Here is a 235,645-nt window from a genome sequence, read left to right on the forward strand (position 1 = left end):
TTTGAGTCAAAATAAGTTGAACAGGGAATGCGGGATGCAGGCACTTGGTGGAATGATGAGAAAGTCTGTATTAGGAAACAGCCCATCCTGGGCCATAGGAGCTTAAGCAGATGTACCATGTGACATGAAACGATGAGAAGAAAAAACATGAACACAGCAGGCAAAACACAGAAGGATGTGCTACAGGATGGTCCAGATTCTTCAATGTGCTCAGAGTAGACAATCAAGGAAAGGTGGAGGAACTATTCTAGACAGAAAGAGACTAAATGTGAGGGAACAAAAAAAGAAAAGAAAATGGTAACAAATAATTGCAATGTGTGATCTGAATCAGAATCCTGCTGGAAATGATCATACATTACTGGGAAACAGAGAAACTTGGCTGGGCTGTGAGGATTTGAGCGCAGCAGATGGATCAGTGTAATTTTGCCAGTTTTTGCTGTTTATGTTGTGTTATGCCAGCAAATGTCTCTATTGAAGAAATGGGCACTGAGGTGAGAGGAAACTCAAACCAGCTACTTTCTTTCACACGTTTTAAGGTGAGGAGGGGAAAAGAGTGGAAATTTGAGATTGTCTCAGAAGTTGCACACGGTAACAAAAGAAATTCCAAGAAAGGGATATGATTAATAAATGTATTCATTGTCAGAGGAAAAATATTATGTAGCCTTTAAAAATGTTTTAGCAGGGCCTGGAACAGCTGAAATGGCCTAAAGGGCTGAATCCTTGCCTTGCATGCACCAGGACCCCATATGACCGCTGGTTCATGTTCCAACTGCTCCACTTCCCATCCAGCTCCCTGTTTGTGGCCTGGGAAATCAGTTGAGGATGGCCCAAGGGCTTGGGACCCTGCATCCATGTGAGAGACCCAGAGAAGGCTCCTGGCATTAGATTAGATCAGCATTGGTCATTGTGGCCAACTGAGGCTGAACCAGCAGATGGAAGATCGTTCTCTCTCTAGTCCACCTTCTCTCTGTAGATCTAACTTTCCAATGAAAAAAATAAGATCTAAAAAAATTTTTTTAGGAAAAGTGAAGCAATACTCAGAGTTTTAAAACAGAGGATGAAAATTCATGTATAAATATGAGCTACTAGGTAGAAGTAGCTTGCCAGGGCAGTGCAGCAATAGGGTGGATTTCATGGCCCAGACCCCCATCAGTGCCACATCAGGCACCATTTTGAATACTTTGGCAAGGGTGTAAGACTGGAGGGACAACAGTGAGCTACGCATGTGCTAAGTCAGGAGCAAACTCAATTCTGGCTCAGTGTAGTGCACTGGTCCCCCAGGGAAAACAGAAACAACCTAGAATCCTGTGGGATCTACTCAAAATAGATCCAAGTAGCTACCAGACCTAATGACCAGCAGACCCAGAACAGCATTTTGTGTAATGTGGCAAAGGCTATCGGACCTGAGAAATAACAATAAGCCAGGAGCAAACTCTGGCTTAGCCCTTTGCCCAGGATACCAAACATAATCAGTAAAATTGATCTGTAGATCTGTGGCTTACACAGCATAGAAATCAGCCTCAAGGAAAAGAATCTGCTTACCAAATAGCAATGACCAAGAACAAAAGAAGAGACAGAGAGGCACAATGAATATCACTGATGCCTCCCTTCCAAGGGAGCAAAAACCTTTGCCAACCTCAGAGTTCTAAGGAATACATTGAGCAAATGGGGGATAAAGAATTTTAAAAATGTGTTATAAAACTTCTTATCAACAGCAAAAAGCACATACAGAAGTTCAAGAAGCTTAAGAAATCAGTTATACAGGGAATAGTAGCAATGAATCAAGTAGAAGCTGATATGTTAGAAACTAATAACACACCACTTGAGCAGAACCCTTACAGCATGTTGCATATTGGGGACCCTGGGAAGATACTGGGTAGCCATTCCCTATCCCTGGGTACTGAGGTGGTTGGGAGGCTGGGTACAGCCAGCATCTCCCCTAATCTCCCTGTTTCCCCCAGATACAAGAAGAAGAAAAAGAAAATTTGGAAACAATTGTCTCATCCACTATGTAAACATCATTAAAAATAAAATGAAATGGGCCTGGCACGGTGGCCTGGCGGCTGAAATCTTCGCCTTGAACATGCCGGGATCCCATATGGGCGCTGGTTCTAATCCCGGCAGCTCCACTTCCCATCCAGCTCCCTGCTTGTGGCCTGGGAAGGCAGTCGAGGATGGCCCAAAGCCTTGGGACCCTGCACCCATGTGGGAGACCTGGAAGAAGTTCCTGGCTCCTGGCTTCGGATCAGCACAGCACCAGTCATCATTGCGCTCACTTGGGAGTGAATCATCAGATGGAAAATCTTCCTCTCTGTCTCTCCTCCTCTCTGTATATCTGACTTTGAATAAAAATAAATAAATCTTTTTAAAAAATAAATAAATAAAATGAAATAAAGAAATTAAGAACAAAATGAAGCAAATTAAAAATACAGTAGAAAGTCTCAATAATAGAATAAGTGAATCAGAAAAAAGAACCTCAGAATTGGAAGATATTTCTTGCCACAATGGGTAAACAATCAAAAAGCTGGAAAAGGAACCTAATTAAGCAAAAAAAAAGCGTCTTCAACAATTAACAGACACTATTAAAAAGTCAAATATAAGAGTTATGGGAGTTCCAGAAGGTGCAGAAAGAGAGATTGGGTTTAAGGATACATTCAATTAAATAATAAATGAAAATACCCTGAATATGAAGAAAGAATTGGTCAACAACATACAGGAGGGGCACAGAACTGCCAAGAGAGTTGACCAAAAGTGATTTTAAACACAACACATGATTATCAAGCTCTCTTCAGTCAAACATAAGGAAAAGATCCCTCAGTGTGTAATGAAAAAAATCAATTGACATATAGAGGACCCTGAGTAGACTCACAGCTGACCTCTCAGAGGAAACTCTATAGGCCAGAAGAGACTGGAGAGACATATTCAGATTTTAACGGGGAAAAATTGTCAGACCAGAATACCTTACCCAGCAAAGCTGTCCTTTGGTTTTGAAAATGAAATAAAATTCTTTCACAGTAAAGAAAAGCTCAAAGAACTCACCTCTTTCAGTCCTGCCCTACAAATGATACTTCAAGATGGTCTCTTGACAGAGAAAATGAATAGCACCTACCAAAACCAAAGGCAAACATGGAGAACATCCCAATAAAATGACTACAGATGACTAAGTCAAACAATGAAAAACCCATTGCTAAAATGACAGGACCAAATTACTACCAATGCATATTAACCCTGAATGTAAATGGCTTAAGCTCATCAATCTGTTGCTTACAGGAGACACTTACCACCAACAAAGATCAGCAGAAACTGAAAGTAAAAGGATGGAAAAAGATATTCCAGGCTGATGGAAAAGAAAAATGAGCTAGCATAGCCATTTTCATATCAGATAATACAGACTTTGATGTGAAAAACATTAAAAGAGATGAATAAGGACACCACATAATGATCAAAGGATCCATTCAGCAAGAAGAGATCATAAATGTATACGCACCAAATGCCAGGGCACCTAGCTATGTGAAACAAATATTAATGAATTTAAGTTGAGAAATCAACTCCAATACAATAATAGTGAGGCACCTTAATATCCTATTAACATTAATGGACAGATCCATGGGATAGGCAATCAGCAAGGAAACAACAGAGCTCACCCAGACACTAGTGCAAATGGACTTAATTTATATCTACAGAACCTTTCGTCCTACCAAGAATACACTTTTTCCATCAGTACATGGAACTTTCTCCAGGATTGACCATGTCGTAGGTCACAAAACAAGCCTCAGCAAATGAAAAAAAAATCAAAATATACTATGCATCTTCTCAGACCATCATGGAGTAAAATTAGAGACCAATAAATCAAAATAGCCAGAAGATATGCAAAGATCTTGAGACTGAGTAATATGCTACTAAATGAACATGGATTATAGAGGAAATCAAAGGGGAAATTTAAGAATTGCTTGAAACAAATGAAGGCATCAACATAACACAAATTATACTGGGAGGTCTCCTAAAATTTATGAAAAAAATTAAAAGATAAATCTCCTCAATCATTTCCATGTTTTGGGAAGTTTTACACTCTTGTTTTCTAGTTATTTTGAAATATAGATTTTTTTGGAGGAAACTACAGTTACTCTAATGTGCTAAAAAAAGGGGGGGATTGGTTCTATTTGTATTTTTCTTCCCATTACTTAACCTCTTTTCATTCCCTACTCACCTGGCCCGTCCTAGCTTTTAATGACCAGTGTTCTACTTTCTGTTTCTATAAAATAATTTTTTTTCTGTTTCCACATGTCAGGGAAGACATGAAGTACTTGTCTTTCTGTGTCATGTATGTACAGATTATATATATATATATATATATATATATATATATATATAAGAAAATGAAATAAAGGAAAAATGGATATGTACATAAAAATGTAATTTTAATTCCATTTTTTTCAAGAGGTTTTATAAGTACTTTTGTATATGTTTGGAGAAAGACTGGGCATTAAAATAGATACATGTCAATGGTGAGTTCGTAGACATTTTATCTTTATTCTTTCCCATGCTTTGCCAATCTTCAGCAAAGTGTTTCACTTACATATTATGTTAGTAACATTGTCTCTACACCTAATATATTGTAGAAACTCAAGAATATTTGTGGAATGAATCAATTCTTCTCAGTACAAATACTCCCCAAATACAGTTTTTAAAAACAGTACTTAAGAAAGTTGGCATTGTGGTGCAGGAAGTTAAGCTGTTGCCTGTGAAACCTGCAACCCATATAATCATTGTTTCAAGTCCCAGATCTTCAAGTCCCAGATGTTCCACTTCTGATTCAGCTCTCTGCTTACGTGCCTTGATAGAGTTCCTGGTTTCTGACTTTGGATTGGCCCAGCCCTGGCTATTGTGGCCATTTGGGGAGTTACTGGCAGGTGGAAGATTTTTCTACCTTTCTATCTTTCCGTCTTGCTCTGTAACTCTACCTTTCAAATAAACGCATGAATCTTTTTTTTTTTTTTTGAAGTGTTGGCCTTTGTTGATTTATTCATTTATGGTAGTGGACAAATGTTACATTCAGTGTATGCTTCGTTGAGCTAGAGAAGCAAAAAAGAAGGTCCATAGCTGGTATTAAGTTGCAGAAGGTTAACTTGCCACCTACGATCCTGGCATCCCATGTAAGTGCCTATTTCTGTCCTGGCTGTTCCACTTCCTATCCAACTTCCTGGTGATGGCCTGAAAAAGCAGCAGAAGATGACACAAGTACTTGGTCCTGTTATCTAGGTGGGAGACCTTGGAAGAAGCTCCTGGTTGTGGCCTGGCCCAACCCTGGTCATTGTGACCATTCGGGAAGTGAACCAGAGGATGTGAAGTCTGTGCCTCCTTCTCTCTGTGTAACTAGAAGTCCTGGGTATAACCTGGGATTTCAGTTGATATTTGCCATATGGTGATAGTGAGGGGGAGCCATGTTTTGGGAAGATAGAACAACCAGAGCATGGAAGACCACAATATTGTTTTACTGTATGAATGATCTCTGTATCACCTATTTCCGGGAAAACTGGAGGTGACACATTATCCTATGCACATGCACTGAAGGGAGAATTGTATGACAAAGAGCCAAGTGCCTTGGTAGTGATATCTGAGGTTATGGAAGAATGGAAAGATGAGATGATGTGCTGTAGCTAAATCCTACACTCCTGACATAAACGGCTGTGTAATTAATTTGTGGCCAAGGCTAAGCACCATAGCAGTGTTGCCCAACCTGAAGAGTCTCAAAGACTGCATCTGGTAGTCCTACTGCATATTCTATATCTACCAGATGAAACCAACTTTTGAAGTCATCCTCTTTGTCTTGTACTCCACTCTAATTCATTGACACACTCTGTTATTCAACCTTCAAACTATAGTAGATTCAGAATCTGGCTACTTCCTGCCAAAGATAACTGAATTTTTTAACTACTCCTGACTTTAACAGAGGCTCCCTAATCTGTTTCTCCCCCAGCAGCCAAAAGAATCCGTTTAAACCTAAGTCAGACTTTGTCTTCACAGCAACACCTTGTGACCATAGATAGCACTTACCAAATGGCTTGATTTAGGTCCCATAACTCTACAGTTCCCCCTCTCTCTCTCTTCTCTCTAGCCATGTTCCTGAGACATTAGTTATATTTTGCTTTTGACAATTCCTTTGTAGAAAGGAATTGTCTCAAATGTCATATCATTAGAGAGAGCTTCTTTGCCCAATATCAAGAAGTGTCACTTTAGGGGTCTAAGCTTTTTTTTTTTTAAGATTTATTTACTTGTATTTGAATAGCAGATTTTACAGAGAGGAGAGCTAGAGAAGCGATTCCATCCTCTGGCTTACTCCCCAAAATGGCCACATGACTGGAGCTGAGCTGATCTGAAGCAGGAGGCAAGAGTTTCCTCCTACTTGGACCATCCTCCACTGCTTTCTCAGGCCACAAATAGAGAACTGGATCACAAGTGGAGCAGCCAGGACGTGAACTGGATTAATATATTGCACCAGTGTACTAGTTGTACCAGTGTGAAACTCACCATTCCATCTTCTTTTTCACACAGACAAGCCAGGCTCTGATCAGCTCTGTAAGTGTGTGTGTAAGGGGAGGAGGGACACAGTCTTCAAGTGGCCTTGATACAAACATGAAGTTGCACGAAGCAGAACTCCCAGTTGACCTGAAACTTTGTAGCATTTTTTAAAAAGTTTATTTATATTTATTTACAAGGTAGAGTGATACCTGCATATATGTGAGTGTATAGTATATATATATATATAGAGAGAGAGAGAGAGAAAGAGAGAGAAAGAGAGAGAGAGAGAATGAGAGAGAGAGAGAGATCTTCTATCTGCTGGTTCACACCCCAAATGGCTGCAATAGCCTGCACTAGACAATGTCAAAGCCAGGAACCAGAACCATATCTGGGTTTCCCATGTGAATGGTAGGGATCTAAGCACTTAAGTCATCATTCGCTTTCTCCTAGAGTATGCATTAGCAGGAAGCTGAGAAGAAGAGATGGGACTGGATTCCAGGCACTGCTGTATGGGATGCGGATGTCCCAAGCATCAGCTTAACTCACTGCACTGGAACTTCGCTGTAGGTTACCAATATACTGAAGTGTTATTGCTACAAAATAACCTAGTCTATCCTGATTGATAGACTCCCTGGCATACTTACAGATTTTTATCTGTGTCCCTGTAAGGAGTTATTCTAATATTCCACCCTGGACCAGGCGCCATTTCATCTTGCTCACAGCTCACGAAATTCGCGCCAGTCCAGCCGTCCACCAATCAGATGTAACCTGGCATTCCACCTGAATCCCACCTCCCAATCTTCCAGCCCCCTCCCCAACTCCGCCCACTTGCCAATCATCCCTAGGCATTCACCTGCAGGCACCAATCCCCTGGGGCCTGCCCTCAATCCCTCCCGATCCCCGTCCCCTACACCTTGCGACCTCACCTGAATGACATAAAGGCCCCCAGGTGCGGCTCTCTCTCTTCTCCTTCCAGTCCCACCCCCTCCTTCCTCCGCTTTTTCCTTGCTGCTCCACCACCACCCTGTCCTGTTCCTGCCCCGCTGGAATAAACCTCCTAAGATACCTCCTTGCGTCTGGTGTTTTCAGCTCACGGTAAAGAACCAGGCCGTGGGAATTAGCCGCGTAATATCTTAAAAACTAGAACTGTAACTGTTTTAAATAACAATTCCCTTCCCCAGCTCTAGATTATAATCCCCATGATAGTAGGACTCTAGGTTCACTACTAGATCCCTGAAGCCTGGACAGTGCCTGATACACCATAGGTATTCAATAATCGGTGTCAGTCCACCGGAAGCCTCATGAGCAACGGTTCCATGAGCTGCAGTAGGCATCCTGAAGCCCGGCAGGTGATTTCTAATTCTGAACTCATTGACTGTAACCATCATTCTACCTGATGTGAATGTGAACCAAACGGTGCCTGATTCGAGACATGAAGTGTGGCTGCTTATCTCACCCGCAGCAGTCTGAAAGCACGACTAGCCTGCGGGTACCTCGCATGGCTGGTCATGAAAGCACACACAGTAGCTGGAGTTCCCCCACACGGGCAGACCTGGGGTTCAGGGAGGGTCACAAATAGAAAAGCAGCAGGAGGGTCAGCTTGGATGCCAAAAGCTGATGCGGTCTCCTTTTCTGCCCCCAATCCCCGCGTGGACATTAGCATTTGAAATGAACTGACATTGGGCGGCTGGGGGGATTTTGTCTGCTGTTATCACAAACTGATGTGGAAGCCCCTCTAAGGACTTCTGCAAAAGCTGTATGTGTGTGCTTTTGTGAGCGGCTTTCTTTTCATGCGCTTCCTCCTGGTCTGCCTGAGTTTGGATGGAGATAATGCATTTCCTGTATCATGTGGCCCAGTACAAGGAAACTCATTGTATCTCTCCAGAGGAAGAGTACATCTGTAAGTAGTTTTGAAGAGGGTACTGAAGGATCTTGTTAGGGTGACTTATTCTCCCAGTTCCATTTGGTTGATGAAGTGGGTCACGTGACAGATGTACATAATGAACTGCTTCAGCCGCTGCCAGTGGGAAGCACAACCTACAAAATGCAGAATATCATGGAACCATTGAGGGCGCGATCGCCTAAGAGAGAAACTGTGTTGAGGTGTCATTTCTTGCAGCTGCGTACAATGCACCAGTGTTACCAGGCTTTCGAATTCACACTCTTCCCTCCCAAACTAACTGCCTTTCCAGTTTGTTCCTAATTCAGACTGGAAAAGACAGCCATTTCTCCATACAATTCCCTAGGAACAAACATGATCAAGAAATCATTATATACATTTGCAAGGAATCTTTAGTTTTCTCATTAAAGAATAAAAAGAAGCATTGTATCAGGGAACAAGCTAGGTGGGGTTTTATGCTTCTTATCTCTTTTCCTTTCCTTCCTATATTTCTTTTCTTTCTCTGTTGCGCTAATGTATTTTTATACTTTTCATTGCTAATTTCCTAATGATCGCAACCATAAAGGGTGTAATTTATCTCCCATTTTCCGTGGTGGGGGGTGGGTGACAGACAGTGGTATCCAAGCTAAAAAGTCAAACAAAAAAACCGGAAGCTGGGAAACCCATTCCGGGTGTGGTCCAACTTGAAGCTCACACTGGATGCTACTGAGTCAGTCAATGAATTAGAAGAGACTATGCAAACTTTGGTTCCCAGTACGATACTTGGCATGATGATCCAAAAGTCTGCGATTCAGGGGCCAATGCAGTGATGTAGTAAGCTAAACCTTCGCCTGCGGCACTGGCATCCCATTTGAACACCAGTTGTCCTGGCTGCTCCACTTTCGATTCAGCTCCCTGACTGTGACCTTGGAAAATGACAGGATGGGGCAGGGCCTTGGGCCCCTACACCCACATGGGAGACCCTGGAAGAAGCTGCTGGCTCAACTCTGGCCATTGCAGCCATTTGGGGAGTGGACCAGTGGATGGAAGATCTCTTTCTCCCTGTAACTCTGTGTTTCAAATGTAAATAATTTCTTTTAAAGAAATGAAGTCTGTGAGTCAAAATCCTCTGACTTCTCCCGTGGTGATTCTGTGTGTGCTCAGCACTACACTAGACCCAGCCAGTGTCAGGAGCTGAAGAGGCAAAGCGCACGGCCCAGATGTGAAAAGCCAATGAGTAAAGGGTGACAGCCAAAGCTGACGGCAGCGGCACACGTAGTAGGGCTTTAGGTGTTCCCAGGGGGGACTCCAGTGTCAGGAAAGGCTGTGAGCAGGAGATGGAGCTGAACCGGCCCTTGGGAGACAGATCGGTTCTAGCTGCTATCAAAGCAGCAAGCGTTCTCTGGAAGAGGTCAAGAGTGCATCACAACTGATTCAGGTTCAGTAACAGGGCCTCCCCAGCTGTGCGGCCCCAGGTCTCCAACTAACTACATGTGTCAGGAGGTCAGGTCATCCGAGGGACATTTTTCAAAGCATTGGGAAAATGTTAGAGTACAGCAATTAATCACACCAGAACGTCAGAGATAGAAGCTTTAAACTGATCATGAAGACAGAATTATTTACTTTGTATACCACTAGGTCTCATGGATTAAATGCTGCTGAATTGAGAAAGGAAATAGAAAATGGAATCCAAGAAATTACAAAACTTTTTCTGGGGAAGTTTAATGTACATCAGATTCGGCCTGAGTGAGTTGTGTGAATTTAGCTCGACAAGGCAGGAAGTTGGCCCTGGGACACTTAACAATATAAACTCCCTGGCACCTCAGCCGCTTTGCCACCTTCTGCCAGCCCTGTGGGCTCTGGGGAAAGCTGCTGGCTTTTGCTTGTAGGGGAAAGCAAGGCCTGGCTGTAACTGGTGTGAAGGCAAGCGTCAGCTCAAATGCTAGTGTTTGACTTCCTGAACCTTCCAGAGAAATTATAGCATTCTCAAGTTTAATCCTAATTAGAACATTTCGCTGTGGCTTTCCTGGCCACGAGACATGCCCCTTTTCACTGTTACTTCTCCAAAGACCCTTGTGAAGATCTGAACTAGTGGTTTTGGTTCCAAAATAGCTACCACCTAGAACTTACTTCCAAAACTAACTCGTTTCTATTTCACATATTTCAATAACGCAGTTTGGGAGGCCCTCAACAGCCAGGGACAACTTGTCTGCTAGATAGAAGTTGTAAAGACTTGCAGAGTTCATATTGACACACCTTCCTGATTTTGAAATGCTCTGAATACCTGAATCTGGATAAACACACACACATTCTCACACATCACCTCTTTTATGGAAAATACCACAATTGGGTAAGCTTTAACATATTTTTAAGGTGTATTTGTTTTTATTGGAAAGGCAGATTTACAGAGAGGAGAGAGAGAAAACCTGCTGGTTCACTCCCCAAACGGCTGCAACTGCCAGAGCTGAGCCAATTCGACACTAGGAGCTAGGAGCCTCCTCTGGGTCTTCTACATGAGTGCAGGGTCCCAACAGCTTGGGCTATCCTCTGCTACTTTCTTAGACCACAAGCAGGCCTGTGGAACATGGACCAACTAGCACCCATATGAGATGCGGGAGCCAAAGGGTGGAGGAGCAGCCTGTTGAGCGATGGTGTAAGAGCCATCTTGAACCATTTTTAGTGCTAGCTTTAGTTTTTTGTTGGTGAGTATCTGAGAGGCACCTGTTTGCAGGTGGCCGAGGGCAATGCTTGAAATCTGAAGTTAGGTGCCGTGGATGATTGTCTGAAGAGAAGCTTCCCTCTCCCCCCCCCCCCAACTCCATCCCCTTAGTGTTTTCTTTCTGATTTGGCTAGCTCCCCTTCCTGCAGGGATTGAAGTCATGGTAGACAGACCTTAATAGGGACTCTCTGGAAAACCAGCAAGCAAAAGGTGCTGGCCCCAGGATCCAACAGCAGGAGGAATGCCAAAGACCTAGAAAGTACCTTGAGGGCTCTTGGCTTCCTGTATTTTAAAATGTCTTTTGCTTCAATCTCAAAATCAGAGAAATCCAAAGAAATACATTAACCATGTTGCCTTTACAGTCTTTATACCAATGCAGTGGTATTTTTGTTAGTTTCCTTTAGAGACAGTGCAAATTATGTGCTGCAACGTAGATGCCCTCTGAATCATCAGAGTGGGTAAACTGGGTAGCCCTGATACTGTATGCTATGTGAATCTACTTTCATTATTCTTTAATGATGGTTTGCAATTATCTTTTTCTAAAACTTTGCAACCTTGACTTGTTCTCACCTTGCTGGGGAGCACTTTAAAGGGCATTTCATCTAGCAGAGGAAAATGATAAATTATAGATGCCAAATCATATAGTAGTGATTTAGATAGTGCTAGCATGATGTTGTCAGCAATAAAATAAAAATCTTCCCAATCAACCTCTGCCTTAAGATAAAAAAAAAAATAGCTGTCTGCTTAATTAAAGAGAGATATGTCAACACGTTCATTAATATGCTAAGATTAGGAGCTTTCAAGAAAACTTGAAATTGGGAAGCAAAATACTGGCAATTTTTATCAGTGTAAGTGAAGAAGTTCTGCATTTATGATTGAGAATAGAGTAATCTTATTTTAAGTGTTCAGTAAAAATACAGACATCAAAGAAGGGAAAAAAATACCCCCACCCACCCCAACAACAACACCAGCAAAACCCCTTAGGCTTACTCTGCCAAGCATGTGTGTGTGTGTGTGTGTGTGTGTTGTGGGGGGGAGACAAGGAGGCAGCTGGGAGTTTGCCTGGGTATGAATTCTGAGGCCCTCCTTAGCTGTGTGCCTCAGGCAAATCACTTAACTTCTCTGGGTTTTAGTTGCCTCATTTGCAAAAGTAAGTCTTTTAGGGATTCCCACTTCATAAGGGCTACATAAACTACCTAAAATAGACTACAGGAGACCAAATTGGCCTACAACACACATTCTTGTTTCAATGCCCAAACCTCTCTGAGCTCAGCCTAGGGCCTTGCCTTGTCCAAGGGCTCATGTAACCGGCCTGCATTTCCTCTTCCCTTTTCTGACCTCTCCCATCCCTGGCTCAGACCTCTTTCCTGGCTGCTCCTAGGGCAAAGTGTGGACATCCTCCCAGCCTGGGACCTGTGTGGTAACTCTTCCACCTGCCTTGGGCCTTCGGGTCTTAACTCAAAAGCACCTCCTTCCCTGTGCCACCTAAGTAAAATTTCAACAGTACATCGCCAGATACTTTATGGTACTATATTGTACTTTGCTACTTTTTGTGTGTGTGTATGCTTTAGTAGTAACTACTTCAGAGACTATACATTTACTAACTTACCTGATTTTTTTTTTTAATCTATCTCCCATTAGTGTGAGCTCCAAGAAGACAGGATTTTTGTTTCCAGTCAAAATTGTATGTTTGGTGTTTCTTTAATGGCTAAACAGATACATTGTCCTGCATTCTACAAAATAACACTTATAACCTTTAAGTAAGAGTACTTTTTCACTCCAAAGCTTAATGATGGGTAATTTTTTTTGGGGGGGTAGGCTATTGGCCTGGAGGTTAAGCTGCTGCTTGGGATGCCCACATTCCCTAACAAGTACTAGAGTTCAAGTCCCAGCACCACTTCTGATCCAGCTCCCTGCTCATGCACATCCTGGGGAAGGGCACAGGTGACAGCTCAACAGGCAGGGCTCCTGCCACACAACTGGGAGACACCCACTGAGTTTCCATCTTCTGCCTTCAGTCAGACCCAGTCCCAGTCATTCGGAGGGACTTGGAGAGTAGAATAGGAGCTTTCTTCTTATCTGTCAGTCGGCTTACCTGTCTGTATCTGCTTTCAAAATAAGAAATTTATGCATTATCTAGGTAGGTATGATAGTTGTCAAGCACAGCAATAACAACAACCATTCCTTTTTTTAAAAATGCATTTTAGGGGCTCGGCAGCGTGGCCTAGTGGCTAAGGTCCTCGCCTTGATCCCATATGACCGCTGGTTCTAATCCCGGCAGTTCCACTTCCTCTCTGTCTCTCCTCCTCTCAGTATATCTGACTTTGTAATAAAAATAAAATAAATCTTAAAAAAAAAAAAAATGCATTTTAAATATTGTTAACATAGTTGACAGGGATGCATGCTCATGAAAGCCACCAGTTAGTGTGCAGAGGATCGAGGTATGAAGGAGGTTGGGACAAATGTTTCCATTTTTTTCTTTCTTCCTGTATCTGCAGGGGATGGGGAAGGAGTGTGAAGGGAAAGGGCACTCCTTGCTCCCAAATTACATCAGCACCTGGCGATGGGGGTGATCATTTGTTGTCATCTTAGAGACCCCAACGTGGGGAAGAATGTTTTGAGGCTGTTACTTGAATGAGATGTTGATTTCATTGCTCCAAGGTTGAGAATGTCTTTCTAACCTTAGTGCATTCACAGACCCAGGAACATGCTGAGAAGTTTAACCAGGATTATTGCTCAACCTGTTTTGCTTTCCATCCTATGACGAGGCAGTTGACATCCCTTGCTGGCCTAGATGCCTGTCATGTCCCTCATGTGCGCCTGGAACAATTATTCCTTAAAGATCTGATAATTTTGAATTGAAATTGAAAGGGTGTGGTTAGGCCACCTGGCCACAATGAAGCTGTGCCTTCTAAACCTTCACCAAGTAGGGGTAGGCCATTTGGATGTTTATAACATGGCCATGGGCCACACAAAATCATCAACTTAAAAATTAGCCTGCCATAGATGTTTCAACTTTTGAGTCCTACCTGCAGTCGCCTTGGCAGGGCCAGACGAAATTATTACATGGTTCTTATATGGCTCACAGGTGAGACATTCCCCCATCCCTGATAGAGGAGGAAATTAAGATGCTTGCTGGACTTTTGTCCTCCAATTCCTCCTCCATCCACAGATAAGTCAGGAACTCCCATTCTTGTGATTTGCCCTTTCCACCTGTCCTCTTAGTATTTATGAGGGACAGGAATCTCCTTGAGAAAACAAGACTTGTAATTTCCAAAATCTGAATGTAGTCAAGGAAAAATATGTAGAATACTGCAAGTTGTCAGGATTTTTCCTAGGGTATTTCTAAGCTGGGACATGTTTAGTGGGGCAGGACATGAGCTGAAAGACAAAATGTCCTGAATGCCCTATGTCCCTGGCCCTTTAACACTGGGTACTCAATCTAGGAAGTTATGTAGGCAGCACAGGACCAGTAAAGACCCCACTATGGAAAGGAGAGTAGCAAATAGTTCATAGAGACAATTTGCAATTGATTTAAGATGGAAAATCTGTTTTTCTGTATCCTTCTCTCTGGAAATCTGTCTTTCCAATAAAATAAAATAAACCTTTTTTAAAAATGCAATTAAGTAAAGGGCTGCAATAGAGGGGCCGAGGCCAGTATGTATGTGTTGGTGGCAGAGGGGCTGGGATGTTTCTTGGCAGAAAAATAACAGTTACCTGTGTACATTGGGGGTGAGGGACAATGTAGAGCCCTGAGATTTGCCCAAGGACATGCAACTGGCCGTAGAATGATACTAAAGTCCCGGACTCCAAAACCATAGGCTCAAATAAAAGTTGAAGACCAGAATTCAAAGTTTTTGCGTTTGGGGAGTCAGCTTTGTGGTGCAGTGGGTTAAGCTACTACACGTGACACTTGTATCCCATTTAGAGCACTGGATTGAGTCCTAACTGCTCTACTTCCAACTCAACCCCCTACTGATATGTCTTGGGAAGCAGCAGACAGATGGCCTAAGTACTTGAGACCCTGTCACTCATGTGGGAGACCTAGACAGAGCTCTAATGCTCTTAGCTTTGACCTTACCCAACCCTGGCCAGTGAACGGAAAAGATCATCTCTGTCTCTCCCTTGAACTCTGCCTTTCACATAAAATAAATCTCTCTTTTTTTAAAATTTATTTTTGCTTTGGGGCAAGTGAAACATTGCAATGACTGCCTTTTCTGCTACTAATTTAATTAAGACTCATGCTCTTTCTTGGCCTCTAGGCTTGGGATTTCTTCTCTTCTGGCTCTGGTGTCTTCCATAGTAGCCCATCAGCACAGCATAAACATCACAGGCCTGACATCTGAGAGGCACCATGGCTAATTCATCAAGATGAGGACCCTTCCCTGACTCCGGGCATGATGGAGATCTTGGCTGCTGCTGGCCTAGGAACCAACAGCTCAGTCACATAAGACACTTAACCATAATGACTGTCTCCACATGCTTGAAGAACTGCAGGAGAGATTCCATCATTCTGTGTAAGTTGGAGGGGCAAGAATAAGAACCAAATGGAGAGTTGGGTTATGCATAAAGTGTATTTCCCCAAAATAACATGAGGCCAGTGTATTGTATATAACAAGTATCTCTACACCAAAAGTATTTAAAGTAAGGGCAGAATGGGTCACTTCCTGGGAATGTGACAAAGGGGATTTGTGCCTCCAATGAGAACTGGAGAAGTGAGTCCTGATCAGATCCTTCCAGTTAAGAGCTCCTGTAGGTCTTTTTTTTTTTTTTTAATTTACATTGATTTTATGCTGAATTCATTTCCCTAGCCAGAAGGTTATACTGATTCAGCTCTCCAAGGAAATCTTTTCCTGCCATGCCACCTCCTCTTGGGGCTCAGGAATGGCTTATTCCTCTTCAGTGAAGATCATCTTGATGGGACCAGGGGTGTTCAGGGGTGAGTCAGTCCACCATGGGCTCAGTAGGTACGGTGGTGCATCTTGGGGGCTTTGCTCATCTTGACATGTTCATTGACCAGAGACTACACCCAAACCCTTAAGGTCATTGTTACTCTCTGTAGTTATTAAGCAGGAGAAACAGAAATGCGGCATTGTTTTATGGGCCATTTGCCATGTATCTAGCCCTACAGGTTTGGTGTAGGCACATCTACCAACTCTGCCTTTGTAATGGCAGAATGGGCACACTTTGCTTCTTTCATGTGACATAGGTGACTTTTTAGGTATAAATACCCTTGATGACCTGGATAGTCTCTCAGGTGTTCTTTTTTTTTTTTTTTTTTTAAAGATTTATTCATTTTATTACAGCCAGATATACACAGAGGAGGAGAGACAGAGAGGAAGATCTTCCGTACGATGTTTCACTCCCCAAGTGAGCTGCAACAGGCCAGTGCGCTCCGATCTGAACCAAGGAACCTGGAACCTCTTCCGGGTCTCCCACGTGGGTGCAGTGTCCCAATGCATTGGGCCGTCCTCAACTGCTTTCCCAGGCCACAAGCAGGGAGCTGGATGGGAAGTGGAGCTGCCGGGATCAGAACCGGCGCCCATATGGGATCCCGGGGCTTTCAAGGCGAGGACTTTAGCTGCTAGGCCACGCCGCCGGGCCCACTCTCGGGTAATCTTAAGGTGAACACAAATGTTTGAGCTTTTCAATATGCACAATTTTCTGGAATTTTCTGGGTCAAACCAAACCATTTTCACAGATCACCTGAGGCTGCTTGCAAAGAGTCTGTATCTTCCACACTTGGCCTAAGCCAACTGTGGTCTCATTGTTCTAGCCTCTTATCCATTTGTCATAAAGTACGGAATCTCAGGTCTAATTAATCAACATTTAAAACAAATTATTTTTACATTTATAATAGAAGGCACATTTATGGAATATTGCAATATTTGAGAAGGAAATGTACTATTTTTTCTTCACATAATGCATTAATACAGGTTCTGCTAGGTCGTAAAACAGCAGCACTTCTATGCCACAGTGGGCAGTTTGGCACATCTACATGCCTCACACCCATACACAGGCTCAGGCATAGTGCTGCATTTTAAGCATACTTTACTTGTGATTCACACACAATGGATACTCATATCCATCCTCTCACACACTCTACAGAAATTTAATAACTTCTCCCTTTCCTTTATTTTGCCCTGCCTCCCTTTTTAAATTGTGGGAACTGTGCTGCTAAAATATCTGTTTCTTTTACCTAAAGATATGAAGGAGGTGGAGGAGAAGACAGTCAGTAAAAAATGGACAATATTGTTGGCAGCTCTTACAGGTGCAAGTTAGATTTTGTAAACCTCAAGTTATTTTGGGAGAGCAGTGGTAAGAAATGATTTATATTGCTTTGTAAGGCAGATAATTCTGTTGCCAGCACAGTAAAATGAAACATACAATTTGTGTTCACCTGAGTCCTATGCGGGTATGTGTAATGTGTAATAAATCAAATATACTAAATAATACTTTGTTTTAAATTAGCATTTGTATAATACAATGCCTAAAGTTTAAAATATGCTTTAAAATAATTGCTTTTTTCAAAAAGAGAAAAAGAATTCAAGCACATTTTTTTAAAATAAAAAATTAAGCATATTCAAAGGATTAGTCCAAGCGTGGGTGTTTGACACAACGAGTGGCCAAGCTGCTGCCTGGGATGGCTGCATCACATGGTGAAGGGCCTGGCTTTCAGTCCCAGCTCCCTACTAATGTGTGGCTGGGAGGCAACAGGTGATGGTTTATGTACTTGGGTCCCTGCCACCCATGTGGGAAACCCAGGGCGGTTCCAGGCTTCAGGTTGACTCAAACCTGGCTATAGAAGACATTTAGGGGATGAACCAGAGAATGCAAGATCACTATTCCTCTACACCCCTCCCCATTCTCCTGCCTCTGGAAAAAAAGAAAAAAGGAAAAGGAAAATGCTTTAGAAAAGAACGGCAAAAGCAAGTGGACCCTAGGCCAAATGCCTTGCAATCACCAGGAGCCAGAACCCAGGTGGGGCACTGCGCAGAAGGTGGCAATGGGCCATTTTGAAAGAAAATAAAGGACAACTGGGAGCAGAGGACAGTGGTAAGACATACCAAGCAGGGGAGCAGACAGCAAGAAAATGCTACAGCCACTGCAATAGTCACCTCTGTTTCAGCGTGGGGGCAACTGGGCTTAGATGTGAAAGGCAGGTGATAAGAAACATGGGATGCCTCCCGTTTCTAACCAACTGGAATATAATCTTCATAAAGCTCATCCTGTTCTCATGAGGTGGCTATTTTTAGGATTCAAATATAGGCAAAAGGCTAAGCAGCAAATCTCATGTGCTTCCTAGCCACAAGCCCAGTGGGGTTCTTCCAAATGACTGAGAGTGCATTGTAATTTGTAAAGAAGATTCTAGAAACAAACTTACTGCTGGAGCCTTGGGCATTAGAAACGGCAGTATTTATTAGCATGTGAGTTGTGGCCTCAACTGTTTCTAAACTCTTAAGATACTTTGTCATATATTACCTTATTATTCGTAGGCTTTTAGATTATTATTTCTTGCTTGTTTTACTCCATTCATTTTTTTTGCTTGCTTATTTGTTTTTAGAGGCAGAAAGAGATGGACAGAGAGCAGGAGTCCCTATCTGCTGATTTACTGGAGTCCATATGCCCACAGGAGCCAGGAACTTGATCCAGGTCTCTGACATGGTGTCAGGAACACAAACAATTGAATCATTACTATTGCCTCCTAGAGTCCACATTAGCAGGCAGCTGGAGCCAGGAGCAGAGCTGGCTTGTGCCCACATACTCTGTGTGATATGGAGTGCAGGCTTCTTAGCAACTAAACTGAATGGCCATTCCTATTTCTTTTTCTTTCTTCTTCATTTTTTTTAGATTTATTTTTAATTTATTTGGAGGCAAGGTTAGACAGACAGACAGAGAGAGAGAGAGAGATATGTCTTCCATCCTTTTTTTTTCACTCCCCAAATGACTGCGATGGGCAGAGTTGAGCTAATCAGGAGCCAGGATCACCCATGTGGGTACAAAGGCCTGAGACCTTGGACCATCTGCTTCTGCTTTTCCCAAGCCATGAGCAGGGAGCTTGATTGGAAGCAGAGCAGCTGGCTCTCCAACTGGTGCCCACATAGGATCCCAGAGTCACAGGCAGCAGTTTTCTCCAATATGCCACAATGCCAGCCATCTCAGATCTCGATTTTAAACCCAGTACAAATAAAGGCAGTTGGTCCATTCATTCTGAGATGGATTTCCAAGAACTCTGACTCCTCCTGAACTTAGTATTCTCCTGGGACTTAGCTTTGGTTGACTTGAAATCATGGCGAGGAAATAATGCCGTGCTGGGGAGGAGGATGGATAAACAGGACATAGCTCCACTGGCCGCCCCTGCTTTCTCCAGGAGCCACATGCATGTGAGACAGCAGTTTCAGCCTCTTGAAAGCAGAAAACACTTAGGATCAGAAATAGATGTCCTCCACTAGTGTCGCCAAAGGGGAGAAAGAAAGTGAACATGTGTGGTTACTGGACTGTTTTACACATGAAACCTTCAACAGGCTCGTAAAGATTTAGTAATCTGCCTAAAGCCACGCAGGAGAGTCAGCACTGAATAAAGTTTGTGGGATTCCAATGCTTCTTGCTATCACAAGACAGCATGGTGGTCTCAGAATTCTACACTTAATAAATACAGACAGGGAACACACGCTTTATGTATTCAAACAGGGTTTAAGCTATTTCTTAGCTCTAGGTCTTCATGAAGCTGGGATACACACTCTTGCTTGCTCTCATCACTAGTTACAGCCACTCACATTTACTCTGCTTTTAGCCAAGTTTGGGCCAAAACCCAGCAACAGCAGCTGCGCCATCTCCCAGCTTAATTAGCAGCACACAGTCTGGATGGAGAAGAGGGAGGGAGTGGGCAGCAGAGAAGGTGGTTGTAGTCTGAGCAGCCCAGAACAACCACATATAACCAAATGCAAAACACTTTGTTCTGTGAAGGTATGTTCTTATCACAAAGTTTTGAGAATTGCCTTATTTCCACAGAGCACTTCAACTATCAAAATATCAAACCTGGTCTTTAGCATAAAGCTTTATTCTTCTATTCAATTTTTAAAAAAAGGTTTGTGTATTTAACTTGAAAGTGTTACAGAAAGAGAATTAAGAGAGAGAGAGAAGAAGAGAATCTTCTATTTGCCGTTTCACTCCCCAGATAACTACAATGGCCATTGCTCGTCCAAGTCAAAGCCAGAAGCCAAGAGCTCCATCCAGGTCTCCCACATGGGTGCAGGGATCCAAACATCTGGTCTATCTTCTACTGCTTTTTCCCAGGCCATTAGTAGGCAGGTGGATCAGAAGTGGAGCAGCCTGGATGTGAAATGGCACCCACATGGAATGCCAGGATTACAGATTATGGGCAGAGATTTAAACAATGAAACCATATTCACAATCTGGTCTCACCTGGTCCACTGGTAAAGCATTTCCCAAATTTGGGTTTTCCACTCCTTGTTCTCATGAGATCCCTTGTTCTTGCCTTCATTCTGCAAACTGATGTTAAACTCTCCATCTGTGAGGAGCTGAAGACTAATGAGACCCCATTTTGGTTCCCCTAAAGTTTCAAATTTGGTTTCATTTCTGTAAAGTCTCCTGCTATTTAGCTACACGCCCAATTTTGTCCTTTGTCAATCCACTGTAACAATCCTATGCACCAGTCTAATTTGCTGTAGCCTCAGGGTACTGTGCCTGATGGCCCTATCCACCAATCCCTCAAGGTCCCCTGTTCCCAATAACTGCCCACTTTCTATGGAGTGCGGAGTCCCTCATCTCTCTCCTCCCCTCCTGCCCTCCTGTTGGCCTCGCCTGGAGTCCCCTCTTATCACAATGGCAGAAGACCTCTCTCTTCTCTCTTCCTGTCTTTGTCTTTGCTCCCTTGCCATGGCAATCTTCCTCTGCTCTCTCCTCTCCCCGCAGGCTGCCTCTCCTGCTTGAATAAAGACCTCCTGTGTGACTCTATGCGTCTAGCGTCTTGGGTTAATAGCAAAGATTCCTAACATCATCTAAAATGCCTTTATGTGTCTGCCCAGCAAACCCCACTCGCCCCTTTCAAAGCCCACCTTCTCTATACTAAGTTTCCCTTGATACATCAAGGCAGGAGTGACCTCTGCATCCTTTACAGCGCTAACCATGTCTCCACTCAACATTTTCAGATTGGGTTACTTTCAGCCTAGACTGTGTGCACACCCTCTAAGCTCTCTCACATTGTTGCAAACCCCTAGTTATCCAACTGTAAGATGTATTTATTTTTATTGAAGAGTCAGATATACAAAGAGAGAAGGAGTGACAGAGGAAGATCTTCCATTTGCTGATTCACTTCACAAGTGTCTGCAACGGCTAGAGCTGAGCTAATCAGAAGCCAGGAGCCTGGAGACTCTTCTGGGTATCCCATGCAGGTGCAGGGTACCAAGGCTTTCCCAGATCACAAACAGGGAGCTGGATGGGAACCGGCACCCATATGGGATCCAGTGAGGCGAGGACTTTAGCTGCTAGGCTACTGTGCAGGGCCATTTTTTTTTAATTTTAAAATTCAAACTTAAGTCAGTTGTTAGTGGAGAAATGTTGCTCTTTTTAAATTTTTTATATTTATTTGCTTTTATTGCAAACTCACATATACAGAGAGGAGAGGCAGAGAGGAAGATCTGTCTGATGATTCACTCCCCAAGGTGCTACAATGGCTGGAGCTGAGCCAATCCAAAGCCAGGAACCCAGAGCCTCTTCCAGGTCTCCCATATGGGTGCAGGGTGCCAAGGCTTTGGGCTGTCCTCACCTGCTTTCCCAGGTCATAAGCAAGGAGCTGAATGGGAAGCAGGGCTGCCAGGATTAGAACCAGAGCCCATATGGGATTCTGGCACTTTTTTTTTTTTTTTTTTAAGATTTATTCATTTTATTACAGCCAGATATACACAGAGGAGGAGAGACAGAGAGGAAGATCTTCCATCCATTGATTCACTCCCCAGGTGGCCTCAATGGGCCGGTGCGCGCTGATCTGAAGCTGGGAACCAGGAAACTCCTCCGGGTCTCCCACGCGGGTGCTGTGTCCCAATGCATTGGGCCATCCTCAACTGCTTTCCCAGGCCACAAGCAGGGAGCTGGATGGGAAGTGGAGCTGCCGGGATTAGAACCGGCGCCCATATGGGATCCCAGGCTTTCAAGGCGAGGACTTTAGCCGCTGGGCCATGCCACCAGGCCCAATTCTGGCACTTTTAAGGTGAGGACTTCAGCGGCTAGGCCACCATGCAAGGCCCAAGATGTTGTTTTTTGATATTAAATTAAATTGGCTTAAATCTCATTTCTTGTTGCAGTGGGAGCTTACATTCCCTCCATCCTCCTGCATGGGGTTGTTGTGGTTCAAAATTGTTTTCTTACCCCTCTTTGGGTCCAAATTCTTGCTTTTGTAGACCTAGTTCAAAGATTAGGAGAAGCATATTGCTGTCCCTGAGCCCAATATCTCCCAGATATGCAACTCAACTCTTTTTTCTGTTTCTGTAACAAGGGCTGGAGCAGGAGTGATATTTTCTCTTTGGAGAAAAGCCAGAAATATAGCATGTGTATCGTAGGTCTTCAAACAGTAATACTTTACCATGGGTACTACTTGCTTTTGAAGTCTTAAGAGAAAAACACTTTGCACTAATTAACCCTTGTTAACACAAGATATCATTCTGGACATTTCTTTTCCATTTTTCAAAGTAACTACTTGTGACATAACAAAGGAAAGACTAGAATAGTATTTGTAGTTTCACATGCGACAGTAATAACATGTCAGTATATTCAATGCATGTAGAGGAATACCTTCTCCCTGTATTTTCACAAGGCAAAAATATGATGGAGTCTCTCCAGTATCTCTGTTATATGGGATCTAATCATCTTATTTGTTATCTCCCAAAGTCCCCCTGCTTTTTAAAACATTTATTTGAGAGGCAGATGGGGAGAAAGAGACTCTCATCTACTGGTTCACTCCCCAAACCCCCACAGCAATGGCTGAAGGGGTAAAAACTGGGCACTTCAACCAGGTCTCCTTAGTGGATGGGTGACAAGAACTCAGCACTTGAACCATCACTGCTGCCTCCCAGGGTCTTCACATACCAGAAGCTGGAGTTAGGAACTAGAGTGAGACATCAAAATCAGGTATTCCAATATGGGATCCAGACATCTTAGCCAATATCTTACTAACTAGGCTCAATGCTCCCTTACCCCGACCCCATTTCTTAATATCATCACTTTGAGGTTAAGATGTCAACATAGAAACTTGAGGGTGGAAGGGCATAATCATTCAGACCATGGCAGGGGTCAGATGTAGCATCTGCGAGCCAAGAGAGACCTTGGAAAAAATAACAACTGCCAACCTCTTTACATTGAGCTTTAGCCTTCAAAATTCTTGTAAAAATAGTTCTCCGTTATCTAAGCCACTCCATCCATGGAATTTTGTTATAGCAACCTAGCAAACCAACATGGGCATTGAAATTAGACAAAACCCCCAGATCCCCCGAAAGAAAGAAAGAGAACATGGTGAGAAACAAATGGTTTGTTTGACAGCACTGAATTGGTAAGGTAAATCCAAGAGATTTCAATTTTTGTAAAGGTGATAGCATATTGGTTTGGAGTGCTGTGTTTCAGTACAGTTCTGCCATTTTCTAGCAGTATAAATTTAGGCAAGCAAAATTTTAAGATGTAAGTAAGGACTTACATTGAAGTGGCAGCAGTTCCTGGCTATGTCAGGACTACATGAGATAATGTGCAGCACAATGCCTGGCACATCATAAACATCCAGTTAATTAAATTCTACCTTTTCTGACTGTGTCCCTAGGCACTTCTGATGGGAAGGAACTGTGGATAACATTTTCTCAGGATCTAACATTTTTGGCCTTTCTTTATATATACATTTTAAAAACCCAGAAAGGGAAATGGAAGCTTATAGAAATTAAGTGGGATTCATTTATGTGGTTATACAGAGTATGAGGGAGTTGGGATTAACACAGAGGTCAGTCAATTCCAAGACTCCTTGTCTTGCCACTTTACCATATTTCCTTTCCCACTAATTTTCTAGAACCTATAGATTTGAGTATACTGTATATATATGTGTACTTTTATGGGTAAAGGACCTTTAGAGCCCGAGCATTAGAAAATGAAATGCTATTTTCAAATGATCACATATATAGAGGAAAAACAAAACATGGTCCAAATGTGAAGGAGAGGTAGAAGCACTAGTTTTGGCAGTGCTACAGATGGGCAATGAAACAGCCATGGTATAATGGCCTCAGAAGTGTGTGCCACCAGTGATTTATATTCTCATATTGCAGTGTCCTGATTTGAACCAACAGATAAAGTTTCTAACGGATTACAAATTGTGCAGCTATTGGACTAACCCCAATGTCTAATTTTAGCATAAAACTTGCTCCTGCAGTATTTAATCCTAGTTAGATAAGCAGAGTGTGTTCCTGATTGCTGAATAATAGCTGTCCATTTCATTTTGTAACTTTGCCACACTCCAAGTTAGAATATCTATGCAGTTAGTGTAAGATATTCCAATACGGCACTTTTTCTAACTAGTTTCTTTAACAAAACAATAAAGGAGTCATTTCTTGAATCATCTGATCTTTTTTAAATTAGCTCCCAGAAAAATGTATCTTTCCTTTGCGTGAACAGTCAAGTCACAAATCTTTTATTTTTGATAAAAACATTGTGTGTGGCCTTTGGCATAGAAAATAAGGGCACTACATACACATCTGAGTGTCTGGGTTTGACACCTGCCTTTGGATTCTGACTCTGGCTTTCTACTAACGTAGTGATAATGTCTTAAATATTTGGGTTTTTTTTGCCACCCATGTGGGAGACTTGAGTTGGGAGTTCTGGCTCCCAGGTTTGGTCCCAGCCCAGCTCTGGATCTTTGCAGGCATTTGGGGAGTTAACCAGTTAACTCCCTTCAGCTCACAATTAAATGAAAATGTAAAAAGTAACACTTAAGAGCCCACATGGTGGCCTAGTGGCTAAAGTCCTCGCCTTGAAGATGCCGGGATCCCATATGGGCACAGGTTCTGGTCCCGGCAGTTCCACTTCCCATCCAGCTCCCTGCCTGTGGCCTGGGAAAGCAGTGGAGGACAGCCCAAAGCTTTGGGACCCTGCACCAGTGTGGGAGACCCGGAAGAGGTTCCTGGATCCTGGCTTCGGATCGGCACAGCACTGGCCGTTGCGGCTCACTTGGGAAGTGAATCAATGGACGGAAGATCTTCCCCTCTGTCTCTCCTCCTCTCTGTAATCTGACTTTGCGATAAAAATAAAATAAATGTTTTCTTTTAAAGTAACACTTAAAGAAGATGATATTGCAATATCAGTTCTAAAAATGATACCAGCAAGGATACTGAAGGCAAAAAAGGAGGAGCTGAGGCTGCTAGCTCCTCCCTCTGACACCTCCTACTCCATTCAACCTCCCATCCTTGTGCTGGTTTCAACTAGACTACTGCCCAGGACAAGAGTCAATGGAAAATAACAGCAGTCAGCATTTCCACAATGATCTATTATAATATCATAATAAAATGAACATGGCTGACACTTGTTCTGTCTCCATGTATGCAATACCATGACAATTCTGAGTTTCCAAAAACAGCAAGGAAATGGGCATTGGCTAAACCCTCCTCCATTCCCCACCATTTCGCATAAATAGTCAATTAAACCCTGCCCCCAGACACCACCCTCTATACCTCTAAATCATGTAAAGGGATGTGTTGAAACTTGTTGGGTGTAAGTTGCACTCTTCCTCAAGTGCATATTTATACTTAATTAACCATCTCATTTCTCTGCTAATTTTTACCTGTGTCTCATCTCCAAATGCTTTACTACATCAAAGATGAGAACTTGGACCAGCCAACCCACAACAAAATGTCTCAATGACAATGGCCAAATATACATTTATACCACTTCAAATAAACATAAAAGATCAGGGGCTGGTACTCTTTGCATAGCAATCTAAGACTCTTTGCCTGTAGCTCTGGCATCCCATATGGGATCTAGCTCCCTGCTTATGGCCTGGGAAAGTAGAGGATGCTGGCCCAAGTCCTTGGACCCCAGCACCCATGTGGGAGACCTAGAAGAAACTCTTGGTTTCGAATGAACCAGCTGATGGAAGTGTTGTCTCTCCTTCTCTATAAATATACCTTTCAAATAAAAAATAAATAAAATAAATATTTTAAAAATATGGTAGAAGTATTAAAAATGTGTTCTGTAAATTGCAATGTTAGTCTGTAAGATCTGGAAATGTTTTTTTAAAACATATTTATCTATTTTAATAGTTGGAAATCAAAGAGAAAGAGACAAAAAGAGAAGAGCACAGAGAGAAGAGAAAGAGGGTGAGAGAGATCTTCCTTCTGCTGGTTTGCTCCTGAAATGACCACAGCACCCACAGTTGGACCAGTTTGAAACAAGGGGCTTCTTCTGGATGTCCTACATGTATGCAGGGGCCCAAGGACCTGACCCATCCTCCGCTACTCTCCCAAGCCATTAGCAACCAGGTCTGCTAATAGCTTGGTAGCCCAAGTCTAGAATTGATACCCATATGGGATGCCAGTGTTAAAGGTAGAGAATTAGTTTGCTGTGCCACTACACCAGTCCCAGAAAACGGTTTTTAAAAATTGTTTTATCTAGAAGGATATGGGCAGGGTGGGGGTGGGTGAGGAAACCCCATGGAAGCAGAGAAGTTTTTCTTCATTTTGTCCACTGGGTTGTTACTTTCTGGGAAGATGACAAAATTATTTCAAAGTGTCTGAAAATCCACACATTACCTCCAAACAGATTGAGGACAACGTGAAAAAGGGCTCTCCTTTTTAAAGAGGTTGGAAACCACTGCCTTGTCCCTGCTTCTTTGACTTTTCTCCTATGATCTTCAAGAATGGAGGGTTATGCAGAAGAGCATAGCTGAAGTGGAAATGCGGAGGAAATCATGGCACTGGCAGATTCATCATCAGCCAGAGGTATGAGAGGGAGTAAAGCTGGGATGCCTTTCTTCCTTAATCTATTCTGGCTCAGTCCCTGGGTTATGATGGCACCAGAGCCAAATGGAATCACTTTATGGAAAGTGACTATTCTTCATCTGAATTGCTTTTCCTTTGGGGTCCCTCAAAATGACTGGGAGGGCTTAGAGATGTTGCTGACTATCAAGATGAGACAGAACATGTAGTTTCCAATCAAGGTGGCATGATGAATTCATGCTTCAACTCATCCAGTGTACTCTAAACGCAGGGTGACAACGAGGAAACCAAAAGGCCATTGCAGAACTTAAACAAACAGACGAACAAACCCCAAAAGTAACACCTTTGTGGACTAGAAACACAGCAGAAATGCAAAGCAGAGAACTGGGCTATCTATTTAGGACAGATCTATCAGGATCTGAGTCTTATAAGCAGCTAATGGGCAAATGAAAATTCAGCTTTTCTGGAACATGTGGGCTAAATGCTCTACAAAACGTGGTAACCAAAGCCAGCTTTTTATTATTGAAATCCAGAAACTGGAGCAGGACTAAGGGGAGCATTTATGAGATCTAGGAGGTCAAAAGGACAAAAGAAAGAAAAATTACTACAGCCACTGAGCTGAGACAGCGGCTTACTCAGGTACTGGATTGGTCAGTAAGGAGCAGGGACCCTCTAAAAGCATTTCAAAAAACTGGTTCTGAACCAGGGTATATCATGGGAAAAAGGGCAGGTGGAAATAGCCATTAAATTGAGAGATGAGGTAAGAAAGGATGAATAATAACAAAAGTATCTCCCATGAAAGGTGATTGTGCAAAACAAAATTCCAAGCATATAAAGAAGTAAATGCTAATGAGGACAGACCTAATGAGGGATTAACTAGTGTGGAATTACTTCTCCTGTAATGAAAAGATGGTAACACAGATACAATATACAAAATACATATTTTGAGAGGCTGAATACCAGGTGATGTGGGAGTATGATCCTGGGGAGAAAAAAGAAAAAAAAAAACTTGAGTTCCACAACTGTCTCATTTTTCTGCCTGGATTCTCTATGGAATTATTTAGAAAGAAGAAGCCAAGAGTACAGAGGTTTCATCAGACTTAAGAGAGAGAGAACAGAACCTAGGCCCGTAATTGCAATTTGAGGAACAGAGTACCAGAGGAGAGAAAGCAGTGATGAGAGTTCCAGAAGTCCACATAAGGGTCATGTTGAGATACACATTCATGAAGCAGAACTCCACAAAACCAAGGCCAACAATGACTACCCGGAGAAGGACAGCAGAGCTGAGACCTGACAAACACTTTCGCAAGGCAGGGAAGTACTTCAGTTACAACCCAGAGAAAGACCTCCTGGACATCTGGCTGCTAAAAAGGCAATCCCTGTGGCATTTCTACAAACCTTGAGACAGCTCTTGTCCCAGACTATCTTTCTAGGAATGTCTGTACAGCCAACAGTGTTTGAAGGGCATAGAGTGTCACCCTCCGAGACTGAAGGCAGGTTGTTCCCTGACCAGTATAATAGAGAGTAGCTCCTGCTGGGGTCAAGATTAGCAGACTTAGAGATTTCCTAAACTCAGGGATCTGACATGTGATTCCAACATGAGTGTAATATTCATCTGGACACACTCTATACTGTTTCCATGGGGTCTAGGCACCAAGGGAATCAATGAAAACATGAAATCCATAGTACACTTTGCTGTGAGTAATAAGGTTCTTTGTCTCTGAACTAGGAATTATACTGCCAGCATCTGTGAAACTGTGACAAGCTCATCTTCTAGCTTTCAAGCAAAGTAAAATCTCAGACCCTGATTGTAGAGACATGAGAGGACATACTGTGATTACAGTAGCTCCAGAGTAAAGAATTCTTTAGGACAAGGGTAGGTAAGTCCAACTCACAGGCCAAATTTAACCCACAGCCTAATTTTGTATAGCTTCTAGGTAAAAAATATTATTCACATTTCAAAGGGTTTTATTTTTAAAAAGAACACATGCAAAAGAGACAGCAGGTCCTTAACTATTTCCTATTTGGCCAATTTAAGGAAAGCTTTGTATTCTGCTTTACTTTAGAACCATCTTAATCAAGCATAAAAACAAGATTAAAAAAATCAAACTCATCTGAAAGTAAGTGAACTACATACTGGAACAGAACACTCTTGGAAGAAAGATAAGGAACTACAGAACACAACAACATGATCAGCACAATGTCCAGCACCAATAAAAAAATTATTGGACACATAAATAAGCATAGAGACATAACCCACACCCACGATAAATCAGTCAACAGAAACAGACTCAGAACTGACAGAGATGGTGAAATAATAGAAGACATTAAAGCAGCTATTATAAATATGTTCAGCATGGGTTGGAAAATATTAAATAATCTCAAAAGACAGATTGTACCCATCTGGTGTTTTGTTCTCCAACAACCACAATAACTTGAGGCTAGGTCAGGCCAAAGCTGGGAGTTGGGAACTAATCCCTGGTTCCCCATGTGACTGGCAGGGCACAACCACTTGAGCCATTACACACTGCCTTCCAGGTATACATTAGTGGGAAGCTGAGCTGGGACTTGAACCAAGGCACACTGATACAGAATGTGGTTATCTTAAATGCTAGGCCAAATACCTGCCCTAAGTTACATATCTGTAAGTAATCTGCAGGTGAAAAGAGAGATAACAAGGGAAATTACAGGAAAATATTTTGAACAGGATGATAATGGAAATACAATAAATCAAAACTTATAGAATGCAGTTAAAGCAGTGCTTAGAAAAAAAATTTATAGCAATTCTAAGTAGGGAAAATAAAGAGTATGTATAAATATGTGCATGTCTGAAATGAATTCTTAGAAATTCCAATAGCAAGCTACTGAAAGTAAATACATACCTCATTTCAAGGCACATTTCTTCTAAAGTACACAAGAGGAAAGTCTCAGAATTCCTAGAAGTGGGAGTGACTATAGAAACCCATATAAAGTGAATACTGTATTTAAGTTACTTATATAAGCAGAATTGGTGAAGCAGATTTTCAAAAATTTGGTTTGCATGACTGACTCCCAGATCATTTTCCAATTACTTTTATAAAGATTGATTTGTTCTATAGCAGATATTGAATACCTACTAGGTTCCAGGAAAGTAGCAAAAATATGGGAGCGTTCTAAAAAAGAAAAAAAAATTCTAGTTACTCATAGATCTTATTTGGAAAGAGGGATTGAGGGAGACATAAATCATTAACAAACAAAAATAGTGTTTTGCAACATGGAGATAGGCATATTGAAGAAAATAGATCAGGAGGAAGTTATGACTTTAAAGAATGAGGAGTCAAGTTCTTATTTATAAGTTGACATCTGAGGAAAGATTAAAAACAAAAGTAAAGGAGCAAGTTGTGAACATCTGGAGCAAGTGGCAAAAGTATATCTCTGTGTTTCCGGAAAATAAAGGAGCAGTTTAGCTTAGCAGCTCAAATGCCTGTAGGGACACCTGCATCCCATGCCAGAGTATCGAGGTCAAGTCTGGGGTCTTCTTGATTTTATCATTGAAGTTATGGTTCTTGCCAACCACTTAGGTAACTTGGGTCAAGTTCCTGGCTCTTGGTTTCCATCTGATCCAGGCCTGGACATTGAGAGCATCCAGAGACTGCATCAGTGGATGAGAGCTCTTTTTGTCTCTCCAGTAAATAAATAAAAAAGTAGTTAGTGTGGTTAATGTAGGGTGAGTTGAAGCAAAGGGCAGGATATTAAGTTAGGTAAAAAGAAGGAAAGGGCAAGGAGATCAACAGGTTTTGTAGGGACTTTAACTTTCATGGCCTCTGGAGGGTTCTGAGCAAAGGAGTGATAAAATCTTGAAGTTTAGCTGATTTGTTATGGCTGTTATAATAGATCAAAGGACAGCAATGTCTTAAAGGAGAACAGTTAGAAATCAGAAAAGAACTGATAGTTGCAGTTCAACAATTGGGATGATTCAATGGGTGCGTTGGAATGGTAAAACAGGTGAGAGGAGAAAGTGGCTGAATCACTGTGTTTGAGTAGAAGGGATGGGATATCATGAACAACTTGCAGGGGTATGGAGCAAGGAACATTTCATTTATATGAACAAGCAGAGAATAAAGGAACAATTATACATAGTTTGTTTATAGTGGTGGTAGTGGTGGTGGTGAGAGAGTGGCTTGCAGAAATTCTTTGCGGATTACTTGGATATCTCAGGGAAGTGGGAAACGGCTGAAAATGAAGATGGATGAGTGAGTATTGAAGACCTGAGATCTGAAGCAGTTGATGGGGAGAACAAAGTGAATAGCTTTACCATAATTGGTCTTTCCAATCTAAGACACAATTGGAAGAGTTTTCTAATTTTCTGCTCCTAAGTCTATGTACCCAAGTCTATGATGTAAGTCATATCAATGTCATCCCATATTCATTGTGTACATGCTACTGCAGAGACAGCAAATCCTTCATCTCGCAAGGGTGGGTATGCCTTGGAAAGGTAGAACAAAATGTGAATTTCTGAATTCCTTTTTTTTAAAGGGTTTATTTGAAAAGGCAAAATTATAGGGGCAGCACAATGGCTCAACTAGCTAAGCCTCTGTCTGCAAGTGTCAGCATCCTATATGGGCATTGGTTCATGTCTGGGCTGTTCCACTTCCCAGCCAGCTCCCTGCTTTAGATATAGGGAAGCAGAAGATGGTCCAATGCCTTGGGACTCTGCACCCATATGGGAAACCCAGAAGAGGCTCCTAGCTTCTAATTTCAGAAAGGCTCAGTTCCAGCCGTTGCAGCCATTTGGAGAGTAAACCAGAGGATGGAAGATCTTTCTCTTTCTCTCTGTAAAATCTGCCTTCCCAGTAAAAATAAATCTTTTATTTTTCCTTAAGGCAGAATTACAGAGAGAGAATGAGAGAGAGGGAGAAAGATTTTTTGTTCACTGGTTCACTCCCCTAAATGGCTATAAAGGCAGAGGCTGGGCCAGGCAAAAGCCAGGATCCTGGAACTCCATCTACATCTCCCACATGGTTGAACCATGTTCAGATGCTTTTTCAGGATCAGAAGTGGAGCAGCTGAGATTCAAACCAGTTTTCACATGTCATGCCACCATCACAGACAGTGTAGTTTAAAGTGTTGTGCCATAGGACTGGCCCTTGAATTCATTTCTTACTAAAAGACTACCTTCGGGCCTGGCACGGTGGCCTAGTGGCTAAAGTCCTCGCCTTGAACGCGCCTGGATCCCATATGGGCGCCGGTTCGTGTCCCAGAAGCCCCACTTCCCATCCAGCTCCCTGCTTGTGGCCTGGGAAAGCAGTGCAGGACGACTCAAAGCCTTGGGACCCTGCACCCTTGTGGGAGACCTGGAGGAAGTTCCTGGCTCCTGGCTTCGGATCGGCACAGCACCAGCCATTGCAGTCACTTGGGGAGTGAATCAATGGATGGAGGATCTTCCTCTCTGTCTCTCCTCCTCTGTGTATATCTGACTTTGCAATAAAAATAAAATAATTCTTTAAAAAAAGACTACCTTCAAAATAGAATCAATGCATTATGAATTCAAATGTGTTTATATTTCTCATTTGTCTCCAAAATTATTGTTGGACTGAAACTCCCAGAAAAAAATTAATTCAGAAGGGAATGTGCTTCATGTAAGAGGTCAGAATATTAAAATATTTTCAAAAAGACCATGGAGCTTTCTGCTGATGGCCTCACACAGAAAGCTTAGAAAAGAAAAACATGGCTTGTGTTCACAGCCTGTAGGTATCCAATAAATTTTCAAATAAATAAAAGTACATGTTGTGTCATAAGTAGGCTACACATCAAAATTAAAAACCTATAAAATCTTTGATGAGGTGATGGGAGACTAATTATCATTTTGTGTTTTTTTTAATTGATGCAACTCAAGAAGAGAGAAAAACAATTTTACTGTTTTACAAGACAAGAACAGTGTGTTAACGCCCTAAAATGCCTGGTAATTTCCTGAAACTTCATATTTGAGAAAAAGGAACTCAAACCTAAATTGCAATATTGGACTACACTTCTGTGTGTATATTTTTTACACAATCTGACCCTTCTGTAAATGTCATGTTGAAAATGCACCTATTACGGGACCTTTCAGCAGGTGTTCTAAGAATCCCCTGTAACCCCCAACAGTGCATCAAAGGAGTGGTATCTACAACTCACAATTATTAACAATAAAGTGATGGGCTGTTTGTGTGTGTGCATGCACGCAAGATGGTAGATTTTTATTTAGGGAAAATTTGGCTACTTCCCACCATATAATTACTATTCATGCATGGGGATGAGCTGTTAAAATAGAATCATTAGGAATACTCAAAAGCAACCAAAGGATCAGTGCATTCCATTTTCTTTTGGTTATGAATGAAGCAAAATTAACTAGACTAATTGGTTCCTACAACACACTGAAAGGTCTAAAAATGGCATTCTGATTGCTCTCACAGGCACAGGAAAGCAGAATTGAGCAGAATTGTTTATTCTGCTTAGTTCAGGTTTTGGTTTTGAACAACTTTAAGCCGTTTTTTCATTCCCAGGCAGAGTCCACATAACCACTCCATGATAGCTTTCACTTTTTCCAGATATAGATAATTTTGAAAATACTGGCTGAAAGTGAACACTATTCAAATGAGGCCTAAGCCGTGATCACATGGGCCAGAAGTCTGCATGCAATCAGGGAGGCTTGTCCCCTGAAGGCGCTACAGACGCATCCAAGAAAACTTGCATCCCTTCACTGAAATACTATAAATGAATGAAACATAATCGGTATGGACCCAGATTTTAACGAACAAAGTGCTTTAAAGGGCAATTCATATTTTCAGCCCATTCCACCTCTTGAAGTAATACTTCACAGGCTTCATTATTTACCTTAAATTTGTCATTTCATTGCCTCACAGAAGGGAAATGTAACTCAAGAATAAATTCCAGTCATAATGCTTCTAGTGGAAGATGTTCCTAATGAGTTTTACAAAATAATAACTAAAACAAGCTTTCTGTTTCACTCGCAGCTTTTAATCATCTCAGCAGCTCTGGCTCCTCATTTGCACATGTAATTGAAGGTTGAATGTGCTACTGCCACACTTCAAATTTCATTCTGCTACTATCAATCATCTTCAAACTTTCAAAGTGTCTCCGGCCTGAATTTCTTGGCTTTCTCACAATAGCAGATACTTCCATGTTGTGTAGGGAAGGAGAGGAGACAGTATGTCTAACGTTGATAGTTTCAAGGAAAAGCTAATATGAAAGCCTTATTTTGACCAGTCATATCAAATAGAGGAACCTAGAAGCTTAGGAAATCTTAAAGCCAACCCTATTGAGTGCAGCCGTTCTGATTCTTTCTCAAGAAAATGGAGTCTATGGCCCCATCCCCTGTGTTTGAGGAAAGGGCTGTTAACATGCTGTGTGGGTGCTGCCACAATCTAATGCCACCATTCTTGGCTTCTCCAGGGAAACATGTTCACCCAAATCACTTAGCTGTCACCCAAGTTCCTATTCTGTAACTTGAATACCAAATATACCTTTGTCAGGTCCATCAATAAATAACTGAACTTGATGATCTTAAAATTTCTTGATCCTTACTTGTCTCAATCTTTATTTCAACAGTTTCTATGAATGTTTATGTTAATACACAACAGTTATCAAATTGGTCACTAATACAGTTTTAATTCTTTTCCTTAATTTTGTTGATGATATAAGACCCAGAATGAAGTTTACACAAGGAAAATCCTGCTAACAGGTACTCTAGGTCCAGCACTATCCAAGTGCAATATGATTCAAGCCAAAAAGCAAACCACAAACATTTTTCAAGTAATCAAATTAAAATACTAAAAAGAGGTAAAATTGATTCTAATATTTTATTTTACACAAAATGTCAAGCAATATCATTTCAATATACAATGAATATAGAATGATTAAGATATTCTTTTTTCTGTATTAAATCTTCAAAACGCAGAGTGTACACTTACAGCATAACACTGACTCAAGTTTGGGTATAAATATATAGGAGTTTAGGTTGCTATGAGAAAATTTTAGTCTTTTAAATGGATGCACTTTAGGATTTGAACTGTACTTTAGGACTTGAACATACATGTACATTTATTTACTTACTACATCAATACATTATTGAATGCACTGTATCAGACAATGAAAATTTGATGAACCTATTATTGATTAGTGTCAATCTTAATTCTCATGGGATCGGTTTCTAAGTCTCTATTTATGTACACATAAGTTATTTTCAATTCCCCCAATGAGTTTTTTAAAGAGACTTATTCTTATCTGAAAGACAGATTTTCACAGAGGAAGAGGTCTTCTGTTGGTTCACTCCCCAAAAAGCTGCAATAGCCAGAGTTGAGCTAATCTCAAGTTAGGAGCGAGAAGTTTCTTCCTGGTTTCCAACGTGGGTGAAGGGCCCAAGGACCTGGGCCATCCTATGCTGCTTTCCCAGGCCACAAACAGAGAGCTGGATTGGAAGTAGAATAGCCAGAACATTAACTGGCGTCATATGGGATGTTGGTGCCAGTAGGTGTAAGACTAACATAGTATACTACCACACCAGCACCCTCTCCAATGACTCTTATTAAGATTTATTTATTTTTATTGGAAGGCAGATACACAAAGAGGAGGAGAAACAGAGAGGAAATCTTCTATCCGATGGTTCACTCTCCAAGCAGCTGCAATGGCTGAGTTGAGCCAATCTGAAGCCAGGAGCCAGAAACTTCTTCCAGGTCTCCCACATGGGTGCAGGGTCCCAAGGCTTTGGACCATCCTCGACTGCTTTCCCAGGCCACAAGCAGGGAGCTGGATGGGAAGCAGGGCTGCCGGGATTAGAACCGGCATCCAAAAGGGGTTCCCAGCATGTTCAAGCTGAGGACTTTAGCCACTATGCTATTGCACCAGGCCCTCTCAAATGAATTTTTAGCTTCAATCATAACTGATAATCTGCTAATACTTTTCCCTTAGGGTTGGTTGAGATCTGGGGCCAGCACAGTGGTGCAGCAAGCTAATCCTGCACCCTGCTGTGTCTCCAGCATCTAATATAGACACCAATTCAAGTTCTAGTGATCCCACCTCCTATCAAGCTCTCTGCTTATTCCCTGGGAAGGCAGTGAACAATGGCCCAAGTCCCTGGAACCCTCATTCCATGGGACACATGGAAGACCTGGAAGAAGATCCTGGCTGCTGGTTTTAGATCTGGTTATGGTCGTTTGGGAAATGAATCAGTGGCTGAAAACCTTCTCTTTCTTTCCTCTCTCTGTAAAATCTGCCTTTCGAATAAAAATAAATAAATCTTTAAAAAAGACTGTGCTAGTTTTATTTATGTAAAAGGCAGAGTGACATGCACACATACACACAGAGATCGTTATCTTCTAGCTGACACGCCAAAGGCCTGCAACAGCTGGAGTCGGGTCAGAGTGAAGCCAGGATTCTGAAACTCCATCAGAGTCTCCCACATAAGTAGCAGGAACCATACTACTTACCGTTTGTGTATGAGAATGAGCTGTTAGAATCATTAGGAATACCCAAAAGCAACCAAAGGCTCAGTGCACTCCATTTTCTTTTGGTACAAGTGAATTTTGCTTCATTCATTCCTACAACACACTGAAAGGCTTAAAAATGACATTCTGATGCTCCCACACACAGAAAGGTAGAATTGGAGAGACCATTATCTGCTAACTCCTAGGTGCATTAGCAGGAAGCTGGATCAGAGGCAGAGACAGGATTTGAACCCAGTTCTTCTGATATAACATGCTAGTGAATGCTCAATCTGCTCACTGCACAATGCCAGGCCAAGATCTGGTAACATTTTCCTAGAAATTCTTAAGGAAAAAAATGAGTGTGTAGGTGTCATTCTTGGTAGAGAGAACTGTATTACTATACGGCACTGTTTAAGATAGGGAGGTTAGAATCTAGTTCTAGACAGTTGCCGCAGGCTTAATGTAGGGATTGGGGTTCGTTTTTTGTATTTCTAAGGCCACTGGTTTTCATACTTAAGTGGACAACAGGATCACCCAGTATGGTTGTTAAAACAGACTACTAAACTCTGCTTCTGCTTTGGGAGATCTAGAATGGGACCAAAGAAATTGCCTTTTATTTTTCAAATATTATACAATTTTTATTTTATCTCATTTGAGAGAGAAGAGAGAAGAGAGAGGAGAAAGAGAGGAGGGAGGAAGAGAGAGAAAAGGAGGGAGAGAGGGGGAGGGAGAGAGATAGATTCTCACTTCACAAATATCTAAGATAGCCAGGGCTGTGCCAGGCAGAAGTCAGGAGCCAGGAACTTCACTTAGGTCTCCCACATGCGTGACAAGGGTCCTAGTTCATAGGTCATCATCCATAGCTTTCCCAAGCACATTAGCAGGAAGCTGAATCAGGAGTGGAGTAGAGGGATCCTGAGTAGCATTCCAGTAGGAAATGCCAGCACTGCAAAAAGTGGCTTAACCCCATGCCATGATGCCACAATGGGCTCATTTATTTCCACTATTCATTTTATAGCTTATTCTGGGAGGTTTGCAGTCACCAGTTCAGGATCACAGAGCATTGTAATCTTTAAAACCTCTGGTTCTGTGCTGACCTTATTTTCAGTTTTCCACCTTTTATGAATTTTGTCTCTGTTCTATCCTTGAAGAACTTACTGCATTACTCTGCTGAGTTTATATGTATGTAAACAATGAGGAACAGTTTATTATTCAGTTCTTTATAAAAGCTTTACTTAGAGAATGGTTTGGAACTGAAGGTAGATTTTATTGATTTGTTTGAGATTCATAGTAACAAAGCTCTTACTCCCGAACTCAATCACCCCCAAATAGTGGCAGGTCCAAGTGGGAGACAGGTCTTCCATGTGGGTGGCTTGAACTAAACCACTTGGGTCATCACCTCTGCCTCCTGGGCTTACGACAGCAGGAGCCTGCAACCAGGAGGCAAAGCAGGGACCTAGTACTTGGGCTGCTGCCTACCATGTGGAAGACCCAGATGGAGTTCTGGGTTTCTGTCTTCAGCCTCACCCAACCCTGGAGGTTGTGGCTATTTGGGAGAGTGAAGTGATTCTGACTCTGCCTTTCAAATAAATAATTAAATCTTAAACAAAAAAAGAAAAGGACCAGAGCACACTTTTTAAAATGTCTGTAAAATGTGAACTTTAGAATATCACAGAGTGTTTGACAAGAGAAGCAGAAGTAGCAGGAATCCAGGGGAGACAGCAGTGGGGCAGCAAGGTACTCTGTTCTTCATTTCTTAAGGCCATTACAAGTGATAAATCATTTCAGAATGGTGTGTACAGAGTACATTGCTGCCCCATTACTGTCTCCACTGGATTCCTGCTACTACTGCTGCGAGAGCTAAGGACCTGACACACTCTTGATGTCTGTTCCACAACAGCCTGACTCCCACTTTCATGATACCCCCATTCTTACTAGAGCAAATGAGTAAGCAGTCTTCTCTACAAGTCCAACTGTTAAGAAGGCATATTCTCATTCAAGGGATGTGGGTTATTTATCCTTAACTGTGATGAATTAAGCAAGTTACAGAGAGCCAGTGTGCAAGGGGCTTAAAAAGTTTCTTGGAGGAGCTAACATTTAGCTACATCCCATAAAGGACTGTGGTGACTGACCCCCAGCTTGAGATTCTGACTCCAGCTTCCTCCTAATACAGACCCTATGAGGCAACTGTAATGCTTCAAGTAACTGTGGTGCTGCCATTCATGTGGGAAACCTGGAGAGCATTCCAGCTCCTGGCTTTGGTCCCAGCCTGGCAATGGTAGGCATTTGGATAGAGAATCAGTGAATGGGAGCTGTCTCTGCCTCTCAAATAAGTATTTAAAAGTTAGTGGGAAATGTAAGGCTCAGCACAATAGCCTAGCAGCTAAATCCTCACTTTGCATGGAGTCCTAGTTGGACTCCACTTCCCATCCAGGTCCCTGCCTGTGGCCTGGGAAAGCAGTAGGGAGGATGGCCCAAAGACTTGGGACACTGCATCACACTGGAGTAACCTGGAGGAAGCTTCTGGGCCCTGGCTGCGGATTGGCTCAGCTCTGGCTATTGCAGCCACTTGGGCAGTGAACCAGCAGATGGAAGATCTTTCTTCTCCTTCTTTACAATTAAAAAAAGAAAAACCTTTTAAAAAATTAATGGGGCCCGGCAGCGTGGCCTAGCGGCAAAAGTCCTCGCCTTGAAAGCCCCGGGATCCCATATGGGCGCCGGTTCTAGTCCCGGCAGCTCCACTTCCCATCCAGCTCCCTGCTTGTGGCCTGGGAAAGCAGTCGAGGACAGCCCAATGCATTGGGACACTGCACCCGCGTGGGAGACCTGGAAGAGGTTCCTGGTTCCCGGCTTCGGTTTGGCGCGCATCGGCCCGTTGCGGCTCACTTGGGGAGTGAAACATCGGATGGAAGATCTTCCTCTCTGTCTCTCCTCCTCTGTGTATATCTGGCTGTAATAAAAAATGAATAAATCTTAAAAAAAAAAAATAAAAAATTAATGGAAAGTGTGCTTTTTATTTGAAAAGATTTATGTATTTGTAAAGAACAGCAATAGGGAGAAAGAGAAAGGTTTTCCATCTGTTGGTTCATTTCCCAAATGTCTGCACCAGCCAAGGCCGGGCCAGGCAGAAGCCAGAGGCCCACACTCCATAGAGCTCTCCCATGATGACAGCGACCCGAACATTTGGGCCATCAGCCATTGCCTTTTCAAGTGCATTTGCAGGAAGTGGATTTGAGGTAGAGTAGTAGCCTGTATTTAAATGGGCACTCTCACATTGGATGTGGATACCCTTGGCTACATGTGCAGGCTTAACTCGCTCTGCTGCAATAGTGTTCCTGAGTTATTTTAATAGTATTTTTGTGACCTTTTTGAAGTTCCCTTGTAACCATTCCAAGTTTGTTTCTATGAGAAATATTTGTAGGTCTGAATATTGACTAATTACCAAAGAAGATACAACCTGTCATAGATTGGGAAGTGGTTGGATATTATTAAAAGTTTGATTAACACAAATTCTTCCACTTGTGCACTAAACACAAGCATTTCTGGAGTTCTTGAACAACTGCTGAATAATCATAGTACCAGAACTAACATATAAGTAAAAGCACAAAGTTAACTAAAAGCACAAAGTTAACTTAGAGTATCATCATATTATCTTGCTTTACTTTTACATAAAATGTCTATTTTTTTTTATAACAAAGAAGTTAAAAATACCTTTGGATCATAAATTTCACAAATCCCCAAGGATCAATCTAAATCAAAACTGAGTGGCAATGAAAGAAACTCTAGCAAAAAGCAAAAACTTAAATTTTGAAATGCAACAATATAGATAGCAAGGCAACTATCAAAATGCTATAAACACCCATAACAATGCATGCACTTTAGATTTTACATCATTATTGTTTTTAATTATGAGTGTCTTTCAAATACCAATGCATGACATTTTAAAAAATCATTACATGGGTCCAAAGTGATGGATCAGTGGTTAAATCCTAGCCTTCACATGCCGGTTCATGTTCTAGCTGCTCTGCTTCCCTTCCAGCTCACTGCTTGTGGCCTGGGAAAGCAATGGAGGATGGCCCAAAGCCTTGGGACCCTGCACCCATGTCAGAGACCCAGAAGAAGTCTTAGGCTCCTGGTTTTGGATCAGCTCAGCTCTGGCTGTTGCGGTCTTTTGGGGAGTGAACCAGTGGATGGAATATCTTTTTCTGTCTCTCCCTCTCTCTGTAAATCTACCTTTCCAATTAAAAATAAGTAAATCTTTTAAAAAAATCAGTATAGGGCCCGGCGGCGTGGCTTAGCAGGTAAAGTCCTCGCCTTGAACGCCCCAGGATCCCATATGGGCGCCAGTTCTAATCCCGGCAGCTCCACTTCCCATCCAGCTCCCTGCCTGGGAAAGCAGTTGAGGACAGCCCAAAGCTTTGGGACCCTGCACACACGTGGGAGACCTGGAAGAGGTTCTTGGTTCCCGGTTTCGGATCGGCGCAGCACCGGCCGTTGTAGCTCACTTGGGGAGTGAATCATCGGATGGAAGATCTTCCTCTCTATCTCTCCTCCTCTCTGTATATCCGGCTTTCTAATAATAATAAATTAAAAAAGAATTCATTCCTTTAAAAAAAATCAGTATACAACAACAACAACAACAGAACTGAATCGAGGGAGGTCTCCTTACTAAGTTGGGTGTATAGCAAAGATATTTGCACAACTGGAAAGATTAATTTCATTTTAGATTTTACTTTGACATTTTATGAAGCATAAGCAAAATACGTATTTTTATCAACATTTCAAATATAAAGTCTCAACAGTGACCATCTTTGTGATCTGCACTTTAAAGTATCCAAAATAAAAAAAAGATAAAGTATCCAAAATTGATTGCAGTTAATATAAGAAACAAAAAAACTACAAATTCCAACATGTTTTTAATGTATTTATTTCTTTAAGATGCAGTTTAATGGAAGACAGATTTCCTGAGACATAATTTTATCAAGCTCAGAGGTAACACATTTTCTCTTTAGACATCTATAGCCAATTAATACATTGCTATAACATGTTTTCAAAAACAAAATATTTGAAAAGCCCACAATGACATGATATGAGAGCAATAATTATAGTAGACAAATAATAAATGAAATATGATATGCCTTCTGCTATGTACCTATGAGTTAAACAGAATAATCATTACAGCAGATGTCCTTAGAGAACAAAGGAGAACAAGAGTACGAAGGTGGGGGAGGCATGGGAGATATTTTCTGTTATCTTTCACTGTGTGGTCTTTTACTGCACTATTCTTTAAACAGGAAAAGGTCTCCTCAAGGGCAAGCCCTGCCGCAATGTCCTCTTACTCTCTTGACTACAGAATAATGTGTTTGTGTAGTATATGATTACACCAGACAAGACTGCGAACACATGTGATTTACTCAATGATCCTATTCTGTTTCCTTTTAAAGATAAAGAATGCATTTAGGTCGCCTGTGTATGAGACTGTGGTAATTCCTTACAAGGCTCCCTTCACACAGAGAACAATATTACCTTATTTTAAAACATCAAGAGCATAGCCATTTTCTGATCTTCAGTTTCTTCCCATATAACACCACCAATTAATAATTTTATTTATTTTAGGAGAGAAAACTGTAACACAAATAATTACTTTATATAATTTTCATTTTTTTCTTTGAACAACTAAGCATCTTCATAAAACTTTCTCTTTGGCTATGACAGTAACTTACAAAAATCCTCTGTATGATTGAAAAGACAAGTAAGAAAACACAACACAACCAATTTCCCCACTGCAGCTCCTAACAGTAGACCAGATCAAGGTGCAGATCTCTGGAAAACAAGCTGCTCACATTCCCAGAACCATAGCCCCCTGGGAGGAATCAGGTCTTCTTGAACTTGCTGGGTGGTGCAGCCCAAAGGAATTCCTCAAACTAGCAAATTCCCAGAGTGTGATCACCTAGGAGGAGAGCAGCCAGACATGCCCTGAGCATGGTAATGATTTTCTTGTCACCACAATAAAGAAAACAATCTTGTGTGATCAAGGTCCTGTGAGCTTCAGCTTCAACAGGTAGGTAATTGTGTGTGTGTGTGTTTACCAAACACAACATTTGTTAGCCAAGGAGGAGAATATCCCATGTTAACTTGCCACTTTTTCTTTGAATTCTCTAAAGCACTCATATACATCGATTGTGGATTTAAGTGGCGTTTTCAACATTAACTAAAAAAAGGTTTATCTGAAGAGCTGAGTGACACACACATGCATGCATGTTTGTGTGCACAGGAAGGGGGTATAGAAGGGTCTGATACCTTCCATCCAATGGTTCATTCCCCAAAAGGCCACAACTGCCAGATCTGAGCCAGAACTTCACCCTTGCTCCCCAGGGTGGAGGCAAGAGCTCAACCACTTGAGTCATCACTCTTGCCTCCTAACATCTACATTAGCAGGGAGCTGGAATCAGGAGCCTGAGGTGGTGACTGAACTCAGGTGCCCCAAGGTGGGAGGCAGTCACCTTATCGGTTTCTTAATCATTAGGCTAAATGCTTGGCCCTCAAACTGTATTTAAAATAATAGAAACCAGCAAACATGTGAGGGCTAAACTATGTGTCAGAAGTATTATTATAGGTACTTCACATGGTTTATTTCAGTTAATCTTTACAATATCCCTATGAGGGTAGAACCATTATTATTTCCATTTTACAAATACAGAACTAGGATAAGAGGAAGTTAAATTACTTGACCAAGGCCAACCACATTTCAGAATCAAGGATCCTGTCTGCACAGCTCTGGTTCTACAACGTGAAATTGGATTTTATGATACAGAACAAGTCCTCCAAGATGTTAAATTCACATTTTCAACTCCCTTCCACCTGATTCACTGTGACTGCTGCCCTCTTAGCTCCTCCCACTTAACCTGCTGGTTTTGCCTGCTTTCCTGAGCAGCCTGGAGCCCAGTCATTTCAGTTATGTTCAAGACTCATGCCCAGGTCTCTCCTGCTGAAGTCTAACCAAGGTGATCCCCTGTGGCAGCAATCTCTGACACTATTTCTTCCCAGAAGTGAAATATCACTGCTGATTTATAGTATTTCTTTAAATATTTATTTATTTTTATTGCAAAGTCAGATACACAGAGAGGAGGAGAAACAGAGAAGATCTTCTGTCTGCTGATCCACTCCCCAAGTGGCCACATGGCTGGATCTGAGCCAATCCGAAGCCAGGAGCCTGGAGGTTTTTCTGGGTCTCTGAAATGGGTGCAGGGTCCCAAGGCTTTGGGCTGTCCTTGGCTGCTTTCCCAGGCTACAAGCAGGGAGCTGGATGGGAAGCCGGGCTGCCGGGGCATGAACAGGTGCCCATATGGGATCCCGGAGCATGCAAGGCAAAGGACTTTAGTCACTAGGCTACTGCGCTGGCCCCTTACTGCTGATTTAATCCAACAAATGTAATGCTGTTTTCAAATGGGACCTTACTACTGTGCAGCAATCCTTTCATCAACACTTCACAGGATCCACAGCAGCTGTTTCAAACCTTTTCCAGGACTAAATCCCTAAATGTACCTATCTGTCGTGTTGTGCATCATTTTAGCAAAATTTATTTTAAATTCATCCAAAGTAGGGTTGTCTGATAAAATACATGATGTCCAGTTACATTTGAATGTCAAATAATAAGGAATGTATTACTGCAAGTATATCTCAAGTATTGTACTATACACTTACATGGTATTTCATTTACTTAAACAGCACATATAAGAAGAAATATTTCATGAAACATAATTTCTACTACAGTTGTTGTTTAACGGAAATTCAAATTTAATTAGGCATCTGATTTCTTAATCCGTTAAATCTACTCCATATTCTGTTCTTTCCATTCCCAGAAGTATCCTTCCTCTTCAAAGGTTAATTCTCTACTCCATACCATCATTTCTTTCCCCTCTCTTCCTATTCCTTCCCAGCTACTTTCAGGCACACTCAGGCCTTCTCTACTGTGGCATTAAAGGTACTGATTCTCCACACTCTCTCTCACACACTCTTTCCCCACTTGTTGATTATGGCTAGGCCATGTGAAATGCTTTGGTTACAAAAATGAGGCACAAGTGCCAGCCTGTCCATTTGAAACCTGAGACTCTAGAAGCCTCATGTGTTTGCGCCTTGAAACATGGCTGCCATCTCCAGGGAAAAGAGTCCCAAGCACACCAGAAGGTCCCAGTGGGATGGCTGAATCACCCAACAGTGGCTGTCACACACCTCAGTCCCACATTTTTTTTTTTTTAAGTCTCTATGTCTGAACTCTCACTGAAGCTCTAGTTCATTTGGTTCTCAAAGTGTAGTGTGCATCAGAATTACCCAGTGGCTTGTTAATACATTTCTGGGGCCCCATTTCCAGATTTCCACATTCACTAGGTCTGGGATGGGCTTTCAGAATATGCATTTATTTTAATTGGAAAGCCAGAATTTTAGAGAGAGAAAGATTTTTCATTCACTGGCTCACTCCCCAAATGGCTGTGATGGTCGGAGCTAACCCAGTCTGAAGTTGGGAGCCAGGAGCTTCTTCCAGGTCTCCTACATGGATACAGGGTCCCAAGTACTTGGGGCATCTGCCATTGCTTTCCCAGGCCGCGAGGAGGAAGCCAGATGGGAAGTGGAGCAGCTAAGACATAAACCAGCACTCAGAGGGGATGATTAGATTGTTACACCACTGCTCTGGCCCTAAGAATACGCCTTGCTAACAAGGTCTCCGGGTAACTCACTTATGCTGCCGTAGGCATTGAGGTGACTACATTTCTTCTGGTTTCCTGTTTCCAGGTATCCTTCACCCTCTGGCTCGTTATCCGTAAATGCCTCAAATCACATGATGTCAGTAGAGCTTTTTTTTTTGAGGGTAGACCCTAAGAAATAATTTGGTTCACTAAAATAAAACCCAAAATTTATCAAGGGTTTCAGAGAATCAATGTGAACGCTTCAGAACTATGTTTAAGCAAGAAAGGGGCCAGAAAAGAGACTATTTCACAGTAGGAATATTGATCCCATGTCTGAAGAAGTAAACTTTCCTGCGGGTTTGTGTCTCTTTGTTCAACAGTCAACTTCAAACAAGAGTCACCTGCCCACTTCTTAGTCACACCATGGGAATGGCAGAAAGGATTACAGTGGAAACAGTCAGGTAAGACTTCTTCCTTTCAGCTTGTCTTAGCTTAGGGCTAGAATCAAACAGGTGAATTACTACAAAAGCCTCTTTTTTTGTTTACTCCAGTATAACTGTCAATTCCCTGTCTACATCATCTTCATTGATTTCTTTGAGATGCATGTCGATTTCTTCTTTGCCTTATCTGGTATAGCATTCTTGTCTTCTTTAAGTAAGAAATTAATTGCCTTTTTTTTTTTTTAAGCCAGTGGTTAGTCTTAGTGGATTCAAAAATGGAAGCCATTCTGGAGCATATGCAATATATTCATCATGCAGTGAAGGCCTGATTCCCAGGTGCTCAGGCAAGGGTCAGAATTAGCATACCGGAGTTTCGCAGCGATCTCCTCTAGCAGCCTTTGAGATCAATGTCTCATCGGACTTGAAACTTCCTCTTGGCAAAGATCTAGTCCTCACTGCACTCCCAGCACCTCACACAGAGAGATACTTAATGAAGTGAACAGGCATCATTTCCAGAGGCTTCCTACTTTAGATTACTAGTCTACAGTCTCTGCCTGCCTCTTCTTCACCTTCTGACTCTCAATAGCTGCTCACCAACTCTACACTCATCAGTACTCAGAGCCTTCACTGACCAAATCAGCTTTTCTTTCATGCCTCACACTGTTAACCAGTCTGGATGCATAAGCTTTCTATAACATGATTCATTTTTCGTTGTTGGTTCACTTTTTGAAAGTTTCTTTCTCACAGTGCCTCCCTAGCTGATACTCAGTCTCATTATCATCTCTGGGCAAAAGGAGATGTGGCGTAGTAGGTGAGGCTGTTGCCCATACGGATGCTGGTTTGAGTCCTAACTGCTTCATTTCAACAGAGCTCCCTGCTAATGTGCCTGGGAAGACAGAGGATAAGCAAGTGCTTGGGCCCCTGAACCCACATGGGAGACCAGAAAAGGCTCCTGGATCCTATCTTGGGATCAGCCTAGCTCTAGTCATTGCAGACATTTGGGGAGTGAACCAGCAGCTGAAGGATCTCTTCCTCTGTAATTCTGCCTTTCAAATGAAAAATAATTTTTATTAAAATATAATCATCTGTCAGTGTTCCCAGTCTTTTTAAATCCATCATCCACCACTCCATGTTCTCACTGGTAATATGCACATGCATTCCGTTCTCGTTAAACTCTTACTTAAAACTCTTTCTATTGTGGCTTTTGTTAATCACTATCCTGTTTGCATATATAACTCCATGATAGTTGGAATATACTATCTTAAAATATTATGTATACTATATATTATTTGTTCTATATGATATTAGAATCATTGAGATTTCTGAAGACAACTCATCTACGTATCACCCAGAAATTTCTATAGTACCTCACTTAAGGTGAGTGATGAGTAGAAGCTGTGGAAGAGATGAATAAATGACATTTATAATACAGGACTAGTGCTTGAGATGGGTCCCCTTGAGATAGCACGGTTGTGTGTGGCTCTGTCAGGACTTTATACACTGCCAGATTTAGCTAGTATAAATCCTAGCAGCTTGGAACATGAAGCTGAGTCTAAATCAAAGATGATCAGGTTGAGCAGAGATTCAAACGCCAGGAGCCAAACACAAGCTTCAAGTGAAAAGGTACAAAAGATGGAAGTAGAGATGAACTGACCAGAAAGGGGTATGGAGTCAGGCAGAGACTTAGTGGAAGCAAAACCAGTGGAACAGGTTGACGGGGACCTGGGATGGTGGGCTTTTTTCTTTTGGGGGTGGGATGAGGGGATCTAAACAACATTTATCAAAGTGAGTGGTAAAATGCAGTTGCCGAAGAATTAGAAGTTAGGTTAGCAGTCATTTATCACCTCCAGCAAAGAAACACATACATGAAAATGAAAAATTTATAAGAGCAAATGCAGAGAAATTAACAGACACCAACTTTGAGAAATGGATTGAGGTTGAGCTTGAGCTCCATTTTCTTGCTTCTGTCTCACCACACTAATTTATTTCCCACATTTGCGTGGTTCACATAGAAATTGCTTTTTGTTTATCTGTATATGGATCAAGAAAATACATTTTTAGAAAGAAAGTGAAGTTTTCATTGCTAAATGAAATGCATGAGGCAGACTAATTCTGTAAAGAAAAGGTTTCTTTACCTCATTGCTGTAGGGGCTCAAAGGCATGGGCTGACATCACTTCATTCTAATGAGGACCCTCTTGTCTACTTCATATACAGTGGAAGGAGAAGGCAATTGCCTCTACATACAGAAAGCAAGATACAGTTGGGTGGAGCCATGTTCAGTCTCCATAGCAACTCTCACAAGTGGCAACTGCCACTGGGTCATACAGGGCTACTTAACCTTAATGTTTTTCCTAGGCATGTCCCAAACTGGACCTGCCATGAGGCTTAACCTCTAAAAAATTCCACCTCCTCCCATTATTACTACTCTGTGGACCACATTTCCAATACATGAACCTTTGGGGGACAAACAACATCCAAATCACAGCGGATGAAAATTCTTGGTACCCAACTGCAAATCTAGGAATATTTTTCCTTGCCACAGAGTTTAGATTTTTAATCTATCAATCAGCAAAGTTGCAATAAGAACACTGTAAAGTTGCAATAAGAACATTGAGTCTAATAAGCACTGATTTTCCTATATCCTCCACCATCTATAGATTGGAAAATTCTAAGAATATTTTATAGTGGTTTTAATGGCCAGTGCCAGGGTGTAGTAGACTAGGCCTTTACCTATAGTGCCAGCATCCCATATGGGCTCCAATTTGAGTTCCAGCTGCTCCACTTCCATTCCAGCTCCCTGTTTATATTCTGGGAAAGCAGAAGACAATGGCCCAAGTGCTTGGACCCCTGTACCCATGTGTGAGATCTGGAAAAAGTTCTGACTCCTGGCTTCAGATCAGCTCAGCTCAGCTCTGGCTGTGTTGTGGCCACTTGGGGAGTTAATCAGCAAATGGAAGACCTCTTTCTCTGTCTCCTCTTCTCTTTGTGACCTTGCATTTCAAATAAAAATAAAATAAATCCTTAAAAACACCTAAAATGTAAAAAAGGCAACCTATTTATAAGAAGTGTGTATTTTTATATTGAACACACTGCAGTTTTAATTCCTTACAGCTACCTGGGCTACAACTCATTTGTTTGCCTGTCAGTCTGTGAGATTGGATTGAATAGCTCTCTGTCACACACAGCTTTTTCTTGTACTAATTAGTAGCAAGCAGTGTGGCAAAGACTAATGTCCACATGAGGAACACAGCAAAATTCACCTTAAATCCTATTACATAGATGCAAAAGTCCTTTGTGTGAATTGTAAAAGAAATTTGTCATTTTGAATTAAATTAAATGCTGAATAATAACTACCTTATATATCACAAATTAACAGGCACTATATGACATAATTATATGAACATAATTATTTTACAATATAATTAATAGTATACATAGATTACATATGGTATTAGAAAAATGTATTCATGGTATTAGAAAAATCAACTCTTATGCTAGCAATTTTTTTCATATTAGTTTCTTTAAAAGTTAGCATGTTTGGCAGGTAGTGTACAAGAATAGGAAGATCACCTCACCAAAGCAGTAGGTAATTTGGATCCCATTTGCCCTGTGGGCGCTCATTTACTCTGAGTCTCAAGCTCCTCATCATTAAGCTGAATTGTTTCAGTGGTTCTTGATGGGGGAGACTGCAGTAGCCTTGCCTAAGAACATTCTGCCTTGGTAACTGTGAGGGGACAGGGTCTGGATAAGGTGCCTATGCAGCTCCCCTCCAGTGATTCTGATACGTACAGCTGATTGAGAACCATCATCTTAATAATTTCTCAGGTCTTTTGCAATTCTAAGAGTTGACTTTTTATATCCAATCAATGGAATTTTAGTAGCTCCTAATTTTCATCATTACTTTCTTGTTAATGAATAAGTATATTTTAGGAAATAGAGAAGCTGACTCTAAATCATGAAGAGCTTACCAATTTAAGATATTAACTAATTGAGCTTGGGTAATTCAATTCACACAACACTGTGAGGCAGGTATTAGCATTACCTCCTGCTTATCACAGATGGAAGAAGGAGGTACAGAAGGTAGTGTGTCCAAAGTCACCAGGCAGGTGAGGCAGGGAAACTGGCCTGCAGAGCCTGAACTCTCACCGCCTTCCAGCAAATGACCTAGAGAGAGACAGCGCTCATCATTATTCCTCACCCACATAACGCTGCTTGCTATGGGGGGAGAAGGATGCAGGTTGTAGAAGAATGCTTTTTAGCAAATCAGTAGAATCAGAAATGATGGAAAGGGGAAAGGCTGGGAGAGGCAAAAATGAAGTGAGTCCAGGGATCAGAGCCTAACAAACAGACCTGATTTACAACACCTAGGGAGTGCCTCATCTTACCAAAGCCTCTGTAAGCAGCAGTTACTTCCCTTCAGTTATCATTTCCCCTCCCAATGTCAGGTATGTCTTGGTGACTAATCAATTTAGAAGTATTATAAGGCCCAGCACGATGGCTCAGTGGCTAAATCACTGCCCTGAACACTCTAGAATCCCACATGGGCTCTGGTTCATGTCTTGGCTTCTCCACTTCCCATCCAGCTCCCTGCTTGTGGCCTGGGAAAGCAGTAGAGGATGGTCCAAAGCCTTGGAACCCTGTATCCATGTGGGAGACCCAGAAGAAGCTCCTGACTCCTGGTTTTAGATCAGCTTAGCCACAGCCATTGTGACCACTTGGGGAGTAAACCAAAAGATGGAAGATCTTTCTATCTCTCCTCAGTAAAACGGCCTTTCCAATAAAAATAAAGAAAACTTTACAGGCCCTGCGTGGTAGCCTAGCTGCTAAAGTCCTCACCTTGTACCCACCAGGATCCCATATGGGGGTAAGTTCGTGTCCCAGCAGCCCCACTTCCCATCCAGCTCCCTGCTTGTGGACTGGGAAAGCAGTTGAGGACTGTCCAAAGCCTTGGGACCCTGCACCTGCATGGGAGACCCAGAAGAGGATCTGAGCTCCTCGCTTCGGATTGGCTCAGTTCCAGCTGTTGCGGTCACTTGGGGAGTGAATCAACAGATGGAAGATCTTCCTCTCTGTCTCTCTGCCTCTCTGTGTATCTGACTTTCCAATAAAAAATAAAATAAATTTTAAAAAATCTTTTAAAAAACTTTTTAAAAAAAGTATCACAAAAAGAAGTATTATAAAATTACCTTATCAGATGAGCTAAACTGGATAGTGTTACAAAAAAACAGGAAAGAAAGCACAAAAGCTAATTTACAGTGTCAGAGAATAATGATAACCAACATGATTTGGTTCATTTCTGATTTCTGCTGTGCAAGGAATAATGTATAACACCATACCTTGGCATAAAGGGTCTGAGGTTCAAATGGCAAAGATACATATATTCCAAATATATATTCCAATGTATAACCTCTTTCCAACGGCATGGATAGAGAGGGATCTAGGTGAAGTTTGAGATCCTGAATACACATTGTTGAAAGGCCAATCTGCACAGCAGTGAGGTTCTTTTTTTTTTTTCAATGTTTGTGTACACTCAGCAGTCTGCCTGTCAGCACACAGTTGGATTTGGTGTTTTGCTAGGTGAATGACAAGCAGGGTAACAAAAACAACGTATTTGTGGTTCCTGGCAAGAGAGTGGTAACCTAATTTAATATAGGAGCAACAAGAGATAAAGGGAAGCAAAGGCTGAAGTCTGATCAGGAGAAAAACAAAACAAAACAAAACAAAACAAACAAACAACAAGAAAACCCAAAAGTAGAAGTCCAAAGTTTGAGAAGTCAGTCAGAGAAGAGTGACTTGCTCATTTCAAGAGAGGGAAGAGCACTGGAGATGGGTTGTCAGGATGAAATGAGAAAGGCAAGAGTGGGAGGAACGGAGAGGGCCGACCTGAAAGCTGTGGCCTGAGACTGTTAAGGCTGCATTTGCAAAACTGAAAGTGAAGCACCTTGCACTACCAAAAGGTTCAAGTTGTGGTAACAGAAGTGAGTGGCTGAACAAAAGTGGAGGTTATTGGAGACAAGCATGCCAAGGAACTGCTCATACTGATAACACCACAACCTGACTTCTCAGGGATGAGGTTCCCTATTCAACAGTATTAACAGGTAGACTACTTGCTTAGGTGATGAATTTACTCAGGATGAATGTGAAGCTATGACAGAACAAGACTATAATAGAAGCCAATTGCTAAAGTCTTTTATAATTTAGGTCTTGAAAGACTTTGGCTATGCTTAGACAAGGGAGCAGATTTTCTAGAATGGGAATCCTTTCCCTTGCTCTACAGGCTTTCATTATAAAAACAGTTCACACAAAGGCAGAAGGTAAGCAGTTGCTTGAGAAAAATGAGTAATGTTTTCCTTCATTCATAAAACTAATCTTTGTTCCACTTTTTAGTCTTGGCAAGCACCTCTGGTTCACATGTTCATCCTAAGGCTAGATTTTCTTTGCTGAACACGAACGGAGAATGAAATTGCCTGCTAATTCAGGCAAGAAACAGCTCATCTCCTGCTCTTGTAAATCTGTGAAAATAAATGTTTTAAAAATAAATTACAACTCAACTGCTCCATTTCTGCTTTGAAGATATTTAGTAAGACCACTGCAGTTTCCTACTGTTTTTTTTAAAGTGTAAGACAAAAGCTTTTTTTCTCCCCCCAAGATGATATTGAAAAGACAGAGTTGCATGCTTTACCTGATAACCTGACCTTTACACAAAGGACCTCTACCTTCAACAAGCTGAACATTATGCATACTGATGGCTTCGCATTATCACTGTCTATCTCTGAGAGCAGCCTTTTTGTCCAAGTCATAAAGAAGGGGCTAGATGTACATCATCTGCTAACCAAATGGTGTGACACAGAGGGCATGGAGAAATGATTTGCACAGTACTAACTGCAGGTCTTGAGCTTACAGCCACATCCTATCATTTAAGAAATTGAAAAAGTCACTTACAGTGGCTAGCATAGGACTTTATAAACATCAATGAGTGAATAAAAATGAGACTTAGAAATGTTTGATATAGGTGACTTGAGTGATGGCAGTTGAGCTGATGTCATTATCTACGAAATCTCAGCTACAAAATCTTGCTTCAATTATCCTTATATAATGTTTTTATTCTAAGTATGTACTGACAAAGGAAGACTCTAACTCTTGTTCATTTCAATCTTTAGAGGAAAAGGCCGGGTCAGGCTTTCTGGCAGGCAGGACATGGAGCTGGGCTCATCCTGTGTTAGGCAAAGGGTGTCTGAATTCTCACTGGCATTTCTTCCAAGACAGTCAAAGAACAAGCTCATTCAAGTCTCCAAAACTAGTGACCAATTTGTTCCTGAAATGTTTCTTCTGGGATTTTCATAAGGTTCATAACCTTTAGACCAATATTTCCCAATACACATATTCCACACATCCACAGTTGTCCAGTCCAAACTGTCTATAAGGTTTTAAACTTCCTGGCACTGCTACACCTCATTGATTGTTCCTTCTGTTTTTCTGCCAACATTCCTTCCTCTGGGGAAGTATTAGGTGCCGAATCTGCCTTCTCACTTCATACATTATCTTCACACAAGGTTCATCTCCCTCTTCCCAGAAATCATCAAGCTAAAGAATGAATTTCTGTTTAGGCTTTTCCATGCTTTACATGTTCACTGAGCCTGCTGCCCCTAATTTATCCAGGTAACTTCTTCCTCAAATCTTAGTCATTTTCCTCAAGAAAGCCTTTAATCCTCTCCCTACACCCGGCTAGGCAGTTCTGCCATGTGACTTCATTACACTTGTCCTTTCACTTTGAAGTATTCATTATTCCAAATGATCTGTTCAGTGGATGACTTGTCCACTAATCTAGGGGTCAATAAGCAATAGCAGAAGGGTCAAACCCAGCCTGCTGCCTACTTTTTTTTTTTTTTTTAGATTTACTTCAAAGGCAGATCATCATACAAAGGGAGACACAAAGAGTCAGAGATTTTCCATCCTCCAATGGCTCATTTTCTAAAGGGACGCCATAGTCAGGACTGGGACAGGTGGAAATCAGGAGCCAGAAACTCCATCCTTGTCTCTCATGTGGGTGGCAGGAACCCAAGCACCTGGGTCGTCCTTGCTGACTGCTAACTCCCAGGTGCATTAGCAGGAAGCTGGAATGGAAGAATGGAGTAATTGGGAATTGAACCATGTACTCTGATGTGATATGTGGGCATACTAAGTGATAACTTAACCCTTTGTGCCATCATGCATGTCCCGCTGCCTGTATGTTAAAGAAAATTTTATTGGAATCCAGCCACACGGTTACGTTTTATCTGTGATAGTTTCTGCATTATGTGACAAAGTTGAGAAGCTTGTGAAAGATGGGTGGCCCAGGAAGCCTAAAATACATACCACCTGTTCCTTTATAGGAAAAGTTTGCAGACTTGCACTAATCTTGGGACTCTAAGCTCATGGGACTGTGAGTACCAGGAAGGGTGAAGTCAAGTCTGTCATTTTTACTCCTATATTCCAAGCACCTAGTATAAAGCAAAGCATAGAAATATTTTTTGCCTAACTTTATTTGAATCTCAACATTTTGCTCATCTTGTTACAGCAATATAAATAACATCACATTATTGACTTGTGTTTATAACATTATAATCCCTGCTCATTCAAATAATAATTGCAATATTTGAGTCCAAAAGAAGAAAATGAAATTAAGCAAACAATATACAAATAAAAGGATCAGGACAACCAGAGGTAAATTCTATGGGACCACAGTGCAGATAGAAATGTTAATAGAGTGCCATCATCAAACACAAAAAATGGGAAGGGTTCCCTCAGGAAGTGATCTCTGAAGTGAAATCAGAGTAAATCGGGCAGTGGCCAGTGTTGTGGCAAAGGAGGTAGGGCTGCCAGCTGCTAGGGATCAATTTGTATCATGGCTGTTCCATTTCTGACGCAGCTTCCTTCTGATGGCCTGGGAATGACAGTGGAAGATGGCCCAAGTGTTTGGGTCCATACGACCCACATGGGAACCCTGCATGAACCTCCTGGCCCCTGGTTTCAGGGGCTCAGTGGCTACTGCCATCATCAGGGCAGTGAGCCAGTAGAAGGGCAATTTTCTTTTGTCTGTTTCTTTCCCTCTCTCTGTAAATGAATCAATCTTTAAAAAAAAAGTTTAACAAAAGAGGAGAAAAGGAAGAAGAAATCAGGAGGAAAGGATATCACCCACAATTTTCTCTTTTGCAGAGAAAATGGCATTTACCCGAAACTGTTGTTCTTGTCAAATAAGCAACATTATGGAGCCTGGTGTCATGGTTAAATTGGCTAATCCTCCCCCTTGCAAGTGCTGGGATCCCATATGGGCACCTGTTCAAGGCTTGGGCTATTCCATTTCCCATCCAGCTTCCTACTTCTTGCCTGAGAAAGCAGTAGAGGATGGCCTAAAGCCTTGGGACCCTGCATTCACATGGGAAATTTGGAAGAAGTTCCTGGCTCCTATCTTAAGATTGATTCAGTTCTGGCTAGTGCAGCTATTCGGGGAGTGAATCAGCAGACGAAAGCTCTTTCTGTCTCTCTTTAAAAATAAATAATAAATAGACAAAATAAAGAAATAAAAGGAACTTTATAAAGTCCCTCAAGTAGTTAAGAATAAGATCCAATGTGAAACAACATGTTCCATCTAAAGTTGCTTCCTGAGACATTATGTTATCTATTTCAGAGGCAGCAAGAGAGAGCTCCATTTTGCTGGCTCTTTCCCCAAATGCCAGGTCTCAGCCAGGCTGAAGGCAGGAGCTAGAAGCCCAGGCTAGGTCTCCTAGACAGGTGGTAGGATATGTTTCCTTGAGTAACCACCTTCTGCCCCGACCCCCAGCATGCTCAATAGCAGGAAACTGGAATCAGCAGAGCCAGGACTTGGACACAGGCATTCTAAAATGGGATGCCTTAATCATCAAGCGAAATGACTTGTAATGATACTTACAATAATACAAAATTTAAGCTATTCTGTTGTTGGCTAATTGTGGGATAATGGTTGGATAATTTGTGACATGTCAATAGCATATTCTGTAGTCATTTCATATACAATAATGTATATGCACAAATCTTAATCTGCTTGTGCTATCATGCAAAGTTGGAAAATTAGGACATTATTTCTATCATGTATTTATAGAAAAAGCTTCCAAAAAATGGACTAGGATGTTAATCAAATGGACTCTTGGAAGGCTGAATGTTCCATAATTTTATGCTTTGCATGTAAAACTTTGAAAGAAAAATAATTTTATCAAGAAAACATGGAAATACATGGGGGTTGATCTTTTTGTATGCATCTGAAAAACAGTCTTTCCTGGTCTCTAGTATGAGGTTCAAAATCCAAGGGAATTCATTGTCAATAACAGAATATTAACAGTTTTCCTGGAATTTCATTTAAGCTGTGCATATGAAAGTGCAGTGGGGGCTCTGAAGACACCCTGAGAAACACTGCTCCAGATACTTGTCTTTAATATTTTATACCTTAATTATTTAAATTGAGAACTTACCCAATTCCTACTTGGTGCTGCTTCTCTTCCAGCCTATATAAAATCCATCAGAAACCTTCAAATACCAATTCTAGATATAGGCTTTAAATGAGGGTTCTGAAGGGCTCAGGCATCAGTTCTAACATACTCTATTATGACAGTTTAATTTTTTGTACTTTTATTTATTTGAGATTTATTTATTGAGTTACACAGAGAAGGGAAAGACAAAGACATTTTCTATACGTTGGTTCACTCCCCAAATGGCAACCAACAGCTAGAGTTGGGCCAGTTAAAAGCCAGGAGCCTGGACCTTCTCAGAAGTGTCCCATGTGGGTGCAGGGACTCAAGTATACTTGTGTCTTCCTTTGCTGCCTTCCCAGCAACACCAGCAGAGAGCTGGATCAGAAGCGAAGCAGCCAGAACTAGAACTGGTGGCCACATGGTATGCTCATAGTACAGGCAGAGAACTAGCTTACTGAGCCACCATGTCTGCCCTGCTTTTAAAATTTTTGTTCTTCAAACATCATACTTAATTTACAGGTTCACTGGTTCTTCCCTTAAATTGTTACTGCTGGCCCTGGCATGATGGCACCATGGTTTAATCCTCAACTTGCAGGTACCTGGATCCCATTTGTTGTGTTCTGGCTGCTCCACTTCCCATCCTCCTTCCTGCTTGTGACCTGGGAAAGCAGTAGAAGATGGCCAAAAGTCTTGGGACCCTGCACCCACTGGGAGACCCAGAAGAAGCTCCTTGCTCCTGGCTTTCAGATTGGCTCAATTCTGGCCAATGCAGTCACTTGGAGAGTGAACCAGTGGGTGGAAGGTCTTTTACTGTTTCTCCTAACTGTGTATCTGCCTTTCCAATAAAAAAAAAAATCTTAAAAAAAATTGTTAGGTAATTTATGTAAGGAAGAGTTGTTCCAGAAAAGTTTTGTTTCTCCCAGCAACAGTAGATTAACTGGTTAAAAAGCTAACAACACAGAGATCTTTTGTTCAAGAAATTCAAATACCACTACATGATTAATTTGACTTCTGTTTGGTTTAAAAAGAAATAAAATTCCACTTCTTGGGTCAAGCAGCATATTATTAATAATTCATGAAATTTATCTGCCTACCTCATACACAGGTTAGTGCTAAGGATAAACCAGAGATCTGCATGAAACCTGGGACTGGACAGAGTTGAGAGCAATTGCCTCCAGAGTTCAGTAGACTTAAGGTTTTTAAATTCCTCTGGGAAGGAATGAGGTTTGCTTTTCACTCTTTCCTAAGGGCAAAAGAAGGACTGGGTAAAAATGTCCTTAGATTAGACCAGGGTTTTTTAACCCCTGCACTACTGACTTTACAAGAGGTAACTCTGTTGTGGGGACCATTCTTCGCATGTTTAGCCACATTCCTGTTCTCTTGCCTAAGAGATACCTGGAGCAGTCTAGCAGAAATGCTGATTCAAAATGTCTCCAAGGGCAGGTGCTGTGATGCAAATGAAGCAAAGCAGATGAGCATGCCATTAGACTGAGTCTCCCAGATGCTTCCCATCCAGCTTCCTGCTAAGGTACACCCTAAGGGACAGCAAATGAGGATTTATGTGCTTGTGTCCATGCTATCCATGTGAGAGACCCGGATGGAATTCCTGGCTCCTAGCTTTGGCATGGCTCAGCCCTGCTACTATGGGTATTTGGGGAGTGAATTAGTGGAAGAAGATCTTTCTCTGTTGCTCTGCCTTTCAAAACAGACTTTTCAAGAATTCTCAATTTTGCCAAATGTGTGTGTGTATTGAGTGGAGGGAAAAATCATTCCTGGATAACCAGACATCAGACATCTGATCCTGCAGCTGTTAAAAAAACCCTGAATTCTATGAGAGTAAAGGGATGACCAAAGGTTCATTTATCTTGGGAGTCTACTGAAGTAACTAGAAAAATAATAAACAAATGACTGAATAAGGAAGAAAATACAAATCTTGCCACATTACTATGCCCTTGTGCATCTGGGCATACCGTCCACTACACAGGCTTCAGCAACTGAGGAAGTCTCATTCTGATAAGTGTACTCCATGGTCAGACCACAGATCCTGTGGTTGGAGTTTTGAGTCTAGTGGTTCAACTGGCAGGGTGGTAGCTCTTTGTGGTTATTTAAAACACAGGTGGGATTCTCTTTTCTTTGTCTAAAGGAAGACCGTATACTTTTATCTTTTCATTTATTTGAAAGTCACAGTGACAGAGAGATCTCTCATCCAGCCTACAATAGCTGGAGCCAGCAGTTAGGACCTCAATCTGGGTGGCAGCGACCCCAATAATTGAGTCATAACCTGCTGCCTTCCAGGGGCAGCAGAACTGGGACTCAAACCTAGCCACTGATGTGGAATGTGGGCATCCAAAGTCGGATCTTACCCACTGTGCCAAACGTTCAATCCTTTATGAGGGATTTCTGACTCTAATTGTGGCAGTGTAGTACCCAGGGAGTTTAAATATCCTGTGCAATCGAGAATGATATTATCCAAAATGGCAAACTTCTTAGAGAAGCTCCCATATCATGGGCAGGTGTGCAGTCATACAGGGCCTGGTGCTTGGCTGAATGCCCTGGAGTCAGCATCTTGAAAACTTTATTGTTCAGTGTGTTTTATGAGTGTTGAATAAACCCCTTTGATATCTACCACAAGACTACAGTGGTCACAGCCTTCTGCTCTAGATAAAGCTGCTAGAGGGCAGATGCTAAGATGTCAAATTGTACTGGTACAGAATGTTAGGCATGCTTTTACTAAAGGCATTCCATGATGCCTTTAGTAACCTAGGTTATAAACTAGAACGGACAGTAAAATAAGAACCAGTTTGATTACAATTTTTTCTAACATGTCGCACTATATGCTCACAGACCAGGAACTACATTTGTCTTGTTTCTTTCCATATCTCAAAGCAGCTGGCAAATGGTGGCCACTCAAAAAAAAAAAAAAAAAAAAAAACCTTCAATATTATTGCAGTGATCTTGACATTTTTCATATGGTACATAACAAAGGCAATTACAAATGCTTATTGCTCTTTCAGATGAGTTAGGTTTCTGCATGTGAAGTTTACAATGATACTTTCCCATTCATTATTTGAGCCCCAAGATTCTTGAGAAGTAGGAATTCCTATTCAATTCATAGATGAGGAAATAAGCTCCAAAAAAATCATCTGTCCAACCCACTGAGGTAGTGAATGATGGTTTCTTTTTCTGTCTTTCTCATAAACATTCTAAAAGCTCTATGAGTGCACGCAGGTGTTTGGTGCAGTGATTAAGGCACCCTTTGGGATGTGCCAGTGGCAGCAGGCGATGATACAAGCGGCTGGGTCCCTGCCACCCAAGTGGGAGATCTGGTCTGAGTTCCCAGCTCCTGGCCTTAGGCCTGGCTCAGCTCTTGCCATTGTAGGCACAGTATGTAGTGAACAGGCAGATGGGAGATCTCTTTCTGTCTTTCAAATAAAATACAGAAAAAATTTCATTCTGAATAAAAATTGCAGGACTGACTTACTCCAGGAGTTATTTATAACAAAAGCACATGATAATTAATGGTTGCTATCAGGTGCTTAATAATTAGCTTTAAATTACACACAATCAATAATACAACCCCAAGTTCATGCTGTGTTTTTTGTCAAGAGTAAACACTCTTTCTCTGGATTTTGAGAAGGATCTGAGTTGTGGTTACTGCTGCCCTTTCATAAATAATGCTGATTCAAAAGAAGGTGGGGAGGGGGCAGCTCTTGCCCTAATAGCTAGCAGGCCTGAGCCTCACATCAGAATAAGGGATTCCATTCCTGGCTTTGCCTATGGTACCAGCTTCTTGTAACATAGGCACCAGACCTGGATTGAGTTCCGGTTCATAGCTCAGTGTGGGTGTCCTGCAGAGCCAGAATTAAAAAGATTTCAAGGGAAGCTGGTGCTGTGGTATAGCCAGCATCGTCATGCTTTGTGGTGCTGGCATCCCATTTAGGTGCTGGTTCTGAGTCCTGGATGCTCCACTTTCAATCTAGCTCTCCGTAAATGTGCCTGGAAAAGCAATGGAAGATGATCCAAGTGCTTGGGGATCTGCGCCTGCGTGGAAGACCTGGAAGAAGCTTCTGACTCCTCAGAGACTCAGTACATGGAACCTCTCTGAGTCTTCCTAACTCTGCCTTTTAAATAAATAAGCTCCAAAAAAAAAAAAAAAAAAGGAAAGAAACCTCAAAGTAGCTAATTCATTATTTTTATGCTTTTGCCTTTTTCTAGTTAGAAATAGGATAATGTATGATGAACTACTGATTCAAATCTAATATAGTACAGGTGGTTTCAATTTTCTATTGAGTTCTTGGCATTTCAACCTAGCCAGCCCCAGCTGTTGCTGGCACTTGGGAAAAGAACCAGCAGAAAAGGATCTCTTTCTTGCCAGCTTTCAATTCAATAAATAATCCTTTTAAAGAAATACAGGATTGGCAGGTGGGGTTGCTAACAATACAGACTTGAAGGAACCATTCCCCAAAATGTTAATTCAATATGGGCCAAATAACAACACCCTGGTTTCCACAGAACACTTTGAGGATCACTGGTAATGCATATTCAATATTCAGGTTGTACAAAAACTTAACAGAAAATGAATTTTAAGACGGTAGACATATTTTTAAGTCATTTCTACAGCCTTCTAAGATTTCAAGACAGTTTTAGGAGATTTTGCCTCTTCAGACCATTATTAAGGTAATTTTCACTCCATTAGCAGAAATTTTGCCACCTATGTTTATAATCATGCTCCGAGGCTAAAACTGCCGGCTAATTTACTGCGGTAATCAGTCTCCATTCCCCGGGAGCCTAAGTTCTTATTAGCATTTCTATGTTATGGAATTTATACACAGTGCCTCTCCACGACCTGCCCCTCTTCATTTTCATGTTTGAAGACCCGGGCTGGTTCCAACTGAGCAGCTTCAAATACCTGACAACCTAAACATTAAAAGACACCTGTATAATACAGCTGCATTTAAGAAGCATCCCCACTTGGAACTGAAAAACAAAATCGACTGTCAAAAGACCTGACTCCTTGACAAATTTCCAACATTAAATAATGGTTTCTGCCTCTGATGGCTTAAATCTTTCCGAGGAGAAAAAAACCTTTAAGGATCGTCATGACACAGGAGAAAATTGAGGTCCAAAGAAACCCAATTAATCGTCCAAGGTTACGCCCATTATTGATCAAGTGAGACCTGCCCCTCCAAAATAAACAAATAAATAAATAAAACCGGCACCAGTTCTCATGTAACAGTCGTCCACTCCTGTTTCAAATTCCCTGACTGCCCCCACGTTATCCTCTCTGGATTTCTGAGTGAAGTTGTCTAACGGTCTTTTGCCAGGCCGCTGGCGTAGGGATGCCTGCAGGTGGTGAAACCTTGCACAACATGAGTCACATGAGGAGCCCACGTCTAACGCGGTGACTTTCACGGGCCTTGTTCTCGGGCCAGCGCGTTCTCTCGCAAGGCTCGGAAACGCCACATTCCGCCGCGGGAGAAGGGGAGGAGGCGGCGCGGGGCAGGTCACGGGGAACCGACAAGTCCTTACATGTACTTGCGGCATGTCCGGGCGCAACCCGAGAGGGGGCCGGGAAGAAACCAAGGAGGGCCAGCGACAGGACGAGCACGACAAACACACACCACGGTGGCGATGGTGGGAAACCCCTGCACACCGGATCTGCCAAGCCCCGGCCAAACCGAGCGGAGCCGCGCGTGCATAAATCTCATTAAGTGGCCGGGCGCAGGCACTGCAGCAGGGAAGGAGGCAGTCCCAGGGAGGAGGGGGCGCCGGGGCGGCCCTTTTATAGGCCGCGGCCCGCTCGCGCCCCCGCCCTCCGCGCAGCCGCCGCTCTACCCGCTGAGGCCGTCGCCGCCCGCCCGCCCGCCCGCCCTTTCTCCCGCCGGGCCGCAGCAGCCGCGGGACCGGCGCCTGGCCTCCCTCCGCCCGCGGGCGGGTCTTCTTACCTGCCGTAAAACCGTCTGCTCGGCCTTCCCTCCACACACCCCCGCCCTCAGCCCCTCTCCCGGCCTCCTCGGCAGGATCTGAAATGGCGCTCGGTCGGCGCATGGCAACGTTCGTCGCAGCTCCGGCTAAGCCCGCGGAGCCGCCTCGGCGGCCCTGAACCCCGCGGCGACCCCCGCGCCTCGCCGCCAGCCCCCCTCGGGGGGGGGGATCCATGATCTCGGCGCTCCGCTGGCCGAGTCATCGATCCCCCACGCCCTTCACACACGGGCCCTGCTCGAGGGACAGCCTCCAGCCCGGGGGAGGGGGCGAGGGAGAAAAACACCTTCTCGCCCCCCCCCACCTCACCCTAGCCCTCACCTCCCACACCCCTCACCTCCCCACCCTGTGTCCCGCCCAGGCGCCCGCCCCGCTCCCTCCTCTTCCTCCCGCCGCACCCCTCCCCCTACTACTCACAGCCCTGCCCGCGCCGCTCCCCCCCTTCACACACACGCACTCCCCCTCCCCCAGTGGTTGCGTCCGTGACATCATCATCATGGCAACAAGAGCTGCAGCCTGGGACGGAGGAGTCCGTGTGATTCCCGGCGGCGGCAGCGACAGCACCAGCACCGACGACCTGGCCAGGGCTCCTCTCTCGCCGGCCGTCGCCGGGTGCTCCTGAGGGGGCGGCAGCCGCAGCCGCGGCAGCAGCAGCAGCGCCTTCGAGCGCCCCGCCCGCCCGCCGCTGCTCACGGCGTCTGTGTGTGACGGGAGGGGGCGCGGACGCCGCCGCCGCTGCGGAGGGAGCTGCCGCCGCTCCTGCCGCTGCCGGTCGCCGGTGAAGGGGAGGCGGCGGCGAACATGTTTTCAGTGAGGATAGTGACTGCCGACTACTACATGGCCAGCCCGCTGCCGGGGCTGGATATCTGCCAATCCCCCCTCACCCAGCTCCCTGTCAAGAAGGTGCCGGTGGTGAGGGTCTTCGGGGCGACCCCGGCAGGTAAGCGGACGCGGGGAGCCTGCGGGACGCCGGGGGCCGCCGTCCCCGCCGCGCGCGCGGGTGTGTGTGTGCGCGCGCGCCTCCCTCTCCCGGCTCGGTTGCCGCGTCCCCTTCGGCTTCCCTCGCGGTTTCCTCTCGTGCGTGACAAGAGGCGCAATTAATCTGGGTCCGCGAGAGCGCGCTCTCTTCTTCCCCGCTCTTCACAGCCCTCCGATTCCTCCGGCCCCCGGGGACGGCGAGGAGGGCCAGCGCCGGGTGTTTACACTGCGGGCGGCGGCGGGGTCAGTGCCCGCTGTGCCCCGGGTGGCCGCCCCCCGTGTCCTCGCCGCCCGAGGGGTTCCCAGCGTTGGGCGGCTGAGGTCAGGCGTTGGTGGGGGGGGGGGACAGCCTCTTGCTCAGCCCCTGGTGCGTCTCCCAAGTGCCCCTTTCTGGAAATGGCTCTGGGGGGGAAGAGGAAAGTGTCGGCCGTGTGTGTGTGTGTGTGTGTGTGTGTGTAGTGTGTAGTGTGTGCTGTGGTGTGGTGTGGCAGTCGCTCCCCGCGCTCTCTGCCCCTTCCGGGGACGCGGAGGGCAGGGCGGGTGGCGGCGCCCGGGGCCCCAGTGACCCTTAGGGCCCTGCGGGTGAGGGCAGGTCGGGTGACCCGGGGGCAGCATCCACGGGGCGCGGCTGTAGCCCCCCACGGCCAGCCCTCAGCACACCTCGGAGGGCGGTGGGTCTCCAAACGCAGCTTCACGGGCTTTTTAAGAATCACCCGAGGCCAGGTCGTGGGGTGGCCTTTCACACAGAGGGATGTGTTCTAAAAAGCAAACTGTTTTGAAGCCGGGGTGTAGTGAGGACTCCATCAGTAATAGAAGCGGCTTTCTCAGCAGCTCCCGGGCTTTCTTGGTAGCATCAGTAGGACAGTGAGCACGTTTCCTGCACAGGTTTAAGTTGTTGGGCTTTTCTGCACGCTTGGAACTGCGTGCCGCGAGAGAATGGAGACGCCTCCTTGGACAGGGATGCTCTCCCTTGGGCTCTGTCGCGCCCACTGGGACTGTAGAGAGCTTCTCCCACTGGGTGCCCTGTCCCCTCGCCTGCCTTCACCTACCCAGGCCCGCCTCTGTGGGCTGCCCACGTAGCAGCAGCACTGGCCCAGACACCCGCAGGCCCTCCAAGCGGTGGTCTTTTCATGTGGAATCTCTGTTAAACGTGGCGGTGTCATGAGATCTGGTAACATGATTCTGTTGTGAAATAGCGAAAGCAATTTTTGGTGCTGTTGAATCTTGATAAGATAGGTCTTGGCTGTTCACAGGTTGTGGAAAATCTAACACTTGAAACTTTGAATTGTGGAAAACAGAGGCAATGCATGTCTGTGAAGGATAGGTGTTCTGCATTCTTAAAAAGAATGATGCTGTTTTTCTAACTGGAACTTCGTTGTGATACACGATTTGTTTTCACTTTAGATTCAGAGGAAGAATAACATAGTGAAGTTGATGTACCTCTGGTCAGCCAGATTTCCATATCATGAAGTTACATGCCGAGTAGGACATACTGTGGTATTTCTGTGTTTACAACTTGCATCGTTTGCGTTACTTTTGTACATCAGAATGCCCTTATGTGAATTTCAGGCTCCGTTTCATGGGAAAGTAAGCTAACCTAATTCTATTATGTGAGAGAATATTCCTTTAAAAATAAAAAAACAACAGGATATACTTATTTTTGAGGTTTTTTTTTTAAAGAAACTATTCCATGATAACTATTTATATTCTGCTGGACATCTAAGAGTAGATTACCAACCCCTCCCTTAAAAAACAAAAACCCATACTATTTTATTTATTTATTTTGATATATACTTTGAAATGTGTAGTGCTGATGAATAATAAAATTTTTTGGTACATACACTGAAAGACATAAAACTCAGTACAGAAAAACCCAGACTTCAAGTTATTAAGGATTATAAAATTCAGTTTGCCATATAGTTCACAATACAAAAGAAAGAAAAATCCAAAACCCTTGGCATACATTTATGGTTTACAGCTTTCATAAATCAAGTCACTACTTTAGCGTGCTAGGAATTCCCAGTGAAATTAAATTAATGTAATCAGAACTCCAGAAGTACCTGCTTTTGAATGGTCTCCCTATGAAAATGAGCTAAGGCCATCCAGTAAAATAAAACTTCAAAGTCATTAATGTGAAAGAGCAGTCTGGCTTAATAAAGTGTGCCTTCTAGAATTTTTAATGAAGACAGGTTTATTATTTCAAGTTAAAAACTATGTTTGATTAATGAGTAAAAAAATTTAAGTGAAAATTTGTTATAGTTAACCTACTCACATAAAATACTGTAAACATAAGCCTTAAATATAATACATATGAGTCGGTTTTGGAAGCTTGTTTGTAGAAAATGTTTTTAAATTGAGGTGCTTTACAAATGAGATCTTGAAAAATAGCCATGGAAGAAATTTCTTTGAAAATAATGTGACCATAGCATTCCAGAATAATGAATTCTAATCTGATTGCATTAATGCATTAGACCAGTTTTCCTATTGCATGAAAAGTATTTTTCTGCTTTAGAAAACAGTCCAGTTGACTTCTGATTGTTCTGTGTTTTGAGGACTTTTGTAATTATAAGAAAGAAAGAAATTAGTGCGTGGTTATAGAGCTCCCGTATCTTGAGTTGGTGAAATTTGAAAAGGTGTTTTAAGAAGTGACATTCAAATTTGAGTAGTAAATCTTGACAGACTTAATTCTTTGCGAGGGTTCCTGAGAGAACCTTACATTTTCCTCATGTGAGAGATGGGATTATTCAAAATAAACAAAAACCCCAAGAAAGCCTTTCCTGCTTTGAACTCATTTTTAAAACGTCTTGAACATTGTTTTGATACAACTGTTGAATGGCATCGTCTGTAAAGTTAATAGTTAATTTTTTTTGTCTGTAAGGCTATTTTGGTAATTTGTTTCAGTTGGGGAGACAAGGTTATGAATAAAGTGGAAGAAGAAAAGTTTTGCACTTACGTTTGAATATGGGCGATGACTGCTCAGAAAATTCCCTCAAAATCTTAAGGTTTCCTGGCCCGGTGCGATAGTGTAGCGGTTAAGGTCCTCGCCTTGAATGCCCTGGGATCCCATATAAGTGCCAGTTCTAATCCCGGCAGCTCCACTTCCCATCCAGCTCCCTGCTTGTGGCCTCCTGCGCAGGAGACCTGGAAGAAGCTCCTGGCTCCTGGCTTTGGATTGGCTCAGCTCCAGCAGTTGCAATCACTTGGGGAGTGAACCAATGGACGGAAGATCTTCCACTCTGTCTCTCCCTCTCTCTGTATATCTGATTTTGCAACAAAAATAAATAAATCTTTTAAAAAAAAAATCCCAACGTTTCCTTGTATGGACCTGCCTGAGGTGAAACTGTCCAGTTTCCACATTTTGGTTCTTGCTTAGTTGCCTGCTGTGACTCACCTCATGCTGGTAAGCTGATAGCACTCAGTTTTCTCAGCATCAGGTTAAACAGAATTTTCCTTCCAAAGAGTTTCCCGGTGGAGATGCAGAGTAGGAGTAAATTGCAGAAGAGAGGTCCACAGAGTGGGCTCACTAGACCCTAGAGGAAGCTGTGTCAGCTGAGGAGGACGGTAAGGAACACCGCCACCTTTCCTTCTGTTTTCCTCCAGTCAGTCTTTAACTCAAACATGGCATCTAATTTTCCTACAAAAGGAGTTGGTAATTTTGAAATTCACTGTTTATGTGGATGCTTACCACATTATATATGTTTGTTATTTTTATTTTTACAAAATTAACCACAATAAACTATCAAACAGGCCTCATTTTTAAAAAAGATTTATTTTTATTGAAAAGTCAAATTTACAGAGAGAAGAAGATACCAAGAGAAACATTTGCCATTCGCTGGTTCGCTCCCCAAGTGGCTGTGATGGCTGGAGCTGAGCCGATCCGAAGCCAGGAGCCAGGAGCTTCTTCTGGGTCTCCCACACAGGTGCAAGGTCCCAAGGCTTTGGGCCATCCTCTACTCTTTTTCCCAGGCTACAAGCAGGGAGCTGGGTGGGCAGTGGAGCAGCTGGGACATGGACCAGCACCCATATGGGATCCTGGTGGATGCAAGACTACATGCTGGGCCCTATTTTTTCTTTTAAATTGAAACTATAGCATTTATCAAAATCTCATATTACAAAAATTTCTGAAGTGACATTTATCTGCTCATACCTCCCCATTTTTGTTAAACTATTGGAAAATATTATAAGATTACATAGCTGTTACATTGTAATTATTAGAAATTTTTAGAAATACTAGGGAGAGTTAATGACTCATCAGAAACAAAATCGTCCTCCACCTTTCCCTAGTAGGTACTTTAAAGCCCTTAAGAGCAGATTTTGTTAGCTTCTTATATTTGATTAAAGTCACAATCAGTAAATCAGAGGCTTAAGCTAGAACCCTGTTAAATCTGTGGGCATAGTAGAATGTGGTGATGAATGACCTGGTTCATCTGGGAACACTAGGTGAGCACTCGTTGTGGATCTCAGGTTGTTATTAGAGAACTTGACTCTCCAATGGCTCATGTGTAGTAGTGAGAGACAACATAAACATAAGTCAAACATTAGACTATCACAGAAGTGTTTCTGAGATGTAGTAAGGACTCAAAAGAGGACATGTGACCGCCAAACAGGCAATGAAGAAAGTACAGATTAAGTCATTTTAAAGGAATTTTGAAGAACTTCAATTTTCTGAAAGGGGAACAGATACAAAGTGAGTCACAGATGAAGGAATCTGTTCTCTAAAGTATAGCTTGACAATGTATATCTGAATTCTTGAAGTTTTTTTTAAATTTTGTAATTGTAGTTTTTGGGATTTTAATCTATGAAGAGAAATTATTTGGCAAATCTGGTTATCTTTTGAATCTGTCTGCTTTTCATTATCCATCACCACCCTAGTTGGGGCTACTAGCACTTTTGGATGGGTATATTCTAATAGCATCTTAATCTTGGTTAATGCTAATCCACTCTGTCCCCTTCTAATCTGTTTTCTACATGTAATCAGAAAAGTCTTTTCAGAATACGAACCTGATTACATGAAAGCTTGAGTAGCTTTTCATTGTCTTTAGGATGCGTGTGAAACTCCATGTCTTATGTGGTGGCATCTACTTGTCTTACAAAGTCTTCCATAGTGTAAGCCCCTATCTTTCTGCCTAGTTGTGGTGTGAGCAATGTTCTTCTTGCCTTGCTCTTTGTGTTGTCATAATGGTGTTATTTCAGTCCCTTATTCTTGCCATGCTCCCTCCCAGAATGAGGGCTTTGTACCTGCTGTTCCCTCTACCAAGAATGTTTTTTCTTTTGCTTCACCTGAACTCCTTAGGAGAGCTTTCACTATCATAGACTCTCAGAACTCTATGAACTCTCTTTAAAGCACTTGCTATAATTGTATTGTTATCTATGTTGGAGATTAACATCTGTTTTTCCCAGTAAATGATAATCTCCAAAAATGCTGGTAATGGGTTTCTTTTTGCTTACCATAAAAGGCTGAATGCTTACCATAGTGCTTGAAATGCAAGTGTTTGTTGCAAGAATTAATAGATGGTCATAACTGAACAGCCCCAAATATCCTCAATTAGGAAACAGTTGAATAAATTGGATATATTTGTATTCTAGAGTATTATATATCATTAGAATAGCATTTTAGAATAGATAATGAGATAGAGACATATTGTCAGTATAATATGTTTTTTAAAAAAGTTTTAAAAAGCCACATATTAAAAATACAGAAAAATATACTAATATAAAGGTTGGTTATTCAGAAGGTATATTTTATATGTTTCAAGACTTATGTAGAAAACATACACTAACTTTATAGTTAAAACTTTCCTTGAATGAAATTAAGGGGAAACGAAGGTTTTCTAGATATTAAAAAATATGGCAAAAGGCATGCAATTGATAATGGATGTCAAAGTAAAAGCTGGCCAAAATGCATGATGGTAGGATTGGACTGGATTGTATAAGTTCTGTGTAGAGTTATTTAAAAGTATTCGTCATGTAGAAAAAGATTTCTTCCAGCAATCAAAGATTTCAGTGAAAAACAAAATGTGTGTTTGTTTTATATAATTCAGAAATGGTGAGGACTTTTCAGTGTAAGCAGAATTGAAGCTAGATTGCTTTATGTTATAAAAATAAAATTCTACATGGGGAAAGCATAAATGAAGTAGAAACTGACTAGTAAAACTTATATTCTTTTCAGAAAGGACTAATTACCTCGTAGTTCATGAAGAGCTCCTAGGAAACATGCCAATGGAAAAGTGGGCAGAGTTTGTATGAAAAGATATATGATTTTATTTATAAAATATGTGACTTGGAAGCTGCAACATATGACTTATGTCAGCTTAGCAGACATAACCATCAGATTAGCAGATTGGTTATGAGTTTTGGGGGCAGGATGGAGGGGAGTTGGGTACCCTCATACATTGCTGGTGAGAAGTGTTCATGTCCTGCTGGAAACAATTAGGAATGTTTTTAAAAATTTAAATGTACACTTACTTTTGGTCCTTCCATTCTAGAATTTCATCATCTAGAAGATTTTGCTTATGTGTTAAGTAAAAATGTGAGAATGTTTGTGACAGTATTTTTGTCATTGCAAAAGTTCTGAAACAACCTAAACACAAATCAGGAGGGGAGTAGTTAAGTGAATTATGCTGTATCTATTCAGTGGAATTTCTAAAAACAATGAGACAACATTAGTGTATGGCTGTGATGCTGTGCGTGATTCAAAAGAGAAAAAAAGATCAAGATTCTATAGTATCTTGCCATTTCTGTTATTTAAATGGGTTTGGGTGAGTGGGTAGGTTTGTATAAGAAACAGATAGTTGTGGCTGTGGAGTATAATATGGGTGTACAGTTCTTTGTGACAGGATACTTCAGAGTTTTCTAATAACAGTAACCTCCGGTGGGAACTGGTTCCTGGAAGACAAATGGATTAACTTTTTTTAGTGTGCTGTTTAATAATTTTTAAAGATTTTTTTTGTCGTGTGCAAGCAATATTTATTTAAAATTAATGCTTTTAAGTTTCGTTGTGCTTACAGGAATTGGTAAGGCAGAGCAAAAATAAAAGACCATTGTAGTTGCTGTAAACAGTCAAGTAATTACTACAGTGCTTAAGTTAGGTTTTGTTAGAAATCTAATTCAGAGCTTTCAGTTCATGTTACAGGGCTCACTGAAGAGTGGCCCTACTGAACTAGTAGTTGAAGTAGGTTCCTCTGAGCAGACGTAGTCTATGAGAGACAACCAGCACTCACAAATCTTTTTGTTGTTTTGAGGCATTGAGGATATGCTTTACTCCTTTAGCTTTTACTTCAGCAGCCAGCCCCAGAGGACATAGCTACTGCCTCTTATGGGAGAGGAATCTTGGGGTTGTTCGATTTGTATTCAGGATGCCGCGGGAGCATCAGGCACAGGAAAGCAGGGTGTCTTCTGGGGCTGTAGTTCTAGGCCTGAATCTGGGTTGGGTCCTGCTTGCCATGTAAGGTGACTGCCTAATTAGCATGCATACATTCTACAGAAATATAACATCGTTTTGAGGTCTTGTTTTGATGTGACAGTGTCTTGCATTCCAAACTCATTCATACTAGCAAGAATTTAGCATTATGTGCATGGAAAAAATGAAATTAAAAGCAAAGTTTATTTTGGTGTAAAAAAATTGAAATCCGTAAAGTTCTTCCATAATACATGTTACCATGAACATTTGTGTTGTTCTTTTGGTCTCCATTTGGCTTATTTCCTCCCTTATTTTGGTTATTTTTTTTTTTTCCTGCTAATCTTGGGATTGCTTTGCTGCTGTTTTTGTAGCTCCTTCAGATGTATGATTAGCATATTTACTTGTTGTTTTTCTAATTTCTTAACATAAGCATTGATTGAGAACATGAACATTTTGAATACCCTTATATCAGAGATTATCTACCTTGATACTTTGAAATCTAATTTTGCTAATATAATTTTATAAAGAAAATACGATTATTAATTTTCACCAGTCTCCATGGAAATGCCTCCATATGCTCTCATGTTGTTCAGTACATTTTAGTGAGGACTGGGTTTGAAAACTGAGCATTTTGACTTTCAACTCTCACTTCTTCACACTAAAACTGAGAGAACATGGGAGAAGGCATTGCTAATAGTTGAGAGGCAGAAATATAGAACATTGGAGGAACTTAAGCAAGAACTGCGTGTATGTAGGTTAGGGATCTTTGAAGACTTGCCATGTCCAATGAAGAGTCTTGTTGAATGATAGATTACTGTGTTGATTGTCACTATGTCCTTTAAGAAAAGCATAATAAAGACTAGCTGTAACAATTTATGTACAAAAATTGATTTGAAAATTACAGTTTTCAGGAAAGTCTTTTAAAAAGCCATATTTTACACATAAAGTTCCTCTATTAAGAGCAATACTCAGAAACTTACTGCAATATGGGATATGGTATGAGGTATGTCACTGTGGTACCTGGCTGCCACAGTAGCGCTATTAAGAGGGGAAATAATAGGAGTTAAAGTACAGTGAACATTGGCTAAATTGCGTTAACTTTCCATTTCCCTATAAATACAGATAAGTTAGGACTGGGTGTCTAAAGTCATTACAGAGAACTCCACTGTCCAAACATGATGTAGAAGTGTTTCTAAGAACAAAAATATGAGGAAGACCCTTTTGGTGATGGTCTTTTTGATATCGTTTGTTTATCATTTAAGCTTTCCAGATGATCGTCTGAGTTTCTTGCAGTTATTTGTAAATCTTTAAATGCTTCATTTTTTACAAAAAAACCCCCTGTTTTGTTGCTTGAGTCATATTGGCAAACTGGACTGTTTTCTGTAGCAGAAATTGAACATACTGCTAGTAAAGCAAATTCTGAGAAAAATGGGTAGTAATTGTTAATGGAAAATTTGGATTTTTTTTCTGGCCAATTCTATTTTCCTTTTAGGTGACAGTTTTGGGGACTACTGAAAATTTGAGGTCAATTTTCTTAGAGGCAGTTATTTAATTTTCTTTGGATTCAAAGAACATTTACTGTATAAACAATTCAAATAAAAGAAAGCGTGTTACCTCAGATATGCCTGTGTAATGTATAACAGTTTGCACGAGTTTTATTTCCATTTATTACAATTACCAAAGAAGTATAAGTATTAAAATAAATAACTTATTTCAAATATATTTATTCTTCAGAGTAATTTATATATTAGTTTTGTTTGAGATGGTAAAATGGAAGACTGTAAGTAAGGATACATGTTGATATGTGAAAGAATGTAAAGTACAACATGTTGGCATACTGCTAGTTTCTCAGAATAAAAAAATGACTAATCTAAATTTCATTTCAGAATAAAAACCAAGACAAGCCACATAAAAGCAACCTAAAAATTAAACTGTCATCATATTATTTGTTTTAAAGCTATGGAATAATATATCTGAGGAAGATTTCTCTCAAAATTGTTTTTCTGAATTTCAAGTAAGTAATTTATTTTGGTTAATATATTGTGGGTGAGGGGGGGTGGGGGTGAGCCTTGACATTGAAGTTGATAAATCCCTGCTCATCATCAAAAGTAACAACTCAAATAGGAACCTCTTTAAAACTTCTGTGACTCCTTTGTCCACACTCAAAAGATTATCTCATTGGTTTCCTAAGTCCTAGCACCCTTCCACATTACTCTTAAAGGATTTACTACACTGAATATTGGGTTTGGCTATAGGAGTAATTACAAGGCACTACCCTGCTATGTGGCCCTCCCTCCCCCAACACTCCAACACCACACTGCTATCTATTGCTGAGTGTTCCTGGGCAAGTCGTTTTTTACTTTGATGAGCCTTAATTTCCTCCTCTGTAAAATGAGTTTTAGTAACTTCTACTTCATAGGACTTTATGACTGAATAAAATATCAACATATACCTGGCAGATTTACAGAGAAAAGGAGAGACAGAGAGAAAGCTCTTCCAGCTGCTGGTTCACTCCCCAAATGGCCACATTGGCCGGAGTTGAGCCAATCTGAAACCAGGAGCCAGGAACTTCTTCTGGGTCTCCCACGTGGGTGTAGGGTCCCAAGGCTTTGAGCTGTCCTCTACTGCTTTTGTAGGCTACAAGCAGGGAAGTGGAACGAAAGTGGGACAGCCAGGACACAAACGGGTGCACATATGGTCTTGGCACATGCAAGTCGAGGATTTAGCCACAAGGCTATCATGCAGGACCAATACCTGGCATTTATAAGGGAATATAAATACTAGTTTCTGACTCTTCTGTCTTCAAAATCTGCCACAATAAGTTTTATATACTAAATGCTCTTTAAATGGAATTGGATGAAAATGGAAGCTTCTTTATTTGAAAGTGTGAGAGGAAGAATCTTCATCACTGGTTCACTCCCCAAATGGCTGCAATAGCCAAAGGTGGACCAAGCTGAAGCTAGGCACCAGTAACTCCAACCAGGCCTCTCACCTAGGTGGTGGGGGCTTGGGTGACCTGCTGCTGCCTTGCCAGGAGCATTCTTGGCAGGAAGCTGAGACTTGAAACTCGTCTTGGTTGTAGAATGCTAGTTTTGAAAGTGGCAGCTTTACCTATCACACCAAAATGCTGATCTCAAAAATAGAAATTTTTATGCTTTTTTATTGCTTACACTAGTGTAAATTGGACCACCTGTACATTGTCACCTCATTTTTTTGTTATTGCCTTTTCTTTTTCAGTCGCTGACTCCTCTCTACAGTCTAAATAATTCATTGCCTATTGAAAATAATTTTTTCTTAGTTGGTTTTAAGTACCCCACCTAGGTCTGACTTTCGAAATTTTTAAAGGTTGGTGTATATTCATAAGTACCTATGTCTTGACATTTTAAGTTTTTATTTGAAAGACAGAAATCTCTTGTCAGTTGGTTCACTCTTCAAATGCTAAAGCAGCTGGGGCTGGGCCAACAGGGAGCAGGAAACTCAATTTGGGTCTGCCTGCCTGCCTGCCTGCCTGGATAGAAGGAACTCAAACACTTGAGTTATCATCTGCTACCCAAGGTGTGCAGTAGCATGAACCTGGAATCAGAATCAGAGCTTGGACTCAAACCCAGACATTCCCATGTGGAATGCAGATGTCCCTAGCCTTGTCTTAACCGTGAAGTCAAGTGCATGCCTCAAGGGCCTAATATTGCTTTGAAACAAGCAATTTTGAGCCGCTGAGCAAGGAGTAACTGTTTTCTTTTTTTTTTTTTTAAGATTTATTTATTTTATTACAAAGTCAGATATACAGAAAGGAGGAGAGACAGAGAGGAAGATCTTCTGTCCAATGTTTCACTCCCTAGGTGGCCACAACGGCCGGTGCTGTGCCAATCCGGAGCCGGGAACCAGGAATCTCTTCCAGGTCTCCCATGCGGGTGCAGGGTCCCAAGGCATTGGGCTGTCCTCTACTGCTCTCCCCGGCCACAAACGAGCTGGATGGGAAGTGGAGCTGCCGGGATTAGAACCGGTGCCCATATGGGATCCCGGGGCGTGTTCAAGGCGAGGACGTTAGCTGCTAGGCCATGCCACACAGATAAAGTGTGTTTTGATGTATCACGCCTTGGTTGATGATACCTTAGTGTTTTCAAAAACTTTGTTTTTGGCAGCTGAATAAATCCGGAGGTCTTGACTTCACCAGGTGTGAGAGACCATCTAATGAGCCCTGTGTAGCCTGTTCTGAGTGACCTGATCCTCACACCAGTTCTGTGAGACAGTGTCATCTCCTTTTAGTTGAGGAAATGAGGCTTGAAGGGGTTAATAAACTTTGCCTAAGTTTCTGTAGTGTAATATTTACCTTACTGCTTGTGAAGATTAGTGAGAGAATGATAGGCCATTACCTTTTCAACAGTAAAAGCAGTCTGCATGTGAGATAGGTAACTCCTAATGCATTTAGAATTCAGTAATAACCATTGTTGAGTCAGGCAGTGACCACAAATACATTCTTATTCTTTCTTTTTTTCATAGTGATATACCTTGGTACTCTGTACTGACTTTTCTTCTAATTGGTGTTAATGTTTCTTTTAAAATTTATGTTTCTGTTTAGACTGAATTATGTATGTGTGTTTGTAGAGTGATCGCAGTACTGTATTATAACATCAGTCTGTATTTTTTGTAAGTCTAGTTTTAATTAACTGAATAACATGTGAATATAAAATTGGTCCTCCATAGATGAAAATTTTGTTAACTGCTGATCCAACCCATTGTGGCTTGAAAGTATTCATGAAAAGAGAAATGTACCTTAATTAACATGTACAAACTTATTTTTTCTTGTCATTTCTTATATCAGATATTATAAGTAATCTATAAGGATGTGCATAAGTTATATACAAATGCTATGTTATTTTATACAAGGGATTTGAGCATCCATATCCATAGATTTTAGTACCTGAGGGGGTCTTGCCTCTGGATACGAAGGGATGGCTTTTATTCTTAGTGGGAGATTAAAGACAGAAGGAGTAAAGCAAAAAAAAATTTTGACTTTCAGTTCTTTCCCCCTTGCCACTTATATCAGCTCTTGATATTAAGCAAACCTGAAACCTTAGTGCTGTAAGTATTTGCCATTTCTGAAGCCCACAATTCTAGGCTCAGCTCAGTGCAGCAATGCCACTCCTAGTACTGTCTGAATATACTTTTATGGCTGTGGTCAACTGATGGGTCTAGGATAGCTTTACTAATGTGTGTGGAAATTTGTGCTGGCAGTTGACTGGGGGTAATGAAGGGTTCTGTGTAGCTCCAGCAGGCGAGCTATGCCTCCTTTACTTGGAGGCAGTAGTGGAGTTGACAAGGGCAGCAAGTAGAAGCAAGCCCCAAGTATTTTCTCTTGTCCCATGGGTCAAGACAGCACATGGCCGAGCCCAGAGTTTGCAGGGAGAGATTTGCCAGGGGTATGTGGCAGTTCAGGGGACAATTACTGTAACTATCTTATACTATTATTGGCTGATTCTGTTTACTGGAAGGATTTGCCAGTGTGACATTTTCCCTTTATTAAATAATGTTTAAATAAACAATTCATTCAACAGCTAAGGTAAGTTTAGCTAATTCCTGATCTTGTTTTTATTCCATTCTGATCACCTCTTAGCATCAATTCTGTTTCCATTCACTCAATAAATATGTCCTGAACACACAGTAAGCATACAATAAGGTATTGTGAAGTGAAAATAATCTACAGCCCATGCCAGGTGACCAGGCTAAATATCTTATATGCTGCTTGTATAAAACATCCTGTAAGGATTTCCTCAGGCTTTTTAATCTGTACTTTTTCCATGTCCTCACCAAGATCATATTTTTTTTGTCCCTTTATTTTTTTAAGAGTTGGTTTTTACTTGAAAGAGATAGACAGAGACAGATCTTCCATCACTGCATCACTCCCCAAATAGTTACAGTGGCCAAAGCTGGGCAGATCTGAAATCAGGAGCTTCTTCTGGATCTCCCTCCTGGGTGCAGGAGCCCACCGACCTGAGTCTTCCTCCACTGCTTTCCGAGGTCATCAGCAGGGAACTGGATTGGGAGTGGAGTGGCCAGAACTCAAACCATGACTCAAACCTCTGGGATGCCAGCACTGCAGGCTGGGGATTAGCACCACACCAGCCCCTTTCCAAGATCCGTATTATGAATTTTTTTAAAAAGATTTATTTTATTAGTTTTTTTGGAAAGGCGGATATACAGAGAGGAAGATCCTCCGTCCGTTGATTCACTCCCCAAGCAGCTGCAGCGGCTGGAGCTGAGCCAAGTTGAAGCCAGGAGCCTCTTCCTGGTCTCCCACGTGGGTGCAGGGTCCCAAAGCCTTGGGCTGTCCTCTACTGCTTTCCCAGGCCACAAGCAGAGAGCTGGATGGGAAGCAGGGCTGCTGGGATTAGAACCGGCGCCCATATGGGATCCCGGTGAGTGCAAGGCGAGGAACCCTACCACTACACCATCGCGCTGGGCCCTATAAAATGTTTTGATCAGTGTTAGTCTAACAGAAAAATACAGGATCTCAGTGTAGTTTTAATTTGCATCTATGATATGAGCATGGTATTCAGTGTCTTTCCATGTGCTTGAGAGATGTTTGTACTTCTCTTTCAGTATATATTTGTCTTTTATCCATTTTCCTTTTGTGATTTTTGATCTTTGGCTTACTGATTTTAAGAGCCCTAGTAGTATAAGAATATTTCAAAAAATGTGGGAAATGCACATTTTCAAAAAACTATGGAGGGCTGGCGCAATAGCATAGCAGTTAAAGTCCTCACTTTGCATGCTCCGGGATCCTATATGGTGCTAGTTCTAATTCCGGCAGCCCCACTTCCCATCCAGCTCCCTGTCTGTGGCCTGGGAGAGCAGTCGAGGATGGCCCAAAGTCTTGAGACCCTGCACCCACGTGGGAGACCCGGAGGAAGCTCCTGGCTCTTGGCTTCAGATCGGCTCAGCTCTAGCTGTTGTGGCCCCTTGGGGAATGAAACACCAGAAGGAAGATCTTCCTCTCTGTCTTTCCTTTCTATATATATCTGCCTTTCTAATGAAAATAAATAAATCTTAAAAAAAACTATGCCTGGATGTAAAAATCTGTTTCACTAAAACTAAATTCCATTTTCCCACATACTTCTTGCAGCTTCATGTAATAGGAACATTGGCTTATTTGAATTGAATTGCAAATACTTTTCCCAATCTGCGTTTATACCAGTACCTTTTATTTAAGTAATTTTCTTTCATTTTGTAAAGATTTTTTTGATAAATAAGTTTTTAAATCAAATTCTGATGAACTAAGTTTTAAGCATTAGGCATGGGAATGGGAGAAAAAGATCCCAACATCACATTCTATTTAGGAAACTGTAAAAATTGTGTGATTAAAAATGGAGAGATGTAAAAGGAACCTACTTAAAAAAAATAAGCATATTAACAATTTTGTTTATCTTAGAGAGATCGCTTCTGAAAGCTGGCATACTCCTCCCGTTGGCCACAACAGGTGGGAGCTCTATCCTGGTCTGCGATGTGGCTGGCAGGAACTCAAGTTCTTGAGCCATCATCTGCTGCTTCCCAGGTGCATGCATTAAGTGGGAACTGTCTTGAAAGTGGAGTAGATGGGACTTGAACTGGCACCCTGATAAGCGATGTAACCTTCCTAAGCAGTCCCTTAATGTACTGTGCCATAATGCCTATAGCAGGATTGCATTTTCCATTTAGTTTTTTCTCAGTAAATATGGCTCAATTATGAGACCATTCATTTTGACAGGGCAATCCAGGAAGTAGAATGGCTGTTTTTAGATGATCAAATTATCTATCAGAGGTAGAAAAGACTTTATTAACAGTGCATTGCGGTATTGTTTTTAGTAGTTTCTAGTTTTTACGTGTATGCTCTATGTACAGCATGTATATGTATATAGTGTTGATTAAAGTGAATTAACATATATATACAAGGTTACTTTGAAGTTTATGTTGAATGTAATTAAAACATGAATTTATTTTGCTGCAAGAAAATTTGGAGTCTACCAGTGTTTCTTTGATAATACACATTTCTTTGAAAATCTTTTAAAAAAGATTATTTATTTGAAAGCAGAGTGACGGAAAGAGGAAGAGACAAATATCTTCCATCTGGTGATTTATTCTCCAACTGACTCAAACAGCCAAGTCTGGACCAGGGTGAATTTCAGGAGCCAAGTATTCTGTTCACGTCTACTGCCTGAGTGGCAGGCACTCAGGTTTTTGGGCCATGTTGTGTTGCTTTCCCAGGTGCCTCAGTAGGAAGCTCAATTGGAAATAGAGCGTCCAGAACTTGAACAAGTACTTGAACATGGGATCTCGTGGCTGCTTAGCTTGTTGTGCCACAGTGCTTTTTAATTTTTATATATATATTCAAATATACATAATATATAAACATATACTAAATATATTTATTAAATATATAACAAATATATTAACATGCTGATAAATATATATTTGCATATATATTTGAATTATTATTATTTTTTTAATTTAAAGGCACTTACAAGGAAAAACAGAAAAATCTTTGATCCACTGGTTCATTCAAGTGGCTGTGACTGCTGGAGTTGTACCAATCTGAAGCCAAGAACCAGGAGCTATTTCCTGGTCTCCCACATGGGTGCTTGTGACCAAGGACTTGAGCTATCTTCCACTGTTTTCCCAGGTTATTAACAGGTAGCTGGATTGGAAGAATAGCAACCTGTACACAAACTGGTGGCCATGTGGGATACCAGCATCAGAGTACATTTTACAAAAGCCAAAAGCTGAAGGGAAAAATAAGATAAAGTTACTTAAGTATTTATAGAGGCCAGTGCCATGATGTACTAGGCTAAGGCCTTGTTAGCAGTGTCAGCATCCTGTATGAGTGCCACTTCTGATCCAGCTCCCTGGGATGCCAGGGCTGCAGGTGGAGGCTTAGCCTAGTATGACCTGGCAACGGCCCCCGAATATACTTTTTGAATAACCTTATTCTACTACTTCCATCTGTTTTTGGCTTTTTTAGCATGTACTCTTTTTCTTTTAAAAAGCTTGGATACAAATTGTAATTTTAAAACTCAAAAACAGAATTAAAGCATTTTCTTTACCACTAGTTGAATATCCCTTATCTGAAATGCTGGAGACAAGATTATCTTTTGCATTTTGAATATGATTTTATAAAGTATTTTTAGTGCTGCCTATGTTTTGACCTAAGATGAGGTGTATAATTTTGTACTTGTGGCATTATCAGCCATCAAAAAGTTTCAGATTTGGAGCATTTCTCATTTTGAATTTTCAGATCAGAAGAAATTTAGCTTAGTTTAGGTTTAAAGACTCTTAGCTTCCCATGGTGATCTGTAACAGTAGTTATAAAAGTTGACTTTTAAAAGATACATATTTGTTTGAGAGAGCAGCAGAGAGAGAGAGATTGTTGCCCTCTCCAGATAGCTATACCAGGTGGGCCTTGGCCAGCCTGCAGCCAGGAGCCAGGGACTTCATCTGGCCTTGGTAGCAGGGGCTACCAAGTTCTTGGGCCGTGCTATGCTACTTCCTGGGTGCATCACTAGGAAACTGAGTCAGGAGCCGGCACTTGCACCAGCACTCAGGTACGGGATGCTGCTATTGCAAGCAGTGCCTTAGTTCATCACAACTGAACACCAGCCTTGTGGAATATTTTAAACTCTTGTCTTTGTAAAAAAACATGTTTTAGCGTATGTATTAAATTTCAGTAAGACAATCTGGACTAAACACTTTGTATTAATTTCCTTTGTATGTTTTTTTTTTAATTGGACTTCACTTTTTATCTATTTCAGTTTGTGTCTAAGTGTTTTTATTTCTTCCGTCTCTTCAACTTAATTTTCTCTATGAAAGATGTTCCAGAGAAACCTTATTTTTTTGAATCTTACTGACTTTTTACAATTCTTTTGTTTTCTATTTAAATTATCACTGATTTTATTCTTTGGAGATTTTAAAAAAGATTTTAAAATATTTATTGGAAAGTCAGATATGCAGAGAAGAGAAGTGACAGAGAGAAAGACCTTTCATTTGCTGGTTCACTCTCTAAGTGGCCACAGTGGCTGGAGCTGAGCCAATCTGGACCCAGGGGCTTCTTCCAGGTCTCCCAGCGTGTTTGCAGGATCCCAAGGCTTTGCGCCATCCTCAACTGCTTTCTCAGGCCACAAGCAGGGAGCTGGTTGGGAAGCAAGGCTAGCGCCCTTATGGGATCCGGGTGCGTGCAAAGCAAGTTTTAGCTACTGGGCTACCGCACCAGACCCTCTGGCAATTTTGATGAGAAGATCATTGCTGCTGAACGTCACTATAAATTATATTTCATGCTTATCCCTTCTGTGAACAAGAGAGCAGACTTTGTATTTGCCAATAGGCAAGGCAAGACAAGTCCACTTAGTCATTTTCATTCTCCATTCATAAGCTTGGTAGTATTGCCCTCCTTGATATTGAAAGTTGATTATATATAACCCAGTTGGATGAAACATTGATCCAGTGTAAAGTTCTTTCCCTGTTCTTACTGCAGGATTCTCTGGCATGTAGGAACTAACATATACCTGGATAATCTGGAATAGTGTTTGTTTGCTTTTATTTTAACTGGAGATTTGCATGAACATGTTTAGATTATAAAGGTCCTCAGGTCTCTTGGTCATTTAATTAGCTTATGGAAACTATTTATTTGCTTTGGAAGCCAGTTAACACCCCATGGTGGAGATTACTGTGTTCCATCAATTATGTTGATATTTGGCACTAGGTTTTTTTTTTAAAGGATTTATTTTTTGTTTTATTTGAAAGGCACAATTCGGAGAGGAGAGATGGAGAATCCTTGCATCTGCTGCTTCACTCCCCAAATGGACTGTGCTGATCTGACGCCAGGAACCAGGAGCTTTTTCTGGGTCTTCTGCAAGGATACACGGGCCCAAGAATTTGATCCATTCTCTGCTGCTTTGCCAGGTCACAAGCAGGTAGCTGGATGGAAAATGGAGTTGGGCTTGGCTCAATGGCTGAAGTCTCACCTTGTTTAATGGCAAGTCCTGGGATCCTATATGGGCACCAGTTTGTGTCCAGCTGTTCCACTTCCCATCCAGCTCCCTGCTTGTGGCCTGAGAAAGCAGTAGAGAAATTGGGCCAAAGCCATGGAATCCTGCACCCATGTGGGAAACCCAGAAGAGTCTCTGCTTCTGGCCTCAGATAAGCTCAGCTCTGGCCATTGCAGCCATTTGGGGAGTGAACCAGTGGGTAGGTCTTTCTTACTCCATTTCCTTCTCTAAATAAATCTGATCTGCCTTTCCAATAAAATAATATATATTTTTGAAAAGGTGGAGCAACTGGGGCTCAAATTGGTGCCCCTTTGGCATGCTAAAGCTGCAGGCAGAGGATTAGTTTGTAATGCCATGGTGCCATCCCTGGTACTAGAGTTTTTTTGACTAAATAAATGGTGAAGTATTGAGAAGAAGAATATAAGGTTAGATATCTTAGAAAGTTTTTAGTTGAGATCTGGTTTCTGTGGAGTAGACTATGTCTGTAGTTTAAAGAATAAGTTTACAGATTTTTTTTTCTCTTGTTATTTTTCATGGTACAGATTCTCCCTTCCATCTTCCTTTCCCCCTCCACTGTTTTCCTCCATGTTGTTACGGTAGTGTAGTTCTTCAGCAACAGTCACAAGTCCAACATTCTGCTGTGTAAGTGTATCATGGCATTGTAGGTATACACAATGGTAGATAGTCTGGTATCCTATTGTCAAGGTATAATTATCAGTTTCAGTGAGGGAGAGTCCTTTTATTTGGGAGTAGAGTTGGCATACTGCAATTTATCTTCACTTCCTGGTATGCTAGTCTTCATTATACAATTCATCTATGAGGATATATGTATGAACTTATTTACCTGTATATCTATTTATCTTATATTTTGCATGAAGGTGGCCTTATAACAGAGAGAACGTATGATATTTGTGCTTTTTGGATTGCCTTATTTCACTAAGTATAAGGATCTCTAGTTGGGACCATTTTGTTGCAAATGGTATAATTTCGTTCTTTTTAATGGCTTAGTAACATTCCATGGAATAGATATACCAGTTTCTTTATCAATTCCTCTTTTGACGGGCATCTAGGTTATTTCCATATCTTTGTTATTGTGGATTGTGTTGCTAGGGTTGCAAGTCACTTTATGTAAATTTTGTTTCCTTTGGATATATTCACAGGAGTGGTATATCTGGGTCATATGGTAGATCAATTTTCCTTTGTCTGAGCACTTTCCATACTGATTTCCATAGTGGCTGCACTAGTCTACATTCCTACCAACAGTAGAATAGGGTAAATTCCCAGGGTTCTGAGTATAAAGCGATCTCACAGAAATTAGATGGAACCTCAGTGTGGGTTTTATCTGTTTCGCTAATGGCTAATGAGCCTGAGCATTCTTTCGTATGTGTATTATTTATCTCAAACATTTTAGTGAAAAATTGGGAGATAGCTTGTTCTGTATTCGATTGATTCTGATGTGTATACAAGTGTCCATCCTTCTCCCACTTTTACATATTAGTAGTTGGGATGTGTTTTATATTCAGTGTTGTAACAGGTTTAGTTGGTAGAAATAATTAGTAATAAGAAGTAATAAAATCTTTTTTTTAAAGATTTATTTATTTTGTTACAAAGTCAGATATACAGAGAGGAGGAGAAACAGAGGGGAAGATCTTCCATCCAATGATTCACTCCCCAAGTGAGCTCAATGGCCGGTGCTGTGCCGATATGAAGCCAGGAACCAGGAACCTCTTCCAGGTCTCCCACGTGGGTACAGGGTCCCAGAGCTTCGGGCCGTCTTCAACTGCTTTCCCAGGCCACAGGCAGGGAGCTGGATGGGAGGTGGAGCTGCTGGGACCAGAACCTGGCCCATATGGGATCCCGGGGCATTCAAGGTGAGGACTTTAGCTGCTAGGCCATGCCACCGGGCGCAGAAGTAATAAAATCTTAAAACCTTTGACATCCTAGCTGTCTCACCCACTTTCTCCTAGTCCTCATCCCTGTCCACCCTAATCAGCTTTGTAAACGTCAAAAAAAAACTTTGACAGATTTGTGAAAAATATTAGAAGATGTATAGCCTAGTGCCACATTTGTTATGGGAAGAGGGTTAACATTAACCTGTATTTGTCACTTTTGACTAACTTTCTAGCTTTGTTCACTTGGAACCTGAGAAAATTGAATGCCTTTTGTTTAACCTAGCGCGTAAAAAATGACCTGTAAAGAAAAAAAGTGACCTGTGAGGACTGAGTGTTTGGCATACTAAACAGTTAAAAACACTTACGGCAGGACTGGTGTTTGGCAGAAGAGTTAGGATGCCACTAAGGATGCCCGTGTCCATATCTAAGTTCCTGGATTCAAGTCAGCTCCATTTCTGATTAAATTCCTGCCAGTGTGCTAGAGACACAGGTAATGGTTCAAATAGTTGGATCCTTTCCATTCACACGGGAGACTGAATTTGAATTTCTGGACCCTGGCTTCAGCCGAGTTCAGGCCCAGAGATTCTGTGGGCATTTGGAGTGATCCAGAAGATTTCCTTTCAAAAAAATTTAAAAAGAGAGGCCCAAGTCCCAAATCAAAGTACCCGAGTTATAGTCTTGGCTCCAGCTTCCTAGTATACTGACCCTATGAGGAAGAGGTGATAGTTCAAGTCATTGGGTTCTTGCTACGCACCTGGGAAACCTGGATTGAATTCCAAGTTCCCTGTTTTGTCCTGACCCTACATGGCTGTTGTGAATGTTTGGGGTATAAACCAATGAGTAACAGCTGTCTGTCTGTCTGTATCTCTCTTTGCTGTTGCTGCTGCTTCAAAAACAGTTGGCTCATGATTAGTAAATCATGTATGGACAGGAGAGCTGTGAATCGACCATAAACACTGGTGGGAAGCTTTAGTGTTGCTTTTCAAATATAGTATAGCTCTTCTAGTTGAGCAAGTTGGTGCTGAGACTCGGAAATCTGTGTATAGCTGGAGAAACTGGCTGCTAGTTGGTACCTCTAAGCTGGAGTTATTAATGCATCAATCCTGTGTTCTCCTTCTCTGCACTTAACTTGTTACCTGGCATGGTCAGACGGAATGTTTGATACTGCCTTGTTCGCATGTTGTTAAAGTTTTATATCTTACTAGGAATAATCAGTGTTTTGTTGCAGAATGGATCTTATGATCATTACGTGGTGTCCTTCATCTCTTTTAATGCTTTTCTCTTTGAAGTCTGTATTATCTGATATAAGAATGCCTGCACCAGCTAGTTTTTCCTTTCCATTAGCCTGAATGTGGCCTGTCCGGGTTGTATGAGTCTCAGTGTCTAGCTGAGCCTAATAGGGCTGTTGTGCCTGTGCTCCGTGGTTGTTTTATTTGGTTTTTCATTTGAATCCTGAACAAATTTGTTTTAAGATTTATTTCTCATAAAAAGTTTAAATTATATCTAAATTATTAATGCCAGATTTTTTTCTGAAGTGGTTGTACTAGACTGTAGACCACCAACAATGTGTGAGAGTTTGTTATGTCCAACATCATTAGTAACATTTAAAATGGTCAGGCTTTGTAAGGTTTTAATTCTTAATTTAAAACATCTCACTGGTTCTACATTTTTCTCTCAGTAGTGAGATTGATTTTTTTTTCAATTTATCACCTGCTTGTTCTATAAAATACTAAGGAGATTGTTAAGATATCTAGTTTATAGCTTTATTTGTTATTCCACTTTTTTTTTCTTTTTAATTTGAGGGGTAGACATGAGGTTCTTGTGTACTAGTCTCACTCCACAATTGCCATAACTAGCCTGGGCTGAAGATTTGCAAGTGGTGAACTAAATATAGGTCTCCCATTTGGGCTTCAACGTACACAGATTATCTTTAAAAATGGCAATAAACTGGGCCCTGCGTGGTAGCCTAGTGGCTGAAGTCCTTGCCTTGGACTCGCCAGGATCCCATATGGCTGCCGGTTCTAATCCCGGCAGCCCCACTTCCCATCCAGCTCCCTGCTGTGACCTGGGAAAGCAGTAGAGGACCACCCAAACACTTGGGACCCTGCACCCACTTGGGAGACCCAGAAGAACTCCTGGCTCCTGGCTTCGGATTGGCTCAGCTCTAGTTGTTGCAGCTACTTGGGGATTGAATCAACAAATGAAGATCTTCCTCTCTGTCTTTCCTCCTCTCTCTGTATATCTGACTTTACAATAAAAATAAATAAATCTTTATAAAAAAATCTCACTGCATCTCCGGCACACACTTGAGGTCAGAGAGTCAAACTTCCATTGACAACTGTGTCTACTTTGTTAGTTGTTGAGCACTGACAGGCAATTTGTATATGCTGTGCTGCAGAGGGAGACTTTGTAAATTATTGAAGTGTGATTGGAATTCTGCTCCTACCCATACATAAACCTAGCATATAGAAAAGTGCAAATAGATAGTATTTTTTATGTTAGCATTTTCTCAATAATTATTCTTTGATACATGATTGAGTTTTGGTAAATATTTGTTGAAGAAAAGGAGAGAAATTATTTCTCATATGTAATCTTAAATTGATGACAATCCCTTGGTTGTAGATTATGGATTTTCAGATTTATTCTCTCCAATTCCATTGTTAACCACTTTATTTGAGCTCTCTTTATTTTTGCTTAGAACTTCAAATGGCCTCACTGCCTGCCTCTGTCTTTGCTAAAGTGGTCTTTCAGAACTTCAGATTTGATCTGAATGTCATATCACCAGTGATATAGTAGAGAACTGTAAGTGGAAAATTAGTAATAACCCACATGTTCCAAAATGAGAGACAGGATACATGTGGTTGTCATGTATTTACTCTAAATTTTAGTAAGAATAGCAGGGGAAAATGTTTACTTTTATAAACAAGTTAAAAACTGGCACTGTGCCGGGCCCTGTGCTTTCTAGAACATACAAGAATTTAGTCTGGGAATACCTCAAAGTTTCTTTCTCCCCAATCGAACTGCTGGACTCAGAACTCTAACCAAGAAAAGACAGAAGACAGAACAGGTCAATCATTCATCTCAGCTATATATTGTTGGCAGCGAAATATGGGGCAAACGGAGACTTTATGATGGACCATATCAATCAGTGGACGACCTCATCGAGCGAAACTGGCAGCGATTCATAACTGGAGAGCTATTAAAACCACTTGAGCAAATATCTCCGAGCATGCCCCACATCCGGGACTTGGGGTGGGTGGGAAACCGGGTGAGGCTTCTCCCTCAATATTCCCCTTTACCTTGGATACATGATGGAAACAATATGGACATAATAGTATTATCCACTTCCCTATACCCCCGAAGCTTTTTTTTTTTTTAACCGTACTTAACTATGTAACCATTGTCAACAACAATACAATAAAATAAATTAAAATAAAAAACCGGCTTCACAGTGGTTATACCTTGTGATTATTTTTACTTTTTTAAAAAAGGCATATAGTATAAACACACAGGAAAATAATAAAATACACTAGAATCTAAAGCACTGAATCAAGTTTTTTCTTGTTACTTAACACATTGCTGGGCTCGGCAGCGTGGCCTAGTGGCTAAGGTCCTCGCCTTGATCCCATATGGCCGCTGGTTCTAATCCCGGCAGCTCCACTTCCTCTCTATCTCTCCTCCTCTCAGTATATCTGACTTTGTAATAAAAATAAAATAAATCTTAAAAAAAAAAAAAACCACATTGCTTTGCACTCAGGAAAAAAATCAATAACACCAAACTGTAACCTATTCAGATAATTTTTCCGCTTGTAACCATCATTAGCCTCCTGTATTCTAGTGGTATTTCCTCAAATGTAACTCCTGTGCACATGTCTGTCTTAGAATCAGATTAAATTCTCATTGAAATTATAGATTCCCAAGATTTACCCCACACACAGAAAATGGAAATCTTTAGGGTTGTTCTAGGAATGTGTACAAAAGGACTTTAAAAAGTTCATAGAAGATGTAATTAAAAGAGAAAGTTAGGGACCAGCCTTGTGGGCAGGTTAAGCTGCTGCCTGTAATATGAACACCCCATAAGGGTGCTGGTTCAAGTCTCCACTGTTTCGCTTCCAATCTGACTTCCTGCTATTGTGCCTTGGAAAGCAACAGAAGAAAGTCCAAGTACTTAAGCCATTGCCGCCCACATTAAAGACACGGATGAAACTTCTGGCTCCTAGCTTCAGTCTGGCCCACCCCTGTCATTGTGGCCATTTGGGGAGTGAACCAGCTGATAAGAGGTCTATCTCTACTACCTCCACAATCCCACTGTAGCTGTGCCTCAATGAAGTAGTTTTAAAATGAGTTTTTCATGAGCTTTATGAGGATTTCTTATGTACTAACAAGTACTACTTTTTCTAAAGTTCTCATACTGACTCATAGTGTGAAACAAAATTCTGAACTATACCATATAGGGTTTCTGTGATGTGACATCTGACTACTTTTTCAGCTCATCTTCTGTTTCATCTTCAAGTACTTTGTTCCTCAGTCTGAATTCTTGTTTCTCAAATGCATAGCTCATGGCTTTGAATGTGCTTTAGCTAAACGAAGCAATCAACTAACCAGGCACCTTGGCTGTGCGGTGCTGTACAGTGACCAGCATATTGTCATCGCTCATTAAATGTTTGAGTCAGTGAATACCTTTCTTCTGTATAGAAATCCCTTGTCCTTTGGTGAATTCTTCATACTTTAAAGTTGTCCTAAGTTGTCATTTCCTTTGTGAACTTTTCTCAGCATTAATTTGTATAACTAATGTACTTTGTACCTGTATTACTCACATAGATTTGTGACTTTGTGTTTTTTGGTCTAGCTTCCCTGGTCAGAGTGAGTTTAAGGCAGATCGGATTACTGGCAGTCTTGGTGGTCTTAGTGCTTGTTAACTAGACATGCAACAAAAAGTTAAAATCTCACAAAAGAAGGACAAATAAATGATTCTAATTATGTGAGCTGTTTAGTATAGTCATTCATAAACAAATTGTTGGTGAATAGAAACCTTCTGGAGATGTATTGTGGTGATAATTATGGCAGTGTTCATGTTAATACAACCGATATGGAAACCCAAGAAGGATTAAATTGGAAAAACTGTGTCATATGTGTCTTACTACTTTTTTTTTTATCAGTTTTTTGGAAGAATTATTTTTATTGGAAAGTCAGATTTACAGAGAGGAGAGGAAAAAAATCTTGCATCCACTGGTTCACTCCCCAAGTGGCCACAATAGGCAGAGCTGAGCTGATCCAAAGCCAGGAGCCAGGAGCTTCCTCTGGGTCTCCCATATGGGTGCAGGGTCCCAAGGCTTTGGGCCATCCTCTGCTGCTTTCCCAGGCCACAAACAGGGAACTGGATGAGAAATAGAACAGCTAAAATACGAACTGGTGCCCATAAGAAATCCCAGCGCATGAAAGGTGAGGACTTTAGCCAATAGGCTTTTGTGCTGGGCCCTACCACACTTTTTTTTTTTTAAAGATTTATTTATTTATTTATTTTATTACAAAGTCAGATATACAGAGAGGAGACACAGAGAGGAAGATCTTCTATCCGATGATTCACTCACCAAGTGAGCTGCAACGGCCGGTGCGCGCCGATCCGAAGCCGGGAACCAGGAACCTCTTCCAGGTCTCCCACGCGGGTGCAGGGTCCCAAAGCTTTGGGCCGTCCTCAACTGCTTTCCCAAGCCACAAGCAGGGAGCTGGATGGGAAGTGGAGCTGCCGGGATTAGAACCAGCGCCCATATGGGATCCCGGGGCTTTCAAGGCGAGGACTTCAGCTGCTAGGCCACGCTGCCGGGCCCTACCACACTTTTTAAAAAGACAAAATTCATGAAGATAAGGATCTAAGCCTATTTTCTCAACTTTATTCTTTACATTTCCTGAAACCAATGAAGTTTGGGGTTTTTCCTCCCTCAGGGCTCCTTTCTGTCAATATGTAGGAGTCCTCTCAAATAAATCTTGCTTTGCACAAAAAAACAAAATGTATAAAAGAAAGGAAAAAACAGCATTTACCTTTAAAATATGTAAAGAAAATATTTTGTGATATTAGAATTAACATTCAAGTGACTGTCCCTGCTGCTTAAAATCAGAAACAGTGTGACATTGTGTGAATTCAGCCTTGAGATGCTGAAACGGTCTTTTTCTCCTGCTTAGAATTGTCTTTCCTACCTGAGTCAAAGATGATTGCAGAACAGTACAACATTATCTCTCATGTCCTCAGTGGTTTTTCTAGATTATCTGATTGGAACCTGTTATGTTTCCATGAAGTAGGGATAACTCTCACTATTAAGGAAATCATATGTGCTTATTGGACACAGTCATCCCACCTTAGTATATGCCTAAAACCACAGATAATATCATATCCTACATTTTCTGTGTGGTCACTACATGTCCCCACTTGTGTTAAAGCTCAATTCTTTTTTTTTTTTTTTAAGATTTATTCATTTTATTACAGCCAGATATACACAGAGGAGAAGAGACAGAGAGGAAGCTCTTCCCTCTGATGATTCACTCCCCAAGTGAGCCGCAACGGGCCGATGTGCGCCAATCCGAAGCCGGGAACCCGGAACCTCCTCCGGGTCTCCCACGCGGGTGCAGGGTCCCAATGCATTGGGCCGTCCTCAACTGCTTTCCCAGGCCACAAGCAGGGAGCTGGATGGGAAGTGGAGCTGCTGGGATTAGAACCGGCGCCCATATGGTATCCCGGGGCTTTCAAGGCGAAGACTTTAGCTGCTAGGCCACGCTGCCGGGCCGTAAAGCTCAATTCTTGAATTGGGTATAGTAAGAGATTAGTAACAATAGGCAATAAATGGAATAGTTATAATAATATACTTGAATAAAACGTTATAGTTAATGTGGTCTCACTCAGAATAACTTACTGTTAGTTTACATTAATATTGTTCTTTAGTTTCTGACAGGTCCAGCAAGTACCAAATTTCACACTCCCCACTCCCCAATTATGTGGGTCCTCAAAAAATTATCCTAGTCATTTCCTTGATACTGTGGTAATGTACACTAAATAAAGGGTGTGACATTGAGGCCGGTGTCCCCATATGAGCACTGGGTTGAGTCTGAGCTGCTGTGCTGTGAACCAGCAGATGGAAAATTCCTTCTCACTTTCTCTTTGTCTCTTTCTGTTTCTCTCTGTCTCTCATGCTCAAGTAAATAAATCTTAAAACACCGATTATCTTTTTCTGAATGGATTTGACATTTTGTATATTCTAAGGCAATAAACTAAGTGAAAACCTTCAACCTGGAATAGCTGCAAGTCCTCAGGACTTGCTTCCTGTTTGGCTGAGACTTTGGTGAAGAATGGCTGACCACTTGTGACCAGTGTTTTTCAGTAGAAAATAAAAAAATCAGCAAGCTATTTACTGATTACAGTTGATTTCTTACTGAGATTGTTTTGACATAATGCAAAGCCAAAGAATATTATCTGTGTGTGCCAGAGCTAGAAATATAAAAGAGAAGATACTGATGAAAGGTAGCAAGAATGGTAATCAAGGAAAGTGTGTAATATCTGGATAATGTTAAGGTGTTGACATGATGTTGTGGAGATGGCTAGATTATCCTGCGGAGAATGTTTTCACTTTCTTATATGGCTCATAATCTCAGACATTTTTGTTCTTTTGGACACAGATGAGATTTCATTCATTTGTTCATTCATTCATTTATTAATATTTGTTTGATCTTTCAGACTTCTGCTCTTAGGTTTCTGTTAGTTCTTGATTTTGGTCCATGATATTGTCTCAGGCTGTTAAAGTAAAGGATGGTTGTTAAGGCCAAAAATCAAAGCATTTATGGGGAATTAAAGAGAATATCATGCTGTATTTTTATCTTTGTTGTTAAAGGAAGCATTTTAATGGCTTCTGTTAGGCTTATTTAATTGTCAGCATCACTCTAACTGTACTTTGGGACCCATAAGTACAATAAAGGTTCCGTGGACACAGGGAGTGGTATTCCATGACATTTGAACTATATACCAGAAATGTATATGACTTTGGTATTCTGGACAAAGAATTGATTAGTATTTGGGTTGGGGCAGAACTGAATGACACAAGATTTCAGCATGCTGCTTAGAATAGCCTGCAATTAAAAAGATTTATTTGTTTTTATTGGGAATGCAGATATACAGAGAGGAGAAGAGAGAGAGAGAAAGATCTATTCCCTGTCTGGTTTATTCCCCAAGTCACTGCAATGGCTGGAGCTGAGCTGAGCTGAAGCCAGGCGCCAGGAGCTTTCCAGGTTTCCCATGTGGTTGCAGGGTCCCAAGATGTTGGCATGTACTCTACTGCTTTCCCAGGCCACAGCAGGGAGCTAGATGGGAAACGGGGCCTCTAGGACATGAATCGGCAGCCATATGGGATCCTGGTGGGTGCAAGGTGAGGACTTTAGCCATTAGGTTATTGCATCGGGCCCAGTACCTTGCAGTTTAAAGCAGATTGTTCATTTCTGGGATTCTCTTTTGCATATATTAAACTGTGGGTGATCATCGGTAACTGAGACTGTGGAAACTGAAACCCAGGATAAGAGAGGACTACTCTACTATTGATCTGGAATCATTGCAAATCCACTTGATGTAAGTGTGCACACTGTATTACAATGCAGACTTCTAAAGCAGTGCTTCACTTAGACTGTTTGAAAAATAGTTTTTAAAAATGTTTATTTTATTCATACAAAAAGCATAATTGCAGAGAGGTAGAGATAGACAAAGATCTTCCATCTGCTGATCTACTCCTCAAATGAACCCTGGGGCCATTTCCAGTTTTATTCCAGTTCTCCCACAGGGGTTCAGGGACATGAGGGCTTAGATCAAACTCTACTGTTTTCCCAGGCACATTAGCAGGGGACTGGATTGAAAGTGGAACAGCTGGGACTTGAACTAGTGCCCATACGGGATGCAGGTGATTGCTTAATCTGCTTTTTTTTTTTTTTTTAAATTATTTTTATTGAAAAGGCAAATATACAGAGAGAAGGAGGTACAGAGAGGAAGGTCTTCTGTCCGTTGGTTTACTTCCCAAGTACCACAGTGGCCCGACCTGAGCTGATCCAAAGCCAGGAGCCTGGAGCTGCTTCTCGGGTTCCCATGTGGGTGCAAAGTCTCAAGGCTTTGAACCGTCCTTAACTGCTTTCCCAGGCCAGAAGCAGGAAGCTGGATAGAAAGTGGAGCAGCCAGGACACAAACTGGTACCCAGTGCTTGCAAGGTGATGATTTAGCCACTGAGCCATCACAGCGGGCCTGATTTATTTCTTTTAGAAAGTACTTTTGGAGATTATTTTGGTCATGGTCTTACCAGCTTTGAGGTGACATAAAACTTCCCTCTAATATTTGGTCAAAAATTTAGTTTCAATGTGGGCAGAGTATTAGTGCAAAGCAGCACAGAACTGTTTTGTATCCTAGTGTTATAAATTCTGATGTTTGATATAGTTCATTTCTGTGAAGGGATAATTACTCTTATGGTAACACATTCATCACACTTAAACCAGCTTGGCAGTGTATAACTTAAAGTGTTTACTCATTTTCTGAGTTACTAGTGTGAACACATATTTTTGTCTAAATGAAATAGAATGCCTTTTGTTCGGGAATTTATGGTCTAGAAGAGATTGTAATATGACTGATGTACAAAGATGAATGACAAATCCAGCTAAAATTTGGTAACTCAGCTTGCTGTATACTGAACCATATAAAAACTTGTGAGATATTCTGAATTAGATACAGTGTATGCTCGGGATTTTCCTGGTTTATGACTCCATGGTTGACCTTGGCCTCTGGAATTGTGGTTCCTTACTTCATTCTCACGTCAGGCCCAGGGTATCTCTTTTCATGTAGAACTATGAACCTACACGTCTTCACTCCCCAAATGGCTGCAATGGCCAGAACTGAGCTGATCTGAAGCCAGGAGCAAGAAGCTTCTCTCTAGGTCTGTCACACAGGTACAGGAACTCAAAAACTTGGGACATCCTCTGCTTCCGTTCTAGGTCATAAGCAGGCAGCTTCATCAGAAATGGAGCAGCTGGGACTCAAACCGGCTCCCTTGTGGGATGTCAGTGCTTTGGCAGAATATTAGCCTGTTAATGCCACCATGTTGACCCCTCTTTCTTATTTTTTATTTTTAGAAGATTTATTTATTTATTTGAAAGGCAAAGTCATAGAGATAGGAAGAAAGGGAAGGATTCAGAGAGAGCGAGCGAGCGAGAGAGGTCTTCTGTCGGCTGGTTCATTCCTCAAATGGGTACAACACCAGCTCTGGGCCGTGTGGCAGCCTGGAGCCTGGAACTCTCTAACTGTGTCCCACCAGGGTGCCAGAGGCCTAAGTGCTTGTGTTCTCTTTGCTGCTTTCCCAGAGACATTATTGGCAGAGAACTGGATGGAAAGTGCAGCTTTTTGGGGACTCATAACAGGCTAGGCATGCCAATGTGGGATGCCAGCACTGTAAGTGATACTTTAACCAGCTGTGCCACTTATCTGCCTCTCTTAGTAAGGCAGGCCTTCAATTTACAAGAATGTGAAGCAATTTTTTTTCATCCTTTTTAAAAATAATCCAAATAGAGAACTTTTCTCATTTCATTCCTCCTACACATAAATGTAAGCTTGCTCTTACTTCACTGCCTTAAGCTAGTTGTGCGTGTCATGTGTCCTCTGCTACAGGGACTGAAATGTATAGAGTTGTCACATAAATTATTTAATCCTTTGATAGTTTTCTTCCCCCCAGACTTCGTTTTGTTCTTCATTTTGTATAATTCCTGTGGTTTCTGTTCAAGGTTAATCATTAATTTTGATATTTGTAGTATGTTCTTCATTCCATTGTATTTTTCATCATAAATGTGGGATTCCAATGTCTGAAATGAAAATTTTGATTTACATTTTTATATTGTCCATATCTCTGTTTAACCTGTTTAAATGTTCCTCTGTCTTCTTTTTAAAAAGATTTATTATATTGTGAAAAACAAATTTTACAAAAGAGAGGTAGGGAGAATGGTTTACTATCTGATGGCTCGCTCCCCAAACAGCTGTAACAGCCAGAGGTGAGCCAATCTGGAGCAAGGAGATTTTTTCTGTGTCTCCCACATAGATGTAGGGGCTGAAGAACCTGGGCCATCCTCTGCTGCTTTCCCAGGTCATAAACAGGCAGCTGGATCAGAAGTGAAGCAATCGGGACTCAAACCAGTGACCATATGGGGTGTTAGTGCTTGCAGAGGATTAACCTGCCCATGCTGGTTTCCCTTCCATCCCTTTCCCCTTCTTGAGTAGATTTTAGTTATAATAACTATTTTGAGCTCTTTGTTTACTGATTGTATCACTTATGAAATTAAGTTTTTCATTCACTTGAAATCAGAGAGAGAAAGCTTGACAAACTGACAGAAAAAGATCTTGCATTCACTGACTTATTCCCCATATACTCACAACACACAGGGCTTGGCAGGTCAAAGCCAAAACTTTGGAGCTGAATGCAAGGCTCCCACATGAGTGACAGGGCCCTGTTGTTTCTTTCCAAGGAGTGCATTAACAGAAAGCTAGATCAGGAGTGTGGAGGCTGGGACTTGAGCCACACTCCTTCATTATGCAACAAACGTGTCCCAAGCGGCATCCTGATTACTGCGCCTGGTGCCCACCCGCTGTCATTTCTTAGCATTTTCCCATTCTGTTTTTTTAAATTATGGATCATATTTTTTTTTTTATTCTTTTCGTGCCTGGTAGTTTTTTTTACTGGATGTGAGACATTGTGGATTTTACCTTGAAGTGTGCTGGATATTTTGAATATTTCAAGAGATAGTTTTGAGCTTTATGCTGGAACGCCTTAATTTGTTTGTAATTGTTTTAATACTTTAAGGCTTACTTTTGTGCATGAAAAGCAAAACAGACTGTGTGAAAACAGAACAGACTTTATATAGGGCAAATTTTGCCCTACCACTGAGACAGTAAGTAACCTTAACGATTATTCTGCCTGACATCTTGTAAAATGTATAGACATTTTTTCTTTGTGGAATAAATACAAAATCCTGCTGCTACTGTGTGAGCCACTCAGATTGCTCCCTCTGCTCTTGCCCCTGTTTCAGTTAAAATTCCTCCCAAGCATGTGCTGGTATTTTCAGTAAATAATTGAGGGACCCCTCTACTGATGTACTTTGTATGCCTGAGGCTTAGAGCCCAGGAGAAGCAGATCCGGATTCCAGCAGATTGGAGAACAACTTGGAACCATTTGTGGGTTTATATCTCTGTTACTCACAGTGATGGTGAGAAGCGCACAGGAAATAGCCCCTTGTGTCTGCAGTCATACCACCCTGAATGGGCCCTGTCTGGTAAAGCTAAGCAGGGCCAGGCCTGGTTAGTACTTTAATGGGGATAGCCCATTGTGCCTCCACAGCAGTGAGCCAAAGGAGATACCTGTCTTTGGTCCATGGTGGCAATTGAACACACACACACAGCCACATATTTCCATATCCATACACAGGCATCTGTGCCTAGCCATGCCTTCCAATTACTTATATGAGTTTATAGACAATGGCCAAAGGCCAGAGCATTAGGTAACACACTTGGGCAGCTAGCCAGCAGATGGACCTGTCAGTTACAAACACCAGTTATCATATAAAGACAAGTAAATCGGAGCGTAGAGATAAGGGGCAAGAGCGAAAGGTATGGAAATTTGATATCTTCACCTTCATAAGTTCATCTCAACAACTTCATTCTGTGCAGTTCTCTTTGGTGCTCTAGCAGGCAAATCCTAATTTGTGGGCCTTGCAGCTTTGTTTCTTCACCCCAGGATAAGTGGCAGGTTCCTCTGAATTGTTTCTCCCTTTACTTTCTGGAAATTCCACATAGGCATCTGTTGGTAGGGAGCTCCCATTGTGTTCTCTCAGAGACAACTGTTCTACATTGGGCAGTTTCTACAAACCATTGTTTGATATTTTGGGTATTTTAGTTGTTTCCATCATAGGATCTGTTAATTCCCTGTTGCTTTGTCTAGATTAGAAATTCTGCCTACTCTTTTTTTTTTTTTAATCTTTAGTCAAACCTTAAGTCTTCTCCACAATGTTTTATATTCCATTCATTTTCTGAACAGCAATTATTTTGTTTGCAAAGAACAAGAGCTGTTTCAAAGAGAGCTCACACGAAGGAGGGATTTATTATAATACCAAGAAAACTCACAGATCTTCATTGCACAGTACAAACAGGTTTCACTTCTCTAACATTCTGTTTACTACATATCAGTTTCTCCAGAGTTCTTCCTGCTTTCCTTTGCTTTGCTTTTGCTAACTCTAGCCTTAATTCGGCATGATCTTCCTTCTCTAATCCTTGTAGTAGGTAGTCACATTGTATGATGAATATGCCTAGAAAGCCAGAAAATTAACATTAATCTGAGAAGCATGATTAATAATGCTGTTTGAGTAAAACTGCTTGTTTTAAGACTTAAAAATAAGAATTTTGTGTCAGAAATATCAACTGATAAATTTTAAATTAGGAAGTTAGAATCTCAAATAATATTCGGTAAACACAATGCTTATGCCAAGGTAGCATATCTGTTTTGATTGTTTTTGTTGTTTGTTTTTAAATTTGAGAGAGGGGAGCTTTCACCTGCTGATTCACTCCCAGAATACTTGGAGCATTTGAGCTTGTGCCATATCAAAGATAGGAGCTGGGATCTCAGATCATGTGCCCCACCTGTGTGGCAGGGGTTCAACCATCATCATGTGCTGCCTCCCAGGGTTCACATTGCAAGAAGCAAGGATCAGGAGCGGAGCTAAGACTAGGCACTCCGATATGGGATGCAGTCATCCTAACTGGTATTTTAACCACTAGGCCAAATGTATGGCCCTGCTGAAGTTTTGATTATTAAGTGATAGGATTCCTATATAAATACTCACACATATATTGTGTATCAGGCACTGCCCAACGCAACAGAGACGTAAAAACTCGTTTTGCAGAAAAAGGATTGACAACTTGCAGTTTGTGAACAAAATCCAAATCAGTAACCTAATTTTGTTAGTGAATTTTTGTTGGATTACAGGCCCTCTCATTTGTTACATTATTATATGTTAGTGCTACCATGCTTTGATAAAAGATGACTTCAAACATCAGGGACTCCAGGATCTACAAAGATAAAATATTTATTTTTTTGGCCTGTTTGGGAAACATTTGGCAATAACTGATACAGGGTAACAAAAAGTTGGGACAATTGTTTGACTTTGGGGTTAAGCCATTGATTAGGAAGGGCCCTTACATCCCACATTGGCTAAGCTAAGTTCAATATCAACCTCCAGTTACTGATACAGCTTCCTGCTAATGCCTGTGTGGAAGGCATGCAGCAGTGATGGCTCAAGTAATGTGGTTCCCACACCCAGAGGGATCCTGGATGGAGGTCACCGTTGACACTAGGCTCCATATGCAGCCCAGCTCCCAGCCTTGTGAACATTTGGGAGAGTGAATCAGTGGATGGAAATTCTTTTTCCATCTCTCTGCCCCTCAAAAAAGTGAAAAAAAAGTTAAAAACATGTAAAAATTTGAATTGATACAGTAAGAAGATTTTGTGTAATTGGGTCAGAGACTTTTGCTAAATTAATAGATTAAATTATTTACCCGGAGTCCTCACATTAGGTTACACAGTCTTGGTTTCATTCTTTCATTAATATCATAGGATTGTTTTGTCTCTTAGTTTCTGTTTAGTGCTAGTGAGATTGCTTCTTTCTCTATAGTGATTTTCTCTTTGCAAGAATGTGGAAGTTGGACTTAAATTATCTCACCATGTGGACCTCTGGGTTTACTGGTAACAGTATATGGGCCATCTTCTGCTTTTTCTAGGCATGTTAGCAGGGAGCTGCATCAGAAGTGGAGCAGCCATCCGCAAATCGGCATCCATATAGGATGCTGCTGGCTCCCTTCTCATTAATTCTTGAAAATGAGGTGATCGGCCTGGTGGCGTGGCCTAGCAGCTAAAGTCCTCGCCCTGAACGCCCCGGGATCCCATATGGGCACCGGTTCTAATCCCGGCAGCTCCACTTCCCATCCAGCTCCCTGCTTGTGGCTTGGGAAAGCAGTTGAGGACGGCCCAATGCATTGGGACCCTGCACCCGCGTGGGAGACCCGGAAGAGGTTCCTGGTTCCCAGCTTCGGATCGGCATAGCACCGGCCGTTGCGGCTCACTTGGGGAGTGAATCATCGGATGGAAGATCTTCCTCTCTGTCTCTCCTCCTCTCTGTGTATCTGACTTTGTAACAAAATAAATAAATCTTAAAAAAAAAAAAAAAGAAAAAGAAAATGAGGTGATCAGTTGTTTGGATGCCTAGTTCTCTGAGTTTATCATTGTTTTCTGTGTTGCTCCTTCCCTTTGTCCACTATTCTTCCAGAGAAAAAGTAGGATTAAAGGTATGTGAGGAAAGAATTCCTTAAACATTTCTAGTGGTAGGAGTTGGGTTGGTTTAGCAGAGGGCAAATGATATTACAGCCTGAGTATTTTTCTTTCACCTAAATCTTTGTGAAAACTGGGATAAGAGAAGACTATAACTAATTCTTTAGGTAAGTTGTCTTAGTTGCATCAAATTCCCTTTTGATTTTAGAATTTGGACAAGCAATTTAAGTTATTGGGTTGATATGCTTGTATCTCATTTCAGTGGGTTCAGATTCACATCTTGGCTTTTCTCCTGATCCCAGCTTCAAACTAATGCAAACCCTGGGAGACAGCAAGAGAAGACCCAAGTGGTTAGGTCATTGTCATCCACTTGAGACTTGGATTGGGTTCCTGGCTCTCAGCTTCTGCTTGTTCAACCCTTGGGCCTTTGAGGGCATTTGAGGAGTGACCTAGTACATTAGAGCTCTGAGTCTGTGTGTGCTTTTCTGACTCTCAGATAAAAGAAAAAAGAAAGTTCTGAGTGAAAGCAGAAGTTCATGGGGATTTTCAAAATTTAAAACCAGTTCTCGGTGACTGCCTATTTTAACAATCTGACTATCGTGTGCGTGATCTAGTGACTGGAAATTAGAAAGTTTCAAAATTCTTTTCAGTGTTTTGATCACATCCTGAAGATTTAAGTTTCCCCCCCCATGTAGTATTTTACATACATTGCTTCTCAGCCTTTGGCTAAGATCAAGGGTAGTATTTTTATATGCATTACAAGGTACGGATTATGACTTTTAAATGAAATAGATCAATTGGTTTTATCTACTGCAAATTGTTGCATAGTGCATTCTTGGATTATGATTGTGATAAAATCTGAAGTTAATCTGTTCTTACATTAGGAGAATTTAGCACATAGCTCAAAAGTTATACCTTAATCCCTTATTTGTTGTCGGAACATTTCACATTAGTATAGCATCTAAAGATATTAGTGTTTCATAAGACAGTTAACATTTCATCTAGAATGTCAGACCTCTGAAGCCTGTTAGAACTTCTGCTGGAACTTAACATCAATTATAATAGTTCCATAGATTTGCTTATAGCCTCTGAGGAAGATATGTCAATTTCTTCCAGTTCACTCCAACTTTAATTAGTTCACCTGCATTGGGCAGAAGAAGCGCTAGATATGTTTGAGTGGGCAGATGGTGAGATAGTTTAGCAAAGGCAGTCTCACTTTGAATACTTCTCTCCTTTTGACCCTTTAGTCTTAAATGGTGCCACCATAGACTTTCATAATGAGGAAAAGGAAGTAGCATTTTTTTTTTAAATTTGAAAGGCAGATTTTTAGAGAAAGAGGAGATAAAAGGTCCTCCATCTACTTGTTCAACTCCCCAAATGGCTATGAAGACCAGAGTTAAGCTGATCTGAAGCCAGGAGTCAGGAGCTTCTTCCAGGTCTCCCACATGGATGCAGAGTCCCAAGGACTTTGGCCATCCTTTGTTGCTTTCCCAGGCCATAAGCGGAGAACTGGATCGGAAGTGGAGCAGCTGGGATACAAATTGGCACCCATATGGGATGCTTGCTCCAAGAGTGGAGGATTAGACTGTTGCACCACTATGCTGGTCCCAAGAATATCTAAATAGGTGATTAATTTGATGATTGGACAGATTTACGAAGAGAATTGGGAAACAGGAGGTTGTCTAGAAATGCTAGAATTTGAAGCTGGTGTTGCAGTATAGCATGCTAAATCTGTGCCTATGATTCCAGTCTACCATTTAGGTGTTGATTAAAGTTCTGGCTGTTGCACTTCTGATCCAGCTCCCTGCTAAAGCAGCAGAAGGTGGCCCAAGTTCTTAGGCCCCTGCATCCACATGGGAGACCTGAAAGAAGCTCCTGTCTTCTGTCTGGCCCAGCCCTAGCCATTGGCGTCATTGAGCCAACAGATAGAAGATTCTTTCTCCCATCTTCTCTCTCTGCCTTTGAAGTAAATACAAAACAGTTTAAAGAAGAAGAAGAAGAAGAAATGTGAGAATTGGGAGACTATACCTCCTGAGACATTATAAGATTAACCAGGAGAAATTGGTGAATGTAAAATATTTTCACATTAAGATGGAATCTAAGGCTTAAATGCTTAGGAGATATTATTGTAGAAGAGCCAATAAATCTGAAGTCAGCAGAAGTAAGAATTAGGATGGCATATAGACAATGTTGCTAATTCTGTAGTTTTCCTTAAAGATTTTAAGTGCATCCAGTTCAATTATCTTTATTCATTTTTTAATTTGTGAGGCAGAGAGAGAGCATTTCCATCTGCTGGTTCAGTTATCAAATGCCTGCCAGGGTCATAGGCCAGGCGTTGAGGCGAGGAGCCTGGAACTCAATCCAGGTCTCCCACATGGCTAGTAGGACCCTAGTCATGGGAGCCATCACTAGTGCCTCCCTGACTTCTCATCAGCAGAAAGATGGAGTTAGGAGCAGCCTCAGCCAGGCACTCCTTTTTGGAACACAAGAATTCTTTCTTACTAAAATACATTATTGCATTCTTAAAACTTTATTGTGCCAATTTTTGTAAAAAAAAATCAATACATCTGTGATATGATCACAAAGAGAATGCTTCTTTATAAATTAATTTATAATTTTATAACTAAAGTTATACAATTGTGTAAGTTATATAATTTATATGATTACTTTCTAAATTAGTGATTTGATATAATATGCACATTCCAGTTTTCTTTCATTTTATTGGAAGCAGTATGTTGTCACAGTGAAAAGAGCAACAGATTAATAGGAACTTTGGGATCTTTGATCCTAAGTCTTTCCCAATTAACTGGGATTTTAGGCATTTGGTCTCTCTATAAACAATAAATAAAATGAGAATGGGAAGAGAGACTTTTAATAGTTAAATACACAATGAACTCAGTTTTCCTAATTGCTGATAGACATTGATGCTGTGGCCTACATTTGACTATTATAAAAGAATATTGACGTGCACATTCTTGTACATGTTTGTGAGGCATATGCCTATCACTCTTAACTTCTGGTCTGTGGTATATATGCTTCTTCAATATTGTTTATTTATTTAGAAAAGTGGGGAGGTCTCATCCATTATTTTTCTTCCCAAATGCCTACAGAGGCAGCTGTTGGACCAGCTCAAAGCTGGAAGCCAGGAACCCAGTTCAAATCACTAACTGCCTTCCAGGATGTTCAGTAACAGGAATCTGGAAGTGGGAATGTAGCTGAGACTTGAACCCAGACATTCTCGTTTGGGATGCAGATATCTTTAACTGCTAAGTCAGTGCCCACCCTCCTGTAGAAGGCAGAACAACTCCCACCTGAGTGACAGGAGCCTGAACAACTGAGCCAACTCCCGCTCCTCTCATTGTTTACACTAGCAGGAACCTGGGTCCTAAGTGGGAATGAAACAAACTCTTGCACTCCTAGATGGCATATGTATGTTTCAAGTGCTGGGCAAACCACCATAGCATACTACTGACCTTTGAGTTTTTTAATTAATTTATTTGAGAGAGATAGCATTCTCCTGTGTCAGTTCACTACCCAAATGCCAGCAACAGCTGAGACTGGGCTGAGCCTAAACTGGGAGCTGGAAGCTCAACTGAGGTCTCTCTTAAGGCTGGCAAGAACCCAACTCTTTGAGCCATCACCGCTGTCTCCTGCTAGGAGACTTTAGGCACTAGGCCACGGTGCCGGGTCACATACTTGACTTTTTATTTCACTCTTAACTTTGACCTAAGCAGCTCGAGGTGTTGTGGACATATGGGGAGTAAACCAACTGGTAAACACTTTCTCTATCTCTGCCTTTTAAATAATGTTTTTTTAAAAACTTAAGATACTATCTTAAGTACATTGTTACATGGTAATAAAATGCATAAATGATTTTAGTGGCTAATATGCCTGGTGGAGAATTGTTGGTTATAGAATAACTGTATGTTTACCTTTTTGGAAAAGTACCAGACTTGTTTAAAGCATGTTCACCATGTTAACAGTCCACTAGCGGTGTGTGAGGTTTTACAATGTCTCACTGCCTCTGTTATTGTCTGTTTTTGTTGTTGTTGTTTATACGTCTGTCAGCATGAAGTGGTATTTCGTTGTTTTGATCCTGCATTTTTTTGCTGGGTGCTGATATTGAAACACTGTTTCAATGATGTTTAGCCTGAAATGTGCACATTGAGGCTGAGACTTGATACTAATTTTCTTTTTTAAGGATAGTCTTTTTAGAGAACTGTTGGGGCTAGCGTTGTATTATGGGTTAGGCTGCCACTCACAATGCTGTCATTCTAGGTTTGAATCCTGGCTGTTCCACTTCCAATCCAGCTTCCTGCTGATGTGCCTAAGAAAGTAGTGGAAGATGGCTCAAGTTCTTTGAGACACCTGCATGGAGTCTCTGGCTCCTGACTTCAACCTGTCCTACCCCTGGCCATTGCAGCCCTTTGGGGAATGAACCAGCAGATGGAGGATCTCTTTCTCTTTGTCTTCCTCACTCCCTTCCTGTTACTCCCTCTCTCTCAAAATACAGCTTTTTTATAAAAGAAAAGAAAAAGATGGTAGCATATTATGGTATGGTTCTTTGAGCAATATCCAAACTGAGTTTCATAGTATTTGAAAGTCAGTGGAATTAATTCATTTTCTTTGTATAACAGTAATAACTACAAATTAAATTACATAGGAATTTTGGATGTATCATTCATCAGATTCCTGACATATCAGTTAACTGAATAGTTATTATATCTTACTGTTCATTCCATGGTGACAACCATTCCATTTGGAACCTTGGGCATTCACTCCTGTCTAGTTCCCTTTTAGCAGGGGAGAATGTGAGGAACATTATATATCCTAATTGTTAGTATTTAAAAGGAATTACAAGGAGAAAATAAGAAATCAACTTTTCTGTTAGACTCCGTTGAATGCCCTTTTTTAGGAGGCATTCAGTATGAAAAAGACATTCTATAGGCCAGTTTTCCAACAGTAGATTTTCATTTCTCTGAACCCATCTGTGACTGTTCTGCAGTTCAGTTTGATTCTGATATTGACTGTCAGAGTTAATGGAGACTGCATAGGGTAAGGGCTCAATCTGGCAATACTGCTGCTGCTCTTTGAGATGTTAGTCATAGAAGAGCTTCGGGCTACCTGTATTTAGCTACAAACTTTAGCATTCCCCTAGCCACCCTCTCATGTTTAATAAATTACTAAAATATAGCAAAATTCATGAAACTGCTGTATTAGTTTATTATAAAGGGTACAAATGAAAAACTAAGTGAAGAGATACACAGAGGACAAGAAAAGTCCAATGTAGGGAAGCCTCTGTCCCCGTGCAATCTGGGTGCGAAATCATCCCAGTTTACCACCGTGTTCATCAGCTGGGAACTGCTCCCAAACCTTCTTGTTTGTGAATTGCTAATCAGTTTCATCACAAAGGCACAGTTGACCAAATATTGGCCATTGGTGATTGCACTAAATTTCAGCGGACTCAATGGGAGATGCTTTTGTATAGGAACTGAGATAACTACCACATGACAGATTTACGTGCCACTCCTCACAAAGCGCTAGACTGGAAGCATTAGCAAAATTTGTGTTCTCTTGTTTATTCTTGTCATCTCTGACCCGCTTCATTCTCCTCATTCCATATTTATGAGATTCCATGTATTGACAAATATGAGGACATTTTACAAAAGCTTATGGAGATTTTGTATTAAAGTATGTTTGGATTCTAAAAGTTTTGATACCTAGGTATAATGCTTCCATGATAGCATTTTCCATGAATTTATCTAAAGGCTCCTTGGAGTATACTGTGACATTATCATTCCTTGAATTTCTCAGGTATGCAGATTTTTTTTATCAAATCTGGGAGATTTTCATTTATTATTCACTATTGTTTTTACCTCTTACTTGTTTTTCACCTCTTAGAGTCACATTATGCATGTATTGGTCTGCTTAATGATATCCTATAGATCTCAGAGGCTCTGTTCGTCATTGGGCATTCTTTTTTCTTGTTCCTCAAAGAATCTCAGATGACCTGTTTTCAAGTTTACTGGTTTTTTTCCCCTGGCAGTTTACATAGCAAGGTATCATCAGGGTGTCCCATAATTCAGTTCATTTGTGCACTATTTATAGAAGACTGATGAATAACTACATTGAGGAGACATGTAGGGCAAGGGAACCAGGAAGAGGTGTGTGGAGAGCTTCCATATCCTCATGATCATACCAGTCTCAAGGACCTCCATATGTTCACTGTTCCAGAAACTCTCCAAACCAGTCCTTTGGGTGCTTTTACAAATCTGAGATTGATCAGCTCAACCTTCGGTTTATTCCCTGGAGTTTGGGGATGGTGTATCTAAAAGGTCCAATTAAAAAAAATATATCTATATACATATAATGATTTTACAGAGAGAAATAGAAGGAGATTGTCCATCTGCTGGTGTACACCCCAGTGTCCTCGATGGCCGGAGTTGAGTTGATACAAGGCTAGGAGTCAGGAGTTTCTGCTGGGCCATAAGCAGAGAGCGGGATCAGAAGTGGAGCAGCTGAGACATGAACCAGAACCCAGTTGGAATGTCAAGTACCACATGGTGGAGAATTAACGTGCTGAACCATCATGCCAGCACCAAGAGGTCTAAAATTGGATGACATGGTGGTTCACCTGGCTCATGCTGTGGTTATCCAGGAGCCCCAACTACAAGCTAGTTAAATCATTTTTCACAATATTTCAAGCTTTAGGAATGATATGTGTGAACCAAGGGCAGAAAGCAAATAATTTCTTACTTTTTTTAAGATTTTAAAATTTTTATTGGAAAGGCAGATATACAGAGAGAAGGAGATACAGAAAGAAAGATCTTCCATCCACTGCTTCACTCCCCAAGTGGCCACAGTGACCAGAGCTGAGCCAATCCGAAGCCAGAAGCCAGGAGCTTCTTCTGGGCTTCCCTTGTGGCTACAAGGTCCCAAAGCTTTGGGCTGTCCTCTACTGCTTTCCCAGGCCACAGGCAGGAAGCTGGATGGGAAACAGGGCCGCCAGGATTAGAACCGGTGCCCATATGGGATCCTGGCATGTTCAAGGCAAGGACTTTAACCACTGTGCTATCATGCCAGACCCTGCGAGTTTGTCTTTTCAGTTATTGTATTTTTCAACTTTAGAGTTTTTTTAAATTTTATTGATATTTTCTTCTTGCCTATTTTCCTTTTTTGCTCAATGTGATTCTTTTATTTCTTTGAAATAGTTATAATCGTTGATTTAAAGTATTTTCCAGTGAATGCAGCATTGATTTCTTCATAGACAGTTTGTTTTGACTACATTTTTTCTTCTGTGTATGGATCATATTTTCCTGTTTTTGCACTTAACATATTTCATTGAAAAGTAAATTTTTAAAATTTTGTAGCAGCTTTTATCAGATTCCTCTCTACCCTCAACATTTAAAAAAAAAGGGGGGGTTTATTAATTATTTGGAACTTAGAGAGAGAAAGAACAGAGATCTCCAGTGCACTGGTTCAGTTCCCCAAATGGCAACAACGGCTGCAACTGACCAGGCTGAAGCCAGGAGCCCAGAATTCATTGGGGTCTTCCACACTGGTGGCAGGTGCCTAAACACTTAGGCCGTGTGTTTTCTCAGGTGCATTAGCAGGCAGCTGAATTGGAAGGGGGGTACCAGGACTAGAACTGGAGCTCGGCTGTGATGCAAGTATCACAGGTGGCAGCTGAACTGCTCTTCTCTTCCCCCAAGATTCATTTTTGTTTTTTGTTGTTGCTGTTACTTATTTCTTTTAATAATTTAAAACACAATTCTAGATAATCTTCCCTCTTTGAAATTTTTGTTTAGCTAGCTTTATGACCAGAGATTTAAATGCCTTGAACCAATAGATCTGTGAACTTTTCAAAGGTGACAAACATATGTTGAAATACAACTTTAAGGCCACTTAGAGGTGGAAGACTAGGGCATTCTTAGGTCTTCTAGGTATGTACCCAACCCACACTTACGCATGATCTGACTTCTATAGACTGTCAAAGCTTTTCAAAGTCCAGTAATTACATCCTATTCCTTGTTTTTTCCTTTCAAGGTTTTGGCTAACCTCTTGTTATCCCCGCTCATAAACTTTCACTCAAGCAGCTGCAGTGTTCACTGATTGTTCTCCACAAATACTCTGAAGATAAAGCTGTTAACATAGAGTTGTGAATCAACTGAAATGAGGACAGTCTCTGAGAATGGAGCATTCAATTAGATGACACATCAAACGGTTAGTTATCAGGGACTCTGGGGAAACTCCAGAATTGGTTTGGGCCCCTACTGGCTGCTTAAATGTTGGTTTTCATAGTTGCTAGAGCTGGAGCACTTGGGTTTTGAAAGCTTTTCTGGGGCTATAGAGGCAGGGATCAGATTAGGACAAATTACAATGTCCCAAAGCTTGCTTCTTTTGACACTTCAGCTGGTTTACTTGAATATTCACTGGATTCCTGAATAAACACACATTAGGTTGTTGCAATGCCGGAGTCCAGCTCCAGCTGAGTTCAGAACTCAAGAAAGGTGCGTGGATTAGGCATAAAGAGGAAAGAAATGGACCACTACGATTTCATGATCATAATGGACAAGTGCAAGAAAGCTGTCCCCTTTATTTATACAGAAAACTTAACAAGCTCTGGCACGGACTTTTGGCGTCATGGTCAAGTGGGAGTATTCAAGAATAATTCTGCCATTTGTTTCACCTAAAAACTCTAGAAGTTCCTACTATTCTTATTCTACAACTCAATCTTGAATCAGTTAAGGGAGGAAATGTATCACAAAGAAAAGGAGAATGAAACCCTAAACAGATCCCTTGATTAGTATAAGGTTGATGGAGACAGCTGAGACAGCGGGAATAAAAGGCCCTTTTGCAAGAGGTTATTATTGACATTAACCTCCAAGTTCACATTGATAGAAAAAAGCCAACTCCACAGCAGCAAACAATGTCTGAATGGATTGGAATGCTTCCGCAGGGTGGTCCGGTGTCCATGCAAAGGAAGGTGGAGCTGCATTCTTGTGGCTGTAGAGACATCAGCAGGACCCTGCCATGAAGTGGGAAATTCCTTGTGGCCCTGCCTCAATGGAACAATACTCTTCACACCTTCGTTTCCCCCACATCCACTGCACGGACCCAGCATTGCACGTTTTTAGTTCCTGAGTTTTTTTGAGGAAAAAGTTTATTTCAGCAGGTTTTTTTTGTTTTGTTTTTGTTTTCACCTAGTGTTCTTTTTTACCCTTTATGGAAGGTCAGATATTCAAAGGTCTCTTACTCTGCCATTCTGGAAGGGTCTCTTCCTACCCAAATATACTTGTATCTGTATCCTGCTTTCATTTTATGATCCACTCTTTTCAGTGTTTTCCCGTCTCTTTTTGTTTTTAGAGTTGGAGAGGCAGGGGATAGATCTTTTATCTGTTCTTTCACTCCACAAATGGCCCCAACAGCCAGCACTGAGCCAGACTGAAGTCAGCAGTCAGGAGTCAGAGATTCCTTTAGGTCTCCCATGTGGGTGACAGAGCCCACACACTGGAGGAGGGGACCATCTTCCACTGCCTTTTCCAAGCCATTCACAGGGATCTGGGTTGGACAGGGAGCAGCCAGTACATGCACTAGCACCATATGGCAAGGGAGCATTACCAGCCACACCTTCACCTGCTCTACCACAGCACCAGCCACTGCTTGCCTCTTACACTTTTCACTGGACCTGTGAAATTGGTTCCAAAGCTAACATACTCATATTCTCAAATTTTCATTGTTATCTCCCCTTCTTGCTTGGTGGTAGCCCAGTTAAAGGTTCATTTTTCCAAATTCCATACAAATCAAAATAATTCCTTAAATGTTATTGCTCATATTTCTTGCCTATTTCCCATCTCTCATCTATTCATTCTGTCTGAGCAGTCTTACCCAGTTGCTGCTTATACTTGACAAATTTTTCTCTAGCCCAGTTAACTGTTGAACGCTGTATCTGTGTAACTATGCTTAGCAGAATTTCCACTTGGAAATAATGTAAATTCAAAAACAGGAATCACCTAACCTTGCTTCTCAATTTTCTTTGACTTACATTACCATCCATCCAGTTGTCCAGACCAAAAATCTGAGTTGTTTTTGCTTCTTCCCTTATTCTGCTTGTTAGTTGCATAGTTTCTTGCTTCCACTCCCTAAATCCTTCTTGATTTTTTTTCTCCATCTCTGCTGACATCACTCACCTAAATTCCTCTGATAGTCTCCTAAACAGATCTTTGTACTGTAATTCTCTTACCAGTGTCTCTACATTGTATTCACAAGGAGCTTTATAAAATGTAAATCCATAGGTCAGATAATGTGTTCTGACACATTGCCTTTCTCCTGGTACTGACATTTCTCCTGATCGTAGTCATGCCATGTTCTCTTTTACCTGCAGTGTTGTATGTATACTAGCACATTCTTTCCCACCAAATCTTACTTAAATTTGAAACATCAGCTCAGATGTCACTTCCTCTGAGAAGGCTCCCTAGAGTTTGAGTTAGATATGGACGTTGCCGTAGGATTTTGTGCTTATTGTAGTACCTGTCATGCCATATTGTGCTCACCTGACTACTCATCTTTATCTCCAAATAGACTTTAAAGTGTGAGGTCAGGGAAAGTAATTATAAGCAGCCTGTGACGTAGCACTTAACATTGGTCCTCTATAAATTGTTTGATGAATAGAGAACTTAATGGCTACATCTAGGGATGAAGGAACCAAACATTTGCAATACTGTACAATGGAGTATTGAAACATCTGGTATTTAGGGATTCAGTTGCAGTTAGTAAAGTGGGATTAGCAACTTAAAGCAAAAGTTTTGTGTACTTGAATAAATAAAATGACAAAAAAATGTGAAACCACAAAGCATTGTTCACATAAAAGAAGAAAATGAAACTATTTGTTCTCCATATGCACATGCATGATATATGTTTCTTGTAAAGTTAGTGATTGTATTTTCTTTTTTTTTTAAGATTTATTTATTTTTATTACAAAGTCAGATATACAGAGAGGAGGAGAGACAGAGAGGAAGATCTTCCATCTGATGATTTCACTCCCCATGTGAGCCACAGCAGCCGGTGCTGCACCGATCCGAAGCCAGGATCCAGGAACCTCTTCCGGATCTCCCACGTGGTCGCAGGGTCCCAAAACTTTGGGCAGTCCTCGACTGCTTTTCCAGGCCACAAGCAGGGAGCTGGATGGGAAGTGGAACTGCCGGGATTAGAACTTGGCCCATATGGGATCCCAGGCGTGTTCAAGGCGAGGACTTTAGCTGCTAGGCCACGTTGCTGGGCCTGATTGTATTTTCTTTTTTAAATTTCTAGGTCATTAACTTCTTCTTGCCTGCTTTTCACTTAACATATATGGACTGCAAAAGGTTCATAGAAAATGGAATTAAAAGATATTTTTTTGGTGCAAAAAAATTGAAATCCTTGCATAGGTGTTTTTTCAAAATACACACTTTTCTGTGAATTTTTTGAAGACTCATTATATTTAAAAACAAACGATCAGAAAGGAAAGATTACCCATTACTTAGTTTCTTATATTTTATGCAGTTTTATAGCTCATTTTGACCTCACTGTAGATGTGTCATAAACATCTCATGCTAGGAAGTAATCTTCAACACCAGATGCTGCTTAAGTTGGCAGACTTGTTCTATAAAGGGTTTTATTGTATGTATTTTAGGTATTGAGGGATATGAGGTCTGTGTTTTATCTACTCAAGTGCCTGAAGAAAGCAAAGAACAGGCCTGGCACCATGGCCTAGCGGCTAAAGTCCTCGCCTTGAACACGCCTGGGATCCCATATGGGCCAGGTTCTGGTCCCGGCAGCTCCACTTCCCATCCAGCTCCCTGCTTGTGGCCTGGAAAAGCAGTCGCGGATGGCCCAAAGTTTTGGGACCCTGCGCCCACGTGGGAGACCCGGAAGAGGTTCCTGGATCCTGGCTTCGGATCGGCGCAGCACCGGCCGCCGTGGCTCACTTGGGGAGTGAATCATCGGACGGAAGATCTTCCTCTCTGTCTCTCCTCCTCTCTGTATATCTGACTTTGTAATAAAAATAAATAAATCTTAAAAAAAAAACCCGACCATTTCAAGTGGGTATATATACCCCAAAAGAACTTTATTTACAAAACCAAATAGCAAGCATGATTTGTCCCAGGGGCCATAGGTTTGTTAATGTGAGTATACCATAATGAATCAGTTTTGGAAATTGTCTTCAGTTTTTTCTACTGTTTTAGTAGTATTGTTTTAACACCTTAATATCTAAATCTTCATTAATTTTCTCTTAGTACAAATTCTGAACATGTAATTTAATTTTTAATTATTTCATTTACCATGTTTTGAGTTTCAGTAGTATAGTTATTGGATAGAGATGTCTGTTATTCCATTCTTTGAATGTGTCATCATTCCTTTATTCTGTTGTTGAATGTTTTTATGTATTTAAGAGGCAGAAAGGCAGACTTACAGAGAGCTGCCATCTGCTGGTGCTCTCCGAGTGGTTGCAACAGGCAGGACTTGGGTCTGTCCACTGCTTAGAGTCATGAACTCGGTCAGGTTTCGCATGTGGGTGGCAGGGACCAAGCTGTTTCAGCCATCACTTGGTGCCTTCCAGTAGCTGGAATTTGGAGATGGAGCTGGGAATCCCAGCATTTTTCACCTCTCAGCAGATGGCTTTTTCCTGGAAATGTAATTTGTGAGTCTAAGACTATATCCTTGTAAGTTTTTATGTTTTAATCAAAATAGATATTTTAACACTTATTTTCTAACTGTGACTGAGGAATTGTATGTGGGTGGCAAAGAAAAATGGAGTGAAACATGAGAAAGAAACCAAGAAGACCACAGGGAAACAGATTGAATAAATAGTGATGTAAATCTTCAGATGTTCCAGAAATAAGAAAAAATTCCATAAACACAGCCTTTTCTGCTCACTTATTGAGTTTTTCTGCTATAACTCTAGAGGTTTATTTAAAACCTGTGTACACTGAGTTTGAGATTTAGGAGATAGGGTTTACAAGCCACAAAATAAATAGTTCTTATTCACTGAAATACTCAGACTAACATGATTTTAATTGTGGTTACCAGTTATAGTCAAAGAAGACATTAAAGTTCTCTTTCTAGATGATGCTAACAAACAATCAGAGCAAGGATTTACAGAATACAATCCATGGAACATATATACCTCCTATTACCTTTTTGTAAATGAGACTTTATTAAGACAACCACATCCATTTAGTTCAGCTGTCTCGGGCAGCTTTCAGGCTACAGTGGCAGGGTTGTACAGTCATGTCATGAGAAGTATGGCTTGAGAAGGCTAAAATATTTACTATTTGCCATTTTACAAAAGGGTTTGCTGTTACCTGAAAAAAGGTGTTATATATTTTATTTGTTGAAAATGATTCTTAAAAAACAAAACAAAAAACTAGTAATTTTGCTGTAAGACAGAATAGCTAAAACTTTATATGCCCCATTCAGAGGCCAAATATTAGCCCTTAAAATACAAAACAAATGCTGGAAAAGGTTATATAATTCTGGGTTCCATGAAAGACCATATTCAAAGTATTCATATATTCACTGTTAAATAGGTGCTTGCCTTAATTATACAAGGCCTACTTAGGCAAAGTTGAGAAGTAGCCACCTTCCTAAGGATTTTGTCATAATGTGTTCAAAATCCAGCAGTCACATTGTATGACAAGCTTTGCGGATGCTTTTCTAAAACTGTTGCAGCTTCCAAATTAGGCAACACCAGTTAAATAGGAAAATCGAAGCTCAAAAAATCTTGGTTTTTATTTTGTTTTGTTTGTTTTTTGTTTTTTTTTTTGCCTCAAAGGCTCTGTTTGTTCTTATTGGCCTTGTTTTCTAAATTCAGTTTGATTAGTTAACAAGGGGGTATCTAATAGGAAAAGGGAGAATGGGATTATGTTTGTTAAAGGGTACAAAACCTCAGTTAGATGATTGCATTCTGGAGATCTATTTACTGCTTGGTTAATTAAAGTGTGTACTTGAAAATCTCTGATATTAGATCTTAAACATGCTCACCATAGAACGGTATGTTAATAATGGGTATGTTTAAATTGTTTCATAATGTATGTGTGGCTTCAGAAGTTTATACAAAAATGGAATTAAAGGATGAAGTGTGTTTTCCAGGGAACTTTGTGATGTCCCTTCAAATCCACGTATCAAAACATGTTGTACACTTTTAATATATAAAATCTTCACTTGTCAACTGTACATTAATGAAGTAAGAGAGGGAAGCAGTGAATATGGAGACTTTATTTTCTTAGATCAGTCTACGGAGTCAGCTAGAAATAGCCAATATTCTAAATCTTGTAAGAATCCAAAACTACTTAGACAGCGTCAAAGTACCACAACTTCCAAAAATTATATAAAACCTTTTAAAAAGTCTTGTATGTGAAACTCCTGTGGTAGAGAAAACCTCTGAGCTGAAGTCAGAAGGTTGTCTTAACTAGGCCCCTGGTGAAATGTTGGAAAAAGCCGAATTTTTAGTACTAGCCACTCATCTCTGGACTTCTTATAATCCAGATTATTTAAAATGGAGATTTACTTGGCTCCAGTACCGTGGCCTAGCAGCTAAAGTCCTAGCCTTGAATGCCCCAGGATCCCATATGGGCACCGGTTCTAATCCCAGCAGCTCCACTTCCCATCCAGCTCCCTGCTTGTGGCCTGGGAAAGCAGTGGAGGACAGCCCAAAGCCTTGGGACCCTGTACCCTTGTGGGAGACCCGGAAGAGGTTCCTGGACCCTGGCTTCGGATCAGCATAGCACCGGCCGTTGCAGCCACTTGGGGAGTGAATCATCGGACGGAAGATCTTTCTGTCTCTTCTCCTCTCTGGATATCCTACTTTCCAATAAAAATAAAATAAATCTTTAAAAAAAAGATTTACTAATTTTTCTTGGAAAGTCAAAGTTACACAAAGAAGGAGATAACAGAGAGAAAGATCCTCCATCCGTTGGTTCACCCCAACATGTAGCTGCAGTAGATGGAGCTGAGCTGATCCAAAGCCAGGAGCCAGGAACTTCTTTCCGGATCTCCCACGTGGTTGCAGGGTCCCAATGCTCTGGGCCGTCCTCGTCTGCTTTCCCAGGCCACAAGTGGGGAGCTGGATGGGAAGTGGAGCTGCTGGGATTGAACTGGCGCCCATATAGGATCTTGGCACGTTCAAGGCGAGGATTTTAGCCGCTAGGCTACCGCACCAGGTCCAACTTCTTAATTTTAAAGCCACGAATATTAGGATATTTTTTCAGTACTTGAACCTCATCCTAACTTTAGGGGTTGGAATAGACTAGTTTATCTGTAAGGAACTTTACCGCTGTCTGCCCCACACATTTGGCACGGGATAGAGCTGGCAGAGGAAATGGCCTGTGTCTTGTCAAGATAAAGTGATGCTGTTACTGAATTACAAATTGTACAGCAGTAAAAATGCTGTTTTCTAAAAGATATTGACTCTCACATTCATTTGTATACATTTCTCTTCCCTTTTTTATTTTTGACTTTTTAAAAACTTGTTCCTCATCATTTTTCTTTCTGTTGTGCTTAGTATATTTTAGCATTTTAATCCTTTGTGTTGTGGTTGCTCTCTGGGGGGCAGTTCTGGAGGCAGGGGAAGAAGGCCCTGAGCCATTGCTAGCTCACTAGAGAGAAGCGTCTGTTGGTGCAGTGACTGCAGCTTGAGTGGGGTTCTAGCTCGTTTAGGATAGGAAGGAGCAGTGAGCACTTTTTTCCTTCAGAGCTGAGGACCCCTCTGTTCTGTAACCCTGGCAGTAGTTCTGGCAATTACATTATTGTTTCTTGTAATTCTTTATATAGTTATGCTAGCATTTGTTTTAATTAATTAGTTTTTTTCTCAGATGTCCAAAGACATTTATACTATCCATTTCTCCCTAATGAGTCTCTTGTTGAGCTTTTTACTCATAAAATAAGTATTTATTAAATACACACTAGGTGTTTTGTGCTGAGTGCTGGAGGTACTGTGGTCATTCAAATGTCGTTTCAGATCCCAAAGAATGTGCTAAGGAAACAGTTGGGATAATACTTCAAAAAATTTACGAAGAAGTAGAATTGAAAATAGTATGAAGTATAAAAACAGTTTTGAAATAGTTGTATAGTTTTTCTGTAATGGGCATGTGTTATGAAACACCAAAATAAACCCATACTTTTAATTGCTCTGTTTCCGCAAACTTTTTGAAATACACTTTGCGCAAAATAAGAACTGAGGATTTAAGGGTTAAAGAAGCCAGTATTTAAAAAAAAAAACTGAGCTTTTTAAAAAAACTGAGCCAGTAAGATTGAATGCAAAGAGCCTTGGTTTGGATCACACTGATCTGCTTTCAAATCCTGATTCAGTTGCTTAATGACTGTGTGACTCTGGGAAAGTTAACCAATGTCATACTTGAAAGGTTTTTGTAAGTTTTAGAAATAAATAGATATAAAATGCTTAACTCCATCCCTGCTGGATAAATCATTTCTTCCTTTTTTTCTGCAGCACACAGTCCAAAATTATAATTCCAACGTATATGAAAATAAATAGGCAGATAATTTCTTTGGCTCCTGTTTCATAGATATAAAATGTGAATATGAAATTATTTACTAAAAACACTTTATAAGCACTCTTTCCTAATAGATCAAATTTTAAGATGATTTCTTATAAAATGTACACAGAATTCCACTAATATATTTTAAGCACAAACCTAATATCTTAGAACTTACAGTACTGCTAAAATATATCGAAACTTCAGTAATTCTGCAATCGGAATTTGATCATGAATTTGTTACCATAAGAAAGAGTAATTCTGTCTACTCACTTCCCTCATTGAATCAACTTATGGTGTATGTATGTCCAGAAGGGTAATGTTTATCATCTCTATTCATGAGAGGTAAAAATATTTAAGTAAATTGAATACATATACATTTTTAAGGATTCATTCATAATTCTAAATGAATTTCATCTGTTTGAAGAATTTGAAAATGAAATGTTTAGGAAATAACACCATATGTAGTAATGAAAGCATTTTAATGAAAATGTTTTTTTATTCCTTAAATAGTATAACTGCTGCTAAGAATAGAAACTGATATTGATACAACAGCAACACAATTTTTAACTCTTAAAAATATGATAGTTTATAGGTTACATCAGAATATTGTAACCCAGAGGTTAAAAGTCTTATTCCAATATATAATACATTTCCAGATAAATTTGTTAATTGTCATAGCTATATCATTAAAAAATAATATAAGGTGATACTGTAAAAAGCACAAGATAGTAACAGAATTTAGAAGTTTGTGTATATGTGAACATAAAACTAATTTATATAAGAAAATATAAAAAGTGATGTGATACAGGTACAAAAGTAATCCTGTTTAATTTTATATAACTAATTCATCAAAATAAAAGAGTCACTGAGGGACAGTGAGGAGGAATCAGGAGTCAGCTTACAGGAGCAGCTCAGTGACAGTGAGTGAGCGCATAAGCAAGGTAAATGTGTTCTTCCATCACTGCTGCTCTCTCTGAATTAGACACATGACAGGTGCCAAAGGAGAACCAGGGGCAGTGCTCTGAGGATGAGAATCGCCTTGGTACAGACTGGCCAGATTTGTGATAGTATTGGTGCCTCTGCCTTTTCTTGCTGTTGTTTCTTAACTTCGTGGAAGATAATATTAGCATGTGCTGTGGCACTGCTTTTGTAGATTCCCATATTACTTTGTTTGTTATGGCTGTGTTTATTGTTGATGATTCAGGGCCATTTACCCTTTTCTTCTACACCTGAACTGATACATTGGCTGAGCCTGAAGTGTATGTGTGTGTGTTTCCCCTCTCGTTGTGTCTTCTCTTTTCCCATTCCACCAATTAGAGAATGTAGCTATCCAGAAATATCTTACAGATAACTTATCTATAGAAATTTTATTTTTTTTTTTGATTTTTGTCTGGGTGATTTTCTTTACTAATGGAGAAATTTTATTTATATCCTCCTCCCTACACTTATTAGCAGAATTCCACACACAGAATCTGCTTTTACCTATTTCTTTCTTCCCAAGCTGTCCCTGTCTTAGGGAAAGGGAAATCTTGGGTTTGAAAACAGTGATACCAAGTCATTTTACTAAGCTTTCGGTGATTTTGTGTAAGCTTCACAACACTGTCCCAAGTGATACTATAGGGTGATTTAATGAAGTATATAAAACCAGGTGGATTATGAGAGAAAAATAGTCAAATACCTTTTCACCAAAAGTACTATTGTGTTTAGATCATACTACAATTTTATGTGTACAAAATGTTTTTGAAATGTTGTGGTAAAATGTAGTTAGCACAGGTAACTAAAGTGTAACTATGACCATGGGTTAATTTCCTTCACCTCACATAAGCTGTGTTGCCATTAGAACAAAAAATGAGTTGCATTCTGAATTTTGTACTGTTAATGTGTCTCAAGACTAAACTTTATAATATGTTACATTTTAGGTCAGAAGACATGTCTTCACCTGCATGGCATCTTTCCTTACCTCTATGTGCCATATGATGGTTATGGACAGCAGCCAGAAAGCTATCTTTCTCAGATGGCATTCAGTATCGACAGAGCACTTAATGTGGCTTTAGGCAATCCATCTTCCACTGCTCAGCATGTGTTCAAAGTGTCATTAGTATCAGGAATGTAAGTATATGATTATGTCTGTTAAAATTTCTGTTTATTTGTATTTCTGTTGCTGTTAAAATTAGAGGAAAAATATCAGATTGAAATATTTTCTGTATTTTATTTCCAGTCTTGCTGTAGTTTTAAAAGTAAATTTTTACTGCAGTGAAAATTAGATAAATGGTTAACAGTGGTTTGTATTAACCAGTAGGGAAATCAGAGAATATCTTATTGGCGAAGCCCTAAGTATGGTAAAAATTTTGGAGCAGCATAGAGATCACAAGGCTGGACTGCAGAGTCAAGGGAGCGCAGGATAAAAGACGATTAGATAATGACAATGGAAGTCACGAAGGCCAGTGGTTCTAAAGTATGGTTTGTATCTCTTGGTTTCCATATCATCAGCATTAACTGTTTTTGATATAGCAACCATAACATACCACTTAGATCTCCAAATCCAGGGAGGGTGATTTAACATGGTCTCAACTGCGCCAGCCGCAACATAAGTTTACTCTAAGCCAGTAACTGAGCATAAAAGCGTGTAAAGGTGGATCTCTTTTTTGGGATCTTCTTGAGGACTTCTCAACAGCCTTGCTGTACTTTCATTTGAATCACACTGCAATAAAATTCACACTCCAACAAATCTTCCTGTTGTCCCTGTCTCCTTCATTTGTGATCAGACCAGTATTTGGTCTGTTAATTGTACCAACTCTTTCTGGCTGGCTCCCTGCTTATTTTGATTCACAGGTATTTCTCCTAAGAAATTTTGTGTACACTTGACATTTATTTACTTCTTAAGTGACTCAAACTAATACACCTGGAACTTTAGGAGAAATACATTTTCAGTCCTACGCAAGAAGTAATGAATCCTAGTGAGAGGGTCTAGCAGTTGTGTTTTAATAAATCTTCCTGATGATTCTGATACATGCTGATGTTTGAGAATAGCAAGCTGGTCTACTCCGAATAGACTTGTTGATTTTCACTGAAATGGTGCATGATTGGGAGTAGGCAAGGTCTGACTTAAACTTGTAGGATTAGCAACTGTACTAGAATAGATTGTAGGGGCAAGGGTGGAAGTAGGTAGAGTATTAAGATTCTTTTATTGCTCTGAATAAAAATATGGTGACTTCAGGTAGACTAGTAGCAGTATAAGTGGTCAACCTTTTAGCTAAAATCTGAGTCAGCAAGATATACTGTATAATTGAAGCTTGTGAAAGAGGAGCCAAGGATAACTAAAATTTTGACACTGCACTGCTCATGGGTTAGAAGGTACAGGTGGAGCAGACTGGAAGCCATACTGAAATTTACGTTTCAATATCTGTGAAATCCAAGTAGAATCCTCAAATCTGTATTCTTCCATCTTAATCTAGGCTTTCCTCTGAACTTACCATAGTGTCCTTTTAAATGAATTCATTTTTTCCTGTTCTGTCTCCAGAGCAGCAAGTCTCTTCTCGTAATGTAAAATGGATCCTTTAAAATAATTTGCAATTCTTTAATTGGTTGACCACATATATTATAATTTCCCTGTGGCCAGAGCTTGAGGCCAACAGTCTAGTTGGGGAGAGTCCCCGAGAAAACTCACTTAGGGTGATAGAGTTTCTTTTCTTGAGTGTTTGATATTTCTCCAATCCTTTAAGTCCTTGACCTCTCCAAGATAATTTTCTTTGATTACTTTACTTGAACTAGGATATTTTTAAATTATGCTGTATCCTACCGCATTCTTTGTTTCAGCACTTAGTACAGTTTGTACTTTGTTTTCTATTTTCTTAATATTTGTGTGTTTTTCCCATTAGCCTTTTCCATCAGGAAAAAAAGACCATGCTTGCTTTTTCATTATTATATCCCTAAGCATCTTGTATAGTATTATACATTACATTAGTCAGAGTTCTCCAGAGAGACAGACCATAAAAATGTAAATACAGGAGAGAGGATTCATTAAGGGAGCATACATGAACATATGGAATGAGAAGTCCTGTAACAGGCCATCTACAAGATGAAGTCCCGTTTATGCTGGTGCCATGGCTTAGAATCAGGGAAGCTGATGATATGGTTCTCAGTCCAAGGACTCAATAGCCTGGAATCAGCAGATGCTACAGTCCTGCAATCCAGGGGTTATAGAGCCTGGAGCTCTGATACGTCCAGGAGAAGAATGTTCCAGCTGCAAGGAAAAACATGCTTTTTCTCTGTTGTTTTGATCTAGGCCTAAAGCTAACTGGATAGTTCCCACCCACATGGAAAGCAAATCATCACCATGCAGTCCACCAACTCACATCTCAGTCTTTTCTGGAGACTTCCTCACAGGCACACTCAAACATAATGCTGTATCAGTTGTCTAGGTTTTCCGTATTTCACTCAAGTTGACACCTAATTTAACTATCACAGATACCTAGTAGATATAGATGACTCAATAATTGTTTGAATAAATGAGTGAAATGGTAGTTGTGTTAGATACATTCTGTCGGCAACGCCCGCGTCGCCGCGTACCCTGAGCCGAGCTGAGGGACTAGGGTTACAAAAAGACAACACGAGACAACACACAGTGGGTCATTCTTGCAAAGAGAATGCCATTTATTTGAGGTTAGCCTGCCTCTTTTTATAGTCTTCCTAGTTCCTCCCAGTATTTTCCCAATGCTTAAGCAACTCCTAAGCTCCCCTGGGGGCATCTTAAAAAAAGGGAAGCAGGGAAGAGGGAACTTGCTGTCAAGCCAGGGGCTAAATGTATTAGGCCAAGATTGCCCATCCTGTTACCCCTTAGAAACAAGCTAAGCTGTGGAGTTAACCCTTGGGAGACTGCGGCCTACAACATTCACCAGTGTTATCTTAATCTTAAAATTCTTCAGTTTCCAGAATTTCCATATATATACTTAGGAGTTGGATCTTCAAGCAACCCACTGAAATACATAGTCATCAATGATCAATGCTGACATATTTGTGGTATTTGCTAAAGATGTTATAACTGTCAGAATAATTGGGTTTTGCTCCGGCCAGCAGAGCCAGTAACGTGGACATGGCTGGACATGGCAAGGGTCTGGGGATGAGGCAAGGACCAATGATGGTAGAAGTCTTTTCGAAGCCTTCTTTTATTACTCCTTATATACTCTTTCCCCCAAGCCCTTTAACCGAACAATAGGATGCCAATGAGTCTGATTAGACCAGGTGCTTTAAGCCACAAACCCATTTCCTCTAGGTGCTCAGCTTAACCAGTGCTAATCAACTCCTTAGCCCACAACAGGGTTTGAATATGGATACCTGGGGCAGAAGATCAGCTGCTTGATCTAATTATTTATTCTTTCTCTTTTCCTTGCATTTTTTTCCCCTTCTAGATCTTATTTTTCCTAACCATCCATTTTGATTTCCTGGATTCCTTTATTACTCTAGTATTCCATAGTTCTTCAAGGTAGACAGGGCTACCTTGATTTAAACTCTGTACGAGGTCTAACGCCATTTCCCCAGATATCATTATACTGATCCTAGGTTAAGGAAAGTTAAAACCATGACTTCTGGCTCATTTCTGGGATTCCTCACCATTCATCTGGATTCTTCTTGCAAAAAGAGTCTTAATCCATCTGAATCATTTCAGCCTTTGTGTTGTTCATGCTCATTTTCCTTTCTGTTGGTATAGTCAAAAAACAGATGAAAGCGTTTGGCACACAGTTAAGAGGCTGCTTGGAATGCATGCATCTCATAGCAGAGTTCTTGGGCTTTAATCTGGCTCTACTTTGAATTAGCTTCCTACTAATGTGTATCCTCTGCGGCAGCTGCAGTACTTGAGGCCCCACTACTCATGTAGGAGGCCAGCACTCAGGTCTGGGCTCCTGGCTTCAGACTGACCTAGCCCTGGTTGGTTTAGACTTTTAGGGAGTGAAGTGGTAGATAGAAGAGCTCTTTCTTTCTCTGTCACTCTGCTTTTCAAGTGAAGAGTGATTGAATTTATTTCTTTAAAGACTTAGCTGTTCATTTATAAAGCAACTATGCAAGTAGGAAGATTTATTTCATGTATAATTTTATAACTTCATTATTCCTAATTACCTAATCTTTAAAATTTTTGCTGTGTATATTAGAACTACCTTTGGTACTTTATCCTGAAATGATGAAAATGAGAGCCCAGCTTATTTCATCATGCATTGAGATTCTCTTTCATGTAGTGTTTTACTTATGTGCATATAGAATATGCATTTTCTCTGTAGTAAAATTGGAAATGACTAATAAACCTCTGAATAAGGAAAGCAATACAAGTGTTCATGGAGAATTGTAGTTTTGATAGAAAAAAAATCAGCAATGGAAGAAGGTGCCTGAGTCTGTCTTGTATATGATAACTGAGAACTACTTTTTTTTTACATTTTATTATCATTTTATGATACAGTTCCATATTCCCTTATGCCCTCCCCAATTCCCTCTCCCCCACCTAGTTCCTCTATATCATTACTAACATAGAGTTCTTCATACTCAGTCATATGTCCATCATTGCGGGCATGGACAATGGCAGAGAGTCCAGAATTCTATTGTGAAGATATAGTAAACAGTTTCATTGTAAGTCCATCTTTGTCTGGAAGCAGAAATGCATACTACACTGCATCCTCACCTCTGGATGTTAGTCTCCATTTCACAGCTACTGTACATCTCCTTAAATGAAAATCATGATACAAAATCAACAGTAGAAAGAAAAATAGAAATTTACAATGCCATGAAGTTAAATGACATGTTACTAGATATGACAGTCTCCATTACACAGCTACTATACATTGCCTTAAATGAGGAACCACGAAACAATACCAACATCCGGGAGAAAAAAGAAATTAACAACACCATGAAGTTAAATAACATGCTATTAAATGACTAATGTGTAGCTGAAGAAATGAAAATCAAGAACCTTCTTGAAGAAAATGATGCCACTGCATGAACTACAAGTCATTGAATAATTTAATCAGAAGAAAGTGTTTTGAAGAGATGAAAACAACAGAAAACAACAAAACCCATGCCATATACTTTCGGCTGATCTTTGTTGAAGTGTGTCTCCTCCAGACAATAAACAGATGGGTTTTTTTAATCCAGTCTACTAATCTATGACGTTTGATTGAGCTTAAGCCATTTACATTCAGAATTTAATATGTATGGGTGGTACTTTGGTCCTGTCATTTTAGGAATGGGTTGTTCATTGGTATAGTCTTCTGTTGTCATTTTACTGGGATGTTCTTCCCATTTGCTTTTGGTTTTGTTTGGTGCTATTCCTCTTCTCTGTCAAGGGAACATCTTGAAGTATCATTTGTAGGGCAGGTTTGAAAGAGGCAAATTCTTTTAACTTTTCTTGACTGTGGAAGAATTTTATTTCATTTTCAATGACAAAAGAAAGCTTTGCTGGATATGTTATCCTAGGCTGACAATTTTTTTCTTTTAGAATCTAGAATATGTCACTCCATTCTCTTCTGGCCTGTAGAGTTTCCTGTGAGAGATCTCCTGTGAGCTTAATTGGCATTCCTTTATATGTCAGTTGATTGTTTTCACATGCACATTTAAGGATCTTTTCCTTATGTTCAATTGAAGAGAGCGTGATAATCACGTGTGGTGGTGAAGATCACTTTTGATCAAGCCTATTGGGTGTTCTGTGCTCTTCCTGGATCTTGTTTCCCAATTCTTTCTCCAGATTAGGGAAATTTTCCCTTATTATTTCATTGAATGCACCTTTAATCCCACGTTCTCTTTCTGCACCTTCTGGGACTCCCATAACTCTTATATTTGGCTTCTTAATAGTGTCTTTCAATTCTTGAATACCTTTTTTGGCCTGATCCAACTCTGCTTCCAGCTTTTTGTTTGCTTCTCCCTGCTGACAGGAAATATCTTCCAATTCTGAGATTCTTTCTTCTGCTTGCTTCATTCTATTTTGGAGTCTCTCCACTGTACTCTTAATTTGCTCTGCTGTATTCTTAATTTCTGATGTATCAGCCTTGATTTGCTTTATTGCTTCCTTAAATTCTTTGAACTCTTGCATGAGCTTCTCATTTTTGATCAGAATCTTTAAAATTAGTCTTGTGGATTCTGTGTCCCCCATTTTCTCGATGTCTTCCTTAGTTAACTCTGAGATTGGCATAGGGTTTTTTTGCTCCTTTGCAGGGGAGTTTTCAGTAATATTCCTTGTGCCTTTGTCTCTTCTTTTGCTCTTGATCATTGTACTTCTGGTTAGCAGAGTCTTTTCCTTGGGGCAGGTTTCTAAGCTGTGTCACCCACAGGTCTACAATGTTATTTTACTTATTGCAGTTAGTACACAACTTTTTTCTTGCAGCCACTTGTGCCACAACCTCTAGTGAGTTCCAGGTCTGGGTTCTTATGTCAGATTTCCACCGTGGTCTCCACAGCCCCAGCTCTTGGCTCACCACTCTCCACCTCCTGTGATACCATGCTGAGGCTGCACCATTGTCTCTGCAACCTTTCTCCAACTTCCAGTAGGAGCAGGTCCCAGGATTAGAGAGACACCAGGTGTCCTATATAGTTAGGTTGTTGGTGGCGCTGATCTTGTTGGAACCTGTTGGACATTAGGTCTGGGTGCCACACGGACCTATTTTGACCCGTACAATGCCACAGTTGGTATTATTTTCCTGTGGGACCAGTGCAATCCAGCTAGTTCTCACGAGCTCAGCACATGTGCAGTTCACTGTTGTCTCCTGTAGTCCCAAAGCTATTGCCACAGTGTGCAAAATGGCGCCTGATGTACTACCACCACAGTTCTTGATCTGCTGGCCGTCAGATCTGAGGGCTCTCCAGACCTGTCTTGGGTGGTACCTGTAGAATGCCACAGTGCTGCAGTTCACTGAGTCAGAAATGAGTTCACTCCCAGCTCAGTGCATGTTCAGTCTTTTCCCTTGCCCTTTCCTTTTTACACAAAATGGCGCCCAATTCAGCTCTAGGGGGCTGACTGGGCTGTGAAATCCACCCTGTTCTTGCACTGCCCATCTGGGATCTGCTGCTCTGTCTCTGCGCCTGCTCAAATCAGACGGACCAGCAGGACGGACAGTTCTTTGTCTGGGTTCACCTCCCAAGCTCCCAGTGAAAGTCCCTTCCCACCTGGTTGCTGGTGGAATTCCGGCTGCTGGTGGAGTTCAGATTGCCTGTTAGCTGAATGCTGCTGGAGTATCAGTTACTACAATACCACACTGCTGTGTCTGCTGCTTTCCTGTGTCTGTCAGTCTCCAGGTACCCCTCTGCTGTTGTTCTGTCTTTTCCTATTTCCTGAAATATGTCCTCTCTGCTTCATCCTGTTTAAATGTTTCTCCGTCCGTTTAAACATGTTCTTACCCTATTCTGCCGTCTTGATTCTCTCTGAGAACTACTTTATAATAGTGTCACAATGAATGAGATTAAGGCAGAAATAGTTTATTGCTTCTTTTTAGTCCCTGGTGTTTTCAAATGTGGTGTTTAAAAATTCTGTCTTCGATATTTCATATGTTCATTTTTCTTAGTTTTAACTGAAAGATTTTAGTTTTTAATAATATTTTATTTAGGAGGCAATATTAAATATAAATAAGACTGAATTAGGTCTGCTCAACCTAACTAGGGCTGTAAGTTCCATTATTTCATCTCTGAATGATGAAAATAATTTGAAATATCTTTTTCTTATATTTCAGGCCTTTTTATGGTTATCATGAGAAGGAAAGACACTTTATGAAGATCTATCTTTACAATCCTGCAATGGTGAAAAGGTACAAAACTAAACTAAACCAAAATATAAGTAACTGTTATCTAGGTATTTTAATAATAAAAAAGTGTATCAGGCCTGTAATTTGTAGTATTATTAAAGAACATAAAATGTACATTGATGTGTATAAACAAAGACTCACTCCAGGGTTGGGAATCATCCGGTCTAGCCCTGCCAAGTTACCCGCAAGAAGGACTTGAAATGCAGTCAGTCTGTAGCAGGCTTAGACTGAAATTGTTCATTTTGGATGGCCTATACATTATGTTATAAATATGCAGGTGGTCCTTGGCAGAAAAAAATCAAAAATATTTTTAAAGTGGAGGGAACTTGGTTTATGGCCCCAGCTATATCTTTTTTAGAGTTTGTAGAAGTAGGTAAGGAGAGTAATAGCTTACCTGATATGATGCTGATGTCCTGCCATTCAGACCAGTTGTTTAATCAGTACTGAGAGAAACTACTTCTTCATTTTCAAAGCAAGGAGAAATTTGAGGTGAGACAAGAGGAAAATGACTTATCAGATCTCAGAATCTTGTTTATGCCATACTGGAGTTTAGTGAAAACTTGTGCCCTAGTTTTTTTAGTTTTCATTTCTGCTGCCACCAATTGATATCTCTGTCTCTAGCCTGCTCTAGCACTCAGGAGAGTGTGCTTACACGTGTGCGCATGCACACACACACACACACCCCTGCCTCTGTCTTCAAAAGGTTTTCAACTATCATATGGTGATTAGTAATGTAAAAGTTGCTTTCTAGGACTGTTGAATGTTGTTTTTCTCAGAATGTCCTCTCTGCCAATAGGTACTAGATTCTAAAAGGTAGCCTTTTGAGAAGATACAGTATTTTTCTTCAGATTAAACAAAGACAATAAAAGTATAGTTTCCAAGAAAATGACTTATTTTGGATTAAACCAAGTGAATACTTCAGTAATCGTGGCCCTGATATCATCAGTAGTTATTCCTTTCACAGAATCATTAGTGAAAACTAGTCTTTTCACTAACGATTATTTTTTCAGAATAGCCACAGTAAAATTTTTTTCTGTTCATACTTTTTTTATATCCCTGAAGTAAAAAAGAGCATTTGCCCTGTATTTTTATCTTGTTTTACAAACTGGCTGATAAGAAAGCAAGGCTCAGTCATTTTTCCCTTTCTCCTCCTCAAGTTGTCGTGGAGTGGGAGACATGAATAAAGCTGCTTAACTCATCTTTTGTAAATAACTTACGGACTGCAGTTCTACTTAAAAGTGTAAATTTAACCAATTTTTTTCTTGCAATTGTAGCAAATGCTTATTAAACTATTCCCAACAAGTTTGCTTTTAATTGTGTAGGCTGCGTATCACAGTGAGTATCTGTAATTCTGATTTTGTGGCTTCATTTATTCACTTTGTACTAATAATTTTAAATTGACTACATTGTTTAACGTGCTGAGGAAGTTGCTGGATAAAAAGGGGAGTACATGTCTCCTGGCTGCTGTCTCCAGGGAGCAAGCAGGAGAGACAGTAGAAAGATATCTAAACATATACCTGAACCATGTGATAGATACTGTGAAGAAAAAGAATAGAGTTTTAATGAAGGAAAATGCCTTCTTTTGTGTTATGTTTCTATTAGAACGTTATACATTTATCTTTTGAATTATAATATTTAATTAAGCATAGTATGGTTGTTAGTAGACCAATTCTGAAACCAGATGACCTGCATTCAGAATTTGCCTTGGCTGCTTACTGATTGGACAGGTAAAACTCCCCCTCTTCTTTACTTAGAATTGATGTTAGTGCACATTGTTCTGATGATTAAATGTATTGTTATCTGTAAATCACCCAAAACAGAACCTGACTCATTGCAAGTGCTATGTATGTGTCAGCTATAGAATGCATATAAGATGTTGAAGTGTAACTTCTGAGTCTCACCTATGCGCTTAGAGGATTTCCCCAGACAACTGTGTGTGCTTCTGCTTTCCATATATGTGTGTATCACTCTAGAATGAAACTCTAAGAGCAAACACTTTTGCCTACTCTGTCTCTGCTAAATCCCCAATGCTTGATGTTGCGCCTAGCTCACAGTAGTAACTGTTTGGTGAATGAATGAATGATTAAATGAATGCGTGAGCACTGTGTGTATGATTTGAGGACTAGCTTCTTCCATAGGTGACCTTTGGCAGGAACTCCAGGTTCTGCAGTTAGCATCGTATTTACATATCTTCTTGTATACTTTAGGTCATCTCTAGATTATTTATCATTACTAGTATATCTGATACAATATAGTCTTATTAATTACGTTGAACATAGTGTAAAGGTTTTTTTTTTTTTCCTTTAAAGGCTTATCTATTTAGTTGAAAGGCAGAGTTACAGAGAAAGAGAGGCAGAGGGAGGAGGATCTTCCGTTTGCTGATTCACTCCTCCAGGGGCCACAATGGCAGGGGCTGGGACAGGCCAAAGCCAGGAGCTTTGAACTCTATCCGGGTTACTACATTGATAAATTAGTAACTAGGGTCCATGTGTGTGGGCCCTCTTCTGCTTTCCCAGGCAAATTTGCAAGGAGCTGTATTGGAAGTGGGGCAGCCAGGACTCTAACCAGTGCTCATATGGGAATGCCTGTCTGCAAGTGGCAGCTTAACATGTGATGCCACAGCCACCACTATACATTCTATGTGATTGTCAGGCTATATTCGTTTAGGGAGTAATGGTAAGGTAAAGGTTTGTACATGTCCAGTGCAGATGCACTTATTTTCCAAAATAAATACTTTCTTGTGGAGGTTTGCTTGGTTCTGAGCTATGAATCTGTAATACAGAGTCCACAGATGCAGAAACTACAGATGTAGCAGCCTGCCTATACTTGCTCTCTTAAGATTTACTTCTATTCTCTGTAAATTACTTGCTGTCTTGACCACACCACAGAACTTATCCAACCTGCAAGATTTTAAATGCAAGTCATAGTTCTAATTACAGTCTTTTAAAAAATAAGTCATTGAAGTATAATTCGCATGTCACAAAAGATACACATTTTAAATATGTGCTTTTCAGAGACCTTTTAAAATTTTACTTACTCATAAACCTATCATTGAATTTCATTTTCAGAACCTTTTTATGGCTCCCAAAAGATCCTTCATCTGTGTGGGTGTTTTGTTTGCTTATTCGTTTTTGGTTTTTGCCTTGTTCTGGTTTTTACTCCGCCCCTGAGTTATCCCCTTCCGCCTGTTGTAGACTGTAAACCTCTTGGCTCTGTTGTTCCCCTTCCGCCTGTTGTAGACCGTAAACCTCTTGGCTCTGTTGTTCCCCTTCCGCCTGTTGTAGACCGTAAACCTCTTGGCTCTGTTGTTCCCCTTCCGCCTGTTGTAGACCGTAAACCTCTTGGCTCTGTTGTTCCCCTTCCGCCTGTTGTAGACCGTAAACCTCTTGGCTCTGTTGTTCCCCTTCCGCCTGTTGTAGACCGTAAACCTCTTGGCTCTGTTGTTCCCCTTCCGCCTGTTGTAGACCGTAAACCTCTTGGCTCTGTTGTTCCCCTTCCGCCTGTTGTAGACCGTAAACCTCTTGGCTCTGTTGTTCCCCTTCCGCCTGTTGTAGACCGTAAACCTCTTGGCTCTGTTGTTCCCCTTCCGCCTGTTGTAGACCGTAAACCTCTTGGCTCTGTTGTTTCCCATCTTCCAGGCTACTTCTCCTTTCTTTTCATCTTCTCTGCCCTACTTCAGTTTTATCTAGTTAATTTCTGTTTGCCGTGTTTCATCCTTTTAATTCAAATGTTAAGCCCTTACTCGAGCCTTTGTTCTTCCTTTGTAGAAAAAAATTTGAGCTTACCATTCTAAAACAAGAGTTCTGAAAGTATGAACTGAAGATTCCTGACACCTTTTCAGAGAATTTATATGATCAAAATTATTTTCACGATAGTAATATGATTTACCTTTTACACTATGCTCACTGATAGATAAATTTTCTGTACCTTGTCCTAAATCAGCATACTGGCATAAAGCTCCTAAATCTTCATATTTCCTTCTACTAAACACTGATAGTTTTTAAATTTTATGTATGTGTCCATGAAGATAGTAAATTTTTAAAAATTGTTTAAAATTTTTAACTTTGTGTATATATATATATACATGTACATATATATGTATGTATCTTTTTAATAGTTACTTGACAAAATGAAAGCAAGAAATACAATTGTGTGATACAGTATAATGATTATCCCTAGGCAGGAAGTATTTATACTCATATGGTGGCTTTCACCTGCAAGCTGAACTGGCTAACTTTTGCAGAGGTTATTCATTTAAAATGCAGAGTAACCAAGAGAGAGGGAAAGATAGAGACATCTTTCCATTCGCTGGCTTGGCCTGCAGTTGGCTTCAACAGGCAGAGCTGAGCCAGGGCAAAGCATGGAGCCAGGAACTCTATGGAGTCTCCCATGTGAGTGGCTAGGAATGGAGCACCAGGGCCATCATCTGCTGCCTCAGGCACATTAGCAGGTTGCTGATTTGGAAGCAGGCAGCCAGCACAGGAATCAACACTCTGATATTGGGTGTGACATCACAGGTACCAACCCTAACAGTTTTCTAAAAGTTGCAGCATCTTTTTTTTTAACCTGAAACACTTATTTAAAAAAATTTTAAAAGTGAATCTGTCACTTCAAGGAAAATAAGGCTGCTGGTAATGAGAAAATTTAAGTTTTCAAGCGATTTTGAAAAACAGTTTCCTGCTTTTAACTTAATGATTTTATAATAAATACTTTATTGTATGATGTTTCTGATTAGATGCTATTAAATATGATTTTCTGGTGTTGTTTAATAAATATTTAGCAGTTCCATGTAACTTAGCAGGTCTCTGATTTCAAAATAACAGGCACAGTGCATGGTGCACGAAATTATACTTCAGTGAAAACTATTCAGTGTGCACGGTAGACCAATAGATTTTAATGCAGTGGTGTATAAAAAGCTCATTGATGTGATTTCAGATGCTACATTACATGTAACCTTTAAAGAAATTAGCATTTGTTGAGTTTCCAAGTAACAATCAAAGAAGAATATTAGCAGTTACTGGAAAAGGCTGTTAAATTAGTGTTCCCTTTTCCAGTTACTATTTGTATGGCTGAACTTTCTTTATGTGCACCAACCAAAATAATGCATTATAATAGTGAACAGAAGCAGATTTGAGAGTTCATCTGTCTTCTGTTAAGGAATTCGTAAACATGTAGAACAATGGTTATTTTCTTAAGTTTTTGTTTGTTTTGGAAAACAAAATTTTCATTAAAAACGGTACTGATGGGCCCGGCGCGATGGCGTAGTGGTTAAGGTCCTCGCCTTGCTCGCACTGGGATCCCATATGGGCGCTGGTTCTAATCCCAGCAGCCCTGCTTCCCATCCAGCTCCGTGCTTGTGGCCTGGGAAAGCAGTCAAGGATGGCCCTGCACCTGCGTGGAAGACATGGAAGAAGCTCCTGGTCCCGGCTCCTGGCTTTGGATTGGCTCAGCTCCAGCTGTTGCGGCCGCTTGGGGAGTGAATCATTGGACGGAAGATCTTCCTGACTGTCTCTCCTCTCTGTATATCCGCCTTTCTAATAAAAATAAATCTTTTAAAAAAAAACGTTACTGATGTTAACATATAATGAGTTAATGGTTATTTTTAAATTATTAAGCACAATTTCTAAATTTCCATCTGTATCTAAATAAAATAACACTATTTTAAAGTGAAGGCTTACAAGGCAGAGAAAATTTTGTTAGCTGCTGGCTGTTCCCATGATTTGTTCTGTGATGTGACAACTCTTTTTTTTTTTTTCTCAAAGGTTACTTATTTTGAAAGTCAGAGCTAGAGAAAGGACCAGAATGGTTTGTTTAAAGAGGAATGAACTTTTATCCTTTTTGTGTAACTCGGACTTTCAAATAAATAAATCTTGAGGGAAACAGTGTTAATAAGCTCTGAATGGTCTGATGTCTCACTATTTCTGCAACTCCAGGTCTTACTACAGCCCCTGATTTTGGATTGCAGTTTTCCTCGGTGAATTGAATTGTTAATAAGCCATGTTTTCTCTTGATCTTTTACATGTATAATTTTGCATGAACAACTATCCTTCTTCTTTAGTAAAGAAGTACCACTAGTTCACCAGGCACTTGCTTGAAGATATCCCCCCAAAAGGTTTTGCAGAAAACCTCTATGCACCTCTATTGATGCACATTCTAGGTGCTTGATATACTTCCCCCTCATGGAAATTCTTATGTTTTTTGTAATTGCCTGTTTCTGTATTTGCTCATGAGAAGGAAAAAAAAAGCAAGAGAGGAAAGTATTAAATGGGTAATGCCTCTGATGGGTGGATTGGGAATATTTACTCTTAGTTTTGTGAATTTTTATGTACTCTTAAAAATTATTTTGTGATTCTTAAGAGAAGTCTTATTTGACATTTAATTTTTTCAATATGGTTTGCATTAAATTGATCTAAATCAAAGTATTCTTCACCTGGCAAGTTTTTTACATCATTTAGTACATACTGCTTAGTTTAAAATTTGATTTAAACTTCAAATACAAATTCAGAGTAAAACTGAAATGAGATGTTTATCTACTATTGTGATTTTCTTACTATATTTGTATAATGATTGCTTCATTTAATATTTTATGAAACATACTTTTAAATATAATATTTCTTCTGATTTAGGATATGTGAACTTTTGCAAAGTGGAGCCATAATGAATAAATTTTACCAGCCTCATGAAGCACATATTCCCTACCTCCTACAGCTGTTCATTGACTACAATCTTTATGGAATGAATTTGATAAATCTGGCTGCTGTCAAGTTCCGAAAAGCAAGAAGGAAAAGTAAGGTTTATTTTCAAGTTCTAATTAAAGCTTTGAATGAGTGTTCTACAATCAACAATTTAAACTATATATTCACACTTCTTAAAAATTTCGTAGTAACCAAAAGAGACAGAGATAGTTGGAGAGAAAGCTTTATCTGCTGATTCACTCCTCAAATGTCTGCAACAGCCAGGACTGGGTAAGCCAAAACCAGGAGCTTGAAATTCCATGTGAGTCTCTGAAAGGCAGAGTTTGAGAGAGAGAGGGAGAGATGTTTTTTGTCTGCTAGTTCACTACTCCCCACGTTGCTGCTATGGGTAGGGCTGGGCCAGGCTGAAGCTGGGGCCCCAAGCCAGTTTTTGCTGCTTTTTCAGGGGTATTAGCTAGCAGGAAATAGGGGAAGGCTTTTGTAGTTAAACTATTTGTTAGTCAAATCCTAGGCACCCCAATATGAGATGCAAAAGGCTACTAATGATATGATTTCATTTGTGGAAAAGACAAAACTGTAGAAATGTAAACAGATGATTAGATTCCAGGAATTGGGAGACAGAGTAATGGTGACTGCAAAGGGTACATAAAGTGAAAAAATTGTTCTGTGTACTGCTAAGGATAATGAATAGACCACTGTGTGTTTTCCAGACACGTAGACTGTGCGTTACTATACCTTAACTGTATGATATAAGAGGTGAAGGGTTAATGCCACAGATGATACATAGCATGTCGTTGTAGTATATCCCTTCACATAATGTGATAAAAAGTGCACTCCATCTCTGTGATGCTGTTGCACATACACATGCACAAAATTGCAACCATGCTTTAATTGTGAATGAAACATCAGAAAAACTTAGAATGAAGATCATTCTACAGGTTACCTTATCAGTACTCAAGGCTGTGAAGGTCATGAAAGATAAATTAACACAGAAATGGAGAGGAGAGCAGGGAGACATGACAGATAAATGCAGCTTAATGCCTTCAGTTGAATTCTAGAGCAGAAAGAGAGCACTAATGGAAAACTGGTAGAATTCAAATGTGTATAGCTTAGCTAATAGTAATTTTCTAATGTCAGTTTATTGCTTTCATGGTTATGCCGTGGTAATGCAAAACGCTAATGAGAGAAGCCAGATTACTTTTTTGAAAAGATTTATTTATTTTATTGGAAAGGCAGATGTACAGAGAGGAGGAGAAACAGAAAGGAAGATCTTCCGTCCCATGATTCACTCCCCAAGCAGCCTCAATGGCCTGTGTTGTGCTGATCCAAAGCCAAGAGCCAGGAGCTTCTTTCCAGGTCTCCCACGCGGGTGCAGGGTCCCAAGGCTTTGGACTATCATCGACTGCTCTCCCACGTCACAGGCAGGGAGCTGGATGGGAAGTGGAGATACCGGAATTAGAACCGGCGCCCATATGGAATCTTGGCGCTTTCAAGGCGAGGACCTTAACCATTATGCTAGCAGGCTGGGCCCAAGAGAAGCCGGATTATTGGTATATAGAACTCTGATGTTCTTGTTTTTCTTTTTCTTTTTTTTTTTTTAAATCAAAAAATATTCCAAGCCTAAAAACATTAGGGAACATATAATACATTGGGTTATCCATGTAAAAAAATACAACTGAGAATTTAAGGAAGATTGAGAAATGGAAAATTTCTGGAGTATGTGCAGTACGTATAGCAGGAAAAAGATAGCTTTCAAAATTTCAATTTTTTTTTCCCATTATGTGGAAAAACAAAATAGAAGTTTGAAATTGTGGCTCTACATAAATCATTTGTTTTATTTTTAAAAGTTAGACAACTAATGGAGTTATAATTTCAGTTTTAAAAAACAAAGGACATTTTTACAGATATGAAGTCAGAACTATTTGCAAGTTAATTAGGGGAAATTAAAAGCAAAGAAATGACAGTATAGTGAAATAAAATTAGTGTCTTCATTTGCCACAAAAGTGGTCTTCAATGTATTTATTTTTATTTAGTGGAGATAAAAGATTATAGTGAAATCACGAAAAGAATTATTTTTTTGTTTGATTTTGTTAAGAAACAATACAGTTACTGACAGCAAAATTTTGTAGTAATTAAGTAAATATGTAGTGTAATATTAAAATGTTTTGTCACTTATTGTTAATATATTTTTACTTTTTTAGAAAGTTATATTTTTAAAATATTTAATTAGAACTTGAAAATTCTTACTTGAAAAGCAAGGTTGCAGAGAGAGAATGAGATCCTTCAATCCTCTGGTCCATTCTCCAAATGGCTGCAATGGTCCAGGTGGGGCTGTTCTAAAGCCAGGAGCCAGGAACTTATCTGGATATTCCACATGGATGGCAAGTGATCAAGTAGTTAGTTGGGCTGTTTTCCACTACTTAGCTAGGCTTTTAGTAGGGAGCTGGATCAGAAATGAAGCAGCTGCGGACCTGGTGTGGTAGCCTAATGGCTAACATCCTTGCCTTGCATGTGCCTTGATCCCATATGGGCACAGGTTCTAATCCTGGCAACCCCACTTCCCATCCAGCTCCCTCCTTGTGGCCTGGGAAAGCAGTCAAGGGTGGCCTAAAACTTTGGGACCCTGCACCCGCGTGGGAGACCTGGAAAAAGCTCCTGGCTCCTGGCTTTGGATCAGCTCAGTTCCAGCCATTGTGGCCGTTTGGGTAGTGGATCATCGGACGGAAGATCTTCCTCTCTGTTTTTTCTCCTCCCTGTATATCTGGCTTTCTTAAAAAAGAAAGAAAAAAAGAAAGAAATGAAGCAGCTGGTATTCCATCTGGTACTGATATGGAATGCCAGTGTTGCAGGTGGCAGCTTAACTCACTGTGCTACAATAGCTTCAATATACTTTTACTTTTGAAGTGAAATACAGGGTCCTGTACAGTGGCATAACAAGTTAATCCTCCACAGCTCCCTGCTAAAGACCAAGGAAAGCACGAGAGTGGCCCAAAGCCTTGAGCTCCTGACTCGTGGGATATCTAGAATAAACTGGCTCCCAGCTTCGACAAGCCCAGTGCTGGCTGTTACAGCCATTTGGAAAATGAACCAACAGATGGGAGGATCTCTCTCTCTAACTCTTTCAAGTAAAATAAATGTTTCAAAAGAAAAGAAAGTGAAATACATATAAAGGTGAAAAAATTTAGGAATCTGAATATTGTATATACACTTACAATTTTGTCCCCTAATCAGTTCATGATCAGTTGTTAGATGGAAATTTACTTATTACTATAACTTATTAAAATAGGTATATTAGTATTTAAATAAGAATATTCATATTTAGATAGAGGAATTTTTTGAGTACCACAAAGGCATTTTTAGCATCTATAGTTGAAAAAAACTTGTATGTGCATATAAGAAACTTACAAGTATGTAGTTGAAGTTTCTGTGTTCTTTCAGTAAATATGCTAAGACAGTAGATTACAGGTAAGATGGATTTTATAATGTGATTGATAAATGAATTAATAAACTTGTATAAATACATAAATTTACTAGAAAATAATTTGTGTTGCAATTTACAATTTACAGAAATAATTTCTTATAAATTTTCCTTCCATAGTGCAGCAAAACCTTTTATAACTTGTTTTTATTGAAATAAGAAAAATAATGATGTTGACACCTTATTTCATCTTAATATACCATTTTTTTTTAAAGATTTATTTTTATTACAAAGTCAGATATACAGAGAGGAGGAGAGACAGAGAGGAAGATCTTCCGTCCGATGATTCACTCCCCAAGTGAGCCGCAACGGGCCGATGCGCGCCGATCCGAATTTTGTTTTTTTGTTTGTTTTTTAAATTTATTTATTTTATTGGAAAGTCAGATATCCAGAGAGGAGGAGGAGAGACAGAAAGATCTTCTGTCCAATGATTCACTCCCCAAGTGGCTATGCCGATCCGAAGCCAGGATCCAGGAACCTCTTCCCGGGTCTCCCACGCGGGTGCAGGGTCCCAAGGCTTTGGGCCATCCTCGTCTGCTTTCCCAGGCCACAAGCAGGGAACTGGATGGGAAGTGGAGCTGCCGGGATTAGAACCGGTGTCCATATGGGATCCCGGGGCATGTTCAAGGCGAGGACTTTAGCCGCTAGGCCACGTTGTCGGGCCCAATATACCATTTTTTAAAGTATTGAAATTGAACTTGGGGAGATTGTGAATGTAATGTCTTTGTTAATGCTAGGATTCTTTTTCATGTATTTATTCAGCTCTTATGCGAAAAATTTTAATTCCCACAATAGATTATTTAGAAAGGTGTTAAAGACTATCAAAAACATGTCAATTCTTTCGGACGCCTAAGTGAAAATGTAGAGTCTCCTTTTCAACTGAGTATCAAATTTCATTCACATGTCTCAGGTTTCCACTCACTGTTACAGCTGTTATTTCTGGAATATGTTGTGTTTAGTTTTTTATTTTTATTTTATTTTTTTTTTTACCCTGGAATTTTTAAAGTATGTTTTGAATTTTATGTAGAGTTTCTGCTGGAATTTTAGTTGAGGCTCATACAACATACTTAGGAATTTAAAGTGAACCAAAATTTAATTATCCTTAGTTTTCAAATGAAATTTTAAAGTATTCCTACCATAATAGCATATTCAAATTATCATGCATTTATTCTATAAAAATATTGTAGTGGTTTCTCTTTATATTGCAAATACTTATCATTCTATCTTAGTTTGGAATCAGTACTCTTAACTATGTATATGTATTCCATTTTATGTATGATATTAGGTACAGTTTTAGGAACTAGTCCTATAGGATCTATGTTATTTTACTTAAAAAAAAGTAATTAAATGTGGATTATGAGTAGAATTTATTCTCTTTTACCTCTCTATTCCTAGGTGGGACATTGCTTGCTTCTGGGTCATGCAAGGAACGGTTATCAGGAAATTCCCTTGCTGGTACTTTATTTCGGTGGAAAGAAGATGAAATACCAAGGTTGGTTAATACTGCAAAAAAAAAAAATGGAAATTTTACATATCCCATAGTTGTGATCAGAAACAGTAGCTTCCATAATTTAGCCTTAGCCTTTTATTATATTATTTCTTAAAAAAAATCTCAATGTTAATTTTCATGAAGCTACAGGATTTTGAAAAAAAAAATGGTCAAAATGTACCTAGTTACTACCTAATTAATGAGAGGAATCTGAGATAAATGGTTACATTTTTCTCAAATACCCATTTTTATCACACATTCTAAATTAAACCTGTGAGTTGTTAAATTTTAAAAAAAATCACATCTGTAATGAAATAGCTATTTAAATCTGAAATTGCAAATACTTTTAAATAACTGATTAAATTTCTAAATATTAAATTTTTGCAGAAAAAAAATGCATTGATATATTGTGTAAGATGTGCTTATCTGTTTGAAAGACAGAGAAGGGTCTTCCATCCCTTGTTCACTTCCCAGATGGCTGCAAAAGCCACGTGTGGGCAGAGTGAGGCCAGGAGCTACAGACTTCATTCTGGTCTTCCACATGGGCCCAGTTTACAGTTTATAGGGTCCAGTTACTTCAGCCATCCTCTACTGTCTTCCAAGAAACATTGGCAGGAAGCTGGATCAGACCTGTCCAGCTGGAACTGCCACCAGTGCTATGACCTGGTGTCCACAGAGGTGGCTTAACCTGCTGCGCCACAGTTCCAGCCACTCTTTTTTTTTTTTTTTTAATTGTATTTTGACAATCTTTACATTGTTGATTTGGGTAAAAAGTTACAAGGGCTAAAGGGAATATTGAGGCGAAACCCCACCCATCCTCCCACCCACCCCAGGTCCCGGATGTAGGGCATGCTCTGAGATCCTTGCTCAAGTTCACCAGTTATGCATTGCTGCCAGTCTCACCACCACTCCAGACACGATGAGCCAGCCACTCTTTTAACTATTCTATTATTGATTAGATTCAATAGAGATTAATAGATTCTGGATGCTTAGATTTCTGTACTGTAAAGCAGACATGTAATTCTCATGTGAATTAATTCTCACTCAGGCTTATCTACATAGAAAATGATTTCTGTTTTAGCCACAGTATTGCCCAAGCTTTCTTAATTTCTTTATTGGCTAGTTGAATACTGACAGGGTGGTTGAAGTTTTCCTCTTTTCACTACACAGATGTCAATGTTTTTTTAAGCAATTTTTTTTATTAGAAGTGCAGGCTGGAAATAATTTTTAGTTATAAGTGGCTTATAAGCAAATGTGAATGTATAATAAGTTAAAGATTACTTTTTTCTTTTTAAAATTCTTTTTTATTTATTGCAATTGTTAAATCCACCTCCAAACTCACACCTGCTGAGTGTTGTGTCTTCTGGCACGACTAGAGGTGGCAGCAGAGGAGAATCACTATTACCTGTCTTTAAAAATAAATAAATGAGATCTTTGTAAGACTATCTATTGGAGGTGGCAGGTGGTGTGAAGCATCGTATCTTTGAAATTGTAGGAGAGTTGGGGTGGTGGTATGCCATGCAGCTAGCACTCCTACCCATTTCTTTACCTGAGAGGTTTTTCTAGGTGCCATGAAATCAGTGATGAATATGCAACTTCAAATTGGTGAGGAATAGGCTGGGATTCCCCCCCAGATTCCCACCCTCCATCAGATTTTCCCCATTTACTATAATAGTGTAGTCCTTCATAAGGAATCATAACTCTGTTAGCTTCTTATTTAAGTATACGCTGACACTGTTGGTACAGACAATGTCAAACAGTCCAGCATCCCATTGTCTACACATGTCCAACAGTTTCATTGGGAATCCATCTTTCGTCTGGTATCAGGGATGCATGTTCCATTATTCCCCCACATCTGTATATGATAGACCCCAGTACTCCTTTACTATACATTTCCATAATTGAGAAGCCATGAATCAAGTTCAACAACTGGTATGAGTTAGAACAGCCACAACAACAACAACATCAACAACTAATTATAGCACCATGAAAAACCACGCCACTGAGTAACCAATACATGAGTGACAAAAAGGAAACACAAAAGTCTCTTGGGAAAATTATGCCACCATGTAATCCATGAGCCAGTGATGAATTTGACAAGAGAAAAGAAATTATTTGGAATAAACAAAACTGAAATAAACATCAAAATACATGGGATACAGCCAAACAAACAGAAGCAACCAACAGAATGGGAGAAAATTTTTGCATACTACACACGTGATAGGAGACTAATATCCAGGATCTATAAAGAGCTTCAAAAACCCAGGGACAGCACACACACACACACACACACACACACACAAACAGCAACAGCAACAAAAAACCAATGCTGTAACAAAATGAGCAAAGGAAATGAACAGACATTTTTCAAAAGAACAGGTTCAAATGGCTAACAGACATATGAAAAGATGCTCAGGCTCCCTAGCCATCGGAGAGATACAAATAAAAACTATGTTGAGGTACCACCTAACTCCAATGAGACTGGTCTACATTCAGAACTCAACTAACAACACCTGCTGGCATGGATGTGGGGAGAAAGACACTTTTCTTCACTGCTGGTGAGAGTGTAGGCTAATACAACCACTGTGGAAATCAGTATGGAGAGTGCTTAGAAAATTGCTAATAAATCTGCCATATGACCCAGCTAGCTATCCTGCTCCTAGGAATATACCCAAAAGAAGTGAAATCTGCATATGAGAAGGGGATCTGTAATCCTGTATTTGCAGCAGCACAATCTACAATAGCAAAGACATGGAAACAATCCAAATGTGTGTCCAAAGAAAAGTGGTTAAAGAAACTGTGGTACATCTACTCCGTGGAGTATTATTCAGCTATTAAGAAGAATGAAATTATTCTATTTACAACCATGTGGTGCCAACTAGAGACCATTATGCTCAGTGAAATGAGTCAATCACAAAAGAAAAAATACCATATATTCTCTTTTATATAAGGAAGTGACCATGGAAAGTGTAACTTCAATAATCCAGTCCATACTGTTTTTTGTTTGGATGTCATTTCTTTAAACCAGTCTGCATGTTATTTGTATGTGGTGTTCAACCTGGGTGACAGTGGCATTGGGGAGGGAACTCAGGAACTAGAAACTTCCAACTCATCCCTCCTCACTGGCTCTGTCTCTTGTAACCTCCACCTGCTTGCTGTCTGCTGGGAATATTGAGGCAGCTTTTCTTATTTCCCAAGGAGGGACACAGTCAAGCTCAAGGGTAGAGTTAAAGCTCAGGGTATTTTCTAAGGGTCTGCTCCTGCCCTTGAATGGCCTTGTATGTCTTACCTGGTGGCCATATTTAGGAGTAAGGTGGGGCAGAGTTCAACAGAAGGAGTCCACCAGGCAGGGCAGCACAGAGCCAGATGTGTTCTGTTGGAAATGCAGGGAAGGCTGGGCTTCAAGGGCCCGTTTGTGGTGTTTCAGGCCCCATTGCCCAGGGACTGTGGTGATGATGGAGGAAATCCAGAACACACCTGCTCCCCAAATAGGAGACCTACATGGTCCTAGCCTTCATCCTTTGTTGGAGGACTTGTAAGATCTGCAAATGACCAGTTTCACTACTAGGTTATTCATAAACTAACAAGCAGTGTTCAGCGTCTGACACAGTGGGAACACAGGCTGAATCAAGACCTTCCTGTTCTAATATCTAGAGTTGGGTTCTCTCTCTACCCCCCATTTTCCGCAATGAAATCATTTGGTGCAGAGCATCTGCTGCCTGTGTGGCGGGACTCTGTCACACCTGTCTTTCCCATTAAGTCCTCACAACTGCCCAGAGATTACCAGCTCATTGCAGTGCCACCGGCCCCTGGGACTGTGGCCTAGTGGCTCTTCCTGCCATGGCTACTCGTGGAAGCAGCAACTGCGAGGAAGGTAATTCTGGATGTAGGACCTGAACTGTGAGGAGAACAGCAGCTGCTGTCAGTGTGACACCAGGGACTGCTCCCGAAAGATAATTTTCTTTATGTTTAATTTATGTAGTTTCAAATCCTTAATACTAGTACGTATGTACTTAGCAGAATTTCCAAATTATAGAATTATTTGGGATGATTTAATTAAATTTATGTGGTGGGTGTTTTGTAGTGCAGTTGAGACACTGGTTGGAATGCCCGCATCCCGTGTGTATAAGTCCCAGTTTTGCTGTTGGTTCCAGCTTCCTGCTAATGCACACATTGGGAGACAGCCTGTTGCCCATGTATGAGACCTGCATCTGAGTTTCTGGCTCTTAGCTTTTGTGGTTGTCTGGGAAGTGAACAACCCTGATGCAAGATCTCCATCTCCAATCCTCCCATCCCCCACCAAGTCACTACTGTGCTTTTCTAAGAGATTTTTAAGATAGTTAAAGTTAGTTATCCAAAAAACTCATTAAAGAATGTTAGAAGTATTTTATGACTGGTCTGTTCTATCAAAATGAGTATTTGAAGAATGAAATAACGGGCGATTACTTTATCTGTTGACTCAATTTGCCACAATGATCAGAACTTTTTGGTATGTACAGATGTATGCTTAGTTTCTTCTCAGATAAAACAATTGTTTTTTGTAATCATTTTGTAATAGTATTAAGTTTAGAGAGATGATTATTTACCATACTGAATTCAAGTTTTAATTTAGAGTAAAATTACTAATATGCTACTTGCTGCTTCATTTTTATGCCTATGACATGTCATTCTCATGCTAAAATTAGCAAAACAGCTTGACCCAGATACTTTTTTCCTACTCACTAGGTCCCCCAGCTTTCAAAGTTTGCAGTTAGTAGCTTTTTTTAAATTGTTTTGTGTTTATATGATAAAAATTAAAACTTACATGTAGTTTGAAGCTTTTTTTTAACATATATTTGTGGTTGGGTCATACGCTCATAATAAAGTGTCCTTGATTGGAAGTAATTTGGGAAATTGTTTAAACGAAAAGTTTGAACTTTACAATGTTTTTAAGAAACTCATTACTTTCAAGAGTTGAATAAAGTTATAGAAAATGAGTAGGAAGCCAATGAAAGCACTCAGAATTGAATTTCATAATAAATACAGGACATATATAACAGATTATCTTATATTTTTATGTTTTTATCATTTTATATGGAATGAAAATCTATAATTTCATTGAATACAAATAATAATTTCAAAAGTTTTACCATTAATTAGTACTCTGTAACTGTTCATCTTACTTTTGTTCCCAGTACTAGCATCTGCTAAGTGCCTTCAAAAACAGATATATTGTATATCCCTTTACAAACATCACATATGTGATAAGGGACAATAGAGAACAACGAGGGTGGAAAGAGATGGGAGATGAGTCAGTAGCTCCACAAATCTGACTTGGCTTAAATTGCCACATACTATGGAACATACGTGTTATGTTTACAAAGTATTAAATTCACAAAAATCAAGAGGTTATAGTAGAAATCTCAACCTGATAATTCAGAGTGATCTAGGGAGACTTTCAGAAGTAGATATCTGAGCTGTGCTCTCAGAGATTGTAATCTAATAGATCTCTTGTGTTAAATTATGGCTAGAAATGTTCAGAAAGGCACACTTAGAAGGCATACTTATTTTATTACTATTGTATTGGTTTCTGTCCTTTCATGCTCAAAATGAATGGGCTACATGTATTTGCTGACTCAGACTTTTTTAATACTTAACTCTGTGTACTGGAAACATTTTTAATTCTGAAAACTATTTCCTTTCCCCAGAAATACCTCTTGCTCTGAATGGTCTGGAGCAGTTTTATAATAAGGGCAAAAAAAATACTTGTAAATTTCTACTGTGAGATTGTATTATTTCCTTCACTGACACAAATGTACTACCTCTAGGATATTTATTCATCCTTGTCATTTTCAGTGTAACTTCAAATTATGGAATTTTTGCGTAGAAGAGGAAACTAGCTGATGATAAATTATTTTAACTGGGACTTTCATCCATAGCAAGATGGATTTTGTTAGGTTATATGACTGAAAAAGACAATCTACATTGAGAGTTATTTTTATTCTGGAAGGTGAAAATGTTATGTTGTGATAGGTTGGCTGACATGTCCTTTCTTTACCCATATGTGTCCCTGCATATATGAGAGTGTGTGTGTGAGAATATTTGTGTTTTTAAAATTTTCACCCTTAATAAATTAATTTCTAATGTTACTTCAGAATTCCTTCACACATAGATATAAAAAATGAACATTAACAAGTGTTTCAAATCAAATTGAAACATGGCACTTTCAAGTAAAATCATGGATTTGGTCTGTTTTAGTAGGACATGTTATTTTGGATTGAGTACACTGGGATCCATGCTAGATGTTTTCTCTTTATTGAGGGACATGCGGTATCTTTAGAAACTTCTTTTGACTTTGCAAAAAAGGAAAGAAGCACTTTTGAGTTTTAGAACGTTAGTGGAAACACCTTTCTGTAGTTCCCATAAAAATTAATGACTTTTAAAAATTAATCACTTTTCCTAGCTAGGATCCTACTGTTGGAACATGGATGTGGTTTGTGGATTCTGTGGTTAGCTGTGCATTTTGAAGGGTCATCCAGCGCAGCATTTGTTGAGGATAGGAAAAACAATGCCATTTGCTACTTTTCAGTGTGCTTGCCTTCCATTATCTCTTGTTGTATGTTCTTTCCCCATTGTTTGAAAGCTATCTGTGATTGTGAAAGAGGAAGCCTCTGGACAACTGATTACACATGTGTGTTTTCTTCTAGCCTATGTCATTCTGCCCTGGGTACAACCATATGCTAGAGCAGTGTATTTTCCTTATATATGTAATGAACCAAACATGAAGAATATATAGCAGATCTCAGAGTCTCCAGCAAAATAGATTTTCTAATTTTCTCATCCTGTTTCATTTATATTTCGACATACAATATGAATTATGAATAATTATGAAATAAATTGAGGTTTTCAAATTACTGCCTAAATATGAAATTTTGTGTAAGTAAGGAAAAAATCTTACATAGCCTTGTCTAACATGATTATTGTACTTTTTGTATCTTTTAATTACAGCTCTTTAATACTGGAAGGTGTTGATCCCCAGAGTACATGTGAACTGGAAGTGGATGCTGTAGCTGCTGACATCTTAAACCGGCTGGACATTGAAGGCATATACACAATTATTCTTAGTTTATCTTTTTGTTTTTAAAAAATTAGTGACCCAGGAACAGGCAGTTTGCACAAAAATTAACACACACACACTTGGGATACCCACATCTCCCATTAGAGTGTCTGTCTCGGAGACCCACCTCTGCTTCCAGTTCCGGTTTCCTGCTAATGCTCTTTGAGGTGATAGCCCAAACCTGGATTGGCATCCCAGGTGGAATTCCTTTTCATGGATGTGACCTAGACCAGTGCAGTTATCTGGGAGTGAAACAGCAGATAAGACTTCTGTTTGTCTTTTGGCTTTTACATAAAATTAAAAAGCAAATCAGTGATCAAAATAATTTGGAAAGTTAGTAGGAAATGCTAGTAAGGTATTATAGGAGGAGGATGCAAGTATTATCAACACTGTGAGAGTAATTTTTCATTTATATGGCTATAATTGTATATATGAACGTAAAGGAATACTAAATAAATGTAGCCAGTATAAAATTATGTTATATATTCTGCGTTTTACTTTCAGTTAAGAGAGGTGACTCTTAGATTTATTCGCTACCGTCAAATGTTAATATTTTACTGATTTTCTGGACTTTTGATGTTGAACCACAGATTACATATAGGAAGAAAACAAAAGACGTGATATAATGAAAGTAGAAGAAAACTAAGAACAAAGCAACAGTAAATCTAGACTGCGACAGTTTGTCTGTACTGTAATACAAACTAGACACTTGCTCTTAAAAGGCAAGGCTTATTAATGAAAAGTTTAGATTTTTTTAAAGCAAGTATTTTTTTTTTTTACTTTCATCCTTACAGTAAAGTGCATAATGTTTATATTACAGCTCAAATTGGTGGAAACCCGGGTTTACAGGCCATATGGGAGGATGAAAAGCAGCGTCGAAGAAACAGAAATGAAGCTTCTCAAATTAGCCAACCTGAATCACAAGGTATAGATATGTTATTCTGCTGAGTTTTTAAAATTAAACATTTTAATGGAACAGGTTAGCCATTAGTTCCTCCTTTGACATTTGAGTTTACTTTTCAGAATACCTTTCAGTTTTCTATGTATTGTTTCTATTATGATTGCTGTATAACCAGATAATTATTTACCTTTATAATCTCCAAAGTGACATTGTCTGTCTCTTCCCCATGAAGAAATTGACATCTTCACCATCCTTGATTTTCCATAACTCATTATCTTATCCTACGTTTTTGTTCCTTTTCAATCTTCTAATATGTTATAGAACTGTTTCCTAATGAGATAGAGAAAACTTGCAAAAAATGAATGAATTTCAACTTCGAAATACGGCTTAGTTAATTAAGCTTTAAAAAGTAATCCTTGACATAAGACTGCTAAATTGTTTCTAGATTTGTCACATAAATGCTAATTTTGATAATTGTGGACAGCTTGGAAGAAAATGTTTTATTCTTATGCACTGCTGCGTTCATGCAGAATTTGAAGGGATTTAAAATACCATATATACTATAAAAATAATTATTAAACAAGGTAAAAGATATGTGACCAGTGCCATCAACAAAATAATTTTCGACCCTTAGGGCCAGCATCCCATATGGGCACTGGTTCTAATTCCAGCTACTTTTCTTCCGAAGAAGATTGAAGGATGGCCCAAATCCTAGGGACTCCGTACCTGTGTGGGAGATGCAGAAGAGGCTCCTGGCTCTTGGCTTCAGATCAGTTCAGCTATGGCCATTGTAGACATTTGGGGAGTGAACCAGCAAATGCAAGGCCTTCTCTATCTCTTCTCTCTCTGAATTTGCCTTTCGAATACAACTAAATACCTGAAAAAAAAAAAAAAAAAGATTAGGGCTAGCATTGTGGCATAGCAAATTAAATTGCTGCCTGTAACACTAGCATCCTTTTGGACCCCAGTTCATGTTCCAGCTGCTCTGCTTCTGACCCAACATCCTGCTAATGGCCTGGAAAAGCAGGAAAGGATGACCCAGGTGCTTGGGCCTGTGTATACACTTGAGAGACTTGAATAAAGATACTGGTTCCTGGATTTGTCGTGGCCCATTCCCAGCTATTGAGGCTATTTTAGGAGTAAGGACTAAACCAGCAGATGGAAGATGTCTCTCTTTCTCCATCTAGCTCTATCTTTCAAATAAATAAGTCTTTAGAAAAGGTGAGAGATTCGAAGACATAATATAAAGATCTATTTTAAATGCACTAATAAGCTTATATGGAATCCAAATAAAATTTTAAAATTTTACTAAATAACTAATATAAAAATGTTTTTATGTATCTAAACAAGGGAAAGATATTTAGTTTCAATGTATATGAAACATATGTAGGTTGAAAACATTTTAAATTTAGACTTTAATTGTAGAACTTGAACTGATTTTTTTAAGTCCTTGGATTTTGTAATTTTTTTTTTAAACTATTATTATCGTTATCATCATCATCATTTTGTGATACAGTTCCATAGGCCCCTGGGATTTCCCTTATTCCCTCCCCAATTCCAACCTCCACACTGAGTTCCCCTATATCATTACTCAAGCATAGTTCTTCATACACAGTCATATGTCCATTATTGTGGGCACGGGCAATGGCAGAGAGTCCAGCATCCTTATTGTCATTATAATAAATAGTTTCATTGGGAGTCCATCTTTGATTTGGAAGTAGAGATGCATTCTGCATTGTATCCTCACATCTGGCTGGATATGTTAGTCTGCATTATACAGTTACTGTACATCCCCTTAAATGGAAAGCCACAATACAAATTCAACAATAGGAAGAAAAATAGAAATTGACAATGCCATGAAGTTAAATAACATGTTACTAGATATGACAGTCTTCATTACACAACTAATGTACATCCCCTTAAATGAAAAGCCACAAAACAAAATCAGCAACAGAAAAAAGAAATTAGCAACACCGTGAAGTTAAACAACATGCTACTGAATGACTAATGTGTCGTTGAAGAAATGTAAAAGAAAATCAAGAACCTTCTTGAAGAAAATGATGCCACTGCATGATCTACGAGTCATTGAATAATTTAATTAAATTACAAGAAACTGTTTTGAAGAGATGAAACTAACAACAGAAAAATCAAAATCTATGAGATAGTTTCCACTGATTTTTGTTGGTGAAATGTGTCTCCTGTAGGAAACAAATAGATGGGTTTTGTTTTTTAATCCTGTCTACTAATCTATGACGTTTGATTGAGCTTCCGCCATTTATGTTCAGGGTTAATATGCATGGGTAGTAATTTGGTCCTGTCGTTTTAGCAATGATTATTCATTGATTTAGTCTTCTGTGGGATGTTCTTCCCATTTGCTTTTGGTTTTGGTAGGTGCTATTCCTCTTCTGTGTCAAGAGAACACTTTAAGTATTTGTAGGGCAGGTTTGAAAGAGGCAAATTCTTTTAACTTTTCTTGACTGTGGAAGAATTTTATTTCATTTTCAAAGATGAAAGAAAGCTTTGCTGGATATGTTATCCAAGGCCGACAATTTTTTTCTTTTAGAATCTGGAATATGTTGCTCCATTTTCTTCTGACTTGTAAAGTTTCCAGGGAGAGGTCTCCTGTGAGTTTAATTAGCACTCCTTTATATGTCAGTTGATTTTTTTCACATGCACATTTAAGGATCTTTTCCTTATGTTCAATTGAAGAGAGCTTGATAATCACGTGTGGTGGTGAAGAGCACTTTTGATCAACCCTTTTGGGAGTTCTGTGTTCTTCCTGGATATTGTTTCCCAATTCTTTCTCCAGATTAGGGAAATTTTCCCTTATTATTTCATTGAATGCACCTTTAATCCCACTTTCTCTTTCTGCACCTTCTAGGACTCCCATAACTCTTATATTTGGCCTCTTAATAGTGCCTTTCAATTCTTGAATACTTTTTTTGGCCTGATCCAGCTTTTTGTTTACTTCTCCCTGCTGACAGGAAATATCTTCCAATTCTGAGATTCTTTCTTCTGCTTGCTTCATTCTGTTTTGGAGACTCTCCACTGTCCTTTTAATTTGCTTCACTGTATTCTTCATTTCTGATATATCAGCTTTCATTTGATTCATTTCCAGTGTGACATATTCCTTTAATTCCTTGAATGCCTGTTTTATGTGCTTCTCATTGTTGATTAGAAACTTTTATAACAAGTGTTTTTAATTCTGTATCTCCCATTTTCTTCATGTATTCCTCAGTTAACTCTGAGGTTGGCATAGGGTTTTGCCCCTTTGCAGGGGAGTCTTAAGTAATATTCATTTTGCCTTCGTCTCTTCTTTTGCTCTTGGTCATTGCACTTCTGGTTAGCAGAGACTTCTCCTTGGGGCAGGTTTCTAAGCTCTGTCACCCACAGGTTTGCAGTTCGATTTTACTTATTGAAGTTGGTGTATGGCTCTTTGTTTACAGCCAATCATGTCACAACCTCCAGCAAGTTCCAGGTCTGGGTTCTTAGATTTCCACTGTGGTCTCTACAGCCCCAGCTCCTGGCTCACCACTCTCCACCTCCTGTGATTCCGTGCTGAGGCTGCACTGTTGTCTCTACAACCTTTCTCCCACTTCCTGGATTTTGTAATTTTGATAATAGTAATTTATTTTGATTCTGTAATAGAACTACGAATTAGATGGTTTGTGTATGTCAAGAGCAAGATAGGAATGTGCTACCATTTTTAAAGTTAATATAGAAGAAAGCAAAATATTTCATGCATTTGCTGGATATGTATATACATTTATGTATACTTAAAACATTGCTTTGAATTTTTTTTCTAAGATTGCAGGTTTGTGCCAGCATCAGAAAATGAAAAAAAATTTCAGAAGAGACTTCAGGAAATCCTCAAACAGAATGATTTCTCAGTGTAAGTTTTTATTTATTATAGCACCCAGAACTAATTTCACTGTATTTGTTATCCAGTTTGTTAAAAAACGTATGTTTTAATTAAGCAGAACATTGTCAGGATCTGTGGACTACAGTGATGGATCCCAGGAATTCTCCCCTGAGTTAACATTGCACTCAGAGGTTCTATCTCCTGAAATGCTTCATTGTACACCAGCCAATATGATAGACATCCATAAAGACACAGAGTCGAGCAAGGGTAAGGAGGTCTCTTTTCAAGACATCTGCGATATCATGGTAAACAAAATACCATAAGTGCCATCTGTGTATCTGTACTGAGATGTTAATATTTTGTTGAGTTTGCTCAGTTGTGTTTTCCTAAGAAATAAAAATGCATATGGCAAACCACTCTTTTCCATTCCTTTACCCTTCCTATGTTTGTAAAGGTAAGCACCACTCTGCATTAGTATAAACTGTTAGCATATGTGATTCTGAAATCCTTTATGTCTACAATATGTACTGCTGTTTTAGATTTTAAATTTTATTTAAATGGTATCCTACTTGGCATAAATTAACCAACTTTTTCATTCAACATTGAGTTTTTAAGTGTGTGGTTCAGTGGCTTATGCTAAATGTTGAGAGCTGCATAAACATTTCCATAGTCCAATTTTAGAACATTTTGGTCATTCTGAAGATCCTTTGCGTCCATTTATAATTATGCTTGCTGTCACCTCTAACACAAAGTAACCAGTATTCTATTTTCTTGCTCAATAGTTGTCTTTTCTAGATAAATGCAATAAATACACGAAGCTTGCAATATTTTGTGCCTGACTTCTCTCACTTAGCATAATACTTTCAAGATTTGTCAGTGTTGCTATATATATATCAGTGCCTCATTCTTTTTTGGTGCTGAGTAGTATTTCATTGTATGAATATACATTTTGTTAATCCAGTTATTGGTTGATGCATGTTTGATTTATTTTCACTTTGGACTGTTAACAATAATGCTGCTATAAACAGTAAAATATGAAATGTATAATAAGTATGAGAAAAATTTTAAAAGATTGGAAATAATAGCAAATTAAACCAATTTGAAAATAACCATTAAAAAGCTGCCTTCACTGAGAAAAAAAGAAATAATGTTGCTATGAATTTACGTGGATACAGGCATGTAAGTTCATTTCTCTTGAGTGAATACCTATGAGTGGAATTGGTAAGTCACTTGGTAAACATATTTGTTTCACATAAAGCTGGTTTTTTAAGTAATTGCAATTTTATTTTTTTTTGTTTGTTTTTTAAATTTATTTATTTTATTGGAAAGTCAGATATCCAGAGAGGAGGAGGAGAGACAGAAAGACCTTCTGTCCAATGATTCACTCCCCAAGTGGCTATGCCGATCCGAAGCCAGGATCCAGGAACCTCTTCCCGGGTCTCCCACGCGGGTGCAGGGTCCCAAGGCTTTGGGCCATCCTCGTCTGCTTTCCCAGGCCACAAGCAGGGAACTGGATGGGAAGTGGAGCTGCCGGGATTAGAACCGGCGCTCATATGGGATCTTGGCGCGTTCAGGGCGAGGACTTAACCATTATGCTATTGCACTGGGCCCAGTAATTGCAGTTTTTCATTTCCTCCAGCAATCTGATATTTTTTGGCTCTACATTCTCATTAGCATTTATTATTACTTTTTAATAACTCCTCTTGTTATTATATATAGAGATGGTATGACGATACCATCGCTAGATATTTGTTAATTTCTTTCCTTACTAAGGATTATTAAGCATTTTTTTAGGTAGACATGACTTTGCCGTTCATCCTTGCTTATTCTTTTTGGCTGCTGATTAGTGTTCCATTTTTTTAAATCAACTTACCCATTTTTCTACAATAATTAGATGTCTTTCACTCTGGGTGTTAGGCTGTGTATAGTGCCCTCCACTTAGGAAGCATCTATTGTAATTGAATTTCCATCATGCACTTAACCCTTACGTGACTGGTAAATAAGGGAATGGTGAAAATTTTACTCAGGAGTCATACTGTTTTAAATGTATTAATATGTATAAATTATTTTTTGTCACTCCAGTTCTTTAAATTGGCATTTGCTTATTTCGGACTGCATTTCTTGATAATTGAGCTGGAACTTCTTTAGTGGCTATTTGGATTTTTTTTTAGTAAGACTTGCTAATTCAGGTTCCTTGTGCATATTGAGTGACTAGTTTTTCTATCACCGATTTGAGAAAGTTCTTCATAGTTTATAGATATTTAGCCTTTACTAGTTAAAATTCCTATAGAGAAATTTTCTCCTACTCTAGGCTTACCTCTTAGAAGTCTTTAAAAAGTGTTTCACTTCTTTTTTTTTTAAATTTGTTTTTATTTTTAATGCTTGTGTATCTTTAGCAGAAATATGGAGTTATCAGTATTTTCCTTTGACTTTCTAGATAGTTTATGAGGCTATACCTACTGTCATGAAAGTTTTCTCTGAAATATTCATGCTGAGACTTATTATATGTACTTCTAATTTGATTTTTCACATGTATTTCAGTTTGTTGTGAATAGCATTAATGGAAATCTTACTATATTTTTTCTGACTTTAAAGGAATGCTTTCTATCTTGGATCTTGGTCAACATACTTTAATAAAGTTAATATCCCTTCTAATTTATTATTTTTTCTAAGAAATTATTGTTTTTAAGTCATCAGTGAATGACTGAAATTTTCATGGTGTTCTTTTCTATGTTTATTGAGGTAAACAGCTTTTCTTTTTCACTTGGTTAATGTGATAGGTCATATTAAAATGATTTTTGTGGGATGAACATTTGACACAGTAATTAAATTGCTGAATAGAGTGCCTGTATCATAGTGCCTGGATTTGAGTATTTGCTGCACTTCTGATCTAGTTTCCTGCTAATGTACACCATGGGAAGCAGTAGATGAGGTTTACGTGCCTGACGCCCTCCCAGTATGGGAGATTCCAATAGAGTTCTGGGCTTTTTCCTGGCCATTAAGGGAAAGAGTAGAAGGAATGTTGGTTAATTCATTCACTTTCCCTCTTCTCCATCTTTTTCCTCCCTCTTGGTCCCTCTCTTTTGTCATGCTTTTCAAGTAAAGGAAAATAAATAAAACTTGACCCAAGGAAAACTGTGTTTTAGTTAACTTTCATAATAATTGCCTGTCATTTTTTGGTAATATAGTCTTTCCTGCATTACAGTGTGCTGTTTTCTCTTTCTCTTTGGATGGATTATGAAATTATTAGATCTTTGTTCTTAAAATTATTTAATCCCCCTGTGCCTTAGTTCTTCTTTTAAGATTATTTGCTGAAAGAGGACTATTATATATGACAGTAAAATGTTTCTGAGAATTAAAATTGGTATAAAAATAAATTTTTTATTTTCAAATCAAAATGAAGAGTTTTTTTTTTACTGAATTAATAATTGCCCTCTTCTTTCCCAGAGTATTGCAGTAACTACATGCACTAAACAGAATTTAAAGTGCAGATTTTAATTCCTTGGTAGTCCACAGTTGCCAAGGGATTTTTGTTTGGTTTGCTTTTGTGTTAATCCATGTGACTGGATGAATATTCTATGGCTTTTATGTTTTATTACATTTTATATAATAACTTACTAATGCCTCTAGGATTACATTGTAATGCTTCTCAGTGTACACAAACAGTAAATGACAAATTTTATACATAGATCATTGCTTTGATATTTTTCTGTTCTTTGTCATCTTAAGGTCACACTAGACACAAAGTGGAAGAAGCTCTTATTAATGAAGAAGCAATTTTGAATCTCATTGAACATAGTCAGACTTTTCAGCCATTGACCCAAAGACTGAATGAATCACCAGTTTTCAGTAAGTAACAATGCTATCTAAATATTCATTATTTTGAATCAAAATTATATTGTTTGTTTAGGAGAATATTTTCTTTGATTTGAAGAGATTAAATGTTGGATATTTAGCACCACATACTGTTAGTAAGGATTGTATTAAATCAAGTGTTTTTGTTTTCCATATCATTTTATAAATAAATTTGAGAAAGAAATAATTTTTTAAACTTTGAGGGTAAAACCATTGTTATATTGTGTTAGGGTAGTAAAAGCACTTATTTTGAGTTAACATTCTCCAAAGTTAAGTGCATTTAAAAATACCATGTTTGGGATGTTTCTTGCTTAGTATCAGAAATTTCACAGGACAGTTCCTTTCAAGCTGTTAATTTTTGACTAGCATAGCACACAAGTAGTTATTTGTAATTGCTTTTGCATCACATGAAATGTGTTTTCATTAACATCATGAAGTATTTACAATATTTCTGATAATTTAATCTTAACCTTCTGACATACTTTACAGAAACTTGTTTAAAATTTCATTGCATAAAGTGAGACATCATTAAACTTTATGCCTCTTATCTTGCTTAGTATAGTGATTTTATGTTTCCTTCTTCCTTTTGAAATTTTTTTAGCATCAAATGTGATTTCAACTTCATATAATGTCCTTTCTTTGCTGATAAAATTTTTACCTGGAAGAAACATAGGTTGACTGGACAATACCAAAATTATTGGACACACTGATATATAGGCACACATGCAGGGAAAAGTTATACTGAGATCACATTAAAAGGTTAACTTGATATTTATAGTGTGAACTGTTTTATTGTGCCATTTAAATAAATAAGAAAAGATTTTAGGAGAAATTAAAGAATTGGAAATGGGATAGTGAAAGATATATTTCTATGTAATTTACTAATACTAATATTTCTAAGAAAGTGGAAAAGCACATTGCTTTTCTAGATTTAAGAAGCTAATCATTTAAAAATGTAAGTTAAACTCACATTTTGAATTTGGTTATTGTTTAAAACCCTTATCTATACTCAACAATGATGTTTCTACTTACTACTTACTGAATTCTTTATTTAGCGGAGGATTAAGCTGGTAATTATAAGGTAGACTGAAGGTATGTCATTGCAAAAATTACAAGAATAAAGCAGAAGGTAGAGTGGGAGCTGGGGCGGGAAGGGACAAGGGATGGTATGATGGGAAGTATCATTGTTTTCTTCAGACTGTAAATATGAAATACATAAAATTTTTCCCTTTTTATACATTTTAAAAAGAAATGAATCATTGCTGATATTATTTTCAGAAGTATTTCCATTTTTGTGTTACATTTGATAGCATAATTTGACAATACCAACAAAGAATACCTTAAACTTAATGTTTTTTATATGGAGAAGTTTTTCCCCATTGTATGGAAAAAGCATATATAACAGACTAGAACAAACTTCCATCTTTTTGGCCTTTTTTGTTTTTTAATAGCAGCTTTATTGAAATATAATTCACATACCATGAAATTCACCATTTAAAATGCATTTTGCATCAGGTTTTAGCATTCATTTTTACAAAAAGATTTTTTTTTTTTTTTTTTTTTTTGGAAAGTCAGATGAACAGAGAGGAGAAGGAGAGACAGATAGGAAGATCCATCTGCTGATTTACTCCCCAAGTGGCCACAACAGCCATAGCTGAGCTGATCCAAAGCCAGTAGCCCAGAGCCTCTTCCACGTCTCCCACATGGATGCAGGGTCCCAAGGCTTGGGCTGTCCTCGACTGCTTTCCCAGGCCACAAGCAGGAGAGCTGGATGAGAAGCGGGACTGCCGGGACATGAACTGGCACTGATAGGAGATTCCCGTATGTGCAAGTTGAGGACCTTGGAAAGGCCTCTGGGTTACCACACTGGTACCGGCCCTTTAGCATTCGTTATTTGTGCAGTTGTTACCACTAATTCCAGAACATTTTCTTTCTTTTTAAAATTTGATATTTATTTGAGATGTAGAGAGAGAGAGTGCATGCTCCTAGCTGCTAATTAACCCCCAGAGTGCCCTGGTGGCTAGGACCAATGTTGGGAGCAGCTAGTCAGGAACAATATCGAAGCCACGTGGTACCTAGGCTATCACTGCTGCTTCCCAGGGTCTAAGTTAGCAGGAAACTAAGGTAAAGAGCAGAGCCAAGCATGGACTAGCACTGTGACAGAGGAAAGGGGTGTCCCAATTGCTAGTGCAAACTCCTACCCTAAGCATTTTTATTGCCCATAGAAAACACTAGTACCCAGTAACAGTCATTCTCCATTCTGCTACCCTGCACCTGGCAGCTGCAGATCTATTTTCTCTTTTGCTGAATATCATTTAATATCTTTTCACATCCTTGCAGCCCTTGATATTATCTGTCTTTTTCATTAGCAGTCCTAGAATATGAGAAGTCGTTTTCTTTTTTTTTTTTAAAGATTTATTTATTTTATTACAAAGTCAGATATATAGAGAGGAGGAGAGACAGAGAAGAAGATCTTCCGTCTGATGATTCACTCCCCAAGTGAGCCGCAACGGCGGTGCGTGCCGATCTGAAGCTGGGAACCAGGAACCTCTTCCGGGTTTCCCACACGGGTGCAGGGTCCCAAAGCATTGGGCCGTCCTCAACTGCTTTCCTAGGCTGCAAGCAGGGAGCTGGATGGGAAGTGGAGCAGCCAGGATTAGAACCGGCGCCCATATGGGATCCCTGTGCGTTCAAGGCCAGGACTTTAGCCGCTAGGCCACGGTGCCAGGCCCTGAGAAGTCGTTTTCTAAGTAATGCCATTAACCACTTTGATAGTAATAAGTTAACCATTTTTCAAATGCCAATTTCCTTTGATTGTTCTGAAATGAGGAATAGAAGTACATAATTCCTAAGGTACGTTTTTAGCATTAATTCATAGATTTATTGTTAAGTTTTATGCTTATTTTTTAACTTAAACACTTGTGTCCAAGTTTAGTTTTGTGTTCCTCGCTTAACTGTAACAAGTGCTTTGGGCCACCTGTTAAAATCAGTATTTCTGAACCCTGTCCCAGAAATTATGATTCAGTGAATGTGAGGTCACCTCCCAGAGCCTTCTTTCCAATGCAGTCACTACAGTATTGTAAAGCAGATAATACAAGGATCTCGTTTTGATGTGAAAACCATACCAACTGTATTTCTTTTTTATCTGTGCTGGCATCTGATTTGTTATTGTATAATGGATCTTAATTACTGGGTTATTTAGAAAATTTAAGATATTTGTTGGCGATTCCCTTATTTGTTTTATAGTGGGCAGTAGTCCTGATGAATCATTGGTACATCTTCTTGCTGGTTTGGAAAGTGATGGATATCAGGCAGAGAGAAATGCAATGTCATCTCCATGTTGCTCCTTTGGAAACAATAAAAACCTCCAAAATAGTGATGATGAAGAAAATGAGCCACAGATTGAAAAAGAAGAAATGGAGCTTAGTTTGGTGATGTCCCAGAGATGGGACAGCAATATTGAAGAACATTGTGCCAAAAAGAGGTATTTTTTGTCGTCATTATTCTCTAAGTGCTGTTAATCATAATACAAAATTCCTTAAGAGTTACACTGATTTATTTAAAACGTTTAAGCACTGGTTTGTTTTTCAGGTAGTATGCTCATACTTCATATTCCACGGGAAGTAAAATTTGGCTGTAATTAAATGAACTTTGTAACTCTGTTTGCAGATACAATGTTAGCATGTATGAGTGATAAATATGGCAGAATCAAAGTATTGCCTTACCACAAAAGTTAGAAAGAGTGCCCTCTGAGAGCTAACCTGTTACAGAATCAGGTTGAAGGTGAAGAATGGTTTCCATGTGTGATTAGGTTGAAAGAGTTAAATAAATTAAAGTGAATAAGTAAGCTCAAATGCAATCGCTGGTACTCTGGTTGACTTGTTTCTCAGTGTAAATGAGTAAGACATGGTTTTCTAAATCACTCTCTGTAAGCTTGATTGGTTTGAGTTTGTTGCTGAGTTGTGTGTTCTGTGTATAAGGAAGATTAAGCCTCTGAGTGTAAAATCCTGGATGTTCTTTCGCTTTAAACCTTTGTGTAGACTACAGTGAAACTTCTAGAGTCTCTATTTGAAATCATCTACCCCAGCCAAATCCATTACTGAAATCAAGTAAACTCATTTATTTATAAAATAAAATTTTCTACTTAATAAGTCAAGATATAGAAATTTCTATAAAACTCTGTAACATAGACTCTATAAAAATAAGCACTGTCTTAACCTTGATTCAGTTTATTCCTGTGTTAATTGACTGGACCAATTCTGTGGACGTCATGCCAAGCTTAACATTTCATAAACAGGCTTCAGTAAAAGGGTTATAATAGAGACATAAAATGGAATCAATTAATTCTACTCTGGATATTGGACGCTATATTTTGCCCTGAGTACCATAGTTTTAGAATACCAAGGATGTAAAGGTAAAACACTGTAAACACTGTTACTTCTGAAAACATTTAAACAGGCAATGTTTGGTCTAATTAAAAATGAATTATGGTACAAGTGATAAATATCTTAATACATTCCAAAGGTTACCTTGTGGAAAACGGAGTAGACTAGCTCCATATGGCTAAAGAAATCAAAGACAGGAAGAATGTGGAAGTTGGATATAGAATTTTGTGTAATATAGGAAGATAAGTATTAGCAATCAGAGCTGGTAATGGAAAGATTACAAGCCAGTTATATAGAGAAGTGAAAGCAGATCTGTTAAAAATGAGGCTTTCTCCCTGGCAGGATACCATGCTACACAGCTCTCTTTCATAGCAGTGGGCATCTAGGTCCACCTAAGTGGGAGCTATCACCCCACGGAAGGGTCAAAGGATGAGGACATGATTTCACCCTGCCCCCTGTGTCCCTGGAACTGTCTTTGGTTGTGAGCTAAAAGCTTACAAAGATTATCACTTTAAAGTGCACAGTGAAGAAAATGAGCACCAGTTATCTTTAAGAACAGCCATTTGAGTGACTGTGCAAGGGTAGAATTGGACATTATTAAAGAGGAGATCATCAATTATAAAGGCAGTCCAGTTAAACTAGCTCTGGTAACTTGGAAAAATGTCTGTACAGCCAATGGTTTCTCTCTAGAGCTTTGAAATAACACTACCTATGGTCTTAAGTTTCAAGTGTATCTCAAGGCCTGTGCGTATTAGAGGACAGCGCTTAGCTGTGGAGGAAGATGCAGAGTCAGAAGGTGAAGAGGAGGGGGACAGGAGACAATGATAAGTGTTTCTAGAAAGTGATTTGTACCTGGAGGTGGCAACAGGATACCCCAGAAAAACAGTAAGTAAACCTTGCTGCTGATGAAGATGATGGAAGAAGAGGATGGTTTTCGTGATGAGGGAATTGAAGAAAAACTCAAAGGGGAAATCTACACAAGATACCACTGCCAAAAATTCGCAGAAATAAAACTGGAATTGTGAAGACTCAATGCCAAATCAAAAGTTCAAGAAGCCCTCAAAAAATTCCTAAAAAACCAGAATGACCTAATCCTGTGGAGCACATTACAAACAATGTAAGCAAGTATAGAAAAACATGTTTTTCTTCCCAAAAGTAGAAGAAGAATTCATCAGTTATGTGGAGAATTACCTCTGGTGACTGCCAGGAGGCTGTTCAAGATCTTTGACAGAATCTGGTGCTACACAATAGCAGATTAAACCTCTGCCTGTGGTGTCAGCATCCTATGTAGGCACCATTGGAGTCTTAGCTCTACCCTTTCCAGTCCAGCTCCTTGATGATGGCCTGGGAAAACAGCAGCAGATGACCCAACTCTTTGAACCACTGCTCCCAAATGGAAGACCAAGAGGAAGCTCCAGGGTCATGGCTTCACACTAGCCTGGCTCTAGCCATTGCGGCTGTTCCAGGAGTGAATCAGTGGATGGAAGACCTCTCTGTCTCTCTCTCCTTCTCTGTGACTGCCTTTCAAATAAGGATAAATTTTTAAAAAATTGGACAGTGAACAGAGTCTCCGAAAATGCATTAAATACTTTGTTAAAATTGTATGTCTTGGGCCTGGCGCAGTAGCCTAGCAACCGAAGTTCTCACCTTTTATGCGCTAGCATCCCATATGGGCACTGGTTCTAATATCATATTTCATTCTGTAACGGTTGATACCTAGCTGTCCTTTTAATAATGCAACATGTTTAAGAAATGTTGTCAAGGTTCTATTCCCAAGAATGTGTTGTCCAAAAGTTCCTGTTTAGTTTTTAAAGATGTAACTCCACTCTTTGCTTGGTTTTAAATATGTGTGGAATATTATGTGAGGGCACAGTAATATCAGTGATGAAACATGGAAATGGTAGGGAGACAAATAAGCACAGTCTCCTAATAAAGATTAACAAAAAAGGAGCCTTTCCTTCAGAAAGTTGGACTACATGACCTTCAGTGTCTCTTTCATATCCTAATTCAGAAATTTAATGTAAAACAAGATTTGAAAGATTTAAAGGGAACTGTCTTATGCATAATAGATACTATTTTTAAATTTTTGAGCCAGAGAAAGAAACAACTTGAGTGTGGATAGGAAAGTTGCCTGTCTAGATAAAAGAGAACGTATCTGTTAGGTTAGTATCAGATACGAGACTTTTAAAAGAGGCTACATAGATTTCACAGGCCATGTAGATATCTCAGTAACCTTGTGTTGTAGCCCCTGCCAGAATGCCTCCGTGCCTTTAACCTAGCTCTGTCTGATACTTGTCATTTTCTTCCCAACCGTAACCTGAATGTTGTGTCCCATTTCTTCTGAATGTGCATTCCTTTTTTTTCCTAAAGATTTATTTACATATTTATTTATTGGAAAGGCAGATGTACAGAGAGAAGGAGCTAGGAAGATCTTCTGTCTACTGGTTCACTCCCAAAGTGGCCACAACTGGAACTGAGCCAGTGTCAAACCAGGAGGCAGGAGCTTCTTCTGGGTCTCCTTCAGGGTGCAGAGTCCCAAGGCGTTGGGCCATCCTCTTCTGCTTTTCCAGGCCACAGGCAGGGAGTTGGAAGGGAAGCAGCGCAGTAGTCAGGACATGAACTGACCTCCATAGGGGATCCTGGCAGATGTGAGGTGAGGATTTAGCTACTAGGCTATTGCACCAGGCCCTGAATGTACTTTTTTTTTCAAATTCAACATATAACATATTTTCAGAGGCTTTAAAAAAAAGTTGGAATGCTGCCTTTCTAGATATCATCGTATTTGTATATCTGAGGGTAAGATGAAGCAGAGCATGTACAAGGACAAATATGATTAGATCTGGTAACCGCACGTATTATAGAGCAGTGATTACCGAAGTTAAGCTGTTTACTAGCGCATATGAAAGTGACTGTATTTATAATAACTGCTTATAGGTACCATAATAGAATATTTTAATAACGTGAAATAAATCTTGTTGAGGTTACAAGGTTTACATTTTTTGTTTTACTATTATAGAATTAAATTACATCCCAAATGCTGTGTTTTTAATGCTGTTGCTCACCAGTGACTCTTGCTGTTCTCCAGATCGCTGTGCAGAAATGCCCACAAAAGTTCAACTGAAGACGACGATTCCTCTTCTGAAGAAGAAATGGAATGGAGTGATAACAGCGTGCTTCTGGCCGGTCTTTCTATACCTCAGCTAGATGGAACTGCAGATGAAAACAGTGGTAAGTAAATAAGACTACTGTGCACATTTGGTTATTTCAGAACAAAGAATGTGGGGTTTTTTTAAAGATTTATTTATTATTTTTATTGCAAAGTCAGTTATACAGAGAGGAGGAGAGACAGAGGGGAAGAACTTCTATCTGTTGATTCACTCCTCACATGACCACAATGGCCAGTGCTGTGCTGATCCGAAGCCAGGATCCAGGAACCTCTTCCGGGTCTCCCACGCAGGTGCACGGTCCCAAAGCTTTGGACAGTCCTCAGCTGCTTTCCGAGGCCACAAGCAGGGAGCTGGATGGGAAGTGGAGCTGCCGGGATTAAAACTGATGCCCATATGGGATCCTAGCGTTTTCAAGGAGAGGACTTTAGCCACTAGGCCACCACACCAGGCCCCAAGAATATGTTTTAGTTTGAAACTGCAATCATACTGCTATGTAAGAGTTTATATCAAGACTGATATGTTTTCTGTACTATTGTTTCTTTTGAATCAGTGTGCAAATCTAATACCTTTTCACTTATAAAAAGATGTAACAATCACAAATTTGAAGCTTCATAAATGTCAGTTTATCATGTTAGTATTCAAATAACACAAGAAACAGAAATAATGCTGTTTTTTTGGAATGCACATTATGTTGTAAAATATTTTAAAATGACAGTATTTCCCCTAATTATTTCAAAAAGCACTTAGCATAATGTATTTATGGTTAAAAGCATGTGTTCAGGATCTAGCATTGCAATAGAGCAGGTAAAGCTACCGCATGTGGCACAAGCATCCCACATTGGTGCTTGTTTGATTTCTGGCTATTCTACTTGCAACCCAGTTCCCTAGTAAAGCACTGGGGAAAAGCAGCAGAAGATAGTCCAAGTGCTTGGACCCTGCCAACTTTATAGGAGACCTGGAGGAAGCTCCTGGCTTCTCTCTGGCCCAACACTGGCCGTTTCAGCTGTGTGGGTAGTGAACCAGTGGATGGACTATCTGTCTCTTGCTCTCACTCTTGCTGTGTCTCCTTCTCTCTCTGTCACCCTGAATTCCAAATAAATAAATCTTTTCAAAAGATTTTTAAAAAGCACATGTGTTTAAAATAATTGTTAATATAATTTGATACTTCAGATGGAGTAATGTCGATTATAGATTGACCTTTTTTTGAGATAAATTTTAAGCACACAAGCCTAACTTCGCATAATTTCTTTCATCCTGTGGAGTGTTTTAAAAATTAAAAGAGTAGGGCCCGGCAGCGTGGCCTAGAGGCTGAAGTCCTTGCCTTGAACGCCCCGGGATCCCATATGGGTGCTGGTTCTAATCCTGGCAGCTCCACTTCCCATCCAGCTCCCTGCTTGTGGCCTGGGAAAGCAGTTGAGGACAGCCCAAAACCTTAGGACCCTGCATCCGCGTGGGAGACCTGGAAGAGGTTCCTGGATCCTGGCTTCGGGTCAGCGTCGCACCTGCCGTTGCAGCTCACTTGGGGAGTGAATCATCAGACAGAAGATCTTCCTCTCTGTCTCTCCTCCTCTCTGTATATCCGACTTTGTAATGAAAATAAATAAATCTTAAAAAAAAATTAAAAGAGTAGGAATGAAATAACTTCTTTTTCTCCCATTCCAGACAATCCGTTGAACAATGAAAATTCTAGAACCCACTCTTCTGTGATTGCAACAAGCAAGCTATCAATAAAGCCCTCCATCTTTCACAAAGATGCTGCTACATTAGAGCCTCCATCTTCTGCTAAGATTACCTTTCAGTGTAAACACACAAGTGCTCTTTCTTCTCATGTTTTGAACAAGGAAGACTTAATTGAAGACCTTTCGCAGCCAAACAGCACAGAAAAGGTTCTAGATAGTTCAGTCACTTCTTTTGCAAATGAAAGCACTTACTCTATGAAATACCCTGGATCTTTAAGCAGTATCCATTCAGAAAATTCTCATAAAGAGAATAAGAAAGATGTTCTCCCAGTATCTTCCTGTGAAAGTAGTATTTTTGATTATGAAGAGGATATTCCGTCTGTTACAAGACAAGCACCAAGTAGAAAGTATACAAACATTAGAAAGATTGAAAAGGACACACCTTTTATGCATATGAATCGTCACACTAGTGAGAATTCATTGGGAAAAAACTCCTTCAGCTTTTCTGACTTAAATCATTCAAAAAGTAAACTACCTGAAGGAAATGAAAAGGGAAACAACACAGCTCTGAATAATTTATTCCCTTCATCATTAACGGAAAATTGTGAACTGCTGTCATGTTCAGGAGAGAACAGGAATATAGTTCAGTCTCTTGATAGTATTGCTGATGAAAGTGGACTGAATAAACTTAAAATCAGATATGAAGAATTTCAAGAACATAAAACAGAAAAACCAACTCTCAGCCAGCAAGCGGCACATTATATGTTTTTCCCTAGTGTTGTTCTTTCTAATTGTCTCACTAGGCCACAGAAGCTGTCTCCTGTCACTTACAAACTACAACCTGGCAATAAACCATCTCGATTAAAACTGAATAAAAAGAAACTTACAGCTCATCAGAATTCTACCAAAGGTAATGAGACTGGAGCCTCAAAAGATAATTGTATACAAAGCAGTATACAAAATAGTCATTATCCTGAGAAGGACAATCTGTTGGCCAGTGATTTCATTAAAGCCACTCGTGGAGTTTTTGAAAATAAAACACCTGCAGATGGTTTTGTAGACTGTCATTTTGGAGATGGAACCTTAGAAACTGAGCAATCCTTTGGACTGTATGGAAATAAATACACACTTAGAGCCAAACGAAAAGTAAATTATGAAGCTGAAGATAGTGAGTCAAGTTTTACAACACAAAACTCCAAAATTAGCCTACCTCATCCCGTGGAAATGCGAGAAAGTTTAGATGGAGCTCTCAAATCTCGAAAACGAAGAAAAATGTCTAAAAAGCTTCCCCCTGTCATCATAAAGTATATTATCATTAATAGATTTAGAGGGAGGAAAAATATGCTTGTGAAGCTAGGGAAAATTGATTCTAAAGAAAAGCAGGTCATTTTAACAGAAGAAAAAATGGAACTATATAAAAAACTTGCACCTTTGAAGGATTTTTGGCCAAAAGTTCCTGACTCCCCTGCAACCAAATACCCCATTTATCCACTAACACCAAAGAAAAGTCATAGAAGAAAGTCAAAACATAAGTCTGCTAAGAAGAAAAATAGTAAACAACAAAGGACAAACAGTGAAAATATTAAAAGAACTTTGTCTTTCAGGAAGAAACGATCACATGCTATTCTGTCTCCTCCCTCTCCATCTTACCATGCTGAAACTGAGGACTGTGACTTGAACTATAGCGATGTTATGTCTAAACTAGGTTTTCTTTCTGAGAGAAGCACAAGTCCCATAAATTCTTCTCCACCTCGCTGCTGGTCTCCCACAGATCCAAGAGCTGAAGAAATCATGGCTGCTGCAGAAAAAGAAGCAATGCTTTTTAAGGGCCCTAATATATACAATAATAAGACAGTTCATTCTCGAATAGGAAAAAATAGTCGAGCAAGGGCACAGGTTAAGAAATCAAAAGCAAAGTTTGTTAATCCCTCTGTAGTTACTAAGAAAAGGAATAAACGAAATCAGACAAGCAAACTAGTAGATAATGGAAAAAAGAAACCAAGAGCAAGACAGAAACAAAAAACTAGTGAGAAAAGTACACCAAAAAAACACACAGCACTTAAGGATGAGAAAGTAAAATCGGAGTCTGGTGCTGATATTAAGTTTGTGCTGAAACATCAGAATGCAGCTGAGCTCACAAATAATCCTGGAGGCTCTCAACTGCTTTTTAAACAGAAAGATGTGTCATCAACAGGCTGTGCTATAGAGAATCCTCTTTCTGCTCCCCTACCCACTGGAATTAACACACAACAAAAGTTTCCTGGCTGCTTTTCTTCTTTTTTAGAAAGCAAGAAGGCTGTAGATACGCAAGCATTCTCCAGTTCACGAGATGATCTGCATTCGTCAGTTGTCTGTAGTTCTGTAGGATCTGGAATCTCAAGAGTTAATGCTCAGAGGTCTCTTAATCAGAGTGCTATGTTTACTCTAAAGGAATCAACTTTGATTCAAAAAAATATATTTGACCTTTCCAATCATTTGTCTCAGGTAGCGCAGAATACACAAGTATCTTCAGGTATGATGTCTCCAAAGACAGAAGAGAATGCAAATATACAAAAAAATTATCTGTCACCTATTGGAAAGTTAAGTGAATATCGCAATTCCCTAGAATCAAAGCTGGATCAAGGGTGTTCCCCTATTTTTTCCCATTGCAAAGACAGTCAGCAGCAGATTGTGTGCATGGCAGAACAATCAAAGCACAGTGAAACTTGTACTCTGGGAAATGCAACTTCAGAAGAAAGCCAAATGCCTAAGAACTGCTTTGTAACTGCGTTGAGAAGTCCAATCAAACAAATAGCATGGGAGCAGAAACAAAGAGGTTTTATTTTAGGTATGTCAAATTTTAAGGCTGAAAGAGTAAAACAGAGGTCATTGTCAGATGCAATTTCACAAACCAAAGCACTTTCTCGGTCCAAAAATCAAAATGTGTCAGCATCTTCAGCATTTGGTGAAGGACAGTCTGGACTGGCAGTTCTGAAAGAACTGTTACAAAAGAGACAGCAGAAAGCACAAAATTCAAATATGCAAGATCCATTGTCTAATAGACAGCAACCAAACAAAAATATTTCTAGTTCCTTAGAACACAACAAAGCAAATAAACAGACCCGAGCAGTAACATCTCCAAGAAAACCCCGAACTCCCAGAAGTACAAAACCTAAAGAGAAAACTTCCAAACTTCCAAGAGTAGATTCTTTAAACTTGCAGAACTCCAGCCAGGTGGATAACTCCCTCTCAGATGATAGTCCTGTCATTTTTTCAGATCCAGGTTTTGAGAGTTGTTATTCACTTGAAGATAGTTTGTCTCCTGAACATAATTATAATTTTGATATTAATACAATTGGTCAGGCAGGATTTTGTAGCTTTTATTCTGGAAGTCAGTTTGTCCCAGCTGATCAAAATTTGCCTCAGAAATTCCTAAGTGATGCTGTCCTGGATCTTTTTCCTGGGCAGACTATAGAAAAAAATGAGTTTTTGAGTCACGATAATCAGAAATGTGATGAAAACAAGCGTCAGTCAGATTCAGCCTCCTGGATTAGGTCTAGCACTTTAAGTCCTGAACTTTTTGAGAAATCATCCATGGATAGCAATGAAAATCTTCGCCACAGCCAGTGGAAAAATAGCTTTCACCCTCTGACAACTCGGTCCAATTCCATAATAGATTCTTTCTGTGTCCAGCAAGCAGAGGATTGTCTCAATGAAAAGTCCAGATTGAATAGAAGTTCCATAAGCAAAGAAGTGTTTCTTAGCCTCCCACAGCCAAGTAATTCAGACTGGGTTCAAGGTCATACCAGAAAAGAAATGGAACAATCTGTTGACTCAGTTAATGCCTCTCTTGCAACTATTCTCTCCTCCCCCGATGCTGAACTTGTGGATGCGGCCTCTGAAGATTTAGAATTGTATGTTTCAAGAAACACTATGTTGACACCAACTCCTGATAGTTCACCAAGGTCTACCAGCTCTCCTTTACAATCTAAAAATGGCAGTTTCACCCCTCGAACTGCTCACATTCTGAAACCACTCATGTCCCCTCCAAGTAGGGAAGAAATTGTGGCAACATTGTTGGATCATGACCTTTCAGAAACTGTTTACCAGGAGCCATTCTGCAGTAATCCTTCTGATGTACCGGAAAAACCCAAGTAAGGAGAACTTTTTTTTCCTTTAAGTCATTCTGAACAATTAATTGTAAATAATATAGAAAAACATTTGATGCTTTAATTGCAGGTAATACTATACTTATAAATATTGTGAAGACTGTTTATAATTACATGAATAGTAACTTGACTCTTGGGCGACTGCTATTAAGATGCTTGTGTCCCAGCTTGCAGTTCCAGGATTGGACATCTGGCTCCAGCTTACTGCTAATTCCAAACCTGGAGTCTAATGATGGCTTGTGATTAGATTCCTGCATCTGGGTTTGAATGCTGTCAGGGACTCTTGTGGTCATTTGGCGAGTGAACCAGCAGATGGAGAGCATTTTCTTAATCTCTGTGTCCCTCAAATAAATACACAGATTGCTAGGTTTTTTTTAACTAAAAATATTCACAAACTAACTGGATGATTGCATGTAGGGAAATATACTTAAGTTAATGACTTCTGAACTTGAATCTACTATATTTTTTTATTATAAATAATACATATTTATTAAAATTCAAATACAGAAATAAAAGCACAATATCCCACCCAGTATACAGACAGCCACATAAATCCCCTTCCCTCTAATCCCATTCCCCAGAGGTTATCACTGTGAACAAGTTAAAGTATATCCTTTGAAACATTTTCCTTTGTATATACAAGTATATATAAACACACATAAATGCACTTTTGCCTTTTACAAAAATGAAATCATGTAAATGTACATATTAATCTTCAATTTCTATCTTCATTCATTCAATATACAGAAAATTCACAACAAATCTGATTATGAGTCCTCTTGGGTTCGTTTTCCATTATATAAAATTCATATTCAAGCATCAATTACAAAACTCTTGATAATATACTTCCTGCCATCTTTGAGTCTCATCTCTAACCACTCCAGTATGAAAAGGCTGGAACATAAATTACCTTAAATTCTTCCTGAAACAAAGGCAGTACAATCAAACAAACAAACTAGGAACATACTCTGTCATTCCTAGATTTTGGCCTTTTCACTTTGTGTTACATTCTGCCTGGACTTTTCCATCTGGCAAGTCCCTAATTCTTCCAACAATCAGCTTAAAAATGATCTTTAGAAGACAAGACTTCCCAACTTTTTTCAAGACATAATCACTTCTCTGTTTACCCCTATACTTTATAGCTAGCTTCTTAATTGTACTTATCTCACAGTACTGCAGTAATTCATTTACATATTTTGAGTTACCTTTCCATCCAAAGAATCTGATGGAGTGTTTATCTTGGAGCAGGTGCTCAGTAATTTAACTGTTGAGGAACCAATGCTTTAGGAACATTTGAATCTGCTATATTTAAAGATTAGAGATACAAAGACTCACTGTGTCTTGATGAAAAATTGAGAGAATAGCATAATACCTTTTTTTCATAGTACGTTTTTTAAAAAAAAGATTTTATTTTTATTTTGAAAGGCAGAGTTGCTGAGGATGAGAGAGAGAAAGCTTCCATCTGCTAGTTCACTCCCCAAATGGCTGCAACGGCCGGAGCTGGGCTGATCTGAAGCCAGGATCCAGGAGCTTCTTCCGGGTCGCCCGCGTGAGTGCAGGGGCCCAAGGACCTGAGCCATCCTCCCCTGCCTTCCCAGGCCATAAACAGGGATCTGGATCAGAAGCAGATCAGCCAGGACATGAACTGATGCCCATATGGATGCCCATGCAATAGGCGGAAACCTAACCTACTATGCCATGGCATTGGCCCCTGTTATAATACTTTTTAAAGGAAGAATTTGTTAGTTTTTTGAAAGATAACAGCACAGGGGGTGTGGAGGGGAATCTCTTCCACCCGCCCGTTCATTCCCCAAATGGCCAAAACAGTGAAAGTCTGGATCAGGGCAAAGCCAGGAGCCAAGGACTCCATCATGGTTTACCACACTGGTGGCAGGGGCCCAGCTACTTGGGCTATCAGCTCTTGCCTTTCCAAGTACATTAACATGAAGTTGGATTTGATTGTAAGCAGAATGCAATCAAAGAGGACTTGAGTCAGCTCTCTGGTGTAGGATGCTAATGTTGGTGGTAGCTGCTTAATCCCACTGTGCCACAACAATGGCCTGCATGATACTTTAAACGTGTTACATTGATCACTTTAAAATGATGTGTGTGATCTTATAAATGTTAAGAGTTTATAGTTTGTGAAAGTCATTTCATTTTTAAAAATTGTTTGAAAAATGAGCATCTTATTTGGTTATTTCTGTTACAAAACTTTATTTTCATGTGTATTGTGATAGTGTATTGGTAGTTTATATAGTTATTAGCAATGTAAATGGACTTTAGTTCCTCTTCTAGGTTTTTTTTTTTTTTTTTTGGTAACATTTTTTTATTTGAAAAAATTAGAGGGAAAGAGAAAGGGGAGGGGAAGATCTGACATCTACTGTTTTACTCCCCAAATGGTTGCAATGGCTGGGGCATGGGCAGGCCAGAGCCAGGAGCCAACAGTTCCTCCCAGGTCTGCCATCTGGGTGGCTGGAGCCTCCACGCTTGGGCCGTCTTCTGATGATTTCTCTAGGCCATTAGCAGGAAGCTGAGTTGGAACTGAGGCAACAGGGGTCCAAGCACTTGGGCTGTCATCTGCTACTTTTTCAGGCACCTTAGTAGGAAACTGGAGTGGAAATTGAGGGGCTGGAACTTGAACAGGCACTCCTATATGGGTTACCGGTCCCTCTCTCCATGAGCATGTTAAGGTATACTTGTAAGTTAGATTGATCAGTGTGTATTTTATACACACACACACACACACACACACACACATATACACATTACTTTACTTTTACTGTTTACAAAGTTGAGAAGGATATTTGCCCGTGTTGGGCCACTGATTGGTGATGGGAAGGGTCAGGGTATGAGGGAAGGAGATTGGTTCAAATGTTTCCAATTTTTTTCCCTTTCTCCTATATCTGCAGAGGGAGTGCTGCCAACTAAATCATTACCTGGGGTGGGGGAGAATCATTTGATGTCATCCTAGAGACCCTGATGTGAAGAAGAATGTTCCAAGGGTGTTACTTGAGTGGTTTTGATAGTCCTGAGATGTTGCTGGTTTCATTGTACCAGGGCGAAGAAATCTTTCCAAGGTCTGTTGGTTGACAGAATCTACCTTAGTACATCCACATGCTCAGACACTTGCTGTCAAAGCTTGGCCAGGAGAGATGTCCAGCCTATTCCTCTTTCCATCCTCTGACCTGGCACTCAACTTCTGACCTAGATAATCTAGCAGTCATGGCACCTGTGTGCATCTGGGCATGATGTCCACTGCACATGCATCAGCAGCTGAGAAGTTCCATTCCTAATACATGCACTCCAAGGTCAGACCACACATTATATGATTTTCCCTGTGGCCAGAATTTGAGTCCAGTTGGGGAGTCCCCCAGAAAACCTTACCTGGGTGACCCTTATGTGTGCCAGCTAGTGTAGGACCCAGTTCAGTTCATCATCCACTTCAGCCTAAGCACACAATGGTGAATGCGGTTGCCTTGTCTGTTCTTCCCCCAGTACCATTTCCCACACAAACCCATGAGTGCTATAGCTTAGCCTAACCCAGCCTGCCACAAACCCAGCTCTTTACACATACCAGCAAGAACTGCAGTCTAGTCAGGACGACCCCGAATAATCCCCACCAGGCTCACCCCTAATCCAGGTTTCTGACTATACCAGCATGTGCAGCAGTCTAGTTCTACCCATCCACATCCCATCCAGCTCTTGTACACACCCATGGGTACTATAGCCTGGCTCAGTCCTACCCACCCCCAGGCCTTGCCCCCATATGTACTATCAGCTGCTATCACCTTATCCAGCTCAGCCTATCCCCAGCCCTGGCTCGCATGGTGCAGCATGGTGGAAGGTGCAGCCCAGCAAAGGAGTGCTCACAGTTCCCCTACTAGGCCTAGTCCCAGCCCTGGATTTTGTTTGCCAGGGTACTGTGGTCCAGCTTGAAATGGCTTGCACCCAGTCCTTGCATTTGCCAGCAGATGCTACAATAAAACCTGACAGCCCACACTTATTCTGCTTCTTGTATGCGCCAGTGGATGCACTGGCCTGGCCTAGCCAGGCCTGCCCCCAAACCCAGCTCACATGCAGGCTAACAGATGTTACAGACCTACCCAGCCTGGTCTGCCCCTCTAATTCCAACTCTCATGCTCACCAGTGGGAACAATGGCCTAGCAGGCTAGATCCCTACCAGGCTCACTCCCAGACCCAGGTCTTGCACATGCCAGTGGGTGCTGCAGCCCAGTCTGGTATGGCCCTCCCCACCTTGGTATTTGCCGGTGGGTGCTCAAGCCTGACTCCCAGCCGGTCTTCTCCTAGTCCCATAATTATGTTGGTGGGTGCCACAACCTAGCCCACACTGGCTGTCTCCCAGTCCCAACCTCATGTGAACTGGCAGATTGTCTCAACCTGGCCTGGCCTGTACCCCATAGTGGCTCTTGCTTCTGCCAGTGGGTGCTGCAGACTGCCCCAGTACTGTAGCCCAGCCTGGGCTGCCCACGGCCTTGGCTCTTGTGCTTACCAGTGAGAGCCGCATCCTAGTAGGAGAAATCCCCAAGTCCACCACGCCTGTTCCCAGACCTGGATCTCACTTGTGCCGGTGTGTGCTAGACCCCTATCAAGCATAGTCTACCCCAACTCTTGGCCTCTGCCTGTGTTGGTGGATGTTGCATTCCCTGAGTGATCTACAGACTCCCCCACCCCACCCACCAGTACAGGCCCCAGGGTTGTTTTCTGGCAAGGCCTTCCAGCTGCTAGCCCAGTGGTGGCAGCGTGGGGCTCCGCCCTTGGCAAATACAGGCCAAGGATAGACTTCCTCACATATCTTTAAAGAAAAAAAATTAGGTTAGGCAACTATGCTAGTACACTGGTATACAAAATTGACATTAATCAGGCCCAGAATGCCTGCCAGCTATGGGCTGCGTTTCTTCCAGCAGTGTAACACTTGCGTAGATACAAGGCAACCTAGGCAATTGCCTATAGCTGGGGGCTTACTGTCTTTCTGATGAGAATTTCTTGTCTGCTGGTGTTTTGTCTAATATCCCTGGCAGTAGGAAAGAGGTACAAGAAGCCAAGTAGTGCAGAGGCCACACTGTGTGTATGCACAGACATTTAGCAGCCACCATATTGAAAATTTTAAGGGTCTTGATATGTATTAGTTTTTTCCAATGAGTTACAGTGACTTCTTCCTGTTGGCAATGTGTAAGAAAACTGAATTCACTACACCTCATTACTTTGTATTCATTTCAGTGTGACCTCTATCACTTGCATTAGAATTGCGTTAGAATTCTGTTTTCAGTGAGGCCAACAAGTGAGTACAAGAAAGGTGCTGGATGCTGATTATAGAGGTGACTAGTAGAGGCCAAAATCTTTCGATATAAAGGAGGCAAGGAATTGTGGAAAAACTAACACTCTTCCTTCAGCTCCAAATCTGAAAAACCTGGATCCACTTAATTGAGTCTTACCTGGAGAATGACCAGGACTTTTAGGGGATCATTATTTAACTGAAGTGATTGAAAAAACTAAGAACTGTTTCATATCCATAAGATAATTATCATTCACAAGAAATGGTAGATTTGTTTTTATTTTGCTGTAGTTTGCAGATAAAACATCAATGGGTTAGAGGAAAATGGAGGTTTCATTTAATATTTATAAATATTAGAAACTGAATGAGGCTGTTTTACTCCAGGAATTCCAATAATACACACACACATGCATGCAGTTAGTTACATTTAAGCTATGCATTTTGTGAGCTTTGACAATTCCTCAATCCCTGTTAGTGTTAAACCTGCCTCCATTGTGTATACTTTTGAAAAACAAAAATTCTCTGATAATTTGACAGTAAAAGTCTATAGAGTAGGCCTTTTTGGGTCAAATATATTTGGAGTCCTTTGAACCCCTGGAGATCCATGTTTCCTAACATCTGGGAAGCTGTCAGCTCTTGCTTTGTGTAGTTGGCTTTCTGTGCCTTTTTCCTTTCTGCTTTGGGAAAAGCCATGATCTCTGAGTGGTGTCACATGCTTTTTATGATTGTTTTTTCATTTTAATTTTTATTTTTTACTTTTGGAGGGTATAAAAAATTTGTTTTAGTTGACTGGCTTTGCCAAACTTCTGTTGATACTGAGTATATAGAAAGAGGCTATAAATGCTCAGTAAGGTAGTCTGTCATAACAGTACAGAGTTACTGAAGATTAGTAGAGGAAAGGAATCTGATGAGTTTGTCATTTCCTTAAAGGAAAGAAAGTTTCATGGAACACTAAAACAGGACAACAGAAAATACCTTTTTCCTTTGATATTAATGATATCTTCCAAAGGAAGTTTGTTTAGCAGTCAGTCATATGTCTGTGGGGAAAGCATATAAAGATTATACATAGACTATTTCTGCCTAAAGTGGTGGATGGGGAAAAGAAAGGAACTTTTTTTGTATATATATAATTCTTGAGAATCTAAAAATCTCTAGGAGGTTAAATATTCTGGTAATTTGAGACAAAACATTTGTTCTAAAATATGTTTGTAGGGAGATTGGTGGACGGATCCTCACGGTAGAAACCAGACTTCCAAACGACCTGGCGGAGTTTGAAGGAGACTTTTCCTTAGAAGGACTTCGTCTGTGGAAAACAGCGTTCTCAGCAATGACTCAGAATCCAAGACCAGCATCACCCCTTCGTAATGGCCAAGCAGTTATCAATAAAGGATCAAGTAATAGCCATAATATGGTTGAAGACAAAAAAATTGTGATTATGCCTTGCAAATGTGCCCCAAGTCGACACCTGGTTCAAGCATGGCTTCAAGCCAAAGAAGAATGCGACCGTTTTAAGAAACTGCCTAAAACTGAGCCAACTGGAGGTACAAAATCTGAGCACCTTCACTCTTCAGTTAACCCAGATGACACACCTGTAGTGCCTCCAAAGACAGATGTAAGTCCACATATACTTGCCACTACAGCACATACCAAGGAAAGTATTGATACTCCTCAGAGTGCTTCACATGTGTCAAATACAGGATGCTGTCCGACTGTGAGTGGCAGGAAGATTCCGCCACCAGTTGCCTCTGCAGATGATACGGAGGAAGATGAAGATGATGATAACCACTGTATTAATTATAGTTCCCCTGAGTCTCCTGAAATTACTCCTTGGCAGCAGGCAGCATCCCCAGATTCCAGAGCGTTAAACAGAGAGGATAGAACCTCATCACCAGTGGAGGAGCGACGTTCTCTGGCTGCAGAAAACTTCTTACAGCCAATAAAAGATGACCTACAGAGCAGCCCCTGCAGGGAGCCTCCAGAGCCTCCAGCAATATCTCCAATTAATATTAGGGCAAGAACTGGGAAATACGAATCACTTTGTCTCCACAGTACACCAGTCATGCCAAGAAAAGTCATGGAAAGACTTCCTGAAGCAGCTGACCTTAGCCCTTTATCAAGAGGTAGGTGTACAAATAACAGACTCCATGATTGTTCTTTAAAAATAAAGGTAACATAAGACCAGGTAGTGAAAATCAGTACTTTGTATCATGTCTTGTCTTAGTTATCACCTGGACATTTTTTCATCTTTTTGCTATGGAATCTGCCTCACTGCTTTCATCCTATCTTCCTCCCTACTCGTAAAACTTAGGAGTCCTCTCAGAAACTTTGTTAACTTGACTTTTCCTAGTGAGTTGTATACATACTCAAGCTTTTAAAATAGGAACGAAAACAAACTTTATTTCCCTTATGTCTCAGCCAGCTTCTGTTCTTTCTCATCTCTTCAGATCCAGAGTCCTTAAAATGATTACCTTTTATTCATTCATTAACCCACTTTAAATGAATTCTGGACCCATACATTTGCACCTTACAGGTCTTGTTCAGAGCTCCAATAAACATCTAAAGCTAAAGCCAGTGGGCGTATTTGGCTGGTATTACATGCCTTTCAAAAGGTTTTTTTTATGTATATATTTGGCAGAGTGCAGGGGACAAGGAAGAGGTAGAGAGACAAAGACAGAGACATACCTGCCACCCATTAGTTCATTCCTCTAATAACCACAACAGCCAGGATTGGAAGACTACTGTGGTTATCAGGGGCTCAAGTACTTGGGTCATCTTCCACTGCTTTCCTAGGTGCATTAACAGGGAGCTGGATTGAAAGTGGAGCAGTCAGGACTTATTGGATACCCACATCCCTGGTAGCATTTAACCCACTGTCCTAGAGTGGCTGGTCCATTACGTGGCTTTTAAGTGCTCCTTATCCTAATGAGCACACCTTCTTTCTTGGCACTTCTTCCTTTGGGTTTCCTCCTACTTCTTTGTTTCTTTCTTTCTTTTGTTTGAAGCATATGTCATCACTGTTGTGAGTCTTTATTCTTGTGATGGCTTGATCTGAAGCCTTTATATTTTCCCCTAAATTATCTAATTTCTGTCCAAACAATTGATACAGATTAACTCACAAATTGGGATTTCTGATTCAAAATTTTTATCTCTTAAGCTCCAAAATACTATATCCAGTTGCTTGTTTGGCATTTATTCTTGAATGCATTAAGGCACTGCAGAGTCAGTATTTTAAAACCAATTCATGGGGCCTGTGTGACAGCATGTCAGGCTAATCCTCTACCTGCAATGCTAGCATCCCATATGGGCTGCTGCCCTTCTGTCCAGCTCCCTGCATATGGCTTAGGAAAGCAGAGGGGGATGGTATAAGTCCTTGGGCCTTCATCCCCACATGGGAGACCTGGAAGAAACTCCTGGCTTCTGGCTTCAGATCAGCTGTGGCCATTGTGACTATTTGGGGGGTGAACCAATGGATGGAGGATCTCTGTCTCTCCATCTCTGTGTCAGTCTGCCTTTCAAGTAAAGATAAATAATGATCTCACTGCATATTTTCAACACTTCCCCAGCATGCACACACATGTGTGCACACGCAGACACACACACAGAAAAACATACACATACATCCACGTCTGCCTGCCCAATGGTACAAATGCATTTGTTTGTCTTTCAGTTTTCCTTATCTCGTTGAATTTAGGTACCACCAGTACTCAGGCAATTATGGAAATCAGAAACATAATGAAATTGTTAAATATACCTTGACAATAGGATTCTTTACTTCCTACCATTAACTATTCCTACAGTGCCATGAGGCACTTAAATAGCAGAATGTTGTGCTGTGACTGTTACTAAAAGACTATACTGTTACAACAATAGGAAAGAAAATGGTTTGAGGCAGGGAGAATGGGGAGGGGAAAGAAGAGGTGGAAAGGAGAATCCCTATACCTACAAAACTACAACATGGAAAATTAAAAAAAAAAAAAACCTAATTTTTAATACTAGCTGATGCTCTGAAAATTCACCATGTGGTTTCTAGAAAGCCCAATAACAGGTCTTATCATTTGTTTATCTCCAAAATAACCCAAATAATTCTTCATTCTACCTCTATGAGCACAACCTTAGGACAGTGTTGTCATCAGCTCTCTCCAGGCTGCACTAACGTTTTTTATCCATGCTTAGTAATCTCCAGTTTTTTTGTGTGCAATAATCATTGAAAATTGCCACTGTTTTCCTAATAATTGCTAACTCTTCATGTGTCAGCTGAAGGAAACTTGCCCTAATCTTGACTTTAAAATTCTCAATTATATTTCCCTTTTCTGTACTTACAGCTTTTCCCCCTTATCTGTGATTTCAGATCATCTGTAATCAATTTAGAGTCAAAATATTAAATGGAAAATTCAAGACATAAGAAATTCCTACATTTTACAATTCATCCTAATTTGAGGAGCATGGTGACCACACTCGTCAGCTCTAGTTCTCTTGAGTTGTAAAACATCCCTTTGTCCCGAGTATCCACTCAGTAGACAAGAGTTCTTTTAAAAGTTCATGGAAAAATAGAATTTAAAATGTTTGTTTTGGTGTAAAAATTTTGAAATATATGCATAGTTCTTTTTTTAATGCGAAATTTCCATGAACTTTTAAAACTCCTTCATTTGCTTCTTTCCATTAGTTCACTCCCAGCCATCCTGATTATCACATCAGCTGTTGCTCATAACAGTGCTCTGGGAACCCTTGTTTGAACTTAATAATGGTCCCAGGGCACAAGAGTAGTACACAGTTCAGATGTGCCGGAGAGAAGGCTTAAACTTCCTCTATAAAGTGAAAATGCAGTAACTCTGAAAGGGAGACCACCTTTTAATAAGCTATTACAGTTAACTCTTTTGGTTAATCTCTTACCGTGCCTAGTTTACAAATTCAACTTTTTCATAGGTATGTATATGTGTAAGGAGAAACATTGTGTATATTGGCTCAGCTTTATCTATAGTTTCAGGTATCCACAGAGGGATCTTGCACCATCACACAGATAATGGGAGACTACCATAATTACTTTCCTGAATCTGATGAATGTCTAATTCTCTAGATGAGAATTAAATTTTTAAATTATTTTGGTGGGGGTAAAAAGTTTGAATTGGTTCCATTTTAAAATTATGTGATCTCTGAGCTGATTAACAGGTTAATATGGTACTTAATGGCTTAAAAAACAGAAGCAAATAGTTTTGGTGTGCCTGTTAAAATGAAATTTCTTTCTACAGAACCAAAAACCCAGAAGTTGAATAGTAAGAAAGGAAGTAATACTGACACTCTTAGAAGAGTACTTTTAACAACACAAGCAAAGGTAACTATATTGCGCATACTTAAAAAACAGTGAATGATCCAATCTTATTAGATATCAGTTGGATAATTGATAATTTTGTCTCAATTAAAATTTTTATATTTTTGCATCATTATTTCATATTATTGAGACAACAAGAAATTGCCTTTTTTTTAAGTTTTTTTGTTGTTGTTGTTGGGATCTAAAAGATTCTTATATGTAAATACAAATATTACAGAGAAAGTGAATATGATAGCCAAAATGTGGATTATGAGGATACAAATACATTAACTGATTACTGGCAAAATCAGAACAATCCAATGACAGCAGAGCTCAAGTAAGTGATTTTTGATCCCACCAAAAATATATCCTTTTTCTTGGTTCATTTTTTCTCAAATATAACTTAATTTTTCAATTTATTTTAGTAAGTAGCAAAGAAAAGCAACTTTATTTATTACTGAATCTCTGAAAAGTCATAAATATATTCGAATGCCGAAAATGTGACAATATTTCCTTGTTTATGGTTGTGAAAGAAGTATACATTAAACATGTTGTTGGAGATATGATAGAAATGAATTCCATGTTGGCTACTTGTATGATTACATAAAATGTTTGTATTTCTGTTTTGAGACTATACTTACTACACTTCATTTACAGAGTAGTATTGTTGCATGACAAGCCATATATGTTAGAACATGTGCCAATGCGTTGGAATATAAATCAGTATTTTGTAGGAAATGGTTAATTTAAAAAGCAGAAAAATATATTCTAAACAATGGAAAATTGTTTTTAAGTCCTTGAAGATTTTTTATACAGTTTTATTTAATTCAGTTTTCAGGTAAATGTTGTATTAGGGTAAAATACAAATTCAGGATTTCAAATCTTTTATAAACTTTAGCCAAACTAGTGGCAAAACATATTAATTACTTGCTTGTCCTATAAAGATCAAGACAAATATCCAAGTGATATAAATGTCAGCTCTACAAAACAATTTTTTTTTTTGCAGTGTTTTAGGGCTTTTGAACTCTAAAGATCAACATTTGGCTTGCCTAATGATTATGTCATATTTTCGCATCTATCCAGTTCTGTTATAAATGTCATGAGTTACTCGCATGAAAAATAAAATTGGCTTTTCTTGACTTTAAGAGATTATATGTTTGTCATTTATTACTAAATACATAAGGCATGTTATCTAAGTGGTAATAAGTAATCAGAAGAAAGACGAAAGGCAATGATTGTTACTTATTTCTTTTTGGTTGTGTGTCTTTTTTAATAGAACCAATTTGCAACAGTAAATACCCCAAAGAAAGACACTTCTCAGATTGATGGACCATCTTTAAACAATACTTACGGTTTCAAAGTCAGCCTGCAAAACTTACAGGAGGCAAAAGCTTTACATGAGGTAAAACTGTAGCAATAAAAACATACATTCCGTTTAATTTTTGTGTTTGATTCTATAAAGCAATTATGGGAGTTTTTAAATGAGGGTATATATATATATGAATTCCATACTTGTTACTCTTCATTTTATTCTTATTTATATGAAATAAAATTTTAAAAGTCTACTATCAGTTCCTGAGAATGTTTTGTGGTTTTTAACTTTCACAGATTTCATAACTGGAATTCTGTTAACAAAGCTAGAATTAGAGAAGATTTTTGAGCTGTTAGGAAGTCGATATTTTTTTTTAACTTGGGGATTGTTACATTTTGAGGTTATATCCCATCCTGAAATGTGATATTTGCTAGTATTTTCAGTGGTTCACATCTTGCTACAAAAAAAGGATACATTCATGGAGCTGTGCTGGAGACGAGGCAGGACATTATCTCGCAAATTTGTTGAAGAAAATACAACTCAAAGCAAATACCTGATTGACTGCAAAGTAGAAACCTGTATGCTTTAATTGTTCATATCTATGCTTTCATTATGGGAGCAACATGGTGTTTGAAAGCTTAGAGTTTACTTTTACAAATAAGGTGCTGAATTTTAAATTTTACTTGATTTGGATTTAAAAAGTATTATTCCACTCAATTATTGAATACTTTTGTTAAGTGTGGTTGAAACAACTTAGGTGTATGAAACTACTTTTCCAACTGTGAATTTCATAAAATCTAAATAGAGACCATGTATTTCAACAGGAAATTTGGAATCTACAATGAGATGTGCTATACACACATTCTGATTTCAAAGCTTTAATTGGGAAATTTTATAAAATATCTCATTAGTAATTTTTTGCTTAGTTATACTTTGAAAGAAGAATGTTTCAGATAAGAAGTTGAGCATACCTAATCCAACCCCTGACATTTAAGTGGATAATTCCATACCTCTAACCTTATATGATAAGTCAGTGTGAATACTGAGGCTGGCATTGAGCTTAATGGTCACTCTCCCATCAGAGCACCTGGGTCTGGGGCCAGGCTACTTCGGCTCCAGCTGCCTACTAATGTCGACTGGAGACAGGTGAGAGTTCAAGCATCTTGTCCCTGCCCCCATGTTAGAGACCTGGATTGCATTCCTGCTGCTGGCTTCTGCCCCATTCCAATCCTGAGTTATGGGGGGCATTGAAGAAGCCAGCAGATGAGAACTTTCTCTATCTCTGTGTGTTTCTCTCTTAAATGATATATAAGTGAATTGTGTGCTTAGACTTGAGTTCTGTCCCTAAAATGTCCCACAATGTAGGTGCGAATATTTTAAAATATTGGAAGTCTTAAAAAATACTTTTGGTCACAAGCTTTTCAGATTAGAGATCTTCAATATATATTTGATTACATAAAAAACACTTTTGGAATATTTTTACTTATTATAAGGTGGGTAGTAGAAAAATTTAAATTGTAAAAAGCTTTCATTGTATTTATTGAACAGTGCAGGTTTACACAGTTGTTTATGTCTTTGCTTTTAAAGGCAAAGAATCAGTAGTAACCACCTATAAATTGTGACTCAGTTCAAGTTTGTGCTATTGTTCTCGTAAGTTCTGTCTTAAGCTGTATTGATTAATACAAACTAAGAAATACAAAAAAAAAAGTTTCCCATTATTATCCTAAATTTGAACTGAAAATTGTGTTTTTATTTAGAACAGTCTTACTCCTTCATTTATTCTATTCATTTTTTCATTCGGTGACATTAATGTAGTTCCCGTTTTGTACTTAATGCTGTACAACCAGTGTGTGAAGAAAAGTACTAGGCCTAGAAATTCGTACCTTAAGTACACATCCAAAATCAGAAAACTAAAGAGAATGTTTTGCTTAAAAAGTCTTATTAAAGTAAACTTGATAGTCCTTAGCCAAAAGACTTACTACATTTCATTGTTTTATTATTTGAAAATTTAATATCTAGGCTATTACTTTCCTGAATCATGGGCCCCTTGAGCTTAAAAGTTATACAAGATATCTGATTGGTTGTGGACATTCCAAACACAGGCTTTACTCATCAGTTGACAAATACCTAATAGACACCTGGTGATCAAAAAACATGAAGCAAACTAAAATACTGCCCCCATACTCTATCTAGAAAATTGTGTCCATAACATTTTTTCTGTTTCCACTACTGTGAGCTAATCTGTCGTCCTTATGCATATGAGTCCAGATTGTAGAAGAGGATTGTTCTCCTAGTCTCTGTTTCTCACTACCTTTACTTAATCACACTCAATAACTCTGTGGCCCATGCATTTGCTTTAAAAAAAAAAAAAAGAAAAGAAAAAGAAAAAAACAGATTTCCCCTTGGGTCAGTAATGCATTTCCTGTGAATGTACAACTTGACCATTGTGAGAGGGTGTTTCCTGAGAGGTTAGGACACCGTTTGGAATGCTCACATTCCACATTGGAGTGCCTGGGTTTGCATTCTGGCTCCATTCTCCAATCCAGCTTCTTGCTAGTTTGTACTTTGAGAGATAGCTGGGCCCTTGCCACTCAATTGGGATCCTGTACAGTGTTCCCGACTTTGACTTGATGTAGCCATGTCTCTTGCAGACGTTTGAAGACTTAAAGCAGCAGATAAGAACTGTTTCTCTCTACCTCTCAAATTAATGAAAATGACCTTGTAACTATATAAATCTAGCTCCAAGAACTTTTTTTTAAAATATTTGAAAGGTTGATATATGGGGAGAGATAGAAGTCTTCCATCTGCTGTTCACTCCACAGATGGCTGTGAAAGTCACAGCTTGGCCAAGCCAAAGACAAACAGATCTTCCACATGGGTGATATTATCTTCTGCATTCCCAGGAGCATATCAGGAAGCTAGATTGGAAGCAAAGCAACTAGGGCTTGAATTGGCAGTGTGACGATGGGATGTGGGTGTACCAAGTGGTGGTTTCACCCTGTATATCACAACTACCACCCCAGTCCAAAATTTGACCTGAATTTGGCTTCACAGTATTTTCAATAATAGCCTTTCCACTCTCCATCCTTTTCTAGTCAAATGATTGGTTGCTTTGTTCCATTTAAGAGATTTTCATTTTAAAAATCTATAGTTGCTCAATTAATGCATGCTGATTGACAGGTCCTAAAGATCAGGCATTTAAAATTTTTTTCTCTGGTTCCCCAGTTTGATTTATTTAATATTAATTTGCAAAAAATAGATAATACTTCAGAGATAAGAGGTAAATTTGAGAGTTTTTATTATTATATGTGTCATCAAGGTTTGTATTTTTTATTTAAAGTATGATATTTACTAATGAGCTCAAGCAGTGTTACATGTACATGGTAAAACTGAATCAGGACAAAAAGATTTACCAATGAAGAATAAGCTTCCCTCTACCCTCTAGGACAGCAATTTTCCTTCCCCAAGACGTAGGTATAATAACTTCCTGTGCATTCTGCACTCAGTGGTGTCATTTATCAGCGTATCACACAGTGTTTCCATAATAGGACAGAGATGTTTGGCCCGTTTGTGTGTGTGTATTACCAACTCTGTTCACTCCCCCAAATGTCCCACAATGCCTAGGGCTGGGCTGGACTGGACCAAAGCCAGGAATTCAATCCAGTTCTCCCATGGGGGTGCAAGGACTTGACTACTTGAACTAACGCTTGCTCAATCCCAGAGTGTTAGCAGGAAGTTGGAATCAGAAGCAGAGCAAGACTCAGACCCAAGAATCTGAGTGTTGTACATGGACATTCCAACCAGGGTTTAACAGCCAGGCTAAATGCAGGGTATTCCAGTGTATGTCACCTTTACGCAGGTCACATAACCTGTATAATCAATCCCCAGTTGATCAACATAGGTTTTCCCCAGTTGTCTAGTGTACTCTTGAGTGAACATTCTTATGTATGTGTTCTGATTACATAGTATCAGGCTCATCATCAGTGAGAGCCTGAAGGTACATTTCATCACTAGCTTGAATGCAAAAACAAAAATTGTTAAAGTTATATGATGAAAAATTATCAATATTATAAGAGCATTTTGTTGTTTTTCATTGCCAGGTATATACGGGCATGGTAAAATGGTGGGGGTATAATTCCAGTTCTGCTCATGAATCCACATCTACGTTTTGTTCTTGCTCAGAACTTTTACTTACTTTGTTTTGATTTTAGGAAGCTAAGGGTTATGATTAGAGTTTAAGAAAAGTGTTTATGGGTAAAAATCTTGCTTTAGTATAGTTGATACTAGAATATTTTTGGAGGTTGTGTTTTTGTTCTTTTTCATATTAAAGTTGAAAAAATGTGCCTGTCAGATGCAAGTTTAAATTTTAAGTAACAAGTAGTAAATAGGAATTGCAAGTAAGCACATTTACTTTATGCAAATATTCTAAGTATTGTCATTGAAAACTTACAGCTCTAACAGAATTTCCAAAATAAAAAAAATATGAATTGATTTTATCTCATTTCAAGCAGAAAGTTTTGCTATGGAGTGTTGAATTGTGGCTTTGTCTCTCATAGTCATTTCTGTGTAACTTTACACACATCCTTCTGTAGAGTCTTAACTGATCATACTTCTTTGAATAGGCATGTCTCAAAAACTTTTTAAGCTTACTTTTTATTCTATTTCTTTTTACAGATACAAAATCTTACCCTAATCAGTGTAGAACTACATGCTCGAACTAGACGAGACCTAGAGCCAGATCCTGAATTTGACCCAATCTGTGCCCTTTTCTACTGCATCTCATCTGATACACCACTCCCAGACACAGGAAATACAGAACTCACTGGTGTCATAGTGATTGATAAAGACAAGACAGCCTTGGATCAAGGTATTTTTCATTTAGAATGAATCTTTGAATGTGCTGGAGAGCTAATCCAAGCAAACACCAGATGTTTGCTGAAGTAGATGTAGGAGGCAGTGGATAACTTTACATACTCGTTATTTGAATTATTGTGAAAAGTCATTAGTATCTTCACAAAATTATAATTCTAAATAGTTGATAAGCTGTTAATTGTTAATAAGTAATTCATAATATGTATATCTAAATTACATGGAGAGTCTGTCCTTTATGCAAATATATTACTAATACAGATTTTCTCTTTGCTTTAGGAAATTGTTACTTTTGTGAGTAACTGAATGGTTTAAGAGTAACTTTTAAGATATATTATCTTTCATAATATATATATTATCTATATAACATTATTATATATAGTCTCAGAGGTTTTTCAAATAATATACTATAATGGGGCATCTTGTAAAGTATGTGGGGTCCCTCTGCAATTTATTGTGATAAATACTGAAAATGCTTTCAGGAGAAAGTCTTAGTGCAGGACAAAAGTGTGTAACATTGTCCTGTCGGTTTAATCAGTGATGTGCTTGAGCTGCCAAATAGCTCACTAACCAATAATTGAATTTTTATTTTTTTTCCAACTTAGTTGATGTCACTTTGGTTTGATGATAAAAAGTCTTTGCATCAAGGAAAAGGGCAAGCACTATAAATAGATTCTTTTTTCCCTAAATAAGTAGTTGTTAAACATTTCCCAGCATGCTAGTGATTAAAATAGTCTCAGCTAAGCAAAGCTCTTTCTGTTAGAAAAAGAAGAGAAAAAACAGAGACATTTTAAAGAAATTAGGTTCATTATATTCTTACTTTGGTATATACTTTCTTTCTTTGAAATACTAAAAATATTTCAGTGGTATAATTCACAAGTGAGATATATATATATATATATAAAATAAACATTTTGTTTATTTCTTAGATATCAGATATCAGACACCATTACTTATCAGATCTGGAATTACAGGACTAGAAGTTACCTATGCTGCTGATGAGAAGGCACTTTTTCAAGAAATTGCAAGTATAATAAAGAGGTACTGTTATGTAATTTCTGCTTTTTTTCAGATTTTGTTCAGTCTTTTTATGCCACTGCAGATAATATAAGGAAAAGACAAGGAGAAAAACCTATGCAGTGACCCTGGAAGTAGTTATGCCAAAAGGAAGAGTTTGCAGTCACCATCACCGTTTCTGTCAGAAAAAGAATGGACAAAAAAACGTTATTTCCTCAATTGAGAGCCATATAGTAGAGATATATTTTCTTAGCCTCCTAACGTCCAGTGGGATTTTAGGTCATTTTTTTATGACATTGAAATAAATTACACTAAAGTTAACTTGAAAGGGCTGTGGGTTAAGACACCTCCTGCAGTGTCTACATCACACGTGAGCACTGGTTGCTTGAGTCTTTGCTGCTTGTCTTCCAACCCAGCTTCCGTTTGCCTGTGAAGGCAGTGGAAGATGACCTCAGAGCTGTGGATGCTGCTACTCACACAGTAGATCCAGCTGCAGCTCTGGGTTGCTGGCTCTAAACTGGCACATCGCTGTCCATTGCAGTCATTTGAGGAGTGAACCAGCAGGGGTGTGTGTGTGTGTGTGTGTGTGTGTGTACGTATACATGTACGTTCCTCTCTCAACTCTGCCTTTAAATAAATCTTTTTAAAGAGTTGAATTTTATTGTTTATCAGTAAGTTTCTATCATGAAAGCCAGCTACCATCTCGGTACCTCTTTATTTTAATACCTTCTCAGTTCTAAACAAAATAATTTTAATGTAAAATAATTAAGTTGTTCTTGCATTTTCTCAAGGGAGTAATTGCTGGTGGCCATGATCTCTTATTAAATACTGCACTTATTAGGAACTCTATTCTTCTCCCATTATTGGATTAGGTTCCTAAATGCCTAAAGTGGGTTAGAAAATACTTTTTGTATCTTAGAGTAAAGGTTAAAGTTCTCCCTTGAGTATGTTCACCTCTTTCTATTGTGTGTCTGTAGTTTAACCCTCAATTAAAAACTTAAATGATATTCTGCATTAAAGATCAAAATGACATTCTACAGATTCAGCTTCTGAATGAACCCCAGATAGTTTACCAAAACTATTTGAAAATTGTGATGTGTATGTTTTCTGTAACAAAATTAGGTTACATGATGAATCATCAAAAATGGTAGATACTACCCGCCCTTCTAGGGAAGGAAGATAAAAATAAAGTATCTTTATTGTTTTGTCACTGATTATATTTATTTCTGCAAACAGCTTGGTAAAATGCAAATGTAAGTATTTCAGACAACATGCTTATATATGTCCATATGCATTTGGTAATGTTCCTGAACTTTGTAATGCCTTTAAATTTTTTACTTTTTTTTTTAAGATTGATTTATTTTTATTGCAAAGTCAGATATACAGAGAGGAGAGACAGAAAGGAAGATCTTACATCCGATGATTCACTTCCAAAGTGGCCGCAATGGCCAGAGCTGAGCTGATCCAAAGCCAGGAGCCAGAAACTTCTTCCGAGTCTCCCACGTGGGTGTAGGATCCCAAGGCTTTGGGCCATTTTCTGCTACTTTGTCAGGCCACAAGCAGGGAGCTGGATGGGAAGCAGGGCTGCCAGGATTAGAACCAGCACCCATATGGGGTCCCGGTGCATGAAAGGCAAGGACTTTAGCCAATAGGGTACTGCACCAGATCCTAAATTTTCTACTTATATCTGCTTCCTCAGGTGACAAATAGAACGATTGCTATAAAGTGGTATTAAACAGGTTGAACCAAATCCATTAGCGTTTCATAGCTGTTTTTCTATTTCTGTACTTCTTGGACTACTAATAACTTTACATTTACCATTCTCCCTAACTTATTAAGGTATGCTTCTTCATTTTCTTCTTTTATACATTAAATTCTATCCATTTAAATTCTGAATTACTTTTTAGGATCATTCCTTCCCCTCTGTGGTAATTGTCACTACCCTAAAGTACTCTAATCTCTCAAAAGTTCACATTAGTGCATTATTCAAAATACGGAATTTGAATCTTGTCTGTCCCCCAGTTTTATTTAAACTGTTCTCCCGTTTCTGCTGCTTCCATCTCCAGTTTCATTTTCTCCTTTACCACTAACCCCATCTGCCCAATCTTATTCTTTCTATAACTTAGAAGCCTGATAGACTGAATAAAAATTTGCCAGAATAAATGTTAGCCCACTTTTACAAGGAAGCAAGGATTCCAGAATTTAAATGCAATCAGCTCTTTTCTGTTTAATTCATTATTCATAATAACCATTTTTTAAAACATTTATTTATTTGAAAAGTAAAGTGACAGATGTTCCATCATCAGGTTGACTCCCAAATGGCTGCAGGAGACTAGAACTCCCTCAGAGTCTCCCACATGGGTGGCAAAGGCCCAAGCCCATGAACCATCTTCCACTGTCTTCCCAGGCACATTAGTGGGCAGCTGGATTGGAGGTAAAGATGCTAGGACACAAACTAGCATATGGGATGCTGGCATCCCAGCTGGTGGCTTCACTTGTAGCAACCACAGCAGTGCCTCCTCCCAGTTACCCCTGCAAATGTATGGTTCTTGTTTAATTTCCTCATTCCTTCTTAGGTATGATCCTGATATTCTGCTGGGATATGAAATTCAGATGCATTCCTGGGGCTACCTCCTACAAAGAGCTGCTGCTTTAAGTGTGGACTTATGTCAGATGATCTCTCGTGTACCGGGTATGTAGTGTGTTGAAGGTTTTGTACTTATACTACACAGAAAATTATAAGTTAAAGACAAGATGTTACAAGGTTTATTCTGGTCCAGTTTTTAATACTAATTTTTTCAAATTCTAGAAATGTCATACCTGCATTGTAGAGAAATATAAAAAATTAAAAAAATAAAATCCTTTAGTCTCAGTGCTCTACATACTGTTAGCATGTTGTTGGTTCTTTTTTCTTTTACTCATGTTTTCATTTATAGTTTTTTTCTTTTAATAAAATGCTCAGAATCTTGTTTTTCTGAATTATGAAATTCTCTTAATAATTATGAAGCTGCATAACATTTCTTTAATATAACTTTATCCTATTTCTCTACTTCTGTATTCTATCCATGTGATTGTTAAGGAAGGACAAATGGGTTCAGTTACATGAATAGTTAACTAATCATTTACTTTCTGTTTAGGTCACAGACTAAAATAACTGTAAAATATTTTAAAGGTATTACCAAATAAATCCAAATTAACAGGCAATAATAATATTGATGCCAATTGTACGTTTTAGAATTACGTTTTCTTTGTAAATGCAGATTTTTAAAAAATTTATTGCAAAGACTTCCTGCAAGTTCTCACTAGAACAAAGTAGTACAGGCTGGAGAAGGTCAAACTTGAAAGATTAAATGATTATTTTGACTTCTACAAAAGCTTAGAATAAAAAGGTAAATCAAGGGCCTGAAAAATGGCTTAATGGTTCAGTCCTCTTGCAAGCACCAGGATCACAAATGGGCACTGCTTCGTGTTCCAGCTGTTCCACTCCACTCCCCATCCAGCTCCCTGCTTATGGCCTGGAAAGGCCGTCTAGAATGGTCCAAAGACTTTGAACTCCACACCCACGTGGGGGACCTGGAAGGAGCTCCCGGATGCTAGTTTCAATTGGCTCAGCTCTGGCCATTGCAGCCATTTGGCAAATAGACCAGTGGATGGAGGATCTTTCTTTCTCCTCTCTATAAATCTGATTTACCTTTCCAATAAAAACACATTAAGCTTTCTAAAAAAAATTAAACTTAGCTTTTTTTGTATGAATTTTTGATAGCTTCTTTGTCCTGTATATGGTAGAAAGTGGTATATCATGTTTACACCATCCTCTAGAATATATTTTGGAATGTTTAGGAGAGGCAGGACTGGTATTCAAAGAAAACTAGTTAATTATTTTAATTACTATAGTAAGAGTTATGATTTTAGATTGGAAATTGAATACAAATTGGTGTTTCTCAAAACTGCTGAAAACATTTTTATGAGCTGCCATGCTACAATAAAAGTGATTTGTCAGGAAAGCAGAAGGTCCTGGCAGACAGCAGACTAAAGAGGAAGGTTGGGGCTCAGCGCAGTAGCCTAATGCTAAAAACCAAAGAAATGATTTACTTTTACGTATTTACAAAATTAGCTCCAGAAACTATCACTTTTAAAGAAAAACAGGTCAGGGAGAGGCTGGCATGTGACGCAGTTAGTTAAGCTCCCACCTGTGACACCAGCATTATATATGACAGTGTTAGTTTGAATCTCAGACCTTTCCTTCTGATCCAGGATGGAGGCTAAATTGTAGTTTCAGCTTGGCCCAGCCCTGGCTGTTGTGGCTATTTGGAGAGTGAACCAGCAGATAGAGAATTTCTTCGTGTCTGTGTGTGCGCGCGCACGCACGCTACATTTCTGGATTTAACTAACCATAATTGAAAATACTGAAAAAAAGAATTGCTTCTATAATTGAACACATGCTGATATTTTTTTCTTATCATTAGTCCCTAAACAATAACTGTTTATATAACATTTGCATTATTTGGTATTACATGTAATCTGGCTATTACTGAAAATATACAGAAGCATATGTGTATGTTTTATGGAAGTAGTTTGAGAACACAGCTTTTGTTACTGAGAGGAGGAGTGGTCCTGGAAACCATTCTGTGTATATGCCAGTATATGTGGTACATATGAAGAGAAAAGAGTATATTTCCAGGTATTTTTAGCTCGCTTTTTTTTTCATAATTAAAAAAATTACCAATATAAAAAAAGACTGAACTCTAATCTTTACCCATAATTTTTATTATTCTCCTTTTCTTTGACATAACTATCTTGAAAATTTGTTTTCTGTGAGCCCTAACACAATTTTTATTCATTTGTATAGATGACAAGATCGAGAACAGATTTGCATCTGAAAGAGATGAGTATGGATCAGATACAATGAGTGAGATAAATATTGTTGGCCGAATTACACTAAATCTTTGGAGAATCATGAGAAATGAGGTGAGGGAATTTATCTAAAACTTGATTGGGAATCAGAAATTAGAACAATGATTTATATCAATGTTGAGTATTAGTGCCAATTACTATGTCACTTAGGCTTTATTATTTTTATTATACTTGAGAGTTACAAAGTGCTACTACCTAAAATACAAAACTGTAGAATTATTAGACTTTATTGTTATTGATGAATTTTAATTTTTATATTTGTGTCTACAATAGCAGCAGCTAGAAAAGTCTGTAGCTATAATAAAATATGTAGTATGTGATGGATATTCTATAATTTTACCCTTTTTGCACTTGCATCATTTTTACACTTGTAAGCTAGATGAGTTCAGACTGACTTTATTGGTTTATTGTAGTAAGAAAAGTTGAGTATAGGTTTGGGAAGGAACATCCTAAATAAGGATATTTAAATACTTTCTTTGGAAATAAACCTCAAGTGGATGTCGCTAGACCCTCGGGGGTCCACCTAAGGATTTTTAATAGAATAATTTCAACAGTCTATACCATTAATTTGTATCATTTTCATTTTATAGAAAAACACAACAGCATTACTTGTAGATAACACCTATATTCTTGAAGTTGCCTCGTGTTTCTTATTAAAATGTAAGAAACACATCTACTGGGCCCAGTGCTGTGGCCTAGCAACTAAAGTCCTCACCTTGAATGCGCTGGGATCCCATATAGGCACCAGTTCTAATCCTGGCAGCCTCTCTTCCCATCCAGCTCCCTGCTTGTGGCCTGGGAAAGCAGTAGAGGACGGCCCAAAATATTGGGACTCTGTACCTGCATGGGAGACCTGGAAGGAGCCCCTGGCTCCTGGCTTCAGATCGGCTCAGCTCCAGCTGTTGTGGTCACTTGGGGAGTGAATCATCAGATGGAAGGTCTTCCTCTCTCTCTTTCTCCTCCTCTCTATATGTATCTGATTTTGCAATAAAAATAAATAAATCTTTTTTTAAAAAAAAGACACCTACTATAGTGAGTAGGCATTTGGCAGTGTTTAGCGTACATGAGATACCCATGTCCCATATCAGTGTGTCTGGTTTCAGCTTCTGGCTCAGCTTCCCATACTGACCTCCTACAGGTGCACACCTTGAGAGGTAGCAGGTAATGGTTCCTATACCTCCAGCTCTTGCAGGCATTTGAGGAGCCAGCCAGTAGAACTCTGACTCTCCTTCTCTCTTTATGCCTTTTAAATAAAACAAATTGCTTCCCTTAAAAGGTGGGTCTGACACTGTAGTGAAGTGGGTTAAGTTGCATGCAACTCTAGCAACTCTTAGGAATACCAATTCAAGTCACAGTTAGTCTACTTTCAATACAGCTCCCACCTGGGAAAGCAGCAGAGATGGCCCAAGTACTTGAGTTGCTTCCACTGACCTGGGAGGCCCAGATGGAGATCCAGTCTCCTGACTTCAGCCTGGGCAATGTGGGAGTCTGAACCAAGAGACAGAAATCCTCTTTCCCTGTGTTTCAAATAAAGTTTCAAAATCTTTTTTTAAAACATACTTACTATAAATAGGTCAGTTTTGGTCTTTGAGTAATATCAACTATATTATATTTAGAAGAAAAGTCATTCTTCAGTAACTTCTCTTTGAAACTACCTGCTAATATCCTTTCTCATTATTCACTATGATCTTCCAGATCTTCTAATTTTATGTAAAACATTTTCTTTTCCACACAAACCTTAGCCTTTGGGTGGACAGGCACTATAACATAGTAATTATATCAGATAATAAATATGTTCTTTACATAAAACACAGACATCCTTGTTTTTATTTTTTTCTCTGTACCATGAGCCTGAACTTTTATTTCATCTAATTTGAAAATGGAAAGTGAAAATTAGTATAATTTTATTGTTAACCTTGTTCATTAAATATTATCAGAGTGCAACAGACCCCAGTGACTTCAAAAGAGTTCTCAGTTCCATAGGATGGGCTGAGAAACACAGAGACTGTGTTGTGTTTGGTGTACACACTCATTATATAGTTTAACTGCAGTCAAGGCTGAACATATAAATTAAATTATAAACACAAAAGAAATTGTTGAATATTACCAAAAGATTGCAGTAGCAAACCATTGTTAACTTAAAATCATTAATTCAGGTGCAAGTATTTGTTTGGAGTTCAGTGCTCTCTAGTCCTTTTGAAAATTCAGAGTAAAAGGTCTAACACTACTCTGAGTACATTGTCTCTCTGATCTTTATTGTAAATAAAGATCACAACTATGAAAAAGTTAAAAATTGAACAACTTACTTTCCTTTCTACATGGGCCAGATTAGGTTATCACATGCTTCCCCCCCACCCCCCCGATCCATGGTACTTGTGGCAATTTTGCAATTTCCATGATGTCCTAAACGAACTTGTGGGACGTACTGTCTTGTAGCCCACACAGTGGTAGAGCTTTAAGGGTCCTGACTTTGGATAGAAGCTGGGTCTGAGAATTTGCTTCAAATTAGAGGTTATTGCAGGACGTTTTCTGAGTTTTATAAAAAATCTCAGAGGTTCCTTTTTATCTTTATTTCTGCAACTGTAGCTCCCTTGGGACATTCAGCAGTTTCTGACTTGTTTTGTGGTTTGTTCTTACGAATTTCTCTTTCCATATTGGTGAAAAACAGATGTGATTCTGTCCAACAAATAGCTGTTGAGTGCCATCTCCAAAGCAGAAGTGGGGACCTGTATAGCTAGTTCCTGTTATAACTGGGCAGGGAGGCAGAATACTGTATGGATATTAGTATGCATGTTGGTAAGTGGGCAGATGTGGCAGTAAGAATTTGTGCAAGTCATCATGGATTGTTGTAGCTTTTTCCTTTTTTTCCCAGTAATACAGAAATCACTTTTCATTTCAGAATGAAGACTAAAGAGAGGTTTGGGGGGGTTTGAGGAACAGTATTAAATAATTACTTACAAAACTTTGTGAATGAATAAAAAAATATAATTGCTTAACTACACAGAGAGCCCATTTGAAATCAGCATCAGAAAATTAAAGTCCTGCCTGCCAACTATGTTAAAATTCCTACATGCAAGAGCAAGATAACAGGGTTAGATTTGGCCATATCTACAAAGCGAAATTTTATTTATGGTCTTGCTTAAGCAAAAGAAGCAAGAGAGGGCTCGGCGGCATGGCCTGGTGGCTAAGATCCTCGCCTTGATCCCATATGGCCGCTGGTTCTAATCCCGGCAGCTCCACTTCCTCTCTATCTCTCCTCCTCTCAGTATATATCTGACTTTGTAATAAAAATAAAATAAATCTTTAAAAAAAAAAAAAAAGAGGCAAGAGAATTTAGACTAGATAAAGAACAAAGTGAGACCAGGGCCTTGGCAGGAGTGTGGTGGGAGGCCAGAAATTACTTGGGATGTGTGAGATTATGGTGGGGTACAGTTAACTGCATGGTTGTGAGGGTGAACGACTATGGCTTGAATGAAAGACAAAATCATTGGGGGGAAAAAAATGAAAGGAATATGTTTTCCCACATAAATTTTGTTCTCTACACATAAAATCTGGGGGTAACTACAGTCTTTTTCCTTTAAAATTTGAATGACTACAGTGCCATTCATTTTTGGAATTGGTACTGCAGAGGAGAAACTAATTGTATTTTGTTTTGCTTCGGTCCTTTTTGTGTTCGGTTCTCCTTTTAGAATCTAATAATGTGTCAACCCTCGGTACTCTGTTCCCTATATCTTACCTCTAATCATTTTTATCTCCTTGTCCTCTTAGTATCTGCATTCTCAACTAGCCACTCACTAACTTGATCTTTAAAAGAACTGTACTGCTTACTGCTTTCAATTTGGCTTTCATGCTGTTAGTCTTGGTTTTGCAATCTTTCCTCCTCTAATCTTGTTGCTTTTCTGCCTTTTCATATTCTATCCAAGGGTAAGTGAGTATATGTGTTGATTATATTCACACAATTTGATGTAAGCTACATTTCAAAACTGCATTTCTGGAGATTGACAGTAATGATAGATAAAGCACTGCATTGAGATAATTTACCATTTGATCTCTATTGTACTCCTGGACTGTACACATGAAAAAAATTATTTCCAAATCAAAATGTAATAAGCACATTTGAAATGCTATATGAGCTATTGTTCAGAATGCCATGCCTTCCTAAGAGTGGAAACTGGCTCTTTAATTGTCACTTTGAATTGAAATCCCCACCATTGTCAGGGCTCCTTTTGTATTGTGGATATTGCTAAGATCATCTTGCCACAGGTATATTTCATACATTTGGTCCCTTTTCAGTTAATGAAGCATTTTTTTGTTAATGCAGCATTTATCTGTATATATTAAAGATGTCATTTTCTACCTTTTGCTTTTGATATAAAATTAAGTGACTATAATTCATGTGAATTGGATCCTGGTCACGCAATTCTTGGGCCAGGAGTTCAAGGAAAAGAAATGTTTTGCTGCAACTAAATGACTCATTAAACATTATTAGTGAACATTAAATGATGAACCAGAAAATAAGTATAGAAAAAACAAAAAGTTAACTTGCTTTTATCAATCATTTTAATGGTTTAAAAGAGTATGAAGAAAATGCCAAGAACTCGGATATCATAAAATAAATATTGCATGATCAACTTGAATCTCATCCAGGTCTGTTTTTTCCAGTTAAGTATTAGTATATTCTGAACATTTCTATGTAGTAGGCTATACATAGTTGTGAATTAATTATGATTCAGTTGTAACACAAACCACTTCGATAAGTAGTTTTGCTGTAGGCCTACAGGGATATCAGGATCTTTTAGAACCAAATTTGCTACATAAGTATATAAGCATTATAATAATGGCATCTTACTCTGTTTTTTAGGTGGCCCTGACTAACTACACCTTTGAAAATGTCAGCTTTCACATTCTTCATCAGCGTTTCCCCCTGTTTACCTTTCGAATGTTGTCAGATTGGTTTGATAACAAGACTGATCTACACAGGTAATGTTTTATAACTCTGAAGATGGTAAGATCCTTTTTTAAGAATCAATATATTGAGGTAATTTATATGCAGTAAAGTTCACATATCTTAAAGTAGGTTGTTCATTGACTTTAAAAATATATTCGCCCTTTAATCACTACCCAATCAAGATAAGCAACATACCTAATACCTAGAAAATTCTCTTATACACTTTCCCAATCAGCCTGCCCATCACTTACTTGTTTAATAAGTACTAGTTGGGTTTCTATCACTGTAGATTACTTTCTGCCAGTTTTAGAACTTCATCTAAATGTACGTATTAATATTCTAGCCTCTTTGTGTATGACATCTTTGGAGAAATGCAGCATAATGTTTCTTAAAATGCGACTAATCTTGCACAAGCCAGTCATTTGTTCATTGTTATTCATTGTTTTATCTATTTACCTATCTGTGGACAGTTTGTGATGTTTCTGGTAGGAGTCCACTGTAAATAAAAATGCAGATTTCTAGCAGGTGTCTGTAAACATTTTTATTTCTCTAAGGGAGGAATTGCTGGGTCGTGTGGTTAGTATGTATTAACATTCTAAAAAACCGTTGATCTTTGACTTTTTCTAGTGATAAATTCTGTTAGCTCTTACTTTCTGGAAATGTTTATTGCACTCTAATTTTGAGTGATATTTTCACTCATCCTAGAATTGAGTGTTACCTCTAAAAATTGTTCCCTTTTCTCCTTTGTTCCTGATAAGAAGTGAATGGTCATTCTTACGGTATACATAAGTCATTTTCTTTTTATTGTCAGGTTTAATATTAAACCTGCTGTGGTTTGTCAATCTGTACAAGCTTATAGTGATGGTGGCAGAATAAGTTGCTCGGTTCTCCTGATTCCGCCTCAGTCTGTGGAAGTTTCTGTTCTTCTGGACTCAAGAGACAGGACTTTCTACTGTTTTTCTCACAGTTGCAGTTGACCTCTGCCAAGCAGGTTTCCTGACCCATCCAAGGAATAGATGGCTTTTTCTCTTACTCCCTCCAAAGCAATAGCATTCCCTTGTGGGAATCTAGGATAGGAAGATTTCTTGCCCCTTTCCCAGTGCTAGCTGTTGCTTGTTACTTTCTAACTCATGGTTAGAAAGGGACTGTACTGGCCCCAAAGTGTCTCCTAAGCTCCTCCAGCTTTACAGGACTCCATCTCAAAAATTAGTTTCAAGTTTTGTTTAGTATGGGTCTTACTCTACAACAGAGATTTCCCTTGAGACCTGGCTGAAGTTGTTAACAAGGGAATTACGCTGTCTGTCCACTCTGGTATTACTAAGCCTCCTAGCCCAGCACTGTCTGACCAGTTCTGCACACACTCAGCCCTCCAATAGCTGCTCTTACAAGCCTCGTATGATTTTATCCTGTTTGTTTTCAGCAGTCAGGGACAGTTATGCACAGGGAATCCCACTTGTAGTTCTAACCTTCAACTCCTGCTGCTTGTGGTACCTCCTCTGACAGATTCCAGCTGTGAGCTGCTTAGATACTAGCAAGTTATACAAAATGTCTAGGAAATTATCTCCACCCTGAACTGAGGTTCAGCTCCTGAGTTTGGCTTCCTCAAGAAGCAGCCTTTGGGCAGACTTTTGGCTCAGTGATTAAGACACTGGGTAAGATGCACACATCCCATCTTGGATTTCCTTGGATTGATAGCAGGCTCCAGCTCCTGATCCCAGTTTCCTGGTAATGTAGACCCAGGGAGGCAGCAGAGGTGGCTTGAATCGTTGGGTTCCTTCCTTTTGCGGCTTGCTTCCTTTAATATAATGATGTCTAGATCGACCCAAGTTACAGCATATATTAGTATTTTCTTTTATTGCCAAATCATACTTCATTGCATTTATTCAAACATCAGTGGATGGACATTTGGGTTATTTCTACTTCTTGAATATGTATGCAAACAAAACTGGTTAAAGGTTCATTTTTTAGTTTTAAACAAAATTTCAGTTTGCAAGGAAAATTTGGATTTGACATATCCTTGTCCCATGCATTCTTATTAAATTTAATTTTTCAATTTTTCTAATCTGTCACCAAATGCATAGTTGTTTTTTCCTATGAGAAGACATAGGAAGACTTAGGCTGATATTTATTGTGATAACTCTGAAGCCTTTATGTTTTTTACAAACCTGTGGGTACAATAAATTTTATATTATCAGTGAAATCTAAGCACCAATTTTTTATAACAAAAGTATTTTATTATATTACATAAAATAGTGACAATAGCTATCCCTTTGAAATTCTGTTTTAAATTTTGATACTTTTCCTGGAGTTGATGTCATTGAAATGCTGACATTTTTCTAATGCTTAGCTCTTTCGTACGACTCTTCCTTGGCGATCTCATTTTTAATATGTAGGTTTTCAGTAGAAAATAGTACTAGTTTTAAGTTTTCAAATTTTTCCCTAATGCTAATAGCAAGGGTTCTCTTTTGGTAGATGGAAAATGGTTGACCATTATGTTAGCCGTGTCCGTGGAAATCTCCGAATGTTAGAACAGCTGGATGTGATTGGGAAAACCAGTGAAATGGCTAGACTTTTTGGCATTCAGTTTTTACATGTACTGACAAGGGGTTCACAGGTAAGAAATCAAGTTTGTTACACACTTGGAATTTCTACATGAGTAATATATCTTTAATATGTTTGAAGTGATTGAGACTTTTTAAACTTGGATACTAATCATCAACTAGATAATCAAACCTAGTAATTTTATTTTCTGGTAAAATTTACTATAATGACTTTGTTTTATTTTCTCTATATACCAACCTTCTGGCCACTGACAACTTTTCCATTAAAAGAGTAGATCTCCATGCCCTTGAGAATAATACTTTACTTAAGATTGTTACTGTGATTCAAGACACCTTTAAAGCTGAGGAAGTGAGGCCTGGCACAGTAGCCTAGGGGCTAAAGTCCTCGCCTTGTATGCGCTGGGATCCCATATGGGTGCCAGCTCATGTCCCAGTTGGTCCGCTTCCCATCCAGCTCCGTGCTTGTGGCTTGGGAAGGCAGTAGAGGTTGGACTAAAGCCTTGGGACCCTGCATCCAGAAGAAGCTCTTGGCTTCTGGCTTCAGATTGGCTCAGCTCCAACCATTGTGGTCCCTTGGGGAGTGAATCAGCTCACAGAAGATCTTCCTCTCTGTCTCCTTCTCTCTGTATATCAGCCTTTCCAATAAAAGCATAAATCCTCAAGAAAAAATCTGAGGAAGCACATAGAACATCTCCCTGTTTTATGTTTCTAATTTTGGTTTCTTGCAACTCTAAATAGTTAATTTGGATTTGGAAATGAAGAGATTTAGAAATTGATGTGGTATCATTCACTCATTACAATGTTAATTAACCCCATAATGTTGGAAACTTGTTGATGTTATGTTATGGCATTTAATTGGACGGAATGATATTCTGCCAGCTGTGTCTTCAGACCAGAGTTGGTCTCCCCAAGAAACTGTTGAACTGAGCTGGACAATAAGACACTGGACCCTATGCATGGCACATGCTTGCATTGAAAGAAACAAGACTAGATTTGAACTGCAATACTGCAATAAGGTGGAGCAGTCCACCATGGGGGGGCATGGGGAGGGGATGGGGGAGCATCAGAACCTAAGAAACGCTGTTATAAAATGAAATGCAATAAAAATATATGTTTATACAAAAAAAAAGAAATTGATGTGGATGGCCCATATATTTTCTTTTTTCAATGTTTAAAATGCCATAGGAGCATTTAATTCACGTCTTTCTAATTTCTGAAGAATAATGAGAGATTTTGACAAACACTGTGCAAAATAATTTTCACACATCCATTGAACAAAGATGTATTTCCGTACTGATAGTTTGTTAAACTCTGTGCTGGACATCAGAAATACTACATTTAGTCACTCAGGTTCCCTAACCTTGAAAGTGCTTTCATGTAATTATTTTAATTGTTTTATTTTTATGATGTTCCCCAATTTACTGGTACAGTAAACTTGCAAAAAAAATTGATTTCTAACTTTTTCCATTACATGTTTGTTTATTTGGTTTTATTGCTTATAATCTATTTATTTATGCTTTGACATGTTTACAATACATTTGACCGGGTTTATATTAAAAGACAAAGGTAATCTAAAAACCACTGGAGACTATTTCGGTGAACCCCTGCTGGTCCTCATAAGTACTCTCTTCCTAGTGTCCCAAATTGTCTACTTAAGAACAGTTACAATGAGCTGACTGGCAGCAGCATCCCACGTAGGCATTGGTTTAAGTCCCAGCTGTTGCACTTTGGATCCAGCTCCCTAATCACCTCCTGAGAAAGCATAGGAAGATGGCTCAAGTGCTTGGATTCCAGCCACTCACATGGGAGACCTAGATGTTTATAAACCATCAGAAATAAGTTACCTTTCCTTTATAGAATCCTTCTTGAAAAGTACTAATTAAAATGCTTTATGTTTAGAAAAAGACAAAACAAAAAATTGGGATAACATTTATCTATTTTAACTTTCCTAACAACTCTTTAACTCTAGTTTTCCCAAATAAATTTCTTAAGGATTATAGAACAACTTTTCAAATGATTGTCAAAGTCTACAGTAGTCTGTCCTACACCCGCTTATTATAGTATTGCTATATTTAAAAATAAAAAGAAACCTAATTAAATGTCTCTCCAAAATTGATATTTCATAAATATTTTGCATGGGCATAGAAAATTGACCTGTATTCCCTTCCAGGCCCTGAAGGCTAAGTAACTGAGATTGCATAAAGGAATTGTAAAGAAGCCATTCATTCGTCTTATCCTGACGAGCAAAAATCATATGCAAATGGGCAATATGTTTATATTTTAACAACATTTTTTCTCATCTCCCTCCCTTCCTGCAGTACCGTGTGGAATCTATGATGCTGCGTATTGCCAAACCAATGAACTATATTCCTGTGACACCTAGTGTTCAACAAAGATCTCAAATGAGAGCCCCACAGTGTCTTCCCCTAATTATGGAACCTGAATCCCGTTTCTATAGCAACTCTGTCCTCGTTTTGGATTTCCAGTCATTATATCCTTCTATTGTGATTGCATATAACTACTGTTTTTCCACCTGCCTTGGTCACGTGGAGAACTTAGGAAAGTAAGATTTCTTCTTGTTTATAATTATGTTGTTGTGCTTTCTATTTGTTACTGAGACAAACCTTTTTTTGCTTGACACAGCCTTCTAAGCAAACTAAATGGGCTATACCAGAATTAATGTAGTGATTGTAATTGTCTTAATAATTGACATGGGTCACTATATGATGAGCTTGGTGTCATGGGTGCGTGACTGCTGAGTAGATAGACCTTGACTCTGTTTCACTCTCTGTGGCTACCCATGGTCTCTTAAACTGAAAGTTATTGTTATGAATTCATGTAAATATATAAGCTGAATGAAAATAGCATTTTAAATTTTCAAAAGTGTAGATATTGATGTTGAACTGTAACAAATAGAGTTTTCCTTTACTGTGACTTTTATGTATTTGAGACCAAATGTTTTTGTTTGTAGTGCATTTACTCCTTCATACGAAGCATTTGTGGAAATTATATTGGTAATCCTTTTTATAGAGAGTTTTGAGGAATTGTTTATAATCTTTTTTTATTAACTTTTTAAAGGAAATCAGTACAAAGTGATTGTGTATTGAGTTGAAATTTGATATTTTATTATAGAATTTACCAGATTTTAGCTTGGGGCCTTTAAAAAATGTTTTAGGTAAATTATAAACTATCTAAAGAACTGCTTGTTGGTAATAGGAAAGCATTTCACCTCAGGCCAGATGTTCCAGGTAAATATTATCAACCACATGGATTCATGTTTAAATGTTTGAGGATTCTTTAAATTGGCTAAAATTTCTGTTCTGTGATTTGAGAAAGTATCTGTTTCAATGTTTGCTTTCTTAACAGGTATGATGAGTTCAAGTTTGGCTGTACTTCTCTGAGAGTACCTCCAGATTTACTTTATCAGATTAGGCACGATATCACAGTGTCACCCAATGGCGTAGCTTTTGTCAAGGTAATACTCTCTTGTAAATGAAGGACATCAACTATGCCTTAACTTTTGGAAATGTAGCAGTGGTTTAAATATTGGCCTAAAATGTAAAACAGAAACAATGAATTTTCCTGATGATTTTATCCGAAAAGTAAAAGATACAGGAACCTTCTAATGGCTCACTGTGGAGGGGGGCAGGGGCAGGTAGAGGACATTATCTTTTGTGTAAATTTATCATAAAACCTTTTAGTTACTAGGTTTCTATTGATGAAATATTTACAGACATGCATGTACTTGTATGTGTACCTTCTGCCTTCTGATACCTTCTGATACAGCAATTTGAGATTAAAAAAATTACCTAAAAATTTCTGATTAGTTTAATGTGTACACTCTACTTATCATTCTGCATTATTTAAAATTAAGACTACTAGAGAATTAATGATACTCATACACTCTGTATGTTTGTTGATGGCATCTTTAAGAAGATAAATAACAAGATCCCCTTTGTCCTTTCTTAACCTCCCTCAAGAGACTAAGGAAATCCTTATAAATGGCTAAGGATGAAGGGGGAGATCTAGGAGATCTCTCATCTGCCACTTCCATTCCTGTCTTTTCTATTTCCTTAGCAGTGTATCTGAGCTAGTCGTGAGATAAGTAGGGTGATGGATGGTAGGATGGACCCCAGCAGCCCTGAAATTCACTCTCGTGGAGTTTAACAAAAGTAGCATGATTCTCTGCAGTAAGAGGGAATGCTAACTTAAAATTATCAATTTAGATGTAAAGAAGCTTTTCATCAGAGTTCATGGTATATTCCTTTTTGGAAAATTTTCAGAGACCCGTGTAAGCAGACACCTATTTGGAGACGTGCAAATAGATTTTTATTTTATTCCAAAATGCTTTCCCGCATTTAAAAACATACCAGTTTTGGTGTAGCAGTTAAGGTGCTACTTGAGACACACAGAGCCCATATCTCAGTACCGGATTCCACTTCAAATCCCAGCTTCCCACTAAGGTACACCCTAGGATATGTGCATTAGCAGGTGGTCATTCAAGCTGTTGGCTTACTGCCATCCATGTGAGAGTCCCAGAGGGAGTTCCCAGCACCTGGCTCAGCCTGGCCTAGTCAAGACCATTGTGAGCATTTGCGAGGTGGATCCAGTGAACAAGAGAAATATTCCAATATTCCTTCTCTCTCCACTCCCCCCCCCCCATAAAACTAGTACATAAAGTGATTTTTTTAAAAAATCAATTTTCATACTATATAAATTTTGCATTTTTGTTTCCTGTTATCTTTTTATTATTGAACATTGTGGCTGCTTCAAAAGGTACACCAAATGAATCGAATTAGAATAAGTATCTCCTTATTGCCTATCTCTCAGGTTATATTAAATCCCTTTAACAGCATTTTTAAACTTATTTTTATATTTTGATCAAATATGTAAACCTTAAAAGTTTTTAGTTAGTCTCTCTGACATGCATTACCTTGCACGTGTCTGTGAATCATCATCAACGTTGATACTATTTTGTGGTTTTCATTCCTACTGGAGTTCTCATAAATTCTCCCTACTCTTAACTAATACAAATGATTTATATATATATTTTTTTGGCATCAACAAATTTTATCACCTCATTATTCATCCCCTCTTCCAGATTGCTAATAAATATAGGCCGGAGGGGATGGCTTAGTGGTCTAAGCATCAGATTTGAAATACCTAGAGTCCCTGGAACTACAGGTTTGAATGTCAGCAGAGTCAACCCAGCTCATCACTCTTCCAAGGTAGATAAATTGAGTTCCATGCAGATTGCTGTGTGGGGTCATTAGATGAGATCTTTTAAAGTTGAGGTTGGTTATGAGTGATTCAAGTCCCATATGTCTTTGAAAGAATGGGGGTTTTGATCAAAGTTTTGAACAGTTCCCTCCAAGCTTGTTGTACGATCCCATAAGACATCCTCCTTCCTGGAGGTTTCTGAACTCACATAGTAGTACTACATTAGATTTTTAGGAGAAGAATGCTCTTCAAGAGAAATAAAAAGTGATAATTTCGTATTAACCTAGTCCTGTGGCCATTTTGATGTTAGCATATTTCAATTCATAATAGTTGGCCATTAGTATGCATTGTGCTTCTTTCTTAATTATATAAATCAATAATGTTTGAGGGGTACCAAACGTTCTTTTTTCCTTTCTGATAGCCTTCAGTAAGAAAGGGTGTGCTACCAAGAATGCTTGAAGAAATTTTGAAGACTAGACTTATGGTGAAACAATCAATGAAGGCTTACAAACAAGACAGAGCCCTGTCACGGATGCTGAATGCGCGTCAGCTAGGACTGAAGCTCATAGCAAATGTCACATATGGCTATACATCAGCTAACTTCTCTGGGAGAATGCCATGCATTGAGGTAAGTGACATAAAAAAGCAACAGTTAATGAATGCCTGTTCATGAACACTTTTCATTTTATTTTGAAAATTTGGACTAAAGGGCTTCATTTACTCAAACTGGTGCTATAAATAAATGTTTACATATATACTTTTTTTACATATATATATGTTGTGTGTATAAGTGTGTGTGTACACTTTGATATCCATAGGTTTTCTCTATGAAAACTCTGTGTATCTCAATGATAGAAAATAGCATATAAGCCCAGAAACTGCATATTCACAATTATAGTATTACTCGGGGCCACTGCCTACAGCTCCAGAATCCCATATCAGCACCAATTTGAATCCCAGCTGCTCTACTTATGATTCAGCTCCCTGCTAATGAGCCTGGGAAAATAGCAGAATATGGCCCATGTGCTTGAGTCCCTGCACCAATGTCGGGGAGACCCAGAGGAAGCTCTAAGGCCCCTGGCTTCAGCCTGGACCCTAGCTGTTGGAGCCATTTTGGGAGTGAACCAGCAGATGAAACATTTCTTGCTCTGTCTCTCTAATTCTGCCTTTCAAAAATTAAGAAAGTGGGGCCCGGTGCACTAGCCTAGAGACTGAAGTCCTCACTTTGCATGCCATATGGGCACCGATTCGTGTCTTGGCTGCTCTGCTTCCCACCCAGCTCCCTGGTTGTGGCCTGGTAAAACATTCAAGGACGGCCTAAAGCCTTGGGACCCTGCACCCACATGGGAGACCTGGAAGAAGCTCCTGGCTTCTGGCTTAGGATTGGCTCAGCTTTGGTTGTTGTGGCCACTTCTACAATGTCAGCATCTCCTCTGGGTGCTGGTTTGATCCTGGTTGCTCCCCTCCCCATCCACTCCCTATAATTGCCAGGGGAAGCAGTGGAAAATGGCCCAAGTATTTGTGCCCATACCGCTGCTATGGGAGACCCAAATGAAGCTCCTAGTTCCTGTCTTCAGCCTAGCACAATGCTGGTCACTGCGGCTGTGTGGCGAGTGAACCAGTGCATGGATGATTCCTCTCTTTTTCTCTCCCTCCCTTTCTCTGTAACTGTGCCTTTCAAATAAATAAATACATCTTTGGGGGGGGGGGGAATTGTTGTAAGTCAGTGTCATAGTCTCAGTTGGATATGTCACTGACATTTCAATAATTGAAAATTTTCTGTGTTCACATTTTTCTCCTAATCTACTGACTTGATATTCATGCTAAAGAGATATATATATATGGGCCCGGCAGCGTGGCCTAGCAGCTAAAGTCCTCACCTTGAATGCACCGGGATCCCATTTGGGCGCCGGTTCTAATCCCGGCAGCTCCACTTCCCATCCAGCTCCCTGCTTATGGCCTGGGAAAGCGTCGCGGATGGCCCAATGCTTTGGGACCCTGCACCCACGTGGGAGACCCAGAAGAGGTTCCTGGATCCTGGCTTCGGATCAGCTCAGCACTGGCCATTGCGGCTCACTTGGGGAGTGAATCATCGGATGGAAGATCTTCCTCTCTGTCTCTCCTCTCTGTATATCTGACTTTGCAATAAAAAATAAATAAATCTTAAAAAAAAAAAAGACATATATATATGATAGTTTTCAACTAGTTGAACTTTGTTTCTTCCTTTTTTTTTTTCAGATAATCCGTTTTCATTTTAAATATTTTTATTATCACTTTCTAGAATCCCAGTGTTGTCTAAATTATAAAACCAGTTATTTTTCCCTTTTTAGGTCTTAGCCCTATAATTGAGTAATACTTTTCAAAGTAGGAATCATGGCATAAAGTGGCAGAATTATTTAATTATCACTCCTTCCCTTTCCTCTGGTACTGTCTGATCTTTGATACAGGGTGGTTTTTAGGGGAAGCTTCCAGAGTTCTTAATCATCCAGGTGTAATTTAAATGGGTTAGCGTACGCATGTTGGATGGGTATTTAGGATCTCTGTGTGTGTGTACACATATATTTGTAAGTGCATATTTGAAGGCAGGCACTTGGCATAGCAGTAAATAACACCATTTGGGATGCCTACACCCCATGCTGGAGTGCCTGACTTTAAATATTAGCATGGCTCTTGGTTCCAGCTGCTTGCCAATGTGCACCCTGAGAGACAGCAGGGGCGCAAGTGCTCGGTGCCCCTTCTACCCAAATGGGAGACTTGGACTCGGTTCCTGACTTCTGGCTTCAGACTGCCCAGGCCCACTGGTGCAGGCATTTGGGAAATGAACCAGCAGAGGGGGAGAATGCAATCGCTCACTCTTTCTCTCCCATTCCCTCCCACCCCTCGCCTTTCAAATAAATAAGATAAATATGTTTTCAGTAAGTTTGTTTTTAAAAGTACCATTGACTTTGACTCTGGGGAGGCTCACCTATCCAGCTATTTGCCCTCACACGTTCAAAAGTTTACTTTGTTTACAGACAGTGGCAACAGAGGGCAGGTTGAAGATTTTTCAAGTTTGAGTTTCAGTTAGATGGTATGATTGTTAAATACATTAAGGTATAATTCACATTCTAAGGGTTTTCTAATATATTTAGATCTCAACAGAATTTATGATCTTAAAACTCAAGATTTCTGCCGTTGTTATTCCTCTGTTCAAATGTGTAAAAAATTTTTAAACAGCCTTTTTAAAAATTTTTATTACTTTTATTTCAGAAGCAGGGAGACAGACAAATAGAGCAGTCCCCTGCTGGTTCACTTCGCCAAAATGTCCCCCAGGGCTGTGCCAGAGCTACAGTTCAGGTCTCCCAAATGAATGGAAAGAACATAGTTACTTAAACCATAACCACTGCCTCTGAGGGTCTAAAGCAGGAAATTGGAGTTGGAAGATGAGAACTGAATGCACACTCCAAAAGGGACATTAAATACCTGTTGTCAGCATTTTAACTAATATTCTTATATTAGTTCAGGTAATTCAAATTCTGTAGTAATAGTAATAATCATTACTACTGTTTGCTTCTTCACAAAATAGACAAAATGCCTTTTTGCTTTAAAATTTCATAAGGCATTCTCTGTTGAATGTTCCAAAATAAACTTAAAATAGCAATACAATAAAACTTTTTTATTAATTATACAATTGGATGAGGATGCTCTTTATATTTGTCAAGGCTTAGCTGAAAAGAATGGTGACATTGGTGACTATTTTTTACATTCCTTTCTCCTTATTTTTCAAAATATGTAGTAATTTAACATTATTATGATACTTCAAAAAGTTCATGGAAAACATTTGAAGCCAAGTTTTGGTGAAAAAAAATTGAAATCCATGCATTTTTTTCGTAATATGCATTTCATTGAACTTTTTTGAAGACCCTATCATGAGATTTCAAAAATACTATGCCAAATAAACTTAATTCCACTTTCTGTGGACTTTCTAAAATGTCTTCATCAATGTTAGTAGTTGGACTTACACTGGGCTGTGTGAAAAAATCATTTCTGCTATGTCTGTTTCAACAGGTTGGCGATAGCATTGTTCACAAAGCCAGAGAGACCCTGGAACGAGCTATTAAACTGGTGAATGACACCAAGAAATGGGGTGCTAGGGTTGTATATGGAGACACTGACAGGTAATTTGTTTTTGTTTTATATTTTCTTACGTCTCTTCAGATCTTCATTTCATTATTTGAAGTGGATTAAGGGCAATCTTGTGTCTTTCCCAGTGTTTGTGGTCTCATCAGAATTAACACAGGTTCTGATTTATCAAATACAGCCTTCAAAAACAAAGGGAACCTATCCCAAGCCACAAACGGGATTTTCCTGGAATCCCTCAAGACGGGATTCAAAACCAAATACACAGGAATCAAGTCTATATAAAGAAGTGACATTTAGCATGTCATAATTAAACATGGCTGCAGACTTCTAAATTTAAATGTATATCATAAACTGTGTTTAAAAGGTAGTTGCCAAAGATATTAATGGTTACTTTTCATTATGCCCCCAAAAAAGTGTTGCCCTTCTTATATGCAAATACAGTTTTCCATTTGATTGCAAAGGGTTTGCAGACTTCCTCAAGCCCATTAGTCATGGCCTGGCAAAGAACTAGACTGGACTGCCTTTGAATTCTGAATTAATAATCCCACCTACTTTGTTCCTTCATTAATTAGTAAAAGTCTCTTCAGTGACTCATCTTTACTCACTCACCTTCTGCTTTGAAAATCATTGTTACAAAAGTGTACTTGAACTTCTTAACCCAAAGATGAATGCTATTTAGTAAATTAAAAGGACCAGTGATAAATACAAATTCATCTTAAAGCAATCTTTCTCTTGGTAGGCTAATTATCTTTATTCTTTAAAGTGATCAAAAACTTCTGTTAATCCTGGCTAGTTCTCTTAAAGTTAAGCACCAGATCAAACTGGCCCAAAACAGCATAAAATAAACTCAAACCCACCAAAAAATTTTTTTTAAGATTTATTTATTTTATTACAGCCAGATATACACAGAGGAGGAGAGACAGAAAGGAAGATCTTCCGTCCGATGATTCACTCCCCAAGTGAGCTGCAATGGGCCAGTGTGCGCCGATCCGAAGCCGGGAACCTGGAACCTCTTCCGGGTCTCCCACGTGGGTGCAGGGTTCCAATGCATTGGGCCGTCCTCAACTGCTTTCCCAGGCCACAAGCAGGGAGCTGGATGGGAAGTGGAGCTGCCAGGATTAGAACCGGCGCCCATATGGGATCCCGGGGCTTTCAAGGCGAGGGCTTTAGCCGCTAGGCCACGCCGCCGGGCCCTTCAATTATTTTTTAATAATCTTATTTAGTTGATTAGGGAACAAAGGGTCAGGGGCTACAGGGTGAAAGTGGGTAATACCATTGTTTCCACACCAATATCATTTTTCCCTGTATCTGGGGTCAGGGAAAAAAACAAAGGGAAAAGCCCCACCCAACCTCCCACCCATCCCAGATCCCCAACGGGAGGCGCGCTCTGAGGGTCCTGCTCATACAGTTTTGATAGTTCATCAGTTCTGGATTGCTGCCAATCTCTCAGTTCCAATCGCAATGAACCCTATTCAGAATCTACTGACTGACAGTCTCTTCATGGTTGGGGTTCTAAGATCAGCAGTTCAGTTGGAGGGATCTCCAAAGAAACTTCGTCTGAGATGATCCCAGGCCTGATTCTTGCACGAGTTTGCTAGTACAGAGTCTGACACCGTCCGTCACACCAATCAGCTTATGCACATGCTGGTCACCACCAACAAATCTAAACTATGTATCCTGTTGGTAACTTTAAAATGTTAAAGTGTAGATGTGCATATTTTAATTGCTTTTATTTATATTTTTTTTCTTAAAATTTTTTCTTTTAAATAATTTAACATAGTTGGTCAGGGTAAGAAGGACCAAGGGTTAGGGGAAACTTGCATGATCATTGTTTCCAAGTTTTCTATTTCTTCTTCCTGTTCCTGGGGGAAGAGAGGGGATAAGAGGAGAAGCCACATCCAGCCTCCCAACCACCCCAACACCCGGGAATGGGGAACAGCTACCCGATGTCAACCTAGGGTCCTGATACGGCATATGCTGTGAGGGTTCTGCCCAGGTAGCTTTGATAGTTCTGAAATGCTGTCAGTCTTACTGATCGAAGGATGAGAAAACCCTTTCAGTGTCCACTGGCTGATGTAGTTGACCTTAGACTCTCTCCGTTCTCCCAGATGTTTGCTGTCATTTGACTGGGGTAGTTGTCCAATTTATTCTGTCCTCCTCCTTGTGATATGGTACCAGATATCCTCTGCAGTTCCCAGTGGGCTGCCATTGCCTCAATATGCATCAGGGCCTGCCGTCCACTGCTCTGTCTTTTCCAGTGAGGAGGACCAGTTCTTGCAGGCGGGCCCAATGGCCCGAGCCAAGTGATCCAGGCCCTGCCAGACCCCACCCCCCAGGGCTCACAGATCTAGCACCCAGCATCCAGGCAGGCCCAAGGACTCAGACCAGGTGACCCAGGTCCCACTGAACCCCCTATTCCTGGGACTCATAAACCCAGCACCCACTGCCCTCAGATTGGCATGGCTCACCTTCCATCAGCATCCACCATTGGGTCTGCCCCCTGTTCCAGCCTAACCAGCCCAGCCAGCCCCAATCTTGGCCCTAATGTGAACTGGCTGGTGTTGTGACCTGACCTAGCCCCTCCTGCACCCTGTCCTGGTTCTCACATATGCTGGTGGATGTTATGGGCTGGCCCACCCCTAGATCTGACCCACATGCTTGCTGACAGGTACTGTAACCTGGCCTGGTCTGCACTGCTCCCTTGCCCTCGTTGTTGTGCTCACCAGCAGGGACTGCATCCTGACAGAGGAGTTCCCCAAGCTCCTCTATCAGGTCTTCTTCCAGTAGCATATCTTGCACACACCAGTGTGTAATTGGCCCAGGTTGATTTTGTTCCTGCCAAGACAAGAGGTAGACAGAGTTTTTGCCCAACTGGCCCACACCCATTTTGTTTATTATTTTTAATAAAATAGCGCACGGATATAATTGAACATAAGGATGTGCAGACCTGAGTGATGAGCCACCACCCAATGTAAATACAGAACATTCTGTCACCCTACAATGCTGTCTACCTCCCGAGCCACATCCCCCTCCTCAAGCAACCACTTAGGTGGTTTCTGTTGCCATAGCCTGGTTTGTCTGTACTGGAACCTTAAAGAAATATGTGAATGTGTGGCACAGTTTTTAAGTTTTTGCATTCATCATTGCATCTGAACATTTTTAAGAATACTTTTTCATTAAAAAGTTTTGCAGTAAAATGAGGTCAAACATACCATTAACATATGACCCAGCAGTTCCACTCCTTTGTCTGCCTAAGAGAAATGAAAACGTGTCCACACAGAAACTTGTATACAGATATCCATTGGCGCTTTTTTCATAAAGAACCCAAACTGCAAACAGTACAAATGCCCATCAGTGAGTGAATGTATAAACAAATTGTGTAACACCCAAATAATGGAATACTACTGAACAATACAAAGGGAACCCATTACTGTTACTCTTATACCATGGGTCAGTCTCAACAATATGCTAAGAAAAGCCAGACATAAAATATACTTCCACTTATGTAAAGTTTTTGAAAAAAACTAAAACTAACATATATGGTAATAGAAAATCTTATGTTAAACCTTGGACCAAAGTACAATGAATTAATTAAAAGAATGTGCAGGGGAACTTTGGGATGTCATGAAAACGTTCTGTCTTGATTCTGGTGATAGTTATACAGTGTATAAGTTTGCTAGGGTAGCCATGACAAAATGTCACAGATTTGGTGACTTAACAGATTTTATTTTGTCACAGTTCTGGACACTCTTGGTCCGAGATGAAGGTGTTGGCAGATTTGGTTTCTCCTGAGGCCTCTCTTGTTAGCTGTCACGTGGCTTCTATCTCACTGTGTCTTCATGTGGCCTTGTCTATGTGCTTAGGGTTCCTGGGTGTCTCTTAATCCAAATTTCACCTTAAATAAACACCATTATGATACTCTTAACAGTGTCATTTAACTTAATCTTTTCCATGAATAACCTATTCTGAATCCCTTCAAATTCTGAGGTATTTGAGGCTATATATGAATTTTAGGGAAATACAATACAATCCATAAAGAATCTATACAATTGTTAAAATTGTGTTCATTTTTATATGTTAAATATACCTCAGTAGAGTTGGTTTTTATTAAATAATCACTGAATTTTATAATTTTTCTAAAAATAAGCCTGTGTTGGACCTTAAAAGAAAATACAAAAGCTTAAGTGATCCAGATCATAGCTTAGCTGAAAGTGTAGTTGGCTGCCTAAGGCCTTAAAATCTCAGATTGAAACAATTTTTAAAGACTTTTAGTTTAAAACTAAAGTATGTCACATGATTATTTTATTTGTAATGTTATCCAAGAAAAAGGTAAAATTATCCAAATATTAAAATATAGTACAGTTGTACATAAATGTAAAAGAACAAAGTCATGTGGAAAATGTTCCTAACACACCTTTTATTGCAAAAACAGTTGCCAAATGAGAAAAGATTAACAGGGATATATACAGTCTTTGTAATGTCTTGTTCTTAATGGTAGGATAATAGATGGCTATTTTCTTCTTTGTGAGTTTCTGTAACTTGCTCACTGAACATGTGTTTACAAAAACATGCTTTTTAAAAGTTAGGTAGTTCTAGAAAGAAGATTCAGCCCATACCAGAAGTAAATTTTATTTCTTCATAATCACATTCTGTTGTTCTATGGTGGGCTTAATTGTCATACAGGACCTTTTATGTCAGTTGCAATATTAGAGCTCATGTCTCAAATACTGGATGCAACATGAGCTCTCATGAATTCATGAGTGACTTAATATAAAATAAAGGAAAGAAAAATGATTTCCTCTTGTTATTGGAATATTAGTCAGGAAAGTCATTGTTTGACACTTTTCATAATGACCCAATATCCAACTCTACTTTTAATCCTTCAGCATGTTTGTGCTACTGAAAGGAGCCACTAAGGAGCAGTCTTTTAAGATTGGTCAAGAAATTGCTGAAGCTGTAACTTCGACCAACCCTAAACCAGTGAAACTGAAGTTTGAAAAGGTAAGAGGACTACAGTATGAATCATCACAAATAAAATTCGCCAATTAGCTTGGGCTTTTGTCCGAGCAGTTAAAATGCTGTTTGGACACTGTATTGAGTGCCTAACATTGAGTCCTGGCGCCGCTTCTGCTTTGTCTCCTGTTGTGCAACCTGAGAAGCATGAGACAATGGCTCAGGTGCCTGGGCCCTGCCACCCACGCTGGCATCAGCTTAGCCCAACCCCACTGTTGCAGGATTTTGGTAGGGGAGCAGTGGATGGGAGAGCTTCTGTCTCAGTCATCTCTCTCTGCCTTTTAAATAAAAAATTTTTAATTATCTTATAAAATTCATAGTCCTCCTAGAGATTTCTGACTGGTTCAATACATTTTCAGAGTAATTAACAATATATGGGTCAGTTGAAGTGTTAACTTAAAATATAGACTAACAGCTTATCATAAAGGATTGTAATAATACAGGAAATCGGGGGGGGAAGGGATTTGGGCATGAGGGAAGGGAAATCCCCACACCTACAGAACTGTATTATAAAATAATAAAATATATAAATTTAATATTAAAATATTTCATAAATCTCTCTCAGAATTTTTAAAGTTATATCTTTTTTAAAGATTTAATTATTTAAAAGGCAAAGTTAGAATGAAATCTTCTATCCACTGGTTCATTCCCAAATGGCTGAAACAGGCATGACCAGGCAGAAGCCCTACAAAAAAATTTTAAAGTACACATATCATTTTTAGTAGTACATATTTTTTCATGAACTATTTGAAGATTCGCTAATATGTTCGGATTTCATAGTTGCACCAAAGTAAACTTGTCTTCTAATCCGATCTTCCACAAACTTGGCCATACCTTGTGCTTGCACAGACTATCTCTGGAAGGGAACACAGGCCATCGGTAACAGAGTGCTGCAGGGAAGAGAAACGGAGGCTAAGGAGCATCGTGCTGTGAACTCTCACAACTTACTAATTTTGTGCCATATGTAGGTGCCACACTAATATTTTAATTGTTTAAGAAGATATAACTTGAAAGCAGTATTAAGAGCAAAATTGGTGGTGTAAAAAAAAGGAATAAGTGGTTAAAAAAAAAAGTAAGACAATTTTATTTTATGTGTTTTCACAAATTCTGTAATGAATTTATTGTCCTCCAAGTCATACCATGTTTTTATAGTTGATATTTGATTTTTAAAAAAACAGAAATATATAAAATTCATTACAGGGATAAATAGTTATTTAGCAGCATTTTGTTGCCATCACTACAGGTGTATTTGCCCTGTGTTTTGCAAACAAAAAAGAGATATGTGGGTTACATGTATGAAACACTGGATCAAAAGGACCCAGTATTTGATGCAAAAGGAATAGAAACTGTTAGAAGAGATTCCTGCCCTGCTGTTTCTAAGGTAAGTTCCAGCTTGTTTCCTCTTTAAGAAATAAGTGACTAAGAATCTGGTGAAATGTAGTTATCCTTAGAGTGCACATGTAAGTGGAAGAACAATATCCTACATAACTGTATATAACTACGGGAAGAGCTATATAAATTTTGAGAGTTTTATTTCTAATGAAAACAGTTTACTTTTTCATTTGAGTCTGTGGTTTCCAACTTCTCAGCATGCCTTATATTTTAGCAAAATTGCTAAAGCAATGCATGAACTTGGTAAAATTCTCCTATCTATTACCTGGAGATTGTGATGTATGTTGTCATATGATAGCTCCCCAAAATTATAGAACAAGATAAAGAAGAGAAACTAACAATCAAGAGATTTCATGAGTGACATAATCAATCCCAGATTGCCTGGAATTTCACTTATTTTGGTGATCAGATACAAATTAGAAAGATTTCTGAAAAGTGCTAAAATTATGTAGGTTTCTGTACTTTTAACCATAGTGTTTTTATTTTTTCATGACTCAAGCCGTGACATCTTCTATAGTAAGACAGTTTTTAAAAATGAACAGTGGATTGGCTACTGTCAAGTTGTATTTTATATATATGATATGAGAATGTGTGGTATTAGTACTAGTTTCGAGCAGGTTCTCTGCAGGTAGAATTGTACATATGCTAAATCAAAAGCTTATAGTATTAAAATGCATAGGCCCAGTATTCACACAGAATATTCACCTGAAAGTTTCAGGCTTAAATATATCCACTACATAAATCCCCCAGGTGTTGGCTGTTTTCTAGTAGAAATTTTATCAGTCCTGTAAAAAATTCTAACTACTTGGTATTTGAGCCTGTCATCTCTATGGCTGAATTAAGTCCTCTATATAGCAGTAAATAAAAACAATACATGAACTTAATGTCTAAAACTTTTTAAGATTTTTTGAGTTGAAAGGCAATATTAGAGAGATTTTCTATCCCCTGGTTCATTCCCCACACGGCTGCATCAGCCAAGCCTAGGCCAGACTAAAATCCAAACCAAAAGCTTCATATGGGTCTCCCACGTGAGTACAAGGCTGTGAGTATTTGGGTAATCTGCTGCCTTCTCAGGTCATTAGCAGGGAGCTGGCTGGGGAGTACAACACCCAAGACTCGAACCAGCACACATCTGGATGTCCGATTGAAGGTGGTGGTGGATTTACCCATTAGTCCACACACCAGTCTGATTTCTTATGCTTAGAGTACTTTGTTTAAGAAAAACTTAAACATTTTTATTGTTGTCACTTGACAAATATTTCACCTGTTATGATTTCAATATGATTTTCCTCAAACTATATAATATTCTAGTTTTAGAAATAGTGGGGAAGGCATTGTGGGGCACCATGTTAAGCTGCCACTCGGGATGCTGGTTTGGGGACCTGTTCCCCCAGTTCTGATCCAGCTTCCTGCTAATGTTTCTGGGAAAGCAGCAGAAGACAGACCAAGGACTTGGGTTTCTGCCACCCCAGTGGGAGACCCTGATGGAATTTGTGGACTCCAGGCTGTTACAGACACTTGGAAAATGAACAAATGAATAGAACATCTCTGTCCCTCTCTCCCTTCTTCCCTCTCTCTCCTGTCTTCCTTCTGCCCACTTTCTCTTCTTCCTCTTTCTCACCCTGCCTTTCAAATAACTATATATTTTAAAAATAGCAAGCTATTTATGGTCTCAAATATTTTCCAATTTCTAATAATTTTGCTATCTAATCATTATAAGCACCACATTATTTATGTAGATCAGCAAGTTTAACAGCAGTGACATATACTCTATGTGTATATTTTTTTGTCTGTTTTAAGATGCTTGAACGTTCTCTGAAGCTGCTGTTTGAAACAAGAGATATTAGTCTAATTAAACAGTATGTTCAGCGACAATGTATGAAACTTCTAGAAGGAAAGGCCAGCATACAAGACTTTATTTTTGCCAAGGAATACAGAGGAAGTTTTTCTTACAGACCTGGAGCTTGTGTGCCAGCCCTGGAACTTACAAGGTAATGAAAGCACACAGTGGCACAGTCCTAACCAGTGTGGCCTTGGGGTTCTGCACAGACTTGGAGAAATGAGCACACACCTCATCTGCTTGCATGTATGCACAAACTTGTTGCTCCATCTGCCCACGTCAGGCCTCCTCTCTACGCCTCAGCCTCCCTGGGGAAACTAAGTGCAAAGCGATTGTGATTGGACGCAGAGTGTCTTTCCTTTAGTACTGATCCACCAAACACTTAGGTGGTCTCACCCTGGAATCAGATTGTTTCACCAGCTAAATTTTCCCTCAGCCAGTTATATTATCTGTCAACTCATTTTCCAGGTGGCAGTAATTTACAAATGAGTTTTGAACTCTTAATAGCCTATCCATCTGGTGCAAATTGTAGATTTCTTGTCTTTGATGTTTAATTCTGATTTCACATTCTGTAATGATGTTTGTATGACAGTCTTTGAGTGTGTGTGTCTTATTTGGGTTTGAACAGAAAAATGCTCACCTATGACCGGCGCTCAGAGCCTCGAGTTGGGGAGAGAGTGCCGTATGTCATCATTTATGGGAGCCCTGGAGTCCCACTGATCCAGCTGGTGAGGCGACCCGTGGAAGTTCTGCAGGACCCAAGTCTAAGGCTGAATGCAACTTACTATATCACTAAGCAAATCCTCCCACCTCTGGCAAGAATCTTCTCGCTTATTGGTATTGACGTCTTCAGCTGGTATCATGAACTACCAAGGGTAAGCTTACCAAATTGTACATGTGCTGGAGCTACAGAGAAAGTTCACTTTAAATTTCCTGTAAAACTTAACATTTTACTTGTTTATAAGGAGCGAAGCAGCTCATCTGATATCCTGCACTGGCAGCGATGCCACATTGTTCTGGTTTTCTAAAAGAGAAACTTGAAAGTTTTCTACAGACACCTTTCCAGCTTCTATCAGGCTGGCCAAGTTAACAGAAGTATTAAAGCTATTTCGGTGGTGAACACTTGACTACAGAATAACTTGGAGCAAACTAGCTAATAGGAAATAAAGAGTAAAATTTCATTCAACATAGATGTTTAAGAATTATATGGGACATAATAATTACATGGGATTCTAACTAAACCAAAGAAATAATGTTAAATTAGCCTTCCGGTAAATTAACATGGAGTCTTAGCAAAGGAGCCTTGCTTGAAATGCTGGTTTATCATTAGAATATTAAAGGAGCAATGTGTGATTCTGTAAATAATAATTCATCACACGTGTTTTAGAATTGCCATTTTCTCTGCTGATTAGAATTCAGATCGCCTCAGCTGAGTGGCAGAGGGTGTTAAGGTATTTCAGTGTTTGGAACAGTGCCTGACACATAGTAGCTTCTCTACATGTTGAATAAATGAATCAATGAGTGAAATAATGCCTGAGAAAAGTCATAATTACGTAAGAACAGGAACTCTGTTGTGAAGCTGGCTCAGACTCACTTCTAAATTTACGATTTTACAGATCCACAAAGCCGCAAGCTCCTCTCGCAGTGAACTGGAAGGGCGGAAAGGCACTATTTCACAGTATTTCACCACTTTACACTGCCCTGTGTGTGATGACCTGACTCAGCACGGCATCTGTGATAAATGTCGGAGCCAACCTCAGCATGTTGCCATCATTCTCAACCAAGAAATCCGAGAATTGGAGCGCAAACAGGAGCAGCTCGTAAAGGTAGGATCTTGGTCAGCACCCAGCTCACAGCTGGCCTGACTTCAGGGACACACAGATCACCTTGAGTTTCAGCATGAGATACAAAGTTTATGTGACAAGTGCAATGAGCAGTCTACAGTGGCAAACTTAACAATCTCAAAAATGTAATTCAACTAAACCATTAAAATGGCTTACTCTTACCATTTTTATGGAACAATGATTATTAAAACCTAGAGCTAGAACGGTCATCTACCCAGTTTTGAATAGTAGGATTTTTAAGGGAGGAGACGTTGGAGATGGTTCAAGTAATTGAATCGCTGCCACTCCTGTCTCCTAGCTTCAGCTGCAGCTGCTCAGGCAGTTGGGAAAGAAACCTGCAAATGGAATGTTCTCCCATGTCTCTGCTTCTCAGTTTTTTTAGAAAAAAATACTTATTTTAGTGGCAAAATTCTTTTGAGAATCAAAAAGTCCCAATTATTGTCATTGCTTAGTCTGCTCATAAAAAAGAATTGTTAGTGAATGTGGAAAGTCTGTAGTTCTAAAAGTACAGGTAGAAAAATCGATGGCTAACATTCCTTCATTTAGGAAGGACAATTATTTGTTTATTTTATTGGAAAAGCAGACATTTTGTCACCTGGTCTACCACATGCCCACAACAGCCAGAGTTGAGTCACACAAAAGCAGGCACTCCTGTATAGGTGGCAGGGACCCGACTCAGTAGCCACCATCTGCTCCCTCCCAAGGTGTGCATTAGCAGGGAGCCGGATTGGAAGTGGAGCCAGAGTTTAAACAAAGGCACCGCAATATGGGATACAGGCAGCTCAAGCAGTGTCTGAACACCTGCCCCACATGGCCGAGTCCTTCTACCAGGAGTTCTAGGAGCTCAGATCAGGAAACCAGCACAGTCATGCTACTAATAAATTACCGAGATGCAGTATGGGAATAATATGCAAAGATGATTTTTCACATCTGAGGAGAAATAAACAACAGCCATAAAGTTCAAGCTCCTCAGCAAGGTTTATAAGTCTTTGTTCAGACTTTACTGCTACCCTTTTCCTTGTGCCATCACCATACCGAACGTCTTTTGGGTCTGTGGGTGTACCCTAATCTCTCCCACCTTCTAGCCTTTACACACCCTGCTCCCCTTATCACCCCGTACTCAACTAAGAGACTGTATTTCTGGAGTTATTATTAGCCAGTTTTGAGCCATTTGTGCTAGTTGTGGCTCTCAGCAGTAAAACCGCTGCAGTCTGCAGGGGTGCTTCCAGCTTCTCTTCAGTTCATGGGCTGTGTCCCAACAGCAGCAACCACTTGTAGCAGATTCCCTTCTTGATTCCCACCCAAGGCACAAACTAAGAACAGGATCCCTAGAGCCCTTCTTGAGTCCGGCTGTGTGTGATTTCTTCCTAGCCACTCTTACCCTAGGTCCCCAGTAATGAACACTACGCTAGGAACATAAACTTAACCAGAATGCTCTTTTAATGTTAGGTCTTATTTCTTATAAAAATTCTGGTGCCATTTATTAAGGATTTAAGAATGACTTACCATCTTTCAAGAGATGTTAAATTTAACTTTTTATCTTTTTTCTTAAGAGTTGAAAATGTGTTTTTCCCATGTACATATCTATAGAAATGTTCATAAGGGCCCGGCAGCGTGGCCTAGCAGCTAAAGTCCTCGCCTTGAACGCCCCGGGATCCCATATGGGCGCCGGTTCTAATCCCGGCAGCTCCACTTCCCATCCAGCTCCCTGCTTGTGGCTTGGGAAAGCAGTCGAGGACAGCCCAAAGCTTTGGGACCCTGCACCCACGTGGGAGACCCGGAAGAGGTTCCTGGTTCGCGGCATCGGATTGGCGCGTACCAGCACGTTGTGGCTCACTTGGGGAGTGAAACATCGGATGGAAGATCTTCCTCCCTGTCTCTCCTCCTCTCTGTATATCCGGCTTTCCAATAATAATAAAATCTTAAAAAAAAAAAGAGAAACATTCATAAAACAAATTTCAGGAGATGTGATGAGAAGCAGACAGTATTCCCAAGCAGAGATTATGAGACTTCTAATCCAGTGCTCAGAGAGGAGTACAGTTATTGCAGATCTTAACTCCTGAGGATTATGTATCAAACTTGTCAACACAAAAGTGAACAGTACTCTTCCTAAATGTTTATAGATTAAGGAGTGATCGTTTTTGTAGCCTTCTATAAAGAAAGGCTCAATAAATTTCAAAGTAAAAACATTGTAATAATACAGTAGTAATAAAACTAGTTATTAGAGACTCAGAAAATAAAATGATTCATTTACTTGAAAGTTTTATTAATGAAAATACTGCATGCTAGATAGAAGAATAAATATCAAAGCAAATATTTCTCATCAACTCTCTGCCTCTTTACAAGTTAAAATGTAGGTGTCCACCTTGTGGTGTTGAGTTTTAAATGTGAGCCTGAATCACCATGGAAAGATCTAGAAGCCCAGCATTCAGTTAAGCTTAACAAATCAAGTAATTCCATCCTGGCTTATTTATCAGACAGGCAGAGAGGGGACTTAAATATTTGTTTGTCCTGGCACCTGAGGATACCTACAGAACATAGAGCTGTAATACAGAAGGTCTGTATTTGAGAATACATTTGCATCTCCTGGCAGCAAGAAGCTTTTTAATAGAATGGCGTATTCTGTCTTCATAGAATACACCAAAGCACATGAATATAGCAGCACCATAATACTGGATAGGTGATCAGATTGTCCAACAGCTGCTGGTCATTGGGTCATTCTTTTCTATTCAAAATTTGCTTTATTAATATCATTAAGATTAAAACTTAAATATCAAACACCTGGGAGCCTTTAAAAGCCTAGCACCCCAGGCTCACACGCACAGCCTGGGGCTCCTTGGTCTGGGGTTTTGCTTCAAGCCTCCCAAGCTAAGATTGAGCACCACTAGTTACTACTTTGAAATTGACTTAAATTTGTCTACAGAGTGATAACTGTTATTGAAAAAATGCTTATAATTAATTTAATATGCAGCTTGATAACTGCTCAATTAAGTGGGTTTTAACCCAGTAGGATTCAGTTGAAGTTAAAGTTAAGCAGGAATGAAATGAATTCTTGGGAGACTTTGTTCTTATGAAAATAATATCCTTTGTATTTTCTTATGCTTTCAGATATGCAAGAACTGTACTGGTTGCTTTGACCGACATATTCCATGTGTTTCTATGAACTGCCCAGTACTTTTCAAACTCTCCCGAGTAAACAGAGAATTGTCCAAGGCACCCTATCTCCGGCAGTTGCTAGACCAGTTTTGACTTCTCAGTTTCACAGAACTCCAGGTGCTATTTTTCAGTGTTTACCACTAAACTGTTGTGCATGGTGCTTTTCAGCTTTCATCAAGTCAAGGCTATCATTGTCTGTCTGTTCCCCAAGAACCATGAAGACTTTGATGCTGAGTTGGAAACTGTACTTGTTGATGTCCGAATTACTCACCTCTTACAGTGTACAAATTCCTCATTCTGTCACCTTTGTAACATTGTCTTCTAATGCAGGTGTTGGATTTGCTCCAGTATGTGTAACATCCTGTAGATCCATTTGAGTAGATCACGTTTACTTCCCTGTGGAAGGAGCACTGAAAACCTCTTAAAGAAAAACCATTTGTGTGTTTTCCTTGAACTGTCTGTATCAAGACGTGTTAGAAACACCCATTCACTTTATAATTTTGACTGCGAAATATTTTGTAAATACACTTTTTTACTTTTCAAACAACTGAGTACAATAACGTGCAATGGATTTTATACAAATAATGATTTTCAAGTCGTTTGGTATATCTCCTCTAGGTTTTGCTTGACTCAAAGTAGATTCGTTATTTTGATCAAACTGTGCAAACAATAGTACCATGTTAGCATTTTGAAACATTATTTTCTAAAAACCGCTGTCTTGCTTTAGCTATTAATGGGGCATTGTGAGGAACTGTGCAAAAAAAAAATTTTGTTACAAACCTGTGGGCCTGTTGCAATACTTTAAAAATGAAAAATTTTATTCCATTTTTGCTTGTTTTGTATAGACATTTCTATTGCTTCTAAATATGCTTAAAATATTCTTTCCTTATGTACTGTACAGTTAATCTTATTTGCCATCATCTTGAACACAAAATGTGTATTTAGAAATATTTGTATAACTGTATAAAATGAAAAAGGAATTATGTGGTCAGTGCATTGTTTTTTAAACTGGAAATCATTTTGTTTTAAAAGTTAATAATGGAAACCATATTAAAATTGAATAAAATATGAAACATAATGATGTGATTCTTGCTATAAAAGGCATCATCTTCATCTTTTATAAGCTTTTATTTTTTTAAGCTTACATATACACTAACATCTCACCCTGTCCATTTCTGAAATTTAATTAGGAAAGTTATCTTGATTGATGTTACAACTCCCTTAACAGCAACAAAAAGGCAAGGGCAGCAACTTGGACTGCTGGGCAGGCTACCAGTTGGGGTGTCTGCTGCCTGCATCCCTTGTGTAAGCACCTGTGTTCAGTTCCTGCCCCACTCCCTGTTCCAGCTTCCTGCCCAGGCGCATCCTGGAAGTCATTAGATGGCAGAACTGGACTGGGTCTATGGCTCCAAGTGGTGGCCTTGCCCAACACTAGCCATAGCAGGCATTTACGGATTGGGAGTGAATGCTGTCAAATATTATAAAGAGTTCAGAAAAGCAGACACAGTCAAAAAGTTCTAAGGAGGCACTGGTTACAGCTTAGGTGTTTTTCATTTAGATATAATTACTATTAGCCTCAGGGATTTCCAGAGAGAAAGAAAACTTTAGATGCCAATTTCAAATATCAGTTTTCCAGTAGTGAAAAGTTTTCATTTTGACATCAGGAGCTCATCTGGTCATTGGTCAGAAATATAGCTTCCATTGCCAGAATTTTGCTCCCAAATATTGGAAGGATTTTTCTGAAAATGCGGCACATATGCAATCAAAGAGGTACAGGTCATGTCTCTGAACACTTCTCTCAAGCGCTGCTAATAGCTAGTAACTCCCCATTCACGGGATCTTCTGGGTTTTGGCCACTGGGACTGGTCCTCAGGATGAGGGTTTTCTTACCTTTGTGTGTGAGACACTGATGAAGTTAACTTCCTCAAGTTCTGTGCTGGCACAACATGGCTCCACTTGGATCCTGGTGGCAGCATACTGCATTCAACAGACTAACCAGTTGCCCATCATGCCCTGTTATAGAGGGTCCAACCAGCTCGGGTTCACAGGCTTTGCTAAGTTCCAACTGTTTTGCCTCCCTTGTAACTGTGACTTTGGCGTCTGGCGTTGAACAGTCTCTTAGTAAAATATCTTCCCCTCAATAATTGCCACCTGGGAGTGTGCTGAAATTTGCACCTATATTTTACAAAAAGGTTTCTAAGAAGTTTCCAATAGTACTTTTGTTTTCCTTCTGTGTCAGATCAGCTATGAATGAATTTTTAAATTCACCCAGATCACACACCTTAAAAAGAAGCTATTAGTGCCAAGAAACAGATTGTTTAATTTCACAGAACAGATTCTTTAACATAATTTCACTTAGCTGAAAAAGAATGAGAGCTGGGAGGTATCAGGTAACTTCATTAAATGTGCCCTTCAACTGTTAATATAATGTTTTCTCTGTCTTGCCATTTTCCACCAGAGTTTTTGCTGAACAATGTAATTCTCAATTCTAGCTGGAAACAAGATAATTTTCATAAAGATGACCAATAAATTGGGCCGAAACCAAAGTGAGAACATACTGCAGTTACAAGTTCTTGGATGAGGTTTCCTGTGAGGTGGTGCTGATAAGGAGAGCAAGAGGCAGGCGACCCACGAGGCTCCTCCAGAGGTCAGACCTTCAATCTCAGGGGACACAGGCAAGTTACCCTGATGAGCTATAAGCTCGCATTTTACTCTCGAAAATTGTTGCAGTTGTGATTCTTCTCTGTGACTTTCATTTTCATAATAGCTGAGGGATGTTGTATTCCCGGAAGGCCTATCAGATAAGCTTTTAGATCAACTTCAGAATAGGATTTCTTAGGACATTCACATTTGTAATTTCAAAAACAAACCTGGCCATAAACTACATTGCTGTGGCTCTGATGTCCACAGAAGGAGATGGGCAGGAAGATGGCAGTGCCCACATAGCTAATTCTAAGCTGGTGCCTCACCTAGTAGAGGGCACTCAGTATGCATGCCCTGTGTCCTGATACTCCCATAGTACCCATGATACCTTGCCTGTTTCCTCAGGTAGGATGAGAATTTTCCTTCAACCATTTGGCTGAATAAAATCCAATACCATCCATGCCCCTATTCTGTTGAATAAATAGCCTTGTATAATCATCAGATTATAACTAGCAGTTGAGATTCAAGGAGGAAGTCCTCAGAAGTACACCTGCCTAAATCCACTGTTGATGTGTCATGTCATCAGCTACACACAACCTTCTTTCAGCACTTTGACCAAGTTCAGGGAGTGGCCACAAAAAGCAAAGTGCTTTACAAAAGGAGCTCTCAGTTGCATGTATGGCGAGATGAGGGAGTCCTCCAAAACACAAGAGCTTTCCAGGAACACCATCACACTGCCTCTATCAATCCTACACTGATGCTGCCACCATCGCCACCACAGAAGCATGGCAGTAACCAGGCTCCACATACTGAGGCAACCACACACTAACCCTTCATACATACAGCTGACTCTGAGTTTATTTCTGAAGAAGAGGAACAGCAAGGCACTGAACTTGAGCATACTGAGCAGTAAGGAAGCCAGAATTAGGTGCACTGATGACAACAGGAAGATTAAATCACAGCAAGGGGCAAAATGCCACAAGCAGTTCTGTTCCCCCATACAACTGCTGCTTTGACTTAACAAGCTACATTTAATTATTTGTGACATATGAGGAAGGCAGCTAAGCTCACATACACAACGCTAAGGGTTCACAGGGATGGTGAAAGGCAAACGGAAGTATTAGGAGTATTAGTAACTAGGCTGGTACTGGCTAACATGAACACCTCATATTCTTATAGCTCTTCCTACAACACCCTGCACAGATCCTGATTAAAGGCCCCTCTTATAACTGAGACTTGATTTGTAAGCTAGGATGGCTCAATGCTGTTTTTGTTTAAAAATGCTTTTTTAATTTAACATATATATGTGTATGTATACACACACACATAACATGCTAAAAGGAAGCATTGTGATGGTGTGCAGCTGGTTGATTAGCTAGCACATGCTTGCCAGGTTAACTGATAGGACAGGCAGGGCAGAAACAGAGCCCCTGTCCTTCCTAGCACCTCTCATACCATTCAAGTTAACTGAATGCTCGAAACCGGCTGCAGAGGTTCCTGGCACACACCCTATTCCCCTGCCTCCTATGCCATTCAAGTTAACTGAGAGCAGGGAAAGGGCTCCAGAGGCTCCATGTAACAGGCCCCTCCTACCCTGATCAGAGGATAAGAGCTTAAAACCTCTGACTTCTGCCGCAGGGTACAATGGCTCCTGGGATGTAGCAGGAGCTACTGTCATCAAACTTGGCCAATAAAGACTCCTGCTAACATCCTACACTTGCGTCCAGCATTGGGATGGTATCTTTGAGAAGTATATCTATATAAAACATTAAAATTGTTTTAAATCTAATTAGATTCATTCATAGGTATTAATGCAAATAATCTGTTTAAAAATTGATAAAGGAAGAGCATCCAAGCACTCCCACCATACTTGGGAGCTGCCACTCCAACAGCTCTGCTCTGCTTGACCCTTTGTTTGGTACAAGCAGACACACACCTGCTGGATTGCCACAGGCCCAGCCCCTGCCTCCAGAGCCCATGCTGGGACCGCTGCCATTGATAACAATGGGAAGAGATGAGGCGGCAAGATGGCAGCATAGGGTACAGACACGTTTGATAAGATGGAGAGTCTTTAGACAGGGTGAAGTACAAGAAGCAGATTACAGGGAAAAAATAGGGGGTCAGGCAGTATGCAGGGGGTACCTGGAGACCCCCTGGACACAGGGAAGCTGTGGCAGCAGCACAGCAGAGTTGCAGTGGACAGAAAAACCCACCAGTGGTCAATGAGCGGCAACACAGACCCCAGTGATCCAGGCTCTGATTATCCAGTGTGGGAGTCCAGCTCCAGCTGAGTTCGGAGCTCGAGAAGGGTGCGTGGATGAGGCGTACAGAGAAGAGACATGGACCACTACAATTCCAAGATCATCGTGGACAATGTGAGAAAGCTGTCCTTTTTGTTTATACAGAAGCAGTCACAAACTCTGGCACAGACTTTTTACGTCATGGTGTTGCATCCACTGGACCGCAGAGTGCGGCCCCAAGCAGTACAATTACAAAGTTTTCTTTAGGGGCAGTTTGACATAGATTCAAGGGGGGCACAATTTACAACAGCTTGAGAGATGAATGAGGAAGGATTCCACATTCCTTGCTTATCTCGGCTTGCCAGCCCCCACCTGCTCTCCTCAGGTCTGGGCTCTAACCTTGGCGCCGCCTGTGACAACCAGACCTCTATCTTGAATTATGTATGGGTTAAAAGGTCTGGGGCCTTGGTTTATGGGGATTGGGGTCATTGACATAGTTGGCCATTAGGCCTGCAAGCTCAGCCTTTAGGGTCACAGTAACAGGATAGCCTTTATGGTCCCAGTAGCTACATTTTTTGTCATAGCAGTTTCAGCCCATACTCCCATCACTTCATTAGTTTGTAAAATTCTTACCAAGCCATTTCCCAGAAAGCATGCTAAATGTGTGGGCCAGATTTCAGGGCAATGGATAGGCACACAATAAGGTGTCCAGAAATGGCATGGGTTTAATTGTACTCCTGTGCGCAGTTAAAGGCCCACTCACCAAGACATTATCAATAACTTTAACTCTCAAGCTCACGTTGGTTGCAAAAGTCATCTCACAGGGGCAAACAATGCCTCAATAGATCACAGAATTCTTAGCGGGGTGCTTGAGTTTCCATGCAAAAAGGTGGTGAGACTGCGTCAAGGTGGTCAGAGAGAAATCCGCAGGGCCCTGCCAAACAGCTGGAAGGTTCCCCCGGGCCCTGCCAAGCAGGGGAGCTGTTCTCACACCTTCACATTATTCACACCTACTGCACGGACCCCAGCAATCCAGGCTCCAGTGATCCAATGATCCGTTTCCAGCGCCAGCCAGACATCCAGCAGTGGCCTCCACACAGCTCTTGTGACAGCCAGGTGGGAGCCTGGGTCCACATGGGGAGCTAGGAAGGCGAGTGCAGTCTGGGACCTGCCAATCACGCTGGGTGACTGGGACCAGCCACAGGCAGAGAAAGAGTAGGAAACTCAGGGCCCTGTCTTGTGTGGAGAGGCAGAAGGCGGAGTTGACGGAGCGGCACAGAGGTGGCTTGTTTCTGGCTGATCACACGGAACTGATCCAGTGGGGAAGGCAGCACCAGCTTTGCTCCCTGCAGGGTCTGTGTGGTCCCTGGAACTGAAAGCCAGCAGTGGCAATTCTCCAGCAGCGTCCCACCTGGCACCATCTCAGGTAGCAGGGCAGCAAGTGTGGACCCCAAGTGAAGGTCCAGAGTAGGCTTGTTACTAGCTAATTGCACTAAGCGGAGCCCACAGTGCCAGCCTTGCAACTTGCAGGGTCTGTGTGGTCCCTGGAGCTGATGGCCAATAGCCCCCTGATATTTGTTGGTGCCCCTACGGGTGCCATCTTGGACACTGAGACAAGTGCTCCAAACAGTGATAAACTGCAAGAGGAGTGGTAAACTGCGCATGCACTAATTCAGCAGTGCTCAGATATCACTGTCACGGGACCAAGCACTGTTAGACTGAAGGAAGGACAGCTGAGCTGCCCGAGAGCTAAGCTGGGCACCACCATCTTAGAGCACTGCATAGGCTCCAGAGAAAAAACAGCCCCCAGCAAGGCATGCCAACAACTCCACCAAAAATAATTCTAGGCAGAACTCAGACTTATCGGCCAACAGAGGACGACAAGATCAGTGCTGCCTACCAAATCAATGCCACTGACAAAATAATTATTCAGGACAATTGTGATTTCCAAATTCAGGGCATTGATTGAACATAAAAAATCAACTTGTAGGCTTGTAGGTAATACACCTTAGAGGTGATTTCGTCAACCAGATTGGCAACCACAAAAGGTAAAAGAAAAGACAAAGACACCATGAATGTTACGACTCTCCAACAAAGGAGCAAAAGCTTCGCCCACTCTCAGAGTTAACTGAGGAAGACATTGAGAAAATGGGGGACACAGAACTCAGAAAACTTGTTATAAAGATTCTGATCAACAATGAGAAGCACATGCAAGAGTTCAAAGAATTGAAGGAATTTGTTATGCAAGAAAAAGCAGCAATAAATCAAATCAAGGCTGATATATCAGAAATTAAGAACATAGTAGAGCAAATTAAAAATACAGTGGAGAGTCTCAACAATAGAATGAATGAGGCAGAAGAAAGAATTTTAGAATTAGAAGGTATTTCCTGTCAGCATGAAGAAACAAACAAAAAGCTGGAAGCAGAGCTAGGTCAAGCTAAAAAAAAAAAGTATACAATAATTAAAAGATATGATTAAAAGGTCCAACATAAGAGTTATGGGAGTTCCAGAAGGTGCAGAAAGAGAAGTTGGGATAAAGGTGTATCCAATGAAATAATAAAGGAAAACTTCCCTAATCTGAGCAAAGAATTGGAAAATAATATACAGGAGGGCTACAGATCTCCCAACAGAGTTGACCAAAAATGAACTTCACCACAACACATGATAATCAAGCTCTCTTCAATTGAACATAAGGAAAAGATCCTTAAATGTACATGTGAAAAAAATCAAGTGTGAGGATCCCGGCGGAGGTCTGAGCGTCTCAACCCCCAGGCAGCCATACTGCCCAGAGGGCTCGGGTTCCCCACCACGATTCCAGCCTAGCACAGCCAGGCTTGCCACCACGTACGTACCTACATGGGGTGAGCGGCTTGCGGGCGGCTTCCTGATTTGCCGGAATCCTGGTTTGATGGCCCTCTTTTGGGAGTGGGAGGGTTGTCCCAGGACTCTGAGAAGCGGATCTGGACCTCCTCAGCGCGTCACGTGGCTGGAGTGGGGGAGGAGCTAGGAGGATCCGGGTGGAGGCCTGAGTGTCTCAACCCCCGGGCAGCCATACTGTCCAGAGGGCTCGGGTTCCCCACCACGATTCCAGCCTAGCACAGCCAGGCTTGCCACCACGTAGGTATGTACATGGGGTGAGCGGCTTGCGGGTGGCCTGTGCGCCATTTGCTAGCCGCCCGGCCAGGAAGTTCTGGAATTTGGTTTCTTTGATATGCTACATGAGTTGCTCCATGCTGAACCCACAGTTCTCTGAGAATGTGTATTAGTCCTTAAGATTCTCAATGGCAGCAAATCTTCCTCTGAAGAACCTGTAGTCACTTTATAGTGCAGATTGCCAACACCAGTTCATTCAAAAGGCAAAATTCTGGGTTTGTCCAGCTGGATACCCCATTACCTGATAGGATGAGGGATCAGCAGAGGGGTCACAGAAGGCAAGACTATGACATTGACTGGCATTCGAGAACCACACTCGGGGCTAGAATGTGTCAGGTATGTGTGGACCAATCCCCGTGGAAACTCTGACCCCACTGGATGGTTTAGAAGGGCCGGTGGAGTCTATGCAGGAGGCATGACAGTCTATGGGACGCGCTGGGCTGACCCAGAGCAACCTCTGGCATACTTAACACTGCTGGGAACAGGCCTGGTTAGGCAGCTTGGGGGAGGCCTTGGCTGGGTGGAGCTTACCACTAAGGGGCGCAGGAACTGGAAGGGGCTGAGTTCTGGTTGGGTCACAGTTGTAATCCCATGGCACAAATATGGATTCGGACTTAACGCACCGTGCCAGGTTAGACCGCAACACAGTTTGGTGCTCCGGAGGACCAGGGTAGATGTGGGAAGGGCTCGGCCAGGTTTCAACCCCAACTGAGCCATATATGAGCTATATGTGGGTATGGACGAGCCGTAGCTGGGCTGAAACTCTCAACAGCAGGAACCAGAATGGGTTAAAGAGCGGTGCTGGCTGAAGGACCTGCTGGTATGCGTGCAGCCTGACACCAGGAAGGGGTTGGATGGAGGAATCTGAACAGTTCCTCTGACAGGACACTGACCCTACAAATAAACGCAGGAAGCATGGAGGTAAACAACCCAGAAGAGGCTTTGGAAAGTGACCCACTGGCATACGCTTGGCTCGGGTTGGGGCAGACCAGGCTGAGTCGGTTCACGTCATCCACTGGCAAATCCAAGCGCTGGAACTGTGTGGGGGCCTGGCCAGATTTGGTTGTGATAAAAACAGTACAAAACACAAAATGCCAATGTGAAATGGCCTGTGCCAGTAGGGCATGCAGCACCCAACCAGCACTCCTCCCACTGGTTTAGGTGAGGGACGAGTGTGTGATGGGCAGAGCTGGGAAGAGCTGCAATACTCATTGGTTCTAATGGAGGTCAGGGCTCAGAATAGAACCAACCCAGGGGTTACAACCACCAGCTGATCGGAGTGATGGACTGTGGTGGGTATTGTGCTTACTAGGAGTGCATCTAGGAGCCTGGACTGGGAACACCTCAAAGTTTCTTTGGGGATTCCCCTGAATAAAATGGAGGAATCAAAACATTAACCAAGAAAAGATAGAAGATGGAGTAGATCAATCAACCACCTCAGCTATATGTTTGCAGCGAAAAACTGGACAAGGGGAAACTCTAAGATGGACTATGTCAATCAATGGACTCTGCACCAGTCTCATCGTACCTGGATTATTGCTGATGATATGTTGGAGCTTCTAATTGATTGAGGTGACGCTCTGCTGGCTCTGCCTTCAAACCTGAGAGGGCCTCCCTAAGAGGCCATTGAACTTGACTGGACAAGTGGGATGCTGGACTCTGTATGGTATGAGCTTGTAATTAGGGAATCCCAATGGAACTTGAGCTGTGGTTATGCATCATGGTGAAGGAATTCACCATGGGGGAAGGATTTGGGGTGAAGAGGGGAGAATCCCAGTACCTATGAAATTGTGTCATGTAATACAATGTAATTAATGAATAGAAAAAAAAAAAAAACCAAGTGACATATACAGGACCCCAATCAAACTCACAGCTGACCTTTCAGAGGAAACGCTACAGGCCAGAACAGAATGGAGTGACATATTCCAGATTTTAAAAGAGAAAAATTTTCAGCCCAGAATAACTTACCCTGCAAAGCTCTCCTTTGTCTTTGAAAATGAAATAAAATTCTTCCACAATAAAGAAAATCTTCAAGCTTTTGTCTCATCTAACCTGCCCTACAAATGATATTCAAGGATGTTGCCACAAAAGAAAAAAGAAATAGTAACCATCAGAAACAAAGGCAAATATGGAGAACATTCCACTAAAAGGCTAACAGAAGACTCAATCATAGAACAAAAACACATTGCCAAAATGACAGAACCAAACTGCCCCTTATCCATAATAACACTGAATATTAACGACTTAAACTCATCAGTCAAATGCCATAGCTTAGAGGACTGGATCAAAGAACAAAACCCAGCTATCTGCTGCTTAAGGAGACACATTTCACCAACAAACGTCAGAGGAAATTGAAAGTGAAAGGATGGAAAAAGATATTCCAATCAAATGGTAAGGAAAGACGTGCAGGTGTAGCCATTCTTATATGAAACAATATAGACTTTGATGTGAAGAGCAACAAAAGAGATGAAGAAGTATACCACATAATGATAAAAGGATGCATTCAGCAAGAAGAGATCAGTATAATAAATGTTTACATGCCAAATGTAAAGCATCTAGCTACATGAAACAAATATTAATGGGTTTAAAGGGAGAAATAGACTCGATTACGATCATAGTGGGAGACCTTAACACCCCATTAACACAAATGGACAGATCAAAAAAACAGAAACTCGGGGTGTGCCTCAGGACGGGGCATCTTGCTCGGATCCCAGATGTGCACGTGGTAAGCCGTCCCTGGGCCTGCCTGGGCTCCAGGGACTGCCCCATTCGGGGTGAGTACACCAAGGGGGGAGGTCTCCGAGACTGAATAGGTCCAGGGCCCACCCACCACCCTCATTGGGTGGAGAATGGGATTGGGGAGGGGCGCGACCTTGGGCCTGGGGGTTGAAACTTTCAGCAGCCTACAGGACGCTGGTGGGTGCCAGGCCAGGGCGTCTCCATGCTCGGATCCCTGACTCGGGCCACCACGTGCATGTGGTGAGCTGTCCCCGGGTGGCCAGTGTGCCATCTGGCGCCAGGCTCTGTCTGCTGGCTGCCCATCTGGGGAGCTCTGGGAGTTTGGTTGTTTGAATCGCTGCTTAGGTAGCTCCAGGTTGAACCTACTGTGCTTCTGGGATGTGAGTCAATCCTAAAGATTCCCAATCACAGTAACTCTTCCTTTGAAGAACTTGTAATCACTTAACATTGCGGACCACCAAACACCAGTCCATGCAAAACCTTAGGGGTGGGGCTTGTCTAGCTGGATATCCTATTACCTGACATGATGATGGATCAGCAGACTGGTCACATTAGGCAGGGCCATAACATTAACTAGTACTCAAGAACTATATCTGGGGGTAGATTCTGTGGGGGATGTGTGGGCCACACCCTATGGAAATTCTAGCCCCACTGGTAAGCTCAAGAGTTCGGGTGGTTTTAGACTAAGCTAGGTGTGACCAAGGAACCTGCCATCAATCACAGGTAAAGGAACCCGCAACAGTCTGGACTGGTCAAGGCAGCTGCACCCAAATGTGCATCCTGAATAGGGTGTAGGGTGGGCCAGGCTGCAACATTCACCAGCTCATATATGGCGAAATGGAAGGCCAGACTGTGCCACGCACTGGCCTAAAACCCATTGGCATGCATGAGAACTGGGTCGGGGAGGGGATCAAGTGGAAGAACTTGGGAAACTCCCCTGGCGAGTCATAACTTCCACTGGTGAACATGTGGTCCAGACCTGGGGGTCGGACAAGCTGGGCAAAGTAGCTCCAACAGTTGGCGAATGTGTAAATTGGTAATGGAACATAATGTACTGGGCAGGACTGAGCAAACCTTACCCTACAAGCGAAACTAGAAGCCAGAACGGTGCACAGGTCATGCCTAGCTAGGCTCTTGCACCTACTGGTCTATGTGAGTCAAGGACACTAAGCCACAGTGTCTAAGGCAGAGGTCAGGACAAGTGAGGGACTGAGCCAAGCTGAGTCAGAACAAACACTGGCATGCATGTGATCTATGGCTGGGAACAGGCATGGTTGGGGAGCTAAGGGGAAACCCTAACTGGGTTGGGGTTCCCCGCCAAGGGGCACACAAGCTGGAATGGGGCTGTGTTCTGGTCAGGATACAGTTGTAGTCTCCCTTGGCACTGGTGTGGACTGGGATTGGATGCACCAGGTCAGGCCAGACTGCAACACCTTCTGGTGTTCTGGAGGACCAGGGTAGATGTGGATCGGACTAGGCTAGGTCTCAACCCCGACTGAACCATATGTGAACCATATGTGAGCCATATGTGGGCATGGACGAGCCATGGCTGGGCTGAAACATCCAACAGCAAGAACCAGAATGGGTTGAAAGCCAGCCAAGAAAAGCCACTGCTCCTGCTAGGACAGGAGGTGAACTGAGTAGTGCTGGCTCATGGACCCACTGGTATGTGCAAAATCTGGCACTTGGAGGGGTTCTGATGGAGGAGCTTGGGCAACTCCTCTGGCAGGACACAATCCCTGCAGGTAAGCGCAAGAAGCATGATAGGAAACAGCCCAGAATAGGCCATGGAAAGTTTCCCACTGGCATACATTTGGCATGGGTCAGGGGCAGACCAGGCTGAATCAGTTCACATCACCCACTGGCAAATCCAAACAGCAGAACAGAGTGTGAGTGGAGCCAGGTTTGGTTGCGACAAAAACCACTGCACAATATGGTATGCCAGGGTGAGGTTACCTGTATGGGATGTGACTGTAGCACCCAACCCTCACGTGTGAGAACCAGGAAGGGAGAGGGCAGAACCGGCAGGGGAATAAGGGGTGGTTCCCTTGCTGGACAGCTACTCCCACTGGAGAGCGTGGGCTGGGATGGGTACAGACCAGACTAAGCAGGGCTACAACACCTGTGTGCCTCATGTGGACTAGATCAGGGAAAAGGCCAGCTGGGTGGATTATTTCTACTGGTGCAAGCAATCTACAATTAGAGTGGGTGAGGGTTGTTTGGGCTTAGCCAGAACATTAGCTGGCAGAAGCTGGCACTGGGGGCTAATTCTGTCAAGTCAAACCACAGAACTACCTGAAGAGTGCATAAACCAGGATTGAGAGAGGCCTGGGAGGGAAATAGTGGGCTCTCCCTTTTGATTACTACTCCTGTGGGAAGGCATGAAAACTAGAGCAGGGCCCTGGGGTAGCTAGACAGAGAGGCACTCAACAACAGCCATGAGGGCTGGATAGTTGAGTTGGTTAGATGGAACTAAGCTTCAATACCCATTGACATGTACGAGAGCCGAATGGGATGTGGGACAGACTGGTCTAGTCTGCTACACATACTGGCAAACCAGGGAAGGGGGCGGGCCTGGTGGGGTTATTGTGGGTCGCTCTGACTAGGCTGCAGCTCCCACTGGTTGATGTGAGGGCCGAGTATGTGGTGGGCAGAACCAGGCTGGACTGCAACACCCATTGGTTCCAGTGGAAGTCGGGCCTGAAAACAGAACCAACCCAGCAATTGCAACCACCAGCTGATTGGGGCGATGGACTGTGACGGACCCTGTGCTTGCTAGAGCACACAAGATTCTGGCCTGGGAATACCTCAGAGTTTCTTTGGGGATCTCCCCAATCGAAATGCCGGATTCAGAACCCTAACCAAGAAAAGACAGAAGACAGAACAAGTCAATCAACCACCTCAGCTACATGTTGGCAGTGCAAATACGGGGCAAATGGAGACTCTATGATGGACTATGTCAATCAGGGGATTTTTCAATGACCTCATCGTGCTTGGAGTGGCAAGACTGGCAGCGATTCATAACTGGTGAACTATTAAAACCACTTGAGCAAGTATCTCAGAGCATGCCCCATATCTGGGACTTGGGGTGGGTGGGAAACTGGATGGGGCTTCTCCCTCAATATCCCCCTTTACCTCAGATACATGAAGGAAACAGTGTGGAAATAATAGTCTTACCCAATTCCCTATAGCGCCTGAACCTTTTTTCCCTAATTACTGATTGTCAAAAATATAATAATAAAAACCAGAAACTCAGCAAAGAAACAACAGAACTCACCCAAACTCTAGAGCAAATGGACTTAGTTGACATCTATCGAATCTTTTATCCTACAGAGAATACACTTTTTTTCATCAGTACATGGAACTTTCTCCAGAATTTATCATGTTATTGGTCATAAAACAAGCCTCAGGAGAGACTCGCAAGATGGCCAACATAGGAGGAAGACTGTGAGAGAGCTCACAGACAGAGAGGGCTAGAACGCGACAAAAGCGTAAGTGGAGCAGCATAGAACTACAGGGAGAAGAACGCGAAGTTCCCTGGACAGTGTGGAACCAAAAAAATCCACACAACTCGGAAGAGCAACCAGGGAAAAACAAAACAAAGGGCAGGGAAGACGACTTTCCGCTCCTGACCTGCTGAGTCACCTTTGAGTGCAGACGCTGAAAGCCGCAGACCGACCAGCAGACTGACCCGCAGACGCTGTGGCTGTGAGGACCGGCGGTGATTGGGACCCGCTGGCATCTGCTCACCCTGGTCATCAGGATCCGCCAGGACCTGCGCCTGCTGTGGACACCAGGACCCTGAGTCATGGGGACCCGCCGGCATCCGCCCACCCTGGCCGCCAAGCCCCGCCGGGACCTGCACCAGCCTCCAGGTTCCATCCGCCTACACCCGCCGGGACCAGCAACGGACGCAGTAGCCAGGAGACGCACCCGCGGCGAGGGTTCCCACCAGAGGAAGTGGCAGACTGCAAGAACCTGAGGTTTGAGTGAGTTGGGGGGGGACAGTGGTGGGTTGGAGGCTTCGGGAGTTGGCCCCCCAGGGGCATGCACAGAGCCTGAACACAATTGGTGCTCGTCTCCCCGCCTCTCCCCCCCCGAGACTCCAGCGTCTAGGGACACCGGGCGAGTGCCTTGAAACTGCCAAAACTGTGTCTGGGAGAAAGGCAAAAGGCACACTGAATACTCCCCCGTGCCTTTGCGGTCTGGCACTCAGCTGGGCGGTGCTATCCCACAGGAACCCAAGCACGCCTCTGGACTGGGCAGTCCCGTGCTAGCGCTGGGGCAGTCGGTCCCCTGCAAGCGCTGGGGTGGGCGGGCCTGCGCAGGAGGCACTTCCAGAGAGCACCTGGAACACCCCACGCCCTATAGTCCCGTGCTTGGGAGACGAACCAGGAGAGCACTGCGGACCCGCGTGCAGGAGGCGTTCCCAGAGAGCACCTGGAACCTCCACGCCCTGCAGTCCCTGGCACTGGGGACACACCAAGAAAGCACCTAGAATCCTCCGAGCCCTGTGATCCCGCGCACAGGGGGCGCGCACAGAGAGTGCCTTCACTCCCCCACGCCCTGTGGTAGCATACCTGTAGGGGACGAGCTGAGAGTGCGCTTTGAATCCGCTGGGCCCTGGAAGTGGCGCCCTGAGGTCCAGTGTTCTGGAGACGCACCAAAAGTGCCTTGAAAATTCCCACACCCTGCTACTCCACGCCTGCAGACTCCGATCTCTACAGGATAGTGCTTGGAGACCCCTCAGCACACTGGTGCCTAGGTCTCTCAAAAAAGAAACACTAACACAATGGGAAGAAATACCAGAAAAGGTAATGATCCAGATGAGAGTGCCAACACCCTACCAATAAAGGATCGAAAGCCAATGTCTATTTCGGAGATGCGAGATGAAGACATAGAAGATCTACCAGACAAGGAATTCAAAAAAATAATGTTAAAATATGTCAGAGACAATGAGAAGAATTGGGAGGACTTCAAGGAATTCAAGAACCACATAGCCTCAGAAATACAACAAATGAAAAGTAAAATCCTTGACTTAGAGCACAAAATTGAGAGCCTAACCAACAGAACAAATACAGTAGAAGAGAGGATCTCTGAAACGGAAGACACACAAAACGAACATACCCAGTTCATTAAACAGCTGGAGACAAGTCTGAACAAAGCCAATAAGACCATACAAGAAATGAAAGACAACCTCAGAAAATCAAATATTAGGATTATTGGCCTTCCTGAAGGAGCGGAAAAAGAGTCAGGAATGCAAATGGTGCTCGACGAAATTATACAGGAAAACTTTCAAAACACTTGGAACATGAACCCAGCCCAAATCCAGGACGGTCAGAGGACTCCCAGCAGATATGACCCAAAGCGATCTTCACCCAGACATATGGTGCTCAAGTTCCACTCCAACGAAGACAAAGAAAGAATCCTAAGACAAGTACGAAGCAGAGAAAAGATCACATACCGGGGAAAACCAATCAGGATCACTGCTGACTTCTCTGAAGAGACTTTACAAGCAAGAAGAGAATGGACAAAGATCTTCCAAATCCTGAATCAGAACAACTGTCAACCAAGAATATTGTACCCAGCAAAGATCTCATTCGTATTTGAGAACGAAATCAAATACTTTCACAGCAAAGAGAAATTAGAAGAATATGCCAGCACAAAACCAGCTCTACAAAATCTCCTTAGAAATGCGCTAAATCCAGAAAAAAAGGAGGTGAATCATAAGCAAAGATGGCAAACAGGAAGATCTCCCCACTAAAGTCCACACAAGGAAGGGCAATTACACAGATATCAACACCCACAAAAACAAGTATGGCAGGGCAAAATCACAACCTCTCAATTTTAACTCTTAACACAAATGGCCTGAACTCACCAATCAAAAGGCATAGATTAACAGAATGGATTATCAAACAGCACCCAACTATCTGTTGCCTACAAGAGACACATCTAACCAGAAGAGATTCGAAGAAGCTGAAAGTGAAAGGTTGGAAACAGATATTTCATGCCAATGGATGAGAAAAAAAGGCTGGGGTAGCTGTCTTAATTTCAGATGATGTGGACTTCAATCTGACACACATCAAAAAGGACAGGGAAGGACATTATATATTGGTGAAGGGACTGATCCATCAGGAAGTAATTACCATTGTGAACATAAATGCACCAAATTCAAACACACCTAGCTACGTGAAGCA

General features: G+C 40.2%; 1 protein-coding gene, 1 long non-coding RNA gene and 1 pseudogene across 4 annotated transcripts; 2 read left to right on the top strand and 1 right to left on the bottom strand.

The window, feature by feature from the left end:
- Positions 1-47,548: 47,548 nt before the first annotated feature.
- LOC131478460 (uncharacterized) lies at positions 47,549-48,371 on the bottom strand. The gene is made up of 2 exons (XR_009244470.1): positions 47,818-48,371; positions 47,549-47,712 (listed from the first exon to the last, which is right to left on the bottom strand). It is a non-coding gene; the product is annotated as an uncharacterized LOC131478460 (long non-coding RNA).
- Positions 48,372-62,940: 14,569 nt separating this feature from the next.
- REV3L (REV3 like, DNA directed polymerase zeta catalytic subunit) lies at positions 62,941-219,747 on the top strand. 3 transcript variants are annotated; one of them, XM_058658107.1, is made up of 33 exons: positions 64,553-64,714; positions 72,413-72,540; positions 117,259-117,448; positions 125,041-125,115; positions 131,739-131,899; positions 136,681-136,777; positions 143,762-143,856; positions 144,691-144,795; positions 148,579-148,663; positions 148,752-148,900; positions 152,363-152,482; positions 155,735-155,972; positions 159,959-160,101; positions 161,703-165,852; positions 172,373-173,280; positions 176,407-176,489; positions 177,742-177,867; positions 182,452-182,644; positions 183,576-183,687; positions 186,240-186,355; positions 188,513-188,631; positions 193,439-193,557; positions 195,998-196,139; positions 198,405-198,649; positions 199,453-199,561; positions 201,728-201,934; positions 205,354-205,463; positions 210,315-210,429; positions 211,685-211,822; positions 213,634-213,824; positions 214,302-214,548; positions 215,290-215,499; positions 218,626-219,747. In XM_058658107.1, exons 3-33 carry the CDS (start codon positions 117,354-117,356, stop codon positions 218,764-218,766), a joined length of 9,144 nt encoding a protein of 3,047 aa, XP_058514090.1. In that variant the 5' UTR covers positions 64,553-64,714; positions 72,413-72,540; positions 117,259-117,353; the 3' UTR covers positions 218,767-219,747. The 3 variants fall into 3 exon arrangements, 2 of the variants coding, with proteins under 2 accessions (XP_058514031.1, XP_058514090.1); XM_058658048.1 differs by lacking the exons at positions 64,553-64,714; positions 72,413-72,540 and adding an exon at positions 62,941-63,089; XR_009244479.1 differs by lacking the exons at positions 64,553-64,714; positions 72,413-72,540; positions 205,354-205,463; ... (4 more) ...; positions 215,290-215,499; positions 218,626-219,747 and adding exons at positions 62,941-63,089; positions 201,188-201,314 and having other exon boundaries at positions 201,728-201,849.
- Positions 157,311-158,363, top strand: LOC118758255 (nucleophosmin-like; annotated as a pseudogene).
- Positions 219,748-235,645: the final 15,898 nt, after the last annotated feature.

Source organism: Ochotona princeps, chromosome 1, assembly GCF_030435755.1.
Source record: "Ochotona princeps isolate mOchPri1 chromosome 1, mOchPri1.hap1, whole genome shotgun sequence".
Classification (NCBI taxonomy): Eukaryota; Metazoa; Chordata; class Mammalia; order Lagomorpha; family Ochotonidae; genus Ochotona; species Ochotona princeps.

Bases quoted from the DNA above. Each gene is read 5' to 3' on its own strand.
- REV3L (XM_058658048.1), top strand. From the start codon at position 62,951: ATGTTTTCAGTGAGGATAGTGACTGCCGACTACTACATGGCCAGCCCG. The intron at 182,645-183,575 runs GTATTTTTCATT...TTTATTTCTTAG, and splicing joins CAAGACAGCCTTGGATCAAG to ATATCAGATATCAGACACCA. The intron at 213,825-214,301 runs GTAATGAAAGCA...GGGTTTGAACAG, and splicing joins CCAGCCCTGGAACTTACAAG to AAAAATGCTCACCTATGACC.